Here is a 245,264-nt window from a genome sequence, read left to right as displayed (position 1 = left end):
GAAATAAACTCTCAGGTTTTATTGTCTGTGGTTTGGCAGGATTCTTCAGAATAGGTGTCTGTGATTGTTGGTGATAAATTCAACAAAAATAAACAGCCAGCACACTATGCATTTGTTTTAAAATAATATATTCAAAATAAGTCAATTGTATAAAAAATGTTTATTACACAATTATTTACAACATTTTTATTCAAAACTTTAAATAATCGTTTTTTTTCACCAAGAGCCCACACAGGCTGCTTCATTTACTTTGGAACCTGATTTACAAGACGAATTATTCTTCTCTACTCTATTACCACAATACAGCCAGTGATACATTCACCTACATTACCATAATTGTATCAAGAGCTTTAACCATTTCTCGTTTATGTTTAAAGTCCACAGAGGCTGATTTAATTACTTTTAAACTCAACTGACAAGACAAATTATTCTTCTCTCGTCTGTTATTACAATACAGTCTATGATTATTACATTTTAAAGTCGACACTATACTAGATCTATTTGACTATATTTCTCATAACTGTCTTTCTTTCACTAATATACTTACTTTTATAAATCACATCTATAACTGTTGGTGATCACATTTATATCCATAACTTTAAATATAATTGTTTCGTTTTCATTAAAGTCCACACGGGTAGGTTCAATTACTTTGACAAGACAAATTATTTTCTTCAACCACTGTTGTTACAATACACGCTTGAGAAATTGCCCAGTAGAGCTAAATTCACAGGCAGTTTAACTTCACTCATTTTCACTAACTTGGTCACCTGAAGACTAGTTTAGATCTTTCTGAAAACTGAAATGTTATAGTGTAATAATACTCACATAAGACAACGAGAAAAATTCAGAAGGTTTGAATAATATGGCGTCAATTTACAACAATTGAACCACGGAACAAATGGTTCGTAAACGGTAAAGTAAATAAAATAACTCCTAAAATAACTTTATTTAACGCTCATACAATACAGACTAAATAATGTTCTCGTGTTACACTTAGAATGCGTGTGTTTACTAATAGCAAAACCACATCAGGCTATCTTTTGATTCCATCGAACACTTAGAATGAACAGTTGTATATATCTAACACAAACCAAGTACCGTTATTGTTCCCCTACAAAAAAAAAAAAAAGTATTCGTCTTTCGATAGACGTTGATTTTGTACCAGCTGTGTGATTAATTGAATACAACTGAAATGCACTCCTCAAACTGTCATCATCTTATAGATAAATATCAGAAACACTATTCTGGAAAGCACAAAGGCACATATTTTTTAAAGTAATATTTTTGTACTCATATTTAGGAGATAAATGCCTAGCACAAGGTATGGAAGAAAGCTTGTTACGAATATGCATATAAAGAATATTGAGAGTAAGCTGGAGAGTTATACGTTTTCGGCTTATAAAATAAGTTTAGCCTAAAATTCAGGATTATGAATAAGTGTTGTAAATGTTTTTCATTTATACATATTAAAAATATTATTAGAGCAATTCTTGCACTTAAGCCTACATAAAATTAAATAATTCCATAAGAGTTTCTTTAAAAAGTCATCTGTAAATAACATGTTTATAATCTCCTTCTCACTTTGTTACATTTCACTCCTTTCGTTAGACCTAAAAATTGTGTTTTTTAATTTCGCGCAAAGTTATACCATGGCTATCTGCACTAGCCGTCCCTAATTTAGCATGTAAGACTAGAAGGAAAGCAGCTAGCCATCACCACCAACTTTTGGAATATTCTTTCACCAACGAATAGTGTGATTGTTCATCACATTATAATGCCTCCACGGCTGAAAGGGCGAGCATGTTTGGTGTAACGGGGGGATAAGCATCAGATAGCAGAACCATTACTATCATAACTACTGGAAGATGAGGTTTCAAACAAGACTGAGGAATTGGCTTTGTCAACTTGGCAGGGTTTACAGTAGAAGCTAAAACACTGGAGATGTCTACTGGAAAAAGAAGCATTTTGATAAGCATCAGGATGCAAAGGCATTATTATCAAACACTCTGGCCACACAGAAAAGGAAGAGCTGGTCAAAACTGCAAATGAGGGAGAACATGATGAGGATGTGGCAACAATGAGGAGTAGGTTTTTACTCATAACTTAAAAAGTATGACGATTAGGATAATGAAAGTGTAGTATATTGTAAATATTATAATATAATATAATATTATAAATATTATACTATACACATCTACATAAATTTTTATGTAAACTGAACGATAAATAAACTGTTTATAAACAAGTAATCAAACACAGGAGGGGCAGAATGTGTTCGTGCGTCTAATTTAATGGTCAGTTGTGTAGCTTTTCAGGTGAATTACTTGGCGCAATCTCTCCTCATAGCCCTCCATGATCGTTTGATTGTACTCGACTGGTATTTTCTTCCATTCTTCTTTACAGAAGGCCTCCAACTCTTGCAAGTTTTCGAATGACGCAGATGATCCCTGGTCTTCAACTCATGCCAAAAGTTTTCAATTTAGTTGAGATCGGGTGAGTGCGATGGCCACTTCAGAACTCTTATATGGTTCCTCTGCAACCAGGATTGCACATATTTCGATGTGTGCTTAGGGTCAATGTCGTGCTCGAAGATCCAACAATGCCCAAGCCGCAAGTTCCGAGAATCATTCTTGATATAAGTGCCTAATATATCAACGTACTCTTCTTTTTTCATGATTCCGTTGACGCGGTGAAGGCTGCCTACACCAAAAGAGCTGAAGGAACCCCATGGCATTATTGAGCCATCTCCGTGTTTAACTGTAGGGGCGGTGCTCTTTGGAAGATTTCGTTTCCCCTTCCTACGGAAAATATTGCGAACATCACTGTGGCCGAAAAGCTCGATTTTAGTCTCGTCTGACCAAAGAATACTTTTCCTCCAATAGGTAAAGGGTTTTCTACATGCTTTCTTGCATATCTCAATCGTGCTTCTAAATGAACATGGACCTGGCATGGCCAAGCGCGTTAAGGCGTGCGACTTGTAATCTGAGGGTCGCAGGTTCGCGTCCCCGTCGCGCCAAACATGTTCGCCCTTTCAGCCGTGGGGGCGTTATAATGTGACGGTCAATTTCACTATTCGTTGGTAAAAGAGTAGCCCAAGAGTTGGCGGTGGGTGGTGATGTCTAGCTGCCTTCCCTCTCGTCTTACACTGCTAAATTAGGGACGGCTAGCACAAATAACCCTCGAGTAGCTTTGTGCGAAATTCAAAAACAAACAAACAAACTAACTAAATGAACAGGCTTTAAATATGGAGTTCTACGAGGACGGCATGCTTTGAACCAAAAAGAGCGTAACATGTTTATAACTTTAGAGGTGCTTGCTTCAACCCCAGTTTCCCTTACCAGTTTCTGTATGTCATTACGTGTAAACGAGGGTTCCTACTAACTTCTCTGAGAACCTTCCTCTTGGTTCTCTCTGGAATTTTGGTGTGACGTCCGGAACGAGGGGGGTTAACAGTTGATTCTGTGAGCTTAAACTTGGCAATTGTGCTTTAAATAGTAGATTTCCGCACATAAAGTTGTGTAGCAATCCGGGAAAGAGATACACGAGACTTGTATTTTACAATAATTCGGTTTTTTAAATCCCTGGACAGTTGTTTCCTGTTCGCCATGATGACCAAGCAGATAATGACGTAGACGGCACTAAATTGCCGGAAGTACATTTTTTTCTGGCTAAATTCCAATAATTATGAACCCAGTGTCTAGTTCTGGAATGGTATAATGTAGTTTATTCGCCAAATTAAACAAAATTTTTAAGGGAATATCAGTTGTTTTCACACGTTCTGAACTGTACGAACACTTTCTGTTCTTCCATATTTGGTTATTTGTTTATAAACAGTTTATTTGTCGTTTAATTTACACAAAAATTATGTAGATATGTGTTAGTATAATATTTAAAATACAATTTACTTCTATTAGCCTAATCGTAATACTTTTTAAGTTATAAGCAAAAAACCACTCGGGATGCAGGTGTACGAACACTTTCTGTCATAACTGTAATACCACACTTAAGCATTAAAAAGAAAAAGGACCACACGTAAAAATAAAAACAAAACTATACTCAGAAGTCGAAGAATAACAAAGAGTCCGTCATCCATGCATACTTATACAGCCACTAGTCCCAGTCTCACTGAAAATTTAAAGAAGCGAGACTGCTACATAATGCATTGTTTCATAATTAAGAAACTGGTGTGTTTAAACTCAGTCGTCAATAATATTTACACAGATCTATCAGTTGCACAAAAAACGTTATACCTTGAATATTAATTTAGGTTATTTTCTCTTTCTTTATTTCTCTTTCAGAAAGTGATTGTGCAATGGAAAGACTCAAACGGTTGTCATATAAAACAATTTGTTCTGCTGTCTAACGACTAGAAATGAAACTGTTATTTATGAAACATGGAAATAATATATATTTATAAACTGAATTTACTGTTAAGTAGTAGTTTTCCTTTTTATTATTTCTCACGAGAATGTGTGGGGTAGAATAACAGAATATTATTACTGTTTTACAAGCTGTGAAACATTCGATAATAGTACTTACGTGCTGAAATAAGGCTATAGTTCAACTTTAGCAGTAATTTGTAAGTATCATAAAGTAATTGAATGCAGTGATAATTTTTTATAAGTCCATAATACATACTAAGCACTATCAAGTCATTTATTTTCACCATGCTTCAGAGAAACTTGTCCAACATTTAAAGACTTTCATTAAATCTTAGATTTCGTTGAAAAAAATTTAAGACAATGTGGAATCATATCATAGGTGTAACTTTCAGACGCACTGGCATAAACTAAAAGTTAAAAGCCTGTAATGAATATTGTATTTTAATATACACATTGTCCAGATATATTCTCTTGGTTAGTGTTTCAGGCTATGAATTGAAGGTTCAAGATGCAGTATGCCGAAAACATGCTCTACACTCTCAGCTGTCAAGTAGTACAACTGTGACCGGCATCTCTACTATTCTGTTAAGATTAGTCACATAAGCATCGGAAATTGCTGACTAGTTGACCTCCCTCTGATTATCAGTTTTAACTTGTGGATGACTGTGAATAAATCTTAGGTCTTAGACATATATATCTATATATATATATCAGATATATTATCCTGGTAGAACCAGATATAAACATTTTAAACATGGAACTCATTAGATAATGATTATGAATTTTAACGGTATACACTACACTACTGTAGTATGCAAGCATAATATACTCTTATACCTTCTTATTTTGAAGGACACATTAACAAAATTCTTTTATTCTGAGTCTGTGCGTTTTTGCGTTACTACAGTACTCCAATCGTTAAGTTGAATTCTTTCAAATTGCTTTCATGTCCTTTTTATTCTCTGCAGGTAATACCTACTATACCCGTGAGCGATAATGCTATTACATTGTACGTTGTGCAATAATGTTAATTATAGCAGTGCCATTCATCGGTAGAAATGATTACATGTAGCGATTTAGCTTTAACCACGTATAATAAGAACAACCAGCGAAGTGGATAACTCTACTCTCTTTGAATTAAAAAGACCTTTTTATTTAGCTAAGAAAAGTTAAATTTAAACAGTCTGTGCAGGATCTATAATAAGTGTGTTGATGGGAAAACTTCATAAAAGAATAAAATCTGTTGATTAGTTCTAAGTCCAGTATTAGGCGATTGTACAATACTGTAAGTATGCATGTTGTTTGACAACTCATTCAGATAAAGATTGCTTTCATTTTGTATAACACATTAAGTCCAGTTTGTTTAAATTTCTTGAACTCAGTTAGTTTGGTTAAATTTAGATTTACTTTGTAATCTACCCTACTGATCTTCATGTTTGAAAGCAGACCTACCTAACACTCTTTTAGAATATCAGTTAACCTGAAAACATCACACTAACATGGTTTGAATCTAGAAGACACAATACTGTTCTCGATTACGAATGTTTATTTTGAGAAAAGAACAAAATAAAATATGTACATATTTTTAGTTACTTTAGATTCTATTTTTAAAATGTGTGCATATTATTTGTTTATGTCAATACTTACAATATACTAAATATTGTTGATATTTGAAATTTTATATCACCCGATATCCTTTATTCTTCTCTTTCTGTATGTGCATAGACCTCTTTTTAATTTCTTTGTATCTACTATATAAGGGAATAAATATTATTTAAAATTTTTTCTTGTAAACCAACAAATAATAATAAGTTGCTGTTGTTTTTTCCCGTCAGACGGCTAGAGATCGTCAAAATATCCAAGAGAAATGTGCTTTTCGTTTGGGAATAAAGTATATGATACTATAGTAATTGGTTATATATAACGCGTAAATAGTTGCGTGTATACTATAGAAAGAAAAACGTGACTTGAAACAACAACAGTAAGTAACAAATCAGTAATTCCAAGTTATGAATTATAACGAACATAAATGTGCCTGGGTAATCGATTTTGTTACTCCTGCAACAAGAGTTTGGGGAGTTTTGAGTATTATTGGTAAGTTTTAGCATTGTCATTTGTGGTACTGCTATTATTATGTTTGTAGTAATTAGATTTGTAATATGAAATGTATTTGTGGCAGGACAGTTAAAGACGCTCAGTAGTTACATGATGAAAATTTAACCTTAGTTTGCTCTTTTTATATAATCTGTTTGTATAACTAGTATTAGTATATGTGGCTTATGTTTTTTTGGCATTTTGATCTCAAATAAAAGTCGTACAATAATCACGATTTCATTTGCAAACAGCGACAAAAAAAAAAAAAGAAAATATAAAAAGGCATGCATTATTATTATGTCTGCACAGGCTGAAGTACATTTGCAAGAAAATTCGAACCTCTAATAATAACTTTAAATTGATTGAAATCTTTGTTTGTGTACATTAAAATGAACATAAATAATCAGTTTCAGTGATTATATCTGGCTTGAAAAACCCTGTTACTTATAATATTTGAGGTCTTGTATTAATTATTAAAATTTCTATTATTTTTTGAGGAGTTTGACCTTTAGTTCTACAATCCTGGCTTTATCTTCACAGTTATTGTGTTGTAACTGAATGCTGTTTTATTTTTTACTTTTTTCTGTATCCTTTACGAATACTAATATTTTCCCTATAATATTATGTTGATATGATACTCAGTATGAGGTCTCATTGAAGTCTTGTACAAAGTCTTGTATAACTCTCATGATTGTACAGATCTCTATACTAAATGTAATGTAGTTATCTTGCTAGATACTCAGTTGAAAATTTAATTCCTGTTTTCCCAGTGATCTTACATCATTTTCTACCTCTACATAGTATCATCACTTTTATCCAGTTATCATAACAGGGACTGTTTGGCCCCACACGATTGTCCCTACACACTTTCTTTTTAGAAAAAGTAAACATTTAAATCCATATTTTTAAGGTATTTATATATTTTCCACTAAAACTCATGTAAGGTGTCAGCCACCATCTGCCCTTTTGTCTTTAGAATACAGGGGTAAGAAAGGCTGTTTAGAGGCCTTTTCTTCTATTGATCCAAAAGATAATCTACATTTGATAAGATCACTTCTTATCCTTTTCTCAAGAGACATTAGGGGTCTTATCCCATAAGAATACAGATCTATTCTTGGAATTATCATAACAGCTCTCTTCTGTGGAGGAACACATGTGGGCTGGTATCTCATGATGCAACTTGGTTGTTTATTTTAAGCTCTTGCTATATGTTTTTTTTTGTTTTATTATGCAAGTAAGATGTGATTCAAAGAATAATAAAATTATGTTAAAGTAGTTGTGAAAAGGTTGAGGCCTCAACGTGGTTAGAAAGTAGTTACAGGGTTAAAATTGACTGCGTCTATCTACATAGGGATAAAACCCTGAGAAAAAAAACATTACCTGGTTCTCACACTTTTTGATTAGACATGTTTTCATTCTTAATCCATAATAATAATGAATGTTTTTTGTCATTGTTTGCTTTTATGCATTATACATATCATCATATAATTTTTAAATATTAAGAACCACCAAACTAACAGGAACCCATTTATAATTGAAGGCTATAAATTACTTCTTTTAGTATTCAACATCATCATTAGTAATTACTCTGTGATTCAAATTTTTCAGTCCTAAAAGCATCCAATAAGAACAGGCCATAAACACAACAGCTCTTTAAATCAAGAAATATTTTTTCAAAAATATGCACAGTGCTGAAATATAGTCATTCTGTATGTGTAACTGTTTATCTCAGTATAAAAAAAAAAGAAGAAATATCCAGACTATACTGTACAAATCACCAGTTTTGTATTAAGTACTCAATATCATTACTTAAAATTGTTTATAAAAGTAGGTACAAATATGTATCTTCAGTCTTTCATTTGTTAAGGATTTTGAAGCCTGAGTCAGAAGCAACTTTGTTTTTATTTATATATATTTTTTAAATGCTTATATTGTATCTAACAAGTAGATTGAAGTTGATAAGCAGGTTTGTGTGAAAGTTGTCCAGCAAGTTAATTGCTTCTTATGTTGTGAATGTTGAGATTAGAGTATCAAAATCAAAACAAATCTGTAACTATAACTTTAAAATAAAAAAACCAATTTTTATTTCAGTCTTTTGGGGTGTAGGAGCTGATGTAGCTTTTCACAAGCATGACCTGGGAGCTTATGTAATGTAAGTAATACCATGTGCACCTTTATTCTCTTGTATCACATTAACATTGGAATGCTATTATGTAGTTTTTTTCTTGTAATATTGTACTTATTTTTAAGGAAGGCCTGGATTACTAAATTGGCAAATTTATAATCTTCATTCCAACTGATTTAGTTGTAGTGACATTAATTTAGATTGAAATAAAGGAATTGTATTGTATTGATGATTATGAAAAAAAAATTACTGGTACATATAACAAAAGTTTTAAGAATACAAGTAAATGTGTTTGGTTATATATATATATTTTGTAAGATTGAATATGTTTCATTTTACGTGTGTGTTTGGTCAAAATGTATAAAATTGTTTTTCAGGGTTTATGAGTTAATTCAGAAGCTTTAGAGCTATGGTACCACAAAAAACAGCAAATGTTGAGTCTTTTATTGGATTTAAAATTTTTTTTTTTATGGATAATCATACATTGTACATTTACTTGAAGCTTTTATTAGCTACTTGACAAAAAATGTGTGAAACTTGCTTGTGGTTGTCAAAAGGATGTGCTTATTGAGTCAAAAAGATGTGCAAAAAATGAATTATGGAGTCTTATAACCAGTAAATCATGTTAATGAGCAACGGATAGCACTATGTAATACAAATATTGTTCCTGGATAGTATGTGTTATTTCTTAATTGCTTATATTGTAAAAGTACATAAAATGGTCATTATTCCATTCAAACTTTGTTTTTGTGACCTGTATAATGAAATTTAGAAATAAGTCTATTTTCTATGTAAAAACGGGCAAATTTGCACATTTTCATTTACATAAAATCTGAATAAAACAACATATGAATCAAGATTTACATGTATTTAAACTAAAGTTATACAAAAATAAACAAAAATGTTTAAAAGTGACTTTCACATCAGCCCCTAAATATAGTCTCCCATCATGTTTTCTTTATACACTCCCAGGTCACAAAAACAAAGTTTGAAGAGAAAAATAGGTCTTTTCCATTTACTTTAGGCATAAGCAATTGGGAAATAACACTTTCTGCCCTGGAACAAGAAAAAGTAAAATTTTGTTACATAGTATAATTTCAGCAATTTAAACTTAAAAGATCTTAAAAATTAATTACTCCATACAGTCTTGTGATTTTTATTTTATATAGGAGAACAAAATAATTTTAGTTTTTCTTCTCATAATTTCTTTTAGAATGTCTGTTGAACAGATAAGGGTGGGTACTCTGTACAATGTTTTAAAGAACCAGTAAAAAGTAGAATAAAGGGTTAATGTAGATTTTAAAATCATTTCTTTGGTGACAGTCTATTCATTCCAAGTAATATTGTTCGGTGTAACAATCACATGAAGCGTTTATACCACTATTCCACCAGTTGTCTTTAGATACAAGTTTTTTTTTTTGTGAGTTACTGAACTAACTAAATTATTTATTGATTTTTGAAAGAATGCTGTAGACAAAGTTAACTGCACAAAAGAAAACTGTAGGTGTTATGGAACATTTCCAGAAAAAGCTTTTACATTTAGCTTTGTTACCTTTCTTTCTGGGTCTTCAATTTAAATGGTTTATTTGATAAAATGGCTTTTCTGTACTTTTAGCATTCTTGTGCAGAGAATGAATCAGTTTTATTCTGATGAACACAAATTATTCATCAGATATTCTATATTAATTTCTTATTTTTAAATCTAAGAAAAAGTACATACTGGTTTACAAATTTAAAACTTCCAATGCTAAGTGTGTTTTAAGAAATAATAGTACAAATAAATTTACAAACAAATGATACACAGAAGTTTTTCATAATGAAATAAGTTATAGATGGGGAAATAAACTAAAATGTGACCCTTAGGAAACCGTTATTTAATTTTACAATAATTAAATAAAAGGTTTTATTACAATGACTATGTGAAATCTTTTAATTTTTCATTAGTTTAGAAAGTGACATTATTACTAATAAATCTGCTCCTCAAATAAAGTTTGTAATTAATTTTTAATAATAGCAGCATATATTGCAAGGTATCTGTTTTATAATTAAACAAACAAATTGTATGTAATTTACAATGATGAATACAGAACTTATCTGTGGGAGTGGTGGATGACAGAGTTACTATATCATATCTGTGGAAGTTGAATATTCTATACATATAAGAGAGTGAATATAGGAGTTTCCCTCCCATTCCTATTAGGAGGTCAGTTTGGGAGTGTATGAGAAGTATGAACACTTTACACATGTAGGATCCTGCAAAGAAGACAATGAACTGTTTTTGTTGTCTTCATCTAGTTCTATTCTTATAGCACCTGAATGTAAACTGCTTCATCTGATCACACAAGAGGAGTTAAATGATCTGATTCATGACTTGTTTCTATCATAACGGTATGGAGAATTACTTGGCTCTCTTTTGCAGCAGTGTAATTTGTTATGTCCAGGAACAAGAGTTTCTGTTTTCTGAAGTCACTATCAAAGTCTTGCTTCTCATTAAAACATGCAAGATACTTTGAGTTTCTGTAAAAATGGAGACTTTTTATCAATTTTTCTAACAGTTAGTCTGAAAGTTGAACTTTCATACAATGGTAACACAAAACCGTCAATTCCTGTTGGTCATTCTATGAACATGAAAAAACATATCGATGCATGCAGATTATACATAAGGCCACCAAATATGATCATCATAGGAAGAACATATCTGGTGATCAAGCCATATCTGGATAGGCATACCAAATATTGTTGCCTTATATGTCTCTGGGCAGCCAAGATGATGAATTCATTTCAAAAAGAAGGAATGGCCAGTGATTGGGAATTACATACCAGGAAAACAGAATATTGAGTATCAGTCTTTAATGAATCTTCAAGACGTGTTTCTGTCCTCATTTCATATTAAACTGGGGTTCATGAAGAATTTTGTAGAAGGAATATACAAAAATGGTAATGGTTTCAGATATCTGTCTGACATGTTTCCAAAATTAAGGAAGTAAAAAAATGAAAGGAGGTGTTTTTGTTGGACTGCAGATTTGGGAAGTCTGATGATTTTGAAACAGAACTCGATACAGAAATAAGTTCCTGCCTAGAAATCATTCAAACTAGTTGTCAAAATTTTCTAAGGAAATTACAGATATGAAAATTATACTGTGGTGGTTGATGATATCTCAAGAACTACAGAAAAATGGAGCCTAGAATGTCACTAGAAATGTACTTCTTACACTCCTATATAGATTTCTTTCCAAAAGATCTAGGTGCAGTGAGCAATGAACATTGTGAGTGCTTCCATCAAAATATTTGTACAACGAAACAACAGTATCAAGGAAGATGGAATATTGTAATTATTATTTGTTCTTACAGCATGAAACTGTGAACATATGCAGAGTGTTCAACTAGTCCAGCAGATATTTTTAAAACAAAATAACCAATACTATGATAAAAGTTTTGAACATAGCTTGAATGTATTTTCAGTATATAATCTTATTATACTCTTTGGTTTTTGAACATTCTTAAATATAGTTTTCATTAAATAAACAAGTAGTTATTAAAGAAAATAGTTATTTTCAAGTTATGTAAGAATATTTTGAATAAATCTGTCATAACTTGAAAATCAGAAGTTTTCAATAATTTTCAACATGATGTTTATAATCATTTTCATGGAATTACTCAGAAACTATTACATTTTTTCTAGTAGCAGAGAAAAATGTATTTTGTTGTCCATTATTGTTAATGTAGGACTGCTGTCTGTTGATAGATTAATGTTTTTATTTTTCCCAACCTAAAATGTACTGATATTGATAGATTTGTTGGAATGTTCATTTGTTGTTTTAAACAAATAAGCACACATTTGAGTACTAAATTAATATAGTTTAGTAGATACAACATATACAAATATTATGTTGAAATTATTGATTTGTTTTCTTCAGAATATCTGCTGTCATACTTACTTTTCTAGAAACAATGTTTGTGGTGAACCTTTTCTTAGAAGCCTCATTCAGGTAAATATGATTACTTAGGCACTAATTATATACTAGCATATAAGAGAACCTAGATTTGTTATACAGTATATTGTATAAAGTAGGATTCTTTTATCTTTTCATCGCTACATTTATTTAATAAATGTTTTGTAGTACAAATCTATGCAATTCTCAAAAAATACAAGGTACTGTTAAAGCATAATCTTTAAATATATCTCTGAAAACTTGTACTTTACAAATGCATGTAGGAAAGTACATAGTAAATCATGATGGTAGTTGCAACATTTGAAAACTGCTATTTTGTTTACAAGTTTAAAATGTATGCATATAAGTTTGATTTATCAGGGCATTAACAATATAGCTAGCTAAATTAAAAATGCGTACAGAACATTTCCAGAGAAAAATGGATACTGACAAGAGTGTAAGTTCAAAATATACAGCTAGTCTTCACAAGTTATGTTTTTTAAATACGTTTTTAAATTTCGATTCACAAGTATATGTAGTTTACAAAAAAAACATTTTTTTCTTTTTTGAATACATATATATATATACACACACATTATTGTATGTAATTTTACACAGGGATGAAGATAAAGATGGCTGTTTTCGCTGTTGGAAGAGACTTCAGTGGCTAGACCTGTGGAAAAAGTCTTTACTGTATGCAGGCATGTCAATTCTGTGTTTTGTCAGGCCTTCAACTGTATGGCTGGCAACAGTTGCAGGTATAATTACCATTCGAGAAATTAATTTATTAAAATAAAGTGCTTGAATTGAATTGTATTTAACCATAGATGATTTTGGTCAAGTAATGGAAAAGGCTAAAACATTATTGGCAATAAATGTAACATACTAACAAAGGTGATTTACATCTTCTTCTAAGTTATGTGGTACAATATGCATTATGAAGAATTCTTTAGTACCTGATATTTTCTGTTATACTTTTGAACGTCTTCACCACTTTAATCAGTTTCAAGCTTGGCACATTGCCTCTGATGTAAATGTTGTTTATTTAGCTTGTGGTACATACACTTCTATTAATAGATTCTGGTTTAGTGCATTTTTTTTTTCTGAATAAGTTGTGAATGTAAACCTTGACTTTTATATTATGTACATTGTTCAAAGAAGTTTGTAGAGTGTGTGATGCTGACATCAGTATGCTGTTCTATATATCCTTTGTTTTCCTTTTCAGTTTTGTTTCTTGATAAATTTAAACACTTGCATCTTTCTTCATATGTATGTAGTGCTGTAATTTATTTTTCATTAATAATATTTCAGTTTTTTTTATAATTGTTAAACCTGCAGGATATTATCTTTAATGTTTGCAAATACAGTCCTTTCAACTTAGATTTTTGATTTATACAATCAGTGGTATTGTAAAAGATAACATTCCATTTATATTTGTCTTCAAATAGTTATGTCTTCTTTCGCTCAGTGGAAACTCCTAATGTAGTAAAGTAGCTAAATTTCATAGTTTTAAGTTTTTGAATTTATTGTAATTCTTTGAGGACCTTCTGTTTTGTTGGGGTGTTGAAATGTTATTTTAAAGTTGATTGCCAGTTGTATATGAGAATGTGGAAACACGAGGATGTTTGGTAAAATATTAAATGTTACTTAAACCTTGAGCCTTAAAATAGACAAGTTGAGAGGTGAAACTTGAATGCTTTTTGGGAAGCTGTAATGCTGTACTAAGTTTTGAGTGTTCATTTTGTTTAGTGCCATATATATCATGGCTGATTAACTGTTTTATTAAGTGGTTTAATTTAGTTGTTCCCATAATTTTTTTTTAAATAAAATAATTTGTTTCAACTTTACACAACAGATGTAGAGTGGTAGTTATAATTTTAACATTTAAAATAAAGTACCCCTACTAGACCAAAACTTGTCTATGATGCTGATAGGTTTATGATGCTAAAAATTAGGTTTCAGTACTTATGATGAGTATAGCACAGGTAGCTGTGTAGCTTTATGCTCAACAATAACTAAACAAAACTTAATTTTTTCTGGTGTGTTATTTTTACTTCCAGGTGTGATGTTACTAATCCTTGCTATCCTATATCTTCTAATGACTTATAAAGTGAAAATTGAATCTAGTGATTCCTTGCTTTTGGAAAAGGAGGGTTCCTATGACAGGTAATTCATGTTTCACTTAAACATAGCTTACCTTGCAATAAACTTTACCTACTGATTTTACTGATCAGATGAGTGTTACTTAAGGGAGTGTACTATTAAACTCTAACCTCACAGTTTTAAATCTGTCATATTCTGGTTACCATGATAACCCTGGTATAGCATGATTGAAATATTATTATAAACTCTCTCTCTCTCTTTTTTTTTTACTATCTCTTAGAAGTTCTTAACAAAACCTTAACAGTTTTTAAAGTTAGATTCTCTGTAGATGCTCTAGCTAAAAGTTTCTTAAAATTATACTTTGTCTAACATTTTTTAAACCTGCACATGTTCAAAGTATTATTAAGTTGTGCCTTTTGAGATGTGATTTGGAACAACTCTCATTTTTCATCACAGTTGTTAGAGATTTGTAAAATTTCATCCTACACATCAGCAAAATATAGAAGTATTTTAATAGGAAAAAAGAATGAAGTAATAATTTTTATTATGCAAAGCTTTTTTTTTTATTTAAGGAACAATTAACTTTTGTATCTTAAGTTATTTTCCATTCTTTGTTTAAAGGTACTTTTGTTAACAGCATTTGGTTTGATAATATATATATTTTTATTACTTTTCATTAACAAGGTAAATTTTATGTATTGGCCTAATATTGTAAGATATTATTGGGATTATCACTAAAAATATTTATAAGAGTGAGGGCACTCTGGTGTTTTTTCATGTTATATACTTCTAACTATACAGGTGTATAAAAGTAAGTTAATTTTCAGTTCTGATCTATGTAAGAAGTTTGCTTTGATCAGAAGTTATTGGTAATATCATTATTAACAATTTATTACATGGTTACTGTTTCAGATATGAAGATCTGCAAGATGAGATTGATGACACTCTTCCAGAACCAAGAGATGTTAATGTTGGAGATCAAGAGAGAATACTTGAGATTTAATGTGTTTAATGAGTCACTTAACACTGTTGTAGGAGAGGGTTTTTTAACCAAAGATTTTATATTTTGTGATACCAGTGAGCAAGGTGTTCTTGTTAACCAGAAAATAATTTGTTTTGGGTGGTAAGACAATCAACACTTTATCTTCATGTGTGTGTATAAACATATTTCTTAATAAAATTAATAATTTTTAATGGATAATATAACATTCTAATGATGAACTTAATGGAAAGGCATTTGAAACAAGCAGTTAATGATAAAATGTGTTACATCCATCATTTAACTAAAACTACATAATGTTAATTTTAAATTTGCACAGTTAATTAAGATGTGGGAGGTAACAAAGATGCACATTAACTTGACAAATATTGTTGTCAAGTTTCAGCATAACCACATAATGTGGTAATTTATTTTTTTTTGGTTTATTGTTTATGTTGACTAGAAATATATTTCAGTTTTAGGATTAAGAAGTTATTAAACTTTTGGATTTTCAGGCATAACTCCTTTTTATGAAGTTAGTGATTGTCATTATTATTTTCATTGTTTATGGTTCTTTATTATTTATTAACCTTGAAATTATGTTACTTGTAAACTACTACAGTAGAAAATTAAAAAACAGTGTGCATTTTGGTACTGATCAAAGCACATGGTGCTACAGTGCATTTACTGAAGAACAGTTATTTAACAGTTGTTTTACCTTAATAATTCTCATTGTTACAATTTAACACTTTTGCTGAAATAGCAAAATAACTGGAGGGTTTGTGATTGCCTATTTTGTTTCTTGCCAAACATTTCTTTACACTAAAAAACTAACCTTAGGGTATAGCAAGTAATGAAATTGTTCACTTTGGTTAAAGAGGCAGTTAAAAGATGTGATTCAACAGGAGTGTGTAATTTAGTGATTGTGAATTCATGATCTGTATTGTATGTATGTACGTGTGTGTGTGTGTGTATGCATTAAGCACTTTGAATAAGAATCAAGTTTTTTATTTCTTAATGAATTTCAATTTTGCATTGGCCTATGGTAGGCAAGCTGGTTGTGTGTCAGCTTTTCATGTTAGTCAACCTTCATTTTGTATTTATTTATTTTAATTAGCTGTCTTGCTAAATAATAAATGTGTGTGATTTGTTTTCTTTTTAGTGTTCATTAGGGAAGAAGATTTTTGTTTTGTGTGTCAGTCATATCATATCAAGTTATTTGTGCTTATTATGTTTAAAGGTTTGTTCCTGAAAGGAGCTACCAAGTTTGAAAGTCCATATGAACCTTTAATATTTTGTTTGGAAGGTGTTTAATTTAAAAATGAAAACTTCAGGCTTTGAAAACACTATATAATGAGGGCGATACATGAACTTTTAATTGTTGAGTTTCAACAAACCCTCATATAAACACCAAATTAAGTTAGTTTGACTAACAAAAAATTGGAGGTCCTTTTTTGTAGCCACATTTTTCTAACTACCAGAAAAATTGCTACATTGTTTTTTGTGTGTTTTCTGTAGATTCATATCTTCTCTAAGGTGACAGAAAGAGCTCTGTATTATCTCATTTTGAAATATCCTTATAACCACCTATTTTCTAAGGCTTCATGTGACTAAAAAATTGATTCATAGTTTCCTTTGTGGTTTCTTTATATCAATCTTCTCTCTCGAATTTCTAAGTTATAAACAAATTTCTGCATTATATAATTTGTAGAATCTTTCTATACACTTTCTTTGTGAGGCTTTGGATAACTAAAATTTTTCACATTGCCTGATTTTGTTGTGTCTCTGTATCCATCCTATCTTTGAGGTTTCAGGGATCAGAAAAATTGCTGCAATCTCAGTTTGTTTTTAATTATTTTAACTATCTTCTTTCTGAGGTTAGAGGAACATTGCAGCTTTAATTCACTCACACTTTTTCATTGATTAACAGTTATATTGTAAGTTTTGAGAGTAGTTTATGAAGTTGTTGGATTTTTAATAGTAAATAACATGAATGAACAGTGTTAGACATGAGCAAACTGAAGGGGAGCAACCAATCACTTTTTTTAAAATTCTCTCAGGTGAGCAGAAGGGTCTCAGGAAAGTGACGGAAAGTAACTTTATAGTATACTAATATATATTTTTATATACTAATGGCTTGACAATTAAATTAATAAATATTGAACATCTTTAAAAGTTGTATCTAACAACTTAAACTTTGTTAATTTACTTAATATTTTAGTTTTTCTAATGGGAATAAGTTATCAGTTATCTGGACAGTTTGGGTAGGTTTTGATAGCTCATGAGTTGTGAATATACAACTTACAGTGGTTCATGTAATGTTTCGTGGAACACAAATCATGTTCTTTGATTCCAAAATTTTCTGTTATTTCTACTTCCCACTATAACAAGAATGTCCATAAAGCTAATGAACTTTCTTTTGTTACCACTTTGATCATGTGCATACAAATAAAAACAAATTGGCAGAGTATGCTGTCACTAGCATTTCAGATATAATGGTCTCTAGAAAACACTGGGATCATTCATGTAACAAATATTTGTTGCTGACCTTTGGGATTTTGATCAGTTTAATTTGAAGGCATGTAACAAAGCATTCCTCTGGAAATGTTTTTAGGCAAGTGTGAGATGCATGTGAGCAGTCATTCACTTCTAATAACTAGCTTTGCATGAGTGTTTTCACTTTTAAGAAGTATAAAAATCTTTAAAACTGGTAGCATTAAATATTATTCATCTTTTTGAATTCATTACTTGGAAAAAAAAAGGTCTATTATGACATCATTAGTAGAAACAGTTTTAATTGTAAGTACATATGAGATGTAGAGATGCCAAATGTTTATAATATAAATATTTTTATTGGAAATTTTCCAAAATTGTCTAATTACTATCTCAACTGGGTTTTCTTCCTTTTGATGAAATGTCTTGTACATGAATGAGTTAAGAGATGTACTTTGAAAAAGTTTTCAAGTTTATGGTATCAGTATAAGAAAACTATTGTTCATAATTTTTGTAAACAATTATATATATATATACTTAAAAATGTTCACTAAAAGTTTTCTACTCTTACGTATCCTGGAATAAACCTGTTGATTTTGTTACAAGGACTGAAACCTATTTGGTGCATATTTAGAATTTTGGGATTATTCTCATCATATGAATGTCATTGTGTTTATCTTTGTTATGTGTTGCTAGGGTGTTGCAAAGCTTTTAAAATTGAATTGTGCCAATTTTTAAATACCCATTATGTCTATAAATTGTTTTTTATACAGATGGAATTTATATGCCTTTTTAAGAAGACTACTATACAAAGTACTGTTTTAGTTGCTTTTCATATTCAGAAGACTCCAAATCATATCATTCAATTTTGTGAAGACAAAATTTAGCCTTCTTTGTGTTGTTTTATTTGAAGCCTTAGAACAAGTGACATAAATACAAACATGCACTTGTATATTGAAAGTACTTTTTACGTATTTGATAAGGAACTTATGTGAAATGTACTTACAAGAGAGTTCATTGAACAAAGAAGTTAAACTAAATCTTCAGGCATCTGTAATTTATGACATCAGTTCTAATTCAGGCTGGGAAAATTGCTCAATGAAAACAATTGTTCAAAGGAAGGAAATTTTGATGAAACTCTGCAGAATGGATGGCAACTTCCTGTTGTGGAGACAAGGGAAGAGGATGACGTTTCGAAAGTCCTCTGTCTTCAGGTCAGTGTGTGTGTAGGTGTTGTCAGTCTTTTATAGTGTCCTGTTAGATTGTGGAGAGCATTTTATGATTGGTTGGATTATCACTGTTTCTCACTGGAGGAGAGATTTCCTGTAGATTCAACCAATGGCAGCCACAGGTTACTCACCTCTAATCTGGAATCTCTGTTTAGTGAAGATTTAATAGGGTTAATATAAAATGATTCTTTGATTTTTGTCTTGCTTGTTTGCTGATGAGTATATCCAGAAATGGTAGACTGTTTTGTACCTCTATTTCCATAGTGAAGTGGATTCTTTTGTCTATGAATTTATTAAACCTTCACTAAACAGAGATTCCAGATTAGAGGTGAGTAACCTGTGGCTGCCATTGGTTGAATCTACAGAAAATCTCCTCCAATCAGAAACACTGATAATCCAACCAATCATAACATGCTCTCCACAATCCATCAGGACACAAGAAAAGACTGAGAACACCTACACAAATACGCTAACCTGAAGACGAAAGGTGGAAGACTTTTGAAACATCATTCTCTATACTTGTGTCTTCACAACAGGCAGTTGCTGTCCATTTTAGAAAATTTCATCATGAATACTCTGCCTAAACAATCTATCAAAGAAGACAGAAATTTTACTTTATTTTTGTCATACAGACTTATTTAACATTATTAGAAATATACTGACAGAAGCCAACAACAACTTTATGAATTTTATGAGAACATCAGACGTACTTATAAAAAAAAAATTTAGTTTTAAGGTAAAGTAGTAACCTTCTGGAGAATAACTTTTAATTAACCAAGTAGAAGAGTGTCAATTTAACCATTGCTTCCTTAGATTGTAATCCTGATGTTTAACTACCTAATGCATCGGGCTATTGCACATGAAATGTTGGATATTCATGTACAAATTTGAAATTTCATTTTTAGTGACTTGAAGAGAAGCATTATCATAAATTTGTCAGAATAATATAATATATTGCCTGGCTCATTTCAAGCTCACTTTATTTTTCTTGTTTTGGAAACTAAATCATATTTAAATTGATTTTTGTTACAATGAATACAATTGACATTCATGTAATTTTCTTGTATGAGTACAAGCTAGGTCACAATGTGACAACAGCAGCTCATAATACCAATCATGCATTTGGTGATGGCACAGTTAATGAGTGCACAGCCAGTGTTGGTTTAGGAGATTTTGCTCTGGTGATGCAAGCTTTCAAAATGAGCCTTGGGGCTGCCCTCAGAAAACCATCAATGAGGAAGAATTGAAGAACTTAGTTGAATCAGATACATGTAAAACTGTGAAAGAACTTGTCAACAAACTTAATGTTTGTTATTCAACAGTTTCCTGACATCATGAAGCAATTGGTAAGGTGAAAAAACTTGATAAATGAGTATCTTACAAATTGACTGAAGACCATCAAACAAAACGAGTTGAAATTTGGTCCTCATTTCTTACTTGCAACAAAAATGACCCATTTCTCCATAGAATTGTCACATGTAATGAAAAACATATTCATTATGACAATTGAAAATGATATAGACAATGGCTTGACTATGAAGAAGCACCAAAACATATGCCAAAATCAGCTCTTCACCTTAAAAAGCTTGTGATCAGTGTTTGGTGGTTGTCAGCAGATTTGATCCATCGTTCATTTTTAAATCAATAGTTGTCATGAAAATATCCAGCAACAGTCAGTTGCAGTGGACCCATACTGCTTCATGATAATGCTTGATATCATGTCTTGTGCATTACTGTACAAAAAAATAAGTGAATTTCAGTATGAAACTTTGTTATCTGCCACATTCACCAGATCTTTCCCCAACCGATTACTACTTTTTTAAACATGTGGACGTTTTTTTTAAAAAGAAAAAACGTTTGCAAATAAAAAGTCAATTGAAAGTGCCTTGAAGACTTCGTTGCATTGAAGGACGTCCAATTCTTTAAAGATGATACCTGTAAAGTTACATCTCGTTGGCAGAAGTGTATTGAGTGTAAAGGTATGTATTTTGAATAAATAAATTAAACAACAGAAAGATGCATTTTTTTCACATTTTCCTTTAAACATTCAACATTTCATGTGCAATCACCTGATACAATAAATTTAAGATTAGTCTCTAATTCTGTAGTGGCTAATGCTATATGTACAAGTAAGTGGTCTTATTGTTAAGTACAATTTACAGGTAGTTATGCAAAATGTTATGGAACTCAGCCAGTCTTGTAATCATTTTGTATTATGCAGTGTTGAAATTCTCCTTAAAAAGCTATAATTATTCATCCATACCAGGCCTCACAGTGTAGGGGATATCAGTTTTATATAAGTTAACCATACCTCTTTATGCACTATTAAAATGCTAAAAATAAAGGAACTTGGTATCAATTTCCACAAGAGGAAATGGTACCTCATTTGCAATTCCAAAACGAATGGCACTGAGTGCTCTCCTAGTATTTGAATAATTTAATTTCTGATGGTATGTTACTAAAGATATGTTTAATACTTACCAGAAGCAACTTAACATTATATATTATTATAAAACTGTTTTACCCAGTTGAAAATCTAATGTGTATTTATTAGAAGTGATTAACTAAATATTAAATATTTAGTTATAGGAATGATTATAAATGTTTTATTTACTTTGATTAATTAAACATTTAAACTTCTTTTTCTTCAGGACTGGGGTTACTTTATTGTAGTATGTTGGAGACTTATGTGATGTAGCATTTAAGACCTGTATTGGAAGAATGATCTTTTGAAAAAAATTGAAATTTACAGAGAATGTGAATGATAGTGTTCACAAGGAGATTAAAAAAACATTGTTAGCTATATTATTGGTGCAGCTGTAGAAATGTGATTCCTTTTGAATGCTTTTATTCTGATAAATTGTCTGTTGTTGGTATCTTTGTACAAACTGAATGTATAAGGAACATCAGGTTTCCACATGACTAGCTATGTCTTTGGGATGTTAATTGGTATTGAAGGTTATATAAGTTTCATGGTATATAATGCCTTAGTGAAGCATGATCTGTTAGCTGGTAGTGTTTGCAATATTATTATGTTTACTTATGTTTAAGATCTACAAAGAACCTCTTTATCTATTTGGACCACCTATTCAGTAAAGGGTGAAATGAAAGTAAAATACTCAAAACCAGAACTTATCATTCAAATATATATGAAGCCTTTCCTTAAACTCCTTTAAATCAATCACATTCAGCATATCTGAAGGCAACCCATTTCAGGCTAACCACCCTGTTAGAAAAAGAAATCTGAAGATCACTTCTACCCCACCAAAATTTATATTTGCCTCATACCATTCTCATCATACATCATTTTCATTTACAATCTTGAATACTTTTGTCAAATCCCTGCTAACTAGTCTTGCATTCAACATTTCTGTAGATACAACCTAGTCCTATTTAACCACAGTTTAAGAGGTTGTAACCTTTTCATTCAAAGTATCATTCTTGTAACTTCCCTCTGTACTCTTTTCAACAGAAGAAAAAACTTGTAGGATTTGTTTTATAGAAATGTAGTACTTGAAGTGTTAAGTAGCTTCTTTGGTGTTGGCTTTGATAACTTTGTGAAAAGCAAAATACAAGCTTAAAAGTAGGACTTCATAGCTGAATATGCAGAAACTATGCTTTATTAGAAATAACTGTGTTGATTTTTGGATTGCTGGATGACAGTGTAGAATCTATTATTTTAGATTGTAAATGTAAACACTACAGAGATTCAACCTCATTAAAACTTCTAATGAGTTAAAGTTTCTGCATAAATGTTGCCAGGTATGAACAATCAATCTTCTGAATTTCAAATTAACTTTGATTATCACAGAAAATTAAATCTAGACCTACAAAATTTTCTGAACACGGAGTTATAATTTTATATTCATAACCTCTTTCTTTTTGGCCCGTCATGGCCAGGTGGTTAGGGCACTTGGCTTTCAATGGCATGGTTGTGGGTTTGAATCCCCATTATAGTTAACATGCTTGCCCTTTTAGCTGTAGGGAATTATAAAATGTTGGTCAATTCTACTATTCATTGGTAAAAAGAGTAGCCCAAAAGTTGGTGGTGAGTGATGATGACTTCCCTCTAGTCTTTCACTGCAACATTAGGGACAGCTAGCCCTCATGTTATCTTTACATGAAATTCAAACCGATGCATAACCTCTTTTACTGACCTTATGTTTACTTCTATATATGTTATTGATTTAAAAAGTGTCCCCTAGTAAAACAGGTTTAATTAGTTATGTTAGAATTTTGCTACTTTTAGCATATTTTATATAACATTATAACCTAACTCATCCATGCATAAACTTCAAACTATAAACTAACATTGCAATGCTTTTAAGGATTTTGATTAAAATATAAACAAATATGTGAAATTGTATAAATACAACTCAAACTTAGTATGACAACTGCAGTATTTAATTTTTTTTCAGACAGCATATACTTTGTTTTATTGAAATTTTTTCATAGTTTTATTTTAAGTGTGAACCTATTTCTGAAATGTATTTATTTCTCATTTTAGAAACTGTTATTTGCTTAACCCTTAAATGACATACATGTTGTAGGTAGCATCAATTGATGATGGCTGCTTTTAAGGGTTAAAAGCATCAATTGTGATTTTTTTTTATTTTTGAAAAAAAAGAGAGGCAGACTTGTCCATACAAAGAAAAATGTTCAGATAATTGTCACCATCAGAGTGGTATTGATATTTGGTAAAATGTTCATTGCTCTTTTTTGTTCTTAAGTATTATTTTAACCATTTTTGTTGTGTTCTATTTTTATTATGCATTTTTTGAATGGAAATGTACATCTCATTTTTTTCAATATGTTAAAGAAAATTTTTATTTTATTTCAGCACTTTCACCCCATTTGGTAAACTTGAGCTTTCTATATATAGTCATGTAGTTTGTGTGATGCCATTAACTTATTGTACCTCTAGAAATGTGATTTTTTTGTTTTTTTTTTTATAAAGTATTAGTCGATGAATGAAACACTTCTCTTGATACGTTTTTTCTTTCTCTTTTATCTTCACTTGTGATCTAGTTTAGACTAACATGATTCAAAATTACTGTGTGTGAAGATAGTGCTTAACATTGGCTTACTTATTGAGCTTATCTCTTGTTGCAAATTAAAAGAAATATTTTGTTTCTGATGAGTTGCTTCAATTCAGATGAAAAGTGCGATGTTTAATAACAGGGAAGTTATAGTGTTGTATGTTTATATGCGTTTGCCACATGAATAACAGTTTGAAAAAATTACACTATTTTACAACAGCAATGTTGATGTACATTAACATGTTAATGTTAAACTAAGTTAAAAATAGACAGCTGTTGTAAATAATATTAGTTAAAAGCTTTTTTTAAAGGCTTCTTACAAAGAAGGTGAACTGCTAATCAAAAACAACTAATACATTCTAACAGAAGAGGCTATCTGAAGTTAATTTATAAAAAAAAATTAAAAATTTTACAGTATGTTAGTCTTTTTATTAAACAAGGTTGAAATATAAATTATGGGTTTTGAAAAATATTTTTGTATTTTATTTACAAATATTAACTATTTAGTAGAATGAACTGTAAGTTGTTAAACAAACAGAGCAATAATTTATAACTGCAGGAATTTTTTAGATATTTACCCTTAGAAAAGAATAAATCTGTGTAATGTGTACTTAACCTGCCAAAAAAATAGATACAAATAATGCATACTAACGGGAAGTGCCATGTCTATTTAGTTTCTTGTTTAAATATGTTGTCAATTCAGTTTGCATTTTATAGATTGAAATAGCTTTTGTAGGGTTTTATATTTTGTTCATTGTAAGTGTGAGTGACTGTATGTTGCCTAAAATTTGTTGTTACTTCTTTACACTTTACAAAGTTAGTTTGACTTTGTGAACAGTGGTCAGAGAGATAATAAAGTCAGATGCAAATGTATACTAAATGAACTTTGTTTATAATGTACAAGTAAATTTGTAAAATTTATGTCATTATGTTAACATACATAAAAATTTAGATTCAATGGTGGAAAGAACCGATATTAGCTGGTTTCTAGAGAATTCTTTCTCTAGTATCAGCATTGACTTTACGAGTCAACAAAAACAAACATCAAGGTTGTGTACTGTCATTAAATGAGTGTGTCCACAATTCTAATTCACCTTTATATAATGTAAAGAAACAAGTTCTTCAGTGTTTTTTACAATCCCAAACCAACATGGTTCATTCACAATCTAGTATTTATTTTTAATAAGAAAAAAAAAACTGATTGCTCATCTTTCTTGATCTTACTCAAAGTTTATTTTAATTATTTTTTATGGTGTTTTGACAATACAAACTTTTACATTGCTGCACACATACTCAAAATACATTAATATTAAAACTATAAACTGGAAATTAGACTTTAAAACTCCAATTTTTGGTATAATCCCATGACAAAAATTACTGACAGATAAAATAAATACAATTATTTGAAAAATAATTATACTTAATTAAAACAAATTATCAATGTCTTTTGCTAAGAAGTGTTTAATGTGAAAAACCAGTAAACATTTTCTTGCCTTGCAATAAATTGTTACTTAGTCCTTGAATTTTAATGTAACTGTTCTGTTAAATATCTTCTGATCAGAGCAAGCTGTGTACTAACAATGAAACTAAAATTCAACCTAGCTATCACAATAGTTAAATATACTTTCTTTTTACATCCCCGTTTGTAATTTAGAGAGCATGTTTCATCAGTTGTGTATTCTCACTATTAACAATATTTTTGAGTGTCACACTTAATAATGAGAGTTTTTTGTGTGAAGGTAAAAAATGTAATAACTTGCTACATAAAAACATTTATAGTTTGTGAATATTTAATGTTCAATTGCTCACAAAACTAAAAGCACCATAACTGAATAATTAAATACAGATAAAAGCCAACCTATTCAACTAAATTAATGGCACTGCATTACCATATTACATTAAATAAAACAGAAAATATCACACATCAGTTAGCTGAAATAACAAATTTGGTTAATTTCTTTGCACAAAATATTTACCTCGTGACTACAAGCAAACATTTAATAGAAATCATTGCATTTATACAACATTTATAGTAACTCATCATTTAAACAGTATATAAATATTGCAATTTACATTTGGTTAGTACATATAATACCAACACAAGTTTTGATAGGTCAATGTGACGATCTGTAGCAGCTTGCTATAATGTTACCCTCAATATATGGTATGTTAGGTGTTTGAAGCTTGTTACCAATTAAAGATATTAAGAGACCTCATTTTAATGTTTTCTAATAAAATATTAACAGCACCATGCAAACAAAAGTATTTCAATAAATTTGATAGAAAATGGCAGTGGATTAGGTAGATATGGAGTTAAGATCTTTGTCTATTATACATTTTAAGTACCTCATATAAGTATTTAAGTAATAAAAAGAAACATTAACAAATCATAAATTGCAGAAAATAGAGAATGTATGTTCCAACAAAAATTATAAATGCATTTTAGAAAAGGAATTACATCTTTTAGTAAATCTATCTTTATTTTTTTCTACTAAAGCTTATAACAAAAACTGACAATCAAACATTACTTTTAAAATATTATAAATACTAGCATTCTTGCTTTACCAAGTGTCTTTATATACATTTCAAGTTTATTCAAACCAATTAATTATCTTGCTAAATTACAAAATTCAGTGCATGCCTTTCTGTAATATGACTCCCCTAAAAAAATAATTTTTATTAAGAAATAACTTTCATGAGAGAGTCAACACCACCTCAGTTTTTTTTATAAGGTCAAATGATCCTTCCAAAATGCTCAAAGAAAGAGAGAGAGAAAAGGTCTATTTCATTTTAAATATTTTATGTACCAGCAAATAAATGATTGGATGACTAAACAAGACTAGATGCTAGACAAATGAACTCAAGTGACTGAATCTTAAAATATATTTCTGAGGTAGATCCTGACTGCTACGCTACGAAATTACAAGTTTCAGCACTTGTATTATGTCATAGAAAGTGCTAGTCACTCATAACTCTGACCCCATCTTATGCATTTATTACTGAATTAAATACTTTTCAAAAATAAAAGATAATCCTTGTGTATAGAAGCACATTATGTTATTATAGTAAATTTACAAACAACAATTTATCAGCATAATTAACTGGTTTATTTATGGAGAATGTACTATAATTTGTCTATGGCTGATGAATTAAGAGACCAATGTTTTAGTCCAAGCCAGTAGCATATTCTCCCCAAATTAATCACTTCATTTTGCTTATCAATTGTTGTTTGTAAATTTACTACTTACACTTTTTGACCTTCACATCACAAAGTGACTTTAGATGACTTTTTAAAGTTAATTAAATATACTTGTGAGTGAACGTAAATACATATCTTACTGAAAGCTGTCAAATAAATACAATTCAAAACACTTGAAATTTTATGATAATAGAAGTACAGAATGGAATCAATACCTCATGAAAAGTGACATTTTAAAATACTTTAAACATTTAGATTTAATTAATCTTTACAGCATTTTGGGAAATAGTGTACTATTACACGTGCTATAAAGGTGAAGTAAAAACTATGTACATTGCCAAACATAAATTGTACTATGGCCAAGTATACTGAAAGTATGTATTTATGAAAATGCTTTAATAAATTATTGTACAAATGCATTGGCTGTGTAAAATAGGTGCGTGTCAAAATTCTGTTATTAATTTTCTTTTATACCAAATCTTGTTCAATAAGCTTTGTAAATGCATCAGCAAATTTTGTGGTAAATTATTATTTTTGTTAAGATTTAACTGATTTCACAAACACAATTTATGACTTTAAATTATTCAATACCTATGTTACATTTCAGTTCCTAACATTTTAATGTTTTCCTCAATCCTCTTTGTGCTGTTTGATTTATTATTGTGCAAATCTGACAAGTTTTTTTTTCCGATTATTTTCTAACGTAAAATCATAATAATCTTGTTATTAATAATTATGTAGTTATGTTAGGAGCGTGCTTGGAAAAAATTTAACTTTGTACCTTTAAGTTACGACAACATTTGTTGTTTTTACTAGATTCATAAATGACTTTTACTGCAAAATATGAAATCCTTAACTTTATATACTTATAAAAATTCTCAAATATTAAATTAACGAGAAAGTATAATTGTATAAAAATCAATTATACTTAGTTTGGTAAAGCTTATTTATGCAACTTTTGTCTATTAACTTTGGGAATACAATATAAACTTTGTATGATATGATTCTCAATTTTGTTCTAAAAATTTGAAATACAGGCATGTAATATATTAGACTTACACATAACTGCATCACACAGATAATGAAAATAGGTTTTAGGAAAACATTAATAAAGGATGTGAAAATCTGCTTGCAATTTAGCTTCTGCATGCAAAGTTGCAATCTGTTTGTTTGTTGAATAAATTTTTCTTAGTTTGTTAGTGATTCACTCCACACTAGTTCCAACTTTCTGCTCTTCAACCATTCTTATTGATAATTTATAGGTCAAGCTTTTCAAGAGTTCCACTCAATGGCAACATTAATGTTCTGTATACCATGAAGCACATGGTTTGTGAAATTCCTACATATTATCACAAAATATGAAGAGCTATGGAAAACTGGAAGTATAACAAGGCTAAAGTATACATAAAATATGTTATGGACTTCTGTTTATAATTAGAACTTGGTTTAACACAAGTAAAACACTTATCTTGTACAGATTATAGCATGACATTAAAATATCATGAAGAATTCCTCATTCAATGGCATAATATTGTACACTTTAACATACATTCTTCAGTACTGAGGTTATCTTAAAGCACATCTTGTGTAGAAAACACAAATACATTATGCTGTACCCTATCACAATCTGATTACCTAGTAATGACTAGATGACAACATTGTAAAGCAGGCTCTGGATAAAAAAAAAAAAGTCTTCAAAAACAGGAACAAAAGAAAAGAGCACAAATATTTCATTTCTTACAAAACAATAATAATGTTTAAATCAGTAGTGCAGTAAACTTGTAAATATTAGAGATACACAAGCTTTATTTCACTAATCTCACACTGTAATTTAAATTATAAAAGTCCTGTGTGCTTGTCAGTAAAGTATCAATAACTTTTAACTTGGTTAATGTAGATTTAGACATGGCAGTGGAAACCAATATGTTGTTTTACTAATATACATACTAAAGTAGAACATGAATATGAGACTTATTAATTTTAAAATCAAGCTTGTTTTAAACAAATGTTTCAACTAATTAATTCAGTTAACAAGCAAACACTTCAATTCACATGGCACATAAAAACATTATCGGTATACAAGCTTTCTAATCACATACCTAATGTAACTTCAAACAATATTTGCATACCTGAACAGATGTTGGGTAATATCCATATTCAGATTATGTTTGTAATAAGAACTACAACAACACGGAAAATGATAACTAGAAGTTAAACTATAGGTTTTATAGCTGAAAAAGTTGCTTGCTATATATAAATCTCTTCAATCAATTTTATTTCATATTATACTATCAATTTCTTGATATAAAAAATATTGGCATTCATAAAAATATTGAATATTTTTTATCAGTAAAACTTGTAAGCAAATATATGCCTAGAAGACACCAAGTCTACAGGAGAAATTAATATAAAATAAATATTTGTTGTAAAGGTGACTACTGTAAAAACTCATTTCAGACTGCCTTAGTACCATAAACTAGCACATCACTCTTATTCTAACATAGGAAGTCTTTAATCAGGGAAGAAACTGTTAAGCTTAACTGTAAAATCATGTTGTACATGGTTGGACATCACAGTTCACAATATCTACACAAACATAAAATAGTGTTTGAAGTGCTGCTCACAGTTGGAAAATTTATTTTGTAAGAGAGAAAAATGCTGCTTTTTTGTTTGTTTCCTTACAATATAAAAAAAAAAATCTCCAAACATATATATAGCAAATAGAGCAATGCTTCTGATGTGAACTAATGTCTGATCCAGATTAAATCTGAGCAATCTAAATACTTCTATTTAACAAGTAGTAATCTCAATTAAATACTATAATTTATACTGCTTTTAAAATTTTCATTTAAAGCATAATTTTTCTAGAAATGTACCACTTTTTATTTAACCAACCAATACAAAAATTTACATTTATTTAAAAAATTTTCTGAATACTCCATTTCAGGTGTATTATAGATATTTTGAAGAAAGCGTGTATTTCGATGTTAATGGCCATTTAAAACTTATTCTAGATCAAACTTTATAAACAGTAAAAAACTGGTCCCTTTGACTGTACATCAAAAATAAAACTAACAATGTAGTTGATAGTAGCACACAGAGTTGTTGAATCATATACAGGTATTTTACCTCAAAAGCATAGAAAACATTTCAGTTCTATTTTGTTACTATAACAGAAAAATTGATAATGTTTTTCAATATGTGGTTTAGGTATTAACACAGATTGCCTAAGACTGTATAATTTTCTAATGGATAAATGGATTAACTGAAGAAAAAAATCTTTTGTATTTCAAAATGATAAAGGCCAAATATATACAAAAGAGAAACCATTAACCTTTCTGCACCTAGTTTTTCCTGAAGAATTAAAGAAATGGGTAGGTTTGGTTCTAGGATGCTACAGAAAATCATCATAAATATCATGTTGAGTTAAAAGGAGAGAAGAGGGAGAATTACATAACAATAATGATACTACTCAAAATTTTTGGTTTTTCAGAAGGAAACTTATATATAAAAAAAATCAAAGCAAGAAGTTCAGGCTGGATGAAAGTGTAAAAAAAAAAAATGCACAAGGTATTATACACCTATCCTTTTCTGAAAGACTGAGGTATGGAAGGATATAGCATTCTCTATCCACTGGAGAAACACTACCTGAGGATGCACATAACATACTAAATCATTCATCAAAATCACTTAAAACACTAGCCAATTCATTTTACTCCATAGACTGAGAAAACATACAATGATGTATATTATATTTATATAATTGTACAATCTATATGAAAAACATCTATCAATACAACATTGAGGCATAATTTATGATTAAATTTAATTTGAATCAAATAAATTAAACACAAGATTCCAACTTCAAAACTACCAAGTTTTCAGCTCATCCAGCACAGCTATCAAGTGGGGATTTCCTCCAAGAATCTCAACTTCTGTTCGAGCTCTGAAATTTGTGAACAGTTTATAATAATACAAAATATGTCAAATAATTAAATAATCACCTTCCTTGTACAATTTATGTTGTTGTGTAGCATTTATTGGCACAAAGCAACTAGGCTATCTGTACCAAACCACCAGTAAAAGATTAAAAATAAAAGTAAAATCATTAAAATATGTAAAAAAGAATCATGTTAAAACAAAACAAAGTCCAATTTTTGAATTAAAAACTTAAGAGTTAAAAGGGCCAAGGGTCCTTCAAATGTAAAAGCAACTGAGGTGGACAGTGTCACCATTGTCAATGACATTGTTCAATGTCAAGGGTAAACCCATGATAAAAATATATCTAAAATAATTCCATCATTCACAGCTGTAATGATGGCATGACAATAAAATGTTGGCTATTGTGACTTGAGTGTCATATAAACTACACATCAGTGCATCAGTCCCAAAGAAAAGAAAACAATGAGTTAAAAACTGAACAATGCATAGCCTAGCTAGGACAACTTCCTTCCAATTCTTACAGAAGCAAAAGGGCTAGAGAACAACAACAGGTTTGATGTGGAAAAGCTTGTTATCATGTTGATCACTCCAATTTGAATACCAATTGCTGTGGAATCGAGCCTTGAATACAGGACAGTAGTCCATGTATGGGACAGACACGACCACAATAACCACTATAGTATTAGTGAACTTGTTCCCATGAATACCAACATGGCCCAATATCCAGAAAAACTGGATAGAAATAGATGATAAAGAGAAACGGACCAGTCAGTTTTGAATATCGACAAGAACAGGGTGTGAAGCAATTCCAGGGCCAGTGAAGAGCTAAGCAAATCAGTATAAATAGCACAGTTCATGTACTACACAGATTCTATGTGATCCAGGGTAAGAGAAATGGCATACAGTTTGCAGCAAACACAAACTGCAGAGGGGATTCCGTGTGCGATCACTGAACTACAACAAACCATGGCAGAGCCCACAGCGTCATCTGATTCTGAACCATCTATGTAAATGGGAATGGAAGGATGGTTTGAAAGATATTCTGCTAAACAGAAGATGGTACTTCCAATTGGGAGTATCTGCCTTCTTCAGATGACTGAAAGAAAGGTTGCATTTGGAGATGGTAATAAGCCATGGTGGAATGGGCTGAATCAGTGGAGACAGCAACATCTGCTAAGAACAGACCTAATTTAGCCAACTGTGCCTGGATACGAAATCCAAAAGGGACAATGACAGACCATTTATTCTAAAAAAGCATAGCCCACTCAGAAAAGAAAACACAACCTCAGGTGGCATGCTGTAGTAAGGATCGAAGTTTTGCAGCATACAATTAAGACAATAGAGGTGTAGAGGTGGTTCATGAGACTCAGTGAGCAAACTGGACTGAAGAAGTGCGAAAAGTCCCTGATGGTTAACGGGGTCCAACATCTTCAATACCGAGGTTCTGGCAGAGCCATAGACCAGAGACCCGTACTCAAGTTTTGATTGAATGAGGGTATGATAGATTTTTAGTGTAGAACATTGATCCACTTCCCAATAGGTGGAGAAGAAGACACAGAGGATATTCAGTTCCTTTGCATACTTGACATGTAGCTGCTTGATGTGTGGAATAAAGGTCAACTTATGGTCAAAGACAAACCACAAGAACTCTGCCTCAGGGACTACAGGAAGCACAATTTCTCCGAGACAAACTGATTCTGAACCATCTATGTAAATGGGAATGGAAAGATGGTTTGAAAGATGTATGCCAAACAGAAGATGGTTATTCCAATCAGAAGTATCTGACTTCTTCAGATGACTCAAAAAAGGTTGCACCTTCACATGTTTTCGAATACTGCAAATCAAATAAACACAACATTACCATAGAAAATACCCAAATACTAAATAAACAAACAAACATAAATAAATGCAAAATTAAAGAAGTTGACAGTGAAAGAGCCTCGTCCAGCTTCCACTGTGGCACTTTGGTCGAGTGGCATTAACCATGGCCAGTATCCCTCAAAATGATAGGAAAATGATCTTTGCCTCGTGGGTCACTATCAACTCTCCAAGAAAGGGGAGCAAATAGAGAGATCAACAGCAGTAAAAAACTGACTAGATGCATGAAAATAGGTATATGTACCAGCATTGAAGAGAAAAAGGTTACGCTGTGAGAGAATATGCTCTACATAACAACTCCTTCCATTAATATCATTACCACCCTAAAGAGGATTATGTTCATTAAAGTCCCCCAGGATTAAAAAGGGAGATGGAACTTGTTCAATGAGAGCATAAAGGTCTGACTGATCATAAGTCTCTCAAAGATACAGGTAGAGACAACAAACCGTGGTGGTATGACCCAATGACACATGGATGGCTATGGCCTCCAAGGGTTATGAAGTGGCAAAGACAAAGCAGGCCCATACTGATAGAGAAGCAGTACCACTCCTCCATGCACTTGTCCATCATACTACCTGTCACTTCTGTACAAGGAAAAGTGCCAAAAGGTGACTGTATTGGAAGGTTTCAGAAATGTTTCCTGTAAGGAAAGATACACAGGATGGTAAGAAACAATGAGTGCTTTAATATTATCCAAATTATAATGCAAACCTCGAAAGTTCCATGGTATTAAAGTGGCCATTTTTACTTATGTGAAGGAGAATTGGGTGGAGGGCCCCTGGATTGAGTAGGCAGGTCTCTGTTGGTAGATGAAGATTCCAATGGCTGAAGGCATGAATAAATAATTGTAAGCTGAAGAAGATGGTCCCAATAAAATGTCAGAAGCTGGAGCCAAAGGAAGTGGATTCGGGAAGCCACTGGAAGAAATGGTGGATAGAAATAGGTGTTGACATTGACTCCTCAACTCTTAATCTCAGAGAGCAAAAAATTCTTCACATGGTTTGAAAATAACTCTGTTAGAGACACGTAGAGATCTTTCTGCACTCCAATTGTTGCAGTGAAATGTAGTGCAGCAGCACATGTCTGAGATTAAGCGGTAAACAGTAACTTTCGAGCCTTGAGGTAAGAAATGTTGTGAACTGTTTTTAAATGCTGTACCTCTTTTTACCCCACTCACCAAGGGTAAAAGGGGTGAAAGCCATTACAATTAACACAATAAGGGTCCATTTTGCACTCTTAGGCATCACGGTCCTTGCCACCACAATGATCACATTTCAAGGAACCACAATATGGTGTCTTTGAGTGACTGAACCACCAACAATGGAAACAGTTGAATATATGGCCATTCTTTGCAAATTGGATAACCTATCCTGATGGTGGCAGGTAGACATGGTGATGTAACCATCAAAATTAGGACACTGGTCAGCATCATAATTCCATCTTTGCGAGTGGAGATATGCTTCACTGCAGAAGTTCCTTGGGTGGAGAAACCAGCAAAGATCTACAACTCAGAAATGCTCTTCAAATCCTTCTCAACAATAACTCCTTGTGACAAATTCAAACTAGCATGAGGAGTAACCTCCATGGATATATCTCCAATGGTCTTCAAATGCAAGAGGAGTTCACTCTGTTTTGGAGTGGACATATCCACCAAGATGTCCCCAGAATGTAGATTTTTGACTGACTTAGGAGAGCCAACAAGCTCCTCTAGTTCTTTCTGAATAAAAAAGGGAGACACTTGTCCTAAAGATTTGTTTGATAAAGAATTTAACATCAGAAAATGAAATACAGGTGTTGAATAAGTTGAAGATTGTTGTTCAAAATCCCCAAGATGTGGTCATTCACCTATGGCCTGTCTTTTATTTTATTTTATTTTTATTTTTAGTTGGGGAATCCATAATAAAGAAAGAATATTTCAGTGCCCACTGACCACACCCACTATGGAGCCCTACGAGAGGATTTACTACAAGGAAAATGCAGCAATGCCAAGGTTTTGTGAGCAATATACCTGAACACCAGCATAAGACATGTCCACAACACCTGTTGAGAATGTCCAAAACCCGTAATCAGTTGACCCTAACCCAAGTGGACCAGTTGACTGACTTGGGGGTGGCACCCCAATGTTGCCTGTCTACAGGAATTCAAGGACAAAGTGGTGTGTTAGGGTTGGACCTCTCAACCACTAAGATCCTCTCCTCCCCTTCATGTGTGAACATGCACAGCAAACAAGGCGGTGCAAGTTTAAATCCCAGAGGAGGTAAACTGAAAGAACAGAACCTTCTCTGGGAGGTCCACTCACCATGTACAGGAATCTACACTGATGGGTGTACAACTGATAGAATTATGTTTTAGTAAATCTGCTTATATCACACTTGAACTATTATTAATAACTGTTGTCTGGTTAAATGTTATTTATCACAATTTACAAATGTATTGTTAGATTCTTAGTCAACTTTAGATTCTTCTTCATAATGTTACTTTCATATAGTCAGAGCTAAAGCAGATTTCTGAAAAAAAAAACACAACAAACCTTGAAGATAACCAAAAAAGTTAAAAATATAACTGAATATGTATAGTAATAACAGTTTTGATGACAAACATTTACATTTACATTTAAGAAAATAATTGTCATTTGTTAATCATCTGATAAGTTTAAATTAGTGTCATAAAAAAAAGGGAAAATTCCTAACCCATTGAATGTTTCATATTATTTCTGCTTACTACATACCTAAATACTTTAAGGTCTACAATATCAACTGGATATTCTTATTGACTATATATTACAAATAGCAGATAAGTAGAATGTTCCATGGCAAGCCAATAACTTTAAGCTCTGAAGTTACTCTGAAATATTAATTTTTGAATCTTCTTCAGATTTTTAATATTTACATGCAATCAAAAATATGGTAAAACATTATCACAGCTAAAACACAATAAATACATTACTATTTAAAACATAATTTGAAATACGCTCACTCTTGGTCAAGTTCTTTCATTGTTTTCCGTGCATACTCAAAGGAACCAAACTTCTCCATGAGATCTACAGAATACTTTTTTATCTCTACATCATGAGTTCTTTGACGTATAATATCTGATTGACATCAAAGTAAACAATCTAATTATATTTCCATGATATGAATTATTTATCTGTAAATAACAACACACTGCTAGAAATATGCCACTTTTCAGGAGTTGAGGACACTATGAAATAGAAGAAGATATATTACAATAGGATTTCAGAAATATTAACTTAGTATCAGAAAAAAATAACAAAAGTCAAAATAATTCCAGAATATTGTTATATACAGCAATAAATAACTGAGAAAGGATACTTATCATTCGAGGGTCTTCAGGATAAGAACGGATGGTATGAATTATTGGAAAGGAAAATTTCCCTTCAGTAAGATCTTCACAATAGCTCTTATTATCTGTATACTGATTAAAAAATATATATAGATATTTAATTTTCAATTAACGATTTTCAGAAGTTAACATTTTCTTACACTGAAAATATATTTATGACAGGTACTCACCACTACTCACAAAGGTATCTTAATATTCTTTCTGCTCCCTAAGCATTGCTATAAAGTTTTAATGTTCAGCACACCAGTCCACACACCACAATCATTTCGTGACACTTTTGAACATGTATATAACGTGTGACCACTCTCCATCAATAGTACTGCATCACTTATATTGGCATAGCTAACTTTCTTTGACATTGCTGCTCAATCCTCACTTTTGAGAAATGGTACAATTTAAAATGAATAACACCAACAGTGGGGAAAAAGGGCAGGAAGTGTATGAGTGGAAAGTAAGAACCTTTCAGAATTACATTTTTAGTGTAGTTGTCCACCTACACTAACCACTCCACCTTTTCAATGTGGAATTGTAACTTTGTGCTACTTTTGTATTGGAAGTTAACAACAGTGAAACTAAGCAGAAAATGACTGCCTAGAAATAACTTGTGTGCTCAGAGATAAAACTGAAGCATGTGTGGGACACCACACTACTTCTGGAACAGGTATGCTCTTTGCCCTGTAATAAGGAAATGATTCTGACATAGATGGAGGACAAGGATGTCCTCAAGGTTAATTTGTTATTAGAGGTGCAATCCATAGTAAAAACAGTGCAAGATCAAACTGTGCTCCATCATACACACTAGAATGGAAAATAGCTTGCTTCTATAGGTGAATGCTACCCTATGACATACCCTTTTGATTTACTCATGATATCCCATGAAGGAAGGTTCACAACCGAATTAAACTTATGGATACCTGTAGACAAGTAAGCATATACCACTAGTCATGCCATTAGTGGTTTTGCAAAACATCCCATCTCTACAGTGAGCATTATAGTTCCACTGGTATTTAGTGTGGATTTCAATAAAACCACACCTGAACAAGCAGTACTTGCTACAGAGTACAACCCTATGAGTAGCAGTGAAAGACGGTCTCTGAAAAGGAAACATAAATGACATTTTTTTGAAAATACATGCCAAAATCATAGGTGAATGGACATGTGTAGAATTGCTATATTAGGGAGACAATATCCACTTGATAAAGATACAGCCAGATAGTGCAGATAATGAGTGATGAAGGAATATAGTCCACATCCAAACCTGAAAAATTACTTCCAAAAAATGGTGAAGAAAAGCAGCAAAAGACAGCAATATAAAACATCTGATGAGAAGAAATGTTGAGGAGATGGAGATCTTCAATGGATAAGTCTGAATACATCAACCTAAGATACAGATGAACCTAACAAGTTAAGTGTGATAGGGGATAGATTACAGGAAACAGAAGGGTTCCATGGTAAAGAAGATCATTAAAATGAATCCTGAAAGGAATCAGTATATGCCACATAACACCACAGACAGCAAACTCAAAAGGAAAACAATTGGGAAAGGAAGTACAGGTGGAGATGAAAGGTAAAGAAATGGGTGTGACAGCTAAATGGCTTTCTTAGGCAACAAAGATTTTAGGAAGGAAGGAGTAATCTGGATATATACCACACACCCAATTAAAAAGCTTAAAAGTATAGTGTGAGACAAACCAAAATAAGAATGTGCTGGAAAAATTGAATCTGCTTCATTACATTCATCCTCAAAAACATTGCTAGGTTGAAAACGAGAAGGAATCACTGGCCGAATATAGGAATTAAGTTCTACTCGTTAAGACCTGTACCTTCTTAGCAGATTAAATTGAACTCAATGTTTGGATGGTTGTTGCAGAAGCATTACTTATTGTAAAGGGAATTTCTTATGTCAATACAATGAACCAAAAAGTAATTCTAATTTACCATATAACTTGGTAACAATAAATAAATACTAAAAACTTAAATTATTGATTAAAAGCAAAGTGAAAGAATACTGTTAAAATATCAACAGAGTATAATCATTAGTGATAAGCACATGGAAAAAAAATATATGTTAAATGATGCTGTTACAATCAAGAAAGTGAGGATTGAACAAGAACATCAGAGGGAGCTACCTTTGTGGTGCAATACTAATGGTAAAGGGTGGTCAAATGCTGTATACATGTTCAAAAGAGGCACGAAATTTGTGGGGTATATATACTTGTGATCTGAATGTTAAAATGTTTTAGCAATGCTCAGGGAGAAGAAAGCTTTGTGTGAAAGAAAGTATGACTATATCAAAACTTAAGTATCTTCTATCAGTGGATTTTTTTCCTTACTAATTTTAACCATCAAATTTAAAATATAAAGTTTAATTTTATGTTTAAGTCTTAAGATGTTTGCAAAATAAATTTATCAAACAAGTTTCCTGAAACAGCATGTGTCTAAAAAGTACAAGCTATGCTCCACTCCTGTAAATACCTTAAAAAAACATCATATTACTTACTACAGAAACATAACCACACCCAATACTTTTGATACTTAATTAACATACTTATCTATAAAAATAATACAATAATGTTAATGAAAGTTTTAACCTGCAGATTATAATAAAACATTTTTGAATTAACATACTTTTGGTGACTAAATTTCTAAAAAATAAAAAAAAAAACAGCTACCAGAATACGAAACTGTATGTCTATATACACACACAATTTTCTACATACACAGTACTGGCAATGATTTTGGAAATTAACTTGCGATATACATGTATAGATGAGTCACAAACAATGAAATGTTTGTTGATCAATTCATCATTCGTGTCTGTGTGTATTTTCTTACAGCAAAGCCACATTAGGTTATCTGCTGTGTCCACCATGGGGAATCAAACAATGGGAAATTTTAGCATTGTATATCAGAAGACTTACTGTTATCCCACTCAGGTAGACTTACCATTAGAACATATTATTACAGAAAATATTGGGTAAACTTAAGTAAATTGTACAGAGCAGTAGTATTTTTTAACTCTCCAATACCTACACCTTGCTTTAAGGCAAAATTGAAATAATGAATTAAAATAATAGAATAATAAAGTTGTAGCAGTCATTCATTCTCACATTCTGTTTTAAATTATTCAGAAATGAATTTTACTCAGTAAAGATGTTAATTTCTTTTCAGTGATAAAAGTTTTAAATACATGAAATTTTGATTTTGGGTTGATTTCCTGAATTTTTTCCAATACAACACTCATGTACCCAAATAAACACAAACAGTTCTTAATAAATGGTATCAAGCTGAACCTTATAATTTCAATAAAAAAGTACTTTCCTCCACTTTAACCAATCACAACTTCTTAATTTCAGATGTCCTGGTGTTATGTAAATTGCTTGTGTTTCAGCTTTGAAAAGTCATAATAAAGTGATCTAAACATGTTACATAAACTATATTTTTTGTGTTCAACTGTAAAAACCAATATGGTTTACAGTTCCAGCAAGATATTGCATTAGATACTGGAGAAAAAGTGATAAATCATAACTTGTTGATAATTTACAAAAAGACGTTTGTGGACAACTTCTTACAAGTACAGTCCTAATTTCTTTCTGAAAGCTTGCTTTATTTTATAGTTCATTTGAATTATGATATTACATCTGCCAAGATAGAAAAAAAAAATTGTGGAACAAGATTATATTGAGGATTATTAGGGTTAGTTACATCATTTCATATTTAACCTTACAAACTTTTGCTTCATTGGAAAAGTCACTCTTTGTTAGGCTGTATTTAGATAAGACTTCATGGGCCTAATTACATCCTTGAATGGCCAAAACAAAAAAGTGACAAGTTATAGACAAGTACAAAACAGGTTTTAAACCTATTAAATGTTCTGATTAACAATTAAGATGAGTAAACTCACTAATAATTTTGGTAACAAATTATTTTTATTATATGTTAGTGATCATAAAAACAGCAAAACTGTGTGTGTGTGTGTGTGTGTCTTCCAACTGAACACAGACAAAATTTAGGTTTATATATTAAAGACATTGGTGGAAAGTTTTACAAGATATGAGACAAAATCACTAATTTAACTGTAAAATAAGGGTAAGAATTTTTAGCATTTTTCTTTCCAAAAATAAAACATTTCACAAAATCTTTTTGAATTTCTAGAGCTTAGAATTTATACAAATATCATATGAATAATATAATTTTATGTAATTTCTATAAAATATCTGTAGAAATCATACCTCAATTTTCAAACAATTTAATTAAGTAGTTTCTTGAAGAAATAAACAACCCATAAGAGAAGTGCATACCCTGAATTACTAAATGCCAATTTTGAAGAGTTAGGAATTGCTACTTTGACAGTTTCTATCATCAAGAATACTAGTTTAATACACCCTTTTCTTAATTACCATACAGTTCCAACTGAAACATGAATAATTTCCTAACCTACTACATACAGTAGCACTCATCAATCAAAACTTTGATTTCTGTACGTTTGTTATGTGGCATTTCTGTTCTGGGTAAATTCAACATATTACTGATAAGAATAGTGTAACTGCTTGTACTTTTATAGACATTATACTTGTGTGGCACTATCAGTATGCAACTACTGTTGGTGTAGTTTATTTTCACACAGTAGACAAGGAACAAACCCAAAATATTTGCACTTATTCACTGCTTCCATAACAATTTCCAATACTGTATAAAAACGTTATTTTGAATTACTGCAGAAAGTATTCATAAGTAATATTTTTCACAAAAGCACAATTTTTCACAATATGAACATCAGGCAGAAATGTATATTACCTCTTTGAACTGCAGGTTGGCATAGTCATCTCTTATTTGAAAGTACAGGCCCATAATTCCTATTAACTTTGTAAAATCACTGTAAGAGAAATTATTCATGCAAATTATGATTGATTAATGTTATAAAGCCAAATAAGTACACCTTAATTATTTTCTTTATTGAGAAGAAGTTTGTTCTAGTAAAATTTGTTTGTGAAAGACTAGAGGGAAGGCAGTGACTAGTCATTACCACTCATTGTCAACTCATGGGATACTCTTTTTACCACTGAATAACAGGATTGATCAACACATTATTATGAAAGGGTTAGCACATTTGATGGGATATGGATTTGAACCCACAACTTGTAAATTGCCTCACCACCTAGCCACGTGTTTTTTTTTTTCATTTTAGATTTGTTGCATTCACAGTGAGTTTTTTAATAATCTTAAATTCAAGAACAGTTGAGATTAAACTCTTACTCAGTAACAATAAAATAATTGAAAAAAAATTACACTTTACTACTAACCATGATAGGTAGCCTAATTTATTACTATGCAAGTAGTAAGAAATTAACTATCATTTTCCCTCAGTATTTGTCACAGAGATATTTTTTAGCTCCCAATCACAAAATATAATTTTAAAGAATAGAAAGATATCTAACCTTCTGGATACACATAAATATACAAGCAGATATCAAGACCTAGATTGTTTTATATAGTTATATTCAAAATTTAACTAACCCCTTTGCAATGGGCTTGGTATAACATACCTGAGTTTGTACACACATTTGCACATGTTAAGCATTTACACTATAACTTTTGATACAGTAGATATACCTTCACAAAATTTGGCAGATTTTTAGTAAAAATTACAAGATTTCTGAACACAAAAAAATCAGATTGTTTTAACAAAATATTTTTATTAAAGATTTATTTATGAACATACTGAGTCTGTTTGGTTATTTGTCTGAGTTCGAAGAGATTTAATGTCATGATTAAAAAACTATTCTTCCTCCCAAAAATCTCAGGTATTATTTGAATTATCTCTAAAACCTCCTAAATATATTTCAAACATTTGTTTTCAATAACTTTATATTTTATATTATTTTTCTATACTCTAACTATGTGGGGTCTGTCAACTGACAGACATAATAATCATTATAAATTATTTTTTGTTTTCTTGCTAGAGTGACTACACATTATAACATCAAAATACAAATGTTTAGTCTAAGTAGCTTAAGTCTCAAAATATCATCTCATTTTTTTTTATTAAATTGATCTTATAGTCATGCCTAGATAACATCACACAACTTGTATTGATGCTGTGCAAATGCACTAATGTCATTGTATCCAATAATAAAAAGCTGACCTAGCTTTGGGTGTGTTTTAGTGCACTAGTATTTTGTATTAAACAGTAGCATTTAAACTATTATACATTATATACGCATACAGATTATTACTATTTAGAAGTTATGAAACTTATTTTTTTCTTAAAATATAGAACAATAAATAAAGAAGCAAAGCAAACAATTATCTCTTCTAGCTACAACCTTTGAACTTGGTTGCTGTTGGCCATACACTGTGGAGGATATCAACTAAATTTTTTTAGGTTTTCTATAAGTTAGTTATTTCTTAGTTATTTTGAATTTCGCACAAAGCTACTCAAGGGCTATCTGCTCTAGCTGTCCCTAATTTAGTAGTGTAAGAATAGAGGGAAGGTAGCTAATCATCACCACCCGCCACCAACTGTTGGGCTACTCTTTTACCAATGAATAGCGGGATTGACCATCACATTATAATGCCCCTATGGCTGAAAGAGTGAGCATGTTTGGTGTGACTGGGATTCGAACCCTCAACCCTTGGATTACGAGTTGAACACCTTAACCACCTGGCCATGCCAGCCTAGGTTTTCTACAAACAGTTGAATAACCAAAAAAAAATCATAAATAACTATACTGATACCATAGAATTCCACTATAATCTACTAAGCTCAGTAACAAATCTTTATTTAGATCTAAAAAAGTATGAAACTTTGAGTAGACTGAAAGCACAACCTACCTCCTTGAAATCTTGGTTTGAAATGATGTGGAGGCCTTTACACAGATTAAAATGGCTCTGAAAACCTCTAGGAAAACATCCTAAGCTGTCCATTTGTTATTTATGTCATATATTATAGTAAGTGTATATAAGGGACTGTTTCTAAAAATGGAAAGAGATGACTGGGGCCACTGTGTTTGATTCAGTACATAAGCCATATCTCAGCAAAATTAAAAGATACTAGATTCTTATTTTATATTCTAGCTTGTAAATATTGATAATTTGAGTTCCCAATTTGTATAAAACTATAGACTTAGTATTTTGACATCATAAACATACAATTTTAACAACTGCTGCATTCAACATACCACGACTCACAAAAATTGATATTTAGGTGTGCTTTTTTAATATTTCCTTTTAAATTAAGAAATTAACTCACATAATATTAAAGTTTGAATTATAATCTAAGAGTTGATCCCAAACTTACTGAGTTAAATTCATAAAATAGTAGTTCAATATAACTTTGAATGCAAGTGAACAAACATGATGATATGGCTTTTAACCTGTGACACACTGCTAAAGAGTTAAACCAGTTCATTATTTATGTATGTCAATAATCTTCTATCAAAAATCAGTTAATTTTATTTTATTATAAAAGTTTTAATTTCTTACTTTGAAAAGGAAATACTTAAATAAGTTCTCTATTTATTTTCTGTATCACTGACACTTGTTCATTTTAAAATATTCCAGTTTACATAATCTTTCCACCCATTTTTGAGTTGAGTTTTAATGCAAGTTATAAGCTTATGTTATAGATATTCCTTTCACTTAATCTAAACTCAAAGGCTCTATTAATATTGTTTTACTTAAATATAAACCAGAAAGTTTAACTCACATGCTATGCCTTTTTTAATAATTATAAAATAACAGGATATTGTGTATAGCAGTGAATGAAAAACCACAGTGAATGGAACAAACTGTCAGAAGATTAATATTATAGAAACTATTGTTTACATGTATCCTCTTTAGTCTAATTTTCTTCCGGCAGGCAAAATATCTTTGCTTTGCCTATTCCAACTGACTCTTTCATCTCTTTTATCAAAATCTGCATAAACAACAATACATTTAGCTGTCTTGGTCAGTATTTTAGACAAAAATATAGAATAGTCTTGCTAAATTCACTGTCTTTAATACTATGAAACCTTTTCATGGAATATTTTGCAACCAAATTAGTTCCTTCCATAAATAGACTTTTCAAAAATTCCAATATGTTGATGATGTATTTTTTGTGAGGTCAAACAAAAGAAGTGATTTTGAAAGTGTTTTCAACAATATTTTGTGACCGATCACGTGTCAAAGGTCATGTCATCAGATTTGTTAACTTGCATTCAGAATTGTAAGAATTTATGTAAATTAGTTTGGAATCAAATTGTATATTATATTTCAAACTTTAAGTAAAATAAAATTTGATATCTTCCACCTGCAAAACTTTAAAAGCTTAGTAACCTATGTACAGCAGCAACTGAATACAAGGTCATAGTGAGAAGAGAATTGTTTGCCTTAGTTCTTGATTTGTTATTCTATATTATAAGAAAATTAAGTTTAATAATTTATTTCGAAATAGTAATAATCCATCTATGTATATAAAATGTATAAAATTGAAATGTGACTGTATATAACAAAATACTAGTTCACTAAAATATAGCCAGGACATGGAAGACTAAAGGTCAGTTTCAAATTACTGGATATGTAACATCAGTGCATGTGCACCAATTCAATGCAAGATACGTAATGGTTATTTGGAATTAAGCAGAAAGTTACACAAAAGGGCTATCTGTGCTCTGCCCACCACGAGTTTCAAAACCCAGTTTTTAGCAGTATGAATCTGCAGATATACCACTGTGCCACTGGGAGTGCAGTTATGTAATGTTAGCTTGGCATGACAAGAAGGCCAAGATAATAAAAAAACAACAAATATATATATATACATATAAATACATTGCATTATGAGACTTAAGCTACTTAAACTAAACATTTGAAATGTATTTAGATGGTTTCAGAGATTACACAAACCATATCCAAGATTTTTGGGAGGAAGAATAGTTTTCTAATCAAACATGAAATCACTTTGCATTCAGACAAGTAACTAAACAGATTCTATTTTTACAAAAGAAAAATCGTTAGTAAAAATATTTAATTAAAAATCTGATTTTTTTTATACAAAATTCTTGTAATCTTTTCTAAAAATCTACCAAGTTTTGTGAAGATACACATATTGCATCAAAAAGTATAGTGAAAATATGTAGATAAACTTGTGTATATTATACTGAGCCAATGATGAAAAGGTTAATCATCTTCACCCAATAATCAAATTTAAAAATGAACAGAAGAAGGATGACCAATGTTTTGATAATCAGAAAAAACACAGAACCAGTTCTATGAGTACACTGCAAACTGCCTAATTCATTAACCTATGTTCACTTCTTTCTGTGTTACTATAAATAGGTCAAAACATCTATTATTTCTTCATTTTAGAGAATACAGAACATGCCACTCGACAATGCTTAAACAGGAAATTAAAAATACCTTTTTTTACTTTTAAGAAGAACTAAATTTTCCTCCCCCAGTTCATTACAAACTGACATTTCAAAGCAAAAAAACCTTGTTGCATGAAGATAAAGATAAGTTGATGATAATGAGTAATCACTTTAAATTGGCTACAACACTAATACTGAACTCCTTATGAAAATATTTAAGAAAAACTTTAGAAGCATATACAAATATAGAAATACCACTAAAAATAACTTTCAACAGAAAAACACTTGAATAAGAAAAAAACAAGTCATTTATATTATAATGTGCCAACCCTGTGAAAAAGGTTATTTAGGTGAAACTGGAAGAAGTTTTGACCCAAGAGTTTCCTAATATAAGAAAAGGGAAACCAAAACAATGCCATTTTTCTTCACATGAGAAATTCTTGCCATAAAATTGATTGGAAATCAATGTGAAATTTGTACACCGTGGATAATTACATACAAAGAAGAATTGTCCAAAGTTGCTTAATCAAAAACCTACCCAATTTCAACATCTCTCAAGGTCACTTCAAGCTTAACAACTTCCTAACCTTTTGTTTTCTTAAAGGAATTCCAAGATCTAAACAACTGTCATGTACAATTGTATACATATGAGAATGAATACTGAGACAAAATATTTAAATACAGTTATATTATTTAATTCTACAAACTTAAGCCAATGTATAAAACTTTTTCTAACCTTTTATTGTCACTGAAGAGTTGCATCAACCGTACAGCCAATCCAAACAGTCCTCCTGTTTCTAAAAAAAACTTTATTCACAGATTTGTACACTTTATTAAGAACTTTTGACACACAAACACGGTATGAAAAGCTGAAGGTTTTTCATTTTTTTAAGCCTACATAAATAAAACTATCCTGTCAATCACACAATATACACTAACACTGCTGGAACCTGGCTAAGATGATGCACATGTTAATTACAAGAATAAGGATAGGGTGAATTAATGACAAAGCTAAATTTAAAATTGATAGTTTCATTGGGCTATATGCATGATTACTGCACTGCTTATGTGGGTGTGATTTTTTTACAAGAAAAACCCATGTATTTTCCTGATGTTTAATGAATAATTCAACTCTCACTCCCCATTAAAAAATAAAGGATCAAACAAAAATTAAGTCAATCCTATTACTACTATTATTTCATGCAGTATTTTTAGTATCCTGTGACCATCTTACATTATAAAAAATGATTTAATATTACTGATTTTTAATGAAAAATTCTCTTAATTTAATAGTGATTGTCTGATAACTACATACATCCTTCTCCAGGTTCATCATAACTCTACCTACTTCTCTTAACCATGCGTTTGTACTCTTCTTCTGTTGGACATACAAAGTTGTCTCTCCAATATATCTCCATTCCTTGACCACGATGAAGTTCTAGCAACTGTTCTATGGAGAAATTCTCAATATTTTTATGCAGTCTTCTAAATTAAAAAATTATGGATAAAATCCTTCTGAAAAAAATAAAATATAAAGCTTGGTTTCACCCAAACAGTATTTCAAAACATAACAAGATATATGAACATAAAATGGTTAACAGATATTGTCTAGAACAAGCCAAGTTTTTGCTAGGCAGCTGATAATCTGAAGATGTTAGAACTTCTGAACACATATTCAAGTCACAAAAATGTCAAACTTTAATTAATAACATGGTTTATAGCTATTTAACAAAATGATGCACATTTTGTATTTAAAACACTGATATACTTATATTTATCTTTATACAAATTTCTGATGATTTTACTATTAATTTCAAAACTTCTAACAGTTTACAAGATGTTCAGTATTAAAAGCATTTAGTATTTAGTCACTGATAGTACAGTACCTGAAGTTCCCAGTACTATTGCCACAAACAAATGGTATATCAACATACCTGTATACACAACCGTAGCCTCAGGTTTTCCCAGTTTCAGTAATTTCTCCAGCCCCAAGAAACAAACATAATTAGCAGTGTTGATGGTACTAGCAACCCCAAATATATGATGTGCCACTGGAATTCCTCGTCTTAAGCACGAATTATCTTCAATATCGTCAATCCTTTGGAATAGAATATCAATATAAACACAAACCAATTTGTACGTGCAACTGCAAACAATATGCTCACACACACACATTCAGTCATAAAACTATAATTTTCTTCAAAGAACTACAGCTGGAATTCTTTTTTTAGAAAGTTCTCAATTATCTAGTAAACATATGAATGACTTGAATAAAAAGTACGTCTACAGGTCACAAGATTTTCTAGAATTTTTAATACTAAATTCAGAATTAATCTTAGTTTCCAGTAATTTTTAATTTCTTCTAAAATGGGATTGTAAACAGAATTTCTAATGGATATAATATTACCTGTTTTACTCAATTAATTAGATATTGTCTTAAAAGGTTTTGGAAAATGGATTTTTCTTTTGTCTCTTTACCTTTTAAAGTACAAATACATATAAGAAACTACATGTAACACTTTTATACTTTATGTTACACATTACTGACGAAGTATGAAATTAGGGGCAGCTAATTGGCAAAAACACTAGTGGGTTCTAGTGTTTAGACACAGACCATCAAGAATCATAACATTTTTGAAGTAGTTGATAATACAGGCATTGACATGAATCAATATGACAATCAGTAAGTTTTATCCTTATAGATATTTATACATCTTTCTCATTAACATATTAGGAAATATGTTATTCTTATTACTACACAGATAGGTCTAATATTTGATAGTATATTAAAAAACATGAAAATAAAAAAGTGACTTTCCATCTTATCTTTCTTGTGAGTAACTTTCAATTTAACACAATATTTTAAAGTAGCTAAAGAAATGTCGGTTTCAAGCCATTACTGATTCAATAAAATAAAATTATCTAAGGCCAAAACTTGATTTTTTTATATTAAAGTACAACTTTTTTGTGATGAATATTATTGATAAAGTTTAAGTTATTGAAATATGCTATTAAAAATGCAGTGTAATAACATGCAAACAATAGAAAGATCGCAAGGAACACGTACACAATTATAACTTATTTTTAAATACATGCAAGTATCAATAAGATGTGGGATGAGAAGAATATGCAACCCAAACATACATGTTGATGGTAAGATGAAAATATAACTATGTTATTTTGTTATAGAAGTAAAATACTCTACACATTGTATTTAAAAACTTACAACATTTAGATACTTCACTTATTCCTACAGTTTTTGAAAAGTATTAAGTACAATGGATAAGTACATGCAGAGAATCTTACACAAATAATAAACACTGAAATAAGTAACTTACAAAAGACTAGCATTGTGCAACATTTGAACAACCTCGCTAATTACTTGACATTTTTCAAGTGGAACATTCAGCCAGTGATTGAAAGCCTAGTAAAAAATATATTAATTAATTCAACAGCATTAAATATAACTGTTTTCTTTTCCACACAGTTTCAAGAAACAAAAATTATTTTCATCAGAGATTCATAACAACTTCAATTCTAATGTGCTTGTTGAATAAAAAAGCTGTGACCATTATACCATGAAAATAGTTAAGTGCATCGAGGTAAATCTTTTCTCTCTTCTTATGTTGGTTAGTCAATGTTACCAACCTTGTAACCACAAAGTAACCATTAGAGTTTATAATGTCTAACACGTTTTATGTATCTTTAGAAAATCTGGAAAGTTTTCAATAAACATTATACTCTTAATGGATTTTTTAAGTATTAAATTTTTTTTTCAATTGAAGATTTGTCTTTAAACATATGGATTCAAAATGGTGACTGCTTTGAGTGGAAAGTGATTATGTTACAATTAAAAGTATCTTTCTTCATCAAAATTTTTTCAAATTTCATTTTCACATCTAAAACCTTCATATTTTAGTTGCTATTTTATCTATCCTAACTGTATACAGACTCAGATGATTTAATTGTCTTTGTAACCACCAGGAAAAAACACACAAAATAAATATGCCTGTTTTTTCTCTTTCTAGAATGACTGCAGACCATAGCAAAAAACTACAATTGTTTATCCTAACTAGTTTAAAGCTTGTAACCTTCTACAATTGTTTATACTTTTGTTTTATTGCCCTTTCTAATAATCCTGCCATACAGGTTATAAATCACTTAATAAATGCGTAGCTCATATGTTTGATCACTTGCTGATGAAGTTTAAACATTTTTTAATTCTTTTATGATACTAACATCTTAAATAATTTTTATCTACTTAAATAATACATCTGAGAACACAGATTAATAAAAACACATATAAAGCAAACAATGGTCTATAACTATTGTAATTTAACTGTCTCTTTAACTAAGACAAGACGGGCTTAAATTAATTCCCTTAATTGCTTGGTCTGAGTATTAGAAGATAAACTTTCAAAGAAGGGTGGTAAATAAATTAGAGAAGGGCAAAGACAAAATTAATGTCTTAATTTTCACTCTAAGGAAGACTAAAAATTTTAAATATTCTCTTATAACATTAAGAACCAAAAACTTATACAATATTAAAATTTGATTTATTACTCTTGTTTTGATGCCAAGTTTACTTGTATACACTGATAATAAAATAATTTAATTACATTTCAAATGTAAGTCTAAAAGGTTGTGACCTGTGTGAGAGGGTTAATCTCTTAATGTAGAATGTCAGCAAGCTAAACTGGTGGATGAAGTCAGTTAAATCTTCCAAAATAAGTCTTATGACAATATCACACACATCCTTAAAACAACAATGATCTTCAAGTGACTTGTTTATATATTTGTTTTATCATAATGCATTTGGGGGAGGTATACAACAAATACTTGAATATATAAGAATAAAATAATAACTACAGGTTATTTTATTTATAATATTGGAGTCTATGTTAATAAGAATATATGCATGTTACTTTAGACTTGTAGAGATACTCAGAGAAATGCTAGTGTATCTAAGTTTCACATGAGCTAAAATTTTGTTTCTCCATTGAATTTGTAGTTATTCTTGGCCTGCATATACCTTTAACATAAAATAGTATATTTATTATTTAACCATACACCTCATAATAAAAAAAACTTCTGAAGTGGTTAATCCGACATGGCTGCTGTCAGTCCATTCAACTTAGTCTGAACTAGAGAATTAACATTTACTATAATTCTGAAATAACTGTGCGATCTTGAGGAAATTTGGCAAGCTTTTCATAAACATTACAAGACTGTTTTATGCAAGAAATTAGATTTTTTAAAGAAAGTATTTTTTACTAAATATCTATATATTAATTTATAGTCAATTTTATATTGATTTGTCACAGTGTAAGGTTTAATAATAAAAATGTCTTTTCATCTTATAGTTTAATATATCTCACCAGCATAAATTCTAGAGCATTTTAAATGAATATCAAGTTTTTCCAGTAAAGCTTCATATGTTATTTTCTCTATCCTAACACTAGCTGTAGAAAAATCAATACTCTAAGGGTAAAATAATCAAATTTATTTTCTTTCTCACAAAATATTGTAACAGATAATTACACATTATTATTACAGCCAAAGACAGAAGACTACATTCCTTGTATTTCACTGCTTTACAGATGCACTTAAGTTATCTCAGTGTATGCATACAGCTATCTAACACAGCATTAAAATTGTTTATCACAGCTGGACAGCTTTGTGTGTAGATAAATCACAAAGTTACCAACATGCTTGTCCAAATTAAATAATAAAGCAACAAAATGTGCTTTTGTCATCATGATTAATTTAATTGTTTTCATTTCAATTTTCCAATCCAACCTAACAAGTTTCTAAGGTTTACACATTTTAGTACCTTTCATAACAATAAATAACACTTATATCTGGGTTCTTGCTCTCTTCCAACAAAATGTAATAATACTTTTGTGACCACTGTAGTAGTACATGATGTTTAATTATTTCAAACATAAAATTTAGAGCTTAAATATTATCAGCACAAAATATATAATGTCCTAAATCTATTATAATTTAATTGGGGTTTCTACCTGAGCTATAAACAGGTTAACTAAATTACATTAACCAGTCAAGTCAATCTGTCCACTAGAAAATAATAAAACTGAGATAAAATAATTCAAAACCTATTTCAAAATGTTCTAGATTCATATAAAATTCAGTAGATTATTATTTTTTTTACATTAGTGATACAGAATCCAATAGCAAATTTCAGAGAGAATATTTACATTTTTTTGAAAAACAGGGGGTGCTAGAAGCATGCGGCACAAGTTTGATTTTTCGTGTACATCTCAGTATAGAAAGAAGGCTATAAATTAACATTATATCTTAGCAATATCTGCAGTATAAATGTGTAATTTGTGTCATATTCAAAAAATCACTTAAAGGTAGAAAGAAAATAAAAAATGGAGCAAAGAATTATCATGTGATACAAGGATGTGAAGACTGAAAATTTATTTAAATATTTCCTTTTGAAATTGAAACTTATGTAAAACTAATATCGGATTTAATAAAGTATACTTTTATATCAAGTTTACTGATACACATTGATAATAAAGTTGATCAAATTTTGAATGTAACTCTGGAAACAGGTTTATACATGCACAATTTGACCTCCCCTCCATCAACAAATATGATTAAATGAATAAACACAGAAGTGCTACCTTTGTTAGTTTGCTCCTAATCTGTTTTCCTGGTACTTGTAATATGTAATTAAATGGCTGCAAGAGAATCTGGAAAGGAAAAATAAACAAACACACTGACTGTATCAAATTTCTTGAACTTTTAAGACACAGGTATGCATAAAGTCTAAGCAGTCTACAACAATTTAAGTATACATAATACTTCACAAAAGAAGATATACAATAATATTAGTTGTTTTTTTTTTCGATTTTGACCACACAGCTGCTTTTATGTAAAAGAATGAAATGAACATCTAAGCAATAAATAATGAGTTTTGTTCATTCTGGCTGTATTACAACTACCAAAACTAAACTACGTTAGCAGAAATCCTGTCCTATGGGCAGCTGTTCCTACTAGTAATTACTAAATTGCAGTATTCATACCACACTGAAAGGAATTTATAAAAATGAACATTCTCTTAAAAAAAGAATTTTTATATGGTGTACTGCCTAGGAAATGTGTTTGGACTGTGCTGGTATAAACTGTAATGTTTTTATGCATTAAAAGTATGTGTGAAATTGGATTGAAAAACAAAACATAACATCTGTCTGGGGAACATACTCCACAGAGTGGGATCCAGCGACAAAAAAATTAAAAAGTAAGGGACCCTGAAAAATAAAGAAACAAGACAAGGATAAAAATACTCACCTCTCCTTACAATCTAGCAGATCTTGTTAAAAAAAAAAGCCATAGGGAGTAGTCAAACCCTCAGAAGAAGAAACTGCCAGATTATGTAATGAATGTGAAAGAACAGTACTGGGAGAGATCCACACATCAGCCTGTTAGATGTTTTCCAGTGGGTAATTGAAATGGGCAGTGAAAGACACAAATATGTGATGAAGCTGATGAGATGCAACTCTGATTAGATTCCTTGCCTATAAAGTCCAGAATAAACAGCATGGATATTTGTGAATCCATCTCATGTAAATAAGTGGGGATAACTCTCTGATAATTGAAAAATCTTGATGAACACAGAGTTGAGTACCATCACTCTGAAAGGAGTTAGTGTGAGCCAAATATGCTTCAGGGCCTCAAAAAAACATAACAGATGATGAGTGTTTGATTGGTTGTACAGGTGAGAAATAACAAGCAAAAAAATTGTGAGAGGGCTTTCTCCCCTTCCCTGTCTACCAGAGATTTGGAAAGAAAGGGCCTATCAGAGTACACTAGGACTAAGGTGGAGCAATAAAGAGTCCAACTCTGATATACATCATCTTCATACCAGCAGCAACATAAATACCCATTAACTCTCTCCACATGGACTCAGTCAATTTGACCAACCATTTAACCCTTTTGTACTTATAGTCTTCATAGATTTGATATTACTAATTTTTGATATAATATGTACATCTTCATGATATTTGGCAGTCTTTCATTAAACATTTTAACCCTTTCACATACAAAACTTTTTAGTGGAGTCCTTTTAATAAACTAACAAAAGATTTGTCCTTGAATATATTAAACATTTGTTTTGAATACACCATGTGCTAAGTGATTTTCATGTTAAGATTAAAAATAATTTTCTTCATACCAAAAATCCCAAATTTCCTTTCTGTAAATTCTTATAGCTTCTAAATAAGTTTTCAGTAAAACTTTATATTTTAACTATTATTAAAATAAACCAAAATTACCCCCTCCCCTTTGTTCAGAATGATTTAATATGTAGCTTGAGGCCACATTTGTTTATCAGAAGTAGCTGCAACTCATGTTATGCTATCATATTACAGTACCCATGACCTACTCTGAGCTGCTCTTGTGTGCTCCTGAATATTTTTATTATTGTTTATTTTTCCTTAACAAACCTAAAGAAATCTATATTTTTATTTTTTACCTACTGTTGTAATAATAAATAAAGAATAAACAGAAAACAAAAAATAAAGCACTTACAAGTTTTTTTTTTGCTGTCAATTGTTATTAATAGTGAACCCTAACTTTTTCATACTAATTGTAGCAGTGTGTTCAATAAATGTTTATTTAATTAAATAATGCACCAAAAAAAATGTACTAATAACATGCAAAAACCACACAATTTCCTCCAGAAATTACAATGTTTCTAGCTTCCTAACTATGTAATAAGAGCTCTTACAAATTCATCCAAATTAGCTCTTGTGATTCCTGTCAGAACCAAAGTTCCATTGTGAAACTGACACTTATGTATTTAGAACACAACCACCTAATATATTAGTTGGAAGATGAAAACCTTGACTTTCTATTAGTTATAGGTAATGCATCATTAAACATAAAACCAAACCATTAATAAATACTGAAAGAGAGGATAACTATTCTCTAAAGAGATAAAGAGAGGATTTTATTTGATAACTGTAACCAAACAAAATTGAAGAATATAAAAATTATAGCTTGTCTGAGCAGTGGCAATATTGTAGTGAATAATTATCATTTAATTTTGTAGTTGCATGGGGTTGGATAAAATAGATATGAGAAAAAACTTGGAGAAAATGTGTTATGTGAATTACATTAGTGGGAATTCAAGATTTTGAAAAATATTGCCTTAAAAAATTAAGAACTTAAAACTTACATAATATTAAAATATGTATTATTAGCTAAGATTTTAATGTGATATTAATTTGTATAAAAAACAAAAAGTGACTCAAAATTTTGAATGTAAGACACTGAAACCTTGTGTCATGAGCAGTGAAGGATACCTGTGGCAAGATGGTCAAGGGAAAGGTGATACCTGGTACATGAGGCTAAAGGCTCAAATGGATAGCAAGACAAAACATGTATTACTTCCCTAATGTCCCAATTAAGTTATTGAAAAGGTTGTTTAGGACTAAAAACTACAAATAATTCAGGAAAACTGGATAGCACTGGGGAGTTGAAAACTTACCAATGTTTAAAATAAAGGCAGTTGATAAATTTGCCTTACATAAAACAACAGGTCACGATCCTACACCAAAGTTTAAAAAAAAAAAAGGGTCAAAAACGAGATATGGGGGACATGTTTGGGTAAAGGCTCATACTCCTTGTGAAACACATGAGACAAATTCAAAAGGTAAACCCTGATGAGCTTGGGAAAGTACAAGTGCAGCATGTTGAATCAAGATTATCTCAACAAAGAAGAGGTGGACCCACTTGAAGATACAGCAGAAGAGGAAACCATGGTTCAGCCAGCCAACATGGAGTTAAAAACAGCTTCAAAGTAGAGGAATGAACCATAGTCAGAATTTTGAGGAACAGATAAATTAAGGAAAGGCAAAGAGGTGCTATCCCATTAAATCTGTACTGAATGAGGCTATTGCCAAAACCCCAGGATGAGGTACTGGAGAATAAGATGTTGGTGATTGAGGTCCAGTTGATTATTGGAAACCTGAACTGAGAACAAATCTATTGTAACCCCTTTTAAAGGAGAATCTATTTGGTTGGGAGAAGGTGACTGGATCAAGACAGGTAACCAGCTATCAAATTCATCACGACAGGAAAATGGGAAGCCAGAATGCTGATATGACTGGAGTGAACCCCATAGAAGAAATAACCAATTCTGAGAACAAAGGTCTAAAGAATATGCATTTCCATGATGGGAAATTTGAAAGACTGCTGTGGAATTGATGGAATGAATCATGATGACATTTATCAGCAACAGATCAAGACCTTAAACCATAGCCTGTTGGACAGAAAGAAGTTCTAAAATAACAATGCTGAATGAAGATTCTTCCTTCATCCATATATACTGGAATTCCTAATCTTCAACAAGTGTACCTCAACCCTGAAGTGAAGCATTTATGAAAAAGAAAACTTTGGGACAAAGTGGAGGTATAAGTACACCAACTGAAGTGTTGATCGCATCCAACCACTACTCAAGAACTATGATGTTACTCCTGATGATTTATCTAGAGATTTTTAATTCCAGATCCTCTGGTTGCACAGTAATCACCAAAGGAACTAAATGTGTTCTTGTCTTGAAGAAATCAGACATTAAAGAGTTGCCCATATCCCCAGAACAGAGAGAGAGAGAGAAAAAACATTAATTTAAGAGCATGATTGCCCATTCCACAGACTGAAGCCAGATAGGAGTTGGCTAAGCCCAGCTTAAAACATTTTGAAAAACTCGTACAACCATGCAGAAGACATATGGTGTAAATGCTAGGCCAAAGGGTAAATCCATGAACTGCAGAACCTGACTCTTGTGCATTAAACATAGATAATGGCAGGATAAAATCACTATGGATATGTGGAGAAATGCATCAGCAATACCATATTTGGTCATCCACAGACCTGGTGAAGAATGCCAATGCAAGTTAAGAAAATGACTTCACTGTGAATTTGGGAAGATTAAAGTCAAGGTTGACTAAAAGGTTGAGGTGAGAAGATCAATGATCATTTGCCAATATTCCATTGTTTTGGACACAACAAATAATATGAATAAAATCCTGTGATCAGTTATGGGTGGGAATACCATAGGTTTTGAGGATAATGGAGATAGAAAAGTGAGTGGAAATCTAACCCCATTACCAAAACCCAAGGTTCTTATGGATCTGCATTGGAGAAAACCAAATGTCTATCAACTACAGTTACACTCCTACAGACCCCATCCTGGGTATACTATGACACCACGGGTGACAGTAACTCCAAATAGCTGAACCATGAAGTCTGTGAAATAATTTAACTGACAGATTCAATTTTTTCCAGTTACCAGGAATGGATACTTTTGCTTGTGTGACTATATTGAGAAATACATCATAACTTACTGTTAATTAAAACCATACAATATGTAATCTCTTTTCTGCTAAAACAAATAATATATTGACCTACTTTGTCTTCATCTGTGGGCCTAGACTGGACACCTTGCTCTTTGTTATTAACAGACATTATGGCAAAATACCTGAAAAACAAATATATACATTGTATATATGGCTGATATTGGTATTAACACATATTGATAGAGAACAATGATTTTACCTTCCTTTGTCATCTTCAGGTTTGCTTGCATCATTTTTTTAATGCAGTACTGGACTTCTCTTGCTTTATTAGTACACACACACACACACACACACACATATATAGATTCCAAAAGAAAAAAAATCAGGGATGGACTTTTTCTCAAGGGTGGATTGGGATAAACAGCTTGAAGTACTAAAAAATCTCTTGTTGCTTATACAGGGTGTTCAAAAAGTCACTGTGCACTTATATATTTATTAACAGACATGTTTCAATATAGAATACAGGAGGTAAATATGAATGACAATTACAAATAATGTTGAAAGTGAACCCTGTTGGCATCAATACAGGCCTGGATCCTTCTTATTTTGTTTCTAAACACTGCTATCAGTTGCTGGCTTGAAATAGACTGAATAAAATATGATTACAAAATTAAACATGTACATCATACATATTGTACAAAACTGAACTCAACCATACAACTGTTTGTTAATTCTATCATTTCCACATCTACATAATTTTGTAGTTTAATTATTTTATATGTTTCTGTTATTGCAAATTCTTGGCATGATTTAACAATTATGTGTGAATTCTAAAAGTTTCTTAAATGTTGAGATCTGATATGGAATTCACATGACATCATGAATTTTTAGGACATTTAAAAAAATGTTACAATATTTAACTCATATAATCTTATTTTAAAGGAAGATCTGAGTTCTCAGCAACAGATTTGTGACATCTGATAAGGACATTAGTCCATTATTGAGATTAGGAAGTTAATAAGTGGTTTGATTGACCAGGATAAAGAGTTAATCACTAAGCCAGTTAAGGAGAATCAAACTGACTAGTTGAATAGCTAAGAAGTGAATATGCTCTGGTTGGTCAAATGGATATTAAATGTTTTAGTCAAACAGTTTTAACTTATATTGTAGATATGAAAAGGATTTAGTGAGCAAGTTTTATGTGCAAATAAGGTGCATTATTAGTTTCAGAACTTTTGCTGAATTGTTCTTTGTGATGTTAGGCATAAATATAGCCTGTAAAACTTTTAGATTACAGTCAAAGAAATAAATAATTTGTAAAAGATACAGGGACTGGACTTTTGAATTATTTTTACCAAAACTCACAGAAACTGTTACAGCAATGATTTGATGATTTTTTTTTTATTGGGATTAAGCACAAAGTTACACAATGGGCTATTTGTGCTTTGCCCACCATAGGTATCAAGAACCCACATTTTGGCTGTGCGAGTCTACAGACATACTGTTGCACCACTGAGGGGCTTAAAGCAATGAATGAAACTGGAAGAGGCATTACTTTTACGAAAATATAATACAATTGATACTAAGCTTCAAGATTATGACATGCATAAAATAAGACCAAATATTAACCAGAAATAACAAAACAGCAGAACAAAAAATTAAGATAGGCAAGGAAAAAAAAAAGAAAATCATAAAAAGACCAAGAAATTTACAGAATATTAAAAGATGAAGAAGAAAGAGACACAAAAATTTAAATAAAATTAAGAAGAAAGAAATGGAAAGTAAAAGATAAAAGGTAAAAGACAAATTAAAAGAGTGGAAAGAAAGAAGAATAAGATTTAATAAATAGCTGATAACAAATAAATTTAATTTATGACAGTATCAAAGAAATTGCTATAATGGTGCCTGTTGAAGTAAAGAAGGATTGTAATAGCAAAACTGAGGTAGTACAAAAATACATCCATGAAGTAAAGAATGATCATAACTGCAAATTTGATAAGGTAGAAAACAACATCTCTAACAACATTAAAACATTTATAAATGCAAGAACCAAACCAGCCACATCTCTCTATACATCTGCCTATAAATTTCATCTTCAAACATCTTTAAATATAATATATGGAGTAGGAAAAACCAAATCTATTCTACTCCTGTTAACACTATTGCTATGACATTATGATCGTAGGAACTTACTAGACTACTCCAGCTATATCAATACTTAATTCAATTTCATAATTTAGCTAGTCATTTAAACAACATCACCCAGTTGATAAAACAGATTACAATGGGGAAATACTTTTGGAGATGTATCAAACTTAGTCCTGAGAAGGGGTATGCCATGCATTTTCACACTCATGAATGGATATGAATTAAAAAAATTATAAGCTCACACTCAGTCAAACTCTTCTTGAGTCTTAACTTTTATATTAAAACTACGAGTTTATATTTCAGTGACAGTTTTTAAAGCAAAACTTGTTTAACTATAAATATAATTCAGGATAAACAATCGTATACAAACATAAGCAGCAGTTATAACCGTAAATTACAAAATGTAACATTAATCTTGAGTAAATTATTCCCGTTAGTTTTTACTTCAATTGGAGTTTGAATTTGATGCTTAACTCTGCCTATCCAAATTCTGACTAATAATTAGTTATATTAATAATATTTAACTTCGATTAGTGACATACGTTTCGCCAAAACTTAAATTAACTTTATTAAGCTGATTTTATCATGTTCTTAATCCAACTTCCAAGTTACAATTACATTACGGGGACGCAAAGAACAGAGCACTTCTGACTCTTCGAATTAATGTATCACTAACAAGTATCATTCGTATAAATAATTCCAGTGTAACTGTCAGGGAATAGGCCTATAAAATATAATGTTAAAATTATTATGTTAATCTCAAATTATTACAGTTCCACTAATAGGACGTATAAGTAACAATAATACTTACCTTAGACTTACGCTGCTACAAATACAACTTAGTTTTAATCTTTGAGAACTTTTACAGAATTTTTTACTCCGTGGTACTACTGTCAACTTAGTATAAATAATTATATATACATATATCACTACCGTGTTTCTCCGAAAATAAGACAGGGCTTATATTAATTTTCACTCCAAAATATGACACTAGGGCTTATTTTCGGGGGATGTCTTATTTTGATATATTAAAAAAATGAAATTACAAAGTAAAACTATTAAACTAACCATTTAAAATAAACTATTATTAAACTATTAAACAAACTGATTAATACTTAAACAAACTAATTAACTAACTATTAAACTAATTAATAAATTATTATTTTTTTATTTCTTTCCTCTTCCTGCCATTCTTAACTAGGGCTTATATTAAAACTATCCCCAAAAATCACACTAGGTCTTATTATCGGAGAAACACGGTAGCTGTTATCATTTAGTGATAACATTAAATTAGTTAATGTAAAATAAACCTCAATGACAATCTCACCAATTTATTTTGAGATAAATTTGAATTATTTCTTTCTTTTTCAGATACAGTCTTAATATTACCGACTTTCGAAACCGTTCTTCAGGTGTATTAATGCAATAATTAAAACAAAAACTTGAAATAGAAAGTCGGACTACTCGTAAGTCCTGGGATTACTCATGAAAATTACCAAATCGGCTAAATTTTGTAACAGCAAGGTCGTCATCTATCGGTGTGATATACATAGACGTTTTAATTAAAATAAAAACAAAAAATAATTATTAAAACTTATGTGACTCAGAGATTCATCAAATGAATTTCATTATAAATATATATGCCCTGTTCAGAAGTAATTTGTAATATATCTATTAAGTGCCTGTTTCAGCAAAGAAGGCAGATTATCGATGAAGATAACTGTGCTGTTAACTTGCAGGCGATATGAGTCACCAGTGCTTGGTGGTTTTTACATCTTTCAGATAGGAGAATGATTACTAACATTAAAAGCTAGTCCTTTAAAATGAACAGGAAGATGAATTGCTTCATGTTCATTACTCTCTCCATTCATTATATTTCAAATTAATACTGTTAATAGTTAATAGTTAAATCATATAGATATATATGTAGAATGAAACATATGCCTTAAAACTATGCCATTATGTTCTAAAACGGAATAAGAAATATTTTATGACGCATTATTGCTAAAGCTGAAATTGAAGGAGATTAAAAGTATTGTAAAAGGTATCCAATTGTTTTTTCCCCTTTATAAAGTTGTATTGCATGTTTTCTCTCGTAAGTTTTTTGTTATTTATTTGTTAAGCATATAGCTACACAATGAACTATCTGTACTATGCCAGCCCCGAGTACAGAAACTTGGTTTTAACGCTGTGAACTTTCAGACTTACTGCTGAGTCACAGAAGTGGAGTTTACAGGCAACAGGTGAATATTCAATTCATTAGTAATCTCAAATAATTAGTACCACATATATTTTTTTATTAGATTTTGAATGTGACACCACACGTCTAACAAAGTTTGACAAAACTTTTGCACTTTGTAATTTTATACTACATAACTGGATATTTTGTTCAGTAACATGTAGAAAAGACGGAAAGCTGTTGCATAATATGTAAATATCTTATATCTGACTGCAGAAAATTTGACAGGCTGAACATTGAAATAGAAATAAATAACTGCTAAACGTGTCTGTTCAGTTTTTGAACACGATTTAATGTTACTTCACAATGTTTTGCTTATTGAAATTATAAAATTAAAAGAATTTCGAGAGTTTCTGGAGTGTGTTTCTAATTTCTCCAAAGTACAGCTATAGTTATGTTACGTTTTTCATATTTGTTTGTTTTTAACATTATGAACTCTCAGACTTACCGTTGAGCCACCAGGAGCTGCTTGTAACTGTTATTAACTTTAAATTTAAAACATTCGATCTAATTTAAGACAAAATTCTCCAGCTTCGCTTTATAACCTAGTTGTATTACATATATATATATATAAAACAAAACAATGTGCCGAAAGATGATTAAATAAGAACATTTTTGATTATATTTTGAATCACACGCTGTTTCGTTTTTAAATGTTATGTTTACTTCCTAATTGTTTATTTTTAGTTCTAGTCACTTCTGAGTGTGTGCATTGAAACTACTACACAAAATAATCAAAAGATAACCAATGTTTGTAATGCTATGATTATGATAAGAAAAACTACAGTGACGGAACGTGCCGATTATCCCTATTAGTTTTCTGTTATGCAAATTAGACATGATATCTGAAATGCAAACTGTTGGTGATGCAGCATATGCTATATATAATGGTTTTTACATAGGTTTGATTTAGTTGTAGCTTTCAAGTTTCTCCAGAATTTACAGTGCTCCACGTTACCCATAACCATAAAATACCTCAAAGAAACCATATTGATGTTTTCATGACATGGAGTGCCATCGGATGGACGGAAGCCAGGAAATCATAGCAATATAGACGAAATGGCTGTATAATGTGGAACTACTGCCTAGCTAACGGTACAGTTACTTTGACTAAATAGTTATCTACTACATAAGAACACACTCACAAGTGAAGGTTTCATGCTTGCCCCTATACCAGACCGTCCACGGAAATATATAAAACAGTTCGCTCACAGTTGTGTCAAACAGGCCTCTAATAAACCGACGATATGGCATAACATAATGCTTTGGGACAACAAAGGATCTATTAGTTCTTCTCATCTGCCCAATCTTCGAAATTAAAATATTTAAATAAATAAAAAAAATAATCTTCAAACCATCCTTTATCATTTTTATAGTTTTCAAGCTTTCTTTTAAATTCGCTTAAATTGACTGTCTCCACAAAATCTAAAGACAACCCATTCTAAAGACTATCACCCTGTTAGAAAAATAAAACTGTTTTAGCTGAAGTTGACTCCTATCTTGCGAAAAATTATATTTCTATCTCTTGGTCCTACCATTCTCGCTATTAAATATGAAAAACAAACAAAACTGATCCATCGACACAATCAAGTCGCTTTACAATTTTAAACACATCAACAAGCCCCTCTATCTCTTCGTTTTCAAGTGAAAATAGTTTCTTGTATGATAACTTCTCCGTCCCAGGCACCATTCTAGCAATTTCTTTTGAACATTTTCCAGCAATTCAATGTTGTTCCTAAGGTAAGGAGCCAAAAATTGAACATAATGCTCCAAATGTGGCCTAACTAGTAAATTTTACAATAAAATTATAACATCTTTCGACTTGTTTTCAGTACTTCTGTACATACACCTAAAATTCTATTTGCCCCACCACTAGTAACAGTACACTGCTTGGAAGGCTCAGAAACTGATCAGCTATTACACCAAGATCACTTTCTTTTATGACACTGTTAAGGTTATTCCCATCCAAATCATACTTATAGTACAAAAGTATGATAACCTACATGCATTATTTTGCATTTATTATAATTGAAACCCATTAGCCATTTATTTTCCAAACTCACTGAATGAATTAAATAATTTTGTAAATCAACATTTTTCCCTTAACGGTTAGCAACATCCAAGACTTTAAAATCATCTGAAAATTTAAGTTATTTATTGACCATTCCTTCATCTGTATTATTAATATAAAAGAAACAAGCGACAACAAAGGTTCTAAGATCGAGCCCGTAGATAACATATTTGTGACATTACTTCAGTTTGAATAAATTTCATTTATCATAATTCTATGATTTCTTCCATCCAGTTACTCTTCTATCCAATTTATTAACTTATCCTCCACATCTATAGGTATAATGTTTTCCAAACCGTTTATATTGCACCTTGTCAAATGCTTTCTGAAAAACCCGCATACACCAAATCTACATCATTATCCTCCTACTTAAGCAGTAAATCTTTTAAAACAATGTCAAAAGATTTTTAAGACAAGATTTTTTCCTTAAGGAAATCATGTTGACTATCCATGTTATACTAATTTGAAAATATCCTGGGTCTAGTTCCAACTCTCTTTACATGGAACGACGTAGAGTATGAGACTGTGGAAGAAATACATTGTAACCAGAGATAAACACTGGTAGATGCACTTTCTGTATAACTCTAGTGGAATGGTATCATTAAAGATAAACACTATACAGATCACATCTTATGACCTTTAGTGCTGCATACTGTGATGCAAACGCCTATGATTTCAGCCTAATCAATTCTAATGCCCATCTTCACTCTGATGAACTAGTTATAACATTCTTTGAAAGAGATAAAACAAACAAGTTAGAGTGGCCTTCACACATATTATACTTAATTCCAATCAAGCGTGTGTGGGTTTACTCTTGAGAGATACACTACACTGTGTCAGGTGACTCTAGGTGCTAAATAAGCTCATAAAATTGGCCCTTTAAGACGAGTGGTTCCAGCTGCCTTAAGACTTTACGTAAACGTTAATCTTAAGCATTAATCTTTTATCTTGTTGTTAACATTGGAGTGAAATTGTTATGAAATGAAAATATGTAAAATCGACTCTACCAAGCGTTTATCTTCGAGTGTAACCTGAATACAGCCATTTCTATTTCAGATGAAATGACCAATTACCAGTTGCCTGAAGAGGGTGATTGATCTCATTCTTTAACAGTAGTTTTATTTTGTGAAAGCTAAAAGTTAATATATTCTAATCACCTTCTAACTGTTTTATGCAAAATACTCAGTATTAGGTCGTAAGAGAAATGATTGGATTACTAAATACGTATGAAAGTGGAATCAATATTATGGGGAAAAGAGTGGAACATACAAAGTTTTTTAAAAACGTACACGATGCACACAGAAAAACTAATATTGTTATGAAGTTAAGGTTTCGATACATTTCCATTTTATTGTACATGTTAATATTTTATCACAATTAATCTTAAAAATGGCTATGAAACGTAAACAATACACTAACATGTTATTAACGTTTATATATCAAGTAGAAAAAATGTAACGAGAAATCTTGAATAATAATTGTTTATTCAAACAAATAAGCAAGCTAAGTGACAACAATAACCAATATAAAATTGTGATGGAATGCCATGTGTTGGAACTATATTTTGATATTGTTTGGAGTAATGTAGGTCGTGTGATGCCACAGAAATGTAAATATAACAGTATGTAACAGTTCTTTCCGATGCGCCTCTGACCGGTACGGCCAAGGGGTTAGGGCGGTAGACTCGCAATCTAAGGGTCGCAGGTTTGAATCGTTCCATCACACATACTCACCCTTTCAACCGAGTGTATGTTAGAATGTGATGGTCACTCCTACTATTCTTTGGTAAAAGAGTAGCTCGAGACCTGGCAGTGGGTGGTGGTGACTAGTCTTTCAATGCTAAATTAGGTACGGCTATCTGCGCTAGCCGTCATGTAGCTTTGTGCGAAATTCAAAAACAAAACAGAAGTAAGTCTTAAAGCTTATAGTGCTAAAAATTGAGTTTTGATATTAGTGGTGGGCTTAATGCAGTTTGTGTAGTTTCGTGCTTAACTACAAATAAAACAAGACCTTTCAAACGCAAAATATTCATACATTGAACTTACTTTGAATTTCACGCAAAGCTACACGATGGCTATGCTCGCTAGCAGGCCCTAATTTAGTAGTGTAAGACTAGAGGGAAGACAGCTAGTTATCACCACCCACTGCCAACTCTCGAGCTTCTCTTTTACCAACGAATAGTGGGATTGAATGTCACATTATAACGCACCCACAGTTGAAAGGGCGAGCATGTTTAGTGCGACAGGAATGCGAACCGTCGGTCCTCAGATTACGAGTCAAATGTCTTAATCCACTTGGCCATGCCGAGCTTAATATTGAGGTAATGAATATGTGCTCATAAAATGTTTTCTAAGACAAGCTTATATCTTGTACTTAATAACATTAGAAAACAATGAAATATGGATCAGTTTGAGGTGTTAGGAAAATTCAAAAAAGAAATCTGCTGTTGTTAGTTAAGTATGGCAGGCTGAAATAAAAGAAAATCTACAAATATTGAGGTCATTTGCAAATTTCCTTCACGTTTTACAGACAACAGTATGAAATGTAATTAATATGCATTTCGATCTAGAAACGAAGCCAATAGGCTGTGGATTCACTAATATGGTGCTTCCTATCAAACTTCTAGTTAAACCAACGCCTGCATAAAATAGCTAGAGAATGAAATAAGAGCTTGTGTTATTTTATATGAAGACGTCGCTGGGCACAGCATCTACGGGTTTTTGTGCGGTTATACAGCTGAAAGATGAATCGATAAACCATTGCCTTTAAGTATTAACTAGATTATAAAAAAAGCATGCGATGAGGAATACATGCTTTGGACATGACAATCTTAGGATAAAAGTAAGAACTACGCAACAGGAATATTGTCATGATGCACAACCGAATGTGGCAATTCAAAATGTAACGACGATTTTTTTGTTTCTTGAAATTCGCGCAAAGCCACACGAGGGCTATCTGCAGGAGCCGTCCCTAATTTAGCACTGTAAGACTAGAGAGAAGGCAGCTAGTCATTACCACCTACCGCCCACTCTTGGGCTACTATTTTACTAATGAATAGTGGGATTGACCGTTACTTTATAATGCCCCCACGGCTAACAGGGCGAACATGTTTGGAGTGATGGGGATTCGAACCCGCGACCTTTAGATTACGAGTCGAGCGCCGTAACCACATGGCCATGCCGAGCCTTTGTAACGATGAACGCAATCATGTTGTATTACGTTTTCTACAGCTTTTCTACGTATTGCTTGTTTGATGTTGGTATGTTACTTCTCATTTTATATATGATTTTCGTATTGGAAGGTTTATACTAAGATTTTTCTAATAGTAGACGCTAAAAGTATTCTGTTTTATCAATGAATAAATTTCTTGGTTCTTTTTTAATCGTACATGACCTGAAATTTAACTGATACATTCTGATATTTTATATGGTAGCATAATAAACTAAACCTTCCCATAGTTTTGGATTAGAATATTTTAAGATTAGTAACCTTACTACAGTTCACACTTGAACCGGCAAATCTGGTATTCTTTTATAGAGTAGGCCCTGCATGGCCAGGTGGTTAATGCACTCGACTCATAATCTGAGGATCGCGGGTTCGAATCTCCGTCACACCAAAAATGCTCGCACTTTCAGCCGTGGGGACGTTATAATATTACAGTCAATTCCAATATGACTATGACTGGTTATTTTCCCTCTAATTTTATACTGCTAACTTAAGGACGGCTAGCGCTAATAGCCCTCGTGTAGCTTTGCGCGAAATTCAAAACAAACAAATAAATCTTATAGAGTAAGTTTTAAACTTAGCTCTGACCGTAAATACTGTATAAGATAAGGATTTGCAAGCTGTGGCATTATAACTCTACGAATTGATGTCCAATAAATTATTCACGACATTTTATCTAAGGCGATCACTCTATTGGCTTATATTGCATGATGCAATTCAAATGGTACTCTGTACTGTGATATCCTTTATGGAAATTTCAAAAATAAATGATGTAAAAACGTACCAGCTTTGTTCCGTTGCTCTGAAAGTGATAATAATATTTCGCCAGATTTTGAAGTTAAACTTGACATATGATCATGTTTTATAGTTGGTGCTGTTTATTTCTTATGTGGCTTGCATTTTAATTTCGTATAAGAAATGCGAAGATCAAAGAAAAACGCGTAAATGTTTGTTGTTGTCAGTGAAAACCGTTATGAAGTTTTTACAGCTTTTTAACAATGTTATCTATTTTTGTAACAGTAATAATAAGGTATTGTTTTACAGCTAAATTTGATTCTTGCCCAGTTTATAATAACAATGGCAAGCCAAGTTTAATCAAGCAAACGATATTAAAATTCGACCTCAGCCAGGCTTCCCAGAATGCCATATCACCAACGTCAGGAAACTTCTCTCATTAGCCTCAGTATATCAATTTCTCAACAGGTTAACACAACGAGCATTATTAAAATGTAAAATAGACTTATCTAGTGTATCGTCCACATACAGATACGGATATACATCTACGTTATTTCTGGTTGTCAGTAATAGTCTATAGGCCAGATTAGGTCGTACAACTCATATCTAGAAGCCTTATATTCACGTAAAACATCTCATTACAGACAACCTGTAATAAATTTAGAAAAAAATATTGAATAAACTGAAAAATTATATATTAAATTTCTCACTTTTGAAAGGGTTATAGGTAAAATATGTTCACATCTCAAATATACGTTTATACAAATACTACACGTACTCGAGCTATACATTTGGAGAAAGAGCAATGCAACATTATTGTAAAATCAATCAATATTCAAACTGATTCTTGCATTTCACTATTTACCGTATTCTCATATTTCACGTTTTTTCAGTAGTTATGTCTAAATTACATGCTTTAAAATAAAGAAGAATCAAAAGAGTAACCACCGTTTCAAGCACAAACCTTTTATCACTCTTCACAAATAACTATTACGTTTTATGCTCGTTTTTGTTGCGGCTTGGTTTGAATTTCGCGCTAGCTCTCCCTAATTTAGCAGTGTAAGACTAGAGGGAAGGCAGTTAGTCATCACCACCATCCGCCAACTCTTAGGCTACTCTTTTTACAAACGAATAGTGGGATTGACCGTCACATTATAACGCTCCCAGGGCTGAAAAGGCAAGCATGTTTAGTGGGGGGATTCGAACCCGCGACCCTCGGATTACGAAACGGATTACGTCTTAACCACCTGGCCAAAATAACGATTATTTTAACGTGCTAACCTCTGTGAAAATAAAGTTGAACAGAATAGGAATAATAAAATCGTTAATATGTATCAGTGACAAGCAGAAAGCACGAGGAGACATGAATGAGATTGGGGTTACAAACATTTGTATTTAAATCACTAAATGAGGAACCCAATAACCAGTTACATTTCCAAAGCGCTGAAATTATTGGGTTTAGTGTTTTACGTTTTATTTAATTTCTATTAATTTTTTATCATACGTACATGCCTTTATGCTATCACGAACCATTACACAGAGGTTCAGTACTTTAAAATAAATCGATTGAGGAGTCTTATTAAGTCGTGATCGTGGATCTCGCCACGTTCGGTCGTACTTTATCTGACAATCGTGCATGTTGACAATAACTCTACATCGTAGTTTCTATTGCAAAAGGTTCAGGGGTAAGATTGTCATGTCAAAAGCACACCACTGATCCCTTTTCTTTTCATAACCCATTTAGTGTACAAGGATGACGGTTTTTCCGCGTTTATTTTAAGAGTTCGATCTCAGAAGTTCATAGATGCTGTATATGTTGATGTGATCATCATGTCTTCGTAGGGAATAACGAGATTAGTCGTTTCACTCTCCAGCTGCTCGGGGTAGGCACTGGTTGAACAAAAATGGAGAATGTGTAATTTTGCATGGCGCACGGGGATGGCTTTTGTCACCTACCTGTGCATTTGTAGACTCTCACCCGTTACATGACTATGCATTTTACATACAACAGCTGGGATAGGACTTGACATAATCTTTTTCTAGATAGTTTTGTTGTTTCAAATTGAGCCAAATTTGATTGTTTTCCAATGCCATTGAACATAAGGGATATCCCCATCTAAGAAGTGAGAAATTTATTTTCAGAACACATATTTATAATCTTTATTTTATGTCGGAAAGGACTATTACATACCTTCAGAAAATCAATCAGTTATCGATGGCATCACACTACTTACGTTACGGCCAACAATGTAAAAATGTAGTTCTGATATATGCCCTTAGACTTAAGTTGACTGTGACTGTCAGGTGACTTGCTTATTTGCCTATTCAAAATTATTTTAATATTGTCCACCGAGGGCAATCGAACCTTTAATTTTAGCATTGTAAATCCGTAGACTTATCGCTGTACCAGCGGAAGACCTAGCGTAATGACTCGAAATAAGTCATAAACTTAATAGGTTGAAAATAAAAAAAAAATGTTAGTAAAATATGACAAACAAAAATTAATTCCACTGTTTGTTTGTTGTAGTTGAGCATAAAGCTTTACAAAGGGCTGTCGGGGCTTTCTTCACTACGGGTATCGAAACCCGGTTTCTAGAGGTATAAGTCCGCAGACATATCACTGTGCCACTGGGGGGAGGCTGCTTCTTAGTAAAGTGAAATTCTCTCATATTACTTTAATTTATCAAAAATCGAGTTTCGGATTTGAATTGACTTGCTTGATATATTGCTAATTAGATATCCTAACAATGTGTTTATCATAAGCTTTATCTAATTCTGCATCAATCAATGTAATTAGAAAAAAAAACAAAATATTACTGAAGGCTGGTTAATGGTGGTGACAACTCTTCTTCTTTATAACAATATATGTGCCAAACGCATCACTCCTTACAAGGTGGTCTTTGAGAAAAGTTTATATCTTCCAGTCCAACTTATTTTATTTGCCTATGATGACAGGTAGGAATGTAGGAAAGAATACTTCAAGTATAAATTAATACTGTTTTAAGTAAAAACGCAAACAAACAGTGGAATATACACACCGATAGATTTGTTTCTGAATAATTTTGTATAAATAATATCACCCATTATATTTTTAAGATATGACGAATCAGAGAAATACTTTGAAATGAAAAAAAAGAGAGAGACTACTTTTCAGTGATAAAAAATGGCAAACAATCAAATGTAATGTATTGATGTTTTTACATTTTTCAAAATTGTTACGATTAAGAAAAGAGGCGGGTCCAGATGGAAAGAAGAGAGAACACTTTATTTGAAAAAGAATACAAGTGATATTGCTTCTGGTTTCGGAAAGAAAGACGTATCTCTTACACCATTAGTAGTTACTAAAGGCTAAAGTGAGATCTTAGGCGTTCAAAAAGTGTGTGTCAGAATTTTATAAAAAACAACAACTCACAAATCAAACCATATGTGACTGAAAACATCTTTCATTAAATACGAAATAATGGTGCCAACTTAAAAATAATTGTAGAAACTTTAACTTATTGAAAAAAAAATCATTTAACATGTACTTACATTAATTGCTAAATGTATTCAGTGATAATAGTATTGAAATTCTTTTAATAATTTAGTGCTGACAACATCAACTGCAGAAGTTAGGTGCAGACGATAATTGTACCTACATCACTAACAAAATTAGCAGAGCCCTCTACTGCTATAAACTACAGTGAATTTTCAAAAAAAAAAAAGAAGAGAAAATATAAAACTTTTTACACTTGGGTTTGTTGTAAATTTGAAAGTCACATAACGAAAATAGACGAAAGTTGATACCAGTAAATAAAAAGTATCTGCTTAACAAAGCGACAAGCTAGGCTACGTCATTTTTCGGAGCATTACGGACATGAAATATTCTAGCATGTAAACATATATTTATATGTAGACATTCCTACCAGCTTTCATATTATTTCACTCATCTTTTACATATGTAACATTTTTATCGATTTTGTAGCTTTGAATTAATATTTATTATTGTCTATTTTTTACGATCGAAGTAAACTTTTTGATCTAGATTTTTTTCTGTTATCTGCATTACAGAAATTATTTTCAGGTTTATAAATTTTTGTGTTTGTAATTGTACTTTAGTATGTGGTATATCTTCATCTTATCAAAATAATTCCATGTAGTTAGTTTTAACTCCTCACACTGAGCTGAAACATTTCAACAAATATACGCGTAAAAGTCACGTGCTTTAGTGATTCTGGATTATAAGTCATTCATTTTGCGCTATGTTAGTTTGTGCCAACAGCGCACCTGGCGGTGATTTCTAGTAACTACTTCGTTCCAGTGTTCCATAGCTTTTCCTCTGGCAAACATGTAAGATCCAAGAACAACTCTTCCCAGAGATTTATCTGGAAGTTGCAAATAAACAAAAAATAGATAAATAAACAAACTAAATATCAACGGTACTTGCATACTGTTTGCCACGTTCTCTTTAAATATTAAAATTAATTGCTAATTATATCATAGTTATAAGTATGTGATACATTATTGTTTTCAAAAATAAAAATAATAATACATGTTCGAAGTATTTTCAATAAAGAGCATTCAATTTACAACGTTATAACTTTTAAGAAGAAATTTTTTACGTTTAGATTTGAAGATAATGTTTAACAGTCTCATTTAGTAGCACAGAGGATAATCTAGTTCATAGGACTAATTTTAGTTCAAAATTATCAAATAATTCTAGCTTATCCCCAATCGTTTAGCAGTAAAACTGCAGACTTACGACATTAAAAAATAGAATTTCTATATCCGTGGTAGACAAATCGCAAGTAGCTCATTGTGTAGCTTTTCTCTTAACAACAAACAACCAACTAAGATAATCCTATTTTAAAATATCACGTTCCTTGGTTTCTAGCTATTATGCAAATACTGCAGAATTTTTAATGAAAGCTAATTTCATTATTTGAAATAATACTAATTTTGAAAATTCTGGAAAACATAATCAAAAACGGAAGAAACATGCTTTATAAGTTTATTGATAATTCAAGTTAGTTTAGTAAAACCAACAACAAAGCTAAAGATTGATGCTAGGTCTCATTAGTTTGCAAGTATCAGCGAAATCAAATTATAACGGAAAATATATGAAACTAAATTTTTTTTATCCCTTTTAAAACCAAAACATGTGTTCAGAGAGAGTTCGAGTATATCTGGTCCTAGTAAAATATTTTACATTAAGAAAGAGAGGGGGAGCTAATTTTGTAGTTTTAAGAAACGAACCTTTCTGACTTCCACCTGACACCATTACTTGTAGGATGAAGCTGGCCGTGTTGACACAGTTAGGTGCAAGACGGAATATAAAGGTTTCATTATATTTGGGTTCTGCCATCTTTTTGGCTACGAGAGACTTCTTAGTTTTCACTGGTTTGTTGTCCAACATAAACGTGATTTTAACATACGTATCTGTATAAACAAATGTGGGTTTAACATATGTGTGTGTAAAAGAGAACATGTGCTGAAGGAATATCTGACATTTTTAAAGTTCAATATGGATACACCCAAAAAGCGAAAAAATATATGGAAAAGTAATTTATATATATATAGAAATACATATGTAACCAAAGGTACGTTAAAGATTTCTTGTATAAATGAAAGTAGTTTTTAAATAATACATTTAAAATACTGAAAACATAAGTATATACAGTAATATAACCAAATAACATCCGAATCCGTAAGTATTAAATTATTTTCACGTATAAAAACACAATTTTATTTATTAAGCAATAAATACTCTCAAAGCCTCACAATCTACGAGTCGAGGGATTGAAACCTGTTGCCTTTACAGACGTGAAGGATTATAATATAATGATCAATCTCAGTATTCGTTAATAAAGAGTAACTCAAGGGTTGGCGGTGGATGCTGTTGACTACTTGTCTTCCATTAATCCTATCGTTATCAAGGATATATAGTGTAAATTGTTTTACAAGCAATCAAAACGAAGAAATAAATATTGAGTTTCTCACTCGATAATCTAGCGGTAAGTATGAGGACCTATAACGCTAAAATTCAGGTTACGATACCCGTGATGGGCAGAGCAAATATATTGTTAGTTTTGACTTTAGAAACAAACAAAATTTACATATCTTCAACGATTCCCTATCTCCCGGTGGAACAGAGGTAAGCTTACGCACTTATAACACTAAAATTACGGCAACGATTCCCTGCGATCAACACAGTAGACAGTGCAATGTGACTTTGCTATAAAACAGATAACGTTCTTCAATGATTTCTGGCGGTAAAACAAGTAACAAATGGTTTCATTTGTGAGTGCAAACGTAAATTTTCAGCACTGGAATTAGTAAGTTAAAAGTTCCAATAACAGTTTGGCGAAATTTCTATTCACTTATGTTGATATAGAAAAAAACTAATTGTAAAATGTTTTAGCATTTGAGTAGAATTAGATTATTGATTTTATATGAATTTTGCTCACTTTAATAAAATAAAAAAATGTTATTCCTGTGGCTGGGAGTGTCCTAGTGATTAGCGTGCTCAGGCTGTTAATTTGTTTGTTTGTTTTGGAATTTCGCACAAAGCTACTCAAGGGCTATCTGTGCTAGCCGTCCCTAATTTAGCAGTGTAAGACTAGAGGGATGGCAACTAGTCATCACCACCCACCGCCAATCTTGGGCTACTCTTTTACCAACGAATAGTGGGATTGACCGTCACGTTATAACGCCCCCACGGCTGAAAGGGCGAGCATGTTTGGTGCGACAGGGATTCGAACTTACGACCCTCAGATTACGAGTCGCACGCAGGCTGTTAATCCAAGGAAATCTGATCCATTCTTTGAGGCCATGAATGCGATATGAGTGACGGTTACATTCAACTATTTGGTAAAAGTAACCCTTGGTCTGGGGATGAGTGCTGTTAACTATTTGCTTTCCTTCTATTAGCGACTGTTATGCGCAGATAGCTCTTTATGTAACATTGCGCGAACATTCAGAAAAGGAAAAAAGAAAACAATTCACGGTCGACTTAAGTAAACCATCCACTATCAGGGAGGGTAAACCCTCCACTATTTATCGATATGAAATACAAGATGCTTTATATTTCTGAACATAAAAAAATACTTTACAATCGCAAGCAGATCACCTCTGGGAAGATATCTAACTTCTAGTAAATCAGAATGTATGTGTGAATTTCACGCAAACCTATTTCAGCATTACTCATTCTTAAATTTGAAACAATAAAGGGATTTTAAGTTATTTTTTTTGGTTTGGTTTCTTTTTTGAATTTCGCGCAGGCTACAAGGGGCTATCTGCGCTAGCTATCCCTAATTTATCAGTGTAAGATTAGAGGGAAGGCGTCGAGTCATCACCTCCCACTGCCAACTCTTGGTTTACTCTTTTATCAACGAATGTTACATTATAACACCCCTATGACTGAAAGGGCGAACATGTTTTGGGTGAGAGGTATTCGAACCCGCGACCCTCAGATTACGAGTTAAGTGTCCTCACAACCTGGACATGCCGGGCCTAATAAAAGGAAGACAACTGATCAATACCATCCACCGCCCATGCTCGCACTACTCCTTACCAACAAATTTTGCGATTTAGCGTTACATTATAATGCCTAAAAGTGCGAGCGTATTCAGTGGTGAGATTCGAACCCGTGTCTGGTAGCTGAGTGCGCTTATTATCAGATCATGTCCTATGTAAAACAATGTGTTTATTCACATATTAGGCTGAACTAATTAATAAAGGGTTTGATGTAATACTTGTTTGTCTGTTGAATAAGCATTTGATATGATTTATGTTTGTTTAACATTCGGGTTTTGTTTATTTTGTAGTAGTATATTTGTAAGTATCGAGTGTGTGTTTTCTTATAGCAAAGCCACATTGGGATATCTGCTGAGTCCACCCCGGTGAATCGAACCCCTGATTTTAGCGTTGTAAATCCGAAGACTTACAACTGTACCAGCGGTGGACGTAAGTACCGAGAGTAGAAGTTTGATTATTTATAGTTCAAAGTCACATTGTGCTTGTTGTCCTGTTCACCGTGAAGAATAGAACCCTGAATCTTAGCATTCTTTGTCCGTAAATTGAGGAACAAGAGTAGAGGAGTTACAGGCAGTATAAGCCTTTAGGAAAATCAGTTTGTGATTGTCGGTCTGTGTCTAAGTTTATTATTGTTTTCAGGATGAACAAATTACATAGTGAATATGAATTCATATTCAAGAACCTTTATGCATGACACTATGATTTTTTTCGATATTTAGAATATGTTTTTTTAAAGATAATTGTATGTTGTAGTTGCTATGGTTTCTTTCTAATTGTTACTATAGTTTCAGTTATATGACTTTGTTCACCTGTAATCAAAACAATATTGAGATTATTTGGGGTAATTTGCGTTGAACCGTGTTTAGGTTGTAGACGGCTTATCTTTTGGATAGTGATAGCTTGTGTGGTAACAAATATTGCCGGATTTGTCACTGAATTCACTTACCCAGAACAGCTGTGTCTTCGGGTAGTTGTAAACCTTGAACTTCGAATACTGTAAGAGTCAGACGCTCCAAATTGTGGCTATATGTCATACTGACCAGCATTTCACCGTGTTCTGAAGACACCTTGCCACATAAAAAATTATAATCATTCACATGTGTAAATACAATTATGTCCGAAATATATACAAATATATATGTAAAATATCGTCCTTCTGAAAACATACATTCAACTCTTTGTTGTATTCTGAAAGTTATATATATATATATATATATATACATATTTTAAACACACATACATACATATATATATTATCGTTAACGTATAATGGAAACATTATACATGAATTTGGTTTAATGATTACTGAATTAGTTTCATGATTAAAGTATCGCTTTTCAGATATATTTCTGAGAAAGAGCAAGATAACAAGTTATTAAAATAAAACACAGACATACGATTTAATTGAACAGCCTTGAGGTAAACCTGAAAATAAAATAAAATTTATGGATAAAAGTATCAGTTGATTTATGAATATATGCACGTGGAAAGTTTGTTTGCTGCTATGTAGAGATATAAGTAATGGACCTTTTGTGCTCTGTTCATCGCGGGGATAGAAATCTGAATTTTAGCGCAATAGCTTCTCAGAGTTATCGCTGAGCTATCTCATGGGGGGAAGGCGTATGCGGAAATATTAATTCAAATATGGAATAGAATAAGACAAATGTATACAGAACGATATGTTCACATAAAGTATAGAAGAAATCAAACACAGTATCCGCGAAAATGTTATTTTAGAGAAAACTGGGGAAGATATGAGTGTCACAATCCCATACTACCTGACATTGCGTGAAATATGAATCTTTCTATCTCTTCCTTTTAATAAGGTGTTTGTGAAATTAAGCACAAAATAACACAATGGGCTATCTGTGCTCTGCCCACCACGGATATCAAAACCCGGTTTCTAGGAGTCCGCAGACATACCGCTGTACCACTGGGGAACCATTTTTTAAGAGAAAATTTAGAAGACCATGTCATATGAAAATAGTTTGAAAATGCGCACATTTTTACCGTCTAAAAGTTTGATGAAATATTTATTCTTATATAAATACATCGTTGATATGAGATGGCTAACTACAAATTAGCAAACAGGTGGAAATTGTTTGTGTTTTTCATATCTGTGGTAGATGATGAAAAGATAAAAGATCCTCTAAACTCTATATTACTATTATTTCGAAAAATATATCTCCTAAAATCATTTACTATGTGTCATCTATAAACGAAGACAGAAAAATGCCAGAATTATGTTCATGAAAAGCAGTTGAACGAGTTTTATTTAAGATTTAATTTGAGTCTTAAATGTCTAGTACCAATGTCGGTCACACACACACACACAGACGGTGTGTAATATTTGGTAATATTTTAAGTAATTTAACTAGTAAACTAATAAAACTAAATGTAACATTTTCAAATTGTCTTCCGTAGTTTTACAGTGTCATATTTCAAGTGATGTAATGTTATTCAGCGTAAATGGAAGTTATAATGATTTCAGAGGCAGGAGATAATGAGATGTTTTGACTTTGCCAGTTGTACATTTTACACAACAATGATCTTGTAGCACGTGGACCTTGTGTTCTTAATGCTTCATACGTTTATAATACATAAATACCAATACATTTGTTCACGTAATTTACGGATACTCTGTATATCATTTAAATAAGTCTGAATGCCAATTACGGTTTCTTTCAACATTTAAAGTTCGACACATTTTATCCAGACAATAAATAATACAACATTTTGTATTATGCACGAACGTTTAGTGTTTTCTAACACCTATATTTAACTCTAATATTACTACAATATGTTTCAAAAATTTTATGCATACAAGTATATGTAGGTATAATGTAAAATAGTAATTAAAGGAGTGGTTATGTTTCTTTTGCCCTAGGTACTTATTGTTCAAGCTTACTCACTTATAGTATCACATTCACTTTCCGTGCTTTTACATGCGGAGATTTATGTTAAGTTGAACACAGTTTGTTAAAGTAGACAGTGAATTTTACATTGGTGGACCAAGTGACATCTTGAGAAAACATTATTTTTTCGAAGATGTGTTTGTTTACTTATTGTTAAGGACAAAGCTGTTATTTATATTCTTTTCACCGCGAATATCAAAACACGATTTTATGTGTTGTAATTCCTTAGATTTACTGGTGAACTACGAGAGGGAGCATTTTAGATGGGACTAACCAACAGTGACGAAAGTAGCGTATGCATTCTCAGAAGAATAACTTTATGATTTTTTTCATATAATGTAATATTTTCTCAGGCTGGTATAGATTTTCTTCTTTACAACTACATATAGAAGCTCTAGTAAAGGCAGCGTCTTAAGTAAATACACTTATTTTGACAGTGACTGTAAAACAGATAAAGATTATTTTCACGCTATTCTAATTTTGTTCACTCTCTTCCTTTTTAACATCTCAGTCAGAGGCAGTGATTTCAGGTTTTTCTTTGTTGAATCTCCTGTTATCTTGCTCACTATTCCTACCCGATTACTTTTATGTGAAATCAATAAACCTAATAAATATCTCACCTGTATAGAGTATGTTCCATTTAGTACAAGCTATGTAGATTGAGCAATGTTTTTTTAAGTGCACATCAAGTCATTGAATAAATCACAAATGCACAGATTAATCTTATACGCGTTTTAGAGACAGAAGGTCTGTGTTATAATTATATTGGAGATACGATACACTACTACAGTTGAACCTCTCCAAACAAACACACAAAGTTTGTTTGGAAACATACAGTTTTTTTTTATACGTCTTAAAATGTGAGTTAAGACAATGATAACGAAAAAATTATTTTAGGAAAGTTGAGTTGTAAACAGAACAACAAAACAGGTGAGTTTTTAAAGAGAAAGGAAAGCACGGTTATCTTTACTACCAGTCGTTCGCGTTTTCCATCTCTTTAATTCTAAAACAAAAAAACACTAAAATATGTAAATGTTGACTAAAAAAAGGTGATTTTCTTTTAGCCTACGGAGTTCTGTATACTATTCCGAACACCTTGCAGACTATACTATTACCATTTACGATTTGTACGTTACTTATTTAGAATTCTGAATTAGATTAAAGCATATGCTGCTTTTATAACTTTAAGCTCCGTAGTGCTTCTATACACTTTTACTACATGTGTCAATACTTTAACTTATGTAATACCTATCCAATAACAATATAGCTTTGACTATTCATTTATCTATTTATTTACGTAAAATGGCCGACGAATGCGGGCCCAGTATAGCAAGGTTAAGGCCCTTTACCCGTAATCCGAGGGTCGCGGGTTCGAATCCCTGTTACACCAAACTTGCTCTCCCTTTCAGCCACCGGGACGTTATAATGTGACAGTCAATACGACTATTCTTTGATAAAATAGTAGTCCAAGAGTTAGCGGTGGGTGGTGACGACCAGCTGCCCTTTTACTAGTCTTACACTGTTAAATTAGAGACGGCTAGTGCAGGTAGCCCTCGTGTAATTTCGCGCGAAATTCAAACCAAAGTGGTGAATGTGAAAGGTATTAAATTCGTCTTACAAGAGTAATTTCATGTGAGTTTAAAAGAACACATTTTGTGTACGTATAAAATTTTAGTGTTACTTTTATTAATACTAAAACAGTTTTTTCTAAGTTACTTTAACCGTAGAATTCTTCGTTTATTTAACCATTAGTTTAACACAAACAGACAGTTGACTCATGTGCGTAATTAAATTGTTGACTCTCCCATTTTAAGGCTAAGTTATGCTCAAGTGGTAAAACGATCGAGGATAAAAACACGTTAAAATCAAACTTGCCAAATAAAAAGTGCTGGCAAAGATCTTACAAGTGAACACGAAATCATAATTCCAACGAGAAAAAATTGTCGAACATCAAGATGTGTTTGAAGCTATTAAAATTTAGGTATGTCACAAGAGTGTGCGATGTTGGCCTTATGAGTATTTCATAACCTTTCGTAGGTGATGGAACCACGCAAAATAGCTATAGCTATTTAGAATTAGTATTCAGAAAAAAAAAGCCAGCAGTTTTAACTCACATAAAAACTGTTATCTTTAACGAGCCATGTGCAATTAGTTACACTAGTGTTCAAAATCTGTAAGTGTAGTCGACCCTATTCGTGTATGGTTGATAGACGTTATTAAGTTTATCATCATTCACGCAACATACGTCATAACTGTGATAAGCTTGACGATTTGTTATTAAAGTAAACTAACACGTAAGGAATTAAGAGAATTGTAAATGTGTTCATGTTATTGAAAAATCTAGCCAGTATGTAAGTTATTATGTTTTTCTTGGTTTAGTTTGGCGAGTTCAGTTTTCTTTTATAATGTACCTGCTAATTTAGGGTATATACTATACACAACTCGAAGGTGCGAGGAATTAAATAAGCAATGTTATGTATAAACATAATAACACCTGTTTAAGGTTATGTTTATTTAATTCTGTCAAAAAGAACATTTAGTGATATTTACTGCAGTTATCTTTTACCTATAATAAAGGAAAGTCAATTATCTCAAGACATGTGATTCTGGTAGATTAAAACCAGTAATTAGAGAAGAAATACATCCAGAAGTTAAAGAATTTTCTTCTTCCAGTTTGCGTTCAACTAATGATGTATTTGTTAAAGACAATTATTTGTTTATCTGCTTTAGAGCAAAGCTACATTGGGCTATCTGTTGTGTCTACTGTGGGGAACTGAACCTAGATTCTAGGGCTGTAACGATGCTCTTGTTAGAAGATCTTTGGATTATATGATTAGTTGTCATGAAACAAAAATCTCGCGGAAACATTTAAAGTTTAACTGGTGGGTACAGAAATATATTTTACAATTGAGTCATGTAATTCAGGTCTGTGTTAATTAAAATTCAAGTAATTACATTTGTTTAAAGAAGTGTAATGAGTTTGATTGGATAAACTGAAGATGATATGACATAATATACAGCTTGTGTAAGGCGAAATAACTGGGTCTTGGAAGTTCATACGGAAGTTACATTAAAGGCTTCTAATCTTATAGTGTATAAATATACATATATCTGAACCAAAGTATTCTGACTTCACAGTGTATAAACGTATAGAAATATATACTACTGATGTACAGATTATATATGTACATGGAACTAGAGAAGGGAATAATAATAATAATATAAATAAGATAAATAAAAAAGGTGAATTTAAAAACTTGCAAATAGGAATCGTAAAAAAATGAGGAAATAAGGTTGGAGGCACTGTAGACATTATTTAGTCAAACTAGAAACACTTACTTTAACTCCACCGATATAATTCCGGAAAACAGCATAGTGCTAAAATATGGGTTTGTAATTTGAGTAAATACAGTATTTGCAGCTCTATTTCCTTACTGTTTTACGTCCATATATGCAAGTTTTTAATTCCATTTTTAAAAATTTTATTTGCTAGATTTTTTATGCTCAATTATGAGCAATGGAATACTTGATTTGTTAGTTAACCTTATACATTGTAGTAATAATAAACAGAAGCTAGCTGATATGGATCATGATCATTTACTGTAGTTATTGACTGTTTGATAACATTAGTTCGAGTTGCAGCTGGAGATTGTCATGGGGATTTTTTCGAGAATACAGTGAGCGTTTGTTGCTGTAATTAAATTGTTTACATATAATGCACAGCAATGGGTAAATATATGTGTAGACTCTCACTCATCGTATATATTATTTCACCAATATAAAAACAGCATTTTTAAATAAAATATATTTATCTAAAACACCGCTTTAAGTAAAAACTTCACTCTTTTAAAGTAATTATTACAAAAATGTGTATAACATGTGTATTAATATTATTTGTATTTATTTTTGTTTTATGCTTTCACTTCATACATAATATAAGAGTTTGCTTCCTTAGTACCCCTACGACCTTCGCAGTATCTTATTTAATACTTTACAGAAGATTTGGTGCAATATACTGAGCTGTTTGTCTTGTAAGCTGGTAAAAAAATAATGAGAAGAATTACAAACGGGCAGGCCCTCAAGTTATAGAGTTTACGTTTCGTTACCCTTGGTGGGCAAAGCACAGACAGCCCATTATATTAATTTTTTCTGAACTTCAAACAAATTACTAACGGGAAATTATGAGAGGATTTTTTCCCTCTTGTAAGTCTAACGTGTGCTTTTTTTTTGTTTATTTTTATGTATGTATGGCTGACTGCAGATAGTAAAAATTTTAACGTGTTGTTTGAGTTGAATCTTAACTATTTAATGTGCTTTATACCCGAAGGTTCTTTTAGGGTTTTGCGCAATTCCTTGCAATCCCTGTTATGAACCACTATCGTGATTCATGATACTAAACTTTGTAAAATCTCAAGACAGTTGAGTTACTTTTCAGAGGGTTGTCATTGTACTTGGTGGTTAAAGCCTGGTGGTAAAAGCACTCGATACGCAGTATGAGGGTCGTAAGTTCCTGTCACCCTTTCACCCATGGATGCGATATAATATGACAATCTTATTATTTGTTGGTAAAAGAGAAGCACAAGAGCTGATGGTATGTGGTGTCTTTCCTTTAGCCTATCATTACTAAATTAAGGTTTAGCATAGATAGACTTCGTGTAGATGTAATGTTTTAATTGCAGGATTTGTAGGTATGCAAAAAAGAGAAAACTCTTAGGTAAAATAATATAGAAATCAAAAACGGATAATTTAGTAGCGAAAACACAACGTGTTGGTTTGTATAACTCGAGCCACACAAACTGTGGAGACAATAAACTGGCAGAAAGAAGACAACGTCAATATTTTCAATAAATCTACAGTAAAAATGGATAATCACTTCTTAATATTAATAAAAAAAATATAGTACACAACTAACTAAAACGCTTAAGAAAGATTTGATTGATGTGATCGAACAAGAAACTTACGAAAAATCGAAAAATCGGTCAGATTAAGATAGTTGTAATGCAATAACTTATACGGACGATAACAGGAAACAATAGGACTGATGAAGAAAATTCAGTTAAGTGAAAGATATAATATTAAGTAAGAGTTCAGCCTAGAGTGAGAATAAAGCAGAAGAATCCACAAGCTCATTAACTGAACCTCAGTTATTGAAGAACGTTATAGTAATAATTAAATATATCTCGATAGGGCGTTTAAATGATTCACACCAAAACTCACCCAAAGCCTAACTTATTATTTCCAAATATGTAATTCATTCACTCAAATTTATCAAAGTCTACGCAAATCTTTCCCAAGTTCATGGAATATTAACTTAACATAACATAATGTTTAATAACAAAAAGGGACCTATAAGCCCATCTCGGTTGTCACATTCTTTAAATTAAACTATTGTAAATTAAAAAAAAATCTTAAAGCCAACTCTAATAATTCATATAGTTATCAAGCTTTTTCCTAAAATCACTTAAAGTTACTGTCTCCACAACATCGGAATGCAACTCGTTCCAGAGGCGAGCCACTCTGTTAAAAAAAAAAAAAATCTTAGCTGAAGATAATTCTTATTTTCCCAAGATTTATACTTGTGTCCCCTAGTCCTGCTATTCTCATTGTTAATTATAAAAAAAGGATGATACATTAACACTATCTATTCCATTTATAATCTTAAACGCCTTAATCAGACCTCGTTAATTATTCCTTTTTTCAAGTGAAAACAATTTTAGAAAACTCGAACTTTCCTCCTATGACAACCCCTCCATCTGAGGCACCATTCTAGTAGCTTTTCTTTTAAATGCATTATGTTGGATTTATTATAATTAAAACCTAACTTCCATTTAGTTGCCTAACTTATTAAATGATCTAAATTCTTTTGTAAATAAGCATCATCCTCTTCACATTTGGCAACACTCAAGACCTTAATATCATCAGCAAATTTAAGTAATTTACCGATCATTCCTTCATCTAGGTCATTGATGTAAATCAAAAGGAGTAAAGGTCCTAAGACTGAGCCCTGAGGTACGCTACTCGTGACATTAATCAACTTTGATTATACCTCATTTGTAACAACCCACTGATTTCTTGCATCCAGTCACTCTTTTATCCAATTTACTAACTTACCTCCATATCTATAGAGATATTTTTCGCAAACCTTTATATGGCACGTTGTCAAATGCTTTCTAGAAATCCAGATTCACCAAAACTACACCCTTAAACTCATCTACATAAACAGTGACCTTTTCAAAGAATGTCTTTAGATTTATATGGCAAGATTTCCCCGCAGTAAAATCCCATTGATTATCCAATAAAATTATAAACCATGTTAAATGACTTTGCAAAGCATCTTTTACCAGATTTTTTAAACCTTTTCCTTCAACTGATGTAAGACTAATAGGCCTATAATTACTGGGACAATTTTTATTAAAGAGCTGACAAAAAAATGCAGCAAATGGTTCACATATCCAATTTTTAACGTTATTCAAAACCTTTGGGAAATAGTATCTGGTTCAGTAGACTTATCTTTTTTTAAACTTCCCAATTTTTTCTTAACCAGCTCAGAGTTAAGGCAGTCATCTTTTTTGTTCTCATAAGCTGTTCAAGACGTGGAATACTGCTTAAATCTTTTCAGTAAAAATAGAAGAAAAAGCAAAATCTAATAACTCAGCCATCACTTATTCATTAGGTACCAACATTCCATTATCATCCTCCCAGGGACTTACCTCCTATTCTAACATTTTGTTTAACCTCAACGTATTTAAATAAATCCTTTTGTTTATTTTTATATTTTAAACTAACTTTTTCTTATACATCCTTGCTGATGTCCTAATTTCCTGTTTCACCAACTTTCTTGATCTTTTGTAATCTTTTAAATTTCCCGTCATTCCAATCAATTTAAATCTATGAGGATTTTTTTTTTATTTTATCACTTACCCTTTTGAGCAAACCTGTTTTTTTACTTGCAGCCACCCTTTTCTTTTTATAAGAAATATTTATATTTCGAGTATAGACAAGTTTATTCTTAACATTTTTCCATATTTAGTCAGTATTTCGAAATAACTCATTATACGAATTTTCAGTTATATATAGTTATAAATTTTAAAACTGACTAATGATGTTTGTAAGACAAATCATTAAATAATAATGTTTGGATTCAAGATAACCAATTAAAAGTTACAAATAACGCAGCTTTTAATAATATGAAAGTAGGAATTGTCTTACACGATAATAATATTAAAGTGATAGAAAGTACCTTTTTGGTGATTTCTTTGGCACTGACTATGACTTTTTGCACCAACTAAAAACTTAGAATTATTTTTCTCTTTTCTTAAACTGAAAATTTTTGTCATCATTATCATCGTTAGCACTGATTATGAGTTTTTGCACTAACTAAAAATTCACAATTTTTTTTTCATTTTGTTGTAGTCGGCCCTCTCAGTAAGAGTAACCCAAGAGTTGGCGATGGTTGATGATGACTGGCTGCCTTCCTTCTAGTCTTACACTGTTGAATTAGGGACGGCTAGCACAGAATAGCCCTGTATAGCTTTATGCGAAATTCAAACCAAACAAACCTCTAACGCAAATACGTTCATTTTTAATCACGCGGATGTAATTTCGCGCTGTGCAGAAGTTTTGAGCCATAATAAAAAGGGTTATGCTGAGCTGTACTAATACGGTTCGTAAGTATATCAAGTCCCTACATATGCTTTATTGATTTATGACACGACCCACTACAACGAAGTTTTCTCCAATGTTTCAAGAAACACTAAACTAACTTCAATATAACACATTATTAATACAAAATGAAACCTACGTACTCTATTTCTATATATTTTTGCGACGAAATAAGAGATGTCAAACACTTATGGCACGTTGTCAAATGCTTTTTAGAAATCCAGATTCAGTATTAAATGTTACGCCAGTTGATATTCAACTGTATGATGGTGCAAATTTTGAAATAATAGCTGAAAACAACTTGTACCAGTACAAAATTACAGGACCTGCGCAAAGATGCCATAATATCTACATAACATGACTTGTGGAATGATGTTGTTGTTTGTTATTAAGCACAAAGCACTATATGTGATCCGTCCACGATAGGTATCGAAACCCGGTTTCTAGTAAACATAAGTTTGAGGACATACCGTTGTGCCACTGGGGGGCGGGGCTATGGAAACAGTACGAAGTTACACGTACGTTGGAAACATAAAACCATTTCAAGTTTATGAAGAACAAGATGTTGGAACTTGATGAAGTTATTCTACAAATAAATGAGAGAAGAAGAGAGAGTTAGGCATAATTTAAAAGGCAAGAAAATAGTTTAACGCATCAGTTTTGTATGTTATAATGCAGTACATTTGTGTAATTTTGTGCTCACTAATGATATATATATACAAGGCGTTATGTGCTGTCTACTGCTCACTAACAGTATAAAAAATTCATTCTTTCCACAACATGTTATTAAATTTATAGAGGCATCGTGTATTATAATGTAAGAACTGCAACGCTTACAACTGATTCTTTTTTACCTGATAGATTATGGCTAACTCCCTTTTTGGCTGTATAATAGGGCTTTTATAAGTATCTGTCTCGTTTGTCATAAATCAGAAATGGTGTTCTGTGTTTATAAATCCCAGAAGTAATTTACTGTATATTTCGTAACGTTATTTTCTCGTGTCCAGTAGCGAAGTACTGGTACATGTCGTTTTTAAACGTTGTATTTCGAATTGTATGTTATGTTAGAGCCGAGTATCAGATAGTGTAATATTTAGTATTGCGGTTCAAGTATTTCAGACCTTTTGTTTCGTTGTGAAAACATAGACAACTCAGGTGTATAAGTTTATATATATGTTAGGGACGTTTTTTGTTTCATTTATTTGTGTATATCTTGAATAATGAGAAGAGTAGGGCGTGTTTAGGGCTGACATAATTATTAACCCTATTAATACTAATAGAAAAATATATAGGTAAAGACGGCTCGTTTGGGTTGAGAAAATTTTTTACGTAAAGAAATTTTTTCGACCCAAACGAGCCGTTTTTACATATATATTTTTCTCTACAAGTGGGTTTTCTTGACATCACTGAATACTAATAGAGCAAGGTTGCTCATTGGTGGATCCCTGCTAGTACAGCTTACGGTAAGTTTACGGATTTACACAGTTAAAATCAGGGGGTTTGATTCCTCTCGGTGGGCTCCGCACATAGCCCGATGTGGCTTTGCTATGAGAAGAAAACACACAGACTTCGTGGTGTTTTATTAATAAATTATTTGAAATTGGAACATATGGTATGCAGCAGTATAAGGTTTTGTAGTTTGTTGTATCTTGGAATTTATTATTATTTGTTTGTTGTTGGTCTAAGTGTGTGTATAATTTTTTGTACGGTTATTTGAGGAAATTTGTTGATGTTAATGAAGTGTTGTTTTAATTTGTTGATTTCATCATTAATTTTATCAGGTGAACATAGTTTTGTGGCTGTGTTTATTTGGTTTCATAATATGATGAGATTTTGTTTTTTTATGCGCAGAGTTCCAGAGAATGTATAATCCAGTATGGGTGATTTTTCTGGGGATTTTTGTTACATATTTAAAAAATGTCCACGCTATATATTTACCGAGGTTGTAGTTAAATGATTCATAGGTCGACATAATGGGTCGTAGAGGACAATCGCGTTTGTGAGGTTTGGTGGCGCAGTATAGTTGTGGTGTGCGTAAGTCGGTTCTGCGTAGGTAAAAGTAAAGGTTTTCTGAGATTGTGTTGTTTCTTTCATTTGTAGTAGTATTTTGTTTAATTGGTTTCACGTTTTTTTTTTGTTGGATCTATGTGTATTAGTTTACATTTCTTTGTACCGACAAATGACGGTTTCTTTGAAGGCTAATTGATTTCTTTAGAAGGAATGTATAAGAGTTTCTAAGTTCTCCATCAATGCTTATAGAAATTTGGTGCTTGTCAATCATGAATAAACGATAACTCTCCCAGAACTTATGGCCTAAAGACTGAATGGTCAAGAAAATGTTAGTCTAAGATCGTTAATTCTATATTATAAGTTTTTTAACAAATTTGTAGAGACAAGTAAATCTTTGGAAGTAGAAAACAACGCAGTAACAGATTTCATACCTAAAAGGAGAGATTCGTAATTATTATAAAGTGTTTTCTAAAGTCACAGTAAACGGAGTGAAACCTGAAAAATGCACGAGAACTGAACTTAGAAACAAACTGGAATTAAGTGATCGTACTTTATTTATATAATACACTATTTTGCATGCTTATGACGTGTTTATTTTTCTTCGTCTCAAATATTATGCTAATATATTATATATAATGTACAGTAATGGGCAAATATATGCTGAGGCTAAGACAGAGCCCTTACTAATCGCATATATTATTTCACTAATAAAAAAACAGCCTTTTCAACTAAAACATATTCGTCTAAAACATCGCTTTAAATAAACTTTCACGTCTTTTAAAGTAGTTATTCCAAAAATGTCTATAACATAGTTTAATATTATTTGTATTAATTTTTGTTTTAATACTTCACTTCATAGATAATATTAGGGTTTGCTCCCTAAATACCCCTACGATCTTCGCAGTATCTTATCTAATATTCTTCAAACGGTTTGGGTGCAATATATCAAGTTGTTTTTGTTGTAAGCTAGTAAGAAAATAATAATAATAAGAATTACAAATGGTCAAGCCCTCTAGTGGTGCAACGGTTTGGAGCAAGTTTATATGATTGAGATCCTTTTCTTCAGAGATTCAAAATTATTAATTAAAACCAAATCCGACCTGTTCCTCTCGTTCGATTTTGATAGCATTTTAAAGATACAATTAAAAACTAAATTAAAACAGGCCGGTGTACTTGGAACTTGTAAATTCAAGACTCTTCATACCTATCCAGCAGGTTATGTATCGTCTTTAAAGCACACATGTTTATGCATGAAAAGATTTGTCAGACTTTCTCCAGAAAATTATCATATATATAACAGATAATTATCATATAATTACCACAATATATTAAAAATGTTTCACTGCAAAGAAATTGCCATGTTTTGAAAAGTTTAAAGTTTTGTCACGCTTTTTGGAAAATTGTCATATATTTAAATATATAATTATCATATAATGACCACAATTTTTACGAAAAACTTCACTACGAAAAAAATATTTTGAACAATTTTAGAGGTACGATAAAACAATTAAGTAGAACTTATTTTAGCTCTTTAAAACACACAAATAGCTTAGTGGCAAATATATATTAAAACTATCTGATCTGAAACACTGGTCTACGTTGATTAAAACAATTTATCTAATCCAAAATGTGATCTACTTTAATTAAAACTCTCTATATGATCCAAAAAGTGATCTGCTTTAATTAAAACTGTCTATCTGATCCAAAAAGTGATCTACGTTAATTAAAACTTACTGAAGAAACTTCTATGTAAGGAATTTTAATCAAACATACCTCATCCACAACCTTTTCCAAGTCTCTCCAAATGATGACATTTTCATTGGTGGTGACGTCAACGTCTTTCAGAGGATAAACCACGTGACCTATGATGTTGTACTTCTTTCCTCTATCACTGTCGAAAACCGTGAATTTCAGAGTCCGTTCTTCTATTGCTTTATTGGGAATCTAGAGATGAAAAGTTTCTGTGAATTGCTTAATATTAATATATAGAATGTCAAACTGATAAGCTAATGGTAAAGAGGTTTCTCAGACAATAAAGAGTTGTATGAAAATACATCACATTTCACGTTTCTGTTCGTCTAACAATAGATATCCAATTCTTTCAGGTGAAATTTGCGAGAACAAGCAAGTGAAACAATAATTAATAAAGTCTTACATTATTTGGTTCATACAATTTGTTATTGGAATTGAAAAGAAAAAAACACACTAAAATGTTATTCGAAATACTGAAGTAAAAATAAAATACAAAATTAGTGATTTACAAACTCGTTTGACTGTCAAATCTTAAAATATCTATTTTTTTTCGAAAAATAACATTTTATTAGGTTTTCACTTGAAAAAATTGCTTATATGATAAAGAACCATTATGTCCTTACCTGGAAAACAAAAGTTTCTTCAAATTTAGGGTTGCACGTTTTCTTCTTTATTTTTGTCTGAAGGTAGCGGCGCTCATCGGGAAGCAAGAAAATTCTGGAAAAAAAAGAAAAACAGCTTATTTAACTGGATTTACTTAGATATCTTGACAACTTGTGAAACACACAAACTTATCTTTAATCTATTGGAAAAAGCTTCAGTTTTAGTTAACATACAGTTAAAGCTCTTTAAATCGTTCACGCAAATTTAGTTTACTTTAATTGGTTTGCAGATAATAATTCAAAATATTGATCTACATTAAAACCTAAGTTGCTTAGTTAACCATTTCATAAAGGGCCTAGAAATTAGAGGTACTCCTCGAAAATACAACCATATTTTTTATGCATTGGTTTGTTAGAAGTATGAAATGGATAGTTGTGAAAAATAACCCTTTTTCACATATATTTTTGTATGGCTATCCACAGCTATTCTAGGTAAAAAGAAATGTGCTGCGGAACGACGCGTGGAAAATCATGAATAATTCCGCCAGTTTATGTGGTACTTTAACAAAAGTGGTACCAAAATAAAGCTGATATAATAACTTTCAATACTGTATGACATAATGTATATTATTAGTGTGATTAATCTGTTTGAACAAAGCACTATAATTTTCTGATGAACTAGTATCTCTAAAGTTCAAGGCCCAGAAGGCCAGGTGATTAAGGCACTCGACTCGTAATCCAAGGGTTGCGGGTTCGAATCCCCGTCACATCAAACATGCTTGCAATTTCAGCCGTGGGGGCGTTATAATGTGTATGTCAGTTCCACTATTCGTTGGTAAAAGAGTAGCCTAAGAGTTGGCGGGGTGGTGATGACTAGCTGCCTTCCCTTACACTGCTAAATTAGGGACTGCTAGCGCAGATAGCTCTCGTGTAGTTTTGCGCGAAATTCAAAAACAAACATAAATCCAAAAATATGGTTGTGAAATATTTGTTTTGACATATTATTAAACATGAATTCCACATATTTCTTTCTCAAAAAACTTACCCCCAAAATCTGCATCCTAAATTACTAAATCTGCAATAGCATCATCACTTCTTTTAACATTTTAAAAAAAAATTGTACTGATGTGGAGTTTAATGTAGCGCCTTTCTTATTTAACAATATTTAACTAATCAACATTTCAAGACAACTTATACAAGCTACTTAACGTATATCTGTATCAAGGTTGAATTAAAACTGGTTTTTCATAGGATAAAATAAACCATATATATTGCGGTGATATGATATATATTTTAATGTTTGGAAGACTAACAAAATCTGGAAGAAATAACTGTATGTATAACATGTATTACATCTCACTCAAGAAATTGTTTTTTGTGTACGTGCTAGGATAATGCCAAGTGAATTTATATATACTGATTAATTACGAGACATTTTATTTCAGCGATTTTTTCGCATATTTTATGAGCGTCTTTCACCTTACTCGCTGCTTAATAAAATTAGGAATAGCTTGATCAAACTAGCTTAACCTGAGTCTTAATTTAGATTGTAGTGAAGTAGTTAACATGGCATTTTTAATCTGTTGTGCTTTCAGGTAGGTTTCTCAGGGATTTACATACCTGGGTGAAAGATGGATTCAGAATAAGCAGATACATCGTTATTTAATGCTAGAAACTGTATCATATTATTAAAACACCGACAAAGTATAAAGGTGATGACACTGTTCTGTATAATCCAACTCCAGAAGAACTTAAAGCAGTCTTCTGTGTCAGAGGAAAGATGATGTGTATGAACTCTTGTGGTCACTATAAAGTGACATTCTTTCAGGCAAAACTAAGACCGTCTTTCACAAGTTGTGTTGGTCATCATACAAAAGTAGATCCAAATGCTACATGCATGAATCTCATAGCAAAGATGATTCGACAAACTATGAATCCTCCTCATTCGAAGCATCGAACAGCGCAGTAGGTAAAGTATCATAAGCACTACATGATAATTTAACATAAAACGTGTCTGTTTTATATGCGTTCATGTATACAAGCGAGATGTTAAATTAACTCAGATTTTAATTGGAACTGGTAAGACCACTATAGAGAAGGTATTCTTTGTAGTAACTGAATATCTTCATGACATTGTCCATCACAGAATGCTGGCACACGCATATCTATGTGTATTTGACGCAAACTCGTAGTTACTCGCATTACATAAGTGATGGAAACATGGCCTCAGCTCGAAATAAAGCCAGAGGTGAAGAGGACTTTTCACGTTATGATAAAGTTCTTAGTGTCACAATATCAAATTTGAACTAGATCGTTATGTTAAAGAACATGACTGTTACGAACCTGTTATCAGTATGATCGGATTACATCAAGGCTTTGTAAAATGTGCTTTGCAAGTGAAGACAAGTATCGTCTTCGAAATTAAAAGAAAAACTTAAAAGACTGCTATGGAGATGAACATATGTTCGTAGAAAGACCTGGATTATCTGATTTTGTCATGACTGCAGACGATGCTCTCAGAAAGTCTTTAAGAGCGGAAGGAGATGCTTTAATTGAAAGAGTTGAAGCCATCTGGAGGAGGATTAAGTACTGCATACGACTACAGATATATTAAGAAATACGTTGTCAGTTATTAAAGACACTGATACATACATTTCATGGAATAACATCAGCATTATTCTATGCACTAAATAGGTTCCAGATCATTTATACTTCGGTGTGTAAACAAAAGTTCATTTGAAAATGTATCAAGACGACAATACAAGAAAAACAATCTTAAAGTCATTTTGTTTGTCATAACATTATAAGACAGAGTCAGAACGTCAGTAAGCAAATAACACTGGGTCTTGCACTGAGAGTTTACCACAACTTCAGATGCAAACAGCTGACTTACGAATTATTTTTCCTTGGATATTATGTGTCTTATGATGAAGTCCAAAGATTCCTGATATCCGTATCACTAGACTAGAAAACCAAAGTGTTTATAATTCAACGTTTTGGAGAACAAAATAACAACACACAGATCGACGGAACAATTGAGAACTTCGACAAGAAAGATAAGATCTTTGACGGCAAGTCCGCTACAAATACTATGGCGACAGTACTGTACAAGAAATGTCCAATTAGTTGCTCTGAATGTAATAGAATATTGAGGGTTTCTATGATACCATTCTCAGCAAGATATGTATTCAGCGCCGAATATAAACTTAAAGGGTAGAATCTAAGTATTGTTTTCTAAATATATTTCCACTTCAGAATTGGTCATACAAGAAGAAATATCAAAACTATTTTTCTTATTTTTTCTTTTAAATTTCTAAATTATGACAGAAGGGTATTTTTCATATCTATGTTCAAACTTTTAACCATGTAGGTTATACATTTAATGGCAGCATAGGTGTTTGTACTTCTTGTCTAGCATTATTAAGTTCTTTCTGGTAGACGTGGTATGGGTAAATGCTTCATCTTTCTGCTCCGTTTTGATTTAACCATGGTGAAGGATACCGAGTGATTGTATGTTTACCTCACTGTCTAGGTACAAGAAGCTTCCAAGAGGGCTTGCAGTATCAAATACTTCAATAATGGCAATGCAAGCAAATGTTCCAAACTAGAAATATACTGACACCATGAATCTGTTGTGGAAACTTTTCCGAATGCACAGCGTCATCATAAATGAAAAAAGGATACACAAAATCTACCTGCATGAAGGGGACGCAACTCATTTGAGGACTTAACAATCGCAGCTGTACATTATACGCCCTTTCTGCACGCCCCACCGATCTATCTTTCCACCATTTACTCAATATTAAAGAAACTTGTTCAAGTCTCAGACTTTGGACTAAGGGGATACTAATACATTAGGAAAACATGGTATTGCTTTGTTCTACCAGAATAACCATAGGAATAATGTAAATTATGTCACACAATATAAGACATTAAATAAGCTTTATTTTAGCACCACTGTTGTTAAGGTATCACATAAACTGATAGAGTTTTCTTGTTTTTTTGATGAGGAGTTTAACAGAATATCTCTTTTTTCCTTAGGGTACTTTTATGGATATCCATGTAAAAATATATGTGAAAATAGGTTATTTTTTCACAGTCACCCATTTCACACTTCTAATGTACTAATACATTGAAAATATGGTTATTTTTCAGTGATGTCGAGAAAACTCACTTGTAGAGAAATATATATGCAAAAACGGCTGTTTGGATTCTTCGGTCGAAACGTTGTTCGCTCTTATATGTAAAATATTTTCTCAACCCAAACGAGCCGTTTTTGCATATATATGTGGTTATTTTTGTTCTATCGTGGGGAGGAAGCTCAACCCTAGAAAGGGCCCTATGCTCAGGTACTATAAGGCAAAGTTATTTCTCTCCATTCGTTTGCGTTGTGTTGTAGATAGTGATTATTTTACCCATGTATCAAGATCTAATGATTTAAGTATTACCCGAAATAGGCCATAATAATGACTTAAATACAGTTGTCAACTATTTTAAAATATAATAATTTTACATTTTAACTTACCATTTACTTTTCTCTATAAAAAAGATTGAATTAACTATATTATGTTTATATTCAATGTGTGATAGTTTTTTTTTCATTCTTGATCTAATTTTACCTTAGTTGTTTGTCATAGGAAGTATTTTTTATTATTACTGGTTACTGTTTCTCTTTTTTACTTAACTAGGTAGGTATCATTCTTTAGTAATGTATATGTAACATTTGATATTAAAGACTAACTTGGTTTTGTAGCGATGGTATCCTACATATTATCTGTTTTCAATTTGCTAGTGTCTGAACTTTGTGTGTTTAACTGGGCTTGTTGTTTGTTTTTGAATTTCGTGCAAACCTACACGAGAGCTATTTGTGCTAGCCGTCCCTAATTTAGCAGTGTAAGACTAGAGGAAAGGCAACTAGTCGTTATTACCCACCGCCAACTCTTCGGCTACTCTTTTACCAACGAATAGTTGGATTGATCGTCACATTATAATGCCCCCACGGCTGAAAGGACGACCATGTTTGGTGTTACGGAGATTCGAACCGGCGACCCTTAGGTTACTAGTCGAACGCCTTAACCCGCCTGGCCATGCCGGGCTAAACTCGCTTTTTACCCCCCCCCCTCCTCAATAGTATGGGCTTTACATTTCTTTTCATGTGCTTAAAGAAGTTTACTTTTTTATTCGAGTCTCTTATCTATCGGTATATATCTTTAAATAAATAACAAAAAATTCTAAATGACAATTATATAGTTGACAATAAATTAATTTGTACATCAGGACAACTGGTATGGGTGTTAACACTTTTACTAAAATAAAGCAGAGAACAACGTTTCGACCTTCTTAACCCATCTTTAGGTTAACAAAGATTCAGATAGAAACGTTACTCCTTGCTTTATTTTGGTAAAAGTGTTAACACTCATACCAGCCGTCCTGAGATACACTTTTACTTCTAGTGGGTTTCCCATCATCACGAATAAAGTAATTTGCATAAATCCACATTACACGATTTTCTTACAGTCTACCTTACAAACGGATCACAGCAGTTGACAGATCCCAGTGTTCTTGAAGGAAAATTCTTTCCTTTTATTAACTGCACAACAAGCCTTTCTTTTGTAGCATCATATTCCAAACTGAACCAGAGGCGACCTTTGTGGCCATCCGGAAAAAAAAAATCCTCTCCAGTGTTATCGTAGGAAACTTTGTACAATTCTGGGTTTAGTCCACCCAAGAGTGGTGAGTCTGTATAAGCAATATTTAATCCTTCAGTTATATATAATTTGTTTTACATAAAAAGTTCCTTTGTTAATGCAGCTGACGTTTAAGTTTACAGAATTGTTTTTTAAAGTCAGACAACTGTTAACTAAAAGATCAATGCAGAATGATTGTTTCTGTTATTTTTAAAGTACTTGGCAAAATATACTTTTTATTTAAACAAGATGTTTATTGTCAAAGGTTCCAATTCTATAAATATGTATTCATGACAAAATTATTTAAAAAATGATTTGTTATTATAACAAAAATAGATAAATACAGAGTAAACAGTCGCGTGTTTAATAACAGTAGCTCCATCATAAAATAATATGTTTATATTTCTGACAATTCGTTAAAATTATTTTAATGGATTAAACAGTATGAAGTAGAAATAATATAAAATGGCACTGTGAAGTATACAGTAACTGTTTCTTAACTCACCAGAGGGCCCTAGTGTTCCGTTGTCAATCAAGGAGAGTCTGGACCCCAGTACCACGTCAGGAGAAGAACTAGATGACAAAGACGTCTCCCCTGGACTATTCAAGACAGAGAGAGACATGGCGGGAACCACAAAATTGATTGGCCGTTCTTGTCTAAAGGAGATAAAATAAGGTTAAATCAATAATTCAGTTTAAATGTTCTCATAATAGGAACGGTGATGTTCTGCTCTGTTTTCTCAAAACATTGATTTGGAACAAGTTGACAGAACCAATCTTTTACTGTCGTAAAGCATGCTTAAATAATCTAGTAACTGCGCATGATACTATAGTATCACGAGTTAGCAGAGTAAATCATGGCTGTTATCCTTAACGTTAGGAAAGACAAATCCTATTCAAAACCTAATTGCAACTCAAGCATATATTCCTAAAACGTCTCGACAGAACATTAACTGAATATAAATATTTTCTTATCACAGTTCGTAGGTCTAGTAAGTTGTGTTTAATTGTCGTTTGTTAACATTAAACATGATTGATAAAGATACTGGTATTAATCAGACATCATACGATATTATCTAAAACTTTCTAATAACATAATTTCCGATATGACCAAAAACTATGACAATCTCTTATCAGAAATGTCGTGTTATGGTCTATTTTAGCACTAGTTTTGAACTTTAAAGAAACCAAACAAATAATCTTTGGGAACACTTTAAAGAGATCCATCTCATTCTTTATTAAGTTCTAGTGACAAAAAGAATTTAAACAAAACCATCATTCAATATTTTAAATCAAGAATATTTACGGTAATGCAAGTAGGATTAATCCAGTAATTATAAATTATCATAGAAATAGCAAGATTAGATGATTTCGATTCATATTTGTGTTTCTTTTGGGAAAATGTTATGTTTAACTTTCACAGGACATTGCAAAACGTTTTATGATTATAAAACTTCTTAAATATTGTTTATTAAATAAAAAATATCTTCTTACAGTTAAATCTTTATGTTTAAAATTTTCTCAATTGATGTTTTTACTTTTGTAAATTTTAGGGTTTTAATAACATTTTGTTGAGGAGTTGATATTTTCTAGAGCCAAGTTGTTCTTTATTTTAAAATATCTGTTCTTTTTTAGTTTACTAACAACAGTTTTATATAGGGCTTATCATTATCATAGGTCAATTTCGTAATTTCATTTTATTTCTTTACTATTAATGTAAGTTTGATCTCAGTAACACTAATTGGTACATAGGTCTTCACTTACGTGATACATCCGTACATTGATGTATCAGTCGATCTCCTAGAAAAGCGTTCAGTTTTAGTGTTTTGTGGAAATTCTTCGTAGCTTCGTTGTTTTTTCCGACGCCGATATATAGTAAAACCGACTGTTACCAGTACGACAGCAGCAAAAGCTAGTGACGTCAAGAAGATCAATAATGGTTCACCTGTAAAGCAGCAATGTATATTAAACAATGAACTTAAGGAAACTATGGACAATGTAAAAATAAAACTAAACTTGTAACGCATAGAGGCACAGTAAACAACAAAAAGAAATGATTCACATATAAAAATAACTGACATCTTGAAAAACAAGAAATTCAGGAGTTACGACTGTTATTTTCAGCCTGAGCTAATCTTATTGAACACATGGAATACATGGTCAGTGATCCTAAAAAAACGAGTCACAGCCATTCCTAATTTAGACTGTTGACCAGACTAAAGGCAATCAATCCTTGATGTCTGACGCCTGCGCGGCTACTTTTTAAACGAACAACGAGAATGACTGTTACAGTTGTAACGTTTTCTTACAACTGAAAGTGTTGAGCACGTTGACGAATGTTGTCGCTCGAACCTTGGTTCTTGCATTCTGCAGCTCGGCGCGATATTCGCTAGGCTAGACTGCACATGTAGTCAATAACATGGGAAACTAACTGACATAGTCAACAAAACGACAAATAAAGTCATAGGACAGAATAACATGTAAAGTCAACTGGGATAGTAAACTAGGAGTGACTCCCCCTACTACTAACTAATGTAGTTAAAATATTTTTCAGAAGAAGAATAAACTAATTGATTAAATTAAACAACATTTATTACTTACACTCAGAATTTTGCAACAATAGAGTACTTAACAGCATGGCTACCAAATTAATTATGAACCCTTGTGTGGAATAGACTACTTAATACAAGTTGTAATACCAATGAAACACATCAATATAGCAAAAATTAAAAGATAGTCAGAAAGTGTTTCAAATGCATTTAAATACTAGATAAATTACTATTTTCTTATCTGTAATAAACAAAAGTTATGACGCTGATAAGCGATTGTAATTAAATTTTAATTACTTTACTAGCAAACATAAATATAGCATGGTAATCTTAATCTTGAAAGGGAGAATAACAACCAATTAGGTGTATACAATAAACAATGAATCATCACAGGAATATTTAATAATTAACTAGAATGGGGCACGAAGAAAATCCCACAAAAACTAGTTACGGAGCCATCACAGAAAATGTTCAAAGGAAGACTAGCAGAACAATAATCGCCAGACATCACAGTGTCTTTGAAAATTTTGTTGTTCCAATTTTGTCATTGCACGCTAGCAGATATTCTAAAGTTCATTTCATTAGGGCTTGGTAAGTCCCCCCTCCCAAGAGCTCCTGGGTACTGCACACTCGATATGGTCACTACCGGACTATTACCTAAAGCAAGAATAAAGGCTTAAGAAATATTGGTGATATGGTTAATAGAATACGGATGCCACGAATATTTTAACATAGAAAACAAAATAATAAAATAAATAACAAAATAAAACTCCACTAAAATCAGAATATAAATCACTGAGCTTAATAGTATCTCGGTAAGCTATTTTTTTAATCCGTCAAGAATAAATACAAAGAAATTTTAAAATTTAGTCTTTATATTTTATGCACAAATCATAAGAGTACGTAATACTGAAACAGTTTTGGAAACTCATTACGTAGTTGTTATAGTTCACGTTGATACGCCCGGTCATAAGAAAAAAAATGTCAGTCGTAGAGATGTCACACATAAAGCACATCACCCTTTCCCGATGGATTTTCACAACTAATTTGTTGTACAACAAACATAGTTATCATTGTATGTTTCAACTGTTTGATTGTATAAAAATCCATAGGTTCTGTGTCCAGCGACCTTACTAGTATGCCTTGGAACTAATACCAGTTTCACTCTCCAGCTGTTTGAGGCAACTCTTGTATTGATGTTTCATGGAAGAACTTATGTGAATGTTACTTACACCACTTTTTTCAGATGGAGAACCTTCTTAATTACATAGTCCGCTGCTGCTAAATACATGTGGATGACTTTTGTGTTTGTAGATTATTACATGTTATAAAACGCCGCACTTTGATTATCATGGCTAGAGTACGACTTGATGTAGGTCTCTTTTTAGATAGTCTTGGTGTCCAAGTTGATCTGCATTCTTTTATTTTTAGATAACAATAAGTAAAAGGGATATTCTCATTTGGAAATTTTAAATCCCTATCAGAACATATTTTTATGATCTGAAGATCTGTATCAGAAGAGTTTCTCGCGTACCCATTTCTCACCAAAAAGATAAGTTTTTAGATTAGATCATGTTCTGTATAAACAATGTCAGAATATAGTTTTCATACTACTCATTCATCTCGACTTTATATCAGATATAGTTTTCACGTGGCTTGTTGATTTTCATATTTAAAATTGTTTTAATACAACTTACCTAACCTTATACTTGCAGAATATAAATATGCAACACTGAAACATTGAAGATAAGTGTTATTAAAGACAGTACTCCAATGTAATTTAAGACCAGTTTTTATTCTTATTTATGTGAACAGTGTTAAGACATCAGTTTTCGATTGGGCAAAAAAGAACGGCAAAGAAAACTGGAAGTAGGAAGAAATTCTAGAAATTGAAGTGACTGCAAATTTACTATTTTGTTTATATTCACAGTGTAGAGATTTTAAAGTAACTGCATGAAACACTACATTTTTCTTCTGCTTGCCAAGTACTACGAGAATAGTGTTAAATTCACGAAAATGCTATTTATTTTAAAAAGCAAGGATATATATGTAATAAAATGTAAATTGTCATGACAAGCATATAATGTACTTATCTAATTCTAGCTTCTATATTTAAGAATATTTTCGGTTTATTTATATTATTTGTTTGGCCTTTGCTCTGAAGGTACACATTCTTTGTTCGTGAGGTTGGATAAAGATTTAGTCCTCAGCCTCATCATTTATAATGGTGGATCTAATTCCTCTTATTAAACAATATTACACGGGAAAAGATCTGGTGTAACAAACTTACTCAATGTTCTCAAATATCTACCTCCTAGAAACTATTTCAATTCAGTCATTTTCACCTTATATATAATCATATTTTACAAACTAAGTGATATTTTAAAAATCTAGTCATCTTCAACAGTCTAAGTTACCTTTTAGAAATCTAATCATCTATAAACTCAGTCACCTTATAGGAAGCTAAATTCCACAAACTTCGTTACTTCGTGAAAATGCTTTGACTAAAATTTTTCATAAGTCATTTTCGTGTTATAAAATGTTAATGTTTTAAGTTAAGTACTAGAAATACTGAAAAAAAAAGCACTTCTATAGTGGGATAAAGTAGAATGACCAAACATCTACTAAGTGTTCAGTCAAAATATGGGCCCGGCATGTTTAAGGTCAAGGCACTCGACTCGTAATCCGATGATCTCGGGTTCGAATCCTCGTCACACCAAACATGCTGGCTCTTTCAGCCATGAGGGCGTTATAATGTTACGGTCAATCCCACTATTCGTTGGTAAAAGAGTAGCCCAAGAGTTGGCGGTGGGTGGTGATGACTAGCTGCCTTCCCTCTAGTCTTACACTGCTAAATTATAAACGGCCAGTGCAGATAGCCCTCGTGTAGCTTTGTGCGAAATTCAGACCAAACCAGTCAAAATATATATCGTTTGACTTAACCATGGCATATTGTATATAAAAAGAAATATACACTGAACCTACTGCTCGTAAGGCGTTCATATGCATATATTTGGGTCTAAAGACAAAACAACTTGAGGTATTCAGAGTGGTAGTGCAGAATGTGATTCCGTTGATCAATGAGAAATATTTAACTAATTATATTTATAGTGCCAATAGACAAACGTGTAAACTTGTCTATTAAATGCACAATGTTTACAAATAGATAGCTTAGCTACGAGAGCCTACAACATCTACAAAGATAAAGCTATTCAAACAGCTACCTGACGTTAGTGGTTCAACATGGGTTTCAAAACGCACTGCACTTTGTGCTCCGAAAGAGAGAAAATTGCGATTGTTTTGACAAGCGAGATATGTATCAACACAAAGCTCACACGTGAACACACGTGTAGCTTTAATGAATCTTCTAAACAGGATATACAAAGCTAATCACCATCACTCTTAGGGGGAACCAAACAAAACACTCCTGTTTAATTAATTAGAATAGTCAGAGTTGGTACCTGACTCATCTTTGTCTATGTAAGGATCACCCAGTATAGATCGATAGGAGTACTTGCTTCGACGTTAATAAAGTTGTGCTACAATAGTTATGACAAAGATGTAAACAATATATTAAAGTAGATATAAGGAGAATATTGAAGGCTGGTTTAATTATATGGTTTGAACTTAACTTCAAAGGATATAATACACATAATTTATTGTATGGAGATATAAATGTGTGTATTGATCTTAATATGTTTTAAAAACAGTTGTGAAAAAATCCACCAAAAGCCTTTTGTTACATTAAGAAATATAGTTTGAAAAGACGTTTTACTTTCACTGTTATTCTGGTGTCCTTATATGGTTCAGAGGTTCAATTAGTTGCGGTGAATACAGAAGATAGCTTAGTGTAGTTATTTTCTAAAAAACAACAAATCTTTATATTGTAGGGCATTTGTAGTGGTAGTCGATGTTGCTTCTAGCAATTTCCGGAATTTGAAACCTCATTCAACTAGGGAATGCAATCGAAAGATCTTTTTATATAAACTAGAGGGTTAATACTATTGTTATATACAAATAGAGAAGAATGTACATACAATCAATATGATTATTACTACAACTACATATATATATATATACATATATATTAATTTGTTATTTTAACTAAAATAAAGCCGAAACAAAAACACATTAAACAAAAAAATGCTGCATCAAATGCAAAGATCCCAGGGTTTTGGAGGTGACTGCGGAAGTCGGATTCACATAGCGGTGGGGATACACCTTATATCAGTCTTAACTTGTCCAAACTAGTGTACTTTCCAACCACTGAATGGGACGCTTCTTGCTGGTATATCTAATTTGCTGTGCTGCCAATTAGTGCCTTCTACCATATTGGGGGCTGGAATGTAAACATCAAGGAGTAAGTTTCATCTTACTTACCCCCAAATGATAGTAACTTATTCTCTTATTATTATTTTTTGTTTCAATTAATTCTTTACTTGGGAGACCAGTCACCTTCCTACAACTGTCTGCAGACAGTGAAAGGTGATATAGATGTGGGACGTTGAGCACCTACATCTCACTCTTCTAATTTCTATTTCTTTCCTACTGCTATTCTTTATTTCTTATGTGAGACTGAAAAATGGAGGTTAAGACTGATAGACGGTGTATCCCTACCGCTTTGTGGGTCCTACTTCCGCAGTCACCTCCAAAACCTAGGGTACATTTTATAATCCCACACTGTAGCTTGTACTCAAGAATCTTTTCAGTTGATGCATATTTTTTGTTTAATTTGTTTTTGTTTCGGCTTATTATTAAGTTAAAATAACAAATTAATATAATTAGTCAGAGGTTTGAAATTGCTGTTTTTAATGCAGTCCTTCCTTATGATTTTACTTATTTTACTATTTAACATTATTAAAAGTAATTATTTTTACTAAAAAAAGCATGTATACATCACCAGCAAAATTATTACTACAATTAAAAGACAATGTACGTACAATTTATATATATTTTTAGCACGACAGGCCGTAACAGCCAGCGCTGTTGTTTTACTGCATGTATCAGTGTCGTATTTTAATTGAAGTGTATACAGATATACATCAACGTAACAGCACTGGGAAAATTGTAAGAATTGACAAAGTTTTCCTGATTTACCTCAAAAACAACTTTATAAACAGGAACAATTTTTGTGTGAAAAAAGAAATAAATTCCTTTAGATTCTTTTGTTGAATCTCAAACAATGCATTTACAACTTAAGTTCTCTTTTGGTTAAAGTTAAAAAAATGTGATTAAAATAAGTTATTTTTGCTAGGAATAAAAAATCCTTCTCTTTTATGTACTGGTTTATTATTACCTTTTTTAAAGTCTTCTTAAAGCCTTAGCGAAGTTACTTAAAGATAAAAATGGAAATTTATAATGGATACAAAAATATAAACGTGTTCAAGCAGTAAGAGAAATATAAAATTGTGTTTAGAAAATATCAAAAGGGGGCGATATGCAGTTTCAAATGTGCTCAGAAATTGCTGTTTTCAATGTCGCCATCAGTATTCCATGCATACATACATACACGTGTGATGGCACATTTGCGTTAATAGAAGTGTCCTTTCAGCGGATTACCTGATCAACGCAGTAAATGTATGTATAGACATCACAGAATGATTTTATTGCAGCTATATATATCTATATAAAGAACATACACGTACATAGAAACACGTCATATTTATATACATACTACTTTCCGTTTTAAGCTTGAAATACAAAAGGTCACTTAAATTTAGTTAATGCAACTATATTTCAACCAATAACAAGACAATACTATTTCTCAGTTTCTGCTTACTAAAGTGGGACACACACTGACTAAAAACAATTTAAAGTTCAATTTGACTGTAGATCTTACGATTTAAAACAGTTCTAATGTTTTTTTCGAATCCTAAAATTGATGTTTTTTTTCAGTTAAATATATATTTAGAAATGAGTGTAACTTACACTGTTAAATCTTCCCGCCTATTCACTAAGGTTGTAGAAGATTCTCGAATGTAAGAATTAGCAATGTACTACGTGTGTATGTAAAATAGTAGTGATTACTAGTATTGCTACTAAATGAAATTTCGAGAGTCTTGCCTATCGTTTATAAACTGATGCGTCGAGAGACAGTACACATTATTGGGTTGCTACAGTTAGTATACTATAAAGCTCTGAATCTATAACTGTAAGTTACGCTTATTAATCGAAAAACTATAGATATTTGATCAGGAACATTTATAGATTTTGAACATTATACACTGTTTAACATTATTAGATTAACATCGAACGTTAGTATTTTTACGGAGACATTATGTAACTTGAACGGCGAAAAACACGTGTAATCAGCAAAGAGCTAGCTAGCTCACCGTTAGGCGAATTGTACCGATATCAACTTAAAATTAATTCACTCGTAGTGAGCCATCGATAATATATCAAGGAAGTTCTGGATCGGATAGAAGATTTAATATTGTTTGTAACTTTGTAAAACGCTTGTATATAAATAATTATTTGTAATAGTCATTATTATAAATTGTGTTATTGTTTGTAATTAAAATATATTTGTATTAAGAAAGAAAACTGTGTGTATCAGATTTGTTGGCAAATATCATAAATTTGCTACGTGTCGAAATTCAATTAACTTCTAAATTAAGGTTAAAATTCCCTGTTATTTGAAATTGTAATAGGTAATATAATAAATTGGAGGCTCGTCATAGATAAAGTATAATATGTAACAAGGAAAAACGCAGTAAACCATATATTTAGTGGTAGAAAATTAGTTAATCTTAGAGTTGCATAAAACCCCATAAACACTTCTCGGTAATATTGTTAATCAAATAAAGGGGAAGCATATTTTGTGATGGAAGTTCTTTATATTTGCAACATATATATGATATCCAGAAAAAGAACTATTTCTTTAAGTACGATCTAATAAAATGTATATTAAATGCTTTTACACTTCACGGTTAGACAATTATCAAAATAAAAGTATAAAACAGTTCATGCTGATTTATGGTAACATTAAGTAAATTAAGTAAATAAAAAGTAATAAAATAGTAAATTTAGATCATACTTTGATCTAAATTAACTATTTTATTATCTTTTGCTACAGTTTATGCTGATTTATGGTAAACCTTTATTTTAGCCTAAAATCAACTATTTTATTACCCAGGAATGATAAAGGACATTAATTTTTCTTTTTTACTGTAAAAGTAATACTAGGATGTTGAGTAATTGAATATTTTGAAATTCATACATACTAGGTTTATTTCTAAAAGCTACAAAGGTGTTTTATACGTAGTTTCTGAAATATAATCGCTAACTGTCCAAAACTTGTCTAACCAACTTTCCTCATAATAACTTGAAAATAAATTGAATAAGCAGGGTGCCACTCTTGCCCCATATAATTTCTATCTGTTTTTTTTTTCGTAATAAGTAATATGCATGAACTTTAAGGGCAACAAGAGATTTATTGATCCATTTGGTCCGTTCAATTCACTAAACTATACTCAATTTAAAAGAAAAACTCAAGTTAGCCTTTGTCATTCTAATATTCATCAAGCCTTCCAATAAACTCACATAAATGTACAAAATTCACCATTACTGAAGACAACCCATTCCATAGGCCAGCCTTTCGGTTAGAAAAATAAAACTTTCGAAGCTAAGGATGACTTTCACTCTGCCAAAACGTATATTTACCACCATTAAGAACTAAAAGATGATGCACTAACAATATTCGTTCCTTTAACAATCTTAAACATTTTATTCATATCTCATTTAACTTCTTTATTCAAGAAAAATGTTTTTAGAGAACTTATTTATCTTTTTATGAGAACCTTTCCATTTCAAATATTTAGGTAGTATCGATTCTATGAACCCTTTTCAACAATTAAGTGTTCTTCCCAAGATAAGGATTCCAGGACTGAACATAATACTCCAAATGTGGACTAGTCAGTGACCTATTCAGTGAGATTATGTCCCCCTTAAACTTATGTTCAATACTTCTATAAATACAATTTAAAATCCTATTTCTCATACCATTAGCATCACTATTCTACTTAAATTGCTTAAGATACTGATCAATCAGAAAACCAATACCTCGTTATTCTATACTTAGGTTAATTATATTAAACTATACTTGTAATTAAAGTAATAATTTTCATGTGTTAGCTTACATTTATTATGATTAAAAACTACCTGAGATTTATTCATTCAACTCACCAAGTAGTTCCATTTTAATGTAGTGGTATCTTACTCACAGCCACCAGACCCAGTACGTGAATATCATCAACACATTTAAACAATTTATTGACCATTTCCTTATCCATGTCATTGATGTGAATTAAAAATAACAATGGTCCCAGCACTAAGCCCTGAGATAACCTACCTGTGATATTAATCTAATCCAACCAAACTTCATTTATAAGAATCCTCTACTTTCTTCTTTCCAGCCACTTCTGTAGTTAATGAGTCTTTGTATCCACTACATATATATATAGATTGTTATCTTATATAGTACCTGGTCAAGTGCTTTATGAAAATCCATATACATCAGATACACACTATTTTCCTCATCTATTGAAAGAATGCGAAAAGGCCAGTGAAACTATGCCGATTATTTAACAAACTTTTAAGCTTTGTTAAATGACTTTGCATCTTTTACAAGACTGCCTAAAACCTTCCCTATTACTGATGCAAGACTAAAATACCTATAATTACTGGGACAAATTTTATCATTGCAATTTGATCACCTTCTTTGAAAAGAGGAGTAACGGTAGTCATCTCTCAGTCTTCGACACCTGTCGCTTCTCGTTAGTACAGTCGTAAGTCTACGAATTTACAACGCTAAAATCAGCGATTCGATTCCCCTCGGTGGGCTCAGCATATAGCCCAATGTGACTTTGCTATAAGAAAATACACATGACACCTATGGATTATGATAAATATTAAAAATTAAACTAACAACTAACAAATACAATAATTTAAGAAAACTGGTTTCGTTCACACGCAAATAATACTCAAATTACAAATTACCCTATCGCTTTCATTTAAAGACATGCATTTGTATATAGACTCAATATTAAGGATATAAACAGGTTTTTTTTGGAAACTAATATGAAACATCTTTGGAAAACTATTATATACTGTAAACACATTAGTTACAAACTGCTAAAAATCCAACCAAAAGTTACTAGTTTATGAGTAAGTGTACCAACTACTTGACGCAATCGCTCTGATATGACATTTTGTTTCATGTACTTTAGGTAATCCATAAAACATTCAGAAATGTAAAGTAACTGGTCTGCTTTTATTATAAGCACTTCTACGTAATAATATTTTTATTTAGTTTCAAAAATATAATTTTACTAACATATTTCTCTCTCCAAGCTGTAAGATAGGACTAACTTAATGTTATGATTCAAAATGGCTGAAACTCCTCTTTTAATACAATTATTTTACTTAAAATTACTATAACATTAACTTTATTAGGTTTAACAGCTACTGTGCTAGCTAACGAACTAAGATGTTTTATTGCTATAATTTCCTCTTTAAATAAATTTTTATGCAACTTATTAGGGTAAAAACTATAACATTCTGAAAGCATTTAACCACATTCAGTATTAAAATTACTTTGAAATTGAATAAGTATACATTTTGATTTGTGTAATCACCTAAATATTCACAGAGTATTCAGCGTTATCAAATTTCCTAGAAGTAATTGAAAACCTTAAACCTCGTGATAATGTCGAATTTTCTACAAACCAGTAGTTATAAAATTATAGATAAGGTTTATTGGGTCTTCTAAGAAGTAAACATATACACTAAACTTTACAAGTTTTAATTCTTGTGATTTGAGGTTTTAAATTTCAATAAAATAAGAATCCTAGTTTTATGGAACTAAATAGCATATTGCAAATGTAATAGGGGCCTGGCATGGCCTAACGCGTAAGGCGTGCGACTCGTAATCCGAGGGTCGCGGGTTCGCGTCCGCGTCGCGCCAAACATGCTCACCCTCCCAGTCGTGGGGGCGTTATAATGTGACTGTCAATCCCACTATTCGTTGGTAAAAGAGTAGCCCAAGAGTTGGTGGTGGGTGGTGATGACTAGCTGCCTTCCCTCTAGTCTTATACTGCTAAATTAGGGACGGTTCGGTGCAGTGGGCTAACAACCTACTCACTTAAATACTTGTTGAAGAATCCGCAAGCGATTGCGGCCCTATGTTCCTAGATGGAATCTAATGGTGATAACTAAACTAACTAACTAACTAAATGTAATATATTAAAACACAGTATGAAACTATTATTTTCGATTTTCGAACACATTTCTCCTTTTTATTAGTAAGCTTTAATAATCTTAGTTTATATTTTAATTCTATCTTAAAAAGTTATCATACGTTTTCCGAATAATTTCAATTAATGAAACATTCTTTAAAAATTGTAACAACAGAATAATAATTAATGATATAGATTACCCAATAACACCAGTTTTTTAGAGTGCTGCAGAGATTTGATGACGAGTAATTGAGATTGATAAATTTTTGAAGTTACTTCAACGGGTAAAGAAGAAACTTTATTTCAAGGTTAATGTACTAAAAATGCATATTGTATTATCTTCGACAAAGTTTTGTTATTATTATCAATAACAAGAAGTTTGCCTAGACGCACAAATATATAATATATACACAAACATCAAGAAATAAATAAGTCACATGACCGGAGATTGTAACAGTTAGACCTAACACAAGGCCCGGCGTGGCTTGGTGGCTAAGGCACTCGACTCGTAATCCGAGAGTCACGGGTTTGAATCCCCGTTACACTATACATGCTCGCCCTTTCAGCCGTGGGTGCGTTATAATTTGACGGTCAATTTCACTATTCGTTGGTGAAAAAGTAGTCCCAGAGTTGGCGGTGGATGGTGATGACTAGCTGCCTTCCCTCTAATTTTACACTGCTAAATTAGGGACGCCTCAGATAGCCCTCATGTAGCTTTACACGAAATTCAAAAACAAACCTAACACAAAAATAAAAACCTAAAATCACAAAGGCAGTATATGTCCAGAAAACGCCTTCGTTATTCATTTGTCTTTCCACAAAAGTTCATAATTTTGCTAGTTTTCTGTTAGCATCAGCATTTTAAAATCATGATTTAGACCACGTGGATATTATTATAATTTTCAAAAGGTAACAATTTTTTAAATAAAGAGAGTCAACCTCAAATTTTACAATTTCTAATGGATGTAGACAAAAGAAGCATTATTATTTATTTGTGGCATGTACAAATTCATCTAACAAATGTAAAGATTTGGAAAATAGACTTATTTGTTGCAATTTACAACGATTATAGTTTAGAAGATAAATTGTATTTTGCAATATAGAAAAAAAACATCATTTGTAGTAGAATGTGTAGAATTTATCATAGAGTATGTGAACCATCTTTATCTGTCATAAGTTATTAGAAGTATGTGAACCATCTTTATCTGTCATAAGTTATTAGAAGTATGTGAGCCATCTTTATCTGTCAAAAGCTATTAGAAGTATGTGAGCCATCTTTATCAGTCATTAGTTATTAGAAGTATGTGAGCCATCTTTATCTGTCAATAGTTATTAGAAGTATGTGAGCCATTTTTATCTGCCATAAATTATTAGAAGTGTAACTAAAAAAAATAAACTACAATTATTTAGTCAAATTAAATTATAGAGACATAAGACAAATTTATTTAAGCCGCTGACTAACTAGCCTCGAATAGAACTGTAAAAGGTTTATTATAGAGTTGGTAGACACTTTACCTAGAGATGACAAATGTTCTCAATAGGCATAATTCAAATATGCATGATAAAAATCAACAGTGACAGAATTTTAATTTTAATAGATGATTGCCTCTCATTTTTGTTAGTTTCTATACTCAACAAGCCTGAGAACAAGGCAAGAAACCATCGCTGACATACCAAACCAAAAAGTGACCAATCCATCTGTACTCAACAAGCCTAAGAAAAAGGTAAGAAACCATCGCTGACATACCACACCAGAAAGTGACCAATCCATCTGTACTCAACAAGCTTGAGAACAAGGTAAGAAACCATCCCTGACATACCAAACCAGAAAGTGATCAATCCATCTTTACTCAACAAGGCTGAGAAGAAGGTAAGAAACCATCGCTGACATACCACACCAGAAAGTGACCAATCCATCTATACTCAACAAGCTTGAGAACAAGGTAAGAAACCATCGCTGACATACCAAACCAGAAAGTGACCAATCCATCTATACTCAACAAGCTTGAGAAGAAGGTAAGAAACCATCGCTGACATACTAAACCAGAAAGTGACCAATTCATCAAATTATTCATCTTGTACTAATCAAGATAACTCCTCAACTAATGTACTACTGATGTCAGTTTAGGCATAAGCCCACTCTTTTTGTCCCTGGACAGTTCATGATGTAATCGCTTAGTCGTAATAACTTTCAGTAATTAAAAATCAATAAATCATAATTCTGGTGTAAGATTTTTTTATTATAGAAGTCGATGTTTTTTATTTAAAACATAAGTAGAGACTGACAAAGGTATTACCAACTAGTAATACGTGAGCATCAGATGATTGTTGTATATAGAATACCCAATGCTTTGTACACTGTACAATTGTTGTCCTTAGAAAGCTAAATCCTACATTACATATGAAGTGAAGGAGTAAAACAATACACACAATATTAAGTTTTGTTAAACACATTCATAAAATAAATTAACTTTCAGCCAGGGAAAAAATGTCACAAAAGAAGTGATAGAAAACCTTTTGTTAATATAAAATGTTGTAGAGATAGCAGTGCCAAAAAGAATGCAAACAATAATATAGGGTTGATGCAACTATACATAGATTATTCCTCCATGACTTTCAATATAAACGTTTTTTAAACGTTTTTTCACTGTAAAATGCATATTTTACTTTAATATTACTGCAGTTGGACACAACGATATGTCTGCGGACTTATATCTCTAGAAACCAGGTTTCAATACTCGTGGTTAGCAGAATACAGATAGCTCTTTATGTAACTGTGTGCTTAATATTAAACAATAACAACAACAATAACTGTTGGTATTGATTTTATTTATCATAATATTATGGACATGTCAGAGTAGGCAGCAATGTAGTGTAACAAAGAGTTTAGGGCCTACGTACAAGGAAAACCAGATTTAGTCAAAACAAATGTTGATTATTACAGAGCATCGGTACGAGGTCGGTCGAATTGACACATAACACTGATGATACTTGTTTATCGCCACGATGTTTTTGGGCAGAGGTTGTTTCGGTTGATGGTTCATCTTAGATTGCACACACATGTGCATATAAATGTAAAACTGTAAGAGTTATAACGAGAAATCGATGATGAACAAGTTATGCTGAAAATATATTCATGCAAGTATTAAGAATAAACTAGAAACAACTTGTAATTGAACTTCATATGCACCCCAGAATTATATGCCCCAAAATTTCTTTTAATAATTATTTTTCACCACATTACATTTAGTAGACATACTGTCATTTAAATTCTTTTGTTTAATCAATGTAACTTACTGTATTTAAACGGCTAGGAGTATGCAAGTACAAAGAAACAGCCACAGCTTCCTAAAGTGTGTGAAGTTATGCTAGATAGCTGAATCTTAAATATGTGTCAATACGTTATGGTTGTTGGTTCCTTATCAATCTGCAAGCAGATACACGTGGCTAAAAAAGTGGGTTCGTCCGCATTTCCAAATACCTATTGGTGACGTCTTTGTCACAATTTAAATGTTTAAAGGAAAGAGAGCTTAACAGTAACAGTAAAATTTCTTTACTTTGGATGAAAAACAAATTGTAAGATAATTAGCCCCGCCGAAAAATTATAAGTGTCATACAGAACCAGGCGTTACCTTCATAAGAATAGGATCTATGCATACACTAACATATTTGTTATATGTTATGTAAAGATATACAGGAAACTTGGATAATAAATGGATTAACCGTAATAAATACTCAAGTTAACAAACAGAGAAAGATTAAGAACGCTGAGTAATGTCTCATGATTTAGCGTTTCAGTGATCAAGTAATAGCAGCTTAACGGTGAAAACTACTATTGTTATGTAGGGTTCTTTTGTAATTTACCGGTTCAGTGGACTTGAATTATGAATCTTAGGCGCGCAATGACAGCGAACAAAGTCAGTTACGACAAAATCTTACCGAATATGGGATATTTTAGGAAATTTGTCGAAATTAGTTATTTGTTCTTGTACGCATGCAGAGAATGTATTTGTTATAAAACGAAAAAATCTATTCAACCTTGCAAGAAGGACATAAGCGTCCAAATTTTCAATTGTAAAACAGTCTTACATAAAATACATACAAAAGAGTTACGTAAAATATTATCTTCAAATTGTAAATCATTGTTTTACACTCGCTGACTATGATATCTCAGGAAAGATAAGTAATATCTTCATCATACTGATATTAATATTTTGTTCTGTGATGTAAGTTATGCAATGTAATGTTATGTAAGTGGGGTAAAATGAAAACTTAAAAGTAAAAACGTTTCAAGAATCGGGGAAAAGAGTTAAAGACATAAGATACTTAAATATAGTATATATTAAGAACTATTGATAATTTATTAAACAGAATGTATTAAGAATACTTAGATTGTATATATAGCACAAAAAGCATCGCTCACTTGTGACACATACTATATTAGAATTCCACCCGGCATGGCCAGGTGGTTAAGGCACTCCACTCATAATCCGAGGGTTGCAGGTTCGAATTTCTGTCACGTCGAACATGCTAGCCCTTTCAGCCGCGAGGCTATTATAATGTGACAGTCAATTCCACTATTCGTTGGTAAAAGAGTAGCCCAAGAGTTGGCGGTTGTAGTGACGACTAAATGCCTTCCCTCTGGTCTTACACTGCTAAATTAGGGTCGGCTAGCGCAGACAGCCCTCGTGTTACTTTGCTCGAAATTCAAAAAACAAACAAACACTGTTAGAACTCTGTGTGAAGAAGTAGGGTTAACGATAACACCTTCATGTACTGAAAATGATGTACATAAGTACATTAGAACTGATAACGAAACGGAAGGGGTTAGCAAACTTGGATGTTTATTCTAAAAATATAATAAACAATGATAAATATACAATTTCGATACGAGTGATTTTATAACAATCTTTATATTGATAAAATTCAAAATTAACATTCACCATCACTTTGAAGATATTTTAACAAATCTTCTACGCTTAAGTTAACATGTTTATATCATAATATTACCGGTTTGTTTAAAGCTCAAATAATTCTTACAAGCCGTGTATTTCAAGTTCCACAATAAAATACAAAGACCTAGAAAAGACGGTTTCAGGCCACATTCAAGTAATTCTTATTCATTCAAATTTGAATTTTCATTAACAGCGAAACAGTTTATTGGTATTTTCAGATACATTAACAGCACTGTTTACCTAACTTTTTTTTTCTTGCTAAGCCTTGTTATTTACTAGTACCCCCTTAAAAAACAACTCTTTTTCACTGCAGTGAATAAACTTTAAATTATCACACACATATATATACCGGTCGTTAATTTTTATTTTGAACGTTATTTTTTTAACAACGTAGACACTTTCAAGCTCGGGATCATAGTTTCTTTACTTTCTTTTCTAAAATATTTGATGTAAGTTATGCTAAAATATTTTTACCTCACAGGTTTTTCAGTAGAGTGTAAGTTTTTATTCACTACAAGAGTTTTGTAGGTAACTATCACAGCTTCATTCTTGTTTTTCTTAAACGATAATTCTCCAGCCTTGTTCTTAATACAAGCTATATTTAGTTATAAGAGAAATTCAACACGTTTCATACTACGGCTTATGAAATTAAAAAGGTTTAGAGAATCATATTATCTCTTTGAAAATATCATGACTACGGCTTTATTTCTTAATTACTTACTATAATTTTTTGAAATTTATAAAGGAAGCAATAAATAGATCTATTTGTGGATGTTAGTATTACATTTCGTTAGTCCTAAAAATTATATTATACTGAAGCTGAACTGGCATTTTGTATTCATTGCAATATTACTAATGCTGTCTTCTGTCATCCCTAATATTAAACATCTAATCACAGGCAGCTGATGAGTAGAACACCATCCACCATACACGTTAAGGACTGACTGTCACCAGTACATTTTCTATACTTGCCCCCCCATCCCTCACTCGTGTTGAGGAACAGCCTTATATTATTCCTTTAGCTAAATTAATATCTGCTACTTCTGTTAGTTGTAGTTACCATTGTACACAATTCATTACTAATTACCTCGTCACGTTAGAGTGGTAATTTATGAGTTTAAACATTATTTCCGTCTTTTTGCCGAGGTTAGAGACAGACAAGCACGATGAGGTACAGCTTGGTATCTTCTGCACAGTACACAGAAAATTCTGCTGAGCACACACGTCCAGCGTGCACAGCGTGATACAGCAACATTATTGATGGGCATTCGAGTCTATTTAGCTAGAATAATATAAGTACATATATAATTTACACTATGCCTTCAAGAACGACACATTTTGTTTGTGAGGCGAAGCCTACATTTATATATATGCTCAACATTCACTGATATTGGGTCAATGGACTTTAAGGAAAAACAGCAACTGTGACATTTTCAGTATGGTTAACATATTGTAATAGATTCGTATTTACTTTTACTTATAAATGTTTGCATTGTGATGTAGAAGGCAGAGTTTTAGCTTCTGATGGCCTGTTTAGACATATTACTGTGCTATTTTTATCTATTTCGTTACTTTAGTTGATTTATGTATATAATTTGTATTTTATGATTTAGTTAAACGATAATGTTTTTATTATTATTGCAAGTTTTAGGCTTTATTTTTCTATAGCCTCCCCCTCCTCAAAGGCTTATTAACCTTAAACTTCGGGACATTACGTTATTTTAGAGAACTGTAAGGACTTGTTTAGATTTCTGTCACAAGTAGTCAAAGAATTCAGAGACGAAGATAATATTTTATGAAAAAACCCTAGACTAAATGTACTTTTTCTTTTTAGTTTGTTTTTCATATTTTTGAAAAAAAGGACAATTGTTTGTTTTTTAAGCTATACAATATGCACTGTCCACCGTGGGTATGCCCAAACTTTAATATTATAAGATCCAGACCTTTTCGCTGAACAATCAGAGGTCACTACTGGATTTACATTATTGCAAATGCACAAATAATTATAAATATATCCAGGTTTCTTGTATTGGAAAACTACGAGGAACCTAGGAGTTAAAAAAACATGTTTTTCCATGTTTTAGAAGTAATATTCTAGTCTATGTTTTGTGCTTAGTTTCATTAAATGTTATTGGTCATAATGATAGCTTTTAAGTACGTATTTATTCTTAAGAGTATCGTATTTGCATTATTAGCTTAGTATAATAGTGAGGACAGTCAACTGATAATTCATTGTATTCTAATCGTCATTAGTTTTATTTTCGTTGTATGTTACGGCGCGGCATGGCCAGCTGGGTTAAGGCGTTGGACTCATAATCTGATGGTCCCGAGATCGAATCCCCTTCCCACTAAATATGCTCGTACTTTAAACTGAAGGGACGTTGCGATGTGACGATCAATCCCACTATTCGTTTGTAAAAGAGTAGCCCAAGAGTTGGCGGTGGGTGGTGATGACTACTTACCTTCCCTCTAGTCTTACACTGCTAAATTAGGGACAGCTAGCGCAGATAGCCCTCGAGTTGCGGGAAATTCAAAACAAAAAAACAAATCTTTGTACGTTGATCTCTGATATTAAGTACTTACATAGCTTGGCCTTATTAACTGATGTATAATTGCCTTTTAACTTATAATACATATAGTTTATTATTATGCCTCTCGATTCCATGAAGGAATATAGGGCCGCAATCGCTTGTGGATTCATTAACAGGGTGGTTTTTTAAGTGAGTAGATTGTTAGCCTACCGCATAACCCCAACCAGGAGGAAAAACCTTAGCCGTCCCTAATTTTGCAGTGTAAGACTAGAGGGAAGGCAGCTAGTCATCACCACCCACCACCAACTCTGGGGCTACCCTTTTACCAACGAATAGTGGGATTGACTGTCACATTATAACGCTCCCACGGCTGAAAGGGCGAGCATGTTTAGCGCGACTGGGATGCGAACCTGCGACCCTCGGATTGTGAGTCGCACGCCTAACGCGCTCGGCCATAATACATATAGTTAGTTTACGTTTAATTTGAACGTCTTAATAACGTACCTTGAGATTTTGCAAAAATAAATATGTCAAACAACTTCTGAGTATTCTTTTCTACACTATATCGTAATTTATCTAATAATATTATTTATATATTAGTTATTCATTCAGTTTTAAGAAGTAAGGTTCATTACTGTTTCAATTTTGTGGTCTTCTCAGGTGAAACTGAAGCGAACAATTAAGTATTAAGTCCAGGAAAGAAATCTTTTGGGAGAAACGGTGAATCAATCAAACATGGACAGCACAGAGGAGTCTCAAAAAATAAATATGTAATACTAAAATCATTTACCCTTAAACACATATTCAATACTATAAAGAACTAAATGGAAAAAAGAAAAGAAATCATAGCAAGACTTTGTTCTACTGTGATAGAAATAATTACTTATAAACACAGTTTCAAGTCAGTTCAAATACCTTGTGCGACATTACATCATCCTAGATCACTGAAGTCATAGATTATTCTTACTGGGTCCGGCATGGCCAGGTGGATTAAGGCGTTCGACTCATAATATACGGGTCGCGGGTTCGGATTCCCGTCGCACCAAACATGCTCTCCCGTTCAGCGGTCGAGGCGTTATAATGTGGTGGTCAATTCAACTGTTATTTGGTAAAAGCGTAATCCAAGAGTTGGCGGTGGGTGGTGATGACTAGCTGCCTACCCTCTAGTTTTACACTGCAAAATTAGTGACGGCTAGCTCTGATAGCCCTCGTGTAGCTTTGCGCGAAATAAAAAAAAACACAACAAAACAAACTATTCTTACTGCTCATATTCAAAGGGGGAGAATAATTTATAGTAAATTTTATAAACCTCCTTAGTCTGTACATCTCATTCACTTGGATATGATCCGCACTCTAGGGGTAAAAAGGTGCAAAATACTAGCTAAGCTAGTATAAGCTTATGGAATAATCTCTGTGGTATGATCTAACTTTTGCGCGAGGCAAAGATTAATGTCGGCTTATAACTACTTAAATCCTACTAAAAGAAAAGACGTTAAACAGGTGTTCAGTACTTAGAAAATACTCAAATATTCCTGGGTATATCCGAATAAAGTTTTAACTGCTCAACAATGTCACCAGTGTGTTTGTGTTTTTCTTATAGCAAAGCCACATCGGGCTATCTGCTCAGCCCACCGAGGGGAATCGAACCCCTGATTTTAGCGTTGTAGATCCGGAGACATGCCGCTGTACTAGCGGGGGGCCAATGTCACCACAAGCGAGCAGTTAAAAATACTAAAAATACATTTGTCTAATTATGTTGAAAAAATATATATAAAGTGGTTAATATATTTATTAATATATTTAATCAGATTTCCTGTCATTTTATTTTGCTAAGTGATTACTTCATGCTTTCAACAAATAAAAATAACTCATTTGAGTAATTACTTTAAAAGTAATATGATATACGTGTAAGACGTCATTGGGGATTTTGGTCAGAGTCGTCAAAATCTTAAATTAATTGACCTAGGTATTATTCCGTAGCATGCTACATTTTTAATAATCACGGAAGTTTACCTAATTATGAACTCTCAGTGGGGAAAAAAAATCCAAGCTATCATAAAGATTGTTCTTCCATATTGTAGCGAGCCCGGCATGGCCAGGTGGGGTAAGGCGTGCGACTCCTAATCGGAGGGTCTCGGGTTTGTATCCCCGTCGCGCCAAACATGCTCTCTCTTTTTTTGTCGTGGGGACGTTATAATGTGACGGTCAATCCCACTGTTCGTTGGTAAAAAAGTTGGCGGAAGGTGGTGATGACTAGCTGCCTTCCGTCTAGTCTTACACTGCTAAATTAGGGACGGCTGGTGCAGATAGCCCTCGAGTAGCTTTGCGCGAAATTCAAAACAAACTACTGTAGCGAAGCATCTATCAGGTATACGAAACCTAAATTAGCTTTTATTCTTTGTGTTATTTTGACACACACTTTGCTTTGGACATAAAACATTGTTTGTAAAGTCACATTACTTATTTGCGTTTCCTTCTTCCAAATGCCAGATTCATACAGTGTGCTTGAAGGGATTTAATCCGGTCCCTTTAATAGGCTGTTAGTGAGCCTCTCGCGGAATGACACAAAAAAGATCAGTAGTTTCACCAATCACAAGCCTTATTAGTATGAGCAGATAATTAAAATAAAGCTGGAACTTACAGTGCACAGCTCACATATAGTGTTTTAGATATATTAAAATGACGACAAAAGAGATACATCATTAAGAGCACGAGGATGAAAAACCAAAAATAACACTCAAGTATTTAAAACTTGAAACATATCAATATACACATTACTGGTGTTAAGCTCTGTTTTTAGTGTTATTGATTTTTAAGTTCCTACTTCAGTTCCACTTTACATTCGAATACATTCGATTACATTCGAATGTTATCTAAAGCGTAAAACAATAATCCTTTCAGTTCCTAATCCAGATTATGAATTGTTTTATTTTTGTAAATAAGAAGATTATTGGAAAGTCCCTAAGTTACCAATCTTTTATGTTTCATACTTATTACATAACATTTTCATAACGTAAGTTTCATGGATTTTTTTGTCCCACAGCCCTATTGTTTATCTTGTTACACCAAAATGTGTCTATTTTTCAAATTGGGTTTCGCTCAACTTCTTATCTGTAAAACATGATAAAAGTAATTTAAAATCTAATTTTTACTGGCATGATGTTACGACATTTATTAACATTGACGTCATTCATAGATCCTTCAAATCGATAACGTTACATCAGCTTCACGTGTTACGAATCTAGGAAACAGGTAACAAAAGTTTATGATGGAGTAAACTCTTTGTTTACCACTGTTTCTATTAATAGCTTGAAACAAGTGTTGAGGTAGCATTTAACGTACACACAAAATAACGAATGTCTATAAGAGTGCTATTTGTCATACTGAAACGATAATTATTGTAATTATTAGATTGGTGTGATTTTCGTCTTTATAATTGTGTTATTTGTCCAAATACTTAAAAAAACAAAATTTTGCCTGTAAGGTTTTGTTATATTTTAAAAAGATTATTCTAATTTAAATACAATACGATTTTATATTTCGAACATAATTCAATGAGTTGCAGCTTTCTTAAGAGGATAAATGATTGTCAAGTGAGGCGAATTGTAAGGGTGTTTGTAAACGTTCTGTAAATAATGGAATAGTTAAGAAAGTTTTAAAACAGTAAATTAATTTTTACTTAATGATAACCCGGGGAAAATATCGTTATTTGTTATTAAGACTTATCGTGCAGGTAGTTTTGTAGAATTTAGACTATTTTTATGTGTAAGTTCTATGTGAATCACAAAGTCAAAATCTGGCTATATTGACAAGTATTAGTAGATCAAGACTTGAAAGTTTAGCCCCCCGCTAGTACAGCCGTAAGTCTACGGATTTACAACGCTAAAATCAGGGGTTCGATTCCCCCTCGGTGGGCTCAGCAGATAGCCCGTTGTGGCTTTGCTAAAAGAAAAACACACACACTTGAAAGTTTAAAATAGTCATATATTTAAGCACTTAACGCGTACACTACTAGCTGTTAACTTAATCTCAACTAGAACTGCACTACGTCACGAAAGTAACCTAGTTTCGAAGTGTTCCATACTACATTAAAAAATGCCTCCAGTCTCAATTAATACTGAGGTACGTCAAGAAAAAGGACTTAATTTTAACTAGAACTACACTACGTAAGAAAAAGAGAATCTCCTCTTGCAACAAAGAGCATTAGGAAAAGGTATCTCTTAAATATTTACATACTGCGTCAGTGAAAGAGACGTCTCACTATTTCTACAATACATCGGGAAAAGGAACTTGCTATTATCTCGTTCCCCACCACGTTGAGGAAAGACACCTGACACTGAACAGTAACAAGTAATTGAATTAGCTCATTTACGACTTCTAGATATGCCATGGTTGATAGTCACTGTTTATGGCCCTGAATATAGTGTTTTAGCTAGAAAAATAACTGCTATAGTTCGACAGTTCCAAGAAACAAGTAGATAACCATCTCACGCATTTCGCTTACGTGTTGGCTAACTGAAGTTTACAGTGCAATAAAAATGGATAAGTATTGGTATATTTAGGTAATTATGATGATGATATGCAGGAGTAGAAAATGAATTATATTTAGTTACTCTGGGAAAACTATCTAGTAAATGAAAATTTTAATTTAGTTTAAAATCAACGCAGATGTAGTGCATAAGGATTTACTTATATTATTATATTATATTCTAAGAAAACACCTTTTTAAATGAAAAATATGCAATAACATTACAAAATACACAGAATTTTGTGAACCAGTAGTAAATGGTTATTCATTCATTATTCTTGTAGTGCAGCGTAGTTTTACTACATTAACAATTTCTAACTGTGATGTAGAATAATGACTGACAGAATGGCTTCAACAATATAAAATGTTTCCTTTAAATATTCAGAAAGCAAGAATTTCTAGTACCCTTTTAATTACATATAGGAATAGTTTTTGCTTATATTCGTGATATCAGTTTGACACTTAACAGATTATCATTGTTATTGTAATCAACTGTGACAATTTTTCCTTGAAACTTAAATTGCCCTCGGCTATTATAAAAATGTTATTCCTTTATTTCTAGCTGGAGCCCGGCATGGCCAGATGGGTTAAAGCGCTCGACTCGTAATCTGAGGGTCGCGGGTTTGAATCCCCGTTACACCAAACTTGCTCACCCTTTCAGCCGTGGGAGCGTTATAATGTGACGGTCAATCCCAATATTCGTTTGTAAAGAGTAGCCCAAGAGTTGGCAGTGGGTGGTGATGACTATTCTTTACTAAAAAGAGTAGCCCAAGAGTTGGCGGTGGTGATGATGACTAGCTGTCTTCTGTCTAGTTTTATACTGCTAAATTGGGGACGACTAGCGCAGATAGCTCTCGAGTAGCTTTGTGCGAAATTCAAAACAAACAAACAATTTCTAGCTGCTAAGCCCATATTTGAAATGTTTCCTAAAATTATGTTATTGTATAAGGTTAAGAATGTTTAAAGGTATACGAATGTATTTCTTAATTAATTCATCAGGTGTCGTTTTAGCGTGATTAATTATTAAGTAATAAATATTTGACAATGTGAGAGTGAGAAAGCTAGTTTGAAGTGCTGTTGGTTAACATGATGAAAACCGGAGCATGTGCTCAATCAGAGCTATATCAAGAAACGTGAACATGTCAAAAGTGCTGTTACAGCGAAAGGCATCCCATTACCTGTGAAGAAATTTTGTTCAAAGGAAGACCTTATGCGAAATTAAGTTTGAATCCAAATGAAATCAGTTAAGCTCGGATTATTTCATAAGCAACAGTGGTATAATTAAAGTTTTATTACTTTTAACTCTAAAATAATTTAGCATGAAACCTTTATCTTAATTTGAACAAAGTCCAACACCTCAGCCTAATTCACTCTGCTTGAGCTAGAGTTTATCAGCAATATTCTATATTATATTATTGTCCTTTAACTAGTGATCAAAGCAGTTCTCATTATTTTGAATACAGTCATTTATTTTTATATCGCTGTTGCAATTATAACCTAGTATTAGTAATTATACCAAACATTTCACGGATAGGTGATAAAGAAACGCCAATACTGCCCAAGAATGCCAATATGTTTAGGCTTATTAAGATAAAAAAAAAACTAAGACAGATTTCTATTTGTTAAAATGTGAGTTTAAATCAATTTATATATTAAGAATTGTTTTTAATGTGCCTTATATTCAAATAAATTTTTGGAAGCAAAATAAATTATGATTTACGCTAGCATGAGAGATGAGAACAGTAGCCATTTCTAAGTGACTTTGTCGAGCTATCTTTATGAAATCACAGTAATAAATTTATGAATTAAAAATTGAAATATTATTAGATAACGCAAGAAAAAATGAAATGGAATATTGTCAATACTTCTTTTTGCACAAAAGCACCTTTCGGAAGTTTGTCTTTCTGATTGTAATAAATGTTTGGGAGAGATTAATTTGAAATATTTTTTTCTGAGTAACTAGGTAAATTTTAGTTTACTGTTATTTTCATATCTACAGATAGGTATCTCAAGGTTGTGATTTAGGTTTTTGCTACATCAATGAATATTCAAAAACTGACTTTTTGTTTTTTAATTTCGCACAAAGCTACACGAGGGCTATCTACGGCAGTCGTCCCTAATTTAGCAGTTTAAGACTGAAGGGAAGGAAGCTATTTGTCACCATCCACCGTCAATTCTTAGATTACTCTTTTAACAACGAATAGTGGAATTGATCGTCACATTGTAATGTTCTCACAGTTGAAAGGACGAGCATGCTTGGTTTAACGGGGATTCGGACCCGCGACCCCCAAATTGCCAGTCGAACGCTTTTTCCACCTGGTCACGCCTCTTTCTATTTGTGCTCTGCCTACCATGGATATCCAAAATCAGGCTTCTATCAGTGTGAGCTCGCGGACATACCGCCGTGCCTCTTAGGTACAAAAGGGCTGAGCTGTGCATTGCTGATTAGAAATGATATTAGGATTTTTATTGTGTTGCAAAGCATAAAGATTTTCTACAAATTTTCTATGGAACCAATATTTCAGTTATTAAAGTGTGCGTTTTCTTGTAGCAAAGCCACATTAGGCTATCTGCTGAGCCCACTGAGGGGAATCGAACCACTGATTTTAGCGTTGCAAATCCGGAGACATACCGCTGTACTAGAGGGGGGTGTTTTTAAATTGATATTGTACATTAATTATGAATAACAACATTAAAATGGTAGTGAGTAAAAATTTATTCTGGTTTGGGTATTAAAACTTTAATTAAAATAAAATACAGAGCAACATTTCGACTTTCTTAGATGATCTTTAGGTTAACAAAAATGTGGTGGTAACTAAGGAAAACTCGCTTTAACGTTGAATCTTAAATACCACAATATTGCGTTAATGAAGAGTGACGAAGTTCGTTTTTTGGCTTTTGAGAATTTTCATTTTATCAATGATGATTAGCTACTATATCCCACTTTTACATCTGTTGGATTATTCTTACTTTTTAACACTGTTTTGTGATTTGTTTATTTTATTTTTACCAAGATATAAAATTTTGAAGCTAAAATACTTAGTGATTTTAACACATTATATATCAAATTTATTTTGATACAAAAAGAGTTATTTGTTGTTTTATTGTTATTGTAAACGTTATACCAGAAGGAAGATTTTTCTTCTTACGCCATTTACCAAAGAAAACAAGAGATTCAAACGATTCATGAAAGTTCTGCTTTACATTGATATCGCAGAGTATAGATTTCTTTTAACTTGTAAACACGTTTACGGAAAATGAATTAACTGTTCAGTGAACTCTAAATCAACTGTGATCAAATATAAGGTGAACAAACTATACGCAAACACTGATTGATGTATTGGATAAGTTCCTGGTATCTTTTCGTCTCACCTTGTAAAGCTTATGTGTTTATAAAAAAGAAGGTCTTAGAAACGAGCACTTTACATAAAAAATAACAACCACATTGAGCTACAAACAAACGTTAGCCATATAACTCTAATTCAAAGATAAAGTAATTGAATAAAAACAAAATAAAAGACGCGTGTCGCGAAAGAAAAATATTCTAAACGATAAAAATGATATAATACACGACCAATATTTTGAACAACAAAATAGTGTTTCACATAATAATGAAATATTCTTAAAGATAATAATACTGTATTTTGGAATTTTTCATGTATCGACCTTTACTCATTAATAATTATTTGAAATACTTAAGGTGTTTGGATAAGATGAAACGTTCTGTCAAAATTAATTATCCATGAGTTCTTTCCTGAAATTCGTACTGTCGAGGAAAATAAAATCAAAAAGCAAAAATAATACGTTGAAAAATTAAAAGAATACGTTAAAATCAACTGTTCGGGACGATAAAAACATTGTACAACTCAATAAAGAAATACTGGGCCCGGCGTGTCCAGGTGGTTAAGGCGCTCGACTCGTAATCCGAGGGTCGCGGGTTCTAATCACCGTCATACCAACTATGCTTGCCTTTTCAACCATGGGGGAGTTATAACGTAACGGTCAATCCACTATTCGTTGGTAAAAGAGTAGCTCAAGAGATGGCGGCGAGGGGTGAATACTAGCTGCCTTCCCTCTTGTCTTACTCTGCAAAATAAGGGACAGCTAGCGCAGATAGCCTTCGTGTAGCTTTAAGCGAAATTCAAAAACATACAATCAAGAAATATTCTTAACTATAGAAATAATGTATAAGAAACAGCGACGTGCACTGGATGATAGAAAATAGTGTATTACAAACAAAATAAAGAAACACAAAATGAAAAAGAAGCTTGCATCATTAAACAAACCATAGTCTGAGCTACTAGAACATTTTTTCACAAATTAGAGAGGTACTCTAAATGATAAAAATAGTGTAGCACAAAATAAATATATAAATAAACTGAATCATAAAAAGCTTATCTTGAAGTAAAGGCAATAATTTGAAAAATGAATAATAAAGTACCATAAAACATTTGTTTTTTTTAAATATTACAACATTTTCCCGTAAAGCCATACAAAGCACGGTCTTCTAATATCCGTCCCTAATTTTGAACTGATAGACTAGGGGAACATATCTGATCAACAGCACCTACCCTCAGCTTCTCAGCTTCTGTTATCGACTGAATGGCAGTAGTTGACTGTCACTCTTACAGAACACTAATGGCGTCAAAGAGCTGATTTTGAATTTTTGTTATCTGATATTTTTAACCTGAATGACATCTTATACAACATATAATCAACAGCCGTGTCGGTGACTTCAAGATTTCATCACAGCCATCCCTAATTTAGAAATGCTTACAAGGAAAAGGCTAGCCAATCATTAACATCTCCTGCCTATGTGGTATCTTTAACCGAACAATGGTTTGACTATCACAGTTATAGAACCCCCACAGCTTAAACTGAGGAGAGTGACTCAAAGGTGGATCTTTTACTCTGTAGCCTTAACCACTAAACCTAGTCTAGTCATTATATTAAAAAGAGCGACTATTTCAAACATAACCATGTTACTATTTGTGTAAGGTTAAAGTTTTTATTTTAAACATAATTTAATTAACCAAAATTCTTATTTTACTGTTACGAATTTTCTTGAAATTTTTAAAAGGAAGGGATATAATCAACAGCATCCTTTGCCAACTGTTGAACTTAACATTGAGATTTGCTAGTCATTCTTATAATGCACTAATGACATTAGAGTACAGGCTAAGTAATGATACGCAAGCCATGAAGTTTTAAATTCACAGTACGGGTATGCTAACCACAAGATAATAAAAAAAAACAATTAAACACTCTGAACAATATAATAAGTGTATCACCAAAAAAAGAAATATACTAACTAATAAAAAAAGTAGAGAAAGAAATGTGCCGGCTAAACAAAGATGACCACAGGAATACAGCACACAGTGAAAAAATATGTCATGTTGACCAAGAAAGAGAAATGTGTCAGAAATAAAAAAGGGCTTATCTAAAGAAAAGGAAAAAAAATCCAGACCAATAACATAATACTGTTCAGAAGTTTCATTATACGCTTGTATAAATAATTCAACCAAATGAAACCATTGGTTTCTGCAACTGCTAGAAAAATTAATACTAATGTAATATGATTAAATAATATTTAAAAGGGAAACTTAAACTCAATATAAAATAGCAAAAGAAGTGATTAGTCAGTTAATAATTGAAAAACGTCACTTATTCTGAATTTATTGACTGGGGATGGACTAGTGGTTAGTATGTGTGAACGAATTAAAAGGTCCAAGGTATGAGCCACGAATTCCTTATAACACGCATCACTGTTTCAGTGGTGAATGTGTTATAACTGTGATATTTAATGCCGTTATCCGAACTACAGTAGCTGCTTGAGGAGTGGGTAGAACAGTTTTAAATTATAGATGGCTATGACAGAACCTTGAGGTCTCAGACCTGTCTGTTTAGTATATGTGTTCCATTAGATGTCTATCAGGTTGAAAAATATAAAAATCTCAGCACTGTGAGACCATGAATGCGCTATAAAATTGACCATAAAATCTCACTATCTGGTGGAAGAAGGTGGTCTAAGAGCGGAAGATGGGTGATTTTGATTGGTTTTTTTTTGCCTTCCTTCTTGTCTATTCGGTTATAAGTACGAACAACTAGCGAGGGGAGCATTTGTTTAGTTTCGAACAAAAATTCTGAAGCTAACAAACGAAAAGGTTTGATGTTACGTAATTTTTATATTCTTCGAAGTTTTTCTTTGTTTTGCAACACACTGTTTTTGTCATTCATAGTATTTCTGTATTTTATGTTGTACTATTTTTATCGTATGAAACAGAATCCCAGATTTTGTGAAACGTTATTTTTACTGTTTTCAGTGTTGTGATACATCGTTTTTGACTTCGGCGTATTTCTTTGTTTTGCGGCATCCTGCTTTTGTCGTTGAGAACAACTGTTTGCATTACACAATACTTCTTGTTCATAGTATTTGTATTACAATATATCATCTTTATTGCTAATTAATTAATTTATTTTGTGAAACACTATCTTATTATGCATAGTATCTTTTTATATATTGTGCTATTTTATCGTTCAGAACATTGACGTTGATTCACGTGGTCAACTTTCCTCTGTGACAGCATTTGTTTGTGCTTTATTTTCGGAAACGTTTGTTGAAATGACATTTTACGTTAGGTAAGGTGCTTGTTTCTAAGCTCTTGCTTTCTTTTCACGTAGTTAATCTTTGGAAGTATATGAGAAAAAGAGGTACCATAAACTTATCACACACTTTAATAAGTGTTTTCATATAATTTATCCACCTAATACTTCATCACATTTGTTTCAGAATTTGCTCCCGTATCCATTACGTTTTCTAAAAGCTAAACGAAACAAATACTTCACGATGTTCAAGTAATGCTGTACTTTTAGGAATATTTTAAATTCGTTTCTTATGCATTAAAAGAAATACCAATACCTGTAAGGTGCTTGAAAAATACACCTTTCATTCAATGTATTAATATGCTTTACTAAAAAGAATAAGACAAGAAATTAAACGTTTTTTAGACAAATTCAAAGAAATAAATACAGGTAATATTAATAACAATAATAAAAATAATTGTATGTTATTTGTTGGTTGTTATACAACTAATAAAATATAAATGTAGAGAACTGTTTATAAAACTGATGTGGCTCAATACTTTTGATGAAATTCTAAGCGCAGTAGTACAAACAGAAGTGGCGAATTGAAATCCCTGTCGCATCAAACATGCTTGCCCTTTCAGCCGTGGGAACGTTATAATGTGACGGTCAATCCCAATATTTGCTGGTAAAGAGTATCCCTAAAGTTGGCGGTTGGTGGTGGTGATTAGCTGCCTTCCTCCTAGTCTTAATTGCAAAATTAGGGACGACTAGCGCAGATATCTCTCCTGTAGCTTTGCGCAAAATTCATAACACACCAAACCAATGGTTGTTATCGATATTTTCAACAGGAATCTCAATAATGTTGGCCTGGCACGGCCAGGTGGGTTAAGGCGTTTCGACTCGTAATCTAAGGGTCGCAGGTTTAAATCCCCGTCGCACCAAACACATTCGCCCTTTCAGCCATGGGGGCGTTATAATGTGTCGGTCAATCCCACTATTTGTTGGTAAAAGAGTAGCACAAGAGTTGGCGGTGGGTGGTGATGTCTAACTGCCTTTCCTCTAGTCTTACACTGATAAATTATGGACGGCTAGCGCAGATAGCCCTCGTGTATCTTTGCGCGAAATTAAAAAACAAAAACACAGGACAGTGTACGCAATCATCATCCTGAAAAATAAAAACTCTAAAAAGGTAAAAAGAACAATTGTCTTTTTGTTTTCGCACAAAATATTTTAAGTTGCAGGGGTAAGACAGGTTTTATTTTAGTTACTACCGTCTAAGTGTTTTATATTGCAAATTTATCTCCATTATCACTTTAACACTCAACTTAATTTTTGATGGAACGTCTTTATGTTTTGAGAAACGATGAGTGTATTTAGATCGTTTCTTGTGAGCCATTAAGAGTTCGCCCCTTTCGCCCGCTTTTATTTTTTAAGATTTTATTAATTAACGAAAAGCCGAATCACGAGCTTCACACACATCTATTTGCAGGAGCATAAAAAGTTAAAGTTATTATCTTGTTATACGAACAGAATAATTTCAACCTCATTTCTTCTAAATAATTATTAATGTGAAAAGTTTCAGTAAAAAAGACAATTTACCCAAGGGTGTCTAAATGTAAAATAAATCTTGATAATATTCTGATTAGTTTTTTCTGGCGGTATCCTATAATATCTCGTGCTTTGTAGCCATAAATTTATATTTTATTTAAAAGAAGAAAGAAAGTTAAACGAAACGTGAAGATGATGATTACAGTTCATATTTTTTAAGCTAGTGTGAAGCATAATTTGTTCTGCTTTCATAATATATATAACTCTACGTTACATTAAAATTTAATTTTTTTATCTTAATAATCCTAAACATGTTGGTATTCTTGGCTTTTTTTCTTTCATCGAGTTACACATGTTGTCTAGGCTTTGAATATTTATTTTAAAAATAAAATTGTGTTGAGATTTATTTTTTGTCACAAAAATATTCAATGAGCTAAAATATGCATATATTTTTTTTTCTCTTAATATTGAAGGGATATGTAAATCGCATTGGGAATCAACAAATTTGACTTGATCAAGAGTAGGGCTAAGTCGCCAGGTTGCTTGTTGAGTTAGGGGTATTTGATACTTGAAATTACATTTATGAAATTTAGTATTGTCATTGAAGTACTAATAAAAGGAACAGATAAATATACTGTTGTTGTAGATTTGTTTAATGAAATTAAATAATTTACTTTATATTAGTAAGTAACTTGTTGTAGGAATGAAACTTTAGGCAACCAGTTAAATGAAACGTTAGAAAGATCCACTTCAAGATTAGTGATTATTGTTGTTGGATTCATTTCAAGATTAGTGACAAGATTAGTGATTATTGTTGTTGGATCCACTTCAAGATTAGTGACAAGATTAGTGATTATTGTTGTTGTACCCACTTCATGATTAGCGACAACAGCACCCACCAAATTATTGTTGTTGTTTTGAATTGAGCACAAAGCTACTCAATGGGCTATCCCGATTTTTAGCGTTGTAAGTCCGCAGACATACCGCTGAGCCATTGGGGGACCAGCACCTACCAAAACTCGAATTTCGTATGCTTCCTTAATGAACGATTCTTTTTCTTGACTCTCAGTCTGTCATAAGTCACGTACTCTGATAGTTCTGATAAAACTATTGAATCAGAAACTCTCACCTTTAAGTACTGTGCTGCATGACCAAAATGGCTTGCTGGTTTTAGAAATCGAAGCACTAGTAAAATGTCAACTACTTCTTTTGTTATTTATAAGCTCACGGGAGCAAACTTTGTCAAACAGTCGACAGAAATACTAGTACGTTAGTATGTAATCTTAAAAATGGGGAATACTGAAAATATTGTGCTACAACAAAGTTTTGTTTGTTTCAGCAATTTTCATACAGACTACACAGCAGTAATTGTGCTGTTTGAACTGATAAACTAAAGGGGTGATAGAGAGTTAACAACATTTTCCTGGGCTACTTGGCCAGATCGAAGAGAGGGTTTTGTTTGTTACCCACCAGAGGAGAGCTTTTATGTGATAAAGGGACACTAACTTGGAATTCTCGGATATACAGCCCATACACACTAAACACTAGACTATGCCCATCCAAAAACAAGCAGTTGTGATGCCCTAAGTGCGATATTGGTTAAAGAATTTAAAATTAGTACATTTTGTTGTCCGAGCTAAGTTTTTCATTAACGTATAACTTACTATGTCAGCGCCTTCTAAACACATTGTTATACTAATGAAACTGCACCGAAGTTGTTGTTGTTTGTACAGAAGCTTTTTTTCAGAAGAAACCGATCGACAAGAAAGATATATCAAAAACTGTTTACGACTCTCTAGAATAATTTGTAACTTGCGTGCTTATGCAGGATAAAAACAAAATAAAATCTTAGAGATAGTAAGACTGAAAGAAAGAAATTGTCAACTAAGTCACTAGGTATATATTTGAAGACAAAGTCTACAGGTACTCCACACTGCTCCCTTGACAACAAGAACCATACATCACCTTTCGATCCGTTTGTTAAATCCGATATCAATATTTCCAAAATAACGTACTTTCAAGTGATTTTTAAAGAAGGATATTTAGACAGTAGGTAAAATATACTCTTCACCTTATTATATTCAATTTTGTATTGGATATCTCCTTATCCATCAATCTATATAGAACATAGATTAAGGGACGATTCTTATAGTTCTTAGTGCAAAGCTACTTAACGGGCTATCTTCGTTTTGGCAACCGTGGGGAATTGAGTCCCAGATTTTAGAATTATAGATTCATTAACTCAACGCTGACTTGCCGGGAGACAAGAGAGTAATAAAAAAATAGATAGATAAATAGTAAGATAATTGTTTGAAGGGCTGTCTGAAATTAACATTTTCATTATCAATCGCAACTTGACATATAAATAGATGGAAACATAAAAAGAAAAAAAAAGGTCTGTCATAATCTAAGATTTTCATTGCTACTTCCTAGTGTACTATACGACTGCTAGGTGACTCACGTGTTTCTCTGCAGTCTCGTGTCACAAAGACAATCTACATATATATTCATTATTCAATCACTATTTGAAGAACAACAAGAAGCAGAACAAAACATTTCTGTATAAGGGTTAAGTTGATGATTCTTTGAATTCATTATACTTTAACTAGAAAAGAAAGGTAGCAACAGAATCAGCATTGTGTAATAGGACCATATTAAACATATTGTGCTAATAATGAGCTGTCTCGAGACATAATTGTGGTGATTTAACACTAGGAGAAACATAGGCGAAACATAAAACTATTTTATTAAATTATATTTGTCATATTACATTAGGATTGTGTAGATGGAATACTATTAAACACTCTTCTTTTTGAAATCCCTAACGGATTGGATTTAAAGTGATGTGTTGAAAAAGTAAGGAGCGAAATAATTTAGGAATACAGAATATTTTTATTTATTTATTCGCTGCTCTTTTGATATTCTGAAATGTTTATTATGTTTAATAATTTAAACCAATAAACATATTTATAGAATTAAAAAAAAAGAAATTATTAATAAAACGGGACGCTAGCCAAGCGAAGAGACTTCCAAAGCGAATGTTACTTCCCTGGTGGTCATGGAAGCAGCACGTAGAACACGTGGAGCACGTGATCCGTAGCCAGATTAGATTGGTTTCAAAATCACTGAAGTAGCGTATTTGATGTTTAAGATCGTTAAATCTTTATGGATTCAATTATATTATATTTTCGCTCACTCTGCTTAACACTCACAACAATGACTTTAACAACACAAATCAATTTAAAAACATTACTGAAATATAACATTACTGCACTACTGTTTGAAGAAGATACATATCATAGTTACACCACTTTAAGGGCGAGTTTATTCGATGTACATTTATGGATACTGCGAAAACATTCAAGAATGTATTGTCATTAATGATCAGAGTAGAAATGCACATGTCTAAAACTTTCAGGAAGGTAATTATGGCATTAGAAGTTTGCGGAAAAACTATATAAACCAGCACTACACCGAAGAAAACATACGTCGCAAACACAGAGTCTAAAGACTTCTTTAAAAATCAATATAGCTTTTCAGTAGTGAAATATTAGCTTATATTGGACTAAATTTATGCATTGGTATTCTCTCTTCTATTCTTAGTCGAAAATATAATTATCATATCTGGAATTAATGTAACTTGGCATAATTCGTTAAGCAATATACGTTTATATATAATCAACGAGCCTTCTGCCCTTTTTTCCTTGAAAGTCGAAAGGAAACTAATTTACAGGTACGAAAAGTTATATAGAATATGAAATTACTGGAATTGGTAACAAACCTTTTCTGTTAGATATACTATGAATTATTTTCAGTGTCCACGTGTATTTATTATATGATGTAGCTTTTGAATCAGTTTCTTAGGCCATTTCTCACCGTCAGATATATGTTTTATATAGTTTTGAGTTTCTTTCTAGTTTCCAAAATATGAAATATTGTGATCAAATTGTAACTAAGAGTTTTAAATTTGAATCGATTTACACAAAAAATACTTTATATAGAGAAAATTTATATTATAAAGAAAAACATCTACGACAAGTGAAGTAGGAACTCAGAGAAGCGAGAATTGAAACCTGGTACCTTTGTTAGTCGTGGCTTTAACCTATCAGGCCCAGGCAACTGGTTCAAGTTTGCGATTTGAACTTCACTGTGTTTTAGTAAAGCCCTTATGTACTCATAACAATGGGTTAAGTGTAAATGAAAAATTAAATATCCTCGGTAACTTGTATTAAGATAACAGTTCTGGTGCTAGTGTATGTTATTGTCCATATTATACTAATGTGTGTGTGCTATCTTTATTATTCGTTGCACCTGCATGTCATAAAGTAACATGGTAACGAGTTAAAGAAAAAGTGCACTTAATAATTAATGCCAAAATATTTTTTTTTCAGTTCAAAACTAGATTAGAATTCATTAAGACAACTTTCAGTAAAATAATTTCCAAAGGTGTTGCTAGTTAAAGACAACCAAAAACTAACTAGCATTTAAGAAATCTATGTGTAAAATGTAAAATCATTTTACGTTTTTATTTCTCCAAATGTAAAGAAATCGTAAAGAAAATTATTTACAAAGATTTATCCACAGTTTTGCACTAGATTTAGTTTGATTGCTCCTTTAAGAAACAAAAATATTTACCCTTTGTAGGAATAAGAATTTATTTACAGTAATGATTTATACGTATACCTGTTTGGAACTAGCAAATTATGTGTCAGCTACGAGCGTCTGATTTATCCATATAGTTTTCGGCAGAGTGGCGTACTATGAACCATATCTTTTATTCGATCATTATAAGAACGGTCTTAAAAACATCAATACGATAATTCATACTAAACACAATCTACAAAAATGCCGAAAATATGTGAAGTTATAAAGTTTTAAACATTGAGAAAAAACTAAAAATAAACAAATACGTTTCATTCGTATCAGTTTTTTAAGAATTGTGCAGTTCAGGCCTAGTAAAACTACACTAATTTTACTTATTATATTGTCAGTACTTGTGTCAACATAACAATGTAAACATTTGACAATTATAATTACATTTTTTTAGTAATAGTCAAGGTAAAATAATGTCAACCTACAACAGATTTTTTGATCATGTTACGGTAATATCTGGGTATAATAATGTAATGCAACAAATTTGTTCATCATATTGTTAGTAATATCTAGGTATAATAACTTAAACATAACAGTTTTACTTATCGTATTATCGGTAATGTCTGAGTATAACAAGATAAATACAAAAGAACAGAAACTCAATTACGCTACTATTAATATCTGGCTAAAATAAAGTAAACCCACAACAATTTTACTCATCAAGTTATCAGTAATATCTGGGTATAACAATGTAAACACAATAATGTTACCAAATATCATAACGATGTATTTTATTTATCAGGTTACCAGTTTTGGGCACTCAAACACAACAATTTTACTCATCAAGTTACTAGTAATATCAGTAATATCTGGTTATAACAATGTAAACACAACAATTTTACTCATCAAGTTACCAGTAATATGTGGTTATAACAATGTAAACACAAAATTTACTCATCAAGTTATTAGTAATATCTGGAAATAATATTGTAATTATACAACGAATTTGTCCATCATATTACACAAGTGTTTAGGTATAATAATATAAAACGCACAACAACTTTAATCACTATTTTACCAGCGCCGGTACAGATGTAACAATGTAAATCTGAAACAATTGTGACCAGCGTTTTGGTAGTGATAGTAAAGTTATAATAAATACTGTCTGGGTATAAAATGCTTAAATCTGAGATTTATGTTAGTTTCATATTTTCCCACTAGAAAGTTCCTTTAAACGTACATGCTAAGTCTTTTATGAATAAAAGAATTGCTGTGAAATGTCTATAATGCTCGGCTTGATTAATTCAGTTCTACAGAATGGCATTATTCAGAGGTTTTAACCTCCAGTGTGAACTCATCTAATGTTTGGACGGAAGAATGTAAACATGTGGACAAGATCAATGAGGCACAACATTCAGTAATATACAAAGTCTGTTACTGAAACTTCTTGAAATCTCATTTAAAATGGAACACAAATATATAGTTGGATAAGCTAAAAATAAACGACAATTCTATTCAAATGATAAACAAATTTGAGTTTATATATATATATATTAGTGGATGATTCGTATTCAAATCAAATATTGTTTACCATTACACGTATGTCAAAAAGTGAAATAAGTCCCAACTGAAGGTAACCACGGAATAATGTTTTTTTTTTTTATTTTTAAAGTTTCTCTAAAGATACACAAGGACTATTTTTGTATAACTGTTCATGATTTTGAACTGTTAGACTATAGAAGAAAGACGGACAATTAATATACTCTTCAAAAAAAAAAGAAACGCAAAAGGAATATTTTTGTTATTTTAAAGAGAAATATATGTAATAACGTTACAAGCTCAGATTATGTGATGTTACACGTGTTAAGGCACTGATTGTCAAACCAAAATGACAATAAAAGTTGTGCATTTTGAAAACGGAGGAAAACATCAAATTTTTCGCCAAAACGCATTCGTGTCCAATAAATTTGTTTGAGAGATCTGCATGTTCTGCAAGGGCAACATGTGCAAAATCCCTATAAAAGTGACGGGTTCTCGGTTTCCATAGCTCAGTGTTAAGCCACCGACACGCAATACAGTTACGCCAAGACTGACTGAAGCACAATGCAACAACGTCATTGGTTGCTTGGAAGCAGACGAATCTCGATCAAATGTTGCCAGAGCTGTGAATGTCCACCCAAGCACCATCACAAGGCTATGGAATCGTCACCAATAACATGGATCAACCGTCACCGTCCACGATCTGGCAGACCTCGTGTGACCACGCCCGCACAAAATCGCTACATATGGTTACGTCACCTTCGGAATAGGACCACCACTGCGACGTCTACTGCCTCAATCATACCAGGGCTGCGTAGGATTTCCGATCAGACCGTACGCAACCGTCGGCGAGATTCTTAGGCCCCATGTGCAACCCATCATGGTGAACGTCAACGACGTTTTTCAACATGAAAACGCCCGTCCTCACACAGCCCGACTCAACACTGTCTTCTTGAGACACCACAACATCAACGTTCTTCCCTGGCCCTCCAGATCACCAGATTTAAACCCCATCGAACATCTTTGGAACGAGTTGGACCGACGTCTGCGACGGCGACAACCTCAACCACAGACTCTACCTCAGCTTGCAGCAGCTTTGCAGGCTGAATGGACAGCCATTCCACAGGATGTGATTCGTCATCTCATCGCTTCAATGGGCAGGAGATGCCAAGCAGTTGTTGATGCTCACGGAGGGCATACTCGTTATTGACGTTGACTGACGTTAAACTTCAACTAGTGAGCGTGGACTTTGCCTTTGCAGATTTTGGATGTTCAGCAGTAAATGTGCAAAGCTTTACACTTGTCATACAGAACTACCAGGAACAAACTTGTTAACAATATGTCTCAAATTTTGCCTTTTGCGTTTCTTTTTTTGAAGAGTATAGTACCCAACACCATCTCTTTGGCTAGTCTTGTCTGACTGGACAAGAGGATCTGATTGTCACCTACTTAACCAACATTCAAAACATTCTATTACTGTAGAGCATATAGGTCACACCTGTCCTATTGCAAAGTTAATGATTAGACAATGAATTCGGTTGCTGCACAGAATGCAGGCTGTTTATTAAATGTTCTCGTAGAGGTAAAAATGAAAATTTTTAATTGAAGATTATGGACAATTTAAAGACAACACATTAGGCTTTTTTGTCTCTTTGACATCATACGCAGTCAGACGTAATTCGTTTCTTTAAGATAGTCGTTGTACAGTTCACAGACATATATTTCTCAAATAGAGATTAGCGCAGTTTTTATGCTTAGTTCATTTAGAAACACATTAAATTGTTGTTGTTGTATTACGTATTTAAGTTTTAGATATTTTCTACTAAGTAATATTTAAGTGGAACAGTCCTGAAGACATAAAAATTCATTACTTTTTACATTTTAAACTTTAGAACTATATTATTTATAATGTCAGTCTTAATATGCTGTAAATTAAAATAGCTAGCGAAGTGTTCTGTTTCACCATTAAAACGCAGTACGACTTGCAGGCTTCTTGCATATAAACATAAAAATCCTTTATATTGAAAGTAAGTAGACAATTCATATTAGGCATGCTATTTTTAAGTCAGAACGCTTGTGACTTCACTGTACTCATTAAAGAAGAGAAAGTTTTAATTAAGAGTCAAGTTGGAAGACAGTATTACATCGCTCATTACTGCAGTAGTTTATAAACCATACATCAGAAACTTTCTTATCAGTGATATCTATTTTCGGCCATAACTAGATTTATTTCCTTGTACAAAGAAGAGAGAAAGTGTATTCTTATAAAAAATGTTTCAAGAGAACGACAATGTTTCTAAGGTATGTAATCATAGTAATTACTCAGAATTTTTTAACATGTAATAATATTTTAAAATATTTAATGTGTTTCACATTATGAGTTTTAATAAGATTGTACTAGAGCAGTGAAATTAGTTTGTGCAATGTCTTATGAAGTTTTGATTTTTAAAATATTAAACGTATGAATCCACGTGAACAATGTAATTATTTAAGATGTTCACAAAATCTAGTGATTACTGCAGTTAGAGAAAACGCTTCAACAGCAGGTAGTTAATAAAAGTCTCTAGTACTGATGTTCTGAAAGAAATGCTTTAAGAGAAATTATTCCAATGAGTTTATTCATAAGGCATTCTTAAGTATTTATTATTAAAATACCTTATTTGTTAAGTATATATTATTGGTAGAATCAAGGCATTGGTGTTGCACATTATTGGTTAAGCTAATGTGTTGCATTAATGTCTAAAATGACTGTTTTTAAAACTTGTTTAAGTAATTAATATTTTTTTATTTAGATTAAAATTAAGTTTGTTTGTGTAGAAAACATTCGTAATTCGATACCGAAGGGTTAGAATTATGTTTGTGTAAACTAATTGTCTTGTTGTTAAGCGAAGCATCGATTACTGGGTTATGCTATAAAATTTCAGATAGGGAGCTTATGTATTCTTTTGCATCATTACATTCATCTACGCCGAAATGTGGGAGCCCACGTAGAAACAGCAACCCAAATAAAACAGTAACAATAAATTACAAAAATTAAAGGTTTGAAAACAAGTACTGAGATCTGTGAAGAGTCTTTTTTTTTTATTGTACTAAAATAAACAACCATTAAGGTAAATAACTCGCATTCTCAAAAGGCATGCAGCTTCTATTCTTCTTAACTAACTTCTTAGGCAAGTAACTTCTATTCTTTACGAAATAACTTGATAGTCTTTAAAACATGCAACTTTTATTTTTCATGAACTAACCTCTTAAGCAAGCAACTCGTATTCTTAAAGAGATTTGTATGACGTATTTGTTCATGAATTACATCGTTTAAGAAGATGTTTACACAAAGAGAAAAGCTTAAATTTTAGTTTCAAATATTCATCTTATTAAGGATCACTTAACCATGTTTTGTCGAAAAGAAAACCCAGTTAAGGTGATATTCTCAGTTGGCGATGGGTAGTGCTGTCTTACACTGCTAAATTAGTAACGGTTAGCGCAGATAGTCCTTGTGTAGCTTTGCGCGAAATTCAGAAACAAACATTTAATCATTAACAACTTTAAAAAACTTTGCACTCTGATAATATTTTTGAAGAATAAAATAAACAAAATTACATCTAAAAGCAACTATCTGGATAATAATTAACGAGATGTTTCTCAAAATTTCTTATTTATGGGAGATAAATATCAAGGTTATTCACAAAATAACTATCGAGCAACGAATTTAAAAACAACCGGTTCCAAGTGAAACTTTATTAACCGAAATAATTATGTTTTTCCGGGACTTTTGTCATATGTTTTCCTCAATAATAGGTACTGAAGATAGATCTCATAACAAAAATGCGCCAGCTAAAATAATGTTTTTTTTATGAATCTTGGTTTCATGTTTGCTCAAGATGTCTTCAAGCATTCGCGAGTTTTATGCTTTAATACACTGTTAGATTTTAGGGTGGACACTGTGTAGCTACAGTTTTTGAATTCCACTTTTCTTAGACCTGTTTTCAATATTATAATTTCTCTTAAATAGTAGAATTTTGAGTGGTTTGGATTTTGCTATTTTATATTCGCGTTGAGTAACCCTGTATGATTTATTCACTAATATATTTCATAAGAATTCAACATCGATTTTCTAACGGAATAGTGTTTTTTAATGCACAACATTTTCATATTTGATAAAAACACGTATGAGTAATGATTAAGTAATACATTATTTGTTAACGTAATGCATGAAAAATCAAACTATTAAGTGCATTGTGTTTCTATACTTCGAATATAAGACTTAACGTTCCTTCGTATAAAAAACATTTTACAACACTTATAAAAAAGTGCCTAGATTTATGGTTTAAAGAGAGAGGACTTACGGTAAAATGGTACATTCTTATTGAATGATTCTTGTGTTTTTAAAGGGTCAGCATGCACTTGTTGCTGAAGTGGTTCTTCTGTTCGTCGTTTAGTAGATGAAAAAAATTGTTCCTGTTTCAGTTTGGGGTGCTGAGCCAAACTTAACGTCTCAGGTCTGAATATTGGAGGCTGCATTGCTCTGATACTTTGCTTCCTGTTTCACCTGAAGCAGTGGAGAGCACAATGTCGTCTCGTTAAGTGGTCCTGTACAGCAACCAACGATCTCTATGGTCGATCGGCAAGCCTATATGCAGGGTGTGCCAGATACGCAGGAAGAGAGCATGCGTAAATATTCGACTCTGAGAGAAGGCAACAGAGATTTGAGAATGATGTGATTTCTTTGGCATAATTAAAACAGTTTTTTTATGGTAAAGCTGCAGCCAGAGCTACTTTTGTTTCATTACAGTTCGAGAATCACAGAAATCATATATAAATCACAAATCGATATTATATGGTCCAAACATTAACAACTGCAACAATCGTGCCTACCAGCTATATTACAAAGCGCTGTGGGATATGTTTGTTCTCCGGCAGGAACTCTACAGTTTTTCACTTCTTGAAAAAAAGACATCTGTGATTAATATTTCTACTCGTTTTTTATTGCAACATAAACAACATTTTTGCTCTTCTTGAAACATTATTTTTAAGGACAAGAAACGTAGACTGATTTTGAGAAAAAGAATAAAATTTTAGGTTTGACGTCGGTTATTTTCGAGAGTTTGTTTTGAATTTCGCGCAAAGCTACTCGAGGGCTATCTGCGCTAGCTGTCCCTAATTTTGCAGTGTAAAATTAGAGGGAAGGCAGCTAGTCATCACCATCCACTGCCAACTCTTGGGCTACTCTTTTCCAACGAACAGTGGGATTGACTGTCGCATTATAACGCCCCCACAGCTGAAAGGGTCTTTTTCGAGAGAAGATGAAGTAAATATAAGGATAGAACTAATTATTTGTTTCATGCAACCCGCTCTTATTATCTTGAAAAATTGTTTCATTCATTAAGTTCTATGTTCAACGTAGGATTAGAAAAAACACACCAAATTTTGGAATGAGAATTAAATATTCAAATTTATTACTTTTTGTGACAACATCATATCTACTGTAAAGAATATACTGTTATTCCTTAGTGCTACAAGGAATTTTTATGAAATCAGAAACTTGTATATAAAGCACGTTACCAGCAAAGCTTTAACAGAAGTCCAAAAACAACTAGTCTGTCATTTAATTCATTAAATACGGGTATTATAAATTCAAAGATACAATTGGGTTATTGAACATTCTTTCTGTAAGTTTATGTTAGTGACCAAAAGGAGTAAAACAAATACATAAAGTCTCTCTCTACACACACACCGATATATATATATATATACACACACAGAATTATAAAAGCAGATGTTGCACATATAAGGTCATTAAGAATGAGTAATTTCAAATGAAATATAAATTTATGATTAATATAGTATTCAGAAAATACAAAGGAAAAATAAATAATTTTAACAATACACTAATATTTTGTATTTGTTTTGAAGAAGAGAAGTACACCAATTTGGGTTTATTTTACTGTACGATTATGAAATATCGTTCCAAGTAACCTGTATCACTCTTTACAATTACACCAAACTATCTGGTTGTTGTTTGACTTTCTTAGGTTCCTCATAACCTCAAACTGCTTTTAATAATATTAATACTGTGATTTCACATTATTCTACTGGATTGTTTTATATTACGTAAAGAGCGTATTCTGCGTTAACTTAATACCACTTTCCAATTGTTTGGACGTCAACTGCTCACAAATGCAAACTATTAATATATTGATGAACTTCGATGAAATTCATTTTCTCACGATATAAGGGTAAGGAAGATTATTTGCTTGTTTTTGAATTTCGCACAAAGCTACTCGAGGGCTATCTGTGTTAGCCGTCTCTAATTTAGCAGTGTAAGACTAGAGGGAAGGCAGCTAGTCATCATAACCCACCGCCAACTTTTGGGCTACTCTTTTACCAACGAATAGGGGGAGTGACCGTCACATTATAACGCCCCCACGGCTGAAAGGGCGAGCATGTTTGGCGCGACGGGAATGCAAACCCGCGACCCTCAGATTACGAGTCGCACGCTTGCGCCATGCCGGGCCTATGGTAAGGAAAAGACTCACACATTATTTGTATTTTATACCTATATCATTCACTATTTCCATAATTATATCCAGTATCGTATATATTTATGTGTGTGTGTTTGGGTGTGTATGTAATATGTTTATATATTCCAGGATTCCACCGCCGCTTCTGAATAAAATTCAGTTAAATTTTACGTGAAAATATGAAATATGTTTTAACTTGCTTTTTCGGTGACGTTCCATTAAATCACAGCGAAGTTGGTGGTTTTATTTACTATTGTGTTAAAGTGTAATGTAGAGCCAGAAACAGAAACATAAAGTATATGACGTATGTTGTGGCTTTAGCATGAAATGAAATGTACCACTATAGCATAATGCGCTATAGACGTTTGAAGAGACTGTTTTCGTATTTCAAGCTATTTAAAAATGAAACATGTTCACAAACCTAAAGAAGGACCATTGATTATATATTGTTATTGTTACACGCAAGAGAAAGTTAGCACCACCCAAAGCACAGGCTCTCCATCCATTCCATTTATGGAGTCCTATCGATACATGATTGTCACTGCATCGTCCAAGTAGGGTGGCGCCATCTCTAATTTCTATCTACCATCCAAATGGAGGCAAGCGATTGGCATCAACAGTGCTATTTATTATGTTATTTATTTATTCAGTCTTTAACTGATTAATACTTACTTTATTTATTAACTTATTATTTTTATGTATAAATGTTTTATACCAAGTTCCCAATGTAAATAAAATAGGGTTGTGCCTTTAATACAAACAAATGGAGATCAAGACTGTTGTCACTGTTCAACACCATAGAACCAGCACAAACATATTAAAACCCAACCTAACATAAAAAATCTGGCAAATATTTGCCTACACTAAGCACATCAGTTCAGGTTAACTATTCCTTAAAAAGTTATAAGTAATAAAAAAAACTGTTTTTATTACAGACATTGAGAACAGACTAATCTCAATTAAGTAATTTTTGTATTTTTTTCAATATAGTATAATATAGTTGGCGGTGGGTGGTGATGACTAGCTGCTTTTTCTCTAGTCTTACATTGCAAAATTAGGGACGGCTAGTGCAGATAGCCCTCGTTTAGCTTTGCGCGATATTAAATATAAACAAAATATTACTGCAGAAGGAATAGTTGCTATTTTAATAAGCTAATACACTGTTTCAAAACTGGCTTCGATCTTATTGTTAAAGATAAATCAATACGCAATGACAGTAATAAATGAAGTTGAATCTCCGCATCTGTCCCGAAACATTGACACTAAGATCTAATAAGAAGATATCAACCTAATTCGAAATACTGAACTATTACGAGGGAAGTACATAACGTGTAGGGCATGGTAAATGTGATATCAAATAAACTATTACACAGTCTTAAGGTCCAGGTACATGGCGGACAGAATATTACAGAAATCCATTACAAGGTTAAACTTTGTACAAATTACACTACAACTGAAGTTTGAATGTTTATTTCTTCCTACAGATGATGTGGACATTTCCATTTTGTTTATGAAAGAGTTCCTTATAACATCATTCCTGATGAACTATATAATTTTCTCAAGGTTTAATAGACCACTTGAGTGCAATTTTGTTAGTTGGTAATAAAAGTAACCCTTTAAAAAAATCAGAACATTAATGCTAATCGTCATCTTTTTTCCTCATAAACGATCTAAACAAGAATGCAAAGTAACTATTTCTATCTCTTCTTCAGAATTTCCATGTTAGTCAATTAAACCCGGTTTCATCTTAAGTTCAAGAATGTGCTAAATGTTTAGGAAGGTTAAAAACATGGAGCGTTTACGGAGGAAAGACATCAATAAGATATATTATTTATTAGGCATCTTATGATTTACTAACCTTAAAAATAGTAATTTTATTTGTTGCGTACACTGTGTGTATTCATTAGCTATAAGTGATGTGCATTGAAGTTGAAATATTACGATTTTACTAAAGTTAGAAAATTATAAATGAATGTTATATGACTTCATTTGAAAACAAACATAATTACATAATGAACCATTCAGTCAGATACATGCGGCATGACACCACTTATATGTTTAACAGGAAGAGTTATAGGAGTGACAGTGAAATTATACTATTCTGTGAAACAGTAATAGTCTCTGTGTGTTTTATTATAGCAAAGTCATATCAGGCTATCTACTGAAGCCACCGAGAGGAATAGAACCCCTGATTTTAGCGTTGTAAATCCGTAGATTTACCAGTAGTAGTCCAAGAGCTGATGTGTGAGTACTGTTAGCTTGCTGCCTTATATCTAGTCTGTCAGTTCAAATCCCCGTTCCACCAAACATGCACGCTTTTTCAGCCGTGGGGAGTTATTATGTGACGGCAATCCTACTATTCGTTGGTAAATGAGTAGCGCGAGAGTTAGGATGGGTGATGTTGACTAATTGCCTTTTCTATAATATGTCACTTTAGAATTAGGGACGACTAAAGCAGATATCCTTCGAGTATCTCTTCGCGAAATTCAGCAGATAAACAATCGAAGCTTAGTTTAAAATATCTGTAGTTGAGTTTTCCCGACATTTGTCTGCAAACAAAAAGAACCGAAATATTGAATTCCAGTTGATATCAAAAAGTTGACATCAATGGCTCTTTAAAAATTCGTTGGAACAGCTTAAATATTTTACATACAAGAAAAGTGAGAACAGATCAAAGAAAACGTTTTCACATTCTTATACAGGATTAAGAATTTATTTCACTTCGATGTCTGCTCATTTAGTGAAAACTGAAATGTTCTCATATATATATATATATATTGCTTTTTATGATAAATTTATTTCTGTTTATTTCTTTTTAGTTTAGAAAAGAGCAGAATTCCTGGTACTAACTTTGTTTCAATACAGACTGCAGATTACGAACTTGATAGATAAATTTGTAATAACTTCTAGTTGCAACCAGGATATATAGAGGTAATATTATAAATATTGTACTGACCCCTGTTGTCTGAAAGGATATTAAAAAAATGAGTAAAATTTTCAGAATTAATTGTTTTTATTATCTCTATTTTCAAATACTTTCAACCATTCACTTTATAATGTACAGATGTCTACTTTAAACAAAAGGAATGATTTCACTTAATTATGATTTAGTTTATAAAGTTAAGCCTATCTAAGATATCTCTTGAAGCTTACTTGAAAACAAAATGGTATAAAAATAGCTATAACAGATCTTCAGTAAGAATTTTTTTCCCCACTGGTTTTATTCTAAGGGATACACATTCAGCAGGTGTAGTTATCATACTTTAACGATCTTTCGAGAAACTCACGTTTCCTTGGTAACTAAAACTTTTTCAGAGCGAATCAAAGAATTTCTCAAAAATGAAACACAGCAGGAAAGTACCTGAAAAAAATTTTCTTATAATAGTTATTCAAACGAAGCTTATAACAATAAGTTTAGAATCAATACCATCGTTATTTGCGTCTCATCTTGATGTTTAAAACTCCGTACATAATAAAATAAGACTATAAAATGCTTTGAACTTCATGCAGATGGTGCTGAAAATTTCATTAATTGAGAACTTTATATATAGCTTGCTTTGGTAATATACTTTGTGGTGGATGGGAATGTATTCATGATGGTTTTAGACCATATTGGCTAATTATGTTTAAAAGATCTACGTCAAATCCTGTCATAATGAAATTTGTAGAGCATAAAGCTTTACAAGGGTTTTGGTTTGTTTAAAGTTAGGCACATAGCAATACAATGGACTATCTGTGCTCTGCCATCCACAGGGATCGAAGCCCGGATTCTAGCTTTGTATATCCGCAGACATACCACTTTGTCATTGGGGGGCACTTTACAAGGGTTTGGCTTGGTTTGTTTTGAATTTTGCGCAAAACTACTCGAGGGTTATTTGCGCTAGCCGTCTCTACTTTTGCAGTGTAAGACTAGAGGGAAGGAAGCTAATCATCACCACCCACCGCCAACCCTTGGGCTACTCTTTTACCAACGAATAATGGGATTGACCGTAACATTATAACTTCCCCACGATTGAAAGAGCGAGTATGTTTGGTGCGACGGGGATTTGAACCCGCGACACTCGGATAACGAGTCAAGTGCCTTAACCACCTGGCTATACCGGGTCTATCCAGGAGTACCTTCGAATAGTCTTTACTAATTTCGAACTGATCAAGAACACCTCCCACCAAAGTTGAGTACTTGTTTCTTATGGAAGAATGAAAACTGACTGTCACTCTTATAGTACACCAATGATCCTAACATTCAAAGCCCGTTTCTGCGGCATTGTATCGCGAAATATAAATATTTGGATTCACAGTTAAGACACATGATCACTAAGCCACAACCAGCTAAGAGGATGAAAACATAACTTTTTTATTCGTTTGGATCAATATAGCTTCCTAATATATATATTTTGGTTATCATATTTCACTTGACATGGCTGAAAAAATGTAACAATTGAAAATACCTCCTGCTGCTATGTTTATGAAGTAGCACCATTGTTAATAGGAGCTTTTTAGTTTGTCTTGACGGATTGAAAATCTGATGCATTACAAAATCTCTTAACCATTGTTTAAAAGTAATCTTTTATTGCAAACAACAAGAGAACATTGATAATCCATTCATTCTTCCACGTCACATATAACATTTATTTGTTTCAGGAATTATAGAAGCATTGGTCTGGAATTCCTCCAGACGCTTTGTGAATAAGAAATCATATTTATTCTCTTTTATCAACACTGTTTTTTCAATCAATTGAAATCAAGCGTATTGCTAATTTTATATATATATTTTGCGATCTATCTATTAATACTAAAGTTTGTAATGTATAAACTTTATAATACAGTGCATACGTATTAAGAAAAATATAGCAGGTACACACGAATGGTAGGTTCTTTTTGCTATCAAAAGCACTGAAATAAATCCGTGTTTACTATCAATTACTAAGTAACACAAATTCAAAAATTAGATTTGCTTGTGAATATCTAAATCATTTTGTATTAGAAAGTACTTAACATAGGATTAGCTATATTGGGTTATGAATACTTTAGATAGGGTGGCGATTTCAGTAGACGGAATCTATTATCATCTTCTGTTAAAAGACCTTCGTTAAGTGCGCAGGTAAAAAAAAAGCACTTTTTTGATTTTTTTCTTTCATGTTGCTTCAGAAGAAGTTGTACGTGCGGTTCAAGTAAGGTTGCGTGATTTTGTGAGTTTACCAGAATAAGTAGCGCTTGTCACGCATCAGGAAAGCCCATAAAATGCGCTTGAGTACGTTTATCGCTGATTCTGTTCTTTGATGCGCAAAAATGAGATATTTCATATTTGTAAAATGTTCTCGTCTCAGGGCAATACCCTTCAGTAGTATGTGATACAAAAAATTCAGAGGAATGAGGAGACTGAAATAATGCAAAGATGAAAACTAATATTTTATAAAGAACTTGGCTCAGATCCACCCATTTTGATCGTGTTAGATATATGATGCTTTCGGTTTGCCACAATGACGAGCACTGAATGACTCTAAACTTGTTTGTTTTCATAGATGTGGTTGATTTTTCTCTTTTTCGGAATTATTTAAGATTTAGTTTCTTAATTTCACTTTATTAACGCGTCTGTTTTAATCGACATCTTGCTTTTTGAAATATATTTGTGATGAATATATATAATTGGAGAAATGTAATAAATCACACTGATAAACGAAGGTTTACTTTCTGAAATCGCTTAGGTTATCTTGTTTCTCAAAGTTAACATTCATTTATCCACGTTTTGATCACACATGTTTTAAACTAATATCTATAATATCGCTTGAGCTATTTCTCTTTAAATAGATTATAAATATAATCTTAACTCGATATTTAACTATAAAGAGGGTTAATCGCTTCTGATATTTGTTTGTTTTTTGAGTAAAGCACAAAGCTACACAATGAGCTATCTGTGCTCTGCCAACCACGGGTATCGAAACCCGGATTTTAGCGTTGTAAGTCCGCAGACATACCGCTGAGCCACTGGGGGGCTAATCGCTTCTGATAACAGTGTTATGCAGAGGCGTGAGGTATGTCACCGAGGACGACATGGTTAGCAACTTTATATTTAAAGTTTATGGTTATAAAATAAAACTTTTCCGCTCAAATAAAATGAAGATGAAGATAGGCATATTTACTGGTATAAATAATAAGATAATATACAATAATTTGAAGTTCACGAAGGTTCACAAGACTCTAATTCATTTTTTTTTCATAGAAAGGATAGTCAAAGAAGTTGGGATCATACTTTCTGCTTTATGACAAATAATTTCTAATTTTTTTCATTATTTTTAATTTGTAAAGGCTTACTTGATAGGCCACAAATTATTAATATTTACGATGTTACTAAGTGAGAGTTTGAAAACAACACTTTTATGACTATCACTTAATTGACGTGTTGTTCTATGAGCTAAAACATAATTATAATCAACCAGGCCTCAATTACCCAAAAAGATAACATTTCAAAACATACATGCTATAGCTCCGATAACTTTATTGAAGTCAAGCCTCTTTCATAATGCTTGTAGGACTACATTCATCATTGTTCTTTGTTAAAATACAAACGCAGTGTTGTATATTTTTATAGCAAGGAGTCTACTTATCAATATAAAAATATCTCAGTTGTAGGATTTTACCTAAACACAGTTAAAGTAAAAATTATTCGTAGTATACTTGTATTAGCAAACAACTTGCTGTTTTGGAGAATTAACAGTGGGAACAAAAACATTTTCTACTTATGTTTTCAACAGAAAATACGACTTTAAAAGATCATTTATTGAAAAAAAAATTAAAAATCATAGGTAAACTTGGTGACTGCATAGCTTTTTCGTACAGTTATTGTTTCATTTAAATATAAATATATATATACATATATTTTTTCATTGGAACTTTAGGAGTAGACATAACTGGTTTGAGAACTTTTGTGGACACTAAATATTTGCTGAATGAACCGAGGACCTGACGAAGGCCTCAGTATAGCAGCAGAAACGATGCCTTTGTCCTGTTCATTCATTAGGGAGTTACAGTTCATCAATATTCTCAAAACGTATATATATATTGTAATGTAAAGAAGGAGGTGATATAACCAATGAAGGGTATATATAATTAACACGTGTTTGTATACGTGTGCGTTATTATTCCTCGACAATACCATTTGGGACACCAACATTCGATCACGTGACTAGAAATATTGTTTTCTTTTCAGCTCTAGAAGAGCTAGAAAACAAGAACGAGGAAGAAACGTAAATGTTATGACATTGTAACTGTTTCTACTCCCTTTACAAAACATTATTTATGTATATAAATGTTGTCTATACTGCTGATTAGATTTCTCAAGACTGTGTAAATAGCCAAGAACAGTAAGCCATGTTGTATTTTTAGGGAATATCGTATTAATTTGGTACGAGAAACATTACAACGATCTTCTAGTGTTATCAAACGTAAACGGACGCGCTGTACTTCTTTTACCGCTTAAAATAGATATCACATCAGTGTTAGTTTAAGTATTATGGTCTAACATTTTAATGTTGTTAAGTCAGTTTATCTATTAATCTTTGTTGTTAAAGATAATTACCGCAGCTTGCTTACACTTTTATTTTCTTAGGTAAGACAGTTAAATGGACAGATCTATAGCATAAAAAACACTTTGCATTCGGTTATTATTGTTGTTTAGCACAAAGAGCTATTTCTGCTCTGCTTACCACGGGTATCGAACCCGGTTTCTAACAGTATAAATTTGCAGACATACCACCGTTCCATGTGGGGTGGGCATGTGGTTCGAACAAAATATTAAAGAAAAAATAAAAATGTTTATAAAATCAAATAGTGAAATTTCTTAGACAGAATTTTTATAGCAGTTGTAACTTGTTAAGTTTCGTCCATAAAGTGAAAGCAGAGTTACTATGTTCAGGCCCGGCATGGCCACGTGTGTTAAGGCTTTCGACTCGTAATTTGAGGGTCGCGGGTTCGAATCCTCGTGACACCCAACATGCCAGCCCTTTCAGCCGTGGAGGCGCTATAATGTTACAGTCAATCTCACTATTCCTTGGTAAAAGAGTAGCCCAAGAGTTGGTGGTGAGTGATGATGACTAGCCGCCTTCCCTCTAGTCTTACACTGCTAAATTAGGGACGGCTAGTACAGATAGACCTCGTGTAGCTTTGGGCGAAATTCAGAACAAACTGAAACCAAACCAAATCTCTTCAGTCTATCAGTTTAAAACTAAGGGTCCCTCGCTAGTACAGGGGTAAGTCTACGGACTTACATCGCCAAAATCAGGGGTTCTATTCCCTTGGATGGACTCAGCAGATAGACTGAGATGGCTTTGCTAAAATGAAAAATATAAACATAACACTAAGGAAGGCTAGAGCTCTTTTTTGTAGCGTTGGAAGGAACGTATTCTTAAACAGACATACAAATACAAACTTATTAAAATTAAGTCTCAGGTAGAATAGAAGATTTTAATTAGGTTTTACCTAATGATCGGTCGGAGGATGAGAAATGGATAGGAAGTTTGAAATAATATATCTCATTATATTTCCCTGAAGAAGTTATTGAAGGTAAATAAAATTAGCTTTTTTTTGTCTATAGGAAGCGTTTTTTTACGTTTTTATGTATTTACTAGTGCTGTTAGCGTTGTATAATATGTGGCATCATATGTTTTTGTTCATATGACAGAAGAAATTAACAATATAGTATAGGCCGTACAAAGCGAACAAAGTCAAATCCAGTTTGCTCTAAGGAGATGCCTTCCTGTGACGTAAATGGATCCCCTACAGACTCTTTGTTACACAAGACTTAAACGGAAAACACAAAAGCGAAGGTTTACATTATAGTTATAACATAATCTCACGGTTTTAAATGTTCGTAAAATAAATCAAAACATTTTCTTTGAAATTATACAACAGAAATAACAATACATTTATAATAAAAGCGAGCACACAAAAGAACAAGATATTTATATATTTCGTGTACTAGTCCTTTTCGACAAGATGAAACCTTTCCTAAAACAAATTTCAATTGATATTTTAGCTTCTAACTAATATCAAGAAATACGGTAATGTGTCGTGCAGCAAAAACAACCTGCAGAACACACTGTGTGTTGTTGACACTTTAGTGATTTCAATTTTCTGTTCCTCAAAGTGTGGTAATCCAAACTAACAAATATTTTCATTAGATGTGCTCTACTGATCCTTTTCTTCACATACTAATTCTCAAAGCAATATATTAAGAAATAAACGCGTAATAAGCTCTCGAATTTTAATTGCATTTTTTCCCTTTTTTTCTTCTTTACACAGAAAGTACAAAAACTTTATTTGATATAAGAACGTACTTAAAATTTACTGATATTTTTGGTAAACTAATAAACCTTACAACCTACAATTGAGTATCAAATTTAATCTAAATATATACAGATACAGAGAAAGTTATTCAACAAAAAACGTTTATGTTAAATTTAGTCTAAATATATACAAATACGTAGAAAGTTATTCAACAATAAAAGTTTGCTTTTGACCAAACCATCTGCCCACGTTGAAGCATAGAGTCACGTGAGATATAGGTCTGATATTTGTATTATAGTTTCATCTAAGAGAAAAGGCAAACCGTTTTTTTTTTTTTTGTTATTAGAATTAAAGCTAACTGATTTTCAGCAGACTGTATGATGAAAGCACGTGCAGATACATATGTCTTGGTTAGGAACCCAAAGTGGATTAGCTGTTTCTTGCTCAGGCTCTCAAAAGAATCATGTGTCTGGACGGTTATTATTCATTATTTATTTCCAACTGCTAAACATAAACTTGCTTAGCTTTATGAAATTCGTCTAATTAAAAAGCGTTTAGCGTCACGTGATATTAGCGTAAGTAATGATACCTCGTTCGTCTCTACTGAATGCATGCGAGTGATGACAAGAAACTGTTAATCTAGTTTCCATGGCTTCACTATTAAGGAAGTTATTAACACTATTTTAGAGAATAAAAACTACCAACACACATTTTATAAACAATATGGTTTGTTCTGTAGTTATAGGTCTGTTCCAAATAATAGAGTTGCAATCCTAAAGCTAATGTTGGTTACTATTGATTGGTTTTTGGTTTGTTTTAAATTTCGCGCAAAGCTACTCGAGAGCTATCTGCGCTAGTCGTCCCTAATTTAGCAGTGTAAGACTAGAGGTAAGACAGCTGGTCATCACCACCCACCGCCAACTCTTGGGGATATCTTTTACCAACGAATAGTGGGATTAACTGTCACATTATAACGCCTCCACGGCTGAATGGGCGAGCATGTATGCTGTGACGGGGATTCGAACCCGCGACCTTCAGATTACGAGTCGAATGACTTAACCACCTGGTCATGACGGGCCGTTACTATCGAGTGTCCTATGTATAGGAAAAAGACATTAAGTTACATGCTATGTCCACCGAGGGGAATCGAACTTTGATTTTAGCGTTGCAACTCAGAACACTAACCTCTGTTTCACCGAGGTACCGATGAAACTGAGTGACCTTTCTTTTTCATTAAAGAGATGTAGCAACTAGTACAGGTTGAGTAATAACTAAGCTTACCGAATCAATAAACCAATGTTTACTCAATCAGATGTGCAATACAAAATGTAGCGAGTTGTTACTATAAATAGGGCAAGATTTGTGTCATATCGCAACATACTTTTTTTTTCTAAAGAAAGTGTTGATAGTTTTTACATTCTTGGTTTACATAGAGTCCATAACGTTGAATGACAGGTTATTGTTTTTTACACACTGGTGCAATAAAATTCGCACACACCTTTGTATGTAAGTTTATCATCCACTTAATGTCTGTAAGTTCCCGTGAATAAACTTGCTATTTGATTATTCCCCACATTGCAAAATTATTATGCCCCACCATGCAAGGTAAAATTGTAAAGATGATGATAAACAATTATGAAATAATAACTTCCAAATTAGGTCAAGTATACCTAAAGTACAAACCATGAACATTGTTGTACCTGCGAAAGATATAGATATAGTTGTTTTTACACAATTCAGTGATGAACCTTTATTAATCAAATATTTACAGCTACTAATGTACTGTGGTTTTTATTAGTTAATCTAGATAAAATGGAGTAGACAAAACTCTAAGTTATGCAATATTTGTAATGTGAAGAAAGCAAACTGACCCAGTGGAAAACTGACACATGGAAACTGTTTTATTTATTGAGAAAATGCCACCAAATATATCCCAAAGTTTATAGGAACTGTCACCTTTTATTTCTGAACGAAAGAGTCTTGTAACACAAAAGAGGAGATTCATATTTCATACTTGTTTAGTAATCAATAATACCTACATTAATTTCGTCAATATTACTGTGTTTCTATTTGAAAGTTGCAAATAAACTTCTTAAACTTTACTGGTTAGATGTTTTTATTGGTTTCAACAAAATACTGATATTAAGTGTTAAACGTATAATTTGATTAATATTTCATACTGGTTGGGTTAATAACATTATTATGTGTGATGGAATCTTGTTACATAGAGAGATCCTTTTTCGTTCTACGTGTTTTCTTTCTTCCTTTAACATAGATTATATAGCTCTGATGCTATTTACAAACTGAGAAGTTTCAGAAAATTATTTTCATTTTATTCTAAAACACTTTGATTTATAAATACTAATTTTGTTTACTTGTGAGAAACTTACGATAACATTAATCTCTCAGTGTTACATGAATACTACTGGAAATCTTGTCATAGAAACCTAAGTCCGCTTAATGGAATATTAATGTTTAATTTTGAGTTAGACAGGTCTATAAAATCGTTACACTTATGATATTTTTTTACTGGTTACTTTCGGCCAAGCAACAGAGTGTTAGTACATTACTAACAAAAAACAGAAGCTGTTCTTGCGTGTAATGTTATATAAATCTCGCTTTACAACAGGCTTGTTCTTTTATATTAATCTGGCGTAAAATAAGCAACGCGTCACGTTAGAGACTAATAAGACAAATATTGCTGTTCAAACTTGTAAAATGTATCTAAAACCTAATCGAAGCCTGGAGGACTATGTAATCACTCTTTTGAAAAAAGAAATTATTCATGCATCGAAACTATTAAACGATGTAAAACCGGAGAACACAGACGGTACCAGGTCATGTTTATAAAACAGGTAAAAAATAAGTACAATTCTGCTAAGGAATTTATTAAAAACAGATCCAAGAAATAAAATACAAAATCTTGCTAGGGAGTTCAGAAAATTAAAAACAGGCTTTAGTTTTGTTTGAGAGTTTGGAAAATTAAAAACATACTTTAGTTTTGTTTGAGAGTTTGGAAAATTAAAAACAGACTTTAGTTTTGTTTGAGATTTTGGAAAATTAAGAAAAAAGAAACTAGAAATAAAAATGAATTTTCATTCTTTAAAAATTGACTCAGGTGGTGACTCTTTTTTTAACTCTTGAAATACTGATCGACAACCTATTTGCTTTTTTTTTCATTTAAATTGTGACTCGATATTTAGCGCTAAGCGATCAGTAGCATAAACAAGGATCTCTTATTTTGGAGTTCTACACGGTCATAAAATGAAGCGCAAATTTTGGCTTTCAACTGGCCGCAAAGTAGTCACTAAGTGAAAGAAGTGGCAGGTTGATTTATGTGTTTGCCCTTTAATAAGAGGTTAGTGGCCACAGTTACGGAGAATACTTGTTGCAGTCAGCCACTTCAGCCGTGATTAATAAAGCTCTCTGTATTCTTCCGCACCTTTTTTTTCTTAAGAGACAGTCTATATGGATATTGTATTGTGCGAAGTCATTAGTTTGTTAATTTATATCTCCACGATGATTGGTTGGAATATTGCTGGAGGGTTGATCTAATTATTAATTAAGAATATTACAGAATAAAGTTTTTAATAGTTGTTGGCCTGGCATGGCCAAGCGCGTAAGGCGTGCGACTCGTAATCCGAGGGTCGCGGGTTCGTGCCCGCGTCGCGCTAAACATGCTCGCCCTCCCAGCCGTGGGGGCGTATAATGTGACGGTCAATCCCACTATTCGTTGGTAAAAAGAGTAGCCCAAGAGTTGGCGGTGGGTGGTGATGACTAGCTGCCTTCCCTCTAGTCTTACACTGCTAAATTAGGGACGGCTAGCACAGATAGCCCTCGAGTAGTTTTGTGCGAAATTCCAAAAAAAAAAAAAAGTTGTTATTCGCACAATAGTAGCTACCCCAATCCTTTTCTTACACTAATAAAGCAACACATGCTCTTGTGTCTCATTATTTTACAAATACAGTATTTATTTAGTAAATACACACAATGTTTGATATATTTATTCCTAAAATAGAAAATCTTACTTTACGCAAAAATATTACATAAAGAAGTCCTATTAATCGTCTCGTTATTTTTAAAAACATCTTTTGTTCAGTAATTTAACATGTGATCTAATATTTAATATTCTTGATAACGAAAAACCCACTCGAAATAAATATGTATCTCAGAATGGCTGGTATGGGTATGAACACTTTTATTAATAAGGAGAATGTAACGTTTTGACCTTCCTAGGTCATCTTTAGGTTAAGAAAGAGAGAATTTGAATGTGACTGTTGCCGGACACGTGTCTTAGGGACGAGAATGCAAATGGGTATGAGATTGTAGGGGGCGATGGAGTTGGATGTTAGGTTATTAATTAGTATAGGTATAAAAATGTTCCTTTATATTGGTTTAAATTTGGTTCTAATTGCTGTTCAAGTAGGGCTTCTTTGATTTTGCGTTTGTTTATATTTGTTTCCCTACTTAATATCTGAATATTTTCCTTGGTTATATGGTGTTAATTTGATTTGTAGTGTTGAAAAACATGTGAAAGTGTTCTTTGAAACTAATTTCCGTTTCTTTGCTTGTTTCTCCAATATAGAAGTCGTGGCAGTTGTTGCATTGTATTTTATAAATTATGTTGGTGTTGTGTTTGTCAGTGTAGTTTTTATATACTATGGACTTTAGTCTTGTATCTGGTTTTCGAATAAATTTTTTGTTAACTGAAATATTGTGTTTTGTCATAACTTTTTTTCCAAATGTTGGTTATTTTTCGCTGATGTCGGGAACATATGGTATGCAGCAGTATAAGGTTTTGTAGTTTGTTGTATCTTGGAATTTATTATTTGTTGGTTGTTGGTGAAGGTGTGTGCGTATAATTTTTTCCACGGTTTGTGGAGGAAATTTGTTGATGTAGTTGAAGTGTTGTTTTAATTTGTTGATTTCATCATTAATTTTATCACGTGAAAATAGTTTTGTGGCTGTGTTTATTTGGTTTCTCAATCTGTTGAGTTTTTGTTTTGTTTCATGTGCTGAGTCCCAGGGAATGTATAATCCAGTAGGGGTGATTTTTCTGTGGATTTCTGTTCTGAATTGTGTATCATTTCTAGTGATCTTGAGGTTAAGAGATGCTATTTGATTTGTATTTTTTCGTGTTCACAGGTGAAAGTAATGTTGGGGTGTATGGAGTTAACGTGGTTAAAAAAAAAAGTATGTATGGATTTTGTAGATGTAAACCCAGCAATTGTATCATGAACATAACTGTACCAGTATATTGTTGGGGTGTAAGGCTGAATTGATCGCTAGTGATTCAATCTGTGTCTTAAAATGTTGGTTAGAACTGGTGACACGGGATTCCCCATTTATTGGCCATTTATTTGTAGGTAGTTTTGGTTATTGAACCTAAAGTTAATTTTGGTTGTAGTGAATTCTATAAGGGCTGCTAATTGGTTGCTAGCGACGTGTATCAATTGGTTGGGGTCTTGGATATAAAGTTCTAAAGCTATCTTGCAGGCTTCAGTGGTTGGGACTTCTGTGAAGAGTGAGATTACATCAAAACTGGCCATTAACGCTTTATGATGTAACTGATTAAGAATATATTTAAAGTTAAAAGAGTCTTTGGAAAATGAGCCGGCTGATATTGCATATTTAGAAAATGCCCACGCTACATATTTACCAAAATTGTAGTTAAATAATTCGTAGGTCGACATTATGGGTCGAAGTGGACAATCAGGTTTGTGAGGTTTGGGGGTGCCGTATAGTTGTGGTATGTGTGAGTCGGTCTTTCGTAGGTAAGAATAAACGTCTTTTGATATTGTGTTGTTGTTTTTTTTTCATTTGTAGTAGTATTTTGTTTAACTGGTTTTCATGTGTTTTTGTATACTTGTGTTTAGTAGTTTAAATTTGTTTGTGTCTGACAAGATGTTGTTCATTTACTGAATGTATTCATTTGTATTCATTATAACTATAGCATTGCCTTAATCTGCTTTAAGAATTTTGATGTTGTCGTGTTTTAAGTTGTTTACAGAATTAATATCTTTTTTGTGTAAGGTTGTTTTTTAGATTTCTTTCCTGTGAAATTATCTTGATAGTTTTGTGTGAAAATTATTTTAAAAAGTTGTTTTATGATACTGTTTTAAGGTGTTTCAGGGAAATAGTTTTTTCAGTTTTACCTGTAAAGATAGGTTGTTGATTGTCGGTGGAATTGTTGTGGAAGTTGTCATCTTTCTGGTGATTGTTTTTCGTTGTTTTGCTGGTGTTTTCAGTTTGTGTAAAGCGAATCACCAGTCTTCTAGCTAGGACTTCCAGGCAGGCTTTCATTTCGATGGATGGAATATTTCCAGGTGTTACTGCAAAGTTGAATCCTTTGTTGAGTAGATGAATTTCTTCTTTGCTTAATTTTCGGTAGGATCCGTTAATTACGAGGTTTGTTGGTGGTTCGTCGTGTAGACGTCTTTTTGTTGTTGGTACCTTAGTTTATCTAGTTTCTTGTTGTGGCGGACTTTCTTTTTCTTGTCATTCTTACTGTTGAGTTGATTGATGTTGCGTTATATCAGTCTATAAACGTCTGGTTGAATGCAGCAGGCCAGTTGATAGTCTAGATTAGTTTTTTTTTTTTGTAGGTCATTTAGTTTTCGCCCTTTCAGTCGCGAGGGCGTTAAATGCGACGGTCAATTCCACTATTCGTTGGTAAAAGAGTAGCTCAAGAGTTGACCGTGGGCGGTGATGACTAGCTGCCTTCTCTCTAGTCTTACACTGCTGAATTAGGGATGGCTAGTGCAGATAGCCTTCGCGTAGCTTTGCGTGAAATTCTAAACAAACCAATTTTGGTTATACTGTGTTTTTCTAAACATTATTTTTCTTAAATAGACAGAAGATGAAACGAATAGTGTTTGTCAATTAATTTTATTTAAATTACTGATTGCTTTTAAGAGACGGTACAGGTGCGTAAAAAAGTACATGTAAAACATTCACAATATCCAAAATATTAGTATAACTCCAATGTTACACATTGTACATCATCTGACAAAAAGTACTGGGCTACGTTTACAAAACATAGAAAAAATACATAAATTTTTGTTTGGAAATCTGGAAAGCTTAAAATAAAGAATTTTCTTCGTTGTGATGAACGAGGGGTATCAGTATTTAATTGAGGTATATACCCTGTTGATGAGTTTAGAACAGATGTGATCAATGCAGTTTTTTATACAGTGGTAATGCTCATACATATATATTTATATAACTTATCATTTTACCTCCAAAACCATTTTGGTTGATTGGCTTGCAATTGACTTGATTGAAGCGGTATTCAACAACTTTAGAAGTCGGTCGTTTTCTGAGCTTCAAGATTATGGGCGTGTAGAGTACGTTAGTTCACTAAACGACGTAGATATTTCACTGATATTATGTACTTATACTGTTAGGTGTGCGTACTGTATTTTCTATACTTTTTTTCACTATTTTTCCAAGTTTGATGATTCTTCTTTCAAGAACTCTACGTTATTAGTTTGGTGAAGAAATATTACAAGTCTAATAGAGCCATTCTCCTATTGCTCTATTAGAGCAATAATAATTTCATTATTAATCACTCCAACTGGCTTACATATCCTGAAATACTTTCCCACTTAGATCATCAGATGTTGACTCATTGCACTTCCACATTTTCTAATAGTGACTGCTCGTCAATGTACTGGTTACCAAAAGGTTACAACTAGCTACATTCAAAATCGCCATACATGAAAATATAATGTTTGAAAATATTTGTTCACTTATTGGTGAACAAGTTTAATCAATTGAAAACTGGCTTACCTATGTTGAAAGAGCTCAGTTAATAAATGTTTGAAATTGAACAAAGCTTCCTTTCTATTTATTTTTCACAATATTAAGATAACTACAATTTTATTTTTCTTTTGTTTAGACAATATGACACTTAAATTCAACTATTTCGACAAAGAGATGTTGTATATTATTACGTTTGAACTCTTCTGTGTCTTCAGTTGCTCAATAATCATCCTTTAAATTAAAACGTAAAATAACGTTATCGGAATAGTGTATCCTTTTTACCAGTAAAGTGCGAAATATTCCAAAGAATTCCAAAGGACTGCAACAACTTTTTATTTTTACTGTATTTGGTTTATAGTGGTTTACCTTGAGTCAATACATTTCCTTTTTCACTATTATCGTTTCTTAGTGATAGAGAGTTTGCCACTTAACAACCTGGTGGTCTTTGAGTAGCATTTCACCCCAAAAAGTGGGATTTCCTCCTGAATTCTGTAGAAAAGGTCCACACACAATTCTACCAATCACCGCATTCTGATTAAAGGAACCCTTTGCCATGGCAGTTACAACTACACTAGAATCGTCAAGAAAATTTACTGGTACTACGAAGTGAAAACTCTGGTTATATAAAGGATTTTGTGACGAAGACATCACTGATGTTTTCATTGTTTTTACTTTCTGTCCTGAGCACATTAGAGTCACTTTTACGAAAGTGTCCAGCTTATCTGTGTATAGATATAAGCATTACATTAGGTAAAACTTGTACACTTTAGAGTGATTTCTCTAAACGTAGAAAACATTACATCTAAGCTTGTTACAACTACATTAAAAAAATGAAGATTATTTTTTTGTTAAAACGGTTTCATTTCCAATCATCTTAATAGTTCAAATAAAATGATTTCTTTAGAATAAGTGTGATTTGGCAATTAGAATTAAATGGTCCATAACTTTGCAGAAAAAACAAGTTATTAAATAGGCAATATGCATACATATGTATATATATATATACAGTATTGGAACTAATAATAATGAACACTTAACATATAGTAGACACAGATAAAGAATAATGGAAACTAGATGGTGAACTTAGTAATGGTACAAAAACATCAACACAGAAGATACAATGAAAAGCGAATATTTTGAGCAATACACTAGTATTCTTCATGTGAATCCTGTACTTAGAGCAAAGCATTAATCTTGTTTTCACGTTGTAAAACATTTTATCAATATACGAGTTTTATATAAGATAAATGTATATATATTTAAATTAAAATATTTATTTTTAATATTAAGTTTCAAATCAAAGATTAAGATTTGAAACTTAATGTTGTTTCAAACGTCCTATATTACAAACTGCAATTCGGACAAATTTTTGGTCATTTTTGACCTCATCAGATTTTACATAACTCCATAAAGCATCACTAATGTTGTTATTGGGACTGTGTACGGATCAAGCCATGGTGTGAGTGTTTCATCAGTCTCTTTACTACAAGTAAATATTTTCATCACATTTTCCGTATATCTATGATTACTAGCATACTCGAAGTTAATTCTTTGCCCAATGAATCATGATTGTACCTGCACTTATCAACAGCCAGAATGCCATTAATATGTATTAATCAGCAATACATCCCAAAACGTGTACTGATTCTCCATCATGCCTTACTATATATTCATTTACTAATTACAATAACATTCATTTTCTGCCATTGATCTTGTCAAATTATTTAAACCTGAAGTTATTTTTGAAGAAAACAGGTATCTAGTTTTATTTTTTAATCTGTTTACAGTTCAAAGATCGTTTAATTTTGTGTTACCTTTTCTCACCAGTGGGTATTAAACTACTAAATGTAGTTAAGTCACTTTATACTAATGTTTATTTTATTTTCTCAAAATACTATTTGTACTTGTAATTACAACAACGACATTGGAAAAATCTATACTTGGCCGTCGTATATCTGAGGAAATTTGCTTTTTTACCTCGAATATTTCTATTACTAGCAATGCCAGGTTCACGTACCCTCTTCAGGGTCTTGTATATGGATTTTTCTAAAACACAGAGCGTTGTTACACTTTTTCATCAGGACTCACCAAGACCATGCTTACCACACGGTATTACATTACACTACTGGGGATAGTATTACTGTCCGTACGTTTATAGGTTTTATACTGGTGTGACGCTTTCTAATTAGTTAGATGACAACCAATTACATTATAGACTTAGTGTCATGAAGTTCCTTTTTGTGCATTAAAGGAATGACAGTTCAGAAATATTTCCATTTAACACTATTTTTTCTCACTGTTTCCATGCTTATTTCTAATATTGTGTACGTATATATCATAAATTAAAAACATAGTAAATAATTGTTCAGATGGTTTAATACATTTTACATATGTTTAAACTTGTTTAAGTTTTGTTGCTCACTAAATAACTCTAAATTCATGCTATTTTATATCTCCTTAAAGAGTCATTTTCACAAACTACTTTAATTGGGAAAACAATAAATTTACGGCGGATAACCAGTATAAATTTGTTCCTTGCCCCAATGTAAAAAACAACAAGGAGAAGGTTTATAAAGGCTAAACGGAAGGTCAGATAGCCAATAATTAAGATATGTTTTAAACCAAGCTATTAATCAGAGGTGGTTCCTAAAGTTCTACAAGACAATTTTTTTCTACTCACAGTACTAAAGAGCTGAGAAATAAGTAGGAACTGATGATGAACTAAACTCAATGTGAGTTCAAGCTCTTTATAATCCTTCTTCCTACCTTTATTGCACAAATTCTTCAAAGATGTCTTCACAACGGCTGGGTTAATTCGGTAGTCTCGTCCTCGGAGAACGCTAACTTTCAACAAACTCTTAGTAGATGAGTAACTCAATGCAAGAAGAACTTGACCAAGGTTTTCAAGTGGCTGTAAGGTAGTAGTAAACTCATTGAAATAAACAACAGCTGCAAAATATCTCTTCATTTTTTGTGATTATTCACATATACATAAAAATGACTTGATAATAAATTTCTGATCCTGCGGATGCATCGAGTAAAAAATAACAAAATAGGCTTAACTAACAACAGACTTATTTCTTACATCAGCAAAGTTAGGCATCTTGATTGTAGTGCGTCTATGTGGAAGTACTACCATCCATTTAATCAAAGTGAATGATATGTTCAAAGATACTGAAATAATTATCTTTTCCACTGCGTTCCCAGACACGTACCAAATAACTTGACAAATAAGTCTAGGTTTGTAATGCTTGTAAACTTTAATCTTAATTTCAGTTAAAAACCTGAACAAACATAACATTGTTAAAACTGATAAGCCAGTAAGATAACTATAGATGAGCCTATCTATAAAAATGTACTTATTTCACATTAGAGCATATAAACAGTCGACAAATTACCCATTCTTCAAGACAATAGAATTTTTCTTTATATAAGAAAACCATAGGATTATCCATTCATTTTTATTTAGCCCTATTTATTCAAATTTAGAATATAAATAACCTAATTCTGCTTTGCGTATTCACAATTGTACTTTGATGGAATAATTCTTCATTATTATACAGTAATGTATATGTCTTAGTAATCAAGTTGCTCTTACTCGAGTTATCTATAGTTGTAGGTTACTTACATGAGGTGTTACTCGTGTTTCTTATGGAAAGTTGAAAGTTGTGGTATGTCAACCACTACAGACCTTGAACAACAGGACAACTTCTACAGAGTATTAGGAAAGTCACTGTGCACATACTATATGAACGAGTATAGCATTATAATTTCGTGCATATAATGCAACATTTTCTTAGTTAGAACCACATTCACATATTACTGAGTTTACTGAGAAATATAGATTCTTAATTCATACAGATTTCTTTCCAACAACAGCTCTAACCTTCACAAATACACTTTTTAACTTGTTTTCGTTGTTTGAATAAAGATTGATTCATTTTGTTGTATACTATATCTAGTCTCTTGTGTTTCCTCACAACTCAATTAAAATCAGAGAAGCTAGATTTGGTCAGACCTGCTGTTATTCTGTGGAAACCTACGTGATCATTCCTAGGGAAAATTATTACACCTGAGAATACCACAAACTATCCAAGACCATAGGATTGGCTTTCATGAGGATTTCCATATTTTATTTTGACGACTTTCTTTCTCGTGCTCTTCTTATCTATTACGTTTTTTAAGTTTAAAAATGAATCACAATTAAAACAAATTGATTCTTTTTGTATGAATCAAAGCGCATACAACCAAGAGGAAGAGTTAGTCATTGAAGGAAGATGGTTATCTGTAAAAGTTTTTGGGCCTCAGAAAATCTCCTTCTTTATGTCAGATTTTCATAATACTAAAACTAAAGACTGAAGAAAGAGAAATGCTAGGATCTGGCGCATCCGTAATAGAAATTAATGTTATGAGGTGTGATTTCAATGCAAGAAAGGAACAGACAACCGGGGGTAATTACACATATGTATAGTCTGGCAAATTCAAGACTGACTGGGGTGTCTTTTTAAGAAACCTAAGTTCCTGCGAGCAAGAATAGCTTAAATTCATCCTTGGTAAAGATCAGCATCCATAGGTGGAAGAGACTGTTGTTGGGTAATCTCTGACAGTCTGAATTTTTGCCAGCAAGTAAAACAGTGGACACTAGCTGGTGAAGATGGTGATACATAAGGCACTCAATGAGATGGGAAATATATTGCCTAGGTGCCCATGGGTAAAAAATAATCCTGTGGTCGTGCAAAGCCAATGAATGAAATATCTACGGTAACTTATAATTCTGTCATTCATAGATGGGTACCTAATTCACAAGAGTAACGATAGATTCTGGGACTGATATATAGTTACAGCCAAGTTGTAATGAAATTTAGGTATGTTGTAAAACAAAGTTAACCATCTGGCTGAATTCAAGTCTGAAAAGAAATGTGTTACTGAGATCTTGGCTAGTAATGCGGATTACCTGTGCAATTCTTATGGTAAAACACTTTGTAATGGTTGGCAACTCACAGTGATATTCTCATAAAGAACTTTAACAAGAGATTACCTGTATAGGTAATGAGGTATCTTTCGATTAAAAGAGGCATTTTCTGTTTCATTGAGTTTAAAGTCATAACTTGAAATAAGTTAAAAGATAATATGAAACCTGCAGCATCTACTACCATAGCTAAATCTTAGACAGACAGTCATGCTCAAGTGACAGCACCATGCTCAGCTCGAATTTTGACGACGATGAACCGGAAGCTAACATATACCAGTAGTATGACACAATCTTACTGATTTCCAGTGAGTAGGCAATGCTACAGTCAGTACTAATGATGTCTGTATCTTGGAATAACTCTGAAAAAAAGGACTAAAGCATGTGCTTTGTATATGGACAGTTAGGTCATTTTGAAGGGCGTTTCCCGTATCTTGCCATACTTCAAGGTAGGAAAGATTTTCCGTTTTAACTGACAACACAGTAAGTCTATGAAAGTCAATAACAAGTAGTAATTACCAGTACTTTAGTCTCAGGAAGCTAATGATTGATTGACATGATAACCATCACGTAATCACGAAATTATACATGTTATAATGTTTAAAGTACTAAATATATCTCCATTAAATATATTATAAGCTCTCAGTAAACATTACGAGTAAATTGTGCGCAACAAATTGAGCTTCATTAATAAAATATTTAAACGAAATAATTATCTGTGAATTCATGAAGTCTTTACTTAGTTTGTTTTGTGAATTTGCGCAAAACTACTCGAGAGCTATCTGCGCTAGCCGTCCCTAATTTAGCAGTGTAAGACTAGAGGGAAGGCAGCTAGTCATCACCACCCACCGCTAACTCTTTGGCTACTCTTTTACCAACGAATAGTGGGATTGACAGTCACATTATAACGCTCTCAGGACTGAATGGGCGAGCATGTTTGGTGCGACCGGGATTCAAACCCGAGACCCTCGGGTTACGAGTCGAATGTCTTAACACACTTGACCATACCGGGCCCTCTATACTGAGTCATTGTGTTTTTATACTAAAAATGAAATACCTCTTGTCTTTTGTTTTTTTGGAATTTCGCACAAAGCTACTCGTGGGCTATCTGTGCTAGCCGTCCCTAATTTAGCAGTGTAAAACTAGAGAGAAGGCAGCTAGTCATCACCACCCACCGCCAATTATTGGGCTGCTCTTTTACCAACGAATAGTGGGATTGACCGTCACATTATACACCTCCACGGCTGGGAGGCGAGCATGTTTAGCGCGACCCTCGGATTACGAGTCGCACGCCTTACGCGCTTGGCCATGCCGGGCCGCACCTCTTATCATTTTACATTTTTTATAATTCATTTAAATAACCTCAAAAAAGATCTCAAATGAACATTGTACGTTTTTCAGTACAACTATATTTTTACATATGATTTTTCTACATAAAAACTAATTATAAATAACCATCTGTAGAAAAATATTTAATAAAGTTAACTTTTTTACTAATTGGATCGTACATTTATTTATTTCATGAGTTTTAGGCCTCTTAACTTTTGACAACTGTAATTAATTTTATTGTTTTATTAATTTTTAAACCATGTATAACTACTGTGAAACACTGATTCACTGGATAGTATAGTAGATTAAGTAGTTTTGTTTTTATTAGTTTTTCGCAAAGCTACGCGAGGGCCATCCGGGTTATTTGCAAACAGATACCAACTTTCTTTTTTCTAACTATTTAGGTTATCCTCAAATAATTCATGCAGTTTTCAAATACAAAACTTAAAAAAATCAAGAGCATATCATTCGCTAGATTACAGATGTTTGTTTATTTGCTTCTTATTAAGCACAAAGCTACAGAAAAGGCGATCTGTGTTCAGCACACCAAGAATATTCAAACCTGGTTTTCAGCAGCATGAGGCTCCCAAGATTAGAATCTACAAAAACTACTGCCATTTACCTAGCTCTCTAATTAAACTAAAAGTAATTCATGATATGCATTTTTTCTTGGAACAATATTCGTGACACAACACATCTAGTTTTTACTGAAACAAATATTTATGTAGTTTATAAAAGGTACAAAATGATCTTAATATTGGTTATAAACATGTCTAGTACCAATGTCACAGATAATTAATTACACTATGTAACAAAATTTGTACTTTTTTTTCCTGTGCAGAAAGTACTATTTCCCAATTGCTTATGCCTAAAGTAAATGGAAAAGACCTATTTTTTCTTCAAACTTTGTTTTTGTGACCTAAATAATGAAATTTTCAAATTTACTCATTTTCCAGAACATTCCAGGTATATTCAGTGCTGAATATCTGATAGAGAGATTTTTCGAACTCACAAGAATTTTGAAGAACTTTCTAGAATGATGTAGAACTTACAAAATTTTCTAGTGTTGTAGAACTTACGAGAATTTTCAAGAACCTTTTAGAATTTTCTAGAACTTTCCATAGTAATATATATAAAGGGGCTCACTACTCACCACTTCAGTTTAGTTCTAGCTGCCTAAGTGAACGCATATACCTATCTGATTTTATCAGAGATGGCATCAAGAAGCTGCAAGCATTCTCCAGACGCATTCTGCTATGTATGTGGACAATTTATCAAAACAAGAGCGAAAAAGTACTCTGTGACAGCATCTGCTAAAATGTGTGAAGTCTACAAGGCTTATTTCGGTATGCCTGTCGGGGGTCAAGACAAAATCTGAGCACCTCATTTAACCTGTGAGAACTACAAGGAAAGCTAGAAGATAAAATTTCTTTCTTGAATAGTAAGATTTTATATTATATAAATTGTAGACCTTTTAAAATTTAAATAATTTTTAATTTATTTTTTTAAATTTCCAATAGTATAAAAAATATCACATAAAATATTTTGAATGAACCTCTTACAATTAGTTGTGGATAAAATAAAGTTATTCTTCATAATAATAATTTTATTTTGCTTTTTTGCAAGATGGTACAGAGGGGAAAATAAAACCAAGAATTTGGCGTGAACCCACTGACCACTCAAGCAATTGCTACTTCTGCATGGTGGACCCTTCCAAACGTCGGGCTGGCAAGAATGCATCTGCTCTCATGTATCTTGACCTTCCATCATCCATCGCACCAGCGTCACACAGCCCTGAGCTCCCTGTACCCATTCCGCCAAAGGGAAAGCAGCCATTCTCAGAAGGGAGCAGCGAATCAGAAGAGGAGGTAGACGTTGAAGATCCAGATTACAATTTCAGAGGTGGAGCTGGCGAGAGAAACCCATACTACCCCAACCAAAGAGACTTCAATAACTTGATCAGAAATCTTGGTCTAACAAAGTCGAATACCAAGACTATATTTGGGGGCTGACACGTGAAAATGATTTACATTGCAGTCGCAAGTCTCGAAAAACTACACACTTCTAAACATTTTTGTTCATTTTTGTATAACTGTAGTATAAATACATGTAAATCTTGATTCATATGTTGTTTTATTCAGACCTCAGTAAATGAAAATGTGCAGGTTAATTTCTAAATTTCGTTATCCAGGTCACAAAAGCAAAGTTTGAATGGAATAATGGCCATTTTCTGTACTTTTACAACATAAGCAATTTAGAAATAACATACTAATTAGGAACAAAATTTGTGTTACACAGTGTTATAAGCACTTCTTAAAGAGTCGTGGAATGAATAAATAGTGTTATTTCTATAAAGCAAGAAGATAAGAGGTTGCAATACTCATATTCTAGCTTTTCATTATGTTTATCATGTGTTCTAATTGGTTTAAAAATCTGAAGCACATTTAAGGGAAAAATTCTCCGAGTGAGAAATCACAGAACATCTAAGTCATTGATTCAAAGTCGAAGGTTAAGATTTTAGTTAAATATTTCCTTGGTAATTTAAGTTGAAACAAATAATATATAAAATTAAATTACATGCTATATTTTGATGCCAAGTTACTGACATATATTAATAATAAATCCTTAAATGTAACTCTGCAAAATGGTCACGAGAATTGCATTTTGACAAGAACACATGTTCATATGTTAAGGAGTGCACCAAACAGATTATTGCAAAAAGTTTAGTGCTCTGTCAAGTTTTCTTAAGGGGTTGGCCAGTACTTGATATGTGCCTGTGAAGATACAAGAATGAGGGATAGGGTAGCTGGTTGTTACAAGAGTTGTCAGGACACCGATTCATTACACTTGTGACGTATTTACTATTGTATTTCTGTTTTAATATAGATGTTTTTTAAGTTACATTTATATTTACAAATGTGCGTAACTTATACTGTTAAACCAGTATTGCGAAATTCCCGCCTATCCATTAAAGTTGTAGAAGGTTCTCAATTAAGAGAAACAACATGTATGTGTATGTACGTAAACACTAGTGTATCGTCAATATTGTCGTGCAGGCTGAAATTTCTAGAAACTTTCCTTACGCCTATAAATGCAACAAATGTGCAGCGCCAAGAGAAAGCATATATTATTGATTTGATAGAGTTGATAAACTACAAACGTCAGAATCTATGAATGTGATTAAAGCATATTCATCGGGAAGCTCAGATATTTAACCAGGAACGTTTATAAATTTCAAACATTACAAACTATTTAACTTCATTCGATTTATATCAGACATAAGTATTTTTATCAAGACATTGTATTACTTAAGCAGGCTCCCCGCTGGTACAGCGGTATATCTACAGACTTACAACGCTAAAATCAGGGGTTCGATTCCCCTCGGTAGGTTCAGCAGATAGCCCGATGTGGCTTTGCTATAAGAAAAACACATATACTTAAGCAGTGAAAAACTCGAGATGTGAACAACAAAAAATGAAGAACTAACTAGCTCCCCATTAAGTGAATTGTACTTACACCAACTCGAAATTAACTCGCTCATCGTGAACCCTCGATAACTTGTCAAAGTAGTTTAAGACCATAAAGAAGACTCGATATAGTTTGTAAGTTTGTAAAGTTTTTGTACATAGATCATTACTCTTTTTATTTTTAAATATATTTGTATTAAACAAAGAAACTGCGTGCATCAACCTTGTTGGGAAGTGTCATGAATTGGATACATAGCGATCTTTATTTAACTTCTAAATCTATATTACAATTTAATTCAGTTTTATGGTATTTTAAATTGTAATACATAACACACTATCTATCAAACACTCTGAATAAAGCCACTAGTCCAAAGAGTTAACAAAGACTTAGATTATGGCAAAACTTTGTCTATGCAATAGATAAACTGAATCTCCATGGTAGTGTCATCTGATGTCAATGCGATACGTCTCAAGATTAGCGAACAGTATGAGTGTATTTTGTTAAGACGATCTCAATACGTCCAGGTGTATCTACTATGAATGAGGTCTAATGCATTGGTATAGTGTGATGTGGCAATAGAGCCGATGTTTCAAATGCTCTGTTTCTTGACCAGAAAGGAAGCAAGTGGCATTAGTTTGGAAATTAGTCTATCTAAGGATGGGTAAAGTACTGGTAATGTGCTGAAAATATATATAGTCTTTTATTAAGCTTCCTACTAGAATGATCATCAGTATAGCGATTAAGTAAAAGTGACCAAAACTAGTAGTCTCATTAATATTCATTCTGTCATGCCATGTCCAAAAACAAGTGAAAGTTTTTGATACATCTGAAATCAACAGATTGAAAAGAACTCAGAAAAAATGTTGATGGAATATGCCGGTATATATATCTCTGAGACCAGATGACCTATTGGATAAAGCAATAGTAACTTGTTATGGCATAGTTAAAGATATTTAATATTCGATTAAACAAACCTCACGCAATTTTTCCTGGAACAGCAGTGATATAGCTAGCGCTAACATACATACCAAAGGACAAACTTCAGAGCATGTACTTGTCTGCAGTATGTGAGGAATGTGAGGAAGAAAGAATACACACCCAAGTAATGTGTTGATTTTAGATCGGTGAGCGTGGTAAATGTTGGTGTTTTTCCACTGCTATGGACAAAATATGTCTGAACACATCTTGGACCAGACATTTGATTGCTAGCAAGCCAACTGGATTACAAGAGCATATATAAATTTACTGACAGCTCTTGATGTTGTTTGTATAGGTTTTGCATCATTCCAATTGGCTTGTATAGTGTGTTTGCCACTTTTAAAAGAGTAGTAAAGCTTACAATGAGAATGCTGCGCTTTAACTTACCATTCTTAATCTTATGATAATGTGAATTTTTAAACCAATGTTTGTTTGTTTTTTAATTTCGCGCAAAACTACACGAGAGCTGTCTACGCTAATCCTTCCTAATTTAGCAGTGTAAGACTAAAGTGAAAGCAGCTGGTCATCACCACCTACCGCCAGCTCTTGAGCTACTTTTTTACCAGTGAATAGTGGGATTGACTGTAACATTATAACGCCCCCACAGCTAAAAGTACAAACATATTTTGTGTGATAGGATTCGAACTCGCGACTCCCAGATTACGAGTGGAACGCCCTAACCACCTGAACATATTAGGCTTCTGTGCTTGCAAAGCTTCAAAGTCGTGTGAAAGTCAATGAATATTTGCTATACGTCATGGTTGCACACCAGGCGGTGGCACAGAGATTGACTGATTGTTTCCCTGTTAAAGAAGCTCATGTTCTCTAAGGATATATTGCTTCCTATTGATATGATGTATGATCTATCCCTAGAGTATATGTGTGGCATTGTACAGATGAATATATTGAGAAGCATCATCTGGGTTAGTTGATGCACACAAACTTGCATGTTAGCAACTTTCCCTAGATGTAATTTGTTGTAGTTTTCGTCATGAGCCAACAGTGGTATGAAAGCAGTTCAGCTCTAGCTGGACATGTCCTTGACTCATACTTCAATAGAACAGTCTATTAACATATGATTTATAACAGTTACCTAGGGCAAGCGAGCGTATGAAACGCAAAGGCTGCGTTTTACAGATGAACTTCTTATGCATTGGTTAGAGCAGGAATAAAGGATTGAGACCATCGAATGAGAAGGAAAATAAACTACTGTTTCATGTCCTTTTAGCTTAGCTGATGAGGACGAAAAAGCTAAAAGTAATTATTTGTCTAAATAAAATGAGCTAAATGAAACAATGCCTGGAGAATAGGTGTAAAATAGATTTACTAGTCAGCCAAGTTAGTGATGATGTCATCCTTAGTTCTATGGCAACTTAATTATTACAAAGTGAGGACAGTTTATTAATCTTAGTATGAATAAAACCAAAAGGGTTTTGCAACTCTTACTTTCTCTGCTATCAAGCAGACTCATTGGAACATATCTACAGGATATTGGGTGATAGCTACTTAAGAATCACACAGTTAGGTGTCAGTAGAAGTATTTTCTATTGTCTAGAACGTCAGGAGTTTACATAACTGAAGATGATCGCTAGAAGCTCAGAAACTCAGCTAAAACGACATTATTAACTATTATGTTACTTAAAAGACTATGTGTAACCCAGTATTTTTCAAAAATTACTCATGTTGGGTAACAAATGAATAGATTTTTACAGAGAAATTCATATTATTCTCACTAAACTCTCTATACTACATCTACCTATGTATAAATAATATAATATAATCTACGTATATACTAAATATAAGTCTACGGATTTACAACGCTAAAATCAGGGGTTCGATTCTCCTCGGTGAACTCAGCAGATGGCCCGATGTGGCTTTGCTATAAGAAAAACACCCACACTGGGTTTGTGTGTGTATCTGTTTTTCTGTTATGCCAAATGAAGCACGTATATTGACTTACGCATTTAATATCCTATTAGTTTGGTCATTTGTTCTTGCAGAAATCTAGAACAGCAAATGTATTTTAATGTAAGACGCTGTACTTAGGTTAGGTTGATCTGAGTATGTACAAATATATAAAGTAGTGAGTGTAAAAATATTATTATTTTCTGAAAGAAGGTTTAGTTAAAAGGTCTCAATTTAGTTTAATTCTGCTGGGATTATTTATTTCATGATGCCAAGAAAATTCTGTGAGTTTAACGTCCCGTAGATGACAAAAGTTACAATATTACAGCTTCCAAGCCATAGTTGGTGGAAATGTCTTGCGTAGGTTACTACTGCAATGGCATGCTAGTTTGTATCTAAAAGGAGGCCAATTCAAAGATGTTGCAAATGTTAATGAATTTCAATGATCAGACGCTAAAGACTAATACTTGTAGAATGGCTAGTCTGTTTCATTCATTTGGATAGGAACAATTTTTCCTACATCCTGAACTGTATTTGGATACCAAAGAGAATATGGTTGATTACAGGAGATCAATGTAAGACATTCTTATGATAATGATGACAGTAGGAAATACAAATGAGTTTTGGTAAAGTGCAAAATGTGATGAAAACGTGTGAGCCAGGTTTAAGGGTCAACTTATCTAAACGTAATATATATGAACACACATAAGCGTGTGGTAATGTCACATACCCACAGGAATAGTTTTAGCACTCTTTATCTAAGATAATTTTAGAGCATAGAAATACTGTCCATGTACCATTACAATTTTAAATTATAATTTCTAGGTGAATTTCTGATGAATCAAAATTCCTTCAGCCTTAAAGTTCTGATCCTGACTTTTCTGTTAATGATCAATACTTTCTGGCTAGTTTTATTTCATCTCACCAGCTGTATTGTTGCCCAATGTAAATTTCTAAGTTTATATGCTTTCATAGAAAGATAATACTGAGCAATCTTTCTTTTTTAAAGAACTCTTAAACTTGGATTTATACTCTTGCCATCCCAAAGGCTAAGGGATTAGCTGCACTTTCAACATGGCAGAAGTTATGGATGACAATGTATTGTTGTATTAGACGTATGGAACCTAACCATTTCCTTCAAAGGGTTTATTCTAAAATCTTAAAGAGTAGGTATCCTGAATGAACACTGGATTGATAGCTATCTCCAGATTGTAAGGGAGAACTCAGCTGCGACAGCATTACCTGCGGACGGCCACAATATCAGCGAAGCCATTTATCTCTCTGGTCAGTCCAAATGTATCTATCAAAAACAAAAACGATGTAGATGCAATTTACAACTTACAAGTGAATGTGTCATTACACACTGACATTTTCATTAAATGTATATGCATCTCTGGTGGGATTATTACATCCAATGACCCAAGAAAATATTTTCCTGGCTAAATTCTTCTCAGGATTTGTTGACGTACTGGGATAATCTACTTGAGATGGAACTTGATGGCAGAAATATCTTGTCAATATGAAAGCCTCTAAATCGGCCCAAGGTCACCATACAAGTAATCCCACGATCTACCTCAATGGTTAAAGACCCTGAGTATGCCATAAACAACAATCACAATCAAACCAACTTCACGACAGATTATCTTGCTTACATATCATTGTCAGGAAAAGCTGTCGAGTAAAACAGGGCCTGAGCCCTCTACAATCATGAACTATAAAAGTATTCAGAGTCACCATCCTGAATGAAAGAGAAGGTCCAATTATTGCAACCTAAACTAACTCAAACATGCAAGGTCCTTACAAAAACTAAATATACTATCTGACAGACCAAAACAGCCAGCAGAAGATCCTCTTCCACCTTATAAGACCTACTGTTGGTGCTAAAATAAAAGTAAAAGCCCAGACCTCATATTGCCCTGAGTAAATACAGATGCTGTAAATCATTGTAGAAACAATCTTCTGCATTTGCTTTTAAATTTTTATCATTTATATTGATACTGATAAGTCTGAACATATGCTAGTGCCATTTGTAATTTGTTTAAATTTAATTTGTTGTTTTTGCCATTTAAAGGATATTTTGAAGTGACTGTAAAAATAGTTCCTTGTACGCACATGTATGTATTCTGTGTATATATTGTCTTTGTGTTGTTTACCTTAAAAATGGTCAGATAATTATATAAGATTTTCTGTATGTATTTCTTTATTTTATCATCTTTTTGATGATGGACATATTTTATTTTCCAAAAGGACTATTGTTAAAAGGTATTTTTATAATTGTAATTTGACTGTTGAACTTTTGTTAAAGTATATTTAACTTATTCAAAATTATTGGTTATTGTTTATATTTACTAAAGTTTTCTGCAAGTACAAGAGTAAGATTTTTTCCAATGAGTGGATTTATTCAGTAGTCAAGTTCCTTTTTCCTAGTTATCTATTGTTCTGGGTCATAACTCAAAGACAGGAGTGGGCAACTCCATGGCCACTGGCCACATGTGGCCAGCTCGAGTTAAGAAATAAACTTTTTCCATCATTTATTTTTTATGGCAACTTTGGTAATCAACAACTGCACTGCCTGACGTCATCGCTGATGTCGCGAGCTTCATCACTGCCACAGACTCCGCCTATTTTATAATGTCAGTCAAGTTAAGATGTTTGTTATCGAGTGTGAGTTGTTTTGCATGCACTTGCAAACATATTTTTATGTGCAACTTTCAAGTGTCTAAATATATTTTGTTTTTAATCCCATAATATAGATAAGTAAATCATTTGAAAACGAAAGAATCCAGATGATGATGAACAGTCAGAAAATAAAGACAATTTAATCGATTTTGGCATCACTACCGAAAAGAGAACGGCGCGTGATTTGAAAAGCGTGAAACGAGAATTTAATGAAATTTGGGAGTTGAAATTTACAGTTATTGAAGCAAATAATAAGCCAGTGTGTTTTTTGTCTAACAAAGTTTTTAGGAATAATAAAGTATACAACCTTAAGTAACACTTTAACAATTTTCACAAGGAATTTAATGTGAGAATTCCAGTTGATAGCAAAAATCGTATGAATGAAATTAGCCGTCTGAAAGCACAACTTCATGAACAAAATGGAGGCCTAAAAATATTTTTTATCATCGATAGAACTAGTTAAGTTAGCTAGCTATAACGTAGCTTGGATTCTAGCTCAAAAATGAAATCATTTTCTGATGCTGAACTATTAAAAGAAATATTGATTGTGGTCATTGAAACTCTGTGGGAGAATTATGATTCAAAAATAAAAGATAATATTCTTCATAAGGTAAATAATTTGCAATTACGTCGAAGAATAATTATTCGCAGAATGCTAGAGTAAGCGAAAGAGACAGAAAATCAGCTGATTTAACAACTAAAAACTGTCTGTATTTTTATTTAGCACTAGATGAGTCAACATATGTCAGTGACACTGCACAGTTGATATTTTGGGTTAGATATGTAACTTCAGGTCTTCAATTGAGGGAAGAAGTGCTTGGCCTTTGTGGATTACGAGATCGGACATGTGGAAAAAATATATTTGACAAATTTTTTGAAATGTCAAAAAAATTCAATCTGATTTTAAAAACTGGTTTCTGTCACAACTGACGATGCACCCGCCATGACTGGGGTGACATTAGGATTTGTTTCTCTTTTGAAGCAGCATTTAATTGAAAATAATGTAAAGTCCACACTGCCATCTTTCCATTGCATTTTGCATCAGGAAAATTTATGTGCTCAGATGTCTAAAAGTGATGAGTTGAAAAATTTGAGGGACATTGTTGTAAAAATTGTGAATTATATTAGAAATGGAAGCTCCCTTATCCATCGACAGTTTATTGAGTCTTTGAAGAAAAGCAGTGAATGTACGTTTGATCATCTTACTGATTTTGAAAATGGAAGATGGTTAAGTAGAGAAAATGTCTTGGAACGATTTACTTCCTTATTTGCACTTTCTGTGTGACATGATGGCTCACTTGAATAATTTGAATATGAAGCTTCTGGGATGAGATAAAATAATAAGCGAGCAATCACAGTCTATTCATGAATTTCAATTAAATCTAAACCTCCTTGTGGAACAATTACAGAAAATGATTTAACATATTTTGCAAAGTTGAATAATTTTCTAGAAAATAATAAGGGCTATGATTTCTCTGATGCTAAAGATGATCTCTATGTAAACTGTGTCAAAAATCTATTTGAAAAATTTGAATCACGTTTCTCCGAATTTAAGCATTAGAAATTGATATTTGAATTTTTGTATGATCCATTTCAATTTGATTTAAGAACTTTCACTGAGGAAATTACATCTTTTTTGTTTTTGGATAAGTGTAGATTTGAAGACGAAATGTTTACCCTGCAAAGTGTTGAACACATAAAAGGTAAACAAAAATGTTCTATCAAAGAGATGTGGCTCATTATTCTGATAAATGAGAATTTTCCAAATTTAAAGATAGCAGTTTTAAAATTATTTTCCATGTTGGAATCCACATGGGTGTGTAAGGCAACATTTTCTACGCTAGATTTTCTCAAGTCTAGATACAGATTTCGGCTTATTGACATAAATTTAGAGGCAGAGCTATGATGTTCATTGAGCATAGATATTAAGCCAAATTTCACGAAACTTGTTGATGAAAATCCCATAAATTTTCCCATTGAAGGTTAGTTGAAATGCAGTTATTTTGATTTAACTAATATCTTTCAATTTTTTATTTTTTGAATAGTGTGACCACCGTTGTTTTGATTAACCACAGCTGTGGCCACTATGAAATATAAGTTGCTCACCCCTGCTCTGAGATGTCACTAGCGCTTTCTCACACGAAAGACTTTTGTAAAGTTATAACTACTATGAGAAAGTACACAGCAATGTATTTTACTGACAGGCCAAGTAATGTACAAGGATACCTTATTTAACCTTCTTTTTTGATGAAAATGACCAACAGTCACATAGGAGGGACATGATTTCCGAGAAGAGGAAAATTGCAGTTAGTGTATACAATGCTGTGTTTTCTCTGTCTCTTTTTTTTTTATGCTGTTAAGCACACAGCTATACAGTATACAGGTACTGAACGTTTGACATCAGACTTGAGCCACTGAGTACTATTTCCAGTGAAGGTGTTGTTCTTTGTGAATCCACCATTTTATTTACTTTTGTCGTTTGAAGAAAGATCTTTTCATTTTTATACACTGTATTTAGCCTTTCTTATTCTTTTACACTCAGTTGAAGTCAGAGAATTCAGCTTTGTTCCACGATATATTTTTTCTCCGGGCACCGTGATTCGGCACCTGGTAGGTAACTCTTGGAGGAAATTAGTAAATCTGAGAATCCAATTTTATAAGTTCTGGAATAACCCTGGATACAGGTGGAATTAAGTTCTATGATATGTGATGCCAAATACGACAAAAAAAGATTTATTTGAAAGATAAATTGTGCTGAACCATTACAATTAAAAAGAAAATATTCGTAACTTGGCTCAACACAAAGCTCCAGTAAGAATAATTCAAAATGTGAAGCAGCTACCATTGTTGTTTGTGTTGTTTTAACTCAAGGCTATATACTGGGTTATCAGCTTTGTGTTTGTTCTTAGGGTCTAAATTTATCTTTTTTAGCTCTGAAGCTTACCTCTAACTTACATGGACACAGCTGTTTACAAGGTATTTGTTCAACACTAGTTTGGCCTGATTACTACTTTGCACACAGTTGAAATTCTACTACGCTCTCTCACTGGAATCTCGTATTAGTCCAGTAAGATGTGCGAAAAATTAATAAAAATATCATTCCTCCTACAGTGAATGTTCATCATATACATATAAATATTTTAAAATTTAAAGAACCTAGTGATACCAGGATTTAACTTATTTATTCTTGATTTTCAAATATTTTTTAACTTAAGCCAAAAAAATTCAAGTAGCTAGTCAAAGTTTATATTTTTCATGAATGCAATGCCTGTAGCAATATTTAATCATTTATAAATGATACATCTATTTTAACAGATGGCATACTTTTAAAAAAATTAAGCCTTTCTTCAAAATTTGCTTACCGTAAACATGATTTTTCACATCTATAAAAAAAAACCATACAGATGTAAAGGAGTCAGCTTATTTGTTGTTAGATGCACAGCTGCACGATTGGCTACCTGTACTGTGCTTACCACGATTACCAAATGCTGGCTTTTGTCGTTATGAGCCTTGAGACCTAATGCTGAACTACTTGAGGAGGGGGGGAGTGACTTTCATGAATGAGCAATATTATTCTTTCTTAAACCTTTGTAACTTTTGAATGTGCAACACAAATACAGAAGTATTCTACTTCTCTAAAACTAAAATGAACATGTCATTTTATCTTGAAGTAGGTGGCCTAACTATTAAACAGAATCTGGAGTTCACGTCTTCTCCCGTGAGCTAGGTGGTTCAATTACTTAACTGAATATGGATTTTATGTATTCTTAATGTGATCTGGGTGATTTAATTATTTACTTGAAGAGTAGTTTTTGTTTTTATTTTCTTAAAAGGAAGCGATCTTCCTCCTTATTTGAACTAGTGTTTATCTTGTTACCTGAAACTGAAGATTTTATCTTCCTACCAAAAATGGCATTGTTTATTCACTTTCCTGGAGCTGAAGTTTGCTTTCCATTGCTATAAGATTAGTGGTACGTACTAGTTTGTTTGATTTTGTATTTCGCGCAAAGCTACAAAAGGGTTATCTGCGCTAGCCGTCCCTAATTTAGCAGTCTAAGACTTGAGTAGAGGGAAGGCAGCTAGTCATCAAAACCCACGGTCAACTCTTGGGCTACTTTTTTCCAACGAATAGTGGGATTGACCGTAACATTATATCACCCCCACAGTTGAAAGGGCGAGCATGTTTGGCGCGACGGGAATTCGAACCCACGACTCTTAAATACGTACTGAAGTCCATATTACATTGTCAAAAGCTGTTTTTACTATCTTATTGTCAAGCAATGGAGTTTATAATTTCTTAAGAAAAAGTATGTAGTCTAGCTGGGCCGGGTATGGAGTTCGAATTCCATCACAACTATGCTGAACCTTTCAGCCATGAGAGGCGTTACAACGCTATAATAATTCTCACTACTCATAGGTGAAGAGTAACCCAAGAGTTGGCAGAGAGTGTTCTTATTCAATATCTGCCTTTCCTCTAGTCAATATAGCTCTCAAGTAGTTTTACGGGAATTTAACCAACAAAAAAGTGATCTACGTACATGCGACTCTAGTTTATTTCTTCTAATAATAATTTCTCTTATTAGTTTGATCAAAAATAAAGTTAAATGTTAGAACTATGGTTAACTAGTAAAACATATACATCTTAAACAAGAATAATGTAACACTATTAAATATATATCTTTCAAATGGATTGGTGTACAAAGATAGCTATCAATGTAGAAAGTACGTCTACCCACTTAATAAGAACCCTGTGGTCTATCTATTCTCTAAATCCTACGATATATACCTATATATTGAGATTTCTGCCATTTTTATTATGATTTTAGATTCTACCTTCTTACGAAAAACCAGAATTCTTACATCTTTATCAAGAACCATGATATATCTACTTACCAGCATCTGGTATGATTACTTCTTAATTGTCACTTCCACTTCATCGTTTGTATACTTATTACAAACTATTTTATTCAGAACTGGAAGCGATACCCACTTATTAATTAAGTCCGACTGTACTTACCAACGACTGAGGCGTTAAGGGAATACGGTAATTTTTGGTCCTCTGAAGAACCACTTGGTACATTGAAACCAGAACGTGGCCGATAGCATCATGTCTGCCTTGTCTAGAGTAATCAAATAGAGACAGTCGCAACGTTTGTTTCTGTAGGTCTTTTTTCTCTATTGGAAAAGTGAAATACTCCTGAAACTCTGGATTGAGGGCATTTTTAACAATTCTAGAACTCTTGAAGTACTTTCTCTTACAGGGCAGAACAGTTACTCGGACAAAGGTATCATACGTTTTTTCTTGTCCCATGTAAGGAAGGTCTTCTGCTTTCTTCAGAAACACCGTCAACCTGTTGGTGGGGAAGATACGTAACAACAGAAAAGTAAACATCAACCCACATTATTTCTTTTTTGTCAACCCAGATTGATTAAACTTGTGTTATACTGTAAGATAACACTACAGAATATAATACGTTATCATAGTTACAAAACAGGAAAATTGCATGAATGAACGGAGCAATGCACAATGAATTTTGATTATTTCATATAAAAATGATAATAAAATGTAGGGTACAATGCTATTTTTCATAATTACAGATATAACTCACAAGATTATGTGTGTATATTTATGAGGTACAGTTTCGAGAAATCTATTTTGAAAGGTATACTAATTGTACGCTGTGGCTAAAAGATTCTCACTGTGTAGGAATAATTAATATCAAGGTTTTATGAACCAAGTTATTTTAATCACACGTTGAGAAAATACTAAACAATAGATTATGATTGGTGCCCGCTGTCTCGAGGTTAATGCTTAAACCATTGAAATTACTCTTATAAATCAAGTTGTACGTTGAAGGTTAGCAAGTCGCTCCCTAAAAAATAAAAGTCAGACAGGTAGTACCCAACGTTAGAAATTAAACTATTATAGTGATAAGGTAAATCAGCATTTTTAAATAATTATTATCAGTTGTTTTTATCGTTCTATTGTTTTTATTAGTGTTGAGTAAAGAATATCCAAAATTATTACTGCTCATAAAAAGTCAATATTTTAACGCTGGAAAATAAACTAAGATGATAAAAAACCGTAAACAAAATAAACTCTAGTTGACATAAATGTTATTATAACATTGTAGTTACGTCAGTGATGACGAGAAAACCCACTTGTAGAAAAAAATATACATGTAAAAACGGTTGGTTTGGGTTGAGAATTTTTTTTGTTCGCTCCTCTACATAAAACATTTTCTCAACCCCAACCAGCCGTTTTTACAAATATATTGTCGTTACCTGTTGTTTTCATTATCGTAGTCAGTGTTAAATAAAAGGTATCCAAAACCATCACTATCCATATCATTATTTTCACATGTTTCATCCAAGTCGAAATCCTCTAGAGACTGCCACGGAGACTCGGTTTCTTCTAACTTGTGAGGTGTTGATTGTGAGGTGTCAGAGAACTGGAGTGACGTAGAGACAGTGCTAGCATCAGTGCTTACTGAGTACATGGAAAACCTTCTTTCTCTCCCTGTCCATCCTTCTTCGGTGTTTGACAACGTCACACCAAGTTTTTGATGTCCTATTTCAGATATATAAAGTATACTAGCGATTTAACGTTCTTCTATGAACTGAAATGAAAATAGGAATATAAGTCTTAAACAACATTTACTCTCAAATGTGATACTTTATATTAAGCGTAAATTATGAAGTAATGGTATTATAACATGGTAAAGTACCTTCGTTAATGCCACTTTAACTGTTATATGTTCTAGTTAATAATTATGAGCAAATATAGAAAAAATACTGAGCATTATTTAGTAAATTAACATATATATATATATACATATAATATTTTATAGTTAAAAACGGAGATCTGTTTTTGTTTCCTCTTGTTTATGAAACATTATTATTACTTAACCTATACTTCTTTACTAATGGTATAAGCAAGTTTCTCAACTAAGGTATACGTCAGCAAGCGTTCCATAAGTAAAATAGAATTTCCGGGAAAGCCCACAATCAGAATCCGACTACTGATTAAACACATAATTGGAAGTTAATAACAATTTAATGTACGTTCAGCATGTGTGCATATTCAAGTAATACTTTCTACGTGTTATTAAACAGTTTAATGAGCATGAATCTGGAAGATTTTATAATACACAGTTTGAGTACATTATATTCGAATTATTTTGTGGCATCTCCACGTCGTTATAGTCCATGCCACCACTTTTGGTCATGCCCTATTGCCGATAAAGTGTCTAAAAATAGCGCTGCAACGTAGTTTCCATTGCAAGATTTTCCGTCGTAAAGTTATCATGTTCGAAGCAAATCCCCTTCCCCTGTATTTTCCTAAAAGCCATCTGGTGCAAGGTAGTTGAATTTTCTCAGTGCTTGTCTAATGAGTTCTATCTCACATAAACCAATAGAACGCTGCATCCACCCGTTTGGTTCTTCTGTGTTTTTGAGACATGCTACGATTTATCGGATATGTCGAAAAATCAATTTGTGTACTTGGTTCGCTTTTCCATTTGGATAAATTATTTGATAATTTTACATACTATTTCCAGAGTATGTGAACGACCTTTGCCACTAACCTGTGTGTTCATGGATTCCCACCTGGTAAACGACGCTTTACTTTTCTTATCACAGATGGAGGATAAGATGTTACAAGTTTCTTTATTGATGATGATAGTGCTTCTATTGGTCTGTTATTCAATTTAAATACAAGGGAAATTATCTAATAAACACCAAACAGTGTCAGCATAGTTTTTGTATATTCCGTTACGACGTACCTTAATACTGGCCGTAGCTGTCACGTATCTCGCCGATTTATATTTTAAACCCTATGATACACGGTAGTTATTTGGTCAACACGATATTTTTTATCATCATGTTAACTTATATATATGTATACATTCGTATTATAACCGTTTTAGTAACATGTGTTGCATTATTATAAGATTTCCTTCATCAGCAAAAAGTGAAACCATTAGCTAATTTACTGCGTAAAATATCGACTCCAGCGTTACTAACCTGGTGGGAGATGATGGTTACTCAAACATACTGCTTCGGAGACGTCATCTTCGGAAGCGTGAAATCGTGACCAGGTCCATCTCTTGGGGAATATATTATACTTAAATTTAAAACAGTAGCAACACATGGAAAACATGACTATGGCGTTGTGTACGTTTGGCTGATAAAAGAAGGAGTAAAAAAATAATGTGTTTAGTACATTTTCACAGATCATTACAACACAAATTGTATTTTCATGAACCTTATTGACTTGCACGTAGAAAACATGTCCATGATGAAACTTTGTAGAATGGACGGTAATGAAGACACAAGTGTAGAGGGGGAAAGGCGCAAGACTTTCGAAACGTCGTCCTTAATACTTGTGTCTCCACAACAGACAATTGCCGTCCATTTTACAAAATTTCATCATGAATACTCTGCCTAAACAATCTATCAAAGAATAACTGTCCATCTTTAAACAAATAATCTTAGCTGAATATGCGCGATACCGGTCCATTGAACTAATCTGGTATTATAAAAGGTATATTGACACAGCTACAATATGTCTGTTGTACAAAAAATCACGAGTGTTACTAAAGTATTTGTACTAAAGACACGTCTTTGAATTGAAAATATCATGCTGACTCATAGTCTAACAAGTCGGAGCAAAGATTGGTGTTTATTTGAAGATTAAAAATTCTTTTGCCCATCATATGGTGTTCATACTGAGTCTGTTTAACTTTAGCACCCGTGAAATTCGTATTTACAGTATTTTCAGTATCCCTATATATTATGTCTGGAATTTCTTCTCCTCTACCATCAAACTCTCTCCGTAGAGTAGGGTTAACAGTTGATAACTTTGACATCATTCAGATCCATAATACCATGTTAATGGCCCCGATAAAGATCAAACTAACTATTGACTGAATTGTTTAAAGCTTAACACAATGGTGGCTGTAGTTTTAATGCGGTTCTTAATTTAAATATATGGTAGATTGATGTATGTGAGCTGTTAAGCTGTAAAATAGCTATGTGTTAAAAATCAAAACAAATTATATATAAATATTTAGTAATACATGTATATATCCTTATAGCAGCACAAGTCTCCGGTATCTGATATCAAACTGTGGTTAATCAAAACATTTGTGGAGAGGATCTTTTGATTGAATAGTTATCTAGGAATAAAATATTGTTAACTATGATAAAAGAGCCCGGAAACTCAAGCTGTAATGGAAAGGAGGTTTCAATTCCAAAAGCATACGAGTCTTGTGCTTCTCTCACTGTGATTTATTTTTGTGTTTACACATAGTATAGGTTGTTTTTCTTTTTTTAATTTTACGCAAAGCTACAAGAGGGCTATCTGCACTAGCCATTCATAATTTAGCAGTGTAAGACTAGAGGGAAGGAAGGTAGTCATCACCATCTATCGCCAACTCTTGGGCTACTCTTTTACCAACGAATAGTGGGATTGACGGTAACATAATAATTTCCCCGAGGCTAAAAGAGTGAGCATGTTTGGTTTGACGGGGACTCGAGTCCGCGACCCTCAGAAGTAGGTTGTTGGACAGAATGATAGAATTGTATGATAAACAGTGTTTAGAAATAGAACTCTAAAGAGTCCATATGCAACATTTTAGAAATGTTTTTTTTCTAACACAAGTGTTCACATTTCAGAATATTGGATTCTACTCGTTCTTCTTAAGAGGTGTATAGAATTGTTTTAACCTTACTGTTTGTTATTACCTGTCACGGTTATTGATTTTAGAGCTTGAGTTGTTGTTAACCACAAAGCCACACAATGGACTATACGAACAGAACACTGGTATAAAAACAGATTTTTTGCGATGTATGTTAACTTTATATCTGCAACAAATTACATTGAAAATTCCAATACCATTAACTTCATCTATTTACTCAATAGCAATTAGGGTTTGATTTTTAAATACTAAGAAACCGACTTCTGTGGTTTAATAATCTTTATATACACACGTATATATATAAACTGCAGATCCAAGTAGAAAAAACGTTTTTACTTTCTGTAAGAGTCTGCATTTATGTAAAAGCTAATAAGGCTTTATATTTCTCCCTCCCTGATTTTGAACCGCTGACGAGGACGAAAGCAGCTAATCAACAGCGCCCCACTGTTCTTCACCCACTCTAATGAATTGACTGTGAGTCTTATAACGTACTTTCATCTTAAATTGTGGGGAGTATTTTGTGATATTGAACGATTTGAAACCGGCTCGAAAGCACAATAATCCAGACTTTACCACCGTCAGGGCTACGTCACGCCTACCTTACTATTAAAATTATTTCCTTTACTGCTATCAAAATAGTACTATAATTATTAACATATTCCGAATTTTCTTAAAAAAGAAAACTTATGTTACTCTTTACGTGAGTTTATGAAGATTCTTCACTGACCAAATGATTTTTAACTGAATTTTTATTAGAAAATTCAATTACTTTCAAAAGCCCGAGATAAATCTTTAACAGTATGATTTTAGACTTAATTTAACATTAAAACATATTTTTGATCATGGCCAATTTATTGACTATTTCTAAATGTATTAGACGAAACTCTTTTTTTTTTAAAGAAATGATTTGATTTTGTTTCTACATTTTTCGATGGCCTGGCATGGCCTAGCGCGTTAAGGCGTGCGCTTCGTAATCTGAGGATCGCGGGTTCGCGCCCGAGTCGCGCCAAACATGCTCGCTCTCCCACCCGTGGGGGCGTTATAATGTGACGGTCAATCCCACTTTTCGTTGATAAAAGAGTAGCCCAAGAGTTGGTGATGGGTGGTGATGACTAGCTGCCTTCCCTCTAGTCTTACACTGCTAAATTAGGGACGGCTAGCACAGATAGCCCTCGAGTAGCTTTGTGCGAAATTCCAAAACAAACATTTTTCGAAATAATTTACTCATAGTACACATTTATGAAATTTTAAAAGCACTTTTCAACTTTTTTAAAAAATATTTCAGAGTTTTCCAAATTTAAAATTTCATGTAATGTAAATGTTTAACTTGTTTGTCGTGTAGCACAAAGATACACTACGAGTTGTCTCTGCTGTTCTACTAGGGATATCCAAGACTATGAGCCTTTAAACTTACCACCGATGCTCACTCAATTCAACCATTTGTTTCAAATATTGAAATTTCTAACATGGACTAGTTGTTGTTTAATTTCGTGAACGTTCCCCGCTGGGACAGCAGTAAGTTTACAGCAAACGCTAAAACCAAGAGTTCGATTCTCATTGATGGACACAGCAGATAGCTCGATGTGGATTTGATATAAGAGAAAAACAAACAAGCAAGTTCGTGACCTTGCTGTGGCTTTGTTTTTCGTTTCTTTTAGAATAAAGCAACATTTGGCTATTTGCTATGTCCACCGTAGGTAATCAAAACGCTGGCAAGTCTGAAGGCTTAAAATGCTAAAAACCCAGGTTTTCATATATGTAGGAGACAGAAACGCTTTTTTTAGCAGTTAGTATACAGTTTAATAGAATAGAGGTTTATTATGTAAGATAATTAAATTAGCACACCGTTTTTATACGTTTCTGTGTGCATGTTCTGATTCACTGTCTTTGACCTTAACTTCTATACATTTACAATTGGTTGGGGTTTTTACCAATAACCGCACTGGATGAACGAAAACATGCTAAATCAAATATCCAGGGAGCTATGTGATAAACTGTTTCTAAGGCGGAAGCTGGTAAAATGTAGTATCTTTTAAACAGAAGCTGTGGAAAAACATTGTGACTTGACTATCAGTGGTATATATCTGTGTGGGAAAGCTACCTCAGAGCCCTACATAACCTAACTCAGTCCCAGTTCCTGAAAGGTCTACTTATGACATATGTAAAACTGATATATTTGTGTCTATCATGGCCCATCTCGTAACATTCGTTCTTAAATCGTACATAACCATTTGTAAAATACACAAAATGAACACTTCTAGTACATAGGAGTTAGCCGGTCACAGTGGGTAACTCATGAAAGACTCACTTATAAACAGGGTCGATGCGATAATTTTGGAGATCCCTTTTCCACATGGTTCTGTTTTCTTCATGTTATAAGTTAATGTATTCTTTTACTTAGATTAGGACAGTATGTTTGAGAATGGAACAATATATTCTTGCCACTGATGAAAACTAAGGCATTAAACAAACTCTTATTATTGGTGACATGTAATTTGTTTGTTAAAATAAATGTTTATGTACGTGCGTGTCCTTATACTGTAACATCTTCAAAATATTATTTTAAATTGTCAGCTAGACTACAAGAAACGTAAATGGGTGATTAATTTTTAACAAAACGTGGTGAAACCAAACATGCTTTGCATTTTCAGCTGAAGGTGCGTTATAAAATTAACAGTCAATACAGTCACCGCTTCAGGTGGCTGGTGATATTAACAGGTCACTTTCCCTCTGATCTGTAACTAAAAAGCTAGGGTTGTTTATATCAGAAACATAAAAGTATCTGAGAGTCGTTTAGTCTTTTGTGTACATAAGGTGTTTTTCAGGTGAACAAACAAACAAGCCTATTAGAGGTTTTTGTCGCTGCTGATATGAGAATCATAGATTACACATCCTGTTATCGAGCATGCACTTGAAAGAATGTACTGTCAGATGACGTCAACTGGTTACGCAAGACAAAAACTTAAAATCTGATGTCAAGCATAGAAAACTAATAACACGACCTTGTAGTTGTGAATATGTTTGAAAGTAATACGATGACCTCCTACAAACGGTGACACTCTCAGTAGTTTAAAATTTTGGTAACTAGGTAATTTAACTTAATTAAGAGTGTACTTTGATGGTAATAGATCAAAGTTATAACTAAATTAGACCTACAGAAAATGATATACCTAATAAGTTTAGCTTTCTAATCGATATACTGTTTTTTTTTTTTTGAATTTCGCACAAAGCTACTCGAGGGCTATCTGTGCTAGCCGTCCCTAATTTAGCAGTGTAAGACTAAATGGAAGGCAGCTAGTCATCACCACCCACCGCCAACTCTTGGGCTACTCTTGTACCAACGAATAGTGGGATTGATCGTCACATTATAACGTCCCCATGGCTGGGAGGGCGAGCATGTTTGGCGCGACGCGGGCGCGAGTCCGCGACCCTCAGATTACGAGTCGCACGCCTTACGCGCTTTGCCATTCCAGGCCCTTAATCGATATACGATTTTACTCAACCAACAGTGTTTTACAATGGTAAAATATAAAAATTATGACTAAACTAATCCAACAGACAATTAGATACTTAATGAATATATCTTTCTAGTTTCTGAGCGATTTTACACAATCAAAAGTATCTTATGGCGGTGAAAGATCAAAATTATGACTAAATTAGGCCTAATGATAAAGAGATACTTAATGAGTTTAACTTTCTACTCGCTGAATAATTTTACTCAACCTAAAGTCTAATGACTACATTAGACTTACATAAAGCAAAGCAATACTAAGTTTAACTTTTTGTAGATAGGAGATTTTACACAGGAACGAATGGTAAAATTGTTATTTATTTCAGAATTGTGCTAGCTCAAATGAAAGTTCAGTGTAAGAATAAAACGTTTTTGCTTAAAATATAAAAATGAAAAAGATAAATAATTTCATTTTTAGGAAGAGTTTTTAATCCAACATACGAGAAGTCGTGTACAATTTTTTAAAGCATGCCTGATACAAGATCAAACAGCATTTTTATTACAGAGCGCCTATCTATGACTTTCCCTATCACTTTTATCTTTGGACAGCTGCTTTAGAGCAAACAACAACCTATCCGTTCCTAAGGGGGCAATTTCTATAAAGAAAACATTAATATCCAATGTGTTCTCATCCCTCAGTAGCACAGCCATAAAGAAAACATGAATATCCAGTGTGTTCTCATCCCTCAGTGGCACAGCCATAAAGAAAACATGAATATTCAGTGTGTTTTCATCCCTCAGTGGCACAGCGGCATGTCTGTAAACTTACAAAGCTAGAAATCGAGTTTCGATACCCGTGGTGGGCAGAGCACGAATAGCCCCTTGTGTAGCTTGGTGTTTAATTACAAACACACCCATTATATTTTTAATATACTACTTGATAAAGGTTTCTAGAAATCATATTTGATTCACATATCTAGTCTTTTATAAACATTTTCAGTTGGTCAAAAAATCATTAACGTATTCTACACAAGTAGGGGTGTTGGAAAATAAAGTTTTATTTTATCGTCTCTCACTAACCAAACAGGAGTTATTCACAGAAAAGCTCATAAATGAGAATTTCATGGTGATGTTTTTCAAATGACAAATAAACGAATAATACTTGTGTTAATACAACATTTATTCGAATTTTCCAGATTATTACGTAGCACTTCCACTTGTCTCGGATTCAAACTGAAGGCAGCAGGCAAGTGTCAATGGAAAGGACCTTGACAAATACACAACACTGTTAGTCACAATCAGCAAGCATAATATTCGTTACTGAGAAATATTATGAACCAATGAGTTATGTTATTATTCATAAAACATTATCAGTTTCCAAAGCTTGAATCGTAAACATTAAACTATACCAAATATCCTTGAAGAATGCAACATCTCTAATAACTATCAGAAAAATGTATTTCAGAGGAACAACAGTGTGTCTGAAGGCACTCTGTTACGCTATTTAAATGTCACAGTAGAACTGTTGAAAAAGTATAAAACTCTACTTTATGTTATGCTATATACCCCCGTCGCCCCAAACATGCTCGCTTTTTCAGCCGTGGATGTGTTATAATGTTACAGTCAATTCTACTATTCGTTAGTAAAAGAGTAGCCCAAGAGTTGGCGATGGGTGGTGATGACTAGTTGCCTTCCATCCAGTCTTACAGTGCTAAATTAGGGACGGCTAGTGCAGCTAGCCCTCGTATAGCTTTGCGTGAAATTAAAAAATAAACAAATCAATAAATGTTATGCTACAAAAACGTTTAAAATTACAAATATTAAAATCCAATTAGTTAGTTGGGAGCAGTAAAGCTATGCTAAAGCAGAGTCAATCGAAGTAAAGAATAATTTATATTATTTAAAGTTTCTATCTCTGATATTTTATAGGATAAAATTAGAAAAAGGTAGAAGTAAACAGCCACAATAAGAATATCAGAATATACATTATTAATTAAATTCGTATTATACAATGTTATTTAAGTTCAAACCAATTCAACCTAAATGACACTTTCTGTTGTTGAATCATGTAGTAGTAAGTATTTCAGTAATTTGGGTTAACGTGACCAGAATAGAATCAGTTTAAGTGACACTGTTGCTGATTCATGTTAAAGTGTCTATTACAACAACTTAGGTTAGATTTATTAATACGATATAGTCACCTGAAATAATGTTGACTCTGGTTGAGTTATGTAATTCTAACTCTTCCAACAACCTAGGTTAACTTGACTACTATAAAGTCAGTTTAAATACATTTCACTATTGCTCATTTATTTAATGCTGCAAATTTAAGTAATTTATGTTAACTCAATTATAATACAGCAAGCTTAGGTAACTTTGACTTCAAGAGTAGAATCGATTTACGAAACTTTAATTATTAATGAATTTACAGTGTCACTTAAACTGTAGTGACTAGAATACAGTCGATTTAGGTGATCTTCGTTACTAATTAATTATACTAATTCTCATAGACTTAATAAGGTTAAGCTGACTAGAAGAGTCAACTGAGCTTGTGGTGACTACGAAAATTTTACCTGAAAATAATGTAAGCATTATCTCTAGATATATTCTATAGATATGAATGTATCCAAAATCAAATGAATGTCATATTTATTACTGAATGTAAAGTTTAAGTTAACGGAGTAACTGAACATTTATCGTTAACTAAGGTAACTTTCCTCTTGAGTCTAAATAAGCTGAGCTTAATAAAAACCATACCAAATTTTTGTATCACGAAAATGTCGTCCGTTCTTCATTCCTGGTGCAGCATGGACGATTTGCTCGGTAACAGCTCAAAAACAGTCTTCCTTCATCAGTATTCTTTATCAAACTGATATTGTCTTTTTTCTGGTCCTCTGTTTTTTACTATGATAAGAATATAAATTAGTACTTTAGAATAGTCGCTAGCTTTATGTTAACAACCGGTATTCGACAGGTGGCGGCTTATCAGTTCACAGCACAGTACGTGTATGGTTGGTAGACGTTATTAGGTTTATCATCATTCACGCAACATACGTCATAACTGTAATAAGCTTGACGGTTTGTTATTAAAGTAAACTAACACATAAGGAATTAAGAGAACTGTAAATGTGTTCATGTTATTGATAAACCTAGCCAGTATGTAAGTTATTATGTTTTTCTTGGTTTTGTTTGGCGAGTTCAGTTTTCTTTTATAATGTACCTGCTAATTTAGGGTATATACTATACACAACTCGAAGGTGCGAGGAATTAAATAAGCAATGTTATGTATAAACATAATAACACCTGTTTAAGGTTATGTTTATTTAATTATGTCAAAAAGAACATTTAGTGATATTTACTGCAGTTATCTTTTACCTATAATAAAGGAAAGTCAATTATCTCAAGACATGTGATTCTGGTAGATTAAAACCAGTAATTAGAAAAGAAATACATCCAGAAGTTAAAGAATTTTCTTCTTCCAGTTTGTGTTCAACTAATGATGTATTTGTTAAAGACAATTATTTGTTTATCTGCTTTAGAGCAAAGCTACATTGGGCTATCTGTTGTGTCTACTGTGGGGAACTGAACCTAGATTCTAGGGCTGTAACGATGCTCTTGTTAGAAGATCTTTGGATTATATGATTAGTTGTCATGAAACAAAAATCTTGCGGAAACATTTAAAGTTTAACTGGTGGGTACAGAAATATACATTACAATTGAGTCATGTAATTCAGGTCTGTGTTAATTAAAATTCAAGTAATTACATTTGTTGAAAGAAGTGTAATGAGTTTGATCGGATAAACTAAAGATGATATAAGACATAATATACAGCTTGTGTAAGGCGAAATAACTGGGTCTTGGAAGTTTATACGGAAGGTATATTAAAGGCTTCTAATCTCATAGTGTATAAATATACATGTATCTGAACCAAAGTATTCTGACTTCACAGTGTATAAACGTGCAGAAATATATACTACTGATGTACAGATTATATAAGTACATGGAACTATAGTAGGGAATACTAATCTATATAAACAAGACAAATAAAAAAATGTGAATTTAAAAACCTGGAAATAGGAATCGAAAAGATGAAGCAATAACGTTGGAGGCACTGTAGACATTATTTACTCAAACTAGAAACACTTGCTTTAACTCTACCGATATAATTCCGGAAAACAGCATAGTACCAAAATATGGGTTTGTAATATGAGTACATAATGTCTACAGTAGTTGCAGGTTTATTTATTTGCTGTTTTACGATCCCCATATGCAAGTGTTTAATTCCAATTTTTTTATTTATCTCATTTGTTCGATTTTTTGTGGTCAACTACGGGCAATAGATTACATGATATGGTAGCTATCATTATACATTGTAATGATAATAAACATAGTTAGTAGCTAGGCAATACGGTTCATGATGATTTACTGTAGCTATTGACTATTTTATCGCATTAACTCGAGATGTAAAATGTTAAGTTGCAGCTGGAGATTGTCATGGAGATTTGTTTAAAATATAGTGAGCATTTATAGCCTCTGTGAAACTAAATTCACTATATATTATACGTAGTAGTGGGCATATGTATGCCTAAACTATCTGACACAATTCCAACTAAACATGCATAGAATTTTACCAGAAGAATACCAGCCTTTTCAAATGAAACATATGTGTCTAAAACATCGACTTAAATAAACTTCAGTGTCTTTTAATTAAAGCAATTATTCCAAAAAATGTATGTAAAAAATTAATATTACATTTATTTTTTTTTTTACTTCTTCACTTCGTACATAATATAGGGTTATCTCCCTAAAGATACCAGATGGTAATTCTTGTTTCACCCAATACCAAAGCTTTTGAAAGGAATACCATATTTTTGTAAAAAACTCCACTTTCAATGGATAATAATAACATCGTTTACACTATGATTATGATGTTTTTTTAACTTATGTAAAACATAAAGAAATAAAATGATCTTCAATACCCCAAAGACATTTTCAATGCCTTATTTATCATTCTCCGAAAAGTTTGGTTGGATATAATATATCAAGTCGCGTTTGCTGTAGGCAAGCAATAGAATATATAATAAGAAGAAAAATTACAAAGGGGCAGCTCTGAGCTGGATTTTTTTTCCTTTTTCGTAAATCTAATACGCATGCTTTTTGGTACATTTTTATGTGTGTAAAGCCTTAGCAGTCTGTCTGCGTTGCCCATTGCAGTTATTGAAACCCATTTTCAGCGGTTTAATCCCGCTGGCTTACAGCAGAGTCACCTGTGGGAGCAATCAATTACTAAGTAGTAAAACAGTGAGGATTTAAAGTCTTTGGTTTATTATTGCTTTTAATCTAATAATTAGAAAATATTTCTTATACTTACTTATTAATAAAAAATAAAACTATTAATAAAATATTGTAATTTTTTTTCTATTGATAAACTTATGCGATCGAATTTAATGATATTTACAATTTGTGGGCCCCAACAATCTCTCTTCAACTATGCACTGATTTGGATAAAATTAAAAATTAAAAGTTATTAGAATTATGTTAATTCTTTCTTTTCTTACAATTATTAATTCAAAGCTACTTAGTGTTTTTTGCTTTTGCGTAATCAAATTACTCACGACTGACTGCCATGCACCACCTTGCTGTGTACATATGTTTCGCTTGCCATCTGGTGTTGAGTATAGTAATTATCTCACACGTGTAATATTTTCCATGTATAATTAGATTACCCTTCTTTATTACCATAATATATTGGCTCTTAAGAAGCAATGAACATTATTTCCGGAGTTCAGCTATTGCTGGAAAATATAGATAAGTACTGTCGCTTATTCACGAGGAACTTTATTTTTCGGCTAGTTTTTGAGATTACGTTACTTCGTCGTCTGCCAATCCAACACTAAACATTTGTTCTTCTCTGATTACAAATAAAATTTATCTTTACGTAAGTAAGAGAATACTGATTTTTTTAGATTTGAAAGTAAACACACTGCATATTGTAATATTCTTGTGGTTTCTTTCTTCAAATACACCTTGGAAGCTGTGTGAACTTTATGTCAAATATGTATCTCAGAACTGCTGGCATAGGTATTAATACTTTTACTAATAAAGCAGAAAACAACGTTTCAACCTTCCTAGGTCATCTTTATATTGAAATGTTGTTCTCTGCCTTATTAGTAAAAGTGCTAATGCCCATATCAGCTGTTCTAAAATACATTTTTACTTCAAGTGGGGTTCTCATCATGAAGAATTTATGTTGAATAGTTACAAAGAAATTAGATACTCTAGTGTACCATTTCATTGTAATACGTCGTTCACATATTTGATATATAAATTTATAAGTATTTACTTAAAGAGTTCTCTCTAGGTGGGATTCTAACTACCCAATGAATAATTGTACGTTAATCTAGCGTTGATTTCAGCGTTGTAACACAGTCTATAAATGCACATGGATCAATACCAAGAGATTTTAACATCTCAAAGAACGAACATTTTGAGATATACACTTAGTTGTTCCTGCCAGTTTACTATATACAGGTAAAACTACAAAAGTGTACTTAATATCTTCCACTTAATTATACACACACAAAAAAAGTATTTTATACAAGATTACTAGATTTTTTTTCAGTTCTCTGTCTTAGTCGCCCAACGAGTTTTCGTTGTTGTAATCATGATAAATACTGATGAAATTATATATTTAACGAAGTTTGTTTTTACATTAAAACAAGGTTTAACTGGTACATCTCTAGCAACTACAAGAAGTAGGCTAATTCATCACAGAAAGCGGATGGTTTATTGGAAGTAGATATTCGGGATAATGGTTTTCTTAAGTTGTGAGTTTTCTAATTTCTTGATCATACTAGACGATATTTTACGCATACAGTAAGATATTTCTAGTTAGTGGCTTTTCTGCATACATATAATGTTTGATATATATTGATATGAAATTCCTTAAGTAATAATAGAACTCGCATATAATGATCAAATACGTTCTATAAAATTCATTTTAAAATACCTCTATGATTCCTAACAATATACATGCTTGTCTCACAAAGTCCTTCGTGTTACAAAATAATCCACATCTATTCTTAATTGTCCTTGTATGTAATAGTTTAGTGGAGAAGCACGAAGTTATTTTAGTGTGTATATATATGTGTGTGTGTACGTGTGGTCATATTACAGCTGATAAATTTTGTTGAATGACATTCAATGTGTACTTTAATATACTGGTGACGTCCATTCTAATCGTATCTTATATTGTCTGATATTCGATCCTTTCCCTACTCATTACGTTAACTTATTAGTGAAAACAAATTCTTCATTTTACTGGTTTCGCACTAAGTTTGTATAAAAAACAACAAGAACAAAAGATATCGGTATATGCTGTTCAACTGTGTAACTATACCTAGTGAAACCTTCAAATGATCTGATAAAGTGACATTTAAAAACTTGTTGTTTTCACACTTTTATCTCTGATAGTTCTTATTGGGCTTTGATAAATGTACAAGTTTTCACTTGCGTTTGTTTGTTTCTGTTCGTTGTGCAAATCACTACCAGAACTATGTGTACAAATCGACCCTAATTGTGAGCACCATGGTAGACTAGAAGGAATGCAGATAGCCAACAACACCACCCGTTAACTCTTGGGTTAGTCTAATCGAAAACTAGGATTTTACTTTCATTTTTATAACGCACCCACGACCCAATAGTGCGAAATATGACATAGCAGCAAGGGGACCGAAACACTGGATTTTCAGATTCGCAGACCGGCATTCTAACTACTAGGTCACTTCTAATCCTTTATCGTTGAATAGTTACAAAGAATACTCAAATAAGGGGTTCGATTCTCCTCAGGGGTCATAGCAGACAGTCCGATGTGACTTTGCTTGTTTGTTTGTTTGTTTTAAATTTCGCGCAAGGCTACTCGAAGGCTATCTGCGCTAGCCGTCCCTAATTTAGCAGTGTAAGACAAGAGGGAAGGCAGCTAGCCATCATCACCCACCGCCAACTCTCGGGCTACTCTTTTACCAACGAATAGTGGGATTGACCATCACATTATAACGCCCCCACGGCTGAAAGGGCGGGCATGTTTGGTGCGACCGGGATTCGAACTCGCGACCCTTGGATTACGAGCTGAACGCCTTAACACGCTTGGCCATGCCGGGCACTGTGACTTTGCTATAAACACTGGAGTCATAGCTGAGGTACATTTATCGGAGTTAGGCCCGGCATGGTCAGGTGGTTAGGGCGCTCGACTCGTAATTTGTTCGCGAGTTCGAATCTCCGTTACATGAATCATGTTCACCCCTTTCAGGTACGGGGGCGTTATAATGTCACTATCAATCCTACTAATCATTGATAAAAGAGTAGGTAGCCCACGAGTTGGTTGTGGGTGGTGATGACTAGCTGCTTTTTCTCTAGTGTTACACTGGAAAATTAGGGACGACTATCGCAGATAGCCCTTGTGTAGCTTTATGCGAAATTCAAAAACAAATAAAAACTTCTACTGAACGGTGCTGGTATGACCGGGTGACAAGGCCGCTCGAATCACATTTTGAAGGTCGTGAGTTCTAACATCTGTCAGCACATGTGATTGTCCTATATTGGCTGGGCTAGTCATCGGCATGTCAGTATTTTTGGAATATAATGATACTGGCCTTATATAGGTGGGATTGACGTCATTAAGGAAAAAAACTGTGTCACAACTAATAAATGTTTAAAGTAAGAACATTTCAAAATATATAATTTTCCTTTTCTTGAATGATAATAAATTATTTTAAATAACTTTATCTGTATATGTATATATATATTTTACTGTGTTTATGTTTTTTTTTAAATCCTTTCGCAGAGAATGACACAAACATCCATATTACTTACTTAACTTTATGTCTTCTTGGCATAATAAATATTTAAATGAAGAAAAATGGCGGTTGTAATTCAAAACGTTGAAACATGTCAGATGTAATGCTTTTGTATTACATGACCGTCTGATACAACACTAGTACGAAGGGATAAACACTAAAATTAAAAACAAATGACAGAAACCTTCTTAGCTGTATGTTTAATAGCAGCTGTCCTCGCGTTTCTTGATGCTATCATGACATCGTGAATTTTCAGTTTCGAAAAGGAAAGCTTACTTACAGTTTCTCTTCTTATCATACGTTTCTTAACATTCCATTGACTCGCAAATATAGCATGAATTATGAAGAGTCAACTTGAAAATGCCCCAATATTAGATACGTATATACTATTGGATATCATAGAATTATTCAATGGCTACGAAGTAAAAAAAAAAGACTAAAAATATATATGTCGACGCAAATAAAACACTTTTTCTTTTTTACAATGGCAACAAAAGATGATGCAAACGGGGTAAATGTATTCACACTCGTTACCACGGCAACAAGAACTGTTACAAATAGAATCAAGAGATTTATGAACTAAAGAAAAAAAGGAAATGTTTATTCAGTTAACATTTATATGTTCTGAATCTTATGAAGTATAATTATGGGAACACAAATACATCTACAGTTATCCTAAGGTAACCCGTACTCGAAGACAAACCCATTAGGATACCTACTCGTGGTATCTTATCACGCACACAACGTTTGGTTTTGCTGACTTGAGAGCGGGAATATGAATAAATTTTCATATTAGGCGCCTCTGGAAAATCGGATAAGGACCAAAAACAAAACATATAATGCCGAAAATTCTACGTTTTCGTCCCAATCATGTCTGGGTAATTTTGTTACCGTGTTGTAAGAATTTTTAGAATTCTAACATCGCATCATGCACATTCCATGTCATAAGAATTAAAAAAAAATAATACTGCAACACACACAGTCAGTGCTACAAGAATTTTTATCATGCGTTACCTAAAGTTTTGTCATAAATGTATTTAATGGAGATCAACTACTTGGAGCTATTCACGTACGCGAAACGGCACATGTTTCACAATTCTATGTGATGAAGTCTCTTTTATTAACAGCTTCGAGTTCAGGTACATTTTAATTTATGACTCATGACAATATGTTTTCTGTTGTTTTTTTCATGAAAAGCGATGACGTCTAATACTCTTAACATTGCTTAAACGCTAATTGGAATTTGTTACGAGACAGTTTTATTAAGGCAAACTGGAATGTACTAAGAGGAACTTCTATTCAGGTAAATTGGAGTATATTACGATACACTGGAGCTATTGAGATACGCGAAATGGTGCATCCCTGCTAAGTTAAATTGGAGATCTTGACGAGACACTTATATTAAACTGGAGTTTCAACTGCCTTACTAAACATATATATAGAATATTGCAGTTCCTAACGAATCTGTAATATTGAAATACTGAGTAAGTAAAGATACATTATACAGATATGTGTCATGATTTTATTTAGTTTAAGATAATTAATGTCGATTTTTAAATACTATGACTTTTACTCCAACATGTGAAACTTGCGTTCCTTGCGTCACGATTCATGATATTGTTAAAGCTTTTTCACTTAAAAAAGCCCAGTATTTCGTTAATTTGAGAAAATTACGTTTCATAATTTATGACCAAAGATTTTTAAAATACAGAAGGAAATTAAACATTTTACGTAACAAGTTGTCTACAATTTTAGTAGCATGTACTGACCATGTATCCAAACTCATCAATTGAAAATATTTTTATGCATTCGGAATTATTTATTTTGAATCCTGACAGAGGTAGTTGAGCAATGTATTTAGCTTATTTTTCACTAGAAAATCACTACATTAGTATTTAGTATTATTATGCTATTTTCTAATTAATGAAACAAATAAAAGTTTGTTTTGAATTTCTCTGCTAGACATCTCTAATTTAACAATTATAAACTATAGGGAAGGCAGCTAGTCATCACCATCCACCGCCAACTCTTGGCCTATTATTTCACCAACAAATAATAGGCTTGACCTTCACTTTATAACGCCCATCATGATTGAAAGGGCAATTATGTTTCGTGGGATGAAGATTCGAACCCTCGACCCTCAGATTGTGAGTCATGCCGGCCCGACAGATAATAAAGTAAGGTATTAGAAATTAAAAAAATAAATCTGTTTAACTTTTTTTTCTTGCAAAAAAATTCGGAATGGCTACCGATTTAATTTTGAAAATAACTTTTCATCCCAAACAAAACAAGGCTTGCTTGGTCCAGTAAACATTTTGTAAAGAAAACTAGGGGAAACAAAAGTTATGTTTCGACGCATACTATAAATATGTTCCTATCCCGTTGGCTCAGCGGTAAACTTGAAAGATTATAAAGCTATAATTCCAGGTTCAATCCCTGCACAGTAAGTACAACACAGAAAATATATAATGTAGTTTTGCGCCTAAATAGAACAAAAAGAAGTTCGTATGTATAAAATATGTAAAAAAGCTTTTTTAAAAGAGTATATAAAGAGATCGAAAAATCTCACAACTTACAAGTAAAAGACGCTGTAACAAAGTCAGTTTCAAAATACAACTTGTAATAAAGAAGATGCTGTCACAAAGTCCAATTCAGAAACACAACTCACACGTAAAGCAGACGCTGTAACAAAGTCAGTTTCGGAAACACAACTAACAAGTAAAGTAGACGCTGTAATATTTCGAGAAAACCTATAAATATGTTGAAATAAAAGGAGCATTCGATAAAACATACAAAGCATGAATATGAAGCTCACCTCAGCTGCCTTCCCTGTAGTGTTATATTGTTAAATTAGGGACGGCTGACGCAGATAGCCCTCGTTTAGCTTTGCACGAAATCCAAAACAAGCAAATAATGAAACTCACCTAATGAAATTCAGAATATTAATCTTATTACATTCGTATACATTGTATTGAATTGACTTACGTTTTAATCTAGATAGGATAATATCTTGTTTACAGTCTTCAATCCGGTCATTTGAAGACAGATTGCTAAAACTATCTCTTCAACTTTCTTCTCCACAAAGTCAGCATCATCTTACAAAAAATATTTGAGACTTAAATATACATTTCAAATAAACATTTTACACACACAACACACGTCGTTGTAAGTAACATATTCAGACTATGTTAACATATCTAAGTTTTTCTTTAACCTTATAAACATCATCTTACAAAAGTCATATATGAATAATAAAATAAGGCTATTCAATTGTGAAAATGTACGCAACATATAAATGACTCCATAAGTTTATGTTATATGAAGCATAGAAAGTATTTTATAGACATTTCTCAGTGTAGGAAGAAAAAATTTTATTGATCGAAACGTTTTATTTTCTATTTACTTTAATTAGATTAACAGTAATTTAAAGTAAAAAATATATTAAAAAGATACACATGGTGATATTCGAACACCAGTATTAAAACAGATATTTTACTTCTACTTATGGTTGTGAAATCCAGAAAAACTTTTTTCTTATATAAACTTTATTCTAGAAAAGTGTTTTCAGCCTCCTACAGTTAGAAACCTCGCGTTGTAAAAATGAACATTCGAGACGTCTCATTTGTTAGGAAAAGAAAAGTCAACAGTGATTAGCTATTGTTTTAAAAGAAGTTGAAACACTAGTAAAACAACACAGTCTATTTTAAAGTTATTTAATAACCTTAAAATATTTCAATCACTAAAAACGTAGGATAATAAGAAAAAAGACCCGATGTGGAATTGCGGCTTGGTCTGTGAGTCCGAAGATTTATGGTTCTCGTCCCGTAACAGCAAGTAACTTAGCAAGTATGGGTGCGATATAAAAGTGGCTATTAAATAGTACAGTTTAATCAGATAGACTATCCCAAGAGTTAGCGGTGCTTGCTGTTAATTGTCTTCCTTTTAGTGTTTACTTCAAAATTAGGGACAGTTACACCACTATATAAGCAATAATAATAAGCTACTGAATATTTTAACGGTTGGGTTTCTGCTAATTTCACACATGTGTACACATTTTCAAAGGACTGTAAGTGAAATATTTAGCTAATTTTTCTTTTGTGTCTGTGAATCAACCTACCGAATTAGTAATGAATGAAAGATGTTAAAAACACATTTTCCAATGAATAATGTGTTTACTTGAGCTAGTAACATCTGAGCTTTTTTACAAGAGGAGAGATTTAAGCTTTGTTGTGTTAAACATGATTCGTAGTCTGTCCATTTTGATAGTGATGCTATTAAAGGCATATGTTTTGTTAGTTATTCAAGACGTGCATTCGTAAACGAAAAGACAAACGATGGATCCTACTAACTTATGACATAATTCTTTCTTCCTAAAAGCCTATGACGTAATGTTTCCTGAAATGGTTCAAACAGCTTACAGAACTTCTTGGGGATTACTTAAAGATCATTTATACAGCACTAAGCCTCTTAACTTCGATTACCTAAGAGATAATTTATTAAGGAAGAAGATGTAATAAGACAAAATTCTGCGTAACGATCTTCGTCGTGTTTACTGCCAATTGGTAGAAACTAAAATTAGAAACATTTCTTAGAATTATCAGTTGAAATGTAAGTGTCCAGCTAGACTGGAAGCTTTCGACAATTTATTACAGTAACAGATGAAGCTAAATGTTGCTTGCCCGCCAGATCTGATACGTTACGAATCTTTCCAGAGAAAGTACTGGATTGGCCAAGCATTGACAGGTGATTAGGGCGTTTGACTACTCGTAATCCGAAGTTCGCGGGTTCGAATCCTCATCGCTCCAAAAATGCTCGCCCTTTCAGCCGTGTGGGCGTTATATGTTATAGTCAATTCGTTGGTAAAAGAGTAACTCAAGAGTTGGTTGTGGGTTGTGATGACTAGTTGCCTTCTCTCGAATCCTACACTTGTAAATTAGGGACGGCTAACACAGATAGCCTTCGTGTAGCTTTATGCGAAAGTGAAAACAAACAATCAAGTATTTGATCATATTTACTTTTTTGTGAAGGCAATTTTCTGTTATAGGACTGAAATAAAAAAAAGTGAGTGAAATCATTTCAAGTATTTTTAAGACCTTTAAAACCGTGACAAATTGATATTCTTAAAAATTCAGATGACTGCTTCAAATACTGAACAATTTTAGACATTCAGCCAAACAAAACTTTTGCTTCATATAAATAACGTTTCGATTACTACTGTATTTGCCGTATTACAGCCGACCTGATGAGCTCTGGTAATGAGCAAAACGTGTTGTGGGTTTGGTTTGTTTTGAATTTCGCACAAAACTACACGAGGCTATCTGCGCTAGCCGTTCCTAATTTAGCAGTGTAAGACTAAAGGGAAGTGCAGCTATTCATCACCACCCATCGCCAGCACTTTGGTTACTCTACAACCGACGAATAGTGGGATTGACTGTCACATTATAACGCTTTTACGGCTGAAAGGGCGGGTATGTTTGGCGTGAGGGGGATTCGAACCCGAGACACTCGAATTACGAGTCGAGCGCGTTAACCACCTGGCGTGTCGTGGGTTAGGAATGTGATGGACTTAGCGTAATTGAAATACTGTTATACATTCTCTTTGTTTGAAAAAGCATAATTGATCAAATTAATAATGTACTGTTTCAAAATACAAAAAAAAACCTAATAATACTGTCGTATAACAAGTATAACTGAGTAGAAATAGGTCCTTATTTCCTCAAGTGAAATAATGATTACGTATAGTTGTCTATATAGAGCAAAAGTATTTCGTATTCACAGTAATGATGTATTTTACAGAATGGTTCTGACTTGAAGATATTGATAATAAAAGTATCGGATTTCGTCACTTCGGAATGAAAAAAAAAAAGAAAAGAAAAAAGAACAATAGTTTAAATGTAATAATACTTAATGACCTTAATCCTGACCTTTCCAAGAATTTTGAATACCAGCTACTAAAGTTATCATATTAATATCAAAAAACAAAGATTTATTTATCATGAGTTCTTTCACAGATGCTTTTTATTCACCAACACAGGGTTACTTAAATAATCATTAAATATGATCTTATTATACGATAACTAAAGATTTTGTAAAATACGTAATGTAAGTGATCACAGATATTTTTATTTTAATTGAAGATTAGTTGAATTAAAATGAAAGGGCGTGTGATAAACATCATACGAACATAAATAATTATCCTGAAACATCTTCATGTTTAGATGAGATGTTCTTGGATACAAAAAATAAGTATTTCGTTAAGAAAACTAATCTCCTTGCTATAACATCAGATGGATAGAGGTGTTTTATTTTGTATTTAAGCGCAAACCAACACAGTGGGCTAACTGCGCTCTGCTCATTATTGGTATCGATCCATGAAATTTAGTTTTATAAGCCTTAAAACTTACCGCCGAGTAATTGAGGACACTAAAGTTACATTTAGTTGATTTAAATATACTTCTTAAAAATTTATTCTTTATGAGAAATTTATGAGCAGTGTCATGAAAAAAAGTGCAAAATCGAAAACAGCAAAAAATTGATTTTCTTTAATCAATCGAAGTATTCAAAATTAATATTCATGTAAAGCTGAGCCTGATAGGGAGGTTTTAAAATTAAATAACATTATGTTTAAGCTAAATAACTATTCTAATATTTCAAAAGCGCTTTCATAACGTTCTATAAACTGTTCGAAAATGTGTCGTCATAGATACAATCTGGTAATACATTTTTATATGTTTTTTGCACGAGAGAAAGAGACATTTCTGAACGTAAACATCAAGACAGTTCTAGAGTTCCGCGACAAACCGAGGACGTTTTCTGTTCATAACGTTCCTGTTTTGACAGTGATTCACACACTATTCAACACACGTTGGCAAAAGAATTACACAAGACACTCATCTGTTTGTGGTGAATCACAATTTATCTGTATTGCAACCTGATAGGCCTGGCATGGCCAAGCGCGTAAGGCGTGCGACTCGTAATCCGAGGGTCGCGGGTTCGAGCCCGTGTCGCGCTAAACATGCTCGCCCTCCCAGCCGTGGGGGCGTATAATGTGACGGTCAATCCCACTATTCGTTGGTAAAAGAGTAGCCCAAGAGTTGGCGGTGGGTGGTGATGACTAGCTGTCTTCCCTCTAGTCTTACACTGCTAAATTAGGGACGGCTAGCACAGATAGCCCTCGAGTAGTTTTGTGCGAAATTCCCAAACAAACAAAAAGCAACCTGATAACAAGGAACATACTTTTAATAAAATAATAGTTTAAGACAACTTAACTTGGTAATGAAAACCGACTCAAAGCTTTTACTATCTGTACCGAGAATATCGCGTGGATCTAATCCCGAATTTAAGCGTTTATAAGTTCCCAAGGTTTCCGCTATATCGCCAGTGTGGTTACATAGACCAAGGAATAGTGTTTGAACTAAAGTCTTTTTTATTCTAAATCTATGATTAATTATTGTCTACCATAGTGGGAATTTACAGTTAATTTTGTATTACAATCCTGTGTTTCAAAGTAACATTTTTGTATCTCTATGACTAGAATGTCATCACAATGGACAGCTAGTTTTCATTCTGTGTTGAGATTATGATATTACAGTACTAATCCTGAATGTTCCAAACGTACAGAATGTTTCAACAAGAAATAAAGAGCGGGTATTACATACAAATATTTAATTTTTATAATTTATTGCAAAGAAAAATTCAGGTATATTGATATTTAATAAAGATTAATGTAACCATACGCACTTTGTGTATATCCTTGAGCTACAATGAAGTGAGCAAATCATTTGGAAAGTAACCGATATGTAACAAAAATCCTTATTAAATATGGATAGTTTCAAAAATGAGTTTGGTTTGATTTGTTTTGAATTTCGCGGAAAGCTACGCAAGAGCTATCTGCGCTGAAAAATGAGTAGTTAACTAGGACTTACTAAGTTTTTCTTAGTCTTAACTTAATGAATAGTACAAAAGGTCTTTACACGCGCATAGTCTTCTTTATTAAGTAGGATGATTTTATTGTACAAGTGAAACAATTTTCCCTTCAAGCATATGTTGTTATGTTTATTGACTCGGACCTCTAATCAATGTTTCTGTGCACAAAAACATACGACTCATAAAACATTTAACCTGTTTCCAAAACTGGCGTTCAATAAATAATAACATCATGGTTGAGAAGAAGAAATATATATTATTTTCTAAGGCTCTTATGATTTTATAAATTATGCGTACAGGAGCTGGAAGTTAGCTCTGATGGAAGACCAAAGCTAAGCTGATTAGACTAACAATTACCAAAGTGTAATTAGTTTCCGAGCTTATTTATACTTGAATTAATTATGAGATCTACATAGACACTCCAACCGCAACCAATTTTATAAACTAGTTTTTTAAACAAACTTTACGCATCAACTTGGATTTGTTGATTATATGTTCGGACGAAAATTTTTAACAAACATTTCATAAACATTATTTTTAATGCAGCAGACTGCCGTTTGTTGTCTCCTACATACCTTACATAAAAATCAATGATTTCACCAAACGTATTGTTATTTTTCTACGATGAGTGTTATAGCAGTAAAAAAATATGTTTCATCAAAGTGAAATTCCAAAAATATAGGAGGATTGATAGTCCAGCGTCATAACTGTGGATGTTTGATGTGTGAGATTTGGTAAAATGAAATGGTAAAATAAAATATACAAATGCACTACTTGCTATCAAAGCTCAACACGGTAAAAAATGAATTGGATATAAGTGAATGCAACTCTAGAGAGACTTGCTGACTGGTGCAGCATGGAAACAAAACAAGATCACTGCTTGAAGGCTTGACTAGACTTTGTACTTAAAACTTTTTTGTTGGATAACGGGAAAACTGTATACTTAACCAGTTGACACAATACACGCTGAAAACACGTGTTCCCGAGAGATTAGCATGATCACATAAAAACTATAAGACAGATAAAAAATCAATCATAGCCAATGAGATCAACACAGAATGAATCATATTCAAAGGGTAGAGCCTGAGTAATTTATTCCTTTACCTGTTTGTAATCTTTGTAAGAAGAGTAAACAAGAAAAGGGGAAAATACTGTTTGTGCAGGTGATCAAGGTGTTATTTAAATAACACTCTGATTGACTTTGTTCTAAAGCTGCAGCTTTAAGAATGCTTTTGCATATTAATCCAAGTATGCTGATTCTCAAGACAGAACTAAAAACTTAAAAAGTCAAGAAAGATGAATAACACATGCCTGTGATTACCTTTATTTATTGTCTTGAATGTTTCAAAATTTTCAAGGATTTTTTCAGAAATCTATTTATCTGAATTATGGAAAATCCATTATTAAAACCAAAATAATGTTTGTGAGGTTTAAATTAGCATGCCTGTATTATAAAAAAGTTAAAATGTACAAATAAGTATACCACAGCTCTATCCTTTTTTAACTTAGACATGACTCAGGCCATCTTTAAATATAAATTACTAGTATTAAGCACCAATTTGTGAACTTTAATCCAAACCTTAATCTAGACGAGCAGGTCAACATACATAGGTCTCATATAATCAACATTTATGCTAACAGGCTTCAAGGAAAAACGACACAAGAAATAGCAAGAAAAAATACAAAGGAACAGAACATTGTGAATAACTACTGCCAAAGGATTGCATCAACCAGTGGCACAGCGGTGTGTCTGCGGACTTACAGCGCTAAAAAACCGGGTTCCGATACCGCGATGGTCGGACCATAGATAGCCTATTGTATAGCTCTGTGCTTAACAAAAACAATATCAAAAGGATTACTTAAAATACTTTCACAATATGATGTTTTTATCATGCTAAAAGGCACCTACACCACTGGGGGTGGAACAAAAATGTGCATTAATAATAACACGACGCAAGTTGTAGAATATTCAAAAGAGTGTTAAGCAAAATAACGGCGAAAGAAGAAATTAATTATAATTGAGAGCACTCATAATAACAACCATAAAACACCAGATTCATTATAAAAATCATTTTAAATCACTTTTTAGATTACGTATTCTATTTCATTTTCCTTTCAGAACACCACAAGATTTCTTTATTGAAACACGTATTTGTCATTTTAAAACATCTTAATTGCGTAGTTTCTTTCCCTCGTGCCGAGTAAGTTTAAGGTTTTTATGGTTTATCACTTGTTATTATGTTCCTCAAATTGAAAGAAATAATTTACCAAGTGACCATCAAACAGATGTGTTTCACTCTGCGTATATGCAATATAACTCAAATCTTTGCAATATCCGTAACATTCTATAGTTGTGTGTACCGTTAGAAGTTTGACCTGTGGTTGACTTATTCATGTGTGTATTTTCAACATGTCAGCAACACACACACTTAAAGACTGATATAGTTAGAATTTGATGATAATACAACAATTACGTTATACATTGAGAATACTTATTAATACAGCCGGACTACTAGGATATTTATCATATCAGAAAACAGAATCCTAGTATTGTCATCTTATAAGTTAGTTATTCTGGTTCTTATCGCTGCCAAAACTGTATTTCAAATATTTGAAATATTTTGTCTTCATCTAATATGAACTTAAATTTTGTTCCTCCTCTGTTTTTTTGCCATTAAGGCCCGGCATGGCCAGATGGTTAAAGCACTCCACTCGTAATCTGAGGGTTGCGGGCTCGAATACCCGTCACACCAAACATGCTCGCCCTTTCAACCGTGGGAGAGTTATAATATGACGATCAATTCCACTATTCGGCGGTAAAAGCCGAAGAGTTGGCGGTGGGTGGTGATGACTAGCTGTCTCCTTCTAGTCTTACACTGCCAAATTAGGGACGCTAACGATATATATGCTAGCAGATATCTCTCGTGTTGTTTTGCGAGAAATTAAAAAAAAAACAATCTTTGCCATTACTATTTCTCTGATACTGCACACTAGCTAATTAATGATAAAGCTTGCACTAAGTATTTCAGTTAGAGTACTGTTACTATAAAGTGCAAACCAATTTCAATATCCTTGCATTCATACCATTCGAAATGGTCAAACCTGAAGGTACTCTGTTGGTTTTAATTACAAAAGTAGTTCATCATTTCACCAGGTGACTCAGAAAGTAAATATTAAAATTCTTTCTCGGTTCTTTAACTGTTAGTATAGGTCATTTATTTATTTATTTTTACAAGGTCACTGATACCATTGAGACAGCTCTTAAATATTTCATGTTTTCAGCGATCAGATATTCTCATTTGACCCTTCATGTAACAAAAATTTGATTTTTACGATCATTTAAGTCAAAATATTATAAACTTTACCCTTTCCGGTTGGTCCCAAATTACAAAAGTGGATGTTTTGGGTAATGTGTGATGAAGAGGGCTGTTATTTACGTTTCTTCTCTGTGTAGAGATTTACTTAATCATTCCGTCCATGACCAGTCATGTGTTAAAATGATTTAAAAAATTCGTGCATTTTTCATTTGCTTCTGTGTTCTTTCTTACTTTTTCTTCTCCTCTTTTTCTCTGCTTTGTTCCTTCCTCTCCCATTCTTCTACTTATGCCCCCCGCTGGTACAGCGGTATGTCTACGAATTTACAACACTAAAATCAGGGGTTCAATTCCCCTCGCTGAGCTCAGCAGATAATCCGATGTAGCTTTGCTGTAAGTAAAAAAACACACACATACTCTTCTACTTATGCATGCCTACTCCCTAAGTCCGCTTAGTTAAAAAAAAAACCAACAAACGGTGCTTTCTCTAGAACAGTGGTTCCCAACCTTTTTTATGCCCCGCACCCCTCAAAAAATTTAATATGTTCTCGCACTTTTCACAGTAATTATTTATTTAAGAATAAAGGTGAAGGTGGCCTAAACAAATGTTATCTCGCACCCCTGGTTGGGAACCACTGCTCTAGAACGTACGTGCACACTAGCTCAAGTAAATAGGTTTGCTTCATTCATATATTTTGATGTGCTTGCATGCTCTCGCAAAAATCACCTATTTCATGACTTTACAAAAAGCATTTCGTATCGATAATTTTCACTAACGTTGTGTTGTAATGAGGAGAGAATAAATCAGTTCTTCGTTAAATGGGATGATAGGAAAGTCAGACCTCCCAATGGCACGGACTTATACCGCAAGAGAACGGGTTTTGAAACCCGTGGTGAGCAGAGCACAGGAAGTCTTTTGTGTAGTCTTGTGCCTAATAACAAACAACCGTAATAAAGTCAGAATACGTAGCAAACGACATTTTATCACACAGCAAAATAGAAATCAGGACATCGAGAGGTGGGGAATTTTGTTTTCGAAACTTGAAATTTCATGCAAAGAGCATGTAAAAAGAGAAAACAGTGTACCCGGGTTTGCTTTGATTAAAATAGCTTCAGTAAATTATTATTCTTTTGCATACTGTTATTTGTATTGATTTTAATTAATTATTTGTTAGACAACGAAATCATTTTGATTTTTCTGTAAAAAATCACGATTAATATGGTTAAGTTAATCAAAACAAATCAAGATATTTAAAGCCATTTTAATCCGAGCGACACTGGGTACTCTGCTGATTATTAATATTAAACTTTTTAATTTTCTTACTGCAGCATTTTAGAAAAGTTGATTAGTAAATATTAATATTACTGATGTGAACTGCAAAACTAGATAACCTAAAATTTCGCACTTAGTTGTAGATTATGGCTGGTGTCTTATACAGTAACGATTTAAACAATTCAGTATAAACATTAAATACATCTGTAAACGTAAGTAAATGTTTTCTTTTTAAAAATATTGTAGGTTTTTTTTATTTTCTGAATTACCAAAGATAAGTTCTTTTGTCCTTTTGTAGTTAAATACAAAGCTAAACAATTGGTTATCTGTGCTCATTCTTCTCTTCAAAGATATCTAAACCCTATTTCTAGCATTGTAAGTCCACAGATATATTGTTCTACTACTGGAGTACACCATAGATAAGAATTTCAGAAGTAGTCTTAAACATGCAACTAAACAATATTATATCATCAACATATACCTTTTCCATTCTAAACCTCATTATGAAAGCCTATTTAGCCATAAAAGTAGTTAACGCGTTACATGATGCAAGTCTGTTAGAGACCTTCATCAGTGATACAAAGCCTTAGGTTGACTTTTATTATCATGTTCCATTTGCTAGTTTCTGTAATCAAAACACAGGTGCTGACCCAACAAGAGCATTGAAAAACATCCTGATATTAAAGTGTGTAACAGTAGAAACTTGTAGATGGACATCGTTGTGTTCATGTACTTGGCTCCACTCGAAGCTTTAATGTGTATTCTTTGTAGGTGCTGAAAACATTTCCTTTAGAAGTTGGGGAAATAATAAGCGTTAGACTGACAACTAAGGAATCTAATCAGGGGAAATTGGTAAGTTATATCATCTCTATTTTTGTCACTGCTCAACACAATTGACATGGCCAGTAACCCTAGACGACTAAGGTTATGTATCCACATGCTTAATGAGTGTAGAAATTTACCCTAGCCCAAGCTCATTCTTCTTCATTCCACTTATAATGAAGGAACATAGTTATTGACGTCTGCAATGAAACTGTTTGAAAATCAAAACTAGTAACAAACAAAAAAGACATGGTTTACTCTAAATAATATCATTGATTGCGACATCAGATTTATTTTGATCTAAATCACACTGTGATAATTTTCAGATTATTCACTCAAGAAGTCAGTAAATTCTCGTAATAACAAGACAACTTAGGAATCTAGTAAGATGAGCAAAGGCGCTTTTATTGAGCATTCGATCACATAACATAACTTGGACTTAACTGGCTAACTGGAGCAAGATGGAGACAAAATAAATTTACTCTATTATGACAAGACTGTCTGTTGAAAGTATGATAAAACTTTGTATGTCGCACAAAGTCTGCGAATAAGTTTTTTGTTGTTAAGCACAAAGCAACAAAATGGGCTATTTATGTTCTGCCCACCGCGAGTATCAAAACTCACATTTTAGTATTGTAGGCACACAGACTTACCCTGAGCCACAGAGGGTATCTGCGAGTCAGGGAGACGTTTTTGACGTATTTACAAATAAATCTTTCTGATACTTTCCTTTTTAAATTCTGAATGGAGACTTGACTTTCTTATGTTGTCTGTAATTTGGATCGACCACAAATGAGGCCGTATTTACAGTAGTTTTTATAATAGTAAACAGTAAAAACTCATACCTCCATTCCATCTCTCACAATACTCGGTAATGTTCACGCGTCTTTTTAATAACGAGTTGTGGTTCCTTTGTTCTATCAGGCTGTTTTCTCTACCGTTTTCGCAAGTTATAGCAATAAATATGACCGAGAAAGGCTCGACGAAGCTCACTGTAAGACAGGTAAAGTGAGAAATTTCACTGAAGTTATTACTTTTATTATTTTGTGCAACTAGATCACAGTCTGGCTTCTACCTAAAGTCAGTATCTTCATGGCAGTTAAGTGCGGTACTGTGTGTTTAACGTACCGAGTCCTTTACCAGAATATTTTATTTTGCTCTAAATTGAATACCTAAAACTATGGCACTCCTCTGTAGTCCATCTAATTCCCCGAATTCAGCCACAACAACTCACATGCTAGGTATTAGTGCTTTCTTCTCAATTACAAGAAGAAAAGTACATACGTAAAAAGTTGAAACCGATTCTACACTTGAAAGGCTCACACAACACTCAATGACAAACACATTCGTAAGAGACTTGTCACATCCCAAAACTACGAGACAGATCTTAAGATACCTGTCAAATTATTTCTTTCGTGATCATGAAGAAAAACCAAAATGTTTACTTTTTCACTTTAATAAAAACAGTCTGCATTCGGCCTAGCATACATTCCATAAAATACCTCAAAATATCTCGTTCGATTAGAGTTGGTTCTTAGAAGAGTATTGTGAAAAGCTGATATACAAGTATTTGAAGACCTTATGGTGGTGAAAGTTATATTAAATTTCATCTCAAATGTACTCTACAGGATAGAAATGTAAGGAGTGTGCTATCCATTGAAGATTACTTGGAGTCATTATTACTTTCGTTGAATCTATTTCAGATAACAAGGAAGTGATGGATTATTGTTTTCTAAGAACTCCTCCCTATCAGAATAATAGTGAAACATCCTGGGATTGAACTGAAAGGCAACAACATGATGTACATTCAAGACGTTATTTGCACTTTCTAACAGATCAAATGACTCAGTGCCTATCAAGATAACGTCGCACCATCTTTACTATTTCCTTATGACAAAATCAATTGCATCAGGTGGTTGACATGCAAGGATGTATTAGATCATCCCTTAAGTAATGTTCGATTTCACGTTCAGAAGAAGAGAAAGGATTTCAAATGCTTTTAATGTTATTTAATCATTAACGTATATTCCATTATTATTAATTACTTCTTGCCAACAATTCACTAGCTTCTGAATGCCACTTGTATAAAATTCTTGGGAGGAAAAGAATGTAGAGAGGCTAGTTTTGACATCATCGTGTGTTACAGGCTCTTTTCTATCAGAAGATAGTTCTGCAAACTTCGGAATAGATGATAATCAGATGGGGCAAGGTCTGGAGAATAAGAATGATGTGGAAGTTTTTCCTAATCTATCTCTTCTGTCTTTGCAGGTGTGATCCGTGCTATAGGGGGCCGTGCATTATCTTGTTGTAACTCAACACCTTTACGATTGACCAAAGCAGGCCTCAGCGCAACATTTAAGCGCTCTAAATGTTGACAACAGAAGTTTGATGTAATCCTTAAATTGAGTGGCAGCAACTCAAAGTGGATCACACGAACAATACCCAATCAAACGCTTAACAAGACTTTCCTAGGGTGGAGGTTCATTTTGGGTTATGCTTTAGCCAGTATACCTGCAATGAGCCATTGTCTGCGGCGCTTAACATTTCTCACTCCAGTCATTAACCTGTCCAAAAAAGGTGAGTTACGTTCACGAAAGTGCAGTTAAGTGCAAATGTCTACTCTTGCTCTAATATTGGTTTCTGTCAAATCATGGGGGACCCCTTTTCCAAGTTTTGCTACCTCTCCAAACTGTTTCAAATAACAGTGAACTGTTGAATGGGTTAAATTAAGCTTCTGTGCCAGTTCTTCAACCGTTACAGCACAATCTTCATCAAGTGTAGCCAGTAACAAGTCATCATTAAACTCAACAGGATAACCTGAGCGAGGCGCATCATTTAAGCTGTCGTTAACTGATCTGAACTTATGAAACCACCTTCGACATTTTCTTTCATTGAGAGACTCTGCACCATAAACACCTTGAATATTTCGTGTAGTTTCTGTTGCACTATTGCTTTTTTTTTATAAACTCATAAAGCATTATATGCCTAATGTGCTCCTCAAACACATCCATATTCATAAGGGTTTATTTGAATAATGATCTGAAAAAGTAGTGTTGGGTTACTTTCATTTATTTGTCTGAACATTTTTATACACGTTTTACTGCATATTTTAGTCATTAAAGCCTTCTACAAAGACAGAAATGATGATACACTTTCTGTGTTAAATATTCGGACATTACTTATGGGATGACCTGATACTTTATTGCCATTACAGAAAAATAGGCAACACAATTCAATTGGCTATTTCACACAACTGGGACATACTTTTAACATTATCTATGTTTTGAGTACAACTGAAGACATACTTTTAACACCGTTTTTATTTTGAACATATACTTTTATCTTTGCATCTGAGATAGGTGGTTTCTGATTTGCTTTTAAGCTAAGATACAACAGTTTTTATAATTTGATTTGCATGATACAACTGCAACAGTCTTACTGACAATGTTAAAATAATGCATCAATAGGGATACGGCCTCATAAAGGTTTTATTCTTTTTTCTTTTTTTCTTTTAAGTTTCTCTATTCATTAATTTGTTTTGATAAGTCAAATAGGATTTACAGCCGCAGTTTTCTACAGAGATAGACATATCCATTTTCAATTTTCAGCCATTGTTAATAGAACCGAATGACAGGCGTATTCGAGCAAATGGCCGAAAAAAAACATTTTTTTACCATGGTTTGTTTATGTTTTTGTAGTTAAGTACAAAGTTACACATTGGGATATTTGTTTTGTTTCAACAATTGGTATAGAAACCCGATTTACAGCGTTATAAGTTCTCAGACTTACCGCTGTGTCACGGGGCGGGGCCATAATGCACTTACACTAAAGTAACGCCTACAATCATACTTTTTATACAGTTGTAGAAATCCTTTCGTTTGCATGTTGTAAGTACTCATCTCTACTCAAATTATCACAAGATTAGTGATATTAAAAGTAACATTATTTCACGAATATGTATAGATCTTCATAAAGACATGAAAAGCTATAAGTAAAATGCTTGCGAAACACCATTAATTACTCGTTTAATAACTTGTAACCAAAACTGAAATAGTACCCACTCTTTCTCACCATTCCACAAAAATGTTTTGCTCTTGGTAAATTATTCTATACACCATGCTTGTTGTTTAAATTATTTGTACTTTGAGCTTCAAAATAAAATATGTACAATGACACAAACACAGGTCTTTGTTTCGAATTTCGCGCAAAGCTACACGGGGGATATCTGAGCTAGCCGTCCATAATTTTGCAGTGTTAGATTAGAGGCTACTCTTTTACCAACACAGATAGTGGGATTGACCGTCACATTATAACGTTCCTACGGCTGAAAGGGCGAGCATGTTTGGTGTGACGATGATTCGCACCCGCGACCCTTAGAGTACTAGGCGAGTGATTTAAGCTATCTGGCAACGTCGGGCCACCAGTCTTTATTAGTCTTCATAAAATATTTATATTTACGGTAGATACAAAAATCCATCAGAATATGTTTATATCTTTATAAAGTGATGTAGTCATCATAATATGTTGCTTGTGCTTTATCACAAGTCCTCCAGGAAATAACACATTTCTATTGCAGCGTATGATGTATATTCAAAACTAATCTCTCTCAAGTGTAACCCTTTCAGGTTTTTTAACCAAGATTTGTTTACAGAACAATGGATAAAATGTTGTGCATAATACGTTTCCGTCTTAATAGATTTATGACACTACATAACCTGTCAAGTAAACGAATGAATGGTTCTAAAAATTTTGATGTTATGATACTAAACAAGCATGCACGTTAAATTAATATTTTGTTATTAGTGTTAATTCTAATAACATTCGTCCTTCGCTTGTAAAAAAAAAACGACAGATATTTAGTATCACAGCTGTGTTCAACTTTTACTACAAACTAGACCGTGTCTTTCAGAAAACAAAGTTGCAAGCAGCCATACCGTTTCTGTCATTACAGCAACTTTTCCTAATAACGTAAAAGACATCTGGCGCGCTGAGATGTTGCTTCGTAAATACATAAATTGAGGGAAGTGTTTAAGAAAGCTGTGAATTGTGAAATGATGTCGGGAATGTTGTTTACGACTGCAGCTGGACCTTGGGAGGAGGGTGTGAGTTTTGACCCCGTACTTGAGGAAAACCTCAGTACGTCGAGTATTTTTTGAGTAAGGAAAAGCAACATGGAAAACACTCCCAAGACAATCATCGAAAAAATGTATAATGTGAATTTGATATTACTTTTTGCTTTCCAGTGAGTTACGATGATTTTCAATATACAATTCAAGAAGTTTCATGGCAACCACAGAAAATATAAAGCCACAATAGAACAGAATATATCCGAAACTTGTAAAATGTAAATAGGACATTGTGAAGAACAGAACATTTATCAATGAATAAAGAGGACTATATTATACAATAAACTTAATTTAAAAATATGGGAAAAACAATGGCTACATTACACACTAAAGCTTTTAAAGAATTTAAAATGATTATACACGTGTCGATAACTTTCACCACCACCATCAGAAACAACAATCGATGCGAGCGGTGGGTTTTTATGTAAGAATGGTCGGTCTTACAGTAATTCAACTGGGTGACATGAAAACAGCACATGTAAAGTCATTATTTCCTTCTAAAAGTCAACATCTACCTCCAGCTAATCCTTCATGATACTTAATTTACAGTTACAGCACAAAATTTCAATATATTCACTGATATTAAACTAATTTACTGTATTGGGTTCATTCGAGATTATTATTTTATGTCAGTGTATTGAGTGAACTGTTTTCACAATGTGTTTGGCCAACGGATAAATTAACATTTTTATAACGTACATTACTTTAATGTTTATTAACTGTATATTTCAAATTACGTGTAGTTTGATAAACATATTTATGTTACATTCACATATAATTTAATATATATACCTTTTTGTATGATGTTTTATTATCTTCAATGCTATTAAATAGCCTAAAATCGGGAAAAAAAATCGACACAAACTATTCATACATTCAAATCAAGTATATTCAGTTTGGACATTTAGAATTTCCAAGACGAGGATATATTTGTATGAAATGAATGAAAAACAAACCCATGTGTATCGATTTACAGCACAAAAAACATCCAGAAAAACACCTTCAAAAACTCGCTTCCTTATGGCCCGACATGGCCAGGTGGTTAAGGCACTCGACTCGTACGCCATGGGTCGCAGGTTAGAATCCTCGTCACACCAAACATACTCGCCCTTTCAGCTGTGGGGGTGTTATAATTTTACCGTTAATCCCACTGTTCTTTAGTAAAAGAGTAGCCCAAGAGTTGGCGGTGAGTGGTGATGACTAGCTGCCTTCCCTCTAGCCTTACACTGCTAAATTAGAGACGGCTAGCGCAGATAGCTATCGAGTAGCTTTGCGCGAAATTTAAAACAAACCAAACCGCATCCTCAAACATAAAGACAAGCGGCAAAACTTGCAATAGAACGTAATACGATCAACATAACCATCAAAGTCACGTGTACAGTGCTTCCACCACTTTCGCACATCTCAAGCAAGTGGAAAAGGTAACGAGTATTCACTTTAGTCTATATAAAGTCATAACGGTTAAGTCACTGGTGACCATGGTTATTGATTTCTGCAAGATGGGAGTGGAGAAATGCTATATTCTATCACTTGATGGCTTAGAGATAAAATAAAGGGAAGGATGTACTTTAAATACGACAATCTTAGCACTGGAAAATACGTTCCAGTGCTATTGTGAAATGCACAGTTATCAGATAGATCATGACCGGACATGATGATATGGACCGAACGAGATGATGAGGTTCTAAAATAATTTTAATATGACGGCTCCGCGTGGCACAACGTTATATCTGCGCACTCACAGCGCGAGAAGCCTGGTATCGACACCAGTAGTAAGCAAAGCCCAGATGGCCCATTGTATAGCTTTGTTCTTACTTCTAAACAAACGAACAAATTAATATAATGTACTAGTTTACAGTATTTACCCATCCCAATATACTACATTCTCTGGAACATTTGGCGAAATGAAATCCAGTGAATTTATAAAAGCTCTAAACATGTTAACATAGAATAACATATATGTTTCCCGTCAAATCCTAAGGTTGAATTGTGTTTGTTAAATTTTTAAATATTGTTTTTGAGGAAAAAAATTGTGTTTGTAGGGGCTTAATCTACTTATCAACCGTACTTGTAGAGCTAAGCATAACCCTTCTTATTATGGCTCAAAACCTCTGTACATTGCGCAACTTCAGCCATGTGATTAAAAATGAACGTATTTTTGTGAGAAGTTTGCTTCGAATTTAGCGCGAAGCTACACGAAGGCTAACCGCCCATAATTTAGCAGTGTAAGACCAGAGGAAAGGCAGCTAGTTATCAACACCTCCCGCCACTCTTGGGCTACTATTTTATTAACGAATAAAGGGATTGACCATGACATTATAACGCCCCAACGGCTGAAAGGGTGACCATGGTTGGTGTGACGGGGATTCGATCTCGCAACCCTTAGATTACGAGTCGAGCACTTCTAACCACCTGGCCACAAAACATTGTGTTCATAAACTCATGATTGTTTTAATTTTTTTTTGATAACAGTTATAATTATCGCGTTAGTACACGCACAGGTAAGTCTTAGAAATTAACTTTAATCTGCGTCATTAAACTGTTGTAAGAAAAATTCAGAAACACGTTGTTAAACCCAAATAGTTTGAATAATGTCAATCCCTCGCTTTACAGATTTCATAACGTTTACTGCAATCTTAGATCGTTGTGTAATTCCTTATCTTCTATATTTGTGGAACTTTCCCTAAATTGCTTATCAGTAATTAGCACTGTGTGTTTGTTGTTAAGATAATCTATGTTCGACACAGATTGTATATTGTACTTAAAAGTAAAGTAAATGAGGTAGGTCGTGGTAATCAGTTCTAAGCATCATAAAACTTATCAGTTCTAACAAAGTGTTATCAATTCTAAGCCTGATATAAGCAAATATTTTAATTTTAAAGCTATACGAAGTAAAACATATTTTCATTCCAGAGGTTTTTTGTTTTGTTAGCTCTAAGTTTTATAAAGAAACAAACAACAACACTCAAATTGTTTATTGAAATAACTAGCGAAAGCATCCAGCTTGACTAGGGTTATCAAGTTGATATATTCTAAATTACCATGTCACTGCGTCTATATTGAATTTATTTTTGTATAGGAGAACAGTAAAGAATATTTTAAACATTCTTTATTTCACAGCAACATGAGAAACGTTTTTATATGTGTTTTTTTCTTTAGTTTATCTTATTAAAATAATGTGCACGCGCACGTCGATAAGTAATAATACCTCGGTATACGCCCTCAGGGTCAACTTAGTATTTTGTAATGTAAGAAACCACTTCCTTTCTATATGGTTTTGCTATTTTGTATCATTAAAAGGAAAGTCCGCATGGGTGCACAATTTTTGGCATCTTGGAGCTATAGCGGGAGTATTTCTATGTGGTTTTTTGGATAAAAAGATGAGCATGCGCGCACCCACGTAGATAAACAATAATTCCAAGAAGTACACCTCGAAGGTCCAGTTAGTATGTTGTAAAATTTCAGGTTCTTAGGTTTTCTCATATTGAGACTACGGCGGTTACACATGCACAGAACCACAGAGTAATAGGTGTCACATGAAATTTGGAATCAGTTTACAGACACTAGCAATCAAAGGCTTTTCCTTTTCGATGTAGCAGGAGTTAATAAAAAAAATATTATATTTAAATTTGTAAATCGAAATTAAAAAAGGTTTTAGAAAGTTGATTAGGTTTGTATTAGCAAAAATTTTAACATTTCAAGAGCCTTTAGCGCAACCTAGTAATAATCAGCTTGTCCTTTATAAAACAAACGTTTGATTAGTTATTACTCAAAAAATATTCTGAAAATTTTCAAGCCTAATTATTTTCATCTGTATATGTATCCCTCTTTATGGCATGCATCATTTTAAAGCTAACTAAGAAGGAAACATGTACTCCAAATGATATTCGAAACGACAGTCACTCAATTTAACTGTTTGTGGGTTTCTTTAGCATTTATGTATTTATTTTCCACATGTTTCGTTTGTAATAACCTTTGGTTCGTGCATTCTTACAATCAAATAAAATTTTTTAGTTAAAGAAATGAAAATATTAAGTATTTTGTTCGCATTGTTCTTACATTTACTTTTCATAATAATTAAAAATGATAGCATTTTGTCGTTGTAGCCTTAAATAATAAAAGTATATGAATGTTGTTACTATAACCAAAACTTATTCCGGCATTAAGTTATTTATTTTCGTATAATTCAACCAAATGGGTTTTCTCGACATCACTGATCAACCAACGATAATTTATATATATTGCTTTAATATAATTATGTAACAGAATTGCTAATAAAGAAATTTTAATGTAGTGAATGAATTCATTAATTTAATGGGTTTGAAAAGTTTTTGTTGAAGTTTCTATTTCATGTTTCACATACTTCATTAATTCATTTTAACAAATTTTGTAATATGTGAAACGTTATAGCATTGTATCTATTGATATAATTCATTGCGTCGTGGAAAAACTGCCATCTGTTGTCATTACTTTGAAGTTAGTTTTGTTTAAATCGATTTAAAATATTACCTAAATGGTCTCTTCAAAACTAGAGCACATATTTTTAAGCTAATAGTTTCTAATATTTACCGGTACGGTATCATTTATGCTAATATTGTAGATATTTTCTTTACAGTACTATGAATTAAGTGCTATTGTTTCATTGATCCATTTCACAAATTTTGACACTTTGGCATAAACACCATATTTTCTTTTTTCACCACACCCTTTTCCAAAGCTAATGATACCGTGTACTTCCCATTTTCCATTGACTTGATACAACAAAGGGCCGCCACTGTCACCATCACACGAGTCCACACGCCCTCTTTTATAGCCTGCACATATCATATATTCACTGATGTCGTGGTCATCGTACACTTGTTGGCAGTCTTGTACATTAGCTATGGGTACCCGAGCTTCATGTAACACATCCGTGCCCAACATGTCCAACTTGTATGATTTACCCCAGCCTAAAATCGTAACTAATGTTCCTACAGAAAGTTCAGCTCCTTGACTGGGCAGACAGACAGGTCGGACGTCAACGTTTATTGACAAAGAATGACGTAGCTTCAACAAAGCTACATCACTGTCAACTGTTTCCGAGTTATAATTTGGATGCACAATCGAGTCCAAAACACGGACTAGTTGCTCTGATCCATCTACATCCATGACATCGTGTTCTCCTGCTCGTATGTATAAACGTTTTCGAACACAGTGCGCTGCGGTTAGGATCCACCGCGAAGCCACCACCGTTCCTCCACAGAAAGGTTCATGGAACCGGTTCATCACTACAACCTATTATAAAATATAATCGTAATAGTTAGCTGTAGTTGCGCTTGCACAGAACACAAACAAATTCAAAAAATCATTAATAGAAGTTAAACAGCGCAGAATATCAAGATGTATAATAATACCCCAAATTTACTTAATAAAGAGATGAATTACATTTATAATACAATTTATAGCATTAACCATTAAACTCAAGTATAAAATGTTTTTCTACGGAATTTGAAAATTATAAGATCTGAAAACGTTTCAGTTTCTTGTTCATATCTTTGAATTAAAGTTGTTGATTTAAGAAACAACTTATTGAATCATAAACTTGCCTACCATGATATGCATGTAAATGTACTACAAATCAGTTCTTTCTTCATTATCAGTGTACTAATAATGAACTAAATGTCAGGCCAGTAATATGATTTCTTACTTTCAGCATTGATACATTTCCTGCCTATACATACATACATTTATATATATATATTCATAAAGCCTGAATCATTTGATAGTTGTTAGATAATTTTGCAATCATAGCAATACGTACCACTATAACTGTACACAAAATTTCCGTAAGAGAATATATGAAGTGTCCTTATTCTATTTCTGTTCTACCATCTATTTAGTTATACATAAAAAATTTGGAAGTCAGCTGCTGTCATCTGTAGACCCATTTCTGAAGCTCACACAATTTTTAATAGTTCGTTTTCTGATAGTTGCTAACAGTCTTCGTCATGCTGTTCAAAACATTTTAGTAATGGTTTTATCAGTAATCATAACCTTCTAGTATTAATGTTTATAAAAATACAGCATCTGCAGTCGGTTGCAATGTCATGAATAGAAAAAGTATCAACAATAGTGTAAAAAAAAATAAACAATAAGATATATAATTGTATAAAATTGTGAACTACGATAATGTTTGAAGATTTAAGGACATAACAGGATACACAGATGTATACAATCTTTACATAATTGAATCGGATCAATTTTGGGATTTATAAGGTTTCTTTGGCATTTTGAAAAATACTAAAGTAGAAACTAAACAAAAGTTTTAAAAAGAAATCCAAGAAAATATCAAAACATAAAGTGTAAAAGCATAAGGCGCTAGACTCCAAACCTGAAGGTTGTGGGTTCGAATCCCTCTGATACTGAGCAGAATAGACCTTTCAGCCGTGGGGTAGTTATAACGTGAGGGTCAATCCCATTATTTGTTGGTAAAAGAGTACTCCAAGAGTTGGCGGTAGGCGATGATGGCTAACTGCTTCCCCTCTATAATTTCACTGCTAAATTAGACACGGCTAATGCAGATGGCTATCGCGTAAATTTGAGCGAAATTCAAGCAATATAATTTATTTCAAATTATAAATATATGGATGGACAAAAGCGTAAAATATTTTTGAAAGGTAAATATCCTTACCTTTGAAACTTCACAACATTATTCCACCAAAAACTTAAAGAAAGGAATAGGACATCAAACTGGTATATGACCTTTCTCAATATGTTTTTAGAAACAGTAAGAAACAGCTCTAAAACCCAAGAGTAGCTGTTAAACTATTATAAGAAAAGGAGAACTCTTGGGAATCAGAATCAAATCATGATTTCTGACGTGAAACTTGTGTAAATCTTTTCTTCAAAGAAAATAATTTGTTCTGCATTCAGCGCAAGGTTAATAAATACATAAGAGCTCTTGCACTGTAAGCAGATTCGGAATTTACATAAAAAAGAACAGCCCTAGTAGATCCTACAATCCAGTTACTTTGTAGCATATAAACTTTCTGACAAAGTAAACAATCTTTAAATTCTACAGATTACATCAGTAACTAAAAAGTAGTATAAAAAAGATTTTTTTGGTTGTCTCTTTGAAAAATCACTTTATAGTAAGCAAATTATTTATAGTTTGCTAGCTGTAACTTGATAAGTCAGTCAATATCAAAACTTAATTTCGAACAGTAAATGGTGACAACTAATAAAAAGGTTTCAGAAACATAAAAAATGTATCAATTCAAATGGTAAAAAATACTTTTTAGCAATATTAAAACCTCGTCTTATAAAGGTGGTAAAATAAGTACAATTGAAGAAAAAATACTAAATTTCTTCTTCCCATAAAATAATCAGTAGAATAAAAGAAATTTTGACAATATATTTACTACGAAATAGTTGCGAGTTTCTGCAAAAGAATTGACATCAGATTAAAAATATAAACACGAAGTCTTTCTCAATTCAATAACAACTGTTTACGTACTTACTGGAATGAAACGTCGCTTTTACTAGAGAGCTGAAATTCCTAGGATCTGACAAACCTTAAATCCTGTAAATCTTGTTCCAGGTGTACAAAACAAAGTTATACACTTAATACTCTAACATTACATTGTCCCTTAGCAATTAGCGCAATGCACGAGAATGCACATCCCTATTACCAACATAAGGGAAATTTTAACCTCGACATATCACTTGACCAACTAATAGAGAAACCTATGGTATAATCTTCACATACGAAGAACAACTTTATTCCTCACGAGAAGACAAAGTGTTATCTTTGCTAAGCGACACAGAACAATAGATAGCTTGAGTGACAGGAACTTAGCGACTTTGCTGATCAACAATATTGCATGGAACCCACAAATACATTGCAATAAATTGGGTATTATACTATATTATAAACTTACAAAAAAAAAAAGAAAAAGCGGAAGCTAAATAAAACATTTGCCTCTGAAAATACCTCATAACTAAAACTGCAGACGTACAAGGAACTTTAGTTTGCATTGCTTTGCGGAAAACTGGGGAAAAAATTCTCATTATTACCAGTGATTTAACGTTATGTTTAAAACTCCGCAATTACCTTTTTACTAAACTTAGATTGTAAGAAACTCAGATCCTTACACAAAAAAACAATAATTAAGATTAATACTAAGAAACAATGGTATAACGTCAAAAGAGTCTAATAAACAATAAACCTCGTTCTTTTATGTTGTTATACAACCGGATAAATCAGTGTTCTTCAAGTTATAATCAGGAACAATACTGAGAAACAATGATACAACATTAAGGAAACTGATACCTAATGAACTTCTCTCGTTGTTGGAAGTTTATTAATAAGATCTCTCTTACTTTATATATTGCTAGTTACTACATGCATAACAGGTTTTAATAGAATCTCAAACAAGTGACTAAGAGATTCAGTAACTATGTTACACACATTGACCGTCGGTCTTTGATTTCTTTCGAGAATCCTTTAGCAATAAATATTCACAAGGTTATCGTTCAAGAATACTTTTTAATCAAATACATTTACTAAACAGGGCTATGCATAAATATGACCAGCTCCTCATTATACTTAAGTATTCAGGTTATTCATCGGTGAATACATTAACATACTCTTATACAAACTTTTCTGGGTATTACGTAATCTTTTGAATTACTAAACTTGATTGAATATTCAAAACTTTTGCATAGAAGTTAGTATTTAAAAACTTTTTCTAAAACCATATTATCATAGTAACATTGTTCCATACTTTCCAAATACCTCGAAAGAATTCGAGGTTTTTGGTTCTTTTAAGGAAATATTTTCATAATTAATATTTTAATACGAGAAGTTTCTTAATTCGTTTACATAAAAACCATAGTTACAAAAGAAGAACGGTCAACAGAAAATGTCTTCCAGTAGACAAATCTGTTTAACATAAGCTATTCCATAGGTTCATATATTTATAACTGATATAAATCTAACTCACTGATCTCAGACAGAATAAAGCTTAAACTTTAAGTAATGCAAGTTTTACTTATTAATAGTTTTAGAACTAAGATTTACGTATTTTTAAAGACACTGCTACAGAACTTTTATAGTTTATGCAGTAATTAGGTTCAGAAGACCTAACATTGTTCAAATTACGTTTTCGTCTAAACAATTGAATCAATTTATTTTCAATGTTTTCAACTGCAACCTTTATCATGAAATAACGTTCTAGAATTTTTCCTGGAAATTTCTAACCCTTTTTGATATTTGACATTGTTTACGATCCTTGAACTAACATTTCTGAGAGTGATTATTTTTTTGTAACCATACCTTTATTTTAGTTGAATGAAAAATATTTGGTTTTATTTCTAAACGTACTTGTTCATTTGTTAGGGTCTTCTCTTTCTTCTTCTATTTTTAAACCAAGGTTGCTCTCACTTTCAAATTTTCTCACTGCATTGCTCTTTTCTCTGAGAGCAATCATCCCAGAAATGTACCATGTAATTGTAAAAGTCGTTCTCTATCGTTAAAAGAAGTTCAACTTATTTAGTATTTTGGTGTTTCGCAATACCTTAAAACACTTCAATTTAAGATCTCTAGATTCAAGAATCTTCTAATTTTCTGCCTTTCAATAGAGTAGATTTTGCTCAAAGATATTTAAATTTTACGTGAAGTAATTGAAGAACTTTCAACTGTTGTATTTTTTTCAAAACTGAGTTACACTTCTTACTCTTACATTACACCGAACGTCATTTTCTGCCTACTAAACTTTATACGCAATTGGTCTTTTTTTTTTAATTATTCTTTTGATATGAATGAATTTGGTAATTAGTATTCATTCAAACTTTTAACTTACTTATGGACCAACCTTTCTAATGGCACAGTGCATATTTACGGACTTGAACCGCTAGAAACGGAGTTTCAATACCGTGGTGAGCAGATCACAGATAGCCCTTTATATAGCATTGTGCTTAATAAACTTATAAACCGTATATATAAATCTATCTTATATATATATATATATATATATATGTTGCATCTTTGGTTAAAATGAAGAGTCATAAATTGATGTATTTTACAAATCCGCCAATTCCCATGTTGAAATTTTAGTAATTATTTAAAATATATTAATTCAACATTCCAATAACATTAAGCCAAACATTGCACTCCCACGTCTCGTATATCAAATGAAGACATTAAAGTTTATGAGAACATAAAGAATTTTTACTACATTTCTATTATTATGTTAGGGTTACAGAATAGGTTTTTAAGAAGTCTATTTTAGAGCTACGAAATAGACTGTATTATACCCCCACGGGTAATGGAACCAGGATTTTAGCGTTTAAACTTTTAGCTGAGCCAAAGAGATGGGAAAAAAACCTACGAATACATACATATATCAAATATCAGTTTCATTTTCCTTTTTTTCTGTCAAGTTTTCAATGCAAGATAGTGGGAATATATAATAGTAATGTCTATTTTATTATAATAAGTTTTATTTATAATTAGAAACTATATGTACAAATATAAACAATTATCTATTGTTTTTTTAAGTTTAATTTTAGTTGTATATTTTAAATTTTAATTATTTTTCCTTAAGTGTCATTTGTATATCTTTTGTTTTATTTCTACTCCAAGGCAAAAACAAAAAGCATATAACTTTTAAAAACTAGTTTCTTCTTCATACTTTTAAATCTACTAACAACAAACATAATGAAACGAACGATACATGTGTAACCCAGTCCGACATCTTCGCTCATTTATTTTCTGACGTTTATTTTAAATATTCAATGTACAAAATAATCTGCTTCCATGCTGGTTATTGGCTATCATATAAAAATTGATTATAATATTCAGTGCATGGTACCATTAATAATACCAGTTCTTGAACACTGCTGGAACATTTATCGAGTGGGACACATTTTATTTTTTGCTACATGACTATTCAACCATTTTTTTCTGGTTATTTGTCATCAGTTGGCAGATACAGTGTTTCTTTTTTTTTGAGATACAAATTTTCATTGAATTATCATTGTTAATAGATTGTGATGACAGATGTTTCGAGGAGCCAATCAAAGAAATATATTATCTGATAACGACGTTTCTACTTTACAAGCACTATGATGCTAATTTGAAAGTCAAACCTGTTCTTACATCTAGCTATGGTATGGCCACATCTCGTCACTCAGAGTTTGGTTTATTTGTTTGGTGTCAAAAGCTCAAATCAGCATGATGCGCCATCTGTGCTCTGCATACGAAAGATATAAAACCCCCATTTTAGCGGTTTAAGCCACAAGGCTTACCGCTAAACCGCCATGGTGCTATAGAACCTTAAACAATCACTTAATACATCACAAGACTGGCCATTTTGTAGATGTATATATATATATATGAAATGGCTTGTCAGCGTATATCAAAAGCCCTTGGTTCCTTAACATATTTAACACTTTTGAAACTAATTAAGACATTTTTACCCTAACGTAATAAAAATTAGAAAATCAAACTTTTTTTTTTTTTTTACAAAAATGACTAACCTGCCAAGGCCAACGACCTTTCTGGGCCTCATGACCGCCGATAATGCGCAGATCAGGAAATCTTTTAGCTGAAACTCCACATTTTTGGTGTTTAGTTGTGTGGGTTGTTTCTTTTCCTTTTCCAATATCTATAAAAATCCATAAGTTAAAAAGAGACACAAGAGATTTAGTTCTTAAAGTAATTGTATCCGCCGTCAGTTATACTAGACTTCCTTACAGTACATGTTTTGTATTAATCTATTTACTTTAATATAATTTCAGTCACTTCATAAACTTATCTCCAGCCATCTTCACCTTTCTAGAAAGAGTTGACGGAATAAAAACTAACGTCAACAGATGTCAGGACTAAAGCGATTGGAAGTTATACTTTATGAAGTGGGGGTAGAGACTTTAGATTTACTTATTGAAAATTTAAGCCTAAAAGTGTTTTTGAATAAAACTTAACAGATTCTTATACAAAGCCCTGAGAATACATATAATTAGGAGTAAACTGGATGCAGTTGGAGAAGTTTTGCTACTATCGTACTGATTCATGCAATTTATTCACTTTGTTTTATTTTATTAAACCAGAATGAAATGGGACTGACCCTTCTTGTTCTTTTTAGATTTTCTTTTTCTACTATTATTTTTAGTTTTCTGGTACAGTTTCTCACAGGCAGAGTCTTTTACATAGCACAACATTTCTTCCTTCTCTACACTACTTTTGCACATATTGCAGGTACGGTATCGACGAGTTTTGCAGGAACGGGTGCAAGGTGACCATTCTGACCATTGAGAATACATAGAAGAAGCTTCTCTACTTTTGATTTCTGTGTTTTTAAGAGTATTATCTTTACAAAGGTATCCTCCACAAGGTTTCACGTCTTTTAGAACTCGACCTTCACATTCTAATGGAAAGACACATATGCGCTTGCGTACCTTCTTACAATTTCGGGAGCACCGTGACCATTCGGACCAATGGCTGAATATTTCTGTGTTTAATACTGTTGCCTTTATTTGTTCTCCTCTCTTTCTTTGAACAATTTTTGATAAATTTCTGCTCCCTCGCTGCTATGAATAATAAAAAATATTAATATATCTAAATCTTCAATACAAAAATTAAAAAGAATTAACACCACATAACTTTATTTATCAAATTTTAGTCAAACATCTTACCTTCGTGAAAGAAATATTGTTCTTATAATATTATAAGGCTTATATGAAAATTAAAAACTTTCACTAAAACCAGGCTAAAAGCATTGTATAAAATTTCAAATCAGTTAGACTTACCTTTATGGTACCTATAACTTTACTTGTTGAGTTGTTCTCATGTTGTCAAAAGTCACATGACACAAAACTTTAAATGTCCTTGATGTAGATGGCGTGCCATTTACTTGAAAGTTTGTTTGTTTTGAATTTCGCGCAAGGCTACTCGAGGGCTATATGCGCCAGCCGTCCCTAATTTAGCAGTGTAAGACTAGAGGGAAGGCAACTAGTCATCACTACCCTGCGCCAACTCTTGGGCTACTTTTTTACCAACGAATAATTGGATTGACGTCACATTATAACGTCCCCACGGCTGAAAGGCGGGCATGTTTGGTGTGACAGGGATTCGAACCAGAGACCCTCGGATTACAAGTCGAGTGCCTTAACGCAGTTGGCCATGCCGGGCCGTGCCATTTACTAAAAATTCTCCCGTTTCCTGAGCGACTTACTGCGCATGTACTAAGAGAATTTACATAAATGCTGCTTTCACGCTATAATAAAGATTTTTGTTGACAGTCGTATTCTTAAGTCTGCTCATTTTAAGTTCTGAAATCAACAAAAGACTGATGCAAATGTTTCTACCGGTATCAGTAATTCAAAAACTTTGAGTGCCTTATTCACATAGTTTGCCTCTTGGTCGTTGTGATAGCTCTTAAATATCAACATCTTCAGGCCTTTAATTCCATACTGTTTACTGAAATTTATATCTTGGTTCACATTCATGGGATACTCTACAGTGGATCACCTGCTTTGTATTGATACGAAAAGAAATATTTATTAGGCTTACGTCTTACACCTTTAACGATTTTATGTTATGCCCGAGGGCTTTAATGTCAAGTTTTACATTCAGTTACTGAATCTTTATATATTTAACTTTCCCTTGGTTTTAGGTTATTGCTGGGTTTCATGGTCTTTTAAAAGGGCCATCTGATTATACTCTTCTTAACGTTCAATATTTTGATTTTCAGATCGTTTCTAACTGATCTTTCACGTGGTCTTATACTTCATCCATTGTCAGTTTTCTGCCCTGCAGACTATTAATTGCCTTATTTTAAGATTTTTCCCTTCAAATTTTTTATCAGTTATGAACTACTGTCGCTATCCTGATTATTTTAGCCAAAGCCAAAATTTTCTCCTACGGTCTTCCTTAACTGAGTCCCCGTCCCACTTATTTAGCTCCCCAATGGCACAGCTGCATGTTTACAGACTCACACCGCTAAAAACGAGTTTCGATACCCGTGGTGGGCAAAGAACAGATAGCCCTTTGTGTAGCTTTGGGCCTGGCATAGCCAGGTGGTTAGGGCGCTTCACTCGTATTTGAGGGTCGCGGGTTCGAATCTTCGACACACCGAATATATTCAACCTTTCAGCCGTGGGGGCGTTATAGTGTGACGGTCAATCCCACTATCCGTTGGTAAAAGAGTAGCCAAAGAGTTGGCAATGGGTGGTGATGATCGTCTGCCTTCCCTCTAGTCTTTCACTGCTAAATTGGAAACGGCCAGCGCAGATAGCCCTCATGTAATTTTGAGCGAAATTCAAAAACCAACCTAATCCCACTTATTTATTTTCTATTACTTCGCATCTTTTTATGTTTCTCTTTTTACATTAGCCCATAGTTGTTTGTTACGGGTATTATTCTCCTCCACCACATCCCAAATTTATAGCTGAACTTAAAAATATTTCTCTCCATATTGCTTTTCCTTTGAGAATTAAGAAGAAGCGTGCCAGCAAGGGTTTATTAGTTTTAGCATACTGTTTAGCTTCTGATGATCATTTCTTTTTAAATGACCATCAAAGTAATGTTTATTCACCTGTATTGTTTCCCTTGTTTAAGTATCATTCAATGTTTGTACCTCTAATTATTAATATCAAAGTTACAGAGTAAACACAATAGGAAGTAAATAAGGTAAATCTTCTCTACCCACCCAATAACTATTCTGTACAGACAAATCTCTCATCTGGACTGTTGTTGGTTTGGCATAATCTCGGATAATTTGTTCAGATCCCATAGTTATCCATTTAAAATTCAGTTCAGTTTTAGTTTTTTCCTCTTCTTTGTAGTCCAATTGTTTACAAATTGTGGATCAGAAAGTTTCAAATCTTCTTCTGAAGCTTTAACATTGTTTACATATATTCTTCAAACTGTTACTCCCAAGTCTTTGTGGTTCTAAATATATCAGGATATATATTTCATTCTGCAGACACCTTATTTTAAAAATGAGAATAACGAGGTTGTTCTTCATCAAGACAATTGAATGATATTAGCGATCATACAGGATGGCTATCTTTATATTCCTATTCATCTGCCATTCCGTCATTTCTACGCCTTATCATTGGAACAGTTATTTAGTTCACAGCTTTTCTCCTTGACTCTAGAAAGTTTCTGTTGACATCAAATTTTATATTTATATAGACAGTTGACTTTCTATGACCTTTTTTTACCATTCAGGCTCTTACTAATTATATGTTGAACAACTTAGCTGACTAAATATCTTGGATAGATTATCCTTTATGCTAGTGGTCCTCAAAGTCCTCGTTTTGGGTTCGCGAGTTGTACTGACGCGCAACGCCACGGTCGACGTTATACAGAAGAACAGAACAGGTGTGGTAGGACTGGTAGGTGGCCTGCCGATATATATATATTTTTTTTTGCCTTGGACGACAACCACTGCCCTACGCTAATTTCCATTTACTAACGAAAAAGTATTTGGTACATCTCTTACTTTGGACTAACACAATTCAAGGTACACTTCCTTGTTCCGCATGACAGCGTCTTGTACATCTATTATCAAGCACATTCTTTCTACTTTGAGGACCATGCATTCCTTTCACAAAGTTATTCCCTTGTGAAATGTTTTAATGCAGCAGCTTGAATAAGATCTTGCTTTACGTTGATAGACTTCTTGAGACCCATTACCTCATATAATTTCTCTTTTTGCAACTGCTATTGATTACCTACAAATTTAGGTGAATTAAAAGCTTAGAAGGGGCAGGTTTGTTTTTTATTCTATTTCATACAGATGTATCCCCTTTATAGATGATTTTCTCAAAGGAACATTATCTATTAGTTTCATGGTCTCCTCTAAACTACATCTGTTAACCAGTCTTTTATAACTTTTGACAGGTATTTGGGCCCGGCATGGTCAGGTGAGTTAAGGCGTTTGACTCGTAATCCGAGGGTCGCGGGTTCGAATCCCGGTCGCACCAAACATGCTCGCCCTTTCAGCCGTGGGAGCGTTGTAATGTGACGGCCAATCCCACTATTCGTTGGTAAAAGATTAGCCCGAGATTTGGCAGTGGGTGGTGATGACTAGCTGCCTTCCCTCTCGTCTTACACTACTAAGATAGGGACGGCTAGCGCAGATAGTCCTCGAATAGCTTTGCGCGAAATAAAAAAATAAAAAATTGACAGGTATTCTTGATAAGGGCTTCTACCCTTTTTACATCACCACTGTTGGATACCTTCTTCTTTCACTTCTAGTGAAGTGCAAGTAATAATCTCATTGATTTGTAACCTATATATATGTACTTTTATCTGGTATTACATCTTTAGTGTGGGTATTCTGGTTACTAATATTTCAGGTGTAAGTTTATCTGATGTGAAATTTACATTTTTAGAATGAAATGAATTTTAAACAGATACTTTCATCTTGAAATACATTTAAATCTATTTCCCCATAACAAGCCGTTGTGTGATTATCCATCACAATTGCAATTAAGAAACGTGAATTATGGCAGGAGAGTAGAACTTATGAAAATTTTACTGATAGATACATAATAAGCCTGGTGAATGTGGTAGAGTGGAAAGGTCGAAATATGTTGGTGTATGTTTCGCCATGTGTCGAGGATACTTAGATCCACGAGTCACATGGGTAATGACAGCACGAGAGCAACTCGACAAAAAAAGGTTATCAGTATATTACATGTAAGTACCTAATTCCAACTAATCCTGAAAATGTTAAATATAATCTAACGAAAACGTGAGTTAACTTTTGGTTTTCAATGTACTAACATCCATTTAAGGAAACACGCTAAGTGGGTAATACTTGTAGATTTAGAAAGAAAAATTACATAACAATATATATATCTTCGATATCAACAACCCTTATTGATTTTAAGGTAAAAGCTATCATTGAAAATGTAATATATGATAAGCAAAAATGAAAAGTCCCTTTCTGCTTATAATAAATAAGATTCTAAAAATTGAATTTTTTATAAAATACTTTTTATGTTTCTACTTTTTACCCCTCAAGCAACACATTGGTCATTATGTTTGAGTCTAGATCTCATTACGTTTGTCTGAATAATATAACCTGCATGCAGGGGGTGTTTAACTCAAGCTTTCTTCCTTCATATTTTGGTGTGTCTCAATCATATAACCTGCATGCAAGGGGAGTTTAACTCAAGCTTTCTTCCTTCATATTTTGGTGTGTCTCAATCATATAACCTGCATGCAAGGGGAGTTTAACTCAAGCTTTCTTCCTTCATGTCCTGGAATCTCGTCCCAGCACGTTTATCAGTGAACAGTCCAAGTAGGTAATTTGAAAAGATAGTTACTTATTGATTTGAATTTGATATTGAAAGAAAACACACAGTGGAAAACTTTTTTTTTACTTAAGAAACTAAGTTGGTTTCTCTTTTTTTACTGCTCTCTAACACAGTGTATTACGTTTCTAAGATGATACCAGTCCTCCACCTAGCTTCTTTCTACGTTTTTCTTGTGATTTAGGTAAATCAAATAAATAATTAAATCAACAAAAAGTAATGCATGCGTCTTTTTGTCTCACTCCTCCACACGACGTGGTATCAGACTGGACTAAAGAGTAGGTGGGTGGTATATATATATATATATATAAACAGACCAAACATGCTCTTTGGAGCTGATGACAATTCGAACTAAATAGATGACGACTGTTGGTGTTTATTATCTGTGTTGTTGATGTCAAGGCATAAGTAACATAATATTTATTTTAAAAGATACACCAAACATTCTCGCTAATATTTGAAATAGAAAGCCACTTTTCTTTTCTTGTATACGTGTAAAATATTTAAAGTCGCATAAGCTGTAATGGTTACAGATAGTTAAGATACTTATTTTATCAAAGTCTACTATTTCTGCGTGTATTTCTTGTTATTTAGGAAATTTTTGTATAAAACTTAACTATTTCTTCGTTTAGTTTTCGTTAGTTTTTCTTTGTTGTTGTTCGTGTTTTAATTGTTTGAGACATCTATTTTTAAAACATTTCGTTGTAGTTGTCATAAGATTATTTTTTATTTTGGACAAATGTAGATCAGTAGTTTGTGCGACATTACATTATAATAAAACTAATAATAATTATTATTATAAAATTGTTCTGTACTAGTTCTATGCCATTTTACATGCCACTGTTGTATGTTTGAATTTGTATGGAATTTCGAGCAAAACTACACGAGGGCTACCTGTGCTACTTTTGTGAGATAGAAACTTCTAGGTTTTATTATTATTATTGTATCTATCACTCCTTTATTATTTCCTTCTATTGTTTAGTTTATCTATGAATTTTTTAGTTTCATTAAATATACTAACTCACCTTCTAGATAATCATTCGTAGTTTGAATAAATATATATGTGTGTGTGTATGATGAAACTGACATCAACTTCCCTAGCGGTGGCTAAAGATAGTATTAATGTACCAAAAGATTATGAAAATTTACGACCATATGAGGTTGTACAGGCTTCACTAAGAGAGGGAGTCATGACAAAGTTATTGATATTAAAAACTTTTGTTTGAATATTGTTATTATTTTAGGTTTTATCTTTCTGGTTATTTTCCCTGATCCCTTTGCTATTAATTTATTAATGTTTATGATAAATTGGTTATTATTCTTAATGGTGTGAAGTTTTGGCAAGAGATTTGTTTATTAACCGTGATGATGCTCTTTCTAAGTGCTGTTATTGTGAATAAATTGTTTTTGACGGCGGACTGTAATTGTAATAGCGTGTTTATTTAAAACCGTCACACTTTTACTCAAGGAATGTCACATGCAAGACTAGGTAATATACAGTTAGGCAGTTTGGAGCTATTACGATAAAAAAATTACATTACACCTATTCAATCAATTTTTATAAAAGTTAACTACAATCGATACTTTGCTCGTTTTTTTTGTATCTGATAAAGTCACTTTGACGTAACAGGGTCAGGGTCGCGGGTTCGAATCCCCGTCACACCAAACATGCCCGCTCTTTCAGCCGTGGGGGCGTTATAATGTGACGGTCAATCCCACTATTTGTTGGTTAAAGATTATCCCAAGAGTTGTGGATGGATGGTGATGACTAGTTGCCTTCCCTCTAGTCTTACACTGCAAAATTAGGCACGGCTAGCGCAGATAGCCCTTGTGTAGCTTTGCCCGAAATTCAAAACAAACCTCACGTAACAGTAGGACTATACAACAATTTTTCAGAATTTAGTGATTCATTTCAAATGAGAAACATCCGATAAAGTCTACAAATGTTACAGTTTTACTCTTTTCAATAAAATTGTCATGTTGTAATAATGTTTCAATTCCTACACTAGTTTTGTTATCAAAACTGCAAATAATTCTGTTTCGAACTCCTTATTGTACTACTCGCCATCCCAAAAGTAATTAGTCCTTAAAAAGTAGTGCGCATGCTCATGATGTAAACAAAACAATCGTCCAAATTTTACTATTTTGTAAATTAGGCGTGTTGAGTAAGATATTTTAAGTATATTGTTGCTATTTGTTGGCTATAAGGCATTATGGTGTTGTCTATTCCATTTAGTGAAGGCAATTTTGTTTGTGTACTTATTCCCATTCAGTTACAAGTTTCTCATTAATACTGTATTATCGTCAGCTACCTAGTTAGTGTTAGATTTGAGTTTAGCACTTGAATAAGTACTTATTCGAAAGTTGTCCAAACATTGTTTCTAATTTCACCCGAGAGTTTTCAGTAGAGAGGACAGACTCTAGTAACCTGCAAATATAGTTACACTTACATACATACATACATACATACATACATACATATATATATTTTTATAAATCTCTGTATAATATTGTTTTATTATTCAAACATACATGAACCACTCAACTGTTAAATCAAATATGAATAATACAGTGGCGGAGGAAGCGCAAGGAGGTTACACTTTTAAATCTGTCCCAGTAGAAAGCCATTAAAAATAGGAAAATTACTAGTAGTAGAATGAATAAAATGTAAGAATCGCAGTGCCTTCAAAGCTCTAAGGCGAGTTCTGGATCCAGTTGTAATAGGATGCATATTCTCTCACTTCGTTCTGTCAAAAAACCTTACTCCCCCATTTTTAAATTGCTTTATATACTTCTAAAATGTGTTGATAACGTTTAACCTTTTTTCTGCAACCTCTTTAAAGATTCCATTCCACTCACTGGGCCTGATTTTAGGGCAAACTCTGAATAAAAGCTTATATTGGTTTCATTGTTCTTTTTCGGCATATAAGGTATTATTCACTTAATGTTGATAATAATTAATGATAAATATTAATTATTGTATAAATAAATAAATATATATATATATATATATAGCTTTTTTGTGAATGTAAGTAACTTCCTTAACACACACACACACACTCTTAACAAGTTATTAATAGTTGTGGAAATTTAAACTTAAATTGTGATATTAACAGCACCATCTACATTTGGCGAGTTACGACAGACAGATAAAGAAATATGATCTCACATCTTAGTTTTGTCTCACTATTCAGAAATGGCGTTCTTTAACTACAATGATTCTATTAGTAATAATAGATTTAAGAGAAACAAATATACCTATTACAACTATTTGTATTATTAGATGTAACCTGAAACCTAACAGTATTTACCTCCAGTTGTTTCCGTTGGGCACGATGAGGTCGCTTTCCGTCGGTTATTAGTGATACTAATATAAGAAAGTACAGAGTTGTTCTTACAGTTTTCGTTGGCAGCATCTTTGAAAGCCTTAGTTTATTATGTAGAAAGTAATATTTTTTTCGTGAGAATAAAACATTCAGGTGTTTTTCTTACTGCAAACTAGTACAACACGTAACTTCAAAATCAGATATTAATAATTCCTGAACATTCAGCACGTGTAAGCCCGAGTCAGATTGGCGATCTTTTTCGGAAATGCAATCACGTCTTATGGTAGTGAATAAACACTGTTAAAGTATGCCCCTATAGTCTAAAAATACAGATTTTAATGTAATTCAGCGTCCCTGTATTTCTCTGGAAATGCTTCAGCATAACCACATTCCAAGGAAGTTCAATCTGTAAACGAGATCTAATTCAGAACACAAAAGCACTTGGTTAAAAGGAAATTGCGCAATTCTCCCTTCCTTCAATGACGTATAAAGACCACGCACGGAAAAGACATTTTGAGAAATATAATATTTGGTACAAACAGATGTGCTTCATATCTGCTGAACATTATATAAAAAATGCTAATTGACTTTGTTTTTGATTACTCGTTCAAAGTTGTAAAAATTAAAATTGTTAGTGTTAGCATTTGTTTTACACATACATTGATTTTTTTCTCAGAGTAATTTTTATTTATTCTCATTAAGGGGGTGGGGTTTTATTCACTGCTGTAAAGAGACTGGTGTGACGACGGAAGTATTTCTTCCGGTGATTGAACTGAAACAAATATTTGGTGACATTAATACGTCGACTGGTAAAAGAAAAAAAGTTTCCCAATGTGGTAGCATTTAACGATGTAACAGAATTGCCTTCTTTGTTTGTTTTAGGGTAAAGCCTCGTTGGAATACCTGCAATGTTTGCAGTGGGGACTCGAACGCATGATTTCAGATTTGTAAACCCATAAACTTACCACTGACACAACGTAGGACAACGCAATTGCTTATTTCAGAAGGAATGATATTATATTCAGATTTTGAACAGTAAAAACAAATTTCCGTGTTTATTATATAAAAACACAACAGAAATCAAATGTGATACAGTAGGATTTCCATTGCTTATCACTTACCAAACATTTGCCGTATCCGAATACCATAAAAGTAATACAGCTTTTTCCTACTATACAGAATGACATTTTCTATAGAGAAGTCCATTTTGTTTTCGGTAAATCTCTTCCCTAATCAGTATGGTGAATCTTCAAGGAGCTTTAACAACATTTCTTTGAACGCCACCTGCTGACTTCAACAACAGTTTGTTGAGCGCCACCTGTCGAAAGGTCGATTATTACAAAGTGCTATTGAGTGAGAAAACGATAAATAAAACGCGTCCTAAGCGTCAAATATTCTAGCTCGATACTGTATAGATTGTGAATTGGAATAAAAATAAAACAGAAACTTTACAAACAAAATCTCCTTTATCTGATGATGTATAACAGTCTAAATTTCAAAGCTTTGTTCAATCCTATAGGGTCATTATTATTTTCAGACTACTAAGAGTAGGTAAAGAGCCTCGTAATGATATAGTTACTTTTGCCTTATTCTCTTTTGTTTTGTTGTTCCAGTTATGTTTCGTATAGATTTATAAACCAAAAAAATGTGGTAATTTTATTAAAATCAGATTATTTTTACCATTAGCAAAATATCAGTACAATGTCCCTCCTTAAAATAAAATATATTAGCATTTCCAGAAGAAAGAAAAACACTAAATTTATTGACACAAACTAAACTTTTCAAGTTAATTATTTTTTTTTTGTGAGAACTTTAATTTTGTAAGGGTGTCTCTGTAGACTATCTGACGATAAGGTATTAATTATTTAAAAAAGGATGTTATATTCATAATAATAATAAGGCTTCCATTGAACCAGATTGTTTTTTTAAGTGCATAAGTGATGTGCACTAAACACTGCACTATTCTAAAAGGTTTGAATTTAGCTGTTCAAGTATCAAATCAGAGGTGTTATCCGGTGTCTCAGTGGTAGGTTTACGAACAGTAGATACTAAAATATGGGTTCGATTCCCTGCACTAGAGAGAGCACAGATCATCCATTACGTAACTATAGGCAAACAACAACCAAAAAGGATTAGAGATTAAAAACCATTCAAATAATTTGATTTTAAATATGAACACTTACCAAGTTATTTTTTGAATAATAGCATATATCGTTCAGTTGTTAATTGTATTAAAGACTTTGTGGTTTTGATCTGTAAAACTTTTTTTTACAGTCGTTTGTTCCTTATTGAAGTCGTATATAGTTTATTACATTAAAATTTTCAGGTACTTCCAGTGGTTCAGCGGTAGGACTGAACTTATAATGCTAAGCTCTGAGTTTCCATGTTCACGATGGGCATATCACAGACAGCCCATTGTGTATCTTTGCACTAAACAACAAACAAGTAAAGATTTTCATGTACTGAAAATTAATTAAATTTATATTTATCATTTGTTATTTGCTACACTTTAAAGATTATAGTGTACCCTTATCAAACATATACATAGTAAAAAAATTAAAAGTTAAAAAAAAGAAGTAAACTCTGCTGATACTCGATAGTTTATTACTAATTCACTATGAATAATGTACGTGAATTAATATATTTTAAATCATTTTATTTAAGTAAATAGGATGGACATAATTACTGTTGAGTTTTGGTCGATATTAGAATTTAATAGAGCAGGTAGACACCAATCTTGAAATTCTTAAGTAAAGCGCCATTATCAAATGGAAATAATTTAGTGATACGTAACACATCTAGAATAAAATTTATATAAACCACAATGTAAGTAACCACCTTCTGAAAAAGGAAGGCCTGCCTTCAGAGATCCAGGCTCGGATCAACCAATGTGCACTTGATACACGTGTACAGGACCTCTGAACATTGGAAGAAAAAGGTTATTTTAATGAGATTCGACTATAAGTTTGGTTTGAACTTCGAGCAAAGCTACATGAGGGCTATCTGCTATAGCCGCTCCTAATTTAGCAGTGTAAGACTAGAGGAAAGGCGATTAGTCATAACCCCTCATCGCCAACTCTTGGGCTACTCTTTTACTAACGAACAGTGGGACTGACAGTAACATTATAACGCCCTCATGGCTGAAAGAGCGAGCATGTTTGGGGGTAACGGAGATTCGAACCCGCGACCTTCAGATTACAAATCGAGTACCTTAACCATCTGGCTATGCCGGGTCAGATTCGACTATTAGAACAGCCAAATTAACGATATACATAAATGTATCCACCTATGTATGTTTTATAATGGCTTTATTATATCTTTTCAGATTGTCTATTACTTCAATGGAACAGAGCAGAATGATGTTTTTATTTAATTTTTTTAACATTAACAACTAGCATAAGAACACAAAATCGTTCCACTTTCAATGGTGCTTGTGTGTTTACTGCTTGAAAAGATTTACAATATAAGTAGAAGATACTTTTGTATTTAATGGCTGAGTATCCTATGCTCTATCCTGTTTGAGAAAGGGTGGATACATTTTTCATAGTGCATTGGACCTTAACTGCTTTATTCCGACGATCTAAAAAGCGTTCGTGTTAACGGCTTTCTGAATTATAAATAGACATAAGTTATTATTCTAAATATGCCGATTACCACAGATATGAGAAACACTACAATAAATTTGTGATATATACCACATACAGTCTGCTAAGTTTTCGTTATACTGTTCTGTTTGAAAGACATTTGCCTTTTCTTTCTTTTTATCAACTATCATATCCAACAGGTAATACGTCGTCATAAAAGCCATTGCTCATTCAGCAACAGTCATCAATTTCAACAGTTATTAGGTTGTTGTAAAAGCTACTTCCTATTGAGTAATAATTATCTTCAATTCCATTCGGGTTTATTGAAATCTAGATCTTTCTTAGAATCTGGGAGGGTCAGGTATGATTTTTTATATCTTCCTCCATTTTCAACTTCAGGGTTAGTTAAAGCTTCTCCCAACTTTTATAAGCAACAATTTAAATATATTGTATTCTTTTTCTAATGATGGTTCCATTAGCAGATTTGGTTAAATTGTCTAACGTATACGGTACATTTATTTGTTTTTAGTTATATTGTCTTTGAGGGAAATAGATAAGGAAGGAAAAATGAAAAAGTGTGGAGAAATAGGAGTGAAAGATACAAGCTAAAGAATAAATAAAATTAATACAACAATGTTGGATAGAAACAATGAGAGTAAAAGTATAGGACAAAGTCATAAATAAATAAGAGATCACCTGAGCTATTCATGAATTAGGACGTTCTTATGAAGAATTATGGAATCTGGAATACAGAGAATAAGGCTACTGTGAGTAAACGACTAGAGGGAACACATAAGCAACGAATAGAAAATAAAAAATTCAAAATATAGTGAAGTCTATAAGGATAGCAAGATCGAGGTGTGGAAATTAAATCACTGGAAATATATATTGGTTAAGCGAAGAGGGTGAAATATGTGATTCATGTCAAGGTGATCTACAAGCGACAAAAGATTTGCTAATATACTGTAAAGTGTGGAAAATATGAGAGTGGAGAAAATAAACGTTGACGATATTTGAAAAAGAAATAAAGTTTTTAAAAATATATACATAAACTTTATATATCACGTTAGGTGAGAAGAGAAAAGGCTAGTAACAGTTAAATTGTTTAATATAATAATTATACAATGTTAATAACTAATTAAAGAAATTTAACTAAGTTCAAGTAGATATAAATAAACTAATACAATTAAACAGAAGTAATAGTTAAAAGAATGCATTGTTATTTTAGTAATAATTCTCCCTTCTATTAGGGTACGCAGATAGTCCTTGTGTAGTTGTGCGCAAAATTCAAAGCAAACAAACAAACAAAACAATCTATCAGGGTAAAAGAAATAAACTTCCACTGCTGTTTTTTTTAATTTATTATTCACTTTTTAACTATATCAATGTTAGCTCAGTATGTAGATTTATAACTAATCTAAATCTTTAAAATTAGCCAAAATTCAAGCAATAATATTGGAATTGTGGCCGAAGATATCGATTATATTGAGACTACCCAACTGATTTATCATTGTATTCTAATCATTATAAATAAAACAGTGTATTAAATTAGTTATATTTATCACTGAGGGGTCCTCCGCTGACAGTAGTAAGTAGTAAGGACACACGCACTCATTAGTGAGGAAAGTTTTAGTTTCGATCTATGGATGTAGTTTTTTAATCTGAATTTAATAATAATTAAATTCTTTCAAACAGTATCGTAAGAAATGAGTCTGTACATTTAAGGGAAGTTAAACATTTTATTACGTTAATTTATTTTCTGAAGTTGGTGTTTTATTGGAAAGAAAAATTAAAGATAATATATTACGTGCCTATTTTTTAAAAGTGTTACCCTTCCTTATTAATATGTTTGAACTTGTTTACTTAATGGCAATTACTTAATACACATTTCATCGACAATAATCTATACTTCGAGCTTGGTCTCTTTTGTGTATCGTTTATTTGTTTTTTGAATTTTGCGCAAAGCTACACGAGGTCTATTAGTGCTAGCCGTCCCTAATTTAGCAGTGTAAGACTAGAGGGAAGGCAGCAAGTCATCACTAACTACCGCCAACTCTTGGGCTACTCTTTTATTAACGAATAATGGGATTGACCGTCACATGATAACTCCCCCACACGGCTTAAAGGCCAAGCATGTTTGGTGTGACAGGAATTCGAACCCGCGACGCTCAGATTACGAGTCGGACTCCTTAACACACCTAGGCATGCCAGACCTTTGTGTATCATAAAACGGAGTTACTTCAAATATTAGTTCTAACTTCAATTTAGTGGTGCTCTCTGTCGAAAAAAAATAGATCTCACTCACACCAAACATGTTTGATCTTTCAGCTGTGGGGACTTTATTTGTGACAGTCAATTCTACTATTCGTTAGTGAAAGAGTAGCCCAAGAGTTGGCGGTGGGTGGCGATGACTAGGTCCCTTCCCACTAATCTTACACTACTAAATTAGGAAAAAGCTAGCGTTGATAGCACTCGTGTAGCTTTGGATGAAATTAAAAACAAACAAACAAAAACAAACGAAGAAAATTAGAGCTGTTATATTAGCTTGAAGAATAGAACTACAATATTTTAAAATACGAAATTTTAGAATGAAATGTAATCAGAAAAGGGAATTAAATAATTCAAGGTTTAATTCGGGGCTCAGTATCGATAATTTTTAAAACTATATTTTCGTTCTTTAATTAACACCAAAGAAACAAAACTGTGGATTTAACTATACAAAAACGAAAAACAACAACAACAAAAAACACACAATCAATGAGAAGTCGGTAGTTTAAAATATTGTCGAGGTCAATTTATATGTTAATTATCTAATATTTCAGTTACATTCAGAAGGAAAGTGAATATAACTCAAGAAATTAATATTTTAACGATGCAATTAAAATGTACAAGACTTACTGTTTGCATCTCGTCAAAATAAAATTTCTATTCAAAGGCAGTATTATATAAATTATGATAATTTAAGGTATACTTAAATTCACTAATTTCCCATCGAGTAAACGGGTACGATATTCTGTAAGCTAATATGAGGTTCGGTAACGGAAGGTTTTAGATTCTCATTTGAGAAATAAATTTCTCTGACAATTTGTTTCAGACTGAGAAAACATAGCATTACATACATGACGCAATACTAATATTATTTCCCAAGATACGTGAATTACCCATGTCACTTTCTGTCATTCCATTCGTAAAGTGAAAGAAATTGTTTCCTTAAAGTATCACATGACTTTCCATTGAAAAATATAACTTTTCCTTTTAATATAGTGTTCAACTTTACAGAAATATTTCTCTAGAGAGAGTGCACATGATACTATAGGTCAAAGATCCAGAACAATAAGTAAGTAGGATGAAAGCAACTTAGGTACTCCTTGACTAGCATTCTATAGCTAAAATTACATACACTTGTGGGTGCAAATTTGTTTTACAATCTTATTCTAAACAAGAAAATATAAAACACACAGTATGTTCGCATACTACTAATGTATACTTTTTGATAAAGTCAACCTTTTTCAGTAGATGAAGAAGCTACAGATCATTTTAATTATTTTCTCAGTAATTACACTAAGGAATGCTATATGACAATATTCCCTTTTCAACGTAAGGTACATGACTGTGAATAGTTTTAACTTGTTTTAAATTATTTTTACTCTCGTCTCTTCAACCACAAGAGATTTTAGTAGCGTTTATTGATAATAAATAATATTGATTATTGTATTTAACTATTTGAGACATAAATGTTTTCTATTTATGCATTGGCACTAAAAATACGGAATATGAAAAATTATATTTATTTTAGTTTCACAATTATTATAAAAATATCTCAAGAAGAGCTAGCATCAGTTACTTAAGTTTCCTGTCAATCTCTAAGCTTCTTCTATCAAAAATCGAAGAATGTTCCACACTTTTCAAATTAATTTAATTAAAATCAAAAGTGCTTTTTTAATGTGAAAATTAAATAATAAGTGACGTAAAAACATAAGCAAACCTTTACTCTGCTTTCGTAGTTAAATATATAATTAAATACAGTGAGTACTTCCTGACTTACTACTAAAATTTCCTGTTCACACTATATCCATGATTAACTTTTAACGTTTTGAAAGGAAAACTGTAAAATTAGTCACGGATCCTGAATATATAGTTGCTCCACTTCTTACAACGGAATGATCAAAGTTACTGAATTCTGTCGTCCATTTTGTATTTTGTTATTTGGAAGGTACTAAAAACAGTAAATCAAAACATATTATTTATTTATACTTTATAACTCTTACTAATGTACATATTTATTCATACGTATATATATATATATATATATATATAAATATAAGAATAAAAATGAGTTTTTTGGGTACTTTTACAAAGCTTTACAAGGACTGTCTTCGCTAGCAATCTTTGATTTTAAGCTCCTACACTTGTGCTACAAATAGCTTGTCCACGACCTCAAAGTGTGGATCGCGAGTGTGTGACAAAGAGAGAAGAATCGTATAATCTTCAATTCACAATTCAACACGATAATTATGAGGCTATGCCCTACCAAGAAATTTACGAATTACATAACTTAAAAAACAGAGTTAATTGAATTTACTCATATATAAAAAAGACTCGTGACTACCGCATTTAATGCTTTAATGTGAATTTCAAATAGTGATACTTTAGTTGTTATTTGCTTTTTATTATTATCTATAACTTTATTGTTATTTCAAAATAGGTTTTAATAGTTTTTAAAATGCTTTTTCCTGGATATGTTATTCAAAAAAACAGAAATTTTGCAGAAATTGCAAAATTACTCCTATAATCCATGAAGGATGGGAACCAGCTTTTTATAATTTATGTCAAAAGGGTTATATTAAATGTGAGAATTAGATTTGTAATTTTACTGGTAAAATAACTCAATGCCAGAAATGATTGTAATTCCAAAATTAGTTTACGTACTTAAATGTATAATATGTCAAATAACGTGCAGGTCAAACTAGTTTTTTGTTTCATTTACATTATACACTTTACTGGGGCTTGTTTGTTTGTTTGTTTGTTTGTTTTTTGAATTTCGCGCAAAGGTACTCGAGGGCTATTTGCCCTAGCCGTCCCTAATTTTGCAGTGTAAGACTAGAGTGTAAGATTTTCTCTTCAATTAAGTCAGAATAAATAATAAACGTATACAAAACTTATGAATATCATTTAGACAACAACTATATCTATAAACTTATCCTTCTGTATGTACGTATATATACATATGCCCATATCTTTGCGTGTGTTTATTGTATCAGGGGTTCGATTACTCTCGGTATACTCAGCAGATAGCCCTATGTGGCATTGCTCTAAGAACACACACACACACACGTTTATTGTTATATCAGCTGCTCTGATTACTTCTGAAATTGAGTGACGTGGTGTGCTTGAAATGCTATTATTATATACTCTTCTTGGAAAATTCTTAAAGGTTCGAATAAAACATGTAGTGTTTAAAAACATAGTAAGCCTAATAATAGCAAAAAATAAATATTTATAATCACACTTTTTTAGCAAAAAATGCTCTTATGATAACAACAGTTATTTTAACAAATAGCTTATTTAATTAAGTAACGTCCTACGTTTGTTGTATCTCAGTCGGCTTGATGAGCTACGATACTGAGTTGTCTGCAAAATGATATGGCGAACATGGCGTGTTTACACACTTTTTCTCAAAAACCTGGGAAATCCCTAAATACCAAAAAAAAAATAATAATGAGAAATACGATAATGCTAAAACTAAAACTGTTCTCTTATGGGTGATACAGAACGTTTATTATTGAATGTTTCTTAGAACAGCTCATACTACGTTGTTGAGACAATGTCACTGTGAGAGTTGAACATTTCTCAACACGGATACTCATTAAAACCAGTTTCCGATCTTTAATCTATTTCCTTAATTTTCTTTTTTGTCAGCCTTGTCTCTGTTTGGGGCAACTTTACAGATAACGCAGATTTGTAAACATGTTTTTGAGATTTGGATGTTACTACTTTACAATCCTTTCTTTTTAAATCATTAATTCAATATTATTAATTATAATTATCTGTTAAACACTTTACTTGTTTTTTTTTTTCAAATTTCAAGTGCTATCACTTTAATTCGAAAATATTTTCTTTCCTAGGAACGTCTCTGTCTATTATGGCTTATTTTGGGCATCATGTAGTGACAAATAATGAAAATTTAACCTAAGAAAAAAATTTTGTCATTACAAACAATTCTCTTTTTGAAAATTCAGTACAACGTAAAAGTGAATATACTACAGTCTCAAATATTAAACCATAATGGAGTTTTGATTATTTTTCAAAGTTTGAAGAAAGAAACACACAGGAAGACGTTCAATATTGATGAAACTTGTTTATCACAAACGCCACAGGTAAACAAAACCAAACATATCGAAAAATTCATTTACAAATAACATGAATGCAAAACTAACAAAAAATATTAGTATTTGGCTACACAGATTTCAATAAAACTTATTTATTAAGCTGTGTTACGTATTAAAGTTTATTTCGGACGAGTCTCCGGTTTATCAAGTTACGTACGTTACGTATTACGATTTCAGACAGCCGGAAATTTGACTTTGAATTTAAAAGTTAATGAAATGTCAGCACGTAT

General features: G+C 32.6%; 5 protein-coding genes across 15 annotated transcripts; 1 reads left to right on the top strand and 4 right to left on the bottom strand.

The window, feature by feature from the left end:
* The first annotated feature begins 6,199 nt into the window (after positions 1-6,199).
* Positions 6,200-19,410, top strand: LOC143229486 (transmembrane protein 72-like). The gene is made up of 6 exons (XM_076461870.1): positions 6,200-6,479; positions 8,571-8,631; positions 12,522-12,593; positions 13,155-13,294; positions 14,597-14,702; positions 15,552-19,410. The coding sequence occupies exons 1-6, from the start codon at positions 6,395-6,397 to the stop codon at positions 15,640-15,642; spliced, it is 555 nt and encodes a 184-aa protein (XP_076317985.1). The 5' UTR covers positions 6,200-6,394; the 3' UTR covers positions 15,643-19,410.
* A 6,741-nt stretch (positions 19,411-26,151) lies between these two features.
* On the bottom strand, positions 26,152-61,075 carry LOC143229485 (terpene synthase-like). Of its 2 annotated transcripts, none has more exons than XM_076461868.1 (11): positions 60,917-61,075; positions 57,554-57,623; positions 52,765-52,833; positions 49,450-49,535; positions 48,046-48,209; positions 47,460-47,561; positions 46,848-46,908; positions 41,559-41,637; positions 36,731-36,833; positions 36,375-36,489; positions 26,152-31,524 (listed from the first exon to the last, which is right to left on the bottom strand). In XM_076461868.1, exons 2-11 carry the CDS (start codon positions 57,608-57,610, stop codon positions 31,449-31,451), a joined length of 912 nt encoding a protein of 303 aa, XP_076317983.1. In that variant the 5' UTR covers positions 57,611-57,623; positions 60,917-61,075; the 3' UTR covers positions 26,152-31,448. The 2 variants fall into 2 exon arrangements, with proteins under 2 accessions (XP_076317983.1, XP_076317982.1); XM_076461867.1 differs by lacking the exon at positions 60,917-61,075 and adding an exon at positions 60,401-60,569.
* Positions 61,076-71,105: 10,030 nt separating this feature from the next.
* LOC143229483 (synaptotagmin-15-like) lies at positions 71,106-139,679 on the bottom strand. Of its 5 annotated transcripts, XM_076461864.1 has the most exons (11): positions 120,509-120,598; positions 117,188-117,488; positions 107,266-107,418; positions 97,767-97,947; positions 96,508-96,659; positions 95,838-96,054; positions 90,337-90,430; positions 89,735-89,905; positions 76,321-76,441; positions 73,095-73,277; positions 71,106-72,223 (listed from the first exon to the last, which is right to left on the bottom strand). In XM_076461864.1, exons 3-11 carry the CDS (start codon positions 107,294-107,296, stop codon positions 72,099-72,101), a joined length of 1,275 nt encoding a protein of 424 aa, XP_076317979.1. In that variant the 5' UTR covers positions 107,297-107,418; positions 117,188-117,488; positions 120,509-120,598; the 3' UTR covers positions 71,106-72,098. The 5 variants fall into 5 exon arrangements, with proteins under 5 accessions (XP_076317979.1, XP_076317978.1, XP_076317981.1 ...); XM_076461863.1 differs by lacking the exon at positions 117,188-117,488 and having other exon boundaries at positions 120,509-120,645; XM_076461866.1 differs by lacking the exon at positions 107,266-107,418 and having other exon boundaries at positions 120,509-120,597.
* Positions 139,680-157,737: 18,058 nt separating this feature from the next.
* LOC143229482 (synaptotagmin-1-like) lies at positions 157,738-190,055 on the bottom strand. Of its 4 annotated transcripts, none has more exons than XM_076461860.1 (6): positions 189,867-190,055; positions 181,983-182,064; positions 180,243-180,577; positions 178,975-179,308; positions 161,396-161,540; positions 157,738-159,351 (listed from the first exon to the last, which is right to left on the bottom strand). In XM_076461860.1, the coding sequence occupies exons 3-6, from the start codon at positions 180,455-180,457 to the stop codon at positions 159,035-159,037; spliced, it is 1,011 nt and encodes a 336-aa protein (XP_076317975.1). In that variant the 5' UTR covers positions 180,458-180,577; positions 181,983-182,064; positions 189,867-190,055; the 3' UTR covers positions 157,738-159,034. The 4 variants fall into 4 exon arrangements, with proteins under 4 accessions (XP_076317975.1, XP_076317973.1, XP_076317974.1 ...); XM_076461858.1 differs by having other exon boundaries at positions 180,243-180,528; positions 181,983-182,142; positions 189,867-190,054; XM_076461859.1 differs by having other exon boundaries at positions 180,243-180,528; positions 189,867-190,054.
* Positions 190,056-217,385: 27,330 nt separating this feature from the next.
* Positions 217,386-236,263, bottom strand: LOC143229480 (serine protease 1-like). Of its 3 annotated transcripts, none has more exons than XM_076461856.1 (4): positions 236,183-236,263; positions 226,533-226,992; positions 225,946-226,073; positions 217,386-219,699 (listed from the first exon to the last, which is right to left on the bottom strand). In XM_076461856.1, the coding sequence occupies exons 1-4, from the start codon at positions 236,246-236,248 to the stop codon at positions 219,043-219,045; spliced, it is 1,311 nt and encodes a 436-aa protein (XP_076317971.1). In that variant the 5' UTR covers positions 236,249-236,263; the 3' UTR covers positions 217,386-219,042. The 3 variants fall into 3 exon arrangements, with proteins under 3 accessions (XP_076317971.1, XP_076317969.1, XP_076317968.1); XM_076461854.1 differs by lacking the exon at positions 236,183-236,263 and adding an exon at positions 235,047-235,661; XM_076461853.1 differs by lacking the exon at positions 236,183-236,263 and adding an exon at positions 235,047-235,476 and having other exon boundaries at positions 226,533-226,995.
* Between the last annotated feature and the right edge of the window lie 9,001 nt (positions 236,264-245,264).

This window comes from Tachypleus tridentatus, chromosome 10 (assembly GCF_004210375.1).
Source record: "Tachypleus tridentatus isolate NWPU-2018 chromosome 10, ASM421037v1, whole genome shotgun sequence".
Taxonomy (NCBI): Eukaryota; Metazoa; Arthropoda; class Merostomata; order Xiphosura; family Limulidae; genus Tachypleus; species Tachypleus tridentatus.
This window is presented reverse-complemented; position numbering and strand designations above follow the sequence as displayed.

Coding starts and splice junctions, on each gene's coding strand:
- LOC143229486 (XM_076461870.1), top strand. CDS start 6,395: ATGAATTATAACGAACATAAATGTGCCTGGGTAATCGATTTTGTTACT. Junction 8,632..12,521: donor GACCTGGGAGCTTATGTAAT/GTAAGTAATACC, acceptor TGTTTTCTTCAG/AATATCTGCTGTCATACTTA. Junction 12,594..13,154: donor TTCTTAGAAGCCTCATTCAG/GTAAATATGATT, acceptor AATTTTACACAG/GGATGAAGATAAAGATGGCT.
- LOC143229480 (XM_076461853.1), bottom strand. CDS start 235,151: ATGCTGCCAACGAAAACTGTAAGAACAACTCTGTACTTTCTTATATTA. Junction 226,074..226,532: donor ATCTAAAAAGAACAAGAAGG/GTCAGTCCCATT, acceptor GGATTTTTATAG/ATATTGGAAAAGGAAAAGAA. Junction 219,700..225,945: donor AAGGTCGTTGGCCTTGGCAG/GTTAGTCATTTT, acceptor ATTTTATAATAG/GTTGTAGTGATGAACCGGTT.
- LOC143229483 (XM_076461862.1), bottom strand. CDS start 139,583: ATGCAGCCTCCAATATTCAGACCTGAGACGTTAAGTTTGGCTCAGCAC. Junction 90,431..95,837: donor TGCTGTGATCCGTTTGTAAG/GTAGACTGTAAG, acceptor TTTTTTTTCCAG/AATTTTCTTGCTTCCCGATG. Junction 89,906..90,336: donor AAGAAACTTTTGTTTTCCAG/GTAAGGACATAA, acceptor TTTCATCTCTAG/ATTCCCAATAAAGCAATAGA.
- LOC143229482 (XM_076461858.1), bottom strand. CDS start 182,118: ATGTTTTCCATGTGTTGCTACTGTTTTAAATTTAAGTATAATATATTC. Junction 180,529..181,982: donor TAACCATCATCTCCCACCAG/GTTAGTAACGCT, acceptor TATCTGAAATAG/GACATCAAAAACTTGGTGTG. Junction 179,309..180,242: donor TACGATAATGAAAACAACAG/GTAACGACAATA, acceptor CCCCACCAACAG/GTTGACGGTGTTTCTGAAGA.
- LOC143229485 (XM_076461868.1), bottom strand. CDS start 57,610: ATGTCTGTTAATAACAAAGAGCAAGGTGTCCAGTCTAGGCCCACAGAT. Junction 48,210..49,449: donor TTGCACAATGCTAGTCTTTT/GTAAGTTACTTA, acceptor TCTATTCCAAAG/GATTGACGATATTGAAGATA. Junction 46,909..47,459: donor CAAACGCATGGTTAAGAGAA/GTAGGTAGAGTT, acceptor AGTTTTTTTTAG/AAACAGGAGGACTGTTTGGA.